We start from the raw sequence: 288,358 nt of genomic DNA on the forward strand, positions 1-288,358 counted from the left end.
GCCGTTTTGTATCTGTGAAAGTGCACAAATCTGAGAAAATTAAATGGTCTTGTTGGACTAGCTTCTTTCAAAAAGCTTATTAAATTCTTAGTAAGTTTAAACGATTTTATTAAGAGATGTGATATAGTGAGATTTTTCTCATATCAACTCATTCAAATTAATTTGTTTTCGTTCAGATCCGTTTAATTTTTTGTTCAAAGTTGGCTTTTTAAAACAATTAACTTGGCTGTATAGGCTCTGTTGTCTTTTTGTGTAATGGGCAAATAAAAAAATGGTCTGTCTAGCTTTGTAGTGTAGAGATGAGAATCATACTAAAAAAAGAACGATAATGAATTTGCTCGGAATCAAAGTGTCGAGTCGAAGAGAGGCTAAGAATTTAAATTATTTGAACTATTTGTGTTTTCGGTTTTTCTCGATTCGATTTCGAACTTCTTGATTTTTTTATATGGCGCTGAGGCTTGGTTTCTGAAATCTGCAGACCGTAAACGCATTGACACCTTTGAGATGTGGTGCACGTAGCGCTTTTGTTTTTTTTTTTTTAATTGCAATCATTGCTTCGAAAACGTCGAGATTGTGAGAAATTTATTTGTCTCATCACGTATTAAATAATTATTAGATTTTTATAATTATAATTTATTATTTGATTGAATATTATATAAATATGAACAAAATATGAGGAATTGATATGGAACATTCTAAAAATGGTTAAACAATAATAAAAGGCTTAATTGCGTTTCCTGTACAATTTTAAGAAAACAATATTTAAAGCCTTTATTTTCCACAAACTATTTTATATAGTATTCTTGAATTAAATAAAACTGAACTCGTATTTTTTCCTAATGACAGAGAGCACAGTCAATCTATACAAAAATAATCTTTTTTTTAAAACTAAAAAGGTATTATAAAAAAGTTACATAAATATGCAAATATTATGTCTGACATCAAGTGAATTGTAAAAATCTATTAAAATCGATATTATTGTTCAAACAAGGAAATTTTCGATTAATCGATTTCAGGTTGCCATCCCTACAACACGTAGTTCAGTTTCTCCAGAAATGTATTTTTTATCTATGATTCAGTTAGCTGCGATTATTTACTTAATTTAGGTGACAGTGACACGGTTTCAAAATTTCGAACATCAAAGAACCGGCAAATTACCAAAGTTATTAATAATGTTAGTTTTAAGTGTACTGATAGCTTTTTACGTGTTTAGTGATTTTTTTTATATTACGAACGCAATACCGAAGAATGAGCATGAAATAAAACTGTTTCAAACTAGTTACAATTTTGATGTTGATGTGACGGTTTTATTAAATGATGTTAACCGAACAGATAAAGAGATAGGATACAAGATAAAGGCGACCCTTGGGGTCACGCCTGTGTGGAAGAGTGATGACTCCGAGTTCCTTTTAAAATTTGATGTAAGTGACCATTTAAACGCTGTTATCGGGACTCATTTCCGGTCGTGGGAATGCTCTTCCTAAAAAGGAATAGAAAAAAATAGAACTTTTAAATTAGTATACAGGCAGGCAATGGAAGACGCATGTTTTTAATGATAATTTTCTGTCTGTAATGGTACAATGATGAGGGTAGGCGCTAGTGCCACGTTTATTTTTTTATTTATATATTTTATTATTTATTATTAATGGTACAGTAGTAAATACTCCTATCTGTAGCAGTTGTAGTACCTTATTCTTTCACGAAACTTCTATCTCCATGGCTCTAGTCAGAGTTCATCTTCTGATAGGTACAAACATCAGCTATATTTTTCCTGCTATGTTATCATATGGTAAGATGGCTACGTGCTGTAATGTCTAAATTATCATTTAATCATCAACCGAAGAGCATGAAAGCTATTGAAGATGTAACTGACAGTCGGTTTATAAAGAGACCCTAAGAATATTATCCCGTGAAACTACTGTTAAAGAAATTTTAAAAATAAACACTGTTCAAATACCTTATTTACTCAACTGCTCTAAGTATGTAAACTCAATCAATTGTTTGTTGATAATTTATTACGAAATGTAAATACTAATGTGTTTGATTTAGCAATGATGGAGTAGCATGAATGTTCAAAGGTTTAAATTAGTAATAAAATGTGTAGTAAAATTTATATAAGTAAGTAGTTATACTTTGTTCTTGTTTATTTATAATGCCATTAATTTACATTAAGCCCATAATATAAGTATACTTAAATGACGAAATTAAGTCCTGTGCAGGCTTTCCGGAATTTTAGTCTTAACTCAAGCTGTGCCTGGACTTATTTGTCCATCAAGCCAATAAATACAAATAAGTGGGTGCCATCTTTCAGTATTGTGTTATTTAAAAATCCATACAAAGTAAAATAATCTTAAATAATAAAACCCATAAAACAAACTGTTTCTTACATACTTTATCTATGATTTCATGCTCTCATAATTAACATTCATAAAACTACAAATGAACCGAAACAAAACAATATTTTATACTGATTGTAATGGATATTTGCACATTTCTTTACTTTAATAATATGTATTACTGTATCGGCAAATGGGTTTCATTTCCTTATTAATTTTCTTTAATAGATAGTAAATTAAAATACGCTTGCTTTTTCCATAAAGAGTGTAATAATTGGAATAAGTAAACACAGTGACAGACAAGTGACACTATGACATTATTCATACATAAAAAATATAAAATTATTTATTGAGGTTTAAGGTTTATCGCGCGAACATTTACTAATATGATAAAATCATGTCCTTACTGTATAACTTCAGCAGTATTTATCAATAAAATAATTAATGTAAAGAAATTTGGCCCAGGTCTAATTGGAACATAGATTGTGTAAATAATGTGAATAAAAAAATACATGTTGAAGTTTTTGTTAAAACAGTTTACGATATTTACAAAAAATGCTCAAACCATAAAATTCTAGCCTATTTTTATAAGAGATACTCGCAATAGTTTTGGACCACATACTAGTAGCTTACTTACATTCAGAATAAAGGCGATACAGAATTAGATAATATAAATTAAGTTCTGATAATATGCAAACCATTTAGCAATGTATCCTTGTTTTTAGTTACGCAATCCAAAACTACATTTAAGAGGAAAGCATCCAACAGCTGAGTTCCTACCGCGCCCTTCACCCTTAGACTCGTACTCAGAGGCACCATTTTACGCATTATGGAACAAAGGAACAGTCGAAACTTTATATTTAGATCCAAAGGAAATGAAAGATGTATACAATTTGAAGAAAGCGCTGGCTAGTCTTTTCCAGGTATGTGTATTATGGTTGAAAGAACTTCTGTTTAACCAATAAATTTTACTCAAACCGCACCTGGGTTGATTATCTCCTAGTGGCTAAGATATCAAGCTCATTAACTACCCGTCATCAATCCATAAAGGCTTTTGTTAAATTATAGTTTCAAATATTAGATACAATAAAGTTCCTTTAGTACTTCGTAGGGATTCCAAGATATGCTGGTTGAAGGTATGACTTACTCTTTAAACAAGACTATGAAACAATCTGCAGAAGAGGATTGGTTCATAATATTTTGTCCTTATAACATTTGTGGCAGACTGTTTATGGCATGTATTATTTTTCATATGATGTTATGTATATATACTCGTTAATTCACTGAGAAGCATGGCTGTAAAAAAATATAATAGTATTCATCTTGAAGATATTTCACAGTTTCACATAATAGACGGAGAATACAAGGAGACTGACATATCAGGCGAATGTGACGTCATTTACGAAAGCATTTCGGAAAATGTGTTCAGGAAAATGAAGGTATGTTTTATGTTGCAGTAAACACTTTTATAATAAACATTTTCACATTCAGTGAGTCAGTTCAGTAGTTATAACGGAACATCCGTAAAAACCGCTGTAGATTTATATATTACTAGCGACCTACCCTCGTTTCGCTTCGGAAACATTAAATTTTATTATTGATAGCTGAGTCCCGCGATGCTATGTCCCGTCGTACCGCGGGTGACGCCGTGGAGCGAAGCTAGTCTAAAAAAAAGTAAAGCCTAAGTTACTCCTTATATCATCAGCTACCTATCAGTGAAAGTCGTTGTAGGTAGCGGCTTGGCTCTGCCCCTGGCATTGCTGAAGTCCATGGGCGACAGTAACCACTCACCATCAGGTGGGCCGTATGCTCGTCTGCCTACAAGGTTAATAAAAAAAAAAACTCGTCAAAATCGGTCCAGCCGTTCCAGAGATTAGCCGGAACAGGCAGACAGACAAAAATTGTAAAAAATGCTATCTTGGTGTATGTACCGTATATATATATTGCATGCAGTAAAAAGTATGTAGTAAAAAGCGGTTATTTCAATATTACAAACAGACACTCCAATTTTATTTATATGTATAGATTAGTATTAGTATCGATTTGTATGTCATTAAACACGGAGAATATCGACTTTATGTACATTTGACGGATCGATCGACCAGAGACGGTGCTCGTGGGAGTCGGCGCAGGTGGGGTGCGCGCGCGTGGCCCGCTACACGCTGCGGCCGGCGCGGGACGGACTCCTGGCCGTGTACTCCGAGGAGCTGCTGACCGTGGGCGACCACTACGGACTCAAGTTCAGGTCCTTCGTGTCCCTGAAGGCCAAAGAAGATTCCGAAGCCGCGAAACCTTCGACTGAAGAATTGGACGTGGCGTTGCACGGTCTGCCGGCGAATTTAAAACCTATGGGCTTACCGATGGTTTTAAGTGCCGACGACGAAAAGGAATACCAGGTGAGGTTTTGTTACCCCGCCTAAGGACGTGGGGTACAGCTCGCTATCTGCTCAGCTGGCCGACAACCAGCCAATAAAATAATAAAGTAATAAAGTGTAATAAAAATCAAACCCGCAAAATTATAATTTGCGTAATTACTGGTGGTACGACCTCTTGTGAATCCGCGCGGGTAGGTACCATCACCTCGCCTATTTCTGCCGTGAAGCAGTAATGCTTTTCGGTCTGAAGGGTGGGGCAGCCGTTGTAACTATACTTGAGGCCTTCGAACTTATATCTCAAGGTGGGTGGCGCATTTACGTTGTAGATGTCTATGGGCTTCAGTAACCACTTAACACCAGGTGGGCTGTGAGCTCGTGCACCCAACTAAGCAATAAAACAGACCCAAGTCTCCCGCCCTCGAGTGCTTGATTCAATTGTTACATCGATTTGCTATTTAGGAGTATTTATTTAGTTTTCAAACTATAATACGTACATGCTATCTATGTAGATAACATTATATTGGAAGTGACTTCTCTTTAACGGATAAGTCAGACGTGACATCTCCAGCTTCCGTTGTCGTAGTGATATAACAACTACAACTAAAGTCAAATCATAAATAATGCCAAAAAAATAATAATACAAAATCACAATATTAAACAATATATTGAAAACCAACGAATATACACTTGCATAGTTATTACAGTTCTCTACCCGTCGCTTGCGACGAAGGGCTCGGCGACTAAATTAACCCACAGACACAGCCCACTGAGTTTCTCGCCGGATCTTCTCAGTGGATCGCGTTTCCGATGCGGTGGTAGATTCTGCGAAGCACGGCTCTTGCTAGGGTTCATGTTAGCAACGTCGTCAGGTTTGAGCCCCGTGAGCTCATCTACTAGTTAAGGTTACGCTGATATAGCCACTCAAGGAACTGCTTAGGTAGGGGGAAAAAAACCAGTTCTCTGACGTCATAAACATATTATGATCTCGATTAGTTCGTACTTTATAACGACATGGTTCCGTATAGAACGGAATATTGTATCATTTGTGAAGCTCGAGCCATAAAGCTTCAGAGCTCGTGATCTGTTTATCCCATTTCCTTTAATGCTCCCACGCTGTGTCGCCTCACTGTCGCACGAATTTAGTACGTAGTGCTCTCGGGATAAGGTGCATCGCGCCGGCCCCGCACGCAAGACCGACTTTTGTAATGAAATCCGTATTTAGCACATGTTCACGGACGACACCTGAAAATATAATTTCCGTAATAACCGGTGGTAAGGCGTATCGTGAGCCCGCACGCACCCGGGATGTAAGCGCCCGTTGTGCAGATAAGAATGCCCACAGCACCCTTGCAAATAAATTCATATTATATTACCTTAAAACTTATATCTCAAGGTGGTGGCGCATTTACGTTGTAAATGTCTATGGGCTCCAGTAACCACTTTACACCAGGAGGGCTGTGAGCTCTTCCACCCATCTAAGCAATAAAAAAAATTGCCTTTCAACAATCTCCTATCTACATAGATAGATGACTCCCAATATCCGTTTGTTACTTCGAGTAAGTTGTTTATTGTTGTTTAAGCATGATATATGTCTGTGGGTATAATGTGAAGTTATCTTCTATTTATAACTGACGTTGAACGATCGATGTCATGGCACAACTTGTTCATCTCTGACGGGAGCCCTCGGGCATCATAGCGGGGTCGGCCCCCAGTGTCCGGTTTAGGATATGGAGATGTTGTCGCAATGTGTTCACGAGTGCAACTTCATATAGCCAGGGAGACATGCCGGCTGATACATGTTTCTTTTTGCAGATCTGAGATTGAGCGTTAGTTTTATCTGAAACTCATTAATAACAAGGTCAAACAATTCTATCTCTCATCAACCGAATGATCATGGTTCTATACTCTTCGTATTTACTGTGTTACTTATAATATTTTGTATTCAAGTTTAACAATATTTGCTATGTGTATGTGCATTACTATAATTCTCATGTTGTATATGTTATTTTACCTGTTCTACACACACTCATCACTTTTAATTATTATTCTCATAATCCTCTCGCAGGTCTGCTGAAAGAGATTTCTTAAAGAAATAAGCAGTGCCTTTGTACATAATTTCCTATTACTCTGTCTTCTTTTTTGTGTGTACATAAATAAATAAATAAAAAATAACTTGTAAGGTGCACTGAATTTACGCTTGACCATACAATACATTATAACACACACGGTTACTCGTTGGTCAAATATTAACAAATAAATTACATATTATTATATACCTATGTATACAGTTGACGAACGAAGCGAGATTACGTTCATAATGAATGTGTTTTCTGACCTAGTCGAGATAAGAAATGAACTGTAGGGTTATTATTTAATGGTGATTGTTGCAACATTGAAGTAAAATTAAATAATTAGTGAATTGTTTGAGATGATACTATCATTTCGTTTTTACCATCGCACCGCCCGCTACCGGAGTAGATTTCATTCATAGTATCTGGAGCCTCTGTGGTCATCCACAATGCGTTTCCAGATATCTTTTTTGCCACGTACCATCTAGCTTTGGAATGAGCTCCTTATGACATTTTCTTCTTCAAACGAGGCCTGTGGAGAGTATTAAACGGTAGGCAGCAGCTGGGCTCTGCTCCTGGCATTGCTAACATCTATGAGCAACAGTAATCACTCAACATCAAGTGGGCTGTATGCTCGTCTGCCCACAGTCGCAATAAAATTAAAAAAAGATTTGATGAAAGTAATGGTTATTGCGCTGGTTGAGACTGGTCGTCGAGCTCCTCGCTTCGTATGATATGTGGATGCTGGAGCCCATAGACAGCTGAGGTCCAGGTAGCAAATATAACTGCGGGCCGACCTTTTAAATCGGAACCCACACTGTGCTTCAACCTCTCGATGGTACCCCCTACGCTCACAAGGACGTCAATAACCAGCCGTGAGTATCTCCCCGACAGACGCTGACGGAAGCAATTGACGCGAACCTAGCGGCTCTACAAGTGGAGGAGGCGGGGGCGGGCGGCACCAGCGAGGCGGCCGACGCCACGTTAAACTTACTGCCGGCGGTGAGGGCTGCTACGTTCGAAGAGTTGCGGTCGGTGCTGGAAAATGAAGAGAATCATCAACTGCTGTAAGTGTAGTGTACTGGGAAATGTCCGGTGGGCAACACGTGCACGGCGTGGGCAGCCGCTGTAGTGTAGACCTAGCCCAGCAGAACTTCTTAGATGATTTAGCAAAAATGTCGTCGAGTAAATATGTAACATGTTGCTACGTCGTATTGTTAGCATTGGTTTTTGAATAGCGTAAACGAATAATTTATAGTATCTAATGTAAATGTATGCTTGGACTTTTTGGCGGCTAATTTAATTCATACTTACATTGATATTAATAATGGCCAACATGGACAGTTTTCTTCGTTTTTTATTATTCGTAAACTGTAAATAATTAAAACAGCGGATATATAAAAGTCTTATTACTTGACACTGGCTAATGAACAAACGGTGCCGGATTCAAAAGAAAAAGTATTCAGCCTGATTAGTGTGACACAATCACTCACTCATTCACTCACTCGTTCACTGACACGCACTGACCGTGGCAGGTCGGGGCTGTGCCGGCTGGTGGGGGCGGGCGGCACGGCGGCGGGGCTGCGCGCGGTGGACGCGCTGCTGCAGCTGCGCTCGGACGACCCCGTGCTGCACCTGGCGCACATCTACCTGCAGGGGTTCGCGCTGTCCGACGCGCCGCAGGTCACTACCTCCCTACACTACACACTATATATTTCTAGCTATTTCTACTCTGTAAAATCTGAGGAGTGTGAGGTAGATTGTTGTAGACACGCGATTGGTTTGTCTTGCTTCTTGTATACTGAGTATTAGCAGACTCGAGCACTGACCCACACCCGTCCAGAGTTCCAATGAGTCGCCCTCGTCCCCCGTCCGAGTGCTGTCTCTGGCAGCTATCCTTAGTTCTACACGAGCCATCCGTAACTCCACAGGTGGATGCAGTGCGAGAGATTCTGAAGATAGGTGAGAACGGTAAAACTCGCTCCGTGGCCGAGAGCGCGCTGCTGGCCGCCGCTGCAGCAGCACAGACCCTCGCCGCCGCCGGGGACCAGGGGCTGGCCGTCGCCGTCAAGGACTCGCTCAGTAAAGGACTTGCTAAATGTAAGGTAAGCGCAGCCCAGGGGCCGGGATGGATCAACTGGTACACAAACAATAAGGACAAACAATAATATCATGTCATACCAATGACCTTATATTCCAGGACGACGACTGCAGGACAGTGCGAGTGCAGGCCCTCGCGAACCTGCGGCGCCCCGACACCGCCGAGCTGCTGCTGCAGCACGCCGAGAGGAAGGAGTCCCCCGTGTCGCTCCGCGTGGTCGCGCTGGAGGGGCTGGGCGCCGTGCCGCTGCCGCACGACAAGCTGCACCGCCTCACGCACGTGGCGCTGGACGACGCCGCGCCCCTCGAGGTGACTCAACCGAGCCGACATTGTACTGAGAGAACCGTTCGGATTGACGATAATCCCATTCCCACGGATCGTTTAGAACCCCTGGGTCTGCGGAGGGACTTCGGTTCCGCCTGTATCTTATACCGCATGTTCCATGGGGAGTGCTCTGAGGAATTTGTTTAAGATGATTCCATCATTTCGTTTTTACCATCGCATTGCCCGCCACCGGAGTAGAGTTCATCCATACTATCTGGAACCGCTGCGATCATCCACAGTGCGTTTCCAGAGATCATTTTTCCCACGTACCATCCGGCTATGGAATGAGCTCCCTTCTACGGTATTTCCCGAGTGCTATGACATGTCCTTCTTCAAACGGGCTTGCGGAGAGTACTTAATGGTAGGCAGCGGTTTGACTTTGCCCCTGACATTGCTGACGTCCATGAGCGACGGTAACCAATTACCATCAGGTGGGCCGTATACTCGTCTGCCTGCTCGGGAAATAAAAAAAACTATCATTAGACCTGCGTGCTCCAAGTGGAGGACCTCTCGGCGGCTGTGTACTTGCTTGGAGACTACCTCGATAATAGGGAGGTGCGCGTGAGAAGTAAAATGATGTCAATAATGGGCTTGTTCACAATGACGACAGCGGGCGCGGGGCTGCAGAGCTGGTGGCGCGCCCCCATCCCCATTAGCGGGGGTCTCTGTCCACGTCACACCCCAGGGAGTTACGCGAGTATGTGCGTAACTCCTCTCCAATAGTCGCTCGTGTGATCCCCAGGTGCGCGCGGCGGCGCTGGACCTGGTGGTGCTGCGCCACGTGCACGTGCCCCTTCCGCTGGCCCGGGTCGCCTCGAAGCTGCACTTCAGGTCGCCGCCCGAGCTGCGCCGTATCTTCTGGCAGCGGTTCAGAGCCCTGGCCGAGGTGCACGACTCCATGAGGGACCTGTACGCGCGCATGGGCATCAGCTTCAAGTCCTGGGACGCGCAGGCGCTCAACGGTATGTCCCGCGGCCTGAGTTACTTTAGAACGATCCCGCTGATAATTCTTCGAGCTGGAACGTGTGCTGATGCATCATTTATCTGTTGCACGCCAGGCACGTCGTCGGTGCTGGTGCGGAACCCGGGGTGGGAGGCGGCGGGCTGGTCCAGTAAGCTGGAGTCGGTGCAGCTGGCGCAGGGCGGGCTGCTGCGGCGGGGCGTGGTGCGGCTGCTGGGCTCGCGGGGCGGAGCGCCCGACGCGGAGGCGCTGGCCGTGAGTACTGCGCGACACGTCGCTATAACAACACTTATTTTTCCTTTAAAGGCTTGCAGTACAATACGACACGTCAATAATATTACAAAACTATGTCACACTAAGCCCTCGAGAGCTGGAGTCGGTCCCAGCAACACCGCATGGTGGTGGGGTCAGCTTTCCTTACTTTAATCCTCCACTTCGCTCTGTCTTCGACATCCTCGTCAGCAACATTGCATTCCCTTTTGTCCTTCAGCACTACATCCTTCCACCTTTTCTTGGGTCTACCTCTAGGACTCCGACAGGAGAGGTCCAGTCTAGGACCAGTAGTGCCAAATTTCCTTTTTACCATTCCATCTCAGCCTACTCTCCTCCATGTTATCAGCGATGTTCGTGCGCACCGAGGCTTCCACGCCCGCACTCGTTGCGGATACTATCGAGCCCGGTCACATCGCACGTCCACTTCAGCGTCTTAATTTCAGCATCTTGAATGGCATGCACATCCCTTTTGATTGCCGCCCATGTTTCTCTGCCATACATAAGAACAGGCCATATTGTGGTCAAACCCTTGAGTTTAACGAGCATCCTGTTGTCGCAAGTGACACCAGACGTAGTATCTCTTGGCACACGATCAAATGCCTTTTCCATGTCCAAGAATGCGACATACAATGGCCATACGAATACAGTTTCTTACGATACTCCTCAGCGATCGTATTTAGAACAAACATAGGATTGGTGATAGAGAAGCCCTGCATAAAGCCATAGTGATTTTTGGATAGTGAACACTGATCTTAGGCGTTGAGCCGTAGGATGTTGAGTAACGGCGTATTCCCCCGGGATGACCTTGCAATTAGTTACCCGGTCCACTGACCTAAGCTTGATTTATGTAGTCTATCTGCAATGTTGTTCGTCCGCTCTGACCGCACTCGGCGCTCAGCTTTCACCGACTCGTGTTGCAGGTGGAAGTGTGGACCCGGGGCCTGGAGGCGCTGGCCGGCGGGGGCGACCAGGAGCCCGAGGGGGCGAGCCGCGGGGCGGAGGAGGCGGGCATGGCGGGGGGGATGGCGCTGCGGGTCGGGGGGGTCCGGATGAGGGGAGTCACGTTGTTCGACGGACAGGTCGGTGTCCAACTTCGCTTCGTGTGTTATTTGTAAAGTTTTAGTAACGCCTTTTTATAAATTAGTGGGGGAGGGACGTTGTAGAGTTGGTATTGTGTATTGCGAGCAGGCGGCGCTGCTGGCGCACGTGTGGGCGGGCACGGCGGCGGCGCCCACGCCCGTGGCCCGCGCGCTGCTGCCTCTGGTCTCCTTGCACGCCCGCCTGCCGCTGAGCGCCGGGCTGGTGCTGAGTGTGCGACACGACGCGTTGCTGGCGCTGTCCGTGGACGCCAGCGTGCAGGTGGGCGTAGATCAAAGATACATTAAAATTTTAAGATATAAAGATTGAATAAAGGACAATGCCCATTTTCTTTGGGCGTTTGGGCCCCTAAAAAGTTGCCGAGTCATGATGTTTTTAACTTACGGCCGTTTTCAATAACGTATCTGAGTTTTCGGATAGATAGCTATCTCCGAAAATCAGCAAGAGCGTATCTATCCTTAGTTTGCGTTTCACAATCACGGATAAGTGCTATCTCTCTTTAACCAACAGTAGATAGCTTCTTCCCTCCGATTTATCCGAGCCTCTTGATACGTTTCGTTCTACTACAAATACGAAACAACATCAGGATCAAGACTTATTTTATTTTATTCTAAATTATAACTATAATTTAACCAGCATATTGTAGACTATCATAAACACATTTGTTTATAACAAAAAGTAATAAAAACATATGTAGATTTTTTTAAATTGGACGTATTGCTATTTTTATCCTAGTCGAAATTATGAAACGAAACGTTTTGACAGTCCGTTTGCCAATAAGCAGTGATCAGTTTCTTTTGTTTGTTTTTCTATTGTTTACCTACTATATTAGATGATGACTTACCTCCAAAACGCTTTAAAACTTTCGTTTATAATTCTAAGTGTGTTTATAATTAAAGAGCTACAGTGAAATAAAATGAATTCTGTAAGTATCTATGAACTACATTGATAATAATAATTTTACTTTGAAAACTTTGAGTTCAAGTTTAGAAAATATATCTTTTTCAGTCAAGAAAGGCAGCACCCATGACAAAAGATGAGACGATGATTCTAGCAGAACTTGTGGCGGCGAAAAAACATATCAATAATAAGGCAACAAATGCCACAAACAATAAATTGAAGAACCCTTGTAAATGATTTTAATTCGTCGTTTCGTCGATTCCCACGAACTCCATCGCAGCTTCGACTAAAATGGGAAAACTTAAAGAACGCTACGGCAACATAAGAAACAACCTTAGTAAGGTTAGTATAATTAGTTGATTGTTTGTCTCTAATAACACATTGATAAACATGATTTTTTCTTCAGGTTGACGTAGTATTTGAAATAATTATGCTCTTTATTACAGGCTGGAGGTGGTAAGGATTGGAGATGAAATTTTGGATAAAGCATGCACAAAAGAGACTCGACTTGGAAAATAAAGAAAAGGAGATTGTTGTAGCAAAAGTTAAGTTAGATAATTTAAAAAATTAAAAATTACTTAAAAGGAATATTAAATTTCATAAATTAAGTAGGCAATAATAATTTTATGTTAGATAGTTTTTTAAGTATATGTACAAATTCTAAATTAAATATCTTGCATGTACTAACTACCATGTAATTATCATTTTGGAAAATAAAAAATAGTCAAATTATCTTTGGAGTTTATTTTATAAATTATCTTTGGAAGCAATTATTTATAAGTACATAGTTGTATTTCAGATGTAGGTTTTGAAAAATTGTTACGAACAATTATATTATTTTCCTGTAATGTATCTGCGACTGAAATTTCTGATTCTAATTCTTCTAAATTCATACTTCTGACGATATTATGCAGCATGGCAGCTATAATAACAGCTTGCATATTTTCTAGTTTTAATCTACTTTTCAATGATATACAGGGAGTCTTCTTTTACAAACACCAATACATCTGAAAATTATACATTATTCGCTTAAATTATTTTACAATACAGTATAACAAGCTCTTAACTAAAAAAAAAGATTACCTCTCTATAGTATTTCTTGTTTTAATATATGATTCATTTTAAATCGTTCCGATTGAGTATGTGGGTTAATTAATCACGTTAAAAGATAGGGTTGTGGGGATAGCCTCTATCGGCAAGCAAATAGCAATTTCCAAGTCCACTTTGTTATCAATGTTCTCTTGATATGTAGATAATTTATTATAATAGTGTCATATTAAATTCATATAAACACCTAAATATATAATATAAATAAATAAAAATATAATAATAATATATAATAATAATAATATAAATAAGGTAATATAAATAAGAAATACCTTTTCAATCGGAATGGTTAATTATAGTTGTATCATGAGTAGACCCAGGCCTTCAAGCAACAACATTTTGAAACATCAATGATGCATTGCACACAAATTACACATTCAAAATACTCTTTTTCTATTTCTAAATTCCTCTCCTATATTTGAATCTGTAACACAAATATAAAATGTAGAGGTATCAGTGTGTAAAAAGAATGAAGGTAAATAGCCTACCAGGTTATTGTATTAGTATATGAATGTCATTTAGGGCACCATGGGAATCCAGCAGTATTATAGAATTCCACAACAAAAATTAGGTATAATTTTGCTATTGCTATAAACAAATATAAGTTGTAATAACGAGTACTTTTATGGTTAAAATTTATCTTACCTTTTTGACGTTACACTCAAATATGGTCTCATTAAATTAATCAATTCATTCACAACACCTTTGCTCAGAAATCTATAGTCAAATTCGTAATTATTGATCTTCGCCATGTAATTCAGACGATCTTTATTTTCCTAACCATATGATATCGGCCTCACTATCACTATCTGCATCACAATCCATTATCATTTGAAATAATTCCATATCACTATCATCACTGCTACAATATGCCAATATGAAGAGAAATAATTATTAAATTATAGCGATTTACTTTCGAAAGATAAACATGTAACCGGCCGATTTTGACAGATAAGCGAATGCCCATACTAGAGATAGCGCCGCCTACCGGAGAGTTACTTAAAACTCATATTGAAACGGAAGTAAGCACGATTTGTATGAGCGTTCTATCTTTAGCAGGCTATCCGTCCTCCCGACGATGGATAGATAAATCCGATAGGAACTGCTGCCCGTCGATAGGTTATTGGAACGTAAGTAAGGACAAAAATATAGATTTGTCTATCTTTAGTAACCGAAACTAGGGATAGATAGGTTATTGAAAACGGCCGTTAATTTGATAGACAAAGAAATATCGTTTCATATTCAGAAAACGATTTTTATATTCTCACCCAGGTTTAAGAGAATTTTGTTTTTTTCTGCAGCTAAAATTAAGTTGTTGTTAGTTAATTACAGTGTTAAATAGGTTAATTGTGGTTAATGTTGCTAGAAATAAGCCCATATGTACATATTATTATTATTATTATTATATATAATAATAATAAAAATGAAGCCGGTTTCTGAGAATAGACTTCATTGACCCTTCTTTCGGAAATGAAAATCCGAAAACCGGCAACGATATTCTTCTTGTTGTTTTTAAATTCGCCAATAAGCAGGCAAAGAGCGTAGCCTATACAGCCTAGTCTATCGTAGTTATATTATTTTCATGTCAATAAAAATGCCTCAATAATCGTGAACGATTATTGACGTTTAAAACACAAAACAACACCCAATTTATATATTATACATCACAATAAACTATTAAAAAAATCATTAAAATAAAACTAGAAGTAACGCTTCACTCGGGTTGCTGCCAAAACTCTCTGACCATAGATAATAAGAATAAGTAATGGTGGAACATTGAGTTTTTTACTAATGGAATCATTAATGTCTAAAAATATTAAATAATTCATGGTTTTAAGTAATAATTATTATTACAATAATATAAATATTGAATTGAACAAAAATAAACTAAAAAAGTCTGTGAGTTATAACCATTAGCTTTTTTTTAAATTAGTTGTTGAAGTCACAGACAACTCTTTCGCTTGGCAGCATTTAGGTTTACTATAAGGCTGTATGGGCTAAGCCTTTTGTCTGCCTATTGGCGAATTTAAATACTATGCATGATAGAAGTACCGTATAATGGGGTAAATAGGGACAAAATCGAACTTCAGATTGAATTTTAAAATAGTTCCAATTAAATAGTCACTGCTCAACCAAAGAAATAAGTTGAGTCTTGAACGTACCGGGGTTAATTGACACGGTTAAGGGTTAAATTGGGATATTTGTAAGGGTTGTCAGCTCGCAGTACTGCGATATATAATAGGTAGGTAGGTAGATGCCATACAATTATTTATATGGACCGAAATGATGAATACAATCCATAATTTAAGCACAATACACAACATAGTGTAAATTAAGCTGGTTTCTATTCCGAAGCGATGTGACGTGAATGATAATCAACAATACAATGATCAAAAAAAGTATGTGCATGTTATATTTTAGAAAATTATTACTTAATTTCCTTAAAAATCACAACTCTGAAACAAAATCATAAAATAGAATAAAAAATAGAAAACAAAAGGACTGGAAATGCAATAATACAATTTTATTTATTCTACATTTTCAAAATAATCTTTGAGCAAGAGTAAGATTTCAGGTGAATAAGATAAAAAAGCAGCTTTATCTGATTACTGCCAATAATAACAAAAATAAAAGAAATTATTTCTAAGCTGAATAACTAAACTCAATTAATTCACTCACTCATAATTGGATATCTCGGATTTTTAATTAATGTTACATTTAAAATCTGAGGCCTGTTTTTATTTGTGTGTGCGTTGTGAATGTTAAAAAAATCATGATTCGGCGCGTTAATAGATTCTGAAATAACAAAAGTTTTGATTCGTTTGAGTTCTTTTTAATTTCTAATTTTTTTTTATTGTTGTAAAGAACATACGACCGGGCAGATATTACAAGGTAAATGTCGCGAAAAAAATGTAATTATATATATACTTTTCTTTTACCTGTAATACTTACATAAACTAACTGATAAACACATTAACCTTCTTTACATCACGCAATTGAGTGATAGTATAGGCTAAAAAATCTATTATAAGATATCAGTGACAACCCTAACAAGCCATCCCTATTTTGTCTTTTGGCGTTCCAATTTTGTGTTTTCTCGTCCCTAATTTTTCCAGTCTCGTTCCAAATTACCCCACATACGTCCCAATTTTCCCCAAAAAGAAAGGAAAAAATATACATTTTCAATTTTGTCGAAATATTGTATTTAAAATAAGAATATTGCAACTTACCGTTTGTTTTGGTATTTTCAGGTGTATTAAAAACTACTATAAACTGTGATCTTATTGAAAAAACGATAATATTACTTTTTTTAAAAGTTCTTTAAGCTGTTTTAAAACGCACTTTTCAATAACTATTTTCAATTTAATTTGATGAATTTTTGGGACCCACTTAACTCATATTTAGTACTTCCATAGTTAACTTGATTTTTCTTCTATACATTGATAAATATTACCATAAAGAAAATTAGGTAGATTCCGTGCTACAGGTACTTTGAGAATCTTCTGCAGGTTTGTCCGAATTTAGCCCAGAATCCCAATTTACCCCATGTCATGGTACTCAGTTTTCGGATATTATCAAATAAGTATTATTTTTTTTTATAAAATAATGATAGGGTGAAATGTTGATACATAAATTAAACAACATGAAAAAATAAGGCATAGTTTTTCAAGTACAAATAGTTTTGACACAAAGTTTGGGCATTGTCCTTTGTTGATATAAAATTGTTGAAAGAGAGAGTTTTGCATTCGTAATGGGTCGGCTGCAGGTGTCGCTGTGGTGGCGCACGGCCCGCGCCGAGCTGGGGCTGCGCGCCGCCGCCGCCGCGCGGGTGCTCGCGGGGGGCGCGGCGCTGGGGGGCGCGCTGCGGGCGCGGGTGCGCGGGGGGGCGGCGCCGGCGGCCACCATCTCCTCGGACCTGGACTTCTACTCCGACGTGGCGCTGTGCGTGCGGACCAACATCCACCCTTATGAAATCAGGTAAACCACTTTAAAAACAAGATTCAAATTTGGTCTGTATATTTTGCGTGTCCTCTCTGTATGTGGAATGTACGTCCCCGGCTCGGAGGGCGGTGTGGCGGCCAATCTGCACACGCACTGGATCTGAACACCAATCGATCCTCAGCAGGGGACGTACGGGACTTACTCAGCAAGGTATTCGGAGTCCGAGGCGTGTGGCTGGCGTGCCGAGTGGGAAGACCACAGTTTACCGCGCGACGGTACAGCCTTAGGACTTGCTGTGGGCGAACTGACTTTAAACTTTGTTTTTCATTTGATAGCTGATGTTTTTCGTATAATCTCATTTAAATTTTATCGAGATCTGAGTAGTCTAGACTCGTTCTTAGCGTATGTGCCTGATACACTAATTATATTTTCATTTCACCTGGCGCAGACGCAACGTGACCCTAGACAGCTCGCAGGGCGCCAGGGGGCTGCGCGTACGGCGCTCCCGGGACAGCTCGCTGCGGCTGGCGGGCCGCACGCTGTCCCTGGGCCGCCCCAACGACCGCACGTGCGGCGCGCTGCGTGCGGCCGACGCCGAGTCCTCCTAGCGCGAGGCCCACACACTGTACACCCCTACGAGTGCCTTATACCTTTGATAATATTTCGTCGTGGACTGTACATACACGAGTTCAAATGTTATTAGTTAAGATGGAATATTTTTATTATTACAGTTACATATTATATACAAAAATATTTTCTATTGAATCTCTGTTATGAATTTATACCAAAAAAATAAAAAGTGCATTTAATATATTTATTATTGATCTGATCATGAAAATTTCAACTATTTTTTTATTACTATACAATATATTTTACTAATGTACAAGAATAAATGGTATTTACAATGATGAAATTATTATTTTTTAAATCCATGTGTGTGCATTTATTTAGAGACTAAACTGTTATGTGCAACTGATAACAGCTTTATTAAATAATAAATAAACCTGAACAAATTACGCACGGGCATCCGGATTCCCTGCGTGTTGAGTACCAGCGGCCGACATACATACCTATATACGTTTAAATAATTACATATATGTAGGATTGGTAAGAACGGAACGTATGAGAAGAGTGTGGAACGGAGTGTTGAGAAGTGAGTGAGGCGAAACGGAAAGAAAGGGGAAAGAAAATGACAGAGAAAAAGAAGATGGCGAAGACGGTTAAAAATGAGCAAGGCGTAATAAAAGTGTTAATTATTTTTTTATTATTATTATAACAGAAGAGTTTGGGACTGTGGAACTGTTATTTTATGCACTGCGATCCCTATTCTACATATATAGAGTAGCAATACTATGTAAAGATTACATAAGCTCTAAACCTATCTTGTTGTTAAGAGACTTAGCATTAGAGTGTTCCTTTGAATGCTGTGGTATAGAGATTCCGGAATACAAATGTATAATTATATGCATCTATAGAACACCAAATTCAAGAGTACAAATATTTTTAGATAAAATCGAAATTGTATTAAGCACAATTCGTAATAAAACAAATAAGAAAATTATTGTCTGTGGTGATTTTAATATAAATTTATTAAAAAGCTCCAATATATTAAATGAATATAATATAAGAATAACACAAAATCACAGATTTAATATTCACATTAAAGAACCTACCCGACAAAATGCGTGCTTAGATAAAATAATAAGCAATGTTAGTGAAGCAGAAGGCAAAATACATTCCCTGGGATTATCAGACCACGAAACTGGACAAACAGTCTGTATTCGTGTGAAATATGCAAAAAAACCACAAAAGATATATTACATTAGAAAACGGGACTTTGATGAATATATTATGTAATATTAATAAATTTATAGAATACGTAGCTTCCTTGTCCTGGACAGAAGAATATGGGATGACTGATTTAAATGCAGCATTTAATTCATTTCATGATCATGTTGTTCTACTCTTTAAATTATGCTTTCTTTTCAGAAAAATTAAAATTGATAACAATAAAAGCCAAAAACGCTATGGATTACTGCAGGTATAAAAAAATCATGCGTAAGTAAAAGGAAACTCAGGTATTCATATATAAAGAATAAAACTACTAGTTCAAAAATTAAATATAAAAAATACAATAAAATATTAAAATCATGCATAATTACAGCTCAAAAAATTAGAAACGAACATCGTATAAATAAATCTAGTAATATATGTCGGACATCATGGAATATTATAAAGCAAAATGACAATAAAATTAATTCAAATAACCGTGATGCTCCGCCCATCCAAAAAGCTAGCGATCCACTTGCAGAGACCCTCGGGGATTCCGTAAGATGGTAACTTCGATAGAAGTGCCCTATGCCAGACCCTGTCGAAGGCCTTCGCGATATCAAGGCTCACAGCAAGAGCCTCGCCCTTGCTCTCCAAGGCTTCAGCCCACCTGTGAGTAAGGTATACAAGAAGATCGCAAGCTGAGCGACCGTGACGGAAACCGTACTGTCGGTCACTGATCAGCTGGCGATCCTCCAGATACTTCAGGAGTTGTATATTTATTATTCGCTCCATCACCTTGGAAAGCAAGGAAGTTATCGCGATAGGCCTATAACTCGATGGGTCCGACCGGTCACCCTTCTTGGGGATAGGGTGGACGTGGGCAGTCTTCCATGAAGACGGAACCCTGTTAGTGCAATAAGAGAGGCGATACAAACGCGTTAGCGCAGGCGTCAGCTCAGGGGCACACGTTTTCAGAACCACTGTAGGGATGCCGTCTGGCCCACTCGACTTATGGACGTCCAGGAGTCGGAGCTCCCGCCTGACTGCACACTGCGTGAAACAGATCTCAGGCAGGGAGCTATTACACCGGGGGATGTTCGGTGGTGTGGCATCCCCGTCGTCCACGGTCGAGTTCGAGGCGAAGAGTTTGACTAGAAGGTCAGCCTTCTCTTTCGCACTATGGGCCAGATGACAATCGGACTTGCGTAGTGGTGGGAGACTAGACCTGCAGAAGTTACCTTCTGCAGCCTGCAGAAGTTACCTTCAGCAGCAGCCTGCAGAAGTTACCTTCAGCAGCAGACCAGAAAGCACGGCTCCCGGCGGGATAGCTCTTCAGTCGCTCGCCAATTCTGGCAACGTGCTCTGACTTCGCCTTGGCAATAGCCCTCTTATAGGACCTAGAAGCGGCGTTAAATTTCCGCCTTTCCTCTGAGGTATTAGGATCCCGACGTCTCCTGACATCATTCCATGCCACGTATGCGGACCGCTTGAGGCGTGCAGCGTCCCGACTGGCATTGTTGTACCAGGGTCCACTGCGACCCCCGACGGGCACCTTGGAAGAAGGAATGAACAATTCCATCCCCCGAAGAACCACGTTTTTAAGTCGATCCGCACAGACGTCAGAATCACCAGAGGAAAAGCAGAGCCGCCCCCATGAGTAGGATGCGTAAAATTCACGCAATCCATCCCAATCTGCTGACATATACCGTCAAACTCTTCGATACCCGGTCGTCGAACGACGACGTATCGAAGACGTGAGGTTGGTATCACAGCTCGGATAAGGCAGTGATCAGACGATCCAAGTGGAGCGTCGACCACCACACTGTATCCGGCCGGATCGGTGGTCAGCAGAAGGTCCAACAGAGAGGGCTCGTGCCCCTCAATATCTGGGACACGGGTGGGCTGTGTCACCAGCTGAGTGAGGCCGTAGGACAAGGCGAAAGGCAAGGTCAGTGGTTCTGGACCCCAACCACTCCTGGTGGCGAGCGTTAAAGTCTCCAAGAACCACCACCTCCGCAGAAGGGTACTGCTCAAGCACGCGGTTAGACCCTCTTGCACATGCTCTATCAGAGCTGAACCTGCATCACTGCTGTGGGACCTGTACAGGCACGCATAGATTCGGGTACAATCCCCGTGATCTATGCGCAGCCACAAGAGGGACAGGTCCCGTTGTTCGAGGCCACGAAGACGGCGACAACAGACATCAGCCCGGACGAATACACACACCCCGGCTTAACGCAGGAAGTTGTGCTCCAATACGTAGCCGGGGTACTCAAGGTATGATGTATCATCCGGAGCTGATATCTGCGTCTCCGTTAGAAAAAGTAGGGCAGGCTGCGCCGTCTCAAGGTGGTGGTGTACGGCGTCAAGGTTACTATGTAGGCCCCTAACATTGCTGAAATCCACGTTAAATGTGGAATGGGGAGTCGCCGATAAAACCCTTTTTCTTTTAATTTATTTATTTATTTATTTATAGCTTCTTATACTATAAAGTATAAAGGCGGACTTAATGCCATAGGCATTCTCTCTTTTTCGTACTGTCATAACTTTAATTTTGTTGGGGGAGTGGGATTAGGAGAGGTAGGACGTTCGGGGCGAAATCAAAGCAATACCTGAATAAAGCGCGGAACACAGTGTATGTTCAACCACGGGTTGCGTGAGAGACTGACGCAGGGTATGGAAGGGCCCCCAGTCCACCCTGCGTACGATTGCCGCGATCCACTCCGGTCTCCGACTCCGGCACGGCGACCGCACGACAGGATTTTACACCGGTTGGCGGGACAGCTTCCCGGGGCGGAGTTTAGTTTGACATCCGGGTTCAGGTCCCCTACTGACCGGCGGGCGGCGGCGAATACCGTTTCACTGGGTCTCCCTATACCCCCGTCAACCAGTCACGTCCCGCGAGCTCGCACACACTTCTATTCCGCATGTTCCAGGCATCACAATGACTCACCCCCAACAAGGAAGGGGAAAGGGAAGGAATAGAACTGGCTCTCCAACCCACAAGCCGGAACACAGCTAGGCTGTTTGGCGGCGGACTCTAGTTGGAGGGTGGTCGCCAGCCAGTCGGACTAAGTCCTACCACCGGTTTTGTTTTTGGCTCCCGTTATCACCACCCAGGGGTCACTTGTAGGGAAACGCGGGTTAAACCTACGGAAGCGGGAAGCACCAACCCCCAAATATAAGAAAGTTAAGGCTGAGTTCACACTCATGCAGGAAATGGGCATATGTCGTCCATCTAATGGAGCATGGTCTAGTCCCTTGCATGTTGTGCCTAAAAAAGACGGCCAATAAAGACCTTGTGGCGACTATAGAGCCTTGAACGCCATTTTTTAAAAAGTCGTCGTGGCCTAAAGGATAAGACGTCCGGTGCATTCGTGTTGAAGCGATGCACCGGTGTTCGAATCCCGCAGGCGGGTACCAATTTTTCTAATGAAATACGTACTCAACAAATGTTCAAGATTGACTTCCACGGTGAAGGAATAACATCGTGTAATAAAAACTAAACCCGCAAAATTATAATTTGCGTAATCACTGGTGGTAGGACCCCTTGTGAGTCCGCACGGGTAGGTACCACCACCCCGCCTATTTCCGCCGTGAAGCAGTAATGCGTTTCGGTTCGAAGGGTGGGGTAGCCGTTGTAACTATACTGAGACCTTAGAACTTATATCTCGAGGTGGGTGGCGCATTTACGTTGTAGATGTGTATGGGCTCCAGTAACCACTTAACACCAGGTGGGCTGTGAGCTCGTCCAACCATCTAAGCAATAAAAAAATAAAAAAACTTATTTGTATCCTATCCCAAGGATACAAGACTTTACATATGTCTTACCTAATAAAACTATTTTCTCTAGATTGGACGTCTGCAGAGCTTATCACAACATTCCTGTAAACCCCGACGACATAGAGAAGACGGCAATTATCACGCCGTTCGGTCTATATGAATTACCGCAAATGAGTTTTGGTCTTAGAAATGCAGCCCAAACCTTTCAACGATTCATGAACAACTCGGTGTTGCAGGGAATACAAGCTGTGAGCTCGGACGGTGATATTACTGAAGGTTCTGATTTTTTATATTGTTATTTAGATGACGTAATCGTCGCTAGTCTAAATATGAATGAGCATAAGTCGCAATTGGACGCGATTTTTAAACGTTTTGACGAATTCGGCATAACCATTAATGAGACCCACTCAAGTGACCTTTGAAGTAGGTCGTTTATTTTGAAACGCGTGTTGTATAAACAAAATGTATGGGAACATGTGCCACTTTTATCGTGTTTGTATTAAGTACGTTAGTTTGTTTAAGAACTTTATAATATTACATCCAGCAAGCGTTTTAATTTTTTTTTATCGGAAAATAAACTTAAATTTGCGTACCCCGTATTATTTTTATTAGAACTGTTAGGTGTAGTATTAGACATTACATAAAGAAATCTATCTTCTTGATAAATCCAATTGGAATTCTACAAAATTCCAATTAGATTTAGAGAAAATGTAGTTTTTCTAGATCTAGGTCTCGTGCCGCGCCCTTCGTGTTAACAGTCCGTACTGCGATCCCACACGCTGGGCAACGGGCGTTAAATGTCATTCCCACAGCTCAACTGTAGAAAGGTTAAGTAAATGCGTTTTCGGTCAACAGAAAATTGAATTCTTGGGATATCAAGTGTCCAGCGACGGTGTGTTACCTTTGGGGGACAAGGTCAAGGCGATAGTCGATTTCCCTCGCCCAGAAATCGTTGACAAGTTGAGGCAATTTTTAGGGATGTTGAATTTCTATAGAGCTCACTTACCAAAAGCGGCCCAGCGACAGGCAGAGCTCAATAAATTTTTAAAAGGCGCCAAGAAAAAGGATAAGTCGAAGATACTATGGGACGAAAAATCGGATAATGCGTTTTTACAGTGTAAACGCGACTTACAAGAGGCAGCGTTGTTAACTTATCCAAGTGAAAACGCTCCCTTATGTCTCATGGCGGACGCGTCTAATGATTGCGTAGGCGCGGTTTTACAAACTGAAGTCCGAGGTTCTTGGAGACCCTTAGGATACTTTTCTAGACGTATGACAGATACGGAGCGTAAGTATAGTGCTTACGATCGGGAACTGTTAGCTATTTACCTCAGCATACAGCATTTTAGGTATATGCTTGAAGGACGTACTTTTATAGTGCTAACAGATCATAAGCCGTTAACTCATGCGTTTAGTCAAAAACCTAGCGTGAAAAAACCCCACGACGTACTCGACAGCTCATGTTTATCAGCGAGTTCACAACTGATATTCGATATGTGAACGGTTCCGAGAACGTAGTTGCGTACTGCTTATCGCGCATAGAGATTGTAACGTGTTCCACGAACATCGACTACCAAGAATTATTCCAAGCGCAAAATGCTGACGGCGAATTGTCGGAGTTGTTAAAGTCACCGGACACGAACTTTAATTTTAATATTAAAAAGTTTCATTACCTGATTCTAATCAAACCATTTATTGCGACGTGTCAACTAGCCGTATTCGACCCTATTTGCCTGAGAGTTTTAGACGAAAGGCATTCCAGATGTTGCACAATCCATCCAGGTATAAGGTCGACCCGGAAGTTAGTTAGCGAAAGATTTTATTGGCCGAATATGAACAAGGACGTAGGTCTCTGGGCCAAAACCTGTGTTCATTGCCAAAAGGTTAAGGTCACGAGACACACCATATCGCGATTCGGTGAATTTCAGCGGGCAGATCGATTTGAGCATGTTCACTTAGATCTAGTCGGCCCACTGCCGACGTCACAAGAAGGTTATAGATACTTGTTGACGTTAATCGACCGAACTACACGGTGGCCTGAGGCTTTCCCGCTAAAGGATATTTCTGCTAACACCGTAGCTAAAGCGTTTTATGAAGGTTGGATAGTGCGTTTTGGATGTCCCGTTAGGTTAACTAGTGACCAAGGTACCCAATTCGAGAGTCATCTCTTCAACTCACTTCTAAAGTACTTGGGTGTAGCGAAGAGTAGAACCACACCATACCACCCACAGTGCAATGGCATCGTCGAGCGTTGGCATCGTTCTCTCAAGACATCTTTGCGAGCGAGGCTCGAATGCACGGGCAGTACGTGGATTGATCAGATACCTACGGTCCTGCTCGGGTTACGCGCTGTTGCACGTAGCGACACAGGTGTCAGCGCAGCACAAATGGTTTATGGCGATAATATCAGGTTACCAGGAGAGTTTTGTGCTAACACAAAACAACAATGTAATAATGACGCAGAGTTAATTCGGAAAATTAGAGAATCTATTCATAAAATTCGTCCTGTTTCAATTAAAAACAGAGATCAAAAATCTATTTTTGTACACCCTGATTTGAATACGTGTAAATTCGTTTTTGTACGAAATGAGATTGAACGTTTATCTCTCGAACCATCTTATTCAGGACCTTATAGAATTTTACAGCGAACTTCTAAAGTTTTTAAAATTCAGTTATAATAGCCGGCAAACTTCTTGAGCATTTGTTAACGTAGTGGGGGTAAGTTTGCGCATGGTACACTCACGTGCAAAAACATTATTTACTCTGCGTCATAATGCAATTAAATTATTAAAATCAACATATGTATTTATTTATATATTTATTAGAACATCAACAAAAAATATAGGTTAACAATTGTAATAATTTAATCTTGGGGTAAAATAGATATTCCTTCTATTAAGTCAAAACTAGAGCTGTTGCCAGGTCTTCGTTCAGTTGAAGCGAAGCTAGTATTTGTAATTTTTTTTTCGTTATCATAATCTTGACCATTATCATCATCACTGTTTTCATCACCCGAGTCGCCATCATAGTGATAAGTCGACATAGGGCTCATCGGTGTAGTTTACGACTCGGTCGGTTCGATCTTCTTTTTTGTCTATAATTAACTATTTTTTGAAGATATTCGATTCGTAGTAATCGAATGTTACTTTTTTCAATTACCAGCTTCCGGTTATTTTCTGGTTTTTTTTTCCATCTGAAGCCTAGCTCTTTCATAATTCGTCGTAAACTTCATTCCGAGCCATTAAAATGTATAAAATATCTTCGTTAAAATTTTCGAAGCCTTTCGACGGTACGGAGTTTCGCTGCTTGTTATGTAGTTATTATGATTACATCTTTTTATTACAGATTGAACGAAACTATCCATTCCGGTAACTTTCTTCTTCCCTGATCTTTTCTTACCCGGAGTCCCAAGCACGATGAGCAAGCCAGAGCCTTTAGCTTCGTTAATAATGCACCTAACAGCACTCACTGATGTTTTTGTTGCTTCCGAAGTCTGTTTTACTTTTTCCATAATATCACTCTTCCCCTGTTTTATAATGAAGCAATATACGTCGTACACAATTTTTCTACCCTTTCTTTTGAATACTACACCAGTTTGTCGCGGCATAGTGTATTTTTTATAAAAAATCAACAAGCACTCAACAAATAGCAATGGCAAAAAAGTCAACAAGCAATTATAACAAAATATAACTTAACGATTAATAACGATAGACTTTTCACTGTACGCAAGCGTACTTTTGGGAGCAAGCGGAACGAAGGCGCGGTGCGGGACGCAAGGTTCGACTGATCTACCAATAACGCGCTCGATACGATTTCCCCTGCCGTCGCGCCTCACCCTCACCACCAAAGTGATCTAAAATTCGGTTCTGCGCAGTCAAGGTCATTTGCTCACGATGTTTGCCGGTTACTATACCACATAGAGAAACGCGTGTGTCGATAGATAGATTGAAACCGGCATATATTCTCAACGAGGAGGACGTTCTAACATCGTCTTTATGTCCGCCCAATTACGGACGATATTGTTTTGCCTTTTAATGTATCAGTGCCTAAACAATGTATTGTCGTTCCAACTCCTACATACTCACGTAGCGGTAGGCAAATACGAAAACCGGTGCGATTTGTTAATTGAGGCTTTTTTTTTTTTTTTTTGGTCAGGAGGAAATCGCCGGACTTCCGCCCTCCCCTGGGGATGAAGGGCGGGGCATGTCGGAGTCGAACTGACTAAAACCTCCTGTCGCTCAACAACCCGCGTCCGAACCTCGCATGAGACAGAACTCATGAAAAGGCAAAGGGGGGAAAGTGAAGCGTTTAGTGCGGAGCACATCTCTCCCATCACCCTCCCCCTCGGGACGCCGGACCGGTGGTCGTCGGCGCCACGACCACCAGCCCTCTCGGTCGGCAGGCTATTCGGAGCCCGCCTAGATGGCGCCGGTTAGAATGGGTTATCCTACGGAATACCCCGCTGGATCAAAACCAGCGTGGGTCGAGGATAGCCGGCCTTCCATCACCCGGATGCTCTTGCGTAAAACGCGTGCAGAGCAGCTTGCACGTCGTCTTCTTAGGCCCCCTTTGCCGGTCCCCAGACCGACGTGTAAAGGGGACCCGAAACACTTAGAGGGCCAGGGCTTGGGCGATATCCGCCTCCCTGGCCCCCGCTCGACGGCGGCGGGCTTGCGCGTCTCTCACGCGCACCGCCGCCTCCTTCTGCGAGATGGTGCACTCGCAGAAGTCGAGCATCGCCTTCCACGACTCGTCGTCGCCGAGCATCGATGCCACAACACTCGGCAACGACAAGTCGTTTCCTATTTTTGCGACGAGGACACGGCGCCACCCCTCCCATGCGGGGCAGGCAATGAGCGTGTGCTCTGCCGTGTCCAAGTCGCAACCACAATGGTGGCACTCTGCCGTCGGCTCGGCTCTGATCCGGTGCAGGAACTCACCGAAGCAACCATGCCCAGTGAGCACCTGCGTGAGCCGGAAAGTGAGGCGTCCTCTGTCACGATTCGCCCAGTCCACAAGGACTGGGCGAATCGCCTCGACGGTCCTACGACCAGCCGAAGGATCGGCCAGCCGCCTGGACCATGATTCCAGCACGGACCGCCGAGATTGGGCCCTCCGCGCTCTGACCACACTGGGGCTGGGGCGCGCCACGCCCCGGGCACGAAAGTCAGCCCGCCACTGATAGTCAGCGGCGAGCGCCTCCGCTTCCAGAACCCAAGGCGGCGTCCCAGCCAGTACACACGCCGCCTCGAAGGAGATGGTGCGATAGCCGCGGATGACCCTGACCGCGATGGTGCGTTGCGGCCGTTGCAGCAACTTTGCTACCCCTGTTAATTGAGGCTGAGCAATTTCATGATGCGACAAAATAATTATTTCGAATTTATTATTTGGAACGTGACGACGACAGCAATTTACATATATTACTTTTATGCATATTGTACTTCTTGCATATTATTTGTCCAGTTTCGTTTCAATTTTATATACGATAACATCTACACCTAATACCCCAAAATGGGAAACTATTATGTTAAAGAAGAGGACAAAACGTTGACGATAAATAAGGAGACAGTAGATAACCTACAGAATCTGCAGTATTTATCTATTGGCCTTGGAGTAATCGTTTACGCGCTGTCGCAAGGATGCACAGAATTATATTTGGAGACAAATGAGGTTCCGGGATGTACAGCTCGGACAAGGCCGTCCGTCAGCTGCCACCATCCAGTTGCGTGAAGTCGCGCCTAAATCTCAACCTCAGGAAGCAAGAAGTACCGCTTTCGTGTAACCGCGTTCGTTTCGTGTAATAAGCAACGTACGTAATTTGTGTAAAATGTACGTATAGGTTAATATTTTTTTTTTATGTTATGTTTAAATTTTTATTTTGTTCCTTTCTATATTGATTTATATTAATTTTTTTGTCATGTTTATTGTTTAACGAAATGTCTGCAATTTTAGAAATTAGTTGAAGCATGTAAATGTATTTTTTATTTTTTTTATATGTATGTATTTAAAAAAAAGGGGGGCTTATGTAGGGACACAGTTTAGCAGCGTATGCAGTTTTGTGCATCGCTTGCATTCAGTCAGTCGTACATAGCCCACCCGACACGGCAGACACTGGTGAATATACGGAGTTAAAATTGCAATCAACTTGTTTCATTAGTAAAGGGCAGTTTACTCTTTACTCTTGCTAAAGCAACCGTACAGAGAGGATCCGAGATGACGTGTTTTGGGCGACGTGGACTGCTTTCCATTCTTTCCGCAGGATCGGGAATGTAGTTACCGAACTGAATCGGGAATGTAGTGCCGCTTTATCGAAGTGGCGCATCGACGCCGACTGTAGATACTTACTGATGGACTCTAAGTCCAGGTCGTCATGGAGGTCGACGTTCCTGACGAACCACGGGGCTCCGACGGCTATCCTGCAAAAACGGGATTGAATAATTTGGAAGGATTTTAAGTGAGTGCGGGCCGCGTGAGCGAACACTACACTTGCATAGGTCATGACGGGGCGTATGCAAGTTTTGTAGAGTGTCACCTTATTTCTAAGGCGCATTTTACTTCGCCTGCATATCATCGGGTAGAGTCCATTGCGAGGCACGTACCGCCTTTTTATACTAGCCGGCGCAGCTGGCTTATTTATGAGTCACTTCTGTTGCACCTGTTGTTTACGAGTGGGACGACACGGCCGGCGCACCTGGCTTGTGTGAGTCACTCCTATTGTACGTGCTATATAACAGAAATATCGTTAACGCCGTCATATACAAGAATGTTTGTTAAAAAGCACCCACAATTATATAAATCGTATGGTGAGTACTGTCAATTTAATACAAGATACCCTACTAAACTCATGTTACCAAATATAAATACTCGCTACTACCATACAGACTGTTATCCTATGACTATAAGAATATTTAATAAGATACCAAACAGCATAACAGATCTTCTACTAACTCAATTCAAAAGAAAATTATATTTATGGCTAATAGATAAGGCTTATTATAGTGTGCAAGAATTTTTAAATGATAATTGTTGTACATAATAAAATATTAGAATAAGAAGTGATAGAATGTAAAAATAGATAGATTTAGTAAATTTTGTGTTAGAATTAATATAAAAATAAGTTAAATTTTCACATGCCTAAACAGGCGAAATATATGATACTATGTCCTATATCCACAATATCTTGTAAACTATATTTTTGGCGAATAAACATTTTCTTCTTCTTCTTCTTCTAATGCCCAGACAAAAAGTAAGCAATCCTGTCCATCACACGAATGTTTGCCCGATGCGGGAATCGAACCCACGACCCTCGGCGCACACTACTGCACCACCGAGTCAGTCATTTAAATATATAATGGATTATAATTTAATTAAAATATCAGAATTGCTATAAACAGCCCGCACTTATTAAATGCAATTTTAATAATTAATTTCTTATATAAGAAATAAATATATGAGGAAAAGTAAATCAAACCATCTAATAAACAGAAAAAAATACTATTAGTACTCATTTGTGATTCTTTATTACGACGTAATGAAACCGAATCATTTTTGAAGAAGCTGATAACTGGTGATGAAAAGTGGATCACGTACCAACGACATGAACGTGCGAAAAAGGTCGTGGTCAAAGGCCGGTCAGACTTCACAGACTGTGGCGAAACCCGGGTTAACTCGCAACAAGGTGATGCTGTGTGTGTGTGGTGAGATTGAGAAGGGCATTATTCATTATGAGCTGTTACCATGTACGTGTAACGCAGTACGTATTTCATTTGAAAAATTGGTACCCGCCTGAGATTCGAACATCGGTGCATCGCCTCAACACGAATGCATCGGACGTCTTATCCTTTAGGCCACGACGACTTCGGTACATGCGACCCTACTCCATTCTTGGACAGAGAGGGAGCTTGGTGCGGCTGGGGGAACGATCCCTCGTCAAGCCGACCCACAAGGGACGCGCCGGCTGCGTTCATAATTCGATAACTTTCATTCAATTAGCAAAAGAGCAAAAGAATTGCTCTGAGGAATTGTTCGAGATGATACCGGCATCTCGTTTTTACCATCGCACCGCCCGCCACCGGAGTAGAGTTCATCCGTACTACCTGGAGACACTGCGGTCATCCACAGTGCGTTTCCAGAGATCTTTTTTGCCACGTACCATCCGGCTATGGAATGAGCTCCCCTCCACGGTGTTTCCCGAGCGCTATGACATGTCCTTCTTCAAACGAGGCTTGTGGAGAGTATTAAGCGGTAGGCAGCGGCTTGGCTCTGCCCCTGGCATTGCTGAAGTCCATGGGCAACGGTAACCACTCACCATCAGGTGGGCCGTATGCTCGTCGGTCTACAAGGGCAAAAAAAAAATAAAAAAAAAATAAAAAATCACAGTGCCTTCTAATAATTTATTGTAATTTTTGTTTGTATTGTTTTTACTGGTGGTAGGACCTCTTGAGTCAACACAGGTAGGTACCACCGCCCTGCCTGGTTCTGCTGTGAAGTAGTAATGCGTTTCGGTTTGAAGGGCGGGGTAGCCGTTATAATTATACTGAGACATATAGAACTTATATATCAAGGTGTGTGGCGCATTTACGTTGTAGATGTCCATGGGCATCTGTAACCACTTAACACCAGGTGGGTTCTGAGCTCGTCCACCCATATAAGGAATAAAAAAAAGGGGTTCAGGGGATTTTCTTCTCGTAATAACCCGGCTGTTCTTTCCTCGCAACCTCCAGTTGTTACTTACATACCTTCAACTCTCTTAATTTATCTATATATTAATACGTGAAGCAAAAACTTTGTATCCTTTTATAATATGGACGGAGGAGTTTGAAATTTTCCACACTTATAGAGAATATAGAGAAGAAGTGCACAATGCTAATATTTTTTAAAAATAATGCATAAAAGATACATTAAATCAATAAAGAAAACATTACACACACTACCATGTATTTGACACACACACACACGCATGCATACTCTTGTTATTTTAAAATGATGTGTCCTGCGTTTCTAATTCCTCTTAATTTGATCAGTGGTGGGTGTTGTCGCCATTCCCTTCACAGGGGGCGGAATGCAAGTCAAGTCTCAAGAGACTGATCTACATTTAGTGTTCTCTGTCTACTCCGGTAACGAGAAGTATAATGATAAACGTATCTTAAAAACAAGAAAATTCCTTGCGAAAATTCTTCAAAGATATCACGAGTAAACACAGCGACACGCCTTCAATGTTAATTACCTTAAAAAAAAAGGTATTATGTTATCTTATTAATTACATTACGTATCTCTTCAGAGATTTTTCATTACGACATTAACATTGGCGAATACAGTACGTTACGTTATCACTAAAATATTTAAAAATTAAACATGAAATTGACAAAGAATAATTTGGATTTAATGAAAAAAGTCTTCGAAATAAAACCTTGTGTTGTGTTGAGAGCAAAATATTCACAAGCTTGTACGCCGGAGTTCTTTAAGTTTTACGATGAGAATATTAACGTGGGTGACCATAAAGTGTTGGATGTCGAAGACTATGGTCGATTTATAAGCACCAGGTCTTCAAGGAGAGAACCAGCTATCACAAGAGTGATCAGTAAGTACCACGCCCTACGTCACAGGTCCGCGAGGTCGAGGAAGCTCAATGTCACAAGAACATTCGACTACCCGGTAATGCATCCCGAATTGTCGAGCGAAACAATCGCATTTTTACTACAGTTACTACTTTGATTTGACGTGATTTTGCTGCATAATGATGTCCATAGGTTCATGTGAGAGTCTGTACCCAAATAGGTAAGTCCCACGGAAGTCCACACTTAACACGTGTTTATGCAATACTTCCACGACGGCGGAATCAAAAACACACACAATATTTATAGGATTGGTTGGCTGTGAACTCGTCAACACATGCAGTTCTTGTGGATGAAGTTACCTCAAGTGCGACATCGCGTGCGTCGCGTCGCCACTAAGGGCTGATCAGTAAATGTTTGTGCTAAACTTGACTTTGCCATGTCGACCGTGACCAGCGAAACTGCTCTTATCACATAACCTTCACTATCTATGTAAAGCAATGTTATCGCAACGATTAGCTAAATATTAACATAAGAATTATCATTTGTCACTTGTAATCATCTGTCATTTATATAATATTTGTAGATTTATTTAGAATGCTCGTAGTACAGCGCTATCACGTGTAAGCTTAGTAAATATTATTGCGTTCTATCAAAATAAAGTGCTGCCAACGTAATCGGCTTATTGACACTGGCAATGTGTGTCGTTGGAGTTAGCGGGGCGCGATGTCGGACGTACCCACGACCCCATACAAACTCGAAGGATGCAACGCGCGCGGAGAACAAGTACCAGTTGATTTTGTTTCAAACTATAATTTATAAAATATACATAATAATACGGAATACTTCACAATGAATAAAAAATAAAATACTAGATAGCGTTTTCTGTGATATAATAAGAAAACAACATTTAAAGCTCTTAATCTCTTTTAAATTAATATTTCAAACAGTATTATTAAACTATACAAAACTGATTTCTCTTTTCACTGAATGACCGACAGGTGAGTGATTCCGTCTAAGAAAAATCTTTTTTTGAAACAAAGAGTTTTAAATGTTGGTGATAAAGGTTTTTCTTTACATATAAATTACTGTAATGAAGTAGATCATGCCTTCATTATAGTTGTGTATCTTAACTCGAGATGACCAGATGTGCTCACGCCCCACCAGGTATTAAATGGTTAATACGGGATCCTACAGTATGTCGCCAGGTGGGGGCGGAGCGCGGTGCGCGTGCGCTCGGCGTGGGGCGCCGCGAACGGAACGAAAATGTCGCCACGGTGGATCTTCTCAGTGGATCGCGATTCCGATCCGGTGGTAGATTCTGCGAAGCACTGCTCTTACTAGAGCACTTAAAATATTTCACAATGCGGGTTATTTGCTTATTAATACGCTTTTAATAGCTTCAGACGTATGTATGTAACGGAATCCTTGAACATGATTTTGACCCTCTTCAAATCGTCGGATTAACTCGAAATTTGGTATTTATTAAGGACCGGTGACAATTCAATATTAAAAAAATATATTGAAAAGTTGGATTTTCTTTAAAAGCGTATTTTGTTAGTTTTTTTAAACTATTATTTATTTAATAGTAATAATTCTTTTGTTTGGCTCTTACTCCTTTCCCAGCTAGCTTAAGTGGATGGCGGATACGATCACAGAAGATCCTCTGACGTCAATAAAACGTAACGATCATTCATTGTACAATTCCAGCTTCCCTCGCATATAAAGTAGATAAAAAGATGATCTCCCTAGCCGAGGGTATGCCCAACGAAGGGGTGTTTCCGTTCAAGAAACTAAGCATGGACATGAAAAAGGGCGGTGGTATAATGATGGAGGGCAAAGAGCTGGCTGCGGCGTTGCAGTATGTGCCTTCACAGGGGTATGTGCACGGACAATCAGGAAATCAAAATTTTTAAATTCGCATCACAGACTCGTTTACAAAAAAAATTAAAAGATTTTGACTTACTGGTGGTAGGGCCACTCGTAAGTCCGTGCGGGTAGGTACCACCACCCCGACTATTTTATGTGAAGCAGTAATGCGTTTCGGTTTGAAGGGTAGGGCAGCCGTTGTAACTATAGTTGAGACCTTAGAACTTATATCTCAAGGTGGGTGGCGCATTTACGTTGTAGATATTTATGGGCTCCAGTAACCACTCAACACCAAGTGGGCTGTGATCTCGTCCACTCATCTATGCAATAAATAAAAAACAAAACTTACTATTACCTACTCGATTTTATCATATTATTGATAGACTCATTCATACGAATCATTTTACTTTATGGTTATCAGGCTTCCATCGCTACTGACGGAGCTTCGCAAATTTCAAGAGGACATACACCGTCCTCCAGACGTGCCCCGAGACCTCATGATCACCAACGGCGGGCAGCACGGCATCTACCAGTGCGCTGAGCTACTCCTGGAGCCCGGCGACCCCATCGTCACCACTGAGTACGCCTACACTGGTCTGCACAGCACCGTGAGTGTAATCATTCTACATTCTACATCAATGTAAAGGAGATTACTATAAACTATATAAAATATGTAAAATTTTACCGACTATCCGGAAACATAAATATCTTCTGCTTGTAAACAATTGTAGTAAACAGGATCGTTCAACTGATTTGGTGCAACATAAAACTGGCACAAGGTCAAAAAGGTCCAAAGGTAAATTTGAAATACCCATGGTACAAAATGACTATGAGGGCTGCACTAAAAGTATCGGGAATGGAATATTTCCACTGTTCCTGTCATATTAAAATCTTTTTAATTGAAAACTCCTTGGTTTTAAAAATCGAATACCATTTATTTATTTAAAAAAAGATTCTCGGTCTTGTCACGAGGTTTTGTCAAACTTGTTTAGTCGTTGAGAAAATGGAATTGACTCGAGAAAATTCAAGAGCGATGATTTATTATGACTTTCGAAGTGGTTTAACACAAAAACAGTGTGTTGACCGGATGATTTCTGCATTTGGTGATGAAGCCCCATCCAAAACCACAATTTATCGCTGGTTTGCTGAGTTTCAACGTGGACGTGTCAAGCTCAGTGATGATCCCCGTCAAGGTCGTCCAAAAACTGCAGTCACCCAAGAAAACGTTGATGCTGTGCGTAAGCTGATTGAGGAAGATCGACATGTGACATACCGCGAAATTCAGGCAACTTTAGACATTGGCATGAGTCAAATACAAATAATCTTGCATGAACAATTAGGTGTAAAAAAGTTGTTTTCCCGATGGATACCGCATTCGCTCTGTGAAGAGCAAAAAGCGGCTCGCGTTACTTGGTGCGTCAGAATTCTCGAAAGATTCAACGCAGGATCCTCAAATGCTGTATACAACATTGTATCAGGTGACGAATCCTGTATATACACGTACGAACCCGAAACAAAAAACCAGTCACGAGTTTGGGTGTTCGAAAATGAGTTAAAGCCAACAAAAATTGTTCGTTCACGGAGTGTTGCAAAAAAAATGGTGGCCACGTTTGTCTCCAAAACCGGCCATGTTACGACTATTCCTCTTGAGGGACAAAGAACGGTTAATGCAGAATGGTATGCTAGCATTTGTTTGCCACTGGTCGTTTCTGGACTCCGTAAAGAGAACTGCAACCGCCGCATCATCCTCCATCACGACAATGCGAGTTCTCACATCGCGCACAGAACAAAAGAGTTTTTAGAGCAAGAAAACATAGAATTGTTAGACCATCCGCCGTACAGCCCCGACCTAAGCCCTAATGATTTCTATACTTTCCCTAAAATAAAGAATAAATTGCGTGGACAGAGATTTTCATCACCTGAAGATGCTGTGGACGCCTACAAAACGGCCATTTTGGAGACCCCAACTTCCGAATGGAATGGTTGCTTCAATGATTGGTTCCATCGTATGGAAAAATGTGACAAATTTCGCGGAGAATACTTCGAAAAGCAATAAATACATTTTTAAATAGTAATGTTGTGTCACTTCGTTAATTCCCGAAATTTTCAGTGCCGCCTAGGTATGGAGACAGAACGTTAAAAAAATGAGTTCCATACTTATTCAACAGTTTACCTGAGGACATAAGACGTGAGCCTACACTTGCTAAATTTAAAAGTTTATTAAAAAAACACTTGTTAAATACGTTGTAACCATTTACGTAAATTAATTGTATTAATATAACCTAATTTAATAATTTATAAGCTCTGTTTATATAAAGCGTGTTACCTGCAGTCAAACTGCGTAAGCAGTTTTGCGGGACATGGTTTAAATGAAAGTGTAACTTTTTATGAATAAATAAATTACATATATACATACATACATTTAGACATAACAAGAAAACGCGGGAGTGCAGACAAGCTAGAATTACTACTAGTTACTTATGCTCTCGGTAATTACTACTAATTACAGTAATTACTAATACTCTCAGTAAAATTTCTAGAAAATTCTTAAGTTCTTTCCCCTATTTAGAACCTGCGCTTTGACCGTTCTTGTTTCGATGGCGATCTAGAGTCCTAAGTCCTGTACCCACCCAGTTGATAGGAAAAAAATTGTAAGTGTGTAAACCAAACATATTGGAAAACGAATCTTTTAATCAAAAGTATCAACCGGAATATGATTTATTAGCAACATGCTGGCTGCCTCGTGACTCGCGGGGGTGGGGGTGACTCGGTTTTAAATAAACTCTAAATATCGGGTTATAATTCTGCTTCTTGTCTAAGAATAAATATCACAGTTGCTCAGATTATAACTTATTGACTCGATAACTCGATGCCAATGCCTTGGATTATAACATCAGGGTACATTTCAAAGTAGAAAATATGAGCACATATGAGTAACTCCATATTGATGGATTAGCAGATGAATCTCAATGTGAATCCATATCCAATTATATTACATACGACAATGGTTCAGACAGGGCTCTATCAATACAAGCCGCCTGCTTATTAGAGTTCACAACTTTCAGTTGAAGCCATACCAACCAGAAATCCTTGGTGTACCCGAAGACAATGACGGTCTCATCCCTGAAACACTTGAATGCATTTTGGAAGACCGACTCTCGAGGGGTCTAAAGATGCCGAAGATGATGTACGTCATTCCAACAGGCAGCAATCCTACCGGAACTGTCATCCCGGTGGAAAGGAGAATGAAAATATATGCGTTAGCTTGCAAATACGACTTTATTATTGTTGAAGATGATCCTTATATGTTCTTGAATTACAGCGGGGTGAGTTTATTTTCTTTATTATTACGGAATGGACGCATGCCCCCCGTGCGTCGTATATTATAAGTACACAGGCAATATTTCTCCAAAATACCATTACACTGATGGTAGGACCTCTTATGAGTTCGCATGGGTAAGTATCACCACCCTGCTAATTTCTGCCGTGAAGTTTCGGTTTGAAGGTTGGGGGCAGCCGTTGTAACTATACTAAGACCTTAGAACTCATATCTTAAGGTGGATGGCGGCATACTAGGAAAGGAAAAATTAAGAAAGGGAACTAATTTCTTAAAATTTGGTTAGGGCTGTAATAAGTTATGGTCGTACAAGAATGGACAGCAATCTTCTCGGAGTACTATACCGGCGAAGTGCCATCATCAACCAGCATTTACTGGTTGGACATATTGTGAAGCGCACAGCTTGATATTTTCGCAGCGAAGCAGACATACGTTAGGGTTTGAAGGGTGAGACAGGCGCTGTACAATACACTTGAGTCTTCAACGTCATATCAGATAGTTTGTTGTGGGAATATCCTTATGGAGCCTATGGTTTCCAGAAACCACTTCTCACCACATAACTACAGTAGTGCTTGATGCTGTATCTACAACGAAAAAACCTTACAATGAACTCATAAATCGACTTTCAGCGTCCAATAGCTTCTTTCCTATCAATGGACAAAGCCGGTCGTGTGATCCGCCTGGATTCAGTCTCCAAGGTCGTGAGCGCTGGTCTCCGGGGAGGATGGGTAACCGCTCCATCTCCGCTATTGGAAAGACTGCAGTTGCACTCTCAAGCAGAGCTACTCCACCCATGTACCCTGTCCCAGGCGATTCTACTGAAGCTGGTTCAGTGTAGGGAGACGTTAGGTTCATATCTGAAGTCTGCGCGGGACTTGTACTGGAGCAGACGGGACGCGCTTCATTCAGCGCTGCAGCCGCTGGAGGGGCTGGCGGACTGGGCCGTTCCTGACGCTGGACTATTCTTCTGGCTGAGGGTTCGAGATGTCGACGACGTTTATAGTATGGTAAGTTTCATAACTATTGCGATTCTTTTTTGTTTTTTTTTTTTATTGCTTAGATGGGTGGACGAGCTCACAGCCCACCTGGTGTTAAGTGGTTACTGGAGCCCATAGACATCCACAACGTAAATGCGCCACCCATCTTGAGATAAAGGTCTCAAGTATAGTTGCAACGGCTGCACCACCCTTCAAACCGAAACGCATTACTGCTTCACGGCAGAAATAGGCAGGGTGGTGATACCCACCCGCGGGGACTCACAAAAGGTCCTACCACCAGTAATTATGCAAATTATAATTTTGTGGGTTTCATTTTTATTACACGATGTCATTCCTTCACCGAGGAAGTCAATGGTGAACATTTGTTAATTACGTATTTCATTAGAAAAATTGGTACCCGCCTGCGGGATTCGAACACCGGTGCATCGCTACATACGAATGCACCAGACGTCTTATCTTTTAGGCCACGACGACGGCAGTTCGCCAGTAGCGAAAGAACTACCGCGAATCTCTCCTTAAAAATGGAATAACTGGCTGGTGTGGACACAACGATATTATTCTTCACGAGACAGCATAGTGGCATGCTGGTTAATCCTAAGAAACTATTTAGTTTACTAGCTCCGTTTACTAGAACAAAATCTATGGACTGTTTCAGATCCACACAGCCTTCGAACGAGGTCTGATGCTGGTTCCAGGACAAGCGTTCATATACGACAGCAACGCGTCGTGCCAGTACATCAGACTGACGTTTAGCAAGATCCGACTGGAAGACATGAGCACGGCATCCCAGATATTATCGGAAGTTATAAGAGATGAACAGAAAAAGTCTTTGGAGAAGGAGCCCAAACGATACGCTACTGAGAGCTAGTGCTGTAAGCAATCAATAGCTTATCATCTAAATTAGAGTATCTTGTAATATTATAAACTAGCATAGAGTAGCTTATAATCGAAAATAAAATCTAAAGTAGAGACAGCTAATAATTAAAACTGCATTATGTTTCTTAACCGACTTCAAAAAAGGAGGAGGTTCTCAATTCTACTGTATGTTTTTTATGTTTGTTACCTCATAAATTTTGACTGGGTGAATCGATTTTGATGATTCTTTTTTTATTAGAAAGCTTTCACTTAGACACTTTCCGTGTGGTCCCAATTTAGTCCAGTTCTGATAATGGTATCCATGAGAAAACCAAACAGTGTTAAATTTGCATTAAGTACGTGCGACATATAGATGATTAACTCAATAGCTCAATATCACGCCAACCGATTTCAATGATTATTGTTTTTAGTGTATATTAATTTGTTTTGGGATATCTTTTTTTTTCTATTTGAAGTCGGTTTTTATTAAAGCATGTCTATTTACAATTATTTTTGTTTCGATCGCGTTTGTACCTGACTGTGCTTGAGAACACGCGAGAGACAACGCGACGTAATCTCTGGCAAGATCAGTTACTTGATTGATTGCTCTAATATCAAAATATTAATGAATTATAGTCGTCTCCCCATATTGCATCGCAAGTCGCTAACATGCTAGCTGCTTTAATCGTCCTGTGTGCATTTAGTTCATGTAAGCAAAGTGACACATGGGTAAGTGAAAGCGTCATTTATTGAGAGGTATACTTACAGTACAGTTTTTGTAGGCAGCGGCTTGGCTCTGCCCCTGGCATTGCTGAACTCCATTGGCGACGGTAACCACTCACCATCAGGTGGGCCGTATGCTCGTCTGCCTACAAGGGCAATAATAAAAAAAAAGTACATCATTTAAGTATAGATTTTCAAAATCTTCTGATGAAAGTTCTAATCCTAACTAGAGAACAAAGTATTAACTTAAGCGGATAATCCTTGCAAACTTATTGATTACGAACAAACAGTCAATTTATAAATTGTATAGTAGTTATTTATTAGTATTTTCATGAGTTCACTAATAATGAAGACATGAGTGGATGAAGGGGATATGATACAATCTGTTAATTTTGAGAAAAACGAGCAACAAATTTTTGTTACTTGTTGGTACTTTTTCTTCGTGAATAACTCCTTCATCACATGCAATTTCTAAAAATAGCCTTTAAACCCGGATTTTAATGGTCTAATATGGTTTTTATGCACATAACACCATTATTCAGTGTAAAAACAAAAAAATGTTAAAAATGGTACTTAATCCCTTCATTCACTCATGTCTTCAATTGTCTGCGACTGGGAACCCGCTATTTCAATAGAGGCGATATTTGTAGTGCATACCACAGGGAAAATCTTGATTCACTCCAAGAATACAACCGTCTCCTTTAATGTCTACAATACCGTGTATTGTAAATATATTAAAATTGAATGTATTATTTATCTATCTATCTCTTAGGTTTATGACGTTTTCTTTTAGATTTCGCCAATGTCAAGTGATGTATTATTTAGGTAGGTACACCAGACACCTATCCTAAATTGTTCGAACTCCGAAGTTTAAAAAGTTTTGACAGGTGACAGATCATACGAGGCCACGGGATCCGTACCGTTGGAGAACAAATAAATATGATTGATTAGCTTTGTACTATTATAAGTCTGTATTATTTTATTCTTAAAAAAAAACAAATTTCGGTATTCAATTCATTTTTATTAAATTTAAAATATTATTGTTTAATTTACCTAAATTTAAGTTTACTTCTCTTGTAATTGTTTAGCCATTATTAAAAAGTAAAATAAAATTTCATAGACAATAAGTTAATTTAAGATAAATATATACATATTTCATGTTATAAATGGGGTAGTTTCTTTTTCCTAAACCTTACTGCAAATATTGACTAAGTTCAGTTAGGTAGATATCTTAGCACCAATTCACCAACTGCCCAGTGCATCGTGCTCAAGCTGACGGCTAAGCCGTGGTCCACAGAACATTTTCTTCTGTAACTGATTATAAAACTATTATTGTCAATGACATTGAAAATTGGAATATTTAACTTCTGTACAAACACAATGCACCGGTAAACTTTCTCAGATTAAAGGATAGTTGCAACAAATCATTATAAGCCTTAATTCGTACAGGACAAGGTTAATATTAACACGAATAAATAAAACCTGCTTATACATTAATAGACATGCCGACGACTGTTTTTGGAGTCCAATCCGTGATATGGAAGGTACGTCGCGTAGCAACTAACCGATCTATATATTTATTATAGAAGTATTAAAAATTTATATAACCTTCGGTTTCCACGAGTTGTACACATAATTGAATCTAGTTTCACGGTTTACGGTCGCAGACCACTCGCGTCGCGACCACGGTAACGTAACTAAGTACAGAGTGTCGGAGACAAAAATAATATTATGATAATAAAAGAGATTAAGCCGTATAAGTAGTTTAAATTATTCAAAAACAACTTAAATTTTGAGCTTTTATGAACAAAGGGCCTTGAAAAATGGGACTGGAACTACACCTTAAAAGTCCGAATAATCCCGGACGTTGTCACACTGCCTGTGCAGCATTAGATTTTTGTACAAATTATCTGTTTACAATTTACAATTAGTTGCTAGGCAACGGATCTGAGTTAAGGCTTATATTATAAGTACAGTGTGCTTAGTGCGAGTTTTTTAACGTTCTCGATAGCGTAAAAGTTAACTTATATTTGTATGGAATGGGATCGATTGCGTACCTTTGCCGCTAGGGGCGCTGTTCCAATTGCATATAAATTTGGGTTAACTTTTACGCTATCGAGAACGTTAAAAAACTCGCACTAAGCACACTGGTGACCGAGACACTGTATATTATAAATTATTTGTACTATTTATCAAATATATTAGATTCGCACTAATCATTTAGAAAAAACTAGTCTCTAAGAAGAAGTGTGTTAGAACGCACGGTACCAGACAGGAATGAACACTCAGCTCAAACTTGTGGGTAGTACAAAGTCAATTGCGCAAATAAAATTACAAAATCATCTCAAATGAATCTATAAAAATAAATATTGTCTCTATTTTCACTTGATTTTTCGTATCGAGTTTCTATCGCTAGTAAAGGTGCTCTCAATTAACTATAATGTGATACATAATAATATAGTTTTGATAAAATGAAACGATATAATAATAAATCTTAATTAAGTGCGATTATAACATTCTTTGGTTGACGCGCGTAAAGCGGGCCATTCAGGGACTCGCAGCTCGGACACGGACGTAGTGTGCTATCAGGGACGTCTTAAACTAGGATAAAGCCCTTGGGCACACAAGAATTTGAGGCCCTTTTGGAAAGTAAAAAAAGCGAATTATAATAACATTTTTTTACTGAGTTTGAGACCATTTATTATAGGTAAGCAAATACAGTATGATATAATATGTCATTAATGATATTAGAATGCTGCTAGTTTTTTGGTTACGATTTCGATAACGGTTTCTTTCGGGATTTCTGTTGAGCAAAATCTTCTATTATAGGCACAGTATATGCCTTGTAAATACCTTCTGGTTACTGATTTGTGAAAAAAGTGTAATGTGCCCGACAAAAATGTTTTGAGAATAAACGTGTGAGAGAAATTGTCGGTCTTTCGGGGCCCCCTGAGAATGAGGGCCCTGGGCACGGGCCCCGTGTGCCCTTATGGTAAAGACGGTATAGTGTGTTATATTCATGCAGAGATGACATAATGTTCTCTGATACTTTATTACAGTACATCAAAATACTTATGAAAAGTTTGTCATTACATATTTTGAGGACATAACAGAGTGATGCTCGGTTGCCTTGCTCGGGCGCGGCTCGAGATCCTAAAGTACACGATTCATGAATGGCGCGCTTTACTCAACTTTATAAAAATCGATAACAATACTATATCTATACTAGTATAGTATCTATATTAGTAGTAATAGTATTTAAACAAAACATTAGCTGCTCGCTCGACTCGTCGAGTTCTCAATGCGCAACGAACCGATGGACGATCAATATATAACATAAAAATAATACAACTTTTTGATTGAAGTTTTTAAAAAAAACAGCATTAACAGAACTTGTTGTATTGCATTAAGACGATCCAGTGACGCGTGTAGATTCAGTAAATACAATGGTAAGTACAATACAACAACAATAAAATGGTTGTCAAAAACACCAACCCTAAAACAGCTCGGCAACTTTAATAAATAATCAGTGTGCTAAGTTACAGCTTTTATAGCGTAAAAGTTAATTCAAATTTGTATGTAGTTAGAAAGTTTGCCTACGTTTGCCTCTAGGGTCGCTGACCTAACTGCATACAAAATTGAGTTAACTTTTACGCTATCGAGAACGTTAGAAAACTCGCACTAAGCACACTGGAGCGAATCACACGGTCGTCTGGCCCCCAGTTAGGATTCTCTGTGCCATAGAAACCAGGGACTGATATACACATTTAATGATAATATATACACATTTAAATAGATAATAAACACTCAGAGTAAACAAACATGTTCATCTCACGCACGTTAAGCCCACGACCCTTGACGTCACAGTCAGGGTTGCTAACTATTGCACCACCGAGTTATTTATTAAAGGTGTATATATTTTATTCGTCATATGTTTACTCAATGATCCAAGAACTCCAGGGTTCCGTGATCTCAGGTGACTGCGAGATAAAACAGTAAGTACTCAGAGTCACGACTTACAATAAGACGCAGTTACTTAATGGGTCGTGATTCCGGCACTGCGCGTCGGTGTTCGATCCGAAATGCAGCCAGTAAGCTCCAAGGTAGTTTAGGGTCGCATGTTTTGGAATATCTAGATTATATAAAAATGAATTGCTGTTCGTTAGTCTCGCTAAAGCTCGGACCGATTTGGCTAATTATGGTCTTGAATAATTTGTGATACTCGGAATTAAGTAAAAATAACAATTTTGTTTTTCCTTTTATGTATCCCCGTCGGACGGATTCCTTTTGTTTGTTTTAAGTTTATTTTATACAAAAGTTTAGATCTTTTATTTATCGATTGAGGCACTACGAAGTGTGCCGGGTCAGCTAGTTAAATTATGAAAGAGACTAATTCAAGTTCTGTTAATGGCGTTCTTTACAGAATAACTTCATCTGTGAGTAAATAAATAAATGTAGAAAACTGTTTCAACAAACTCAACAGTAACAATATAACAATATAACAGTAACAAACAACACGAGTCCCGGATCACGAGTAAATGGTCATCAGGATCATCTGGAACAACAATGACATTATGTATTATATTATGTTATAAATGTAGAATTGGGATCGTGGCAAATAAAATAAAATTATCCCACTGTTGCACATTTGTCCTCTTTTCCAAAATCTTCTAATAATATGACATTAAAAACAATTGACACCTTTTTTTTATTGCTTAGATGGATGGACGAGCTCACAGCCCACCTGGTGTTAAGTGGTTACTGTAGCCCATAGACATCTATAACGTAAATGCGCCATCCACCTTGAGATTTAAGTTCGAAGGTCTCAAGTATAGTTACAACGGCTGCCCCACTCTTCAAACCGAAACGCATTACTGCTTCACGGCAGAAATAGGTAGGGCGGTGGTACTTAACCGTGCGGACTCAAAAACCTTTTTTACGCTTTACTCATTTTACTGTCCTCTTTTTTTCCTACTTATGCTGATAGCCTTGAGAGTCTATTTAAGCTTCACCCTAGCGTGTGTGAGCCACACCCTAGCGTAGGTGAGCTCACAGGGCAGAAACCGGAAACCGTCCTCGCCATCTTCCTTTCCTCTGCCATTCTGTCTGTCTTTCTTACCGTTTTCTCTCACTCACATCTTAACGATCCGTTCCACACTCTTGTCATACGTTCCGTTTTTGCCAATCCCACATACGGTAGAGTGACATGTGTTATCTGTGCTAGACGCGTAGTAATTAGCGAAGATGGTATCCGACTCACAGCCATTCCTCACTTCGCGCACGCGCTTTGCGACAAGGATGGCGCTACCTCCAGTGACCGACCCAGAGACCTACTTGAAAGGACGTGTGTAACAGAATTTCTAACCAGGTAGCTCCTTAAAGGTAGCATGTACATATTTAAAATCTAGACCCACGATTCATATTACATCGAGCCTTTTAAGGACATATTTTGTCTGTGTGGGTTTTCATTATTTCCCTTTATAAAGGACGTGGTCAATATCGTTCATGGATATCAGAAATGCTAAGCGCCCAGCCAAGAAGACAAGCCTACGACGTGGCAGTAAATCAAACAAACTCACCTCTTCCAAAGATATTGGGTTCGATTTTAATTTAGCTTCTAAGCATCGAAACCTTTCTGAAAGAAAAAGAAATTGTATAGGAATAATAAATTATTATGTCTTTTTAACGCACAATGATTAGTCAAATTCGAACGCATTACTGTTGGCAGATAGGATGGTGACATTCACTTAGCAGATTTGCATCAGTCTTAAGATAAAGTTCAGGTGGTTTAAAATTAAAAAATAAGTGCGGACACGATATCATAATTTTAATTGCGTAATTGGGCGCAAGAGCTCGCTGTCGGACTAATGCTATGTGTTCATAGAACAACCACATAACGTAACTGCCACCGTCAATCTTGAGACATGGGGTTGATAACTTTTTATTTTTTTACTGCCCTTGTAGGCAGACGAGCACACGACCCACCTGATGGTAAACGGCTACCGTCGCCCATGGACTTCAGCAATGACAGGGGCAGAGCTAAGCCACTGCCTACCGCTTAGTACTCTCCACAAGCCTCGTTTGAAGAAGGACAAGTCATAGCACTCGGCAAACACCGTGGAGGGGAGCTTATTCCATAGCCGGATGGTACGTGGCAAAAATACCTCTGGAAACGCACTGTGGATGACCGCAGTGGCTCCAGGTAGTATGGATGAACTCTACTCCAGTAGCGTGCGGTGCGATAGTAAAAACGAGATGATGGAAACTTCTCAAATAATTTCTCAGAGCACTCCCCATGGAACATACGGTACAAAATGCAGAAAGAAGCGAACTGTGTTGTATAATGGTTTTCCCAGCTTACAACACGCCAGGCACGACTGCTTCGCAACAAAGATAGGCAGGATAGTGGTAGCCACCCGTGCAGGCTCACGAGCTGCCCGCCCCACTTCCAATACATGCAGCGTGTTGGTCGTTGTGGGGTGTGACGCTTAGAGAACGCTGCTGTCCATTCTCTGGTGCATCGCTCAGTCTCACGGGAAGAGACGGCATGGGGCTGCTCAAAGCCCACACAGTACAGCCAAGTGCGTATTTATCTCCTAGCGCCTCTTGCATAATGGTAAATTCCATTAATACTATTTTAACCATTTGACTGTTGGAAGGACTCTTAGTCCGGTTGTAGGGTAGTAGGGGCAGAGGACTCACCATGTGCTAAATGTAGTTTGGCCAAGGCTATAAGGTAGGCATCCAAAGATATTGTGTTCTTTTTGGCGAAGCGCATCACCAGACACTCCAGCACCTTGTTGGAGGCCGCCACCCCCGCCGCCCACAGCAGCGCCCGCAGCCGGTACGAGGAGGCAGCGCTGCAGCTCGGCGCTAACCCTGGCCGGAGACTTGGCACGTTTAGGTATGGGAATACGTTACTGTCAACTAACCAAGAACCTGGTTGACAATTCTTTCCGAGGGATAGTGTGAATCTTATTGACATCCTCGACGACCCGTCGGTCGTGCGTCCTTGGAGTAACGCCGCGAGTCTGGTTGTAGTTTTGATCGCGGGAACCCCCATACCCTGACCGGGTTCTGAGCCCGGACGGAAATCGGACGTCGGGTGTGAGAGTGCAAGGGGAACCTTATTAATATACTTGAACTTTAAGATATTTGAGATAAGAGGTCGGATCGAACAATGTGAATGGCTACCTGTGTAGGCGGCCCGCCAGGCCAGCAGGCGCGCTACTAGCGGCGGCCCGTCCCGCGCGCGCGCCCCACCCCGCGCCCCTGCGTCCCGCGCCGCCACCAGCGCGCCGCACGCCGCCCGCGCCGCGCGCCAACCCCCGCTCGCGCGCCGCACCGCCCCCCGCAGCGCCCGCGCGTCAACCTGCGGGACCACACCGTGGGGTTATAGGATCTTCAACTATACATGCACAATTTACTGGTGGTAGGACCTCTTGTAAGTCCGCACGGGTAGGTACCACCACCCCGCCTATTTCTGCCGTGAATCAGTAATGCATTTCGGTTTGAAGGGTGGGGCAGTCGTTGTAACTATACTTGAGACCTTGAACTTATATCTTAAGGTGGGTTAAGGCCCATTTACATTATAGATGTCTATGGGCTCCAGTAACCACTTAACACCAGGTGGGCTCGTCCACCAATCTAAGCAATAAAAATAAAAATATATTTCTAATACTATATATTCATACACTTAAATAAAACGTGACACAAAGCAACGTGACACAAAGCACCGATTGATAAGATTTTTTTAATTGTAATGTTTTCAGGTCAGGGGAGTGCTTTACCTTTTATCCCAAAAAACCATATTATTCCCAAGGAAACTACATTGACACAATTCTATCAATCAATACGCGAGCAAAGCCGCGGGTAACAGGTAAGATTATTGTATATTCCGACGTTTCAAATATTCAACAGTCTCCATGCTCACGCACGATTAAGGTTCTATTCGTGGACATTTAAAAATTGTGCTAGCTGCCGTCTATTCTTCTATAAAAAATATTTCTAGACTTTTATGTCCATTTGACACAGAACGAGCTAATAGTACCTTGAGGTCTGGAAGTTTGTTCGATTTGGGGTGTCATCGGTTTCAGGGAAATAAGTAATTAAAATTAGAAAGAGGTTACTACTACCCTAGCTAGCAATTGTTACGGAAAATAAAGAAGTAGTAGTACCTAGTTCTTTTGACGTTCAACAAGTATGTACTTTCATTTATGTTGAATATTTTTTTTTGATTTGATTTGATTTGAAGTACGTAATGACCAAAACTTACTTCTTCGATGTCCTTTTTTCCAAACAGATTAGTGATCGCCATCTGCAGCTCCGGCTGAAATGATAAACGGTTCATTTTTATGTATTAGCGTTGGATATAGCACAAAAAAAAGATGTCACTAGGTACCTAAAAACTACTCAGGAGCTACATGGTGTAAAGCGGTTAGCAGAGTCCAGACAGCACAACGTAAGGCTACCTGTCCACCGGAGCGGAGAAACGGAGAAATATTAACCAATAAGATTGCACAAAATCATTTTGCAATCTTATCATTTTCACTGGTGGTAGGACCTCTTATGAGTCCGCACGGGTAGGTACCACCACCCCGCCTGCTTCTGCCGTGAAGCAGTAATGCGTTTCGGTTTGAAGGGTGGGGCAGCCGTTGTAACTATACTGAGACCTTAGAACTTATATCTCAAGGTGGGTGGCGCATTTACGTTGTAGATGTCTATGGGCTCCAGTAACCACTTAACAACAGGTGGGCTGAGAGCTCCTCCACCCATTTAAGCAATAAAAAAATGTGCAATCTTATTGGTTAATATTTCTACGTTTCTCCTCTCCGCTGCCTCGCTCCGCTCCGGTGGACAGACACCCTAATGCCCCTACTCAGCTTAAGACATGAGGGCAAAGTCCCAATTTATTTGTACAGTGGTTTTTGCACCTTTTGAACCTGAATAACGTAAATATTAACCGAAGTAATTGTCTCTCCCCGCGTCTAGAGGTACGGCACGCGATATATCGACCACTCATGGCTGTACTACTAAAACAATAATCAAACTATAATACCGATGTACTTTGGTCGTCGTCCAGAAACTCGGCTCCGATGTTTGGAATGATCAGATTATCATCGTTGACTTCCCTGAAAATATGAAAACCCAACATTGAAACCTTGGAAAGGTAACATAAATAGAAAATACAACAAGGCAATCATTAAGATTTCTGTGCAGAAATCCTGCTAGTTTCCATTATTTATAGAAGCAACTTACCACACATCGGTCTGTTCGTCAGTAAATATGCGCAGTAGGAAAGCAGCTTCTGTGTGCGGACGCCTCGTATGTGGCACAACTAAATACTGCCCGGCAGGTAGCGTGAAGAACGTAGCTACTTCGCGCGCCCTGCTCTCGTGTGTGACGTCCAAAGCCCTCAAGCCAGCCAGAGCCCTCAGAGCTCCCCTCCGCGGTCCCCCTCCTGCAGGGATCTCGTACACAGCGAACCCTATTGCCCGTAATTTCCCCGCCTTGTTGGTCCCATACTGCTGGGTCACGGAGACTACTACGTGACATTTCCTCGCGCCTCCGGTTTCCGTGCGAGGTATTTGTACGTGGAATTGTGGATTTGTGCTTGTAGTTTCTGTGAAGAGAAAATTTATATTTTTTTTAATATGAAAATTTTATTTATTTCATTAGGCATTTTCGTGTGCCTTCAAATATTATTATTAAGAATTACAATTGATTTGAAACAGAAGTTCTCTCTTAAAAGGAATCAACAAGAAACTCGGACAGTTATAAAGTACTACTTACCGATGCAAGAGGGCGGTCCTCCAGCGTTGTATCCTCGTCTCCATCTACGTCTAGCAAGCACAGCCCGCCATGGTCGCTTACCATGTAACGCAGGCTCTACCAGCCAATCGTCCGGCCCCACGTGTACCAGGACCAGTGTTGTGAAGGCCCGGGCGAAGTCTGGGAACGACATCCTGGAATGCAATTGTTGCTCTACAGTCTAATGGTTTCATCAGGCGATGGTGGATGGTGATTGTGGATGGATACCAAATCACAGATTCACCACAACAATATAGCAATTTAAGATCCCGCCACCAAAAGGCGGCTTTACCGACAACTGACTAATCGTTACGACGCAGTTCTCGCATGCTGCAGACCATGGGCCGCTATAATGGACTGCATAAATTCTGAGTGAAATTAATTCCGAGCGAGGCGTCTGCCGTCCGCGTCGTTATTATTCTTTCAAAAACCGTCGCTCGCGCTCTGGCGCTGCGGTCCAGTTTGGCGTGGTACATTTGGAATGAAACGATAAGATAATTGCACGTGTCCTTTAGAAGTATTTACGAGTGTCCAGTTACAGTCCGAGGGCGAGCCTCTCGTATTTATCAGCACAAACGTGCCTCGGCTTTGACTTATGACGTGGAAACTATGAATATTTTATTTAGTGACTTGGCACAAATGAAATGTGTCTAAATGTTCGAAGGTTCGATCGTGGGCAGGTGCACAACACTCGCATCTCTGGGTTGTTGCTTTGAGACGGGACAGGAGAGGTCAATAATTGCTTTATATAAAAAAAAATCAAAAACTGTCAGGTTGTACTGTAATCATACGTTGGTCCCTGTGGACTAAATTGAGAATTTAGTTCTGTTTATGATGTACTTACAACACACACAAAATAATAGTTAAGTGATATTGATCGGAGTCAATGCACATTGCTGCATCAGAGCTAGATCACGAGTGCATCTAAATTCCTGCACCAGAGTGAAGGCCACATCGTAAATCTCGGACCGCTTACCAGTTATCTAAAGATACGTCAGTCACTACGGTCGTGTGTCGGTATATCAGACACACACTTAATAGTCACTTAATGACATCACTTACAAGCGAGGATAAAATCGAATGTTTTATATGTATGTACCTAGTTATGTGTAAGTGTTTCGAGGATGTTGGACCCATGGGATGGTGAGTGGTCACAGCCGCTGCCACAGCTAATACTTAATTAGGTTTTGTCTTCTGCATTCTGTTAGTCTGAGTTTTTACTAACGTTGAGTTTACAGTCCACCTGGTTTTAAGTGTTTACCGTTAACGTCACAACGTGAGTACCATCGCCAACTTCTGCAGACAAAATCTGCGCCTGAGTGGTATAAAACGGAATCGCTTTACGCCGAATCCCTCTGATCCACTCTCGGTGCTTTTAGGACCCTCAAGCACCGTCTTCCGGTCAAAAATTTGGCGAACGAACTAACCCATAGATACAACCCACTGAGTTTCTTGTAGGATCTTCACGGTGGGTTACGATTCCGATCCGGTGATAGATTCTGGAAAGCACTGCTCTTGCTAAGGCTAGTGTTAGCAAATTATCTCGAGTTGAGCCCGTGAGTTCACCTATCCGTCTGTGCGTAGCTAGAATAGCCTCTTAGACTACCAGCTCATATGTAGAGAGAAAAAAAGAAAAGCCCTATTTCCATCGGTCTTAACTTAAAAATAAATAAGCAAAACCAGAACAAACCATACTAGTACCTGCGGAACGCCATACATATTTATTGACAGGCTCCAGTGACATGGCATCTCATTCTGTGCGTCTCGCTCATATTTATATGATACATTATCTCACCGAGAGTCGTGGTAATGGACGAAACGTGCCCATAATAAAGTAGAAGGGAGATTGTGGCTTATAGTTTGTGAATGCTTGTGTTTTTTATTTTGCTTATTTGAGCCGAGTGGGACCTCCATGTTAGACGGATTTTTATTATGTCACCAGCAAATGCTGTTTGGTGCAGTACGCTGTTATAATGCTCGGATAACGCTGCTGTCCATTCTTCGAAGTCGTCTCTAAGTCACTTGTACAGCTCTCCTGAGAGGGATGGAGCATTGCTACTATAGGCCACCACACCGGATACTGTAGCTTAAAGACTGGGACAATACCAATTTCACCTCATGTTTCGGGATGGGTGACTGGATAACTGCTAATCTAACTGGGTTAGGACCAGGTGAGAGGGGAACCCATCTGCCTTTATTATGCAAAAACAACTAGCAGTATTAAGTCCATTAAAAACAATAAATACTCAAAAGAAGAAAGCTGTTAAAAGATTATCTTTAACAATATTTCGGTTAAATCTTATTAGCATCTCCAGATTATTTGTGACTAGAAGTTTTCGGTGCCAATATATTGTATTGCAGCTTTAAAAAGTACGTACAAATGTTTTCGACGATTCTTAATTTTTTGTAATACAGGCCTGTAACGACATCAATTTGTCTAGATGTATGGTGAGCGTAGGTGAGTAATGAGAGCGTGGGAACGCCGCGCCCACGCTGCACCTACCTCCGAAACAACGCAGTATACTAAACTTACAAACAGACAAGCTGTACGGGATCTTTAGATTCAGTTTTCGAAGCAGATGAGAACACAAGCCAAAACAATACTTGAGAATCACAAGGCCGGATCTTTTTCGCTAAGAATGCCCTTATGGTACGTGATAGTTGTCACACAATCAAGCCGCTGCCAACTAAGATTATATTTTGATGCAAAGGGCTGAAGAATGAATTAATGTTGCATCGATCAGCTACACAAATCTATATATATACAAAAATTAATTGCTGTTCGTTAGTCTCACTAAAACTCGAGAACGGCTGGACCGATTTGGCTAATTTTTTTCTTGAATTATTTGTGGAAGTCCAAAGGAAGTTTAAAAGGTAGATAAATATGAAAATGCTCGGAATTTTATAAAAATAAAAATTTTGTTTTCCCTTTGATCTGTCCCCGTCGGGCGGATTCCTTTTGTTTGGTTTTTAGTTTATTTTATACAAAAGTTTAGGTATTTTATTTATCGATTGAGGCACTACGAAGTCTGCCAGTCAGCAATAAAATACAACTATTGACTAAAGTGAAACATCGTTAAGTCCTCTGCACTGTGGCTCTAATGCTCTTCACTCAAACGCAGAGCATAATGACTCGAGAGAGCACTGCTACACTTAATCAGGGCTGCGGTCACATATAAATATAAATTATTTGTCGAATAAATAATCGATAAAAAATTGTTAGTACACTCTTTAAAGTCATACAAATAACCAATCGCATAAAAACGGATTGAGAAACATTTAGTGTTGTTACAAAGTTATTGTTTTATGATATTTCATTAGATTAATCTGATAGTGGATATGTCGATTCAATGAGCACCTATGTCGTTGTGTCTGCGGACGTGAGCTAACTGTAGACCAACGACCGGAAAGGTTTCCTGGCAGGCACAAGTGTCTAGGTGGTGTCTTCTTACTGGTGGTAGGACCTCTTGTGAGTCCGCGCGGATAGGTACCACTACCCTGCCTATTTCTGTCGTGAAGCAGTAATGCGTTTCGGTTTGAAACGTGGGGCAGCCGTTGTAATTATACTTGAGACCTTAGAACTTATATCTCAAGGTGAGTGGCGCATTTACGTTGTGGATGTCTATGGGTTCCAGTAACCACTTAAGACCAGGTGGTCTGTGAGCTCGTCCACCCAATAAGCAATAAAAAAAAGTGGGCAAAGTGCCTCCGATCCACCCTTTGACTCTTTTCTAAATTACACTTTTGCCCTTAATGTTTTCCTATATTGTACTAGCTACATATTACACGCATGATCAATAAAGAAGTCGGTTAGTTTTTCTAGTGTTTATAAAAAAAACTAACTTCTTCGCGACACCCCTGCGCCGAGGACGAACATACAGACACGTTTTCAATTTCATTTCTCTAATACGAATTTCTGATCTTACATTCGTCTGTAAATTGAAATCACGTAAAAAATATTGTTCATTACAGAATGTTAGGGGTCATTTGTACATTGAACAAAAAATAATAGATTGATTTTGAACCAGATGAGTTACAGGCCCTATCTGGTGTTAAGTGGTTTCCAGAGGCTACGTTACCACACCAAGCTGCCTCCAATGAGGTCGAAATTTTGATGGCACCCTAATTATCATTACTCTGAACTTATCATTAAAACTAGTGGTCCAGCAGTAATCGAAATTCGACTATAATTAATTGAAATTATAAGTTTGAACATTATTATGATTCTATTGTCAAATTATATAATCACAGATTTCGTCAAGACTACACTTTAGGCAAATATTAATAAAGACAAACAATATTTAATCTATTCTCAATTTGACCACAGACTATAAGCAATAAGAAAAGTTTGACAATAAACAAATGATATGCATGCGTGTGTGTGTCAAATACATGGTAGTGTGTGTAATGTTTTATTTATTGATTTATTGCATATTTTATGCATATTTTTTAAAAAATATGAGCATTCTGCACTTCTTCTCTATATTATCTATAAGTGTGGGATTTTTCATACTGCTCCGTCCGCGCAATTTTCGTAAAAAGGGGTACAAAGTTTTTGCTTCACGTATTAATATAATTAAAGTACTCATTTAAAGATTATGTATACATGTTGGTATTGGTACGTATGATGTCCACGTGTGGTCTCTACCGCGCCAGCTCCTCTGTCGTAGATCCACAACCAGAGCACGAGCGTAACTTAACTGTTCACCAGACAGTTCTCACATAATTACATGTTATTATTCACCGTTAATTACTGTATTCAATTACTGTAAATACACTGCGATGATTTATTTGTCGTTTACGCTTGCTAACAGATTTTTTTTGTTTAAAACAGTACAGTTTAAATGTTGAGTAGGGGTTCCCGTGGTGTCTAGAATTGAATACGCAAAATAATGTGGTGAAAGCTGACACTTTTATATTGCCTATTTCTCATGTAATAGGCACGTGTAGAAGATGGGGAGATTTGATATCGGATGAACAGTGAACTCAACATCTTTTATGCTGCCTCCATGATAGAATTTGAACTTTAACTTTAGTTTCTTAAACAACAGCACCGGACCCAGCTATAACTTAATTATGTTATTATTTTTAACCTACAGTGATTAAGTAAGGATGTAACGCGATTTTGTCATCATAAAATACGGTAATTAATATAAGGTAGTAATAGTGCACTGAAGGTAAGATTTAGAAGTTATACCATGGTAACATAACGCAAACATATTATTATTCTTTATTTTTTACATATATACATCTAGCGATGAGAAGTAGCTCTATCATGTTGTATCATGATCCTGTCTATGAGATTTTGCTTACCAGAAGTCCCCAGGTCGGTCAGCGCGTCGCGCCAACAAGTCTCTGTCTGCCTCTGCAAGAGCCCTCCATTCAGCACTGCCCCTAGCCCAGGGTCCTGCCCACTCTCCAAGTCCACTGACAGCTCTCACTCTCACGAGTGCTCCTTCTCCATCAGCGGTGTTGGCACTTCGAACCCTGGCCAGTCCTGTCACGCAATACGCTTGACCTGATATCAAGCCGTTGCGGAGACGTCGCCAGCCACTTTCTTTTTCCTGTGATCCGAAGAAAAGCACATTGTGATCGTCTAATAGTTGCTTGTAAAACCTATTTGGTAATAATTGGTAGCACACGATCAAAACTCGGAGGGACTAAGTATAAATAAATAAGTTCAAAAAGCCAGTGAGTCCATAAGTATACTGTACATTTACTGTATTTATTTTGTTTGGAGCCTCTGGGTCTGCGGAGGGACTTCGGTTCCCTCTGTATTTTGTACCGCATGTTCCATGGGGAGTGCTCTGAGGAATTGTTCGAGATGATACCAACGTCTCGTTTTTACCATCGCACCGCCCGCCACCGGAGTAGAGTTCATCCATACTACCTGGAGCCACTGCCGTCATCCACAGTGCGTTTCCAGAGATCTTTTCTGCCACGTACCATCCGGCTATGGAATGAGCTCCCCTCCACGGTGTTTTCCGAGCGCTATGACATGTCCTTCTTCAAACGAGGCTTGTGGAGAGTATTAAGCAGTAGGCAGCGGCTTGGCTCTGCCCCTGGCATTGCTGAAGTCCATGGGCGACGGTAACCACTCACCATCAGGTGGGCCGTACACTCGTCTGCCTACAAAGGCAATAAAAAAAAAAAAATTTAATGTAACTCCTGTTCCAAGAAGATATGAAGGAGTTGTGAGTGATGACCACACTGTGAGCACTACCCGATGATAGTTACGATATAAACAATTATTTCTAAATTATATTACACTCGTATCGAGCGTGATTGCTTCTTAGAAGTTAACATGATATATCTCTGGTTCGTTTTTAGTTGTACATGTGAGTCACCCACACGTTAAGTCTTCAAAACACCAAATCTTCTTTAACTATCATCAAAGATACCTACAGCAAAGCTACCGCTCATCCCTAAGGCCTTCCCACAAACGAAATTTTTATCTAGAGCAAGTTGCGTCAAACATTAGTGAAAGCACTGCTCTTATTTTACATTCCCTTCGAGCAGAGCATTGACAGCCACTGGAATCTGTCTGCTGGTAAATAAGCTGGTATTAGAGGTTCGGTAACCAAAATCATTTATTACTTGTCATAATTTACCTGCGCAACCGTAGCAACCAATAGCGTTGACCGTGGAACAGCCGAGTTCAGTACTTGTGCTGTCAAGCCCTTCGGCTGTTGGACAAGGGAGAAACTCTGCACTATACCTCCTGAAAGATCTTGGAGTGCACGCGACACGCTGCCCACCCTGAGCGCTACGTACGAACCGTATAGCCTGAAAAAATATATCCTCATTATCCATCAGTCACAATGCAGAGATCTTCCAAGAACTTTAACCATAAAATATTCAGGCCAGAACTGTGTGAGAGCGTTTCCACGACATTCTCAATGGCCTAGGTTTCCGAAAAATAACCACGAATATTCTGAACAGTAAAAGGAATACGCTGGGGTTATTTGGTAGACCACGACGAGGACAAAAAAAACGATGGTGACTCCCGGTCATTCATTTATTTATAAAACTAGGTCGGCTGAGACCTTCTTTGCTGATAAATGCGCCTTAGTTTTTGTTATATACCATTTTGATTGCATACCATTTTTGGCAATAAAGTAGTCGGACTTACTTGGCATAAGCCTTCTCCAGGAGCGGCAGGGTGAAGTCGTCAGGTAATGCGTTGTGACTAGTTATGAGACGACCAGCTCGCGTCGGGAGTCTGTCGTCAACGGCGACTTCGCGCCACGCGCCGAACACCCAAAAATTGAACCTGCGATCAAGGGGAAAATTAATTTTATGTTTTTTGTCATTCTGAAGTGTTGCTGTTTTCTCACAGAACCCTATGTTTCCGTAACCAAGCCTCTCCTCCTCGCGTTGTTTCCTCACTGCAGAGGGTCGTGACTATCATGTTTCAACAGGATGTTATTCCTTGTAATGTCCCGCCAGCGCCTCCGATCATTGGCCGCATGAAGGGCATCGTGGAATGGGATCTCTAGTGTGGTGCGGATTTGATCGAATTACTTATCGAGCAGCGCCCGCGCAATCTCTTTCCCGAAGCGATATACGAGACAAGAGCCAGTACAGACAGAACAGTGAACACCAAATATAACAAGGAACTTATTCCAACGGGGGTCTAACACAGACCGTTGTTAAGGTCCGCGTCAACTGGACCTGTAAAGCGATCAGGTGGTCTGATACATCTACCTTAGCAGTGAGAAGCGTGCACACTATATTATTTCCAACCTATTCGCAGTTAGCTTAAGATTACATATTACTGTCACTTTAATTCTAACTCACTAGCGCATTCCACAATGCAACGTAGTCCCTCAACGCACACATATCGGCTAAATAATCACCGCAGCGTTAATTATGAAAACGCGTTCGCATCCACGAGCCCTGAATTATTGTACCATTGTTCTTGAACGCATGTGGCATGAACCTCAACAATGTACTCTTCATTAATAATTCAATTAAAAAAACAACAATGTAACATGCAACCAATATTAGAACCGCCAATGCAAACGATATTTCAAAATTGGAGATAGAGAAGATAGGTGTAAGACGCTATGGGAAATGTGTGGATGCTAGATTTCATAGTGGAACGCGGGCAGTGGTGCGGGGCGTGCCCTAATTGACATCAGATCGCCGTTTTATACGTTTTCGGTAATAAAAGCGAGAAGTTTTACTGTTTTATATTTTCTAAAAATTCTAAATCTATTAAATTTGTCATCATTCCTATTTTGCTAATAGTGACGGGCGAACTCATGGCTCATCTGTTTTTCATGATTGAATTGTATTTTTTTGACTTGTTTTTTTTGGTATAATGTAAATATGTTTTCTTATTTAAAAAAAAAAAGAAAATATTTGATAAAATCCAAAAAAAAGAGGAAAAGGCCGCTGAGTTTGTTTCGCCGGTTCTTCTCAGGACTGTGGCTTTTTTGGAACCGGTGGTGGAGTTAACATTTTCATTTACATTTTGACATTCAACAAGTGTGTTTTTGATGACATCCAAGTTGAAATAAATGATTTTGAATTTGAATTTGAATTGAATTTGAATTAATAGTGTTCTCCGCCACGATGGATACGGCAATGATGCCAAAGACATCCATTCCATATCCACAACTGATGCTTGTCATTCTTAAAACCTATTTGAAGAGAGACATCCGAATACTGCTTTCAGTTACAATTAAAGAGTCAGTTCATATCCGTCCTAGTTCCAGAACGAAACAATCTGTGCAAACGCACTATACGAGATTCTAGAGGGTTGAATTAATACTATCTTTACAGTTCGTTCTCTGTACTGTACTGTATCAGCCCACGCACGTCCACTGCTGGACACAGGCCCCCTTCAAGGTTCGCTACAATAAGCGGTCTTGCGCAGCGGATTCCCGTGAATGTTTACAGTTTAATCTCGCGTATTAAGATCTTAATTTAATATTTCCTGCGTTTCAAAAACTTTACAGTTTCTGGGATAGTGGACGACGAGATAACGCCCTAAAATTCGTTTTAATTATCTCTAAGAGTCACGAAGAAACGAAATAGTGTAACAAATGGGTTCACGGAAAAAGGAACAGATTCTGCGTTGATGCCGGGTGGTACAACCGTAGAAAGAAGACGAAGGTATAATCTCTGATACTTCGTAGTAGCGAGCTCCCGAGGAAGAGGCGGATCTAACGGGAGTCCCAAAATCAAATAGAAGCAACTAGTAATCAGGAATTCTGTTAAATTCGTCCAAACGTCAGTTTTTGTGAGTGTTCCTCAATTGAGTGAACACTACGATGAACGTACCCTCGGCCGGGCTGCAACAGAATCACTAGGCTGGTGTTGGTTTTATAATTATGACAGGCGTGGACAAAAACCTTAGCATCAAAGTCCTCGGCGTCCGCGCGTGACTGCCCCCGGTGACACAGTCCCACGATGACAATGCCGGTGGTTAGGTTCGCGTGAATGTAGACAGATCATGATTACTTTAAAGATTACTGCGAAGGAAAAACTAGTTGCGCGACGATTTCTTGTAAAATAATGCTAATATTCAGAGACTACGAATTTTCATAGTCATTCTGCATAAAAAAAAAAAATTACATTGGTATATCATTCAGAACTAAACTACTAGCAAAATTGTGACGAAATTTTTATCACCAGATTTTTAATCAACCTGAAAGCGTACCCTTCTAAGTCGCTCTATATAAAATAAATATTTTAACACTACAAGTCCGACTGGCGGGCTTTTGTGAGTTTTCGTGAGTTCGTTGTTCCGGGCTGTTGGCGAAGATGATATATAAATAATGTTTACACTGATTTGGTATGGGGTTTAATATAAGAAAAGCGACACAATAACTAACAAAATACAAAATGAGTTGAGAATCGTACAGTTACACTAAGACTCGCAATATCTTACTGGTCGTCGTCGCGCGCGCTGAGGGCGTGTGTTTTCGCGCTCAGAGAGCTCTGTCTCAGCGGGCGGTAAGGCGGCGGCGGGGCGGTATCGCACGTTCGGAAATTACGTTCCGTTATATCCTCCCCCTCCGAGTCACTAGAACGCCTCGTTAGTGGCTCGGCAGAAACAACAAGACGGGGCCGTCCACGCAGGCGTCGAGGCTGTACTGGAGCTGAGACCTGACCGGTTTGATTATGATACGGCTTCAAATGAGAAGCATGAAATTTCCCTAAAACCTGCGAATTCAAATCAGTAACCTCATAGGTAGTAGGACTAACGATATTACTAATCTGGTAGGGTCCGTCACGCTTAGGCATGAACTTCTTCGTTCTACCTTTGGCGGCATCACTTAACAAGTGCGTAGAGAGAAGGACTAGATCACCTACTTGGTAACTGGGACCAGATAACTGAATTTTGTCGGTTTGCTACTTCCTATCATCCTGATGATGTTTAGCGTAAGGCATTGAGGCTCACCCTGGTCTGAAGACATCCTCGTTGCACTGCAGAAGAGAAGCTAGGCGGTTAACGCTCTGGAGGACACAGCATAGTTCCCTCGTCTTCTCTTAAGAAATCAGCAGCAGAACAAGGCGTGAGGTCACTGGGGTACTCGAACTCCAATGGAAAAACTCGTTCAGAACCATGATAGCGCCATGTCGAAGTATGGAAGTCGATGGCTAAACCAGCTGCTACTAAAAAATCTACACCCAATAATGTGTCATTATCCTGGGCGTCCGGAAATACGACAAATTCCATGGGAATAACTTTACACGGTAATAACTTTACGTCAAGTGTCGTTGTCAGCATTTGTCGTGTTTGCATTGAACCATCGGCGAGCTTAACACGCATAGAACTAGACACAAAAGGCTGATTATGCTGTTGCAGTAAGGCGTAGAGTGAAGAACTGGCAACAGTTCGCTTGGCTGCGGTGTCGATTAAACCCCTACCTCGGATTCCTAAAATCTCTATACCTAGAATAGGTCGTCGCGCGTTGCCATTTTGCGAAGAAGTTACAGACGAAAAGGTGACAAAACTATCACAATTAAAATTTGTGGTCCCCTTAACCGGTGCACAACTTTCCAGGTTGTGTCCTGAAAAATTTGTGGTCACCCTACTTTTATTATCGAATTCCTGGTTTTGTCCTGAAAAAATCATGGTCGCCCTACTCGGTGACGGACCACGTGACAGGCACTGACGAGAACGTTTCGTTTTCCATTTATGTCTATTATTTACGACGCACTGATTAACACAAAATTCCCTAGGAGATACTGATTTCAATTCGCTAGGTACATGAGTGCGGTTAAAACATTCCCCCTGCTTAACAGGACGAAATAAGTATGTAAACAAAGGCGTATCGTCGGAACGCGGCAAATTTGAAATAATTTGTTTATCAACACGTTTACGGGACGAGTTTACATTACATTTACGGGCAAAATTATTATTTACGGGGGGTGTACTTACATTATTACATGATACCAAACTTGGCTGAGCAGTGTGTAGCGATGAATTAACATAGTTTGGGCGCTCAGTATGAACACTACTAGATAAACACAAGTCAGGTACAGGCCCAACAGCTGATGTCTCAGCGGTCGTTGTACCTCGCGATCGCGTTCGCGGTATTTGAATAAAATCGACCGCGCTAAAATTTGAACTACATTTGGAACAATTAGAACGTATGACTCCGCTCGCGCCGCAACCGTAACATTTAATATTATTTACTTTACTAACTACGTTATCGTTACTGTCATTCGCGGTTTGTTTTAATAACAATTTACGACACTGATCACGCGTATGACCGTAACTTTTACAATAAACACAGTATCGACGTTTCTCGGGTTTTTCGGCGGTCGGAGTGGCGTCGGCGTTATCGCCTGACGAACGTTGGCGCGGGGAAACTTCTACAGCGGCCGTAGGTACACGCTGCGTTGTAGGCCGCGGCGGCTCGAGTCGAGCGCGGGCGGCGGCGGCACCCTTTGATGTCTCGGCGACGGCGTTTGAAGTATGCGCTTCTTTCGTAGAATCCTCAATACTTCGTGCTTTTTGCAGGAGAACATTGAAACTGGTGATTTCCTCTCTACGAAGGCGTTTACGAATTTTATGATGCAGTAATCCGTATATCATATCAAGCTCCACTTTTTCACATAGGTCGCCTCGAGGTAGCTTCGCGAGGAGTGCTCGAGCCCTGGCGACAAACAGATCGGTTTTCTCCATAGGCTGCTGGCCGTCTGCGAATAGGTCGACATAAATTCTGTGGGGTGGGCGGCGATCACCAAAAGCACTTCGTAGATTTGAGATGACGTCTTCCCATGTAGAAACTTGATGCTTGATACCCTGCCACCAGGTAGCGGCGGTGTGTGTCAGCAACATGGAAATACCTTTTACGGCTACGTCATCGGGAACATTGGCGGCGTCTCTGTACGATTCTATTGCGTCGATAAAACCTTCTACTGACTCGTCTGCGCGTCCGCTGAATACAGATTTGCAGCGGCTGAAGTTGTTGGCGGGCCGATGGTCGAATGTAGGAGTCGCCGACTGCCTGACGCTATCTAACAGCTCCCGGAACGCGTCTAGCTGCGTTCGTTGAAGGGTGTCGATCAGCATGGTGATGTCTTCCGGGCGGAAACAAACACTGGCGGGCGGCGCGTCACTCGACGGCACGTGGGGCGGCGACGCGGCTCTCGCGTCGCGCTCCTCGGAATTCGGCATCTTCTTCGGCGGCATTATTTGACGACGGTTTAGTCGGTAAAGTCAGGAAAACACAAATCGTTCATGCAGGCACAATAATTTCTTATAAATATCACTTCACAGCTAAACGTTCGGGCGCCATTTTTAACACTACAAGTCCGACTGGCGGGCTTTTGTGAGTTTTCGTGAGTTCGTTGTTCCGGGCTGTTGGCGAAGATGATATATAAATAATGTTTACACTGATTTGGTATGGGGTTTAATATAAGAAAAGCGACACAATAACTAACAAAATACAAAATGAGTTGAGAATCGTACAGTTACACTAAGACTCGCAATATCTTACTGGTCGTCGTCGCGCGCGCTGAGGGCGTGTGTTTTCGCGCTCAGAGAGCTCTGTCTCAGCGGGCGGTAAGGCGGCGGCGGGGCGGTATCGCACGTTCGGAAATTACGTTCCGTTATAATATATTATTATTTTTAATTTAGATTTTAAAACACATAGACACATAATACACGATACACAGATTATATTTATCATTACATCTTGTTAAATATATGAATTATTTAAGCCATTATTTAAGGTCAAGTCGACCAAATTGCTTATGCCAGCCCTCAAGTTGAGTGCAAACAAACGTAACGCAATCTGAAAAGTTAACCCTTATGGCCCCTAATCAGATAAATATGTTGACGTCACGGCTATACGATCTTACGCTTCTAATTTTCGAGAATAAATTCAGACAGTCAGTCAGACAGCACCTCTCCGATTTAAACATTAACAAAGAACCTTGACATTCGTCTCAAAACTTCGAAAATAATTATTGTTCCGGCAGTAAAAGTAGTGCCATCTATCGGCGAATAGCAGAAATGAATATCAAAAGAACTGATAAAACCGAGAGCGTTCGAGCGTCCAACGCCATCTATCATCAAATAGCGGAAACAAATATCGAAACGTCTAGCCTTACCGAGAATTTTATCGATAATTCTAGGGATGTCGTATCGATTATAAAAGCGTTGCAAGGATGACACGAAGGCAGTTAGTAATATGATCTACTCGTTAATGTTAAATAGAGTTTTAATTTCTACTTCGGTGGAAGTTTTATTTATCTTTATCTCGAACCCCAGCGCGTAACAATATATTTATTATAATGTTACGCGTTATTAAACGAGATATTAAGCTGTGAATTTAATTATTAACACACATTTTCACTTATTAGCACGTGTTAAAAAGTCCTCCAAACATCCAGAACATTCTCTTTAATGTCTGCGAAAACAATTAAAATGCTAATGAGTTCTTCAAAACATTGTAAAAAGAAATCTAGGGCGATAGTTTTAATAAGAAAGTTAGTTAAATTCAGTTCAAGTTTAGCGGAATAGTTCAAGTGTGTGAACAATGAACGAAGAAAATAAGGCTTTCCGTACACTTCACTATGGTGACTAATGTTCCAAATAGGGCTGTTATAAGAATGGATCTTCTTTGATTGTCATGGAGAGGGCGATGTCGTTAGCCTGACGAGAATTTTACTGGTGCTATTGTAAGCCAGGGTTAGTACCACTCCACTAACGGTTTCCGGCGGGAAGCCATCGTAAGCCCGAGCTGGTGCTGTAAAGCAATCGCTATTCAATCTGATTGGAGATTTTGTGATATGGCCAGGGTGTGTGTGTATTTTTTTATTGTTTAGATGGGTGAAGAAACTTACGGAGTGGTTAACGGAGCCCATAAAAACTACAACGTAAGTGCCACCACCCACCTTGAGATATGAGTTCTAAGGTCTCAATATAATTACAACGGCTGCCCCACCCTTCAAACCAAAACGCATTACTGCTTCACGGCAGAAATAGACAGGGGGTTGGTACCTACCCGTGCGGACTCACAAGACACCCTACCACCAGTAATTACGCAAATTATAATTTTTGCGGGTATGTTTTTATAACACGACGTTATTCCTTCACCGTGGAAGTCAATCGTGAACATTTGTTGAGTACGTATTTCATTAGAAAAATTGGTACCCGGCTGCGGGATTCGAACATCGGTGCATCGCTATATACGAATGCACCGGACGTCTTATCCTTTAGGCCACGACGACTTCAATTGTGTGCCATTCACGATATATTGTGAATGGACTTCAATAACCGATTACCATCAGTTGCGCTACAAATGGTAAAGGGGCAGAGGATTCATAACAATGGTTAACCTATTATCCGTTACTATTTGATCCTTTAGTAATCCTATCCGAAAAAGTATTCTGATTTGTCAATTCATAGCCAATTAGGAGGGTGGGCCACATCTAGTTGGCTACACACAAGATGTTGTCCGTATCACAAAAGTTTTCGTAAAAAATCTGAAAATATGTGGAATTCTTAAAGACGAAGGTTCGACCCTGATTCTACCATTGTTTGAGTGTAAATACATCGTGTATGAGTGACCGACTTATCATCGGACGTACTAACGCTATTGTTTAATACGATAGCAGACGAGTCGTGTAATGTTTATTGATCATTGTTTAGTTTTATTACGCGAAATAAAACTGTTTGTTCAAAAAATTATGTGTAAATGAAATTTATTCGCGAGAATTGGAGTTTCATTTTAATTTTGTGAATGACAAAGGAGTTCACGGGCCACGTCACAAAAGTGACTTCCGCCATAAACACATTAGATTATTTTTGTTTTTATTTATTTATTTTTATATTTTTATTGCTTAGATGGTTGGACGAGCTCACAGCCCACTTGGTGTTAAGTGGTTACTGGAGTCCATAGACATCTATAACGTAAATGCGCCACCCACTTTGAAATATAAGTTCTAAGATCTCAGTATAGTTAGAACGGCTGCCCCACCCTTCAAACCGAAACGCATTACTACTTCACGGCAGAAATAGGCAGGCAGGGTGGTGGTGTAGGCACCACCACCCTGCCTGCTTATTTCCGCGTGGACCCACAAGAGGTCCTACCACCAGTAACCATTATGATGTTATTTAATCACCCATTCATCATTGAATTCTGGAGGATGTGATAGCTCCGCGGTTAAAACGAGCGGGACGGTGGTACTCACCCGGCGCGGGCTTACAACATTACGGCATGCCGGTAGAACAATACTCAGTTTAAAGCCTTTTCTTCCAAGCAACCGGCGAAACGGAGTAATCTTTATAGTATTTCATCAAATGTTCACGATTGACTACCACGGTGAAGGAATAACATCGTGTAATCAAAATCAAACCCGCAAAATTATAATAATTTGCGTAATTACTGGTGGTAGGACCTCTTGTGAGTCCGCACGACTAGGTAGCGCCGCCCTGCTTCTTTCTGCCGTGAAGCAGTAATGCGTTTCGGCTTGAAGGGTGGGGTAACTATTGTAACTATACTGAGACCTTAGAACTTGTATTTCAAGGTGGGTCATTCACGTTGTATATGTCTATGAGCTCCGGTAACCACTTAACACCAGGTGGGCTGTGAGCTCGTCCACCCATCTAAACAATAAAAAAAAGTACAATGAATACAATAAAACTAATATTGAACTTTAATGAAATTACATTAAGACTATTTTAACATTGAATCACGTGTTTTTGTTTTTCATCTTATAATTTCCGACACTCCTAACTGTTTTCGTAATCACGGACGACTAACTAATCATTTGTTGGTCTTGAAATAACACACCAAATATCGCCTAATGGTTTAAAAAGACAGTAGAAAAAAAACTCACAATATATTGAGGTCTAACATTCAGTTTGTTTTGAATGCATCCTCACGATCCCAGATGAGAAAAGTTGAATACGTAATTGAAATTTTTTATGAAAATTTTAAAATGAAAAGAAATCCCTTGAAACGAATACATACCTAATGACTCGCCCCATTTAAATATTTGCTGGAAGTTAACGCATCTAAGAGATCCCTGGACGCATTATCAGATATTAAATTCTTGAGTAAATCTTCGATGTTGCGACATGGGAATTTGGCATTTGGTCTCGGGGCCCGTGGTCGGCCTGCGGAGGCGGTCATTACGTTGCGAAAGGAAGGCCTCTATATGGAAAATAATGTTTCTTGTGTTATTTGGACCGTAAACGCAGCGCCGTTCTCAGATCGCCAGTAAACGTTTATGAGAATAGAGACGGCGCTGGGGAGGCTGTATAATAATGTATGCTTACACTAGTATCTGTGGAACAGAGATGATTAACTATACAGGCCATTGTCGACGGCGACACAGCCATAGAACAATAAAGAGGTATAATCCGATCGCACTGTTTATCGTAGTTCATATTTGGCGCCACATTGAGGTCACTGACCTCGAGCGGCAACTGATTTTAATATCGATACATTGCGTGCATTGCGCAGACTGTAATCATCTTTTGAGCACTGCTACTAAATATAATTTTTAAGACTCTCTCTCAATAACGGTCGTATACCTACATTGTATATGAACCATTCGTGTTTGCCATGGAATTGTGAGCCCGGAGATCTAAGTACCATCTATGTCTAGGAGACATGTGTTTTTTTTTTTTGTTTTTTTCTTCTCATCTATTCGCTAGTAACTATAGTAAGTAGTAAGTAGAGACTATTCTAGCTACGCGCGGACGGATAGGTGAGACCTAGCAAGAGCAGTGCTTCGCAGAATTTACCGTCGGATCGGAATCGCGACCCACTGAGAAAATCCGGTGACAGTCATTAAAGGTACCTAGCTTCCGTTACCTAGCGGATGACATTGGTCCGCAATGTTGTTGAGGTTAGAAAATGTGGTCAGCGCGACCAACACGAGGGCTTGGTATACCGTTCTTCTGTTTGATTCTGTTCTAAAAGCTACTCTCTATGAAATAATAACTTTAGAATATCTTTATCACTGGTAATACGTCAGGAGTGATTAACAGCATCACACGGTACCGACTGATCTCTGACTCGATTAATGTATTTAGCCTTAGCGTGAAATTTTTAAGGTGACATTTGTTTTCTATTGTCATTACATGCATGTACCTATACGTGTAGATCATCAACGGGGGGGCACAGTCAGACGCCGCCTACTGCGTACATATAAAACAAGACCTTCAAATGCCTTCACAAAGTCCGCAATACTACATTGATAGAGGTAGTCCACGTCGCCCAAAACACGTCATTACGGATCCTCCCGATCCATTAACGGCGCTTTTAGGTACCACAAGCACCGGTTACAGTCCTCGTCGAACCCGTCGCTTGCGATGAAGGGCTCGACGAGCGAATTAACCCAAATACACAGCCCACTGAGTTTCTCGCCGGATCTTCTCAGTGGGTCGCGTTTCCAATCCGATGGTAGATTCTGCGAAGCACTGCTCTTGCTAGGGTCAGTGTTAGCATCACTTCAGTTTGAGCCCCGTGAGCTCACCTACTAGTTAAGTTTACGCTGAAATAGCCTTTCAAGGCTATCAGCTTAGGCAGAAAAAAAAAGATAGAGGTAAACATTTTTAAAAAGTGTGCGGAGTTTTAAAACACCTTTCATGATCAGTCTTAACTAATTTGTGATAATTCATTTAGTTATATGTACATAATCTTAAGCCTTTTAAAGCTACAATCTTGCCCAGGCTAAAAGTATAAAGAGCAGGCGGTCGCGGACATGTTTATTGAACGACATGTGTAATTACAAGTTTGCAAGACTTCATATATCAGACGCTATTAGCGTGCCACCGGCAGACACCCTGACATTTTTATAGTCACCAAGAATCCATTCGCGTGTCTATTTTACTTAGTTAAATCGTATGTGGCTATTTAATAATATAGGTTAGCGATTATTACAGTGCTCCCGTTTAGTGACACCAAAAGTAATGGATGTCTGGGCAGAAATAAGAGTGTCGCTAGCCATCCACGTGCATTATTTTAATTAGGAACTACAGTCCAGCTCACAACATAATAAGGTCTTCGAATACTCACGACGTACTCAACAAATGTTCACGATGGACTTCCGCGGTGAAGGAATAACATCGTGTAATAAAAATCAAACCCGCAAAATTATAATTTGCGTAATGACTGGTGGTAGGACCTCTTGCGAGTCCGTGCGGGTGGGTACCACCGCCATGCCTATTTCTGCCGTGAAGCAGTAATGCGTTTCGGTTTGAAGGGCGGGGCAGCCGTTGTAACTATACTTGAGACCTTAGAACTTATATCTCAAGATGGGTGGCGCATTTACGTTGTAGATGTCTATGGGCTCCAGTAACCACTTAACACCAGGTGGGCTGTGAGCTCGTCCACCAATCTAAGCAATAAAAAAAATACCAAAAAGAATAGTCTTATGACTTTACTAGCGGTTCGGAATGAAAATTCACCGCTAAGAAAATTGAACAAGAAACAGAGTTTTCTTTTTGCATCATTATCAACTTTTAATCAATAATTTCTAAGTAATTTTCAACAAAAATTACTTTCAGGTTTCCATCAATTTAATATAAATAAACTTTAAGTTGGAACGAGAGACACCCAGACAGTAGCGACTGTTTGCAAACTACATAATATGCTAAACTTATTTAAGATGAACGGGCGGAGATAAAGAGCACGTAGTCCCGAGCATTCTCATGAATGTTACAGAATTGCACGTTAATATCCATGTTTGGGATAAATCTGAGAGATATTTATTCTTGTACTTCAGCGCTATCCTGGGCGCCTCTCTTAGCTGAACACGCATCGCACAATTTTCCTGATGTTAAATTCTTATCAAATCTAATCAATCCTAATTCATCAATTCTAAATTCAATTTTTCTGATGCTAATGTTGGGGCTCCCGCGGTACTGTAGCGCATCAGGTATGTTTGCGGATGCTCACGTGGATGACTTTTCATCAATCATCCGCAAACGAACGGCCTCACTGATGCGTGGGGTTCGTGCGAGTACTAATAATATCCTGATGGTTATAGGTAATAAACCCGAATGTGCTGTTTTGAGACACTGGGTTCATATACATACCCATATACCAGGTGCCTCAAAGCAGCGCAGATTTATGAATTAAATGTTTAAATGTTTTAATTGCTAATTTTAATTTTAATTTTACTAACATAGTTCTAAGTATTATTCTACTTACAACATATGGACTTAAGAGGGTCTGAATTAAATGAATTTTATTTTTATTTATTTATTTATTTTTTTTAAATTTTTATGAAATCTAATCAATCGTAGTTGATCAATTCTAAATTAAATTTTTCTGATGCTAAATTCTTAAGAAATCCAATCAACCTTAAATCATCAATTCTAAATTAAATTTTTCTGATGTTAAATTCTTATGAAATCAATCAATCATAAATCATCAATTCCAAATTCAATTTTTCTAATAACAATATAGTTTATGGTATATTATGTTAATTAGAACCACTTTCACGATTTAATCCCTAATTTTCTATTGATATTAAATTATTTTGTCTGTGACCACGAAAAATATCGAAATGAAAATTCTAAACGTTGGAAATAACAATGACAATACAAAACACGAGACGAAACTGTAAAAGCAGTTTTAATTATGTAGGTACTTAAAATATTATTATGTCCTTCTTCAAACGAGGCTTGTGGAGAGTATTAAGCGGTAGGCAGCGGCTTGGCTCTGCCCCTGGCATTGCTGAAGTCCATGGGCGACGGTAACCACTCACCATCAGGTGGGCCGTATGCTCGTCTGCCTACAAGGGCAATAAATTTTTTTTTTTGATGTTTTAAAATTTATGGGTAACAGTTAAAAAAATTACGTTTGAAAATTAAGTCAGCATTCCTATCATTGGAGCGGGATTGGGCCCTTAGGGTGGCGAAGCGCGTTGTCGGAGCCCCGGCCGGCTCTTTCCCTGGGACAAGTACAAGACTCCGTAGGCGTTACTCCGATAATAAATAAAAGATCAAATATCCGCGCAAGGTCAGTGTTAATTACTGCGGTGGCATCGCGGCACGCACTTTACAACCCATTGTCTCAGGTTTTATTCCCCTGCCGGACACTAAATTAGATCTAATCGTTATGTACCGAGGGTAATGTAATCTGTAATTAACTTTTACAGCAAATGGCGCAGACAATGGATATATGCATATCGTTTTGTTTACGATTTAACTATCATGTTCCTTTTTAGTAATAAAGTATAAACAGAATTTACAGTTCAGAATTGTGTTAAATATTCTCAGTAATAAAATAAATAATATAGTATAATATAATATCTATTAACAGGCTCTGGAATTGATATTGTGTAAATCTGATCCTATGCTTCGGGTAGGGACTACGAAATATCTGACTCCCTTTATTCTATTCAATTCCGTCTGGAGGGTACCAATAATGATGCAGCAATAGCATTTAAATATCTTGAACTTAAGGATCGGAATCGTGGAAAGAGCACGTCTGACATCATGAAATCGTCGTGGCCTAAAGGATAAGATATCCAGTGCATTCGCATCGAGCGATGCACCGGTGTTGGAATCCCACAGGCAGGTTCGAATTTTTCTAATGAAATACGTACTTAACAAATGTTCTCGATTGACTTCCACGGTGAAGGAATAACACAGTAGCTGAAAATCAAATCCACAAAAAAAAAGCGTAATTACTGGTGGTAGGACCTCTTGTGAGTTCGCAAGGGTAGGTACCACCGCCCTGCCTATTTCTGCCGTGAAGCAGTAATTCGTTTCGGTTGGAAGAGTGGGGCAGCCGTTGTAACTATACTGAGACCTTTAGAATTTATATCTCAAAGTGGGTGGCGGTATTTACGTTGTCGATGTCTATGGGCTTCGGTAACCACTTAACACCAGGTGGGCCGTCAGCTCGTCCACAAACCTAAGCAATAAAAAAAAATTAGAAAAAAATTGCTTGCTTCGAATATAATAGTGGTGTTTGTACCTATACTTATAAGGTTAGTCGTGATCATATAACAATTTGAGACTAGTGCGCGTCTGGGTGATCCCGCGGTCCCGCCTCGAGCAGCGTGCCCCGCCCTCCCAGCACTATACATTAGTCCAGCATCAATAAACAATGCTTGTTGCTGTCCCTTTTTGATACATTTCGATCTCTGTCGTGTTGTTGGTGGTCTTCGCGGCCACTCGCTTGTTCCAGTTTCGCAAACATACAGTCTGTGAGCAGATATACGACAAAAGGAAGATTTTCCACCGAGCGGGTGTTATTGCTCGGTAGACCGACGGTGTGAATGTTGTTTTTTTTCCTACCTTAGTTCTTTAGCTGATGGGTCTAGAGAAACTATGTCAGCGTCACCGGGCTAGTAGGTGAGTTCACGGGGCTCAAACCTGACGATGTTGCAAACACGAACCCTAGCAAGAGCCGTGCTTCGCAGAATCTACCATCGGATCGGAAGCGCGACCCACTGAGAAGATCCGGCGAGAAACTCAGTGAGCTGTGTCTGTGGGTTAATTTACTCATCGAGCCCTTCGTCGCAAGCGACGGGTTCGACGAGAACGATGACCGGTGCTTGGGGTACCTAAAAACACCGTTAGTGGATCGGGAGGATCGGAGATGACGTGGTTTGGGCAAGAATGTTGTTGTTCGGAACTTGTATATATGCGAGCTTATCTTGAAAATGTCGTAAGCGAGATTCAGGCATCTGTCAAATATCTTGCGTTGTATGATGGCTACCCGCCACAAGTCTATATCCTATATCTGATCGGTCTGAATTTTGAGAACTTACTTAAAAGATCCATTGTAGTGGACCTTGAAGGTCTGCGGCGGTATCACCCGGTCCAGAAGGCGAGGGGTGAGCGCCAGGGCTGCAACGGCACAGCATAAGCTGCTGTCGCCGACGGCACCCACCTCTATACTCCATCTGCGGTCAAATTATAAAGCTTATCACACAGACTGCTGGTGGGGAGGGTCGTAATTCCGCACGGGTATTCACGACCATACTGCATATTTTCATAGCGAAGCATGTACTCCGACTTGAAGAGTGGGACAGCCGTTATACTATAGAACTGAGAGAACTCAAATCTCAAGGTGGGTGGCGAGAATTATAATTTTCGTAATTACTGGTGGTAGGATCTCTTATGAGTCTGCACGGGTAGGCACCACTACCCCGCCTATTTCTGCCGTGAAGCAGTAATGCATTTCGGTTTGAAAGATGGGGAAACCGATGTTACTATACTGAGACCTTAGAACTTATATCTCAAGATGGGTGGCGCATATACGTTGTAGATGTCTATGGGCTCCAGTAAGCACTTAAAATCAGGTGAGCAATAACCTTGCTCACCCGTGTAACCTACAAAAAACCTTCAGTTGGGCATTCTAAAGCTATTAAGAACGAGGCCATCCCACCAGAATAAACTTAGCGTGAAATTTCTAAGTTACCTCGCAGCAAAGTCATCATCATTCTCGTCTTCAGTGACTCCATCATTGAAACCTTCGCCCCGGAATGCAGGCCTCGTGCACAGCTCCTGGCAACAAGGAATCATTTCAACGCTGGCCATGGGCAACTGAGCTAACTAGTACTTCTGTTGATGTACATACGGCAGCGCTGGCTTTCGAGGATTAGACGCCCGCTGCAGTGGTATACACTATGCGATGTTACAATCGAAACCCGTAGGCGGGTGCCTTTTTGTCTAAAACTCCAATTACAAGAGAATAATGAAACTCGAAAAACGTGTCAATTTAAGTCCGCAAGTATGCACGTATTGTAACCCAGGTGCCAACCAGGGTGAGTATTTTGGTTCCCTCTATTTCTGCTACGAAGAGGGCTATCGCTAATATTGTTTCTCAATTTGTCAATTTGCGTGCACTGGGTACTTGTACCTATTAGTCCAAGGACGCGTGGACCAACGATGATAGGGCACTGTTAGCGCGAACCGCAGTGAGCTCTTTCAATGTTATACTATTTAGTTATTTCGTATAATTAACTGTCGTATCTCGCACTGGCGGATGCTTATTACGAAAACAATAACAAGAAGACAGTAACTGACTAAAATAATAATTCGTGCTTGCCGCTTACAGCGAACGTAACGCATTTATTTAAATAAAAAAACAGTTACCGCCCTAAATATTAAATGGTCATTTAAAAAGCGTAATTCTTAGAATCAGTTGTGGCGCGTGAACGCGTAACGCAGTCTCGGTGATAGTGCTGCTCGCATTGTAGGGTTGCCAACAGAAAATAATCCTGTGTTTTTTGTTGATATTTATTATGACCGCACCTAGCGACAACAGGAACCAGGTCTTAGCCAACAGTGGCACATACAAATCGCCAATTAACTCAACATTCCTAGTAGGAAGAGTGTGCTTAAGCGGAAACCACCGGTAAAATGCGGGAATACAATAAAAATTCGTGGCAATACAAAGGATAGAAGAAAAAATTAATTGCAACCTAGAGTGATAAAGCGGTATAAAATGAATATTAGCACATATTTCATACTAGTGAGTTCAGAATGATATTTCCTGACTACTTTTGCGTTTTAATTATTTGTGAATTTGATGGTGGGAGAAATGTATAATTGTAAGATTTTTGGCGGGAAAGCAAGGCGCGAAATTGTGTGAATTGTTTTGTTTTATTAATTTATTGTTTAATCAGGTTTAAATGTGTAATAAACGGCGGTTTATTAAGTGTTTAGTATCTGTGAAAGTGTACAAATGTGCATAAATGAAACAAAGTCAAGCTTCTTGAGAAAAGTTTCAATAACAAACCACCATTTCACTGTCTATCATTTAATTTCATCCCAATAGATTAATATCTCAAATTAATCAATTTCATTTCATTGCGCTCCATTTTTTTTTAAACAGAATAAATAAAAGATTAGGCTGTATAGTGTAATATCTTCGTCTTGTCATTTGGAAAAATAGAACTTGCATTACCGTGAAGTTGTAAATCGTGGTAGGAAATATTGATAAACTTTTCTTATGTAATTTAACGCGAAAGTTCAAAATGTTTCGTACTAAAGATCATTTGAAGAAATGTTTGTGAAATCTAGGTCAATGTGACAAACCATCATCTCTCACATAGCTTGTTTTTCATTAAATATAATATTAGGTATTTTGATTCTAAGTTATATTAAATTCCAGATCACTAACAGCTGCTGCTTACACAGGTTCCGGTGGCTAAAATATCTGTAAATTACGTAGTTTTCAAAAGTTTGTAACCCTATCCGTTTGGGAAGGGCGTCTACCGGAGCGCGTGCTCACTGTACGTCAACTTTTAATAACAATTACATCAATTACAGCATTGCGTGGTCCACATGCATGATTACTGTTACAGTCGGAGTATAGCGGAGTAATAGAGTGGTAGCGTTATTGTGTAAAGTTTAGCTCTCATTCGAGAAGATGCAGGTTCGAATGAGCAATGATGTCGAGTGACAGAGTGCAGAGAGAGTCGTATAGTGGGTAGGGCCCGTGGTATGTTTCCAACATCTGCAGACCGTTACGTCCAACATACCCCGCAAGCCACCCAGGTGCGAATACCCTGTCTTAGAATTGATGCACGAAAAAAAAAGACGTGTGACCAAAGTTAAGCACTGGGTTGCAAATAATTAATTCTCTAAACGTAAAAAGCTGGTAACTACTAATTAAAAAACATGATTGGAGGATTTAGGGCGCACCAGCCATAAGCTCGTGTGAAGTGAGGGCCAAACTTTTCCGCAGATTACGGGTTCGCGAGATAATTAAACCAATAAATGGTGTTACGTACCCGTGTGTGCGAACATTACGTTTTATCTTTAGCCACCTAACCCTAGATCGACTGTGAACTCGTCTTTCCATGAATAGAATTTAGAAAAAAAACTACGCTTAAAGACACGTTTAAAATTCACCAGAATTGCGCTTAGAATGAACAAATACTGCATTTCACTTCGTGTAAATATTTACGAAGAAAGTGCAGTCGTATTGCAAATACACAAATAAGTACTTGTACTTTCTCATTACACAGTTTATTTGTAGAAATTTAAGTTATTTAAATAAAGAATATGTGGTCGGCGGGCTCGGTCACACGTGCAGGGTGTGCTAACTCAATGTCACCAGGAAACGGATGGTAGGCCAGGTCGTGGCACTTGTTAGATATAATTATAATCTAAATGGCTGGGGGGTGGCAGTCGCCGCTCGGAGATGTCGCAGTATGAAGGCCGCCACCCTCTTTGAGACACGAACTCGAAGTCTCAATTGGATAATGAGTGATCTACAGTATAAACAAGAATACTCAGCGGTTTGACGACAGAACTAGGCAGAGTAGAGCGAAAAACTCAACCAAACCCAACGCGAAAAATTTATAATTGTTTTTTCCAACCTGTCCCATTTTGGTAGCTCTTGAATAGTAAATTTTTTATGAAGTCGTATGTGGATATCAGTCTATGAACGATGGTAACTACTACTTACCATTAAGTTTAGCGTGTATTATTGTGCTTAAAGCGGAATTAAAAAAGAATTAAAAAGCTATTAAATTAGTTTTGAAGACGGTTTCACGAAAATGGATGTTATGAGATAACAAACCAGTATGGATGTGAGCTAATGCTCTATCTTGCTGTACTATATTCCTGTCGTGAAGCCGTCATCGCCTTAGATGTAATCAAGACTCAGTTTTACCTCGGCAAACAGCGTGAGCGGAATTCCGGTATTTAGCCTGGCTGCTCAACGCCATATCTACCAATTCAATAAAAATATGAAAGTGCTAATTAAAAACGCAGGCTGTGTAAAAGCGTTGCTCATCGGTTGTATAACCGCGAGATCCAATTGTCGGCAGTCACGAGTTAGCGAGTGTCTTTCACTGCGCCGCGTCAGACAGAACAGCTCCCATCCAAACCGTGTCTGAGATATCAACTCGCATTTGAAGATTCAATTGGATATGACTATTTCGCGATAGAAATGGACAGAACGGTACCTACCCATACGGGCTTACAATACGCCCCATCATCAGTACAAAAGCACAAAACAATGAATCTGACGATTTGTTTTAAGCCGTCAAAGGTGTCGTCAAGAGTTCATTTACAGCACAACTATGTTAGTTATTTGAGTGAACTACCTATTGCTTCACGAATATCAGATTAACCAGTGCTCCGTGATGTCGCTTGTGTTTCCCAGATCCATCTGGTGGAAGCTCTCGTGTATTTCAAGGGTTCTGCCACAGCAGCTCGAGTCCCACTTTGTGTTGTTAAGTTGACCCTGGTCCACGGGTCTCTACTTAGTCTCTTTCCAGTTTCTCGCTGAGTTTCGTTGCAGGTTTCCATTGCTTATACACTCTAGTGATAGCAGAGTGAAATTATTTTAAACTTTACATTTTTAAATTTTTCCATTGTCAACGAAGACAGTAAGGGTACCGCCTAAGCTGTTGAAGAATATCAGTGCAGCCAGGAGCCGCTGCCGTTAAACCTATATCATTATAGATACTTTTCAAGCTTCGTTTGAAGAAGGACATGTCATCTTGGGAAGGTCATTCCAGAGCCGAATGGCAAAAGTGACTATGAAACGCACACATTGTGGTTACAAATAGCGGCTCAAATATCTATAGAAGGAATGAACTGGTCGTGGTGATGACGACGACTTCTTCTTTGTCTCCACCTTATCCCACTAGGTGGGGTCAGCACAGCAATTTTTTCTATTCCATTCTCTTCTGTCAGCCGTCATCTCAACTCCTCTCTCTCATATCGTCATTCATACATTCTACACATTATCGTTGCCGCCGCTGACTACTCCCCGAATCCTGATCATGCAGGAGCCAGTCACCGTCGACGCCCTAGACACGTCCTTACGGATCCATCAGATCCAATAACCTTTGCATTAGATGCCTTCAGCTCTAATACTAGGGGCAGGCTTAGGGACCCCGGTAACCGTACTCGTCGAACTCGACAAAGAGGTCGACGTGCAACCTAACCCATGCATCAGCCCGCTGAGTTTCTCGCCGGATCTTCTCAGCGGGTCGCGATTCCGATCCGGTAGTAGATTCATTCGCGAAACAATTGCTCTTGAGTTGTTAGGTCTCCTTCGGAGGCGCTCGGGCAGTTGTTAGCAAATCCCACCCCTCTTGGCTGAGCCTTTGCTCGCCCACCTGTCCTGGTGGAACTGGAAAGGCCTTCGGGCCACCAGTAAACTTTCAATCATAAAAAAAAAAAAAAAAAAAAAAAAAAAAAAAACATTCTACACATGTCTTCTTCGGTCAACCTCTTCGAAGATGTCGGGAACTTTTCAAAGAATTTCTTAAAGTATTCCACTCGGTACGATTTGAAAAATATTATTAGGATACGCACATAGTCGTTAATTTGATCTGAGTTCGATCGTAACACGCAGCCGCGTCGGCAGCTCAGTCGCCGCGTGTGTTACAATATATAAACCGTACAACATGATTATGCAAATTCGATATGTATCGAGTACCTACGTACTGCGCTGATGCAAGTTTCTTGTTATCGTTTTTTTTTAAAATAAAAACATCAAAAGATAATGTGTTGAATAAACACTCGACTTTATTGTTTCAAATATAATTTATCATTGACAATTATCTTTTCTTAATAATACAGTTGGACCGTCTTTCGTAATGTTTACTTTTGTATTCGATACATTTGGACTATTGCGCATTTTCATCATAAGTATCGACCTGTACTTGCGTGTGTACTGTATGTCTTAGCGCTTAGTTCTTAATAAATTAATAACATTCATAAATAATAATTTAAAATTATTTTGCTGTGAATTTAACATTGTATTTTTTGTATTTTTTTAGAGTTAAAGTTTTTTTATAAGATGCTTTCTTTCAAAAGTCCTTTAGCAATTTCTGTAAATATGTAAAATAAGCTGAGCACTAAAAGCGAAGTGCGGCGGCATTTAGCATTTAACTACATAATTCCTGGCCTGTGGCAAACGCAAAGCTTTCTCGTCATAATATGTCATTAAACGAACACTTTCACTATTGAAACAGTATTCGATAAATTGATTCGATTAAAATAATGTTTCGAATCGTTATCGATATTATATGGTAGTTTTTTAGTTGAAAAGTATGATATTTTTTTATCGCCAGCGAAGGCACAAGATTCTACCGCCCTAATGGACAAGGACAATGTCAAGACGTTGCCTCTGACAGCCCTCCAACAAAACACCGAGTATGTAACCTGCTATCTGCCCGTGTAGGCTCACACTACAGTAAAACACGTAGTGAAAGCACAATGTAACAATTACATTCATAAATAATTAATAACTTCGCCTTTTGGATATGGAATGATAATCTTATAAAATATGTTTCATCAGCATGCCTAAATATGTTTTTAGGCAGCGGCTTGGCTCTGTCCCTGTCATTGCTGAAGTCCATGGGCGACGGTAACCACTCACCATCAGGTGGGCCGTATGCTCGTCTGCCTACAAGGGCAATGAAAAAAAAGACTACACTAAAATTACTAAAACCGAACTAACTAATTCACTAAAACCGAATGAAATGTTTGAAACATCACCGTAGGCAGGCGATACCTCTCTAACAATTCAATTCAATTCGTTTACATGTAGCACGCAGGCCTCAAAGCGCGATTGACCTCCCACTGACCCGTTCTTTCACTTTTACGATTATTGTTATGGCTGTGGCCGGTTCAATTGTACATTTTTATGAAAGAGCTACATTTAATCTAGGTAAGAATGTTCTAGTTTCATTCGCGGTGTGAAGTGACAACTGGTGACGCGAAAACTACAGTAGTGCCAGTCTAGCTAATCGACGTAATCCACGACTTTGTAAGCGAGCAGAAGAGTCCGAATCCTGGGGTTAGATATCTCAACGTGACTGTCGCAACTCACCTTGAGACAAGAGGTCAAACTGTCAACCGTATTGGATGACTTATATTTGACCTTTCAACCGAAATGGATGAGTGCTTCGCGACAAGAATATACAAGACAAAGGAATCTACCTGTAGGTAATCTTTAAGAGTTGTCTCTTAGCAATGAAATCGCGCGTTAAATGTATAATAATATAAAAATGAATTGCTGTTCCTTAGTCTCGCTAAAACTCGAGAACGGCTGGACCGATTTGGCTAATTTTGGCCTTAAATTATTTGTGAAGTTCAGAGAAGGTTTAAAAGGTAGATAAATATGAAAATGCTCGGAAATAAATAAAAATAATAATTTTGTTTTTCCTTTGATGTGTTCCCCGTCGGACGGATTCCTTTTGTTGGTTTTAAGTTTATTTTATACAAAAGTTTTATTTATTGATTGAGGCACTACGAAGTCTGCTGGATCAGCTAGTATTTACATAATTTTCATTACGTCTTCTTTATTAATAAAGAGTACTATTTTTTAAGTAAACGCCAAATAATATTTATATACTAGGAGACTTTGTTCGTGCGATCCCTACGCTGGTTTTAGTTCTAAAGCACTCAGATAGCCTGTATCCTCGATTGGAGCCCTGACAAGTCCCGTCAATTGACATCCGTTCATTTGTACCATAATTATGTATTAGATAAATAATTGAGACTTTGGGTTTCATGTCTCAAGGTGGGTGGCGGCATTCACGCTGTGATACAATTAGACCTTGGGATCATCTCGTTCACAGCGCAAAAGAAAACCGTTTTTCAGCCCAATTTTGTTGACCACAAAAAGTAATTGAACCTTGGGTGTGTCTGTTGGTAGGGCTACGGATTCAGGTCGGAACGAGAACTATACGGCAGAACTGTGGTAGGAATCAATAGTCTAATAGATTTGCGGGTTCTTGCCGACGTTCGTGGCCCAATAAGTATGTACGCTCCTCGGTACAGTCGTGAGAACTAGCACTTTTTGTGTTTTGCGTATTTTTTTGAAATATTGTCAGACTCACTGAATGCATCGTGTGTTCCACTTAAATACCTTATTTATGCTCATAAGGTATCTGAAATGTATTATATGTGTGAAATGTATTTATAACGAACTAGTCCCGCAGTAGTCGAAATTCGACTATAATTACTTGAATTATAAGTTTAAAATTTTTTATGGTTCTATTGTCAAACACTATTATACTTCTATAATTTAATCACAGTGTGGCGTTTAAGAACGCACCTTTTTATGATGCGTAAGCCGGAACGCACGAGAGGTGCGAAAAAGAATATAGTCTGTGACACGAGACCTTTTTTACCGCCGAAAATTTAAAAACGTAAAAATAATTTATAATGTGTTTAATAACTAATATAATATAATAACCTAGAATTGTTTATGCTGCTACAACAATAAAATTTATATTGTTTCAACGGTGGTGTTAATTATATAAAACACGACTTTACGGCGAAATAAAGATGGGACTCTATAAGAACTCCCTCAACAGATTTCGCCACGACTATGCTATAGATAAGTAATATTAAAGACAAACAATATTAATCTATTCTGAATTTGAGCACAGACTTTAAATCCCCAAAGTAATGAACATTTTTCAAATAAGATATGACCTCTTATAAGATATGATCTCTGTTACCAGGTCATAAAATAAAAAAAACAGACTAAACAAAAGTTTGACAATTGACAATAAACAAAGAGTATATTTTTCAAATATTTTTATGTATGTGTTGTGTCAAATACATGGTAGTGTGTGTATTGTTTCTTTTATTGATTTCACTTATTATATATGCATAATTTAAAAAAAAAATTGCATTCTGCACTCCTTCTCTATATTATCTATAAGTGTGGAAAATTTCATACTCCTCCGTCCGCGCAATTTTCGTAAAAAGGGGTACAAAGTTTTTGCTTCACGAATTAATATAACGAATAAAAAAAACATAATTATGTGTGAAGCTCAAACGAATCAATCCTTAATTATTATTTTGTACATATCATACATTTGTATAATACAATGCATGTACAATTGACATTAAATATAGTTCTGTTTAAACATTTTTAATAAATGTATTATGTGATCTTAAAGAGTTCCTTTCGTGTAACCAAACAACTGAAGGAAGGTTTTCCCGAGGTCACAGTGAACAAAGCGACAATAGCTCGGCTGTACAAGTGCATCTCAGTGTACAAGGCCGCGTGTTCCCACGTCACACGACCACGTCCCGTCAATTCGAACAATATTTCAAAGAATGCTTGAGAAGAGGTTGGTTTGTCTGACAACATACAGGAAATATCTGTCGCGGATCATTTCGCAATTAAATATAAATTAATCTTAAGCAATCAATCAAATGTAATCAAATCTTAGTTATATATTTATTTTTTATTTTTGTTGTTAATGCACTGTCGATTGCACCTATAGGTAATTGAGGTGACATCTGCCATGAACTTTTGTCAGTTTGTCAATGTTTTGAATTGATGATCGCTTTGTTGGTGCAAATTAATTAATAAATAAGAGGTTCTTTTTTGACATGTCTACCACGGCTCATGGACAACAGCAACGCTAGGAACTCTCTTCAAGCCACGTTTGAGGATGACGTGACGCTCATGATACTCAGTTATAATATAATAAGTTAATATATAAATAATTATATATTATATAAATATTATAATAACAGTTATATTATTTCGATAAATACTTCATTGAACATATGGTACAAAATACAGAAAGCGACAAAGTATGTTTTTTTATTTTTTTTATTGCTTAGATGGGTGGACGAGCTCACAGCCCACCTGGTGTTAAGTGGTTACTGGAGCCCATAGACATCCACAACGTAAATGCGCCACCCATACCTTGAGATATAAGTTCTAAGGTCTCAAGTATAGTTACAACGGCTGCCCCACCCTTCAAACCGAAACGTATTACTGCTTCACGGCAGAAATAGATGGGGTAGTGGTACCTACCCGCGCGGACTCACAAGAGGTCCTACCACCAGTAAAGGTAGACCCTCAAGATTTGAACATTAACACCAGGACTGCCGGGAATTGGAACGATCTTCACCTTTATGGAGTTAAATGGTAGCAGCACACATTTAATCTCTCTCTAACTTTAGTCGTATCATTTTAGTACTTATCTATTTTCATCGCTATAATCTGTATTACAGTTACACCACTACCACTACCACCACCAATATTTAATTCCGCTTGTACAGTTTCAGTTTAAAGCCGCGCTTAATTTCGGATTGTTCATGCCTCTTAATTTTTTTATTTAGTATTTTTAGAGCACGGTGTATTTGAACATATATTCGTTCCAAACATTTCCTCGTGTGATAATTTCACCGCAATCACACACAAACACAAACAAGATAAATCAAGTATGTACCCCAAAAAAACCCGATTGTTCATTGTCTATGATTCAGGTACTGAGTTCGATCGTGATTAAAAATTAGTTTTCATGTTACGCTACTTCGCGTCAGCAGTCGCTACCGCATTTACGTTGTAGATGGCTATGGGCTTCAGTCATCACTGCTGCACCCAGGTGGGCTGCGAGCTTGTTTGATTTGTTTTTTAATCTCTTTCACATCACTGTATATCTTTTTCCGGCTTTATTATATATTATCAACTTACGGCTTGTGATCCGTTACTCATATTGCGTTGGATAGTAAGTGGATTCGGTTGACCTACTGCTGTATGTTGTCCTGTGGAATCCTACAGTTCAATCATCCGTTACTCTGCTATGTCAACCCACGGTCTTTCTAGGATTTGGTTAATCTACGATCATGGCATATTTTGAAAACTTTTTTTTTATTGCCCTTGAAGGCAGACGGGCATGCGGCCCACCTGATGGTGAGTGGTTACCGTCGCCCATGGACTTCAGCAATGCCAGGGGCAGAGCCAAGCCGCTACCTACCGTGAGACAAGATCATCAAGACCATTCATTCCTAAGTGGCATGTATCGGTTCTACTTTTTGATGATTTCAATACTCCATTTTGTAGGGTTGTAGAAAAAACATCAATTATTACGTAAGTATTCCATAAATTCGCTGACTAAAAGGAATATGAGTGGCACACGACAGAACTGTGAGATTAAACGACACTTCGGTATTAACACGACAATATTTTTACAAGTGGCTTAGATTAAACATCACTAGTACTATTCTAGTAGTATTTTTGTATTAAGTAAAATAAAACAATGTACATATTGCCTTTATAAATGAACGTAACGTAAATTCTACATTTTTTTTTATAAAATTCAATGAGATTACAGAGATTTACTGGTGGTAGGACCTCTTGTGAGTCCGCACGGGTAGGTACCACCGCCCTGCCTATTTCTGCCGTGAAGCAATAATTCGTTTCGGTTTGAAGGGTGGGGTAGTCGTTGTAACTATACTGAGACCTTAGAACTTATATCTCAAGATGGGTGGCGCATTTACGTTGTAGATGTCTATGGGGTCCAGTAACCACTTAACACCAGGTGGGCTGTGAGCTCGTCCACCCATCTAAGCAATAAAAATATACATAAAAAATACAAATAAAGTTTTAATGGTTCATGTGGTCATTTATATTTGACGCGCTCTTACAAAACTCACTTGTCTAAATTGCAACTAGATCCATGTATTGTACCAGAGCGAGTGGCTGACGCTGTGTAAACAAGTCTACGCGGCCCGGCGGATGGCAACAATAATTCAATCACGGTTGACTAAACAGACAAGTCATTACCACTGGCCGACGCGCCTCTGTCAGCTATCAACAACTTTGAAGGTAAATTATACGAGATAATAACTAAAATATGGCAACTTTTACCTTTTAATTACGTAGGTACCAGATAATGAAATGCATTACTTAATAAAATCATATCCACAACATTTCATAATGTTTACGTAATAATAACTATAATTACTGGCGGTAAAACGTGCTGTGAATACGTACGGGTAAGTATTAACACCTAATTTGAAGTATGGGACAACAACTTGACTATATCATTGATACTTCCACCCTATAACTACCTATCAACCTATTCCACGCAGAACCTTCATAAGCACGAACTTTAGTAATGAAGAGAAACGTCCGGGAAAATCAAAAATGAAAGTCCCGACACACAGATTAACAAAGCAGCGCCTAGTCAAAGTCCCCGGGACTCAGGATGCGGAAGCTTGCAACCTACATAAGAAACACTTGCTGCATTGTAAACTAGGACTGACGCAAGATTCTTCGAATCTTTTTAATTGCCTTTATAGGCAGACGAGCATACGGCCCACCTGATAGTAAGTGGTCACCGTCGCTCATGGACATCAGCAATGCCAGATGCAAAGCCAAGCGGCTGCCTACCGTTTAATACTTTTTACAAGCCTCGTTTGAAGAAGGACATGTCATAGCGCTCGGAAAACACCGTGGAGGGGAGCTCATTCCAAAGCCGGATGGTACGTGGCAAAAAATATCTCTGGAAACGCACTGTCGAAGTCCAAAGTATTTTATTTTCTTTTTTTATGCCTACTTATGCCTGTAACTTCAAGGGGTCATACGATCTTCGCCGAGCACGCTAATTTTCTTATTTACAAACGTATTCTTTGTAGTCACATGTTCAAATATTCATCCCCAGTTTGTAAAATGTATTGGTAAAACACGAATACGCGAACAAAGGCACTCTCTCATCTACACGTTGGTATTGTAATTCGTTTGAACGCGAAAACCCTTTAAGTTTGACTGATGTGGTGGTGGAGTGGTAGTAAATACTCTGTTTTTTTTTGCCCCTGTAGGCAGACGAGCATACGGCCTACCTGATGGTGAGTGGTTACCGTCGCCCATGGACTTCAGCAATGCCAGGGGCAGAGCCAAGCCGCTGCCTACCGCTTAATACTCTCCACAAGCCTCTTTTAAAGAAGGACATGTCATAGCGCTCAGGAAACTCCGTGGAGGGCAGCTAATTCCATAGCCGGATGGTACGTGGCAAAAAAGACCTCTGGAAACGCACTGTCGATGACTGCTTTTTTTTCCCCTACCTATGCTGATAGCCTTGAGAGGCTATTTCAGCTTCGCCCTAACGTTTGCAGGTGAGCTCGCGGTGCTCAACCGGAGAGTTGCTAACACTGACCCTAGCAAGAGCAGTGCTTCGCAGAATCTACCACCGGATCGGAAACGCGACCCACTGAGAAGATCCGGCGAGAAACTCAGTGGGCTGTGTCTGTGGGTTAGTTCGCTCGTCCAGCCCTTCGTCGCAAGCGACGGGTTCGACGAGGACGGTGACCGGTGCTTGTGGTCCCTAAAAGCAATATGACCGCAGTGGCTCCAGATAGTATGGATGAACTCTACTCCGGTGGCGGGCGGTGCGATGGTAAAAATGGACGGTCAGTGTGATATAACTCATGAATATAGCAGTTTGCCTGTTCTTGGAATCCGAAGCATGCAATCACAGCATCTATCCGTGTTACGTATTGCAACAATAATCGATTGAGTAGAAACACGGTTCATTAAAAACAATTCAGTCGATAATTAGATCCAATCGTTGCCGGTGACGTCATTGAAGGCACGAGCCGCTGACGTCACAGCTCTATAAATAAAAACATACACAGTAAGCGTGTTGTACGTGAGCCGATAATAAAGTAGAGACGACTCGCCATACTGTATTTTTTTTATTGCTTAGAAGGGTGGACGAGCTCACAGCCCACCTGGTGTTAAGTGGTTACTGGAACCCATAGACATCTACAACGTAAATGCCATCCACCTTGAGATATAAGTTCTAAGGTCTCACTATAGTTACAACGGTTGCCCCACCCTTCAAACCGAAACGCATTACTGCTTCACGGCATAAATAGGCAAGGTGGTGGAACCTACCCGTCCGGACTCACAAGAGATCCTACCACCAGTACTCGACTGTACAGGATTAATACTCAAACACAGAATTAATTACGTAACAGAGACAACCACTCTTATTTCTGCCGCCAAGTAGGATAGCGTTCCGATTTAAAGGGTGGCCATTATACTATACAATTGAGATTTAGACCTCGTCTTAGAGTGTGTAGCAGAATATATGTTGTTAATGTCTATCGGCTCCGGTAACCACTTAACATCGGATAGGCTGTGAGTTGATTCACACGCCGATTCAATAAATAAAATATTTGTATTAAAATCTCACGGTTCTACCTGGACTTGAAACCCTAAGAATGACAAAAACACAAAAATTATTATATATCTTATTAAAATATAATATTAGGTAATAGTGTGCGTTATTTAAATCACTGTGAAAGCGAAAAGACAGACTTGGGCATTGGCAGACTTCTCGACTTAACGCAATCATAATAGTCAATCGGGATGGTCATTTAACTACACTGCCAATATCATAGCCCGTAGAATTCAGGCAACCGATACAGAACAGATCAAACTGAGAAATGAGTTAGAAATTCATTACATGCTAATGTTTGTCTGAAATATTCCAAATTTGTCAAGTTAGGTGTCATCGACACTAAACAATGTGAACCGTTATGTTGGCGAATCGATGATGGACGCGAACCATGATTAGACGATATTTCTTGAAGATTTAGATTACGTTGCTATATCTTGTCTGCCAAAACGTAACTTTAAGAATTTTAGTCGGTTAATCTATTGAACATAGGTGTACATGCGTGGACTATAGCGAGTTAGAATTAATTAAATACGCGTTATTAATGTTGATGATTAGTTGTTATTAAAAAAAACCCGTCCCAGATACAAACCATAATCGGACAAGTACCAGTACTAATTATTAATTCAAAAAACGGAAGCTTCAAATATATTATTGAATGTTTAAAAATTGCGTACTTTATATCTAGAAAGCTACGTATCTCATTACAGTTTCTCTGTCAACACAAAGCGGTACAGCCTCTGAGTTGTTATAGTTATCACACGGTCGTGTCAGACAGACATGTGAATCACAAATCATGTATTATTGTTTCGCGGTCGGGTCAGAGCGGTGATAGTTCAAGTCACGATTTGACTGTTTAGCGCAGTCGAACGTTTGCTTTTAAAGTTTTATTGGCGTACAGACAGAGAAGGCTTATGACCCACTTGGCGTCATTAGCTGTCGTCTTTATGAAACTGGAAGGAAGGAAATGGCAACCTATAGAGACTCGTTATATGCTTCTATATGGTGTAGGAACCAAGGGAGATTTTGATAGAAATACGCCCAAAACACGTCATTACGGATCCTCCCGATGTATTAACGTTGCTTTTAGGTATCACAAGCATCGGCCACCGTCCTCGAATAACCCATAGACAGCCCACTGAGTTTCTCGCCGGATCTTCTCAGTGGGTCGCGTTTCCGATCCGGTGGTAGATTCTGCGAAGCACTGCCCTTGCTAGGGTCAGTGTTAGCATCACTCCGGTTTGAGCCCCGTGAGCTCACCTACTAGTTAAGGTTACGCTGAAATAGCCTCTCAAGGCTATCAGCTTAGGTAGGAAAAAAATTAATAAATATATAGAAATACTAGCTGACCCGGCAAACGTTGTGTTGCCTTAAATAAGATTGCTAGGGAAATTCTACTGTAGAAAAAAAAACCTCATTTAACCACATAATACTTCATTATAAACAAAAAAAAATATCCAAAAAATTAATATTAAAAATAAATGTTTGGGGTGGACGGACACCCTTTTCACTTAGGTATGAAAAATAGATAGTAGCCGATTCTCAGACCTACTGAACATACTATTGATACACAAATAAACCAAAAAAACATAGCTGAATAATGTATAGTATTGTATAGCTCTCAAATATAATAATATTAAGTGTATAATCTATGATGTATAGTGAGTAAGTAAGACAGGGACTTTTTGGCGGGAACGCGAGGAGTGAAGTTGTGTGATGTGTTTTATTTTGTATATTTAGAGTTTCTTCGGGTTGAAATGTGTAATAATGGTGGTTTATTAACTGTTTAATATCTGTGAAAGTGCACAAATGTGGGAAAATGAAACAAAGCCGCTGGACGTAACTTCTCGGGATCCTCCAAAAAGTCCACTCAAAAAAAGTAAATGACCACAATTTTCTGAGATTATATTTCATCTCATTTCATTTCATTTAATTTCATCCTAGTTGATTAATGTCTCAAATTAATCATCTTCATATCATTTCACTTCATAATATCATTTTTCATAAAAATATGAATATAAATTAAAATAAGACATGACTTAAAGGTCTCAGTTACCAGGTCATAAAATCCCATAAAAAAAAGTAAGACAGGAGACCGGCTTTGTCCTCATCCCTACTACGTGATGTTTGCTGGATGAGTGGTGGCATTAGACGGGGATAGCTGATCGATTGATAGTTGATCATTAGTCAACCGGCGAGGGCGGGAGATCAAATTCAATTTAAAAAAAATTATAATTAAAGGAACTTGAAATTATAAACTCTGAATAAGAATTTGTCGTACTACAATTATAATATTTGATTGCCATCTTGCAACCTTATTGCGGATCTGTGCATAGAATAAAAAAAATATTAATCGGGATAGAAAAATAGGGGTTGATCGTATAAGAGTGAAAATTGAGAGTAATACGATTTTTTTATTTTAAGTCATGACAAAACAAAATAAAAAACTTGCCAAAAAAATTAAAGTTTATAATTAACAAATAAAAAATAGGGGTTGATCATAGAGGGATGAAAAATTGAGAGTAACATCCAATTTTTTATTTTAATTCATGACAAAATAAAAATAAAAATGAAAATCTTGCCAAAAAAATTAAAGTTTATAATTAACAAATAAAAAATAGGGGTTGATCGTAGAGGGGTGAAAATTTCAGAGTAATATGAATTTTTTTATTCTACGTCATGACAAAATAAAAACAAAATTCTCGCAAAAAATTTAAAAGTTTTTAATTAGCAAATAAAAAATAAGGGTTGATCGTAGAGGGGTGAAAATTTAGGGTTGTATGTATTTTTTTATGTTGTATCATAAAAAAATAGAAATAAAAAATTTTGTCTAAAAAATTAAAAAAAATATTTAGGGGTGGACTACCCCTAACATTTAGGGGGATGAAAAATAAATGTTGGCCGATTCTCATAGATACCGGATAAGCACAAAAAATTTCATCAAAATCGGTCAAGCCGTTTCGGAGGAGTATGGCAACGAAAACTGTGACACGAGAATTTTATATATTAGATAAGTTCAGGATACTTCGGAATGAAGTTACGATAAGCAGTGGCTAGACTCTGCGCTCCTGGTATTCGTGATCAAGTGAGGCGTCTGCCTTCTGCCTATAATGTTTTTTTTTATCCTACCTAAGCTGATAGCCTTGAGAGGCTATTTCAGCGTAACTAGTAGGTGAGCTCACGGGGCTCAAACTGGAGTGATGCTAACACTGACCCTAGCAAGAGCAGTGCTTCGCAGAATCTACCACCGGATCAGCAACGCGACCCACTGAGAAGATCCGACGAGAAACTCAGTGGGCTGTGTCTATGAGGGCTATGATAATGAAAAGGTCTGGAATCGCATATTTGAATCTTCTATTATAATTAACAGCCAAACACACAATAAGATCCTCTAGCGTCAGATAAATCAACTAACACTATCATTAAATGTATTAAATTTAATATATTCAACACGTAAGAGATAAAAAATTCATCAATAATTCATATTAATTAAATCATTGTCAAAAATTATCACTAAAATGCGACACCCACGCTACTCTATACCTGGTGGGTGCTATTTTAGCATAATAATATCTTAAGTGATTTAACACTCTATCGCTGTGGCAAAATTTATTAGTTTGCCACAGCGTGTGTGAGATTCCGCAGATCAGACCTGTGGGCGAAATTCCTAGATCGAGTAACCACATACGAATCGACATAGGCTGACTTTCCTAAATACGCAAGTCGTAGAAATTTGTTAGGATTTACTTTAAAATACTGCCGTTCTTCATAAGACGTGACGACACACACGTAATCTATACTAATATATAAATCTACAGTGGTTTTTACGGATGTTCCGATATAACTACTGAACCATGCATTCGATTGAATTGAAATTTGGTATACATATAGAAAATACATGTACTTAATGGATAGGCTAATATTTATATGAGTGTTAGACTCTCTACACCAGTTGCGGGGTCGTTAATGATGAGAATGTTTGTGGGGGTGAGAAATGATAATGTTAATTTTAAATGCCCAGCAAAGCGGTCGGGTATAGCTAGTAAATTTATATAATTCATATTATGATGTATGTAATGTAGCTTTATTTCACAATCATAACGCGATTCATTCAATAACCTAGTAGAATCTAGGTATATTGTTTGTTTTTAACTTTTTTACCCAAATGAAAAGTGTAAATTCGTGGTTCGTTGTTTTTTATTGAAGTGAAACGACCGCAAGTCTTCTGTACTGTGTGATCGCAACATTACTGAGTAACACATCCTGCGTTAAGTTATTTTAAAAACAATAACCGGAAGGCATAATTTATACAAAATTCATTAACCGCTTGTTGTGATGGCGAATACGAAAATAAATTGTAAATTTATCATCACTATTTCCTCAGCGACTTGTCATCCGTGACTACGAAAATATCGTAGTAAAGGCGACGATAAAAACTTTGACGATTAATTACGCCAGAATAACGGAATAAGAAAAAACCCTTAAAATATTGTTACGCGCTGGGGTTTGGGATAAATAAAAATTCTACCGAATTACAAGTTACCACCGTATTAGCACTTACATTTAAAACACTTCACAAACACTTTAAAATTCTCAATTCGCTTGTTCCGCTTCGCTTCAGGTGATCCGTTCGCTGTTTCGCTTCGAGTAGTTCCGATTACTGACTTCGTGTCATCTCTGCAACGCTTTTATAGTCGAGACGAAATTCCCAGAATTATCGAGAATATTCCACAAAAGTCGCGTATTGTGTTTCCGCTAACTGACAATAGATGGCGTTGTACTTCTCGAACGTTTTAGATGCTACTAGATCCTTCGATATTCGTTCGACTATTCGGCGATAGATGGCGTTACTTAAGAGTAACAATGCTTAGTTCCTACTTGAAGCATACCTGGAATACTCTATTCGGAATTTTGTAACTACACTGTCCTAGCCGGTGAATACTTCCCACTGCTTAACCCTTTGACTGCCATGTAGGTGACCGGTGCCCTACGCGGCGCACTAAAGTAATTATGTCGATTTCTTTTTTCAAACTTCTTACTAAGGCGCCAGAATATCTAGTAGGCTCTGGGAAAGACGAATCCGAAGATACTGAGACTAAAACAAATTCCTAAGGGACTAAAACGTACATTAAAAACAAAGGAAGAAATGCAAAGTTCGACAATCCAACAGAAATCGACATAGTTATTTAATACTTTATTGCGCTACATAGGGCACTTACAGTCAAAGGGTCAATACTGGCGCGAAATAATCATCAACCTAAAGACAGGCAGCTTGTGCGATTGAAATTGATCTCTCATGATTTATTGCAGAATTCACGCTGTATTTAGGGTTCCCACTAAATATCTAGCACTAGGTGGACCGGAAAATCCGTCTACCTATCAAAGCTTAAGAATCTTAAAGACTTAAGCTATGGAACTCGCGATATCAGACACTTGTATGAGCAATAACGCAATATGCAACACAATTCAGCCTTCGTTTATTCATTATTCATTTTTATTGTTCAAATGGACAGGTGACTATTTATAATTAATATAATTTTTTGATATAATTATATAGTTTGCTTAATGCAATAACAATGAACAATTACAGTAATTAATAACAATAATCTATAACAAAATCATTTTGAAGTCGTCGTGGCCTAAAGGGTAAGACATCTGGTGCATTCGTGTTGAGCGATGCACCGGTGTTCGAATCTCCAGCGGGTACCAATTTTTCTAATGAAATACGTACTCAACAGATGTTCACAATTGATTTCCACGGTGAAGGAATAACATCGTGTAATAAAAATCAAACCCGCAAAATTATAATTTGCGTAATTACTGGTGATAGGACCTCTTGTGAGTCCGCACGGGTTGGTACTACCGTCCTGGCTATTTCTGCCGTGAAGCAGTAATGCGTTTCGGTTTGCAGGGTGGGGCGGCCGTTGTAACTATACTGAGATCTTACTTGAACTTATATCTCAAGGTGGATGGCGCATTTATGTTGTAGATGTATGTCTATGGGCTCCAGTAACCACATAACACCAGGTGGGCTGTGAGCTCGTCCACCCATCTAAGCAATAAAAAAAAACACCTCAGGCACTCCACCAAATATTATTTGTAATTTTAAATTTTCATTTAATGCGAATTAGCGGGTGTAAGACTCATTTTAAAACGAAATTAAACTGGGTCTTATTAGTACCTGACCACGAGAACTGTTTGCAGGCTTAATGTAACAGTAGCCGGAGTTTAAATGGAAATATGCACCTTAACATTACCAAAAAACAACCACACATTTGCTAATCTAAGCACAAACACCTCTCGTACTTGCTAGACAAGTTCATATCTCGTGTATCCACAATCTAAAGCAAACATATCCCCGGGAGCTGTAAAGTTTCATTTTATACTTCTAGATTTTGTACCTTTTACATTATGGAGTTATTAATATATTATTGATTATTAATATATCGGTTTACGAATGACACAGATCGTATAATGGATTCTAGTGTTTAAGCTGTGTTGTACTCAAATTTTCGTGTATCATTAAAGTTTACCTAATCGGTTTTCTTTTTCGTGATCTAGCATTAATGAGTATAGTATATCTTATACTACCAATGACCCAGCTATAGTTAACAGTGTCCCAACTGCTCTCAACTCCTTTTTTTTCGGTCCGGAGCCGAACCTCCTACCGGAGACCCCCTAGGGGGCGCCCGGTGTATGTGGGACTGGTCCGCGACTGCGAAACCGCGGGCCCAAGGATGTTTTCGGGGCTCTATTCACTAAACGACTCCCCTGCCCTCTTCGTCCAAGCGTCCGACCCCTCCGAGGTCAGAATCCGGATGAGGTAAGGGGGTTACCGCGGTCAACACCACAACCAGACCGCGCAGCTCATCCTAAGAATTCCGCTCAAGTTGTTTTATAAATCTCAAGCTTTTCAGCCAGACATACTATAAGTATTTTGCGGGTTCAATGTTGGTCGCGTTGTTTTTCCGAAAATCAACGACACAAAAGCAAAATCAAGGCAAGTCAAGTGTATTGAAACTGTATCCGCAATTCCTTGACTAACTCGGTGGTGCAGTAATTAGCATCCCTGACTGTTGTACAGAGGGTCGTGTGTTCGATTCCCACTTCAGGCAAACATCGTGTGATGAAGAGTTTCGTTTGCTCTTTGTCTGGGCGTTTATTGTCAACTTATGTATATATTACACATATATAGGTATGTATGTCAGTCTCTGGTACTCAAAACACGGAGTCTTATTTTGGGACTAGATGACCATGCGTGATTTTTTTCTGAATTATTTTATTGTAATTTTTATTGTTATTCCTGAAAGTCTGAGAAAACACTGAGTCAAAGTGTAATTTTCATTTGAGAGGGCCCCACTCATTACAGGGAAGCGACAGTCGGCGCGATGCCACGGCTAGCGTAACGAATGGCCCGGTGTCGCATTTGCACAGCTGTTAACGCGCCTTTACTAATATTGTGACGTCATATTTATCTAATAGGGTTTCCACCGGTTCCCTTGGCACATTTCTTCTTCTCCTCGCTTCGGTTTCTTCAATACAATGAGGGTCGTGACCACTTCCTCGCAACAAAAGTTAGTTCCGGATCATTGCGCGCCATTTGCCCGCCCTGTTATATCTGAGGAACTGTCCGAGTGTAGAGCATCGTGAACTGTGATGTCGAGGATAGTGCGGATCTGGTCAGTCCAACGTGTCGGGCCTCTACTTCGTGAACTTCTTCCGTCCAGCTTCCCAGTCACCATTAGCTTCTCCAAGTTGCCGTCATCTTTAACTTAACTGATTGTAAAAGACATGCGAATGGCCTCCAACTATTAGACACTTACTTGTAAATAAATACAAGTTACATTATCTAAAAGGTTCGAAGCTTTACAAATTATAATAATAGTGTTTTCTCTCGGGTCTTCGCAAACCGTAGATATAAATTAAACTTCTTTTACGGTTTACTTTTGCGTGTTTTATTATTAAAGAGTTACCACCGTCCACCTTACTCGTCCGCAACCACCGTAACTGTAAATTATTTTCCGAAACGTCAGTGATAATATAATGACAAGAACAAAGAGAGACCTAACCGTAAAATCAGTTTTATTTATAGAAAATATACTTGTGGTAGTATATGAGGAAGGAAAGATCTTACAAGAGCAGGTGATGTTGCTCGGTAGACCGACGGTCCAAATGTTATGATTCGGAATTTGTAGATATGCAAGCTTATCTTGAAAATGTCGTAAGCGAGATTCAGGCATCTATATTTGACAGATGCCTGAATCTCGCTTACAACATTTTGCGTTGAATGATGGCTACCCCTCACAGTCTGTTTGGCTGTTTATCAGACGAAACGAGAATGCGTCTTCTGCTTCCTGGCACTGAAGTGGGAGGCCTAGTTTGGACAGGTGAATAATGTGCATAAAGTGTGTATTGGCAGCCCTACGGCCGCGCACAGTGGTCGCGAGGACACGACCGCGTGCTGTTACGCAATACGGCGCATGTAAATACGCATACGAGATAAGCGGACGTATTCAGGTTGCATACCCGCGTGATGTAAACGCAGCGTACATATCGTACCTGTGAAATTGCAGCTACTAATTTACATTACATTTCTAGTTTCATGCAATTAAAACCGGAGTAGCAAAAGGCCTATACATTGCAAAACTATCGAACACCCCCCCCTGCGGTTTGAAGAAACATCGTTCTGTTGTTTCCAGGTAATCGAATCCGGTAAATACCACACGGGACTCTTCCGCCCATCTATAGGAACTAGAGGTCCCGTAGTAGTCGAAATTCGACTATAATTAATTGGAATTGTAAGTATGTACACTATTATGTACTGTATTTTCAACGCCAAGACTATAACACTATAGAAAAATATTAATAAAGACAAACAATATTTAAATCTATGGTCAAATTGAGAATAAAACGTCAAGAACAAAAGTTTGACAATAAATAAATAGTACCTACCTATGCATGCGTGTGTGTGTCAAATACATGGTAGTGTGTGTAATGTTTTCTTTATTGATTTAATGTATCTTTTACGCATTATTTTAAAAAAATATTAAGATTGTGCACTTCTTTTCTATATTCTCTATAAGTGTGGAAAATTTCATACTCCTCCGTCCGCGTAATTTTCGTAAAAAGGGATACAAAGTTTTTGCTTCACGTATTAATATATAGATGAGAAATAAAAAGCCGTTTCAAAATGAACTCACATGAGGTCTCATCCAAACAACGTTCGAGGAGAACTTCTTGTCGCCCAGAGAGGTGCTGGTCGCGGGGAACTCGGGGTCCTCCCACAGGCCCTCGCCAAGGACCCGCCCTGAACCCTCAGAGCCGCTCCAGTACCTGCTACGCGTTACATGATTATCACCATAAACATATATCATTTTTCCTAACTATTGTAAAATTCGGATAACATTAACCAGGCTTAAACACGGCTCTATTAAGAAATGATAAGTCTACTGGATGTAGGGCTGCTGGTGTCCATAAGCTACCACGAATTGAGCCAAGAGGTCGAAATCTCAATTGCATTAAAAAACTGCAATGCTTAATTGCTTCGTGGTAGAAATAATCAGGAATCTTGTAACAATCCGTACGGGCTTACAAAGCACCATCACGAAGCCTCTAGTGGTCTACAACGATCCATCAGCGAGGCACTCGATGATAAGAACTTATTGAATGTACAGGTGCGGCCGATCAAAAGAAAAGTGCTGTGTCATACCGCACACAATCAATCTGTGTTTATTTTACAGAAGGATTACATTTTCATTCATATTTTTATATCTGACTAGCTGACGCGGCAGACTTCGCAGTGCCTCAATCGATAAATAAAAGTCCTAAACTTTTGTATAAAATAAACTTACAACAAACAAAAGGAATCCGCCCGACGGGGGACTCATCAAAGGAAAATTTTTTATTTAATTCCGAGCATTTTCATATTTATCTACGTTTTAAACCTTCTCTGGACATATAATTTAAGACCAAGATTAGCCATATCGGTTCAGCCGTTCTCGTGTTTTAGCGAGACTAACGAACAGCAATTCATTTTTATATATAGAGATTCACCAAAAATTTTGTTTAATAGAGAGCGGTGATTTGATTACGAAGTGTTAGAATTCCAATGATTTTATCAAATTTGTTTCTCTCCAATTTTGTTGTCTGTATCTCTAAAATCTGAGCCACAATTCTGTTTATTTCTGAAACGAACTACGCACGTGATGGGAGTTGACAAACAGGGACACCTGCTAAACGGAATATATCAGACTTGGATGTCTCGAAGTCGATAGCGTCTACGGCAGGGGTGGGCAAAAGCCGGCCCGCGGGCCGGATCCGGCCCTTTTGCTAATTTTATCCGGCCCGTTGAAAAATTCCGCACATAAATTTTTTTAAACTCTTTTATGAGATTTTGTTGACATCAGCATTAAAAAAGCATATGCGGTAAAAAAGCATATGCGGTATAGTCCTCCGGCCCGGGAGACATTTTGAAAATTTCATTTTGGCCCGCGCTTTAAAGTATTTGCCCACCCCTGGTCTACGGCAATAAAATCGCAACCCTTCTGTTAAGTTTGCTGCTGTGGCCGACCACAGTGTGCTATGGGAAGGCAGTGTAATGCACCATAATTAAATAATTGACGACGTGTGGGAGCCATGACGCTGCGATGAGGATACATGTTATGACGGAATTAGAGTGTACGAGAAAACTGTACGCCATTAATGTGAGAAGATTGTGGTCTAGATCGCGGTTTGGTAGTACAATTACACGAGGCATAATATAAAGTTTGGTTTCGGATGGTATCGTCACAAGAACCGAGATTAGAAGTTCTATTACAGATACAGTTATGGTGGCTGCACATAGAAAACATTTCGAGACGCCGGAAATCTACTACTACCAGTCACCAGTAAAGTTTTTAGTTACTTTTTTTAAGTTTTTACTGGTGGTAGGACCTCTTGTAAGTCCGCACGGGTAGGTACCACCACCCCGCTTATTTCTGCCGTGAAGCAGTAATGCGTTTCGGTTTGAAGAGTGGGGTAGCCGTTGTAACTATACTGAGACCTTAGAACTTATATCTCAAGGTGGGTAGCGCATTTACATTGTCTATGGGCTCCAGTAACCATTTAACACCAGGTGGGCTGTAAGCTCGTCCACCCATCTAAGCAATAAAAAAAAAAAAGAGTGTCGAGCATCAAAGAATATTGAGTACTGCTGAAGGAAAGGAGAGGATAGTAATAAAATCTTTACCTGGAGAGAGTCGAGTGGGGCTCCTCGCGGCGCCCGTTGACCGGTACGATGTTGTTGCTGATGCCATCTGTCAATAACGTCAAAGTTACAAAAAACAGCACACTCAATATATATAACGATTACAGATAGTGGGTTAAAGTAGCATGCTATTAATTGAGGTTGTCAGATAACGTTCCACTAATGCCGTGTTCTCCGTTTGTTCAGTAAGAGATACTGGTTGGTGACCCGGATCACTTCTGGTAAACTACTGCTACGTTCCTCAAGAACATCTAAAGAATCTAAACTCTTTGTTTATCTTCACTTTTCCAAATTAGGGAGTGCGTTTTTTAAGTCCGGGTGGATACCACAGTTCTCAATATTTCATATGTGATGCTTTATGCTTCCCAATTGGAAGTACATCTGTATTACCTTTTGTTAAGACTTCCACTTCAAAATGTTGAAGAGGTGGTCACATTTACATAATGGTGTTGTTACACCGGTAAGAGTAACGCTATCTATCGCCGAATAACCGAACGAATATCGAAGGATCTAGTAGCATCTAAACGCCATCTGTTGTCAGATAGCGGAAACACACAATACTCGACTTTTGTGGAATATTCTCGATAATTATAGGGATTTCGTCTCGACTATAAAAGCGTTGCAGAGATGGCACGCAGTCAGTAATGGAACTACTCGATATGAAATAGCGAACGGATCATCTGAAGCGAAGTGGAAGAAGTGAATTGAGAATTTTAAAGTGTTCGCTGAATGTTTTAAGTGTTCTAAGTGCAAATACAGTTTTAACTTGTACTTCGGTAGATTTTTTTATTTATCCAAGTATTATAAGTTCATTAGTTAATTCTGCAGTACCGATACCTTGCCCGGATCACGTGCGAATGTGTAAAGACCACAGATCAGATCACAAACTACTTTTGGCAAAACTAAATCGCGTGTTAATAAGTAACCAGTGTCGATTACGTAAATAAGTTAGAATCACCGAGCACATTGACCTTGGAAACACGAGACAGTACTCGTCTCATTACGTCACTCACATCTGTATTTCATATTTATAAAATGAAACCTAGAATCGAATAAATTGACTGAAACATTCAATGCATTATCTGGTTGTACAATGTACCTTTTTTTTTTTTTTTTTTCCTACCTAAGCTGGTGGCCTTGAGAGGTTATTCCAGCGTAACCTTAACTAGTAGGTGAGCTCACGGGGCTCAAACCTGACGACGTTGCTAACACGAACCCTAGCAAGAGCCGTGCTTCGCAGAATCTACCACCGGATCGGAAACGCGACCCACTGAGCAGATCCGGCGAAAAACTCAGTGGGCTGTGTCTGAGGATTAATTTACACGTCGAGCCCTTCGTCGCAAGCGACGGGTTCGACGAGAACGGTGACCGGTGCTTGAATACCTAGAAGCACCGTTAGTGGATCGGGAGGATCCGAGATGACGTGTTTGGGGCGACGTCGACTGCTTTCCATTCTGTTCGCAGGATCGGGAATGTAGTTACCGGCGGCCACGATAAGAGGGTTCTCGTGTCGTGCCGCTTTATCGAAGTGGCAATATACCTTTTTTTTTTTTTTTCGGGTAGAGGGCCGAACCTCCTTCGAGGTCCCCGCGCCTAGGAGACGCGCGGGGTATGTGAGACTTAACGATCTGCAGGTGTTGAGAGCAGATCGCGGGCCCAAGGATTTTAGGGCCCACCCACTAAACGACTCCCCTGCACTCTTACACCCGACGTCCGATCTCCGTCCGGGGTCAGAACCTGGACAGAGTAGGGGGGTTCCCGCGGTCAACACTACAACCAGACACGCGGCGCCACCCCGAGGACGCCCGACCGACGGGTCGTCGAGGCGATAGTCGACAACCAACGACGTCGGTCTCCGCGGTACGGCGGCCCTACCAGGCCGCCCGGGCGGTGCCGCTGGTGTTCCGGGATACCCCGCTGGGCCAGAACCAGCCTGCCAGGTCGGAACGCGATACACCGCCGACCGGGTTGCTCTTCAACAGTATGTTCGGCGACGACAGCGACGACGAAAATGCGGACCACATCGCAGTCCGCAGCCGCCGACGCGCCGTCCCGTCCTCCTGGTGCCAGCGCGCTAGAGTGACGGTAGCGTGCGGCACAGCCTCAACCCCCTTAGGTCGCCCCGTGACCATCACCGGGAGGAGACTGCCTCCTCATAGGGGCTGGAGCTGGACAAACGCCCTCCTCCGACCCCCGGCTCGACGGCGGCGGCACGGCGCCGAGAGGGAAGAAGAGCTCTCCCTCTCCCGTTCCGCCGCCTCCTTCTGCGAGATGGTGGACTCGCAGAAGTCGAGCATCGCCTGCCAGGACTCGTCGCTGCCGAGCATCGTAGCCACGACGGTCGGAAGCGACAAGTCCGGTCCTATTTTTGCAACGAGGACGCGGCGCTGCTCCGCGAAAGCGGTGCAGTACGCGAGCGTGTGCTCCGCCGTGTCCTCGTTGCAGCCACTGCAGTGGTGGCACTTCGGCGTCGGCTCCCTCCGGGCGACGAGGTGTAGGTAGCGACCGAAACAGCCGTGTCCCGTGAGCACCTGCGTCGCTCGGAAGGTGAGACGTCCTCGGTCGCGATTCACCCAGTCCGAGAGGACCGGGCGGATCGCCTCGACGGTCCGTCGCCCGTAGGCGGGGTCCGCCAGGCGGCGAGACCACGCCTCGAGCACGGCACGCCGAGATTGAAGCTTCCGCGCTCGAACTTCCGCCGCGCCGGGACGCGGCTCCCCCCTGGAGCGGAGATCGCATCGCCACGCGTAATCCGCAGCGAGCGCCTCCGCTTCCAGGTCCCAGGGAGGCGTCCCAGCTAGCACGCACGCCGCCTCGAACGAGACGGTACGGTATCCACGAACCGCCCTGACCGCAATCGCGCGTTGCGGACGTCGCAACGCCGCAACGTTGTCGCGGGTCAGGGCGTGGCACCACACGGGAGCCCCGTACAGTGCCATCGACCGCACCACCCCCGTGTAGAGGCGGCGCACCACCACGTCAGGCCCCCCGACGTTCGGCAACAGCCGACTCAGCGAGCCGGCGGCCGCCATCAGTCGGGGACCTAATCTTTCAAAGTGAGCGCGAAAGCTCCAACGACCGTCCAGTACGAGACCGAGGTACCGCAACCCGGTTGCCTCGATCTCGACGCGAACGCCTCCGATCACGAGGTGGGCCCCCTGAGGCGGCGCTCTCCGGGCCCCGTGAAACAACAGGGCCTGGGATTTATCAAGCGCCACCTCCAGACCCAACCGTCGGATCCTGCCGATGACGAAGGCCACCCCCGCGCAGGAAAGACGGGCAGACTCTCGCAAGTCCCTCCCCCGGGCCACGACCAAAGTGTCGTCCGCGTAGCAAACTACGCTCAGACCCGGGAGAGGAGTGCTTAGGGTGCCACGCAAGACCCAGTCGTAGCCGATGTTCCACAAGAGAGGGCCAAGGACCGACCCCTGTGGAACACCGCGCTGGACGGGGAAGCGGAGCACCGTCCCACCGTGCCCGGTGCACACGACCGACCTATCCTCGAGGTAGGACCCGAAAGTGGCAATATACCTGTGGCAAGTTTATTGTAACCTTATCTAGAGAAAATGCACTTATGCTTAGCATTTCATTGGATATTTGTTTCCAAAATGAATATATAGCTCCAAGAAGAGGGTAAATCAACTGAGCGTGAAGACTGTATCCAAAAGCTTGGGGATTTGATGCAACTCGCTTGTCGTCCAAACTATACTCAGTGCGGCTCACGGCACACAGCTCGATTGTTTTTAACGAATACATCACATCCACTGCTCACTGCGGTATTTCCTACCTATGCTGATAGCCTTGAGAGGCTATATCAGCTTCTCCTTGACGTGTAGGTGAGCTCACGAGGCTCAAAACCTGTCCCTGGTAACACTGGCCCTAGCAAGAGCAGTGCTTCGCAGAATCTACCACCGGATCGGAAACGCGACCCACTGAGAAGATCCGGCGGGAAACTCAGTGGGCTGTGTTTGTGGGTTAATTTACTCGTCGAGCCCTTCGTCGCAAACGACGGGTTCGACGAGGACGGCAACTGGTGCTTGTGGTACCTAAAAGCACCGTTAATGGATCGGGAGGATCCGTAATGACGTGTTTTGGGCGACGTCGACTGTTTACTATTTGGTCTACAGGATCGGGTATCACTGTGGGGCTCACTGCGCTATCTTTATGACTACTTTTGTATTTATTGGGTAACAGTGGTCCCTCTGCAATCGAAATTCGACTATAATTGTAATTATAAGTTTGAACATTATTATGACTCTATTGTCAAAGACTATACTTTTATGATCACAGATTTTGCCAAAGCTTCACTATAGAAAAATAATATTAAAGTCAAACAATATTAATCTATTCTCAATTTCACCACAGACTTTAAGCAACAACAAAAGTTTGACGATAAACAAAAGAATATGCGTGTGTGTGTGTGTGCGTGTGTGTGTGGTGTGCGTGTGCGTGAGTGCGTGTGTGTGTCAAATACATTATAGTGTTGTTAATATATTTTTTATTGATTTAATGTATTTTTTATGCATAATTTAAACAAAATTTAGTATTCTGCACTCTTTTTCTATATATACTCTCTCTAAGTGTGAGAAATTTTATAATCCTCAGTCCGCACAATATTCGTAAAAAGGGTTGTAAAGTTTTTGCTTCATGTATTACTACCTATACATATAGATTATAGTATTTTGTCCGTGACTGAATTTTGTCATAACTTTAGAAAATAAAGGTATAGTCGCATTTCAATTGATTTTTATCTTTATTTTGATCTTTATTGCTAACATTAAGATGAGTACGAGATCTCAGAATCTACTCAAGATAGACAGTAACAGAAATCACAGACACACATCGTGAACATCGCCATTCACTTTGAGGTTTGAGGTCGAAATCCACTGAAATAACGGCTACAATCCTTTAAACTGGAACACGTGGCTACAGAAACTTGTCTATGAATTCTACATAACCCTGAACATATATCTTTTCAGTCTTTCAGAATATGGTAAGGCAAGATCAAAGGTTCACGTGGCTTCCAACAGGATAGCTCGATCTTATTTCATTACCCATGAAAATTACTTTATGTAAATTTCTTCAAGATAATACAAGTGTCTAATTCTTCCAAAAGATACATTAAAGTGGAACGCTGTAAAGAATATCTAATATTAGCAAACAGTCACGCGCTCACAGCGGAACTGATTAGTATGCATTCGTTTCCTTACCTCCAGACCCTGTGCGGACTGAGTCTCGTAAAAGCGTGTAGATCGAATTATCGCCTGTAGCGGAAAAGTAAGTATCATTCTGTTTTTATTAGTATATACCTGCTGTTTATGACTTTTTTGTGTTATCTATACACGATCAGAGATCGATCATCGATTACCGGTCAAACTCGTCGATATGCAATCTAGCCCATAGACACAGCCCATTGGTTTCGCGCCGGATCTTCTCAGTGGGTGGCGATTGCGATCCGGTGGTAGATCATGCGAACTACAACTCTTGTCAAGGACAGTGTTAGCAAATACTCTCGGGTTAAATCCGTCTTTTTGTGCTAACGCAACAGCTCAAAACGAGCTCCATACTTACTCAATAGTTTACCCGAGGACATAAGACGTGAGAGCCTATACTTGCTAAATTTAAAAGTTTATCAAAAAACACTTGTTAAGTAAATACGTTGTAACCATTTACGTAAATTAATTGTATTAATATTACCTAATTTAATAATTTATAAGCTATGTTTATATAAAGCGAGCTACCTGCAGTCAAATTGCGTAAGCAGTTTTGCGGGACATAGTTTAAATGAAAGTGTAACTTTTTATGAATAAATATATTACATACATACATAGTAAAACAGAAAAACGCATAGAACCATCATCAGAAACGTTACAAGGAAATGTATACATGCAGCATGCAGCTTTTCTTGAAAATGTCGTAAGGGAGATTCAAGCATCTGACAAGTATCTTGCATTCTGTGGTGGTTACCGCCATACATTATATCCGACATAATAATCTCTAAATTTTATTGAAATTATACTTCTTTAGGCGCGTTATGAAAAATTGATGAGAGTGAAATTTTAATATGGGCGCGCACCGTGACACAAAATTAACAGAATGAAGTTGCCCACTAAATCGCTCATTACAATACGACCGACGTAACTTGGCGAGTCTGAATATAGCCGCAGGTGAACTTTCGCGCATGTACACTCGTAAAAAAAGTGTTCTTAGCATTCATTTTTTAGTTATATAAATGATAAACTTATTATTTAATATAATTCATACTAAATATTATTAAATTATTAACGTTAAATATTTATTATTAATTATTTAATATTTAAAAAATATATATATAAAAATAAAGTATAACTTCTTACGCGCGTACATAAGTACACGCACCCTTTTTTTTAATGAAAATACACTTCAGTGCGTGTTATCAATTTTGTTAATCGATCAAACTAAGCCGACCAAGGTTTTGCTCACATGTAACGTGTCTGTTACAATCAGATGCTCACATCGTCGCATCGCATCGCATCGCACCGCTCGTATGAAACCTGATCCCATTTCCAGTAAAATGCACATATTAATCATTTCCAAGTGTTTAACATCGCGTAATTACTGATTAAATGGCAAGTTCAATGATTTCATAATGGTGTGCTCTTACGGCTGACTGACCATCTGTCCGTCACCGGTAGCTTACTGTTCGTGGCTGAATTCTGACAACAAAATAAAATGAAAACGTCAAGAAGTCGTCGTGGCCTAAAAGATAAGACGCCCGGTGCAATGGTATCTGGCGATGCACCGGTTTTCGGGTCCCGCAGGAGGGTACCGATTTTTCTAATGAAATACATCCTTAGCAAATGTTTCTTTTTTTTTCTTTTTTTTTTTCTTTTTCTTTTCTTTATTGCTTAGATGGGTGGACGAGCTCACAGCCCACCTGATTTTAAGTGGTTACTGGAGCCCATAGACATCTTCAACGTAAATGCGCCTCCCACCTTGAGATATAAGTTCTAAGGTCTCAAGTATAGTTACAGCGGCTGCCCCACCCTTCAAACCGAAACGCATTACTGCTTCACGGCAGAAATAGGCAGGGTGGTGGTACCTACCCGCCGGTGTTTGTGAATGCTAATTTCACAATGGCATGTTTTAAAGTGCGCTTGCGATAGCACGGCCACATTCAAATTAAATATGCTCTCTCCAGCAAAAAGTATTTAGAAATAGTACCTACATCTATTTTGAGCGGTATCGAGGTGCTAATTAGTAAGCGACTCAGACGGCGATGCCTCAAAATATATGCTGATTTGAACAGCGTTAGGTCAAGTGCGGTAGGAGCACAGGGTCGTACTTCAGACATATTTGGGGGCGAGGCTGCGATACACTTCATTTGAAACTCCACTCACATTTGCTGTAGAGCAGTAATTAGATGTATCTTGGAGTTCCAGAAGCTATTGATATAAAGATAAAGATAAAGAAGCCTTTATTAACAACCTTAATTCATATTTAGGTACATTTATCTTTTCATTTGACATCGGCTAAGATTGTTTTGCTTTCGCATATATATATAGCTATTGATATAATTAGAGGTAATTCTACGATCAATTGGACATGAAGAGTATAGACAGGCTTTATGTGGCGTAAACGAATGAACTATGACTATCGCTTTCATTTGAGTCTAAAAGAAGAGTAGCATTTTCAAATGTAGACGGAAGATGGCAGTGTTACTGGAGCCCATGGTCAGCACATAAGACTGGTGGTAGGACCTCTTGTGATACTGGTGGTAGAACCTCTTGTGAGTCCGCGCGCGTAGGTACCGCCACCTTGCCTATTTCTGCCGTGAAGCAGTAATGCGTTTCGGTTTGAAGGATGGGGCAGCCGTTTTAACTATACTTGAGACCTTGGAACTTATATCTCAAGATGGGTGGCGCATTTACGTTGTAGATGTCTATGGGCTCCAGTAGCCACTGGAAAAAAGACACGACACAAAAAAGATACGAGGTTAAAGTATCTGTCATGTTGTCAAATCGGAATACATGACTATTTCACAGCAGAAATAAGCAGAATGGCGGTATTTATCTGTTTGTGATCATAATACATCGTAAAAAAGTAGTCACAGATAATATGTTAAACATTATTGTTATCTCAAGAACAAAACCATTGTAATCAACTATATAATAAGTGCATGAATTTGTGCACTTGATGGATATACAAATACATATATGGTTTTTGTTGTATTTATAATAGACAAAAAAAAACGAGTGTCTATTATCTGTATAAAAACTTCTTGAATACCTTACAAACCAATCAATGAAACAGTTAGAATTTCACAATAATACTTATCAGATAATTCTACGAATATTGCACTCAGTGGAATTCTTTAGTTTCAAAGTATGCTTGTAAAAACACGTCCTCTTAAAGTTATCAGTGTATCTAAGCAATTATTAAGAATTAGACAATGTGTGATAATCTACGCGTGTTGCAGAATATCACATGACATCTGGGTAGATATAAATTTTATATTTTTACTAGCTGACCCGGCAGACTTCGTAGTGCCTCAATCGATAAATAAAAGACCTAAACTTTTGTATAAAATAAACTCAAAACAAACAAAAGGAACCCGTCCGAAGGGGGACGCATTAAAAGGAAAACAAAATTGTTATTTTTATTTAATTCCGATCATTTTCATGTTTATCTACCTTTTAAACCTTCTCTGGACTTCCACAAATAATTAAAGACCCAAATTAGCCAATTCGGTCCAGCCGTTCTCGAGTTTTAGCGAGACTAACGAACGGCAGTTAATTTTTATCTATATAAATTTTAATATAGTTAATTGTGGAACTAATACTTCTGTTTCGATTCGCTCCTGTACTCAGATCACATACTAGTGACAGTTTAAAGAGAACGGTACCGGCGACGCGGCGGCATGCGCTAGATATAAAACACACAGAATGATGTTATAAATACAAGTTTATTTGTATCCGTTTTGTTTGTAAATATTGCTCGCTGTTAAGGAGTTTACTATCTATTTAATTAAGTCTCTGTTGACCGCTGGAGTCGGAGACCGCATATTTGAGTCGGACCACGCAGACATCACGTGCATACACATCATACGTAACATCATCAACTGCTTGAGGTATTCCGGTCATCGTTCTCGTCGAACCCGTCGCTTGCGAAGAAGTAAATTAACACACAGACACAGCCCACTGAGTTTCTCGTCGGATCTTCTCAGTGGGTCGCGTTTCCGATCCGGTGGTAGATCCTGCGAAGCACGGCTCTTGCTAGGGTTCGTGTTAGCAACGTCGTCAGGTTTGAGCCCCGTGAGCTCACCTACTAGTTAAGGTTACGCTGAAATAGCCTCTCAAGGCTATCAGCTTAGGTAGGAAAAAAAAATCTTGAGGTGATCATGAGGTCGTAGTCTTGCACTAACGACTGACCTCTTCTTCGAAGTAGGAAGGATGCTCTTACTATCTTACTCTTACGCTGTAGCTGAATTGAGCATTAATAATAGCATTGAGCATTGAGCATTAAGAATTAATGAGTTTTAATAATATTCTAGTTTTAACAGTCTTTCAGCAAGCCGCGGTTTTTTTTATTGCCCTTGTAGGCAGACGAGCATGAGAGAGAGAGGAGTGAGTGTTGAGATGACGGCTGATAGAAGAGAATGGAAGAGAAAAATTAGCTGTGCCGACCCCACATAGTGGGATAAGGTGGAGAAAAAGAAAGTAGGCAGACGAGCACACGGCCCACCTGATGGTGAGTGGTTACCGTGGCCCATGGACTTCAGCAATGCAATCACCATATTAGCGGATTGTGTTAAAGTATTTCTCAATTCCTTTAATGTAATTTTTTGTTTCTTTTGTTTTTAATTTATGTGTAAAATAACAAGAGTTTTTTTTTATTTAAATAATAACAATGTGAACTATATTAAGCTGTGTAAGAGTCGTAAAGTGTGTAGCAACGGTAGCGTGGCCTACATGTAGGACGGTTACCACTACGGGTTACCATTCACTTCATATCCTCGTTCACTTACGGATCTTGTGCTGAGCCTTTAGCTAAACGGTAATCATGGATTAATTACAATTTATATAGACTTCTGATTTCAAATAATTTCGCCTATTTAGATTCATATGGACTAAGCGAGAAGATGGTTTGTGATTGTGGCAGCAAAGCAGAGAAATCCAAATCACTGTCTTATTATTTAAGATTAGCGACCCGCCCTCACTTCGGTTCGGAAATTTTATTATTGATAGCTGAGTCCGCGGTACGACAATAACCGTGGGAAACGCCGCGGGGCGAAGCTAGTCTAAAAAAAGTAGCCTAAGTTATTAGGTTATAAGTTAAGCCTAAGTTATAAGTACTTTAATCCATACATATTTAATGTACATTTATTATTAAAGCTATTATATATCCATCAATTATTCTAATTATACTCGCTTCTGTAGTTTATTGAGGTTACAAGACAAGTATTTTAAAAAAATTGAAGACCATGCCTTCCTCTTCCTTATGTCGATCTCCTCATTACTGAGGGTCGTGACTCTCTGGCTGCATCAATAAGAAGACCGTGCACAACCGAGGTCTAATGGCTGGGAGGGAATAGAGTATTGTGGTTACAAAAAGACGGATACTTTATATTTTAATGGAGTCAAAGTTCCAATTTTTCTCAATGCTTTAAATGGGCAGTTGAACTGTCGATCGGAGAGAGAGTCTGCCCACCTGTTGTTAAGCAGGTGCCGGACCCCACGGTTAAGGCAACACTAATCTCGCCACGCAACCTGGCGCCTCAATTGTGTATTTTCATGACTATTATTAACATGCAAACATGAACGAGATTGTTTCATAGAAGAAGTGATAAGATGCCGGCACACACACGAGTGTCCTCAGTGACCATGTCCAACAGTGAAACTAAAAATAATTGCAGTTCCGTCACGAGACGAAAAAAGGAGATATCTATAGATTAATACATGAACCAAAACTTTGTACTCCTTTATAGAGAACATAGAGAAGGAGCGCAATATGTTAATATTTTTTTTAATTATGCAAAAAGGATATTAAATCAATAAAAAAACATTACACACACTAGCATGTATTTGACACACACACGCATGCATACTATTTTTTTATTGTCAGACTTTTCTTATTGCTTATAGTCTGTGGTCAAATTGAGAATAGATGAATATTGTTTGTCTTTATTAATATTTGGGTAAAGTGTAGTCTTGGCCAAAATCTGAGATTAAGAAGTATAATAGTCTTTGACAATAGAATCTTAATAGTGTACAAACTTAAAATTTCAATTAATTATACTCGAATTTCGACTACCGGTAGACCACTTATAGTTTATTTAAATGGTTCGCAAATCTTTTTTTTTTTAAAAGAGACGAAGTCTAATTCAGTCCGTTAACGGTTCCGCGCATCAAGCTACTTACGTTCCACAAACTGTAACAAATACATTTTAGTGCTATTTATTTAAACTCCGATTTACTGAACTATGATAATTCGCAACTTTCTTCACCTGTTATCTCGTTAACAATTTACGTTTTTTACTATTTTTTAAGTCTAGACCAGGATCAAAACCTGTTTGTCTGCCGCTGCAATGCAACTCAATCTAATACAGTTTGCGGTACACTTGTGTTACAATACTATGATTAATTACATAAACCGTTAACTCTGTAAGATCTTATAGATCGTACTAAATTAATATGTGGCTTTGTTTATTTGACCGTGACGTACATAATATCGAGGGGTGAAAACATTTCGCTTAATAATTATACTGAGAACTTGGAACTCATATCTCAAGGTGGGTGGCGGCATTTACGTCTGTGGGCTCCAGTAACCACTTAACACCAGGTGGGATGTGAGTTCGTCCACGTATCTAAGCAATAAATAATAATAATAATACGCGACATTTATCTTTGTAATTAAAGATTCGTTTTATTCGATGTTTTTAATCGAACTTCAGTTAACCCCACTCAAACAGCTGAAGTATTTTATTTATTTTTATTACGACATTATTTTCAAATTTTAAACTTTAAATGGTTTTCCTGTAATGTAGCAAAAATGTCGCTTAAACCACAATGGCCTTTCACTCCTCCATATGCGGGCATGGGTATAATTTTTGTTTATATTACCCATATTTATTTATTTTTTATATTTTTTATAGAGCCATACGTAATCATTCTAGCTATGAGTGACAGTACAGAATGTAAACAACTTTGAAAATACTCATGTTAGGAGTTATGTTTTTATTTTGTATAAGTACTATAAGTTGCGATACTTAATGGAATTTATTCATCCTATGTCGTCCGCCGGTTGCGGTCCGGTCCGGTCCGGTAATCTTTGCACGTATACAACATCTTTTACTCTCATTTTCGGAGGCCGGTCGTAAGGTCGTGAATCCGCTGTGATTCTTATCGAGACACGGTCGAGTTTCTGTATACTTTCACTGTCTATTGTGGATTCAGAATGTGGAGTATTCAATGTAATTAGAGGTTTAGATTGAGGCGTAATTAGAATGTTTTGAAACAATATTTTTTTTTCGTATGTGACTTTCTTGTGGGATCCGTATGATAGTATGGCTGGGAAATAATAAGAGTGTTTTCTTCTTATTTAGCATATAATAACCGTAGAGCATTCGCAATAGAAGGTCATTGAAAGAGCGTTCGAAATATCAAATTATTTTTTTATGTAGGTACATGTTTCTCAAAAAACTCTCTCTCAAAAAACGACCAACCCAAGAGCTTTTTTTTTAAAGAAATATCCACCTCGTATTTCAGATAGGCGGTAGCATTAACGTCATGGTACTTGCGGATTCCATAACCACTTAGTATCATTGGCCATTTGCTTATGGACTGCACCAAAGAAATTGCTTAATACTCAAATTGTTCATTCAACATGGTTTTGTTCTGTATTTGTCCTCTCCACGTATTTATTGTTAGTTAAAAATAAATAGTTTAAAAAAAACTAACAAAATACGCTTTTATAGAAAATTCAACCTATATCCCAAATAAATTTCAATTAAAAATGGTGTAAGAAAAATAGATTTTATTGTAAAAAAAAGCGTGGGGTGCTTTTTAGGATATTATCAAAATAACCCTTCTACTCATATATGTTCATAAAATATTTATAACTACTGATACCATGCACCAAACGCTTTTTTACAATAAAATATGTTTTTCTTACACTATTTTTAATTCAAATGTATTTTCTATTTTTTAGTTTTATTTAATTTTTTTCAATTTTATTTAAAATATTGAATTGTCATCGCTCCTTAATAAGTATACCAAATTTCGAGTTAATCCGACGTTTTGAAGGGGTTCAAAATCATGTTCAAAGATTCCATTACATACTAACATACGTACGTCTGAAGCTAATAAAAGCGTATTAAAAATGTACGTAAGACTTACTGGCATGGCCGTTGGTCTTCGGCAGGGCGGTCTGTCCGTTATGATGAAGATGTGTGAGCGCGTGTGGCTGAGCGCCCCGCGTGCGCATGAACTTCCTCATACCCATACACGCGGATACTTGGGACACTTCATCTCACGACACCTGTTACACAATCTCATGTCAGATACATCTGAATATTATTGTATACTAGCTGACCCGGCAGACTTCGTAGTGCCTCAATCGAGAAATAAAAGACCTAAACTTTTGTATAAAATAAACTTTAAACAAACAAAATTTTAATGAATCCGTCCAACGGGGAACACATCACAGGAAAAACAAAATTGTTATTTTTAATTAATTCCGAGCATTTTCATATTTATCTACCTTTTAAACCTTTTATGGACTTCCACAAATAATTCAAGACCAAAATTATCCAAATCGGTTCAACTGTTCTCGAGTTTTAGCGAGACTAACGAACAGCAATTCATTTTTATATATATAGAAGGTTGTAACAGAAATATGGCTGTACGCTCAAGTGCTCAATCAAAAAGATTTGGTGTAATTAACACAAGATATTATTTTCAAAATATATGAATATTTGCTTGTGGTTCGTATCATGCACAAAATATTGAGACGATTTCCATCCTGATTATGATTTGACTTGAAACTGAATGATCGATGTGATCCCCGACTGTGTCCCAGGCATACCCCCGGGCTCATGGCTCCCAGGGTACAAGCCGGCGAGCGGCTGAGACCCATCACTGGTGGTCCATAGGTGAGCCAAATGCTTTTCTACCTGATATGAAATATAAGAACTACAATCCGATTATAGTAAGGTATTTGTCACGTGGTGTCGGTCTGGAATAACACCACTAAATTTTTATGTTTTTTGCTTAGATGGGTAGACGAACTCTCGGCCTACCTGGTGTTAAGTGGTGGCGTTAACGTCGCCACCCACTTTAAGAAATGAGCCCTAAGTCTCAGTATAGTTACAGCGGCTGCCCCAAATCTAAACGCATTATTGCTTCACGGCAGAAATAGGCAGGACGATGGTACCTACCCGTCGGGGTTAACTGGTGGTACAGTCTTATTGTAAGTCGTCGGTATCACGATCTCATGGGTTAGCCGTTATGCACTACGATTGGGGCAAAGACTTCATGTTTCGAGGTGGTCATTCACACTGATGATGTCTATGGGCCTCGTTAGCCGCTTAACACCGCGTGGTCCATGAACCTGTTCACGTACTTACACAATAAAAAAATAATAAACGCTGTGTTATGGTTTCTTGGTAGAGTTTTTGTGATATAAAGATGTTGTTAAGTACACCTCAGTAAATACACGTGCGTTACTTGATCTCGAATACTGATCTGTCATTTTGTACGATGCTGCACTATAATTGCATTTTCTGCAGTTTGATACATATCTAACATGTAACAGATAGCCGGACCTGGCTGTTTGTTTACTTATGAGAATGACATGACCATTTGTAGAAGTTTATTAACCTGTAGCTTCCAAACAATGTTTTAAACGCAATTACTAAGCCAGCAGGGTCGGTTATACCTAATGTCGTCGGTTATGAAGTCGTCGTGGCCTAAAGGATAAGACGTCCGGTGTATTCATGTTGAGAGATGCACCGGTGCTCGAATCCCAGACGGGTACCAATTTTTTTTAATGAAATACGTACTTAACAAATGTTCACAATTGACTTCCACGGTGAAGAAAGGAACATTGTGTAATAAAAATCAAACCCGCAAAATTATAATTTGCGTAATTGCTGGTGGTAGGAAGTCTTGTGAGTCCGCGCAGGCAGGTACCACCACCCTGACTATTTTTGCCGTGACGCAGTAATGCGTTTCGGTTTGAAGTTTGGAGCAGCCGTTGTAACTATACTTGAACCTTAGAACTCATATCTCAAGGTTAGTGACGCATTTACGTTGTTGATGTCTATGGGTTCCAGTAACCACTTAACACCAGGTGAGCTGTGAGCTCCTCCACCCATCTAAGCAAAAAAAAAAACATAATTTATCATTAATAATATTTCCCACGCTTAAAATATAGGTCTCGTGGTCATGGACGGCAGGATAGGCCAATACCATTGCTGGGGACATATAATGACGAAGTTTTAACATTATGGGGGAAACACCTGAGTCACATTCTCTGTCTTCTATAAGACTACTAGGTATCGGGAAAGATGCTCTGGTATGACCTTTCCTATTAACACATTTATGTATAATGATATTCTTCCATTCCAACCCGTGACTTGGAGTAGTGGCTAGTAGCAAATGAGTTATGAACCCACTTCATAATGTAATTTTAACGGTACAAAACACCGTACGCAAAAACTGCAAGTAACGAAGAATGTATCTTCAACAAACAGTTTGTGCTGTACAAATGCAAACTGAGCAAAATATTATAAACGAGAACAGCAAAATTATTACAGTACATTTGAAGGTTAATACGGTATTTTGCTTTATTAAAAAAAAAAAAAACAAGAGAAAGGTTTTGTTACGTAGGTATTTAATGTGGTTTGTTTTAAACCCGCTTTTAACCAATTTATTTGGAAACAAGCGTGCGTAGTATTGTTTCGAATTCTGTTTTTGCAATTAAAATTTCGGGTTAATATCTCGTGCTCGAAGTGTTTTGGTAGGTATTTATGAGTTTGACTCAGCACTTCACAACCTATAATGTTTAAATTTATGTTTACATAGATTTGTAATAGTTTGCAGTGATTTATAAGAGGACCCTGCCGAATCAACAAAAATGTTTAAGAATTAACTAGAATTAATTAGAATTAAATTTAACAGTCTGGTTTGCTGACGGATGACTAACGAATCAGTTAAGTTCGCCTTGGTATAAGCTGTTCAGAATCTTGCCATTTCATTTTCTTTGTACAGTAAAGCGTAAAAAATATATAAAATAAACAAATGAAAGTATTGTGATATGCAGTTGTTGCAATGTAAGCGATAAACGTTAGTACGTGATTACGTAGCTAGGCACTTAAGTAATATTGAACATACTTCGAAATATTAATGCCATAAGATTCATTCTTTTTAATTTTTGACAAAAAGTGGGTAGTTAATTCTTTAAAATTACGATAAGTACAATATGATTACTAAATTATTATACATTTAAATGGTTATTTCTTTGATTTATTACGGCCTACGGTTGTATGAACTACAAATAAAAATATATCAACTTACAATGAAACTTTAAGAATTTCACTGCACTATGCACTTCACAACACGTAAACACATGTGGATCGTGAAATTAACGAGTTTAACACACACGCCTAGTCCGAACGGCGAGCGCGCGCCAACTGAACTAATTCTAAACTGTACACTACGGCGCTATGATTGGCCGGCTCCGAGGTTGTAGCGGAAAGCGCAAACTGATCAGATGGAAAACTGATCACAGCGGTACGAATTTCAGCCGACCTGCTGAGGTGAATCGGATTCAAGTCTAATTTGAACGTGGCCTTTGAGAGCTGGTCTGCTGCAAGTTACTGCTGGTAGGACCTCTTGTGAGTCCGCATAGCTAGGTATCACCACCCTGCCCATTTCTGCCGTGAAGCAGTAATGCGTTTCGTTTTGAAGGGTAGGGCAGCCGTTGTAACTATACTGAGACCTTAGAACTTATATCTCAAGGTGGGTGGCGCATTTACGTTGTAGATGTCTATGGGCCTCAGTAACCACTAAACACCAGGTGGGCTGTGAGCTCGTCCACACATCTAGGCAATAAAAAAAAACAACAGATAGACGAATGTTCCGCAGCAGCGTCTATCATTGTGCACTGTACATTGCCAATACACTTAGTACTATCCTGTTACGGTAAAACCAGAGAACACTACTGCGCACGAGAGTCTAATCCATTGCAGTCTCCTCATCAAAACTAAAACCTTGAAATAATGGCGACTTTTCTTTAAAGTTGTATAAAGCGGGGGTGATCAGCGGGAAAACGTGATATGAGCAACTTCGAGGCTACCATTGACCCTTTATTTGCACAATGTTGGCTCAAACATTGGAAGAGTAATACCACATGAGTAAATAATAAACATAGTAATAGGTTGGAGCAATACAACATCAAAACTACGTTGTAATAAAAATCACATTTATTTGTTCATTTGGCTACATTTTATTTACTAGTAATATATTAATAAATATTAGATTCAATAATAGCTACTGCAAATCCAATATCACTAAGTTTCTTTAAAATTCAATGAGTAATTCAGAGGCAATTTTCACTGTATTGGCCGATATCAAAATTGTAGTATTTAAATTTATTTTACCAGAAAATACGCGATTATATTTAATTGTACTATTTTAAAAATTGCCTCCTGAATAATTAGTCGTGAAGAACAACTTATGAACAATTCAACTGCTTAGATACTATAATTATAATCACAAAATTTCTTTACAATTGTTTACTGGTGCTTAACTGCGTCATAGTTGTAATGCAGAAGTCAACTATTTTTAGAAATAATTTTATATTTCGCGTGCTACTATTCCTACTGGTTGTTTTAATAAATTCAATAGATTTAATAGATTCAGTAACATATCAATGATTTATTTATAACATTAGTACATATTTACTTTTTCTTTTTGCATTTTGTAACTATACTAGAATAATGAAAGAATTTTAATCTTTTCACGAGCTTCGTTACCAAAAATAATTGAAGTATTCCACTAATCCTTTATACTTCAGCGCTGCTTATATTTTCTGGTAGTTGCAGGAATTAAAATGAATGGAACAGGCATAGCAAATCAGTAAATAAAAAAAATTGTAAAATATAGTTGCCTAATATTGAAAAATGTTTGAAGTTAACTAGTTGGTAAGAGTTTAAGTGGGAGGTAATTAGAAAATAAGCTAGGGGTACTAACCCCCCCCCCGGACCTGGACGGACCCCCGGCGCGCACTCTGCTTGTCCGGGGACTCCGCTGGTGGGGGAGTGGGAGTTTGCTGGACTTCCACCAGGCGCGTCCGTAGGTGGCGGATAACGGGCTTCTGGGAGCAGTCACACTCCCAGGGGTATCGCTCCTTCTCTTTCGTCGTGTTACGGCGGGGGAGATTGAGCGACGCGGACCAAAACCAGCAGGGGGGGTTCCGGGCTCTCCACGCCCTTCACTGGATGAAGGGTGTTTCTTCTGGGGATGCCTGGGCCTCTTCGTTCCCCTTTTCTTCTTCCCCTTTATGTTGTTTTGTTTTGTCTGTTTTGTTTTACTTGTTTTATTGTTTTTAATTCAGAGGAGGGTACCGGTATACCGGCGTGACTTCATGGATTGGTGCTCACTCGAGCGTCGGGCGGTGGTCTGCTCGTTGCACTCGGCGGGCCGCCGGCCAACCCGTAATCCTCACCGCGTGGGGGAAGGGGGCCGCTGCCGCGAGGCACGAGGCCCCGAGGACGTAAACCTCTCTAAAAAATACCCCAATCTTAAGCTCTGGCGCCCGGCGATGGGATGCATGGCTGGTGGGAGACCAGTTACGAGGGCGTCCCAGGGGACCGTACCCCTGGCTAATAAAAACAGGAAAAGAACAATGAAGATGCTCGGAGGTACGGTGTCCGCGAAGGACGGAGAAAATAAAGAGAGTCGAGGAGGGTCCGTGAAGGCTCCGGGGAAGACACGGCGTGCTCAGCGGGAAGAGCCGCCTCCAAGACCCCATCCAAAAGGGGCAGGGGACGACCGCCCACAACCGGGCAGCACGTTGGCCACGCCGCCGCCAAGGAGGCGTATGTGAAGGCCCAACGAGAGGAGCTGGCGCTGCGCGTCGAGAGAGAGGTCACAGGAAGTGTCCGAAAGCTGCGAGTGAGGGAGGACGCCGTCGTGGGCAGCACGGGAGAACCAACACTCGATCCCGAATGCAGGCTAGAAGAGTCCGCGAAGATGGCGCTAGCAATCGCGGCCAAATCTGGAAACCTAAAGGGCACATATCAACGTGCCCTGAAAGAGATGGCCGTCGCCATCCCAGAGGCCAAAGAAGAGATGACAGCACGGACTGCCGACGGCGAAACTAAGAGGCTGCAGGAGCTCTGCAGGAGGCAGGAGGCCGAGATCCTGCACCTCAAAAACGAGATCGCCGACATGAGGTCGGAGATGACGCGCCTGGCCCAGGTTGTGGGATCGCCGGCAGCCGTCCCCACCCCCGTACCGGCCTCCGCCACGATCCAACGGAGCGACGACGGGGAGGAGCGGCGCCTCCAGAGAATAAAGCGTGCGGTCGGAAACATGCTGGATGCGCGCCTCTCTGGGCTGGAAGCGCGACTGCCTCCAGAGCCCAGGTTGAGACCACCCCTGGACGCGGACCAAAGGCGGAGCCGCGAGAAGGAGAGGATGCTGACACCACCACCACCGGTAGCGGTACCTATGCCAACGCCCGCACCAACAGCTGCGGTCGCGACGGCAGCACCCAACGGTGGCGGCCCGCAGAAGAAAAAGAAGGCGCCGAAAAGTAGACAACAGCAGGCTCCCCCTGAGCCGCGGACATTCCCCCCCGCCCCAGCTGCCCTGACGGAAGCCTGGACAACGGTAGCCCGAAGAGGCGCCAAGCCGAGGATGGCAACGGCGACCGGCACCGTGCCCGCTCCACCCCCCTGAAGGAGAAAAAGAAACGGCGCCGGCCACCACGCTCGCAGGCGGTCATAATCAAACTGCAACTGGAGGCCGTAGAGCGTGCGTGGCAACACGTACAGGTCGGTTCTCGCCGAGGCCAGGGCCAAAATTGACCTCACAAGCCTGGGCATACCTATCCAGCGAATACGCTCCGCGGTAACGGGAGCGAAGATCCTGGTCATCGATGGAGCTGATCAAAACGAAAAGGCTGACTTGTTGGCACAGAAACTCCGTGAGGTCCTGCTCGTCGAAGACATCGTCGTGTCGAGGCCGACAATAACAGTCGCTGTCAGATTAAGCGGCCTCGACGTTTCAATATACCGAGAAGAGGTTGGCGCTGAAGTCGCCAGGGTCGGAGAATGCCCCCCCGACACTGTTAAAGTCGGTGAAATAAAACAGGGCCTGGGAGGCATGGGGAAAGTCTTGGTCAGATGCCCCATAGCAGGCGTCAAAAAAATATAGGCCGTCGACAAGCTGCGGATCGGGTGGAGCGTCCTTCGCGCACAACTCCTCGAAGCGAGGCGCCTGCAGTGCTACCGCTGCCACGCACTGGGCCACGTGAGTGCCCGCTGCCCATCGTCGGTGGACCGCAATGGTGAGTGCTACCGTTGCGGCAAGTCCACGGGCTGCGCGCTCACCCCGCACTGCACGATCTGCGCCGGCGCCGGTAGGACTGCAGCGCACGTCTCCGGGGGCAAGGCTGGCGCCAAGCCCCCGAAACAAAGGCAACAGAGGAGCAGCACCGCCGAAGAGAAACAGTGAAGTCAGCCCGGTACGGCTACGGCGACACCATTGGAAGACGGACAATGACCAGCAGCCCTTATTATACACTTCAGGGCAACCTCAATCACTCCGCCAGAGCTCAGGACCTGCTGATCCAGAGCATGGCGGAACGGTTGACCCATCTAGTGGTCGTCGCCGAGCCCTACCGGGTCCCTTCGGTTCCCGACTGGGCGAGAGATATTGACAGCCTGGTGGTCCTCTCCTGTGGGACGTCGGGTTCGATTGGGTCCTCTACGGGGCTAACCTGCGTGGCGTGCAGGTCATCTGCTACGCCGACGACACGTTGGTGACGGCCCGCGGAGACGACTATCGTTCGGCGTCGGTTCTGGCTGCGGCTGCGGTGGCAACAGTCGTAGCCCGAATAAGGAAGCTCGGCCTGGAGGTCGCCCTGCACAAGTCCGAGGTCATGTGTTTTCTCATGCTCCGCGAGGGGAGAATACCTCTGTACGGTCGAGCGATCGGCCGCACGCTGCCCCACGTCCAGAACCTCACGGTGAAGGAGAGGTCCGTCGCGGGCAGTACCGGGGAACCTAAACCCGATCCCGAAAGAAGACTGGAGGAGACCGCAAAAATGGCTATCATTATTGCGGCAAAATCAGGGAACCTGAAGGGCAATTTCGTACGTGCCCTAAAGGAGATGGCCACTGCTATAAGGGAGGCTAAGGAGGATATGGCGGCGCAGGCGGCCACTGGAGAAAGCAGAAGGCTGCAGGAACTTTGTGAGAAACAGGAAGCCGTGATCCTGCACCTCAAAAAGGAACTGGGCGATATGAGGATAAAGATGGCAGGCCTGGCCCAGGCAGTCTCGGGATCGCCGGCAGTCGTCCCCACCCCCGCAACCGCCCCCTCCCCTACACAACGGAGTGACGACGTAGAAGAGCTGCGCCTACAGCGAATGCGTGCGGTCGGCACGATACTGGATGCGCGCCTCGTCAGCCTGAAGGCGCGACTGCCCCCGGAGGTCAAGTTGAGACCATCCCTGGCCGCGGATCAAAGGCGAAACCGCGAGAAGGAGAGAATGCCGACACCACGACCGGTAGCGGCACCAATGCCAACCCCCACACTAACACCTGCGGCGGCGGCGGTGGCACCAAGGGCCAAAAGACATCGGAGAAGCAGGCCCCGCCCGAGCCGTGCACTTTTCCCCCCGCCCGACGAGATCAGTGCCAAGCTCGTCAAGACCGGAGAGTGCCCCCCCGACATGGTGAAGGTCGGGGTAATAAAAGGGCCCCGGAGGCATGGGCCAGGTGCTCAGGTGCAAAAGATTCTGGCAGCAGACAAGCTAAGAATCGACTGGGCACGTGATTGCTCGCTGCCCGTCGTCGGTGGATCGCAGGCGTTTCTCCAGCTCCGGCCCCTATGAGGAGGCAGTCTTCTCCCGGTGATGGTCACGGGGCGACCTAATGGGGTTGAGGATGCGCCGCACGCTACCGTCACTCTAGCGCGCTGGCACCAGGAGGACGGGACGACGCGTCGGTGGCTGGGGACTGCGATGCGGTCTGCGTTTTCATTGTTGCTGTCGTCGCCGAACATACTGTGGAAGAGCAACCCGGTCGGCGGTGTATCGCGTTCCGACCTGGCAGGCTCGTTCTGGCCCAGCGGGGTATCCCGGAACACCAGCGGCATCGCCTGGGCGGCCTGGTAGGGCCGCCGTACCGCGGAGACCGGCGTCGTTGGGCGTCGACTATCGCCTCGACGACCCGTCGATCGGGCGTCCTCAGGGTGGCGCCGTGTCTGGTTGTAGCGTAGACCGCGGGAACCCCCCTACTGACCGTGTTTTGACCCCGAACGGAGATCGGACGTCGGGTGTAAGAGTGCAGGGGTCGTTTAGTGGGTAGGCCCTAAAATTCCTTGGGCCCGCGGTCTGCTCCCAACACCCTGCAGATCGTCAAGTCCCACATACACTGCGCGCCCCCCTAGGCGCGGGCACCTTGTAGGAGGTTCGGCCCAGGGCCGAAAAAAAAAAGGGTCCTCGAGGCTAACAGCGATTAGTTAGCGAGAAACAGGAATCTTCACCGATGGTAATGACCACAATTTAATCTTCTATTACTTTTCTCTCAACTTAAAATATTGGCAGAATATAAACATTTAAATAACAAACTTCTACAATGAATCATTCGTTTTTGATATTCTAGTATAGTTACAAAACGTGTTGCTGGGGTTTTATTTAATACTTATAATTTAATTATAATAAGTTTATATTATGTACACGGGCTAACGAAACGAGAACTGGATAATTTATAAAATATATAAATCAAAAAATAGTACGGATTGGACTGAATTCAAACAGGGCTGGGCGCTGTCCGCGGGCACCAGCGGACTCGCCCCTAGCTCAGATGTTCCAAAACCAATACTAACGATTAATACTAAATTATCTAATAGAGATACATTCAATGTTACGCAATCATTACAATCATCTCTTAAATCATAACATAGAAAAATATTTAGATTTATTAGAACATAGACAGGTCCACGCATCCAAATTAACAACAACAAACTTACACGAGACATATACGAGATACAAAATACAAATGTTTCGAAAAGTCTTTAAAGTATGTTTGAAACACAAATTGACTGAATTGAGTTAACCACAACTGCGGAGGGTAACTAATTACAAAGATCTTGATCAAATTTGGAAAACTTAAACAAACCGTTAAAAAAATGCAATTTTACCCAATAACCAATCAATTATAATTGAGTTCATTTAGGTGCTAAGATATTTTAATGTCACCACTATTGACAATTAATTAAATAATAGGCGACGTGGGTCAGTCAAGTGTTGCATGACACAAGTAAATCGTCATGGTATATCTGCAGCGCTTACAATCATTTTTTTCCGCTTTAAAGCTTCAAAGTTTTCCAGTGAGCTTCAGGCGAGGGCGCGCGCTGCTGTAGTTAAAACATGTGTGCAGATAGTACAAATATAACATTAACTGACAAGATGATTTTATTGGCGTCAAACAATGACATTGACATGACCTGCACTATTTGCGCCTGACAATTTTCTATTCTTTATTCAGTAGGTAATAAAATATCAATCGGAATGCATTCGTTTATATAACTGGAATGTTTGAATGTGGCGCTCGGTACATTACAGTGCCTAGTTGCCCGGTGATTACGTCATCGCCCTAAGGCTACACAGAAAGAAAGAAAAAATCATTCAAATCCGCTTTACGGTCTGCACACGTGCTGCGGTCCCTGGCCCCGCAGCGGGCGACGACCGCTGCCGTTACCTGGTCAACTTTCACCTAGATTTTTGGTTAAAATGAATGCTAGTAAAACTGGCTAAATACTGGCGTAAGTTCCGACGCGTCCACTTGACACTTAAAATGGAACTAATTTGAAGATGAAATTATTGAGAACTATTTTAATGAATGTAGTTTTTTTTTAATTTAGATTCACTCTATATATTACTAAATTAGAACGTTTAAGATATCACTACGGAATAAAACACGTTTGCTGACTTTGTGTGAGCCCCTAGTCGGACGAGTCGGAGTCCTCCTGCATGCAGTCCCGGGAGCTGTCCCGGTACACCACGCCCCGGGCGATGTCCCGGATGATGTCGGACCTGACTTCCCGGTTGTCCATGAGGTTGAACCGCTGGAGGGCGCGCACGTTGTCCCGCGCGGGGGGGTCGCGGGGGCGCGGGGGGCGCTCCTCGTCCGCCGACTCGCTGGAGGAGCTGGGCTCGAGGGCGTCCGCTTCGCAGCACTCGCGGTTTGACGGCTGCGGAGGTTCGACTCATAATTAATGCCAGTTTCTCACTTCACGACATTTACCAGTAATTACAAAGACTAGTGCTCCCCCGGTAGTCGATATTCGACTATAATTAATTGAAATTATAAGTTTTTACACTATTATGACTGTATTGTCAAAGACTTATTATACTTTTATTATCACAGATTACATCAAGATTACATTTTAGACAAATACCTATTATTAAAGACAAACAATATTTAATCTATTCTCTATTTGACCACAGACTATTAGCAATAAGAAAAGTTTGACTATTAACAAATAGTATGCATGCTTGTGTGTGTCAAATACATGGTAATGTGTGTAATGTTTTTTTTATTGATATGAACAATTTAAAAAATTATTAACATTTTGGACTACTCCAGTGAGAAACTTCACTACTAAGTGTGAGAAATTTCATACTCCTCCGTCCGCGCGATTTTCGTAAAAAGGGATACAAAGTTTTTGTTTCATATAGATATGGAATTTATGCGAGTGGTTTGTAGACGGGGCGTACCTGCGCGGGGTGCGCGTGCGCGCGCTGGCTCTCTGGCAGCACGTGGTAGGGCGTGGGGGCGCAGCGCTGCACCAGCACCACGCACGGCAGCTCCACGTCCACGGCGCCGCACGACGCCGCGCCCCGCAGCGCCGCCCGGCCCCCCGCCGCGCCGCCCCCCGCGCCGCCCCCCGCGCCCCGCGGCATCGTGCCTGCCAACCGCGTGCTCGCTATACACCTTTTTTATGGGATTTTATGACCTGGTAACTAAGACCTTTAGGTCATGTCTTATTTTAATTTATATTCTTATTTTTATGAAAATTAATAATATAATAATAATAATAATAATAATAATATTTATTCATTCAAGCCTCTTAAAATACAAACACGTACAAAAATACTTAACACTAGTATAATAATATACATGGCTTTTTATGAGGTATACAATAACAATATTCCCTGACTTTTATGCTAGGAAAACCTGAGTTACAAAAGTCAGTGGTTCAGTGCTAGGTCACCAGGTAAAGAAAGTTAACCAGGAAGAACGATCTGTAAGAATATAGTACGTACGTGTGTGTGTGTGTGTGTGAGTGTATGTGTGTTAGTGTGTTTGTGTGTGTATGTGTGTCATACAATAAAGTATAAAAATATTATTATATATTATATTATATATTATTATATAAAATATTAATTTAAAATTAGCTACAATGAATCAACAGTATATCATACTATATCATACTATGAAATGAAATGATCAATATGAAAAACTGGGATGAAATTAGATGAGATGATATGGGATGAAATATAGTCTCAGTAAAATAGATGTTACGTCCAGCGGCTTTGTTTCATTTTCCCACATTTGTGCACTTTCACAGATATTAAACAGTTAATTAGCCACCGTTATTACACATTAAAACCTAAAGAAACACTAAATAGATAAAATAAAACAAATCACACAGCTTCACTCCTCGCGTTCCCGCCAAAAAGTCATACACTAGACCAAACTCGTAAGGAGCGCAGAGTATCAAAACTAATATTCTCTGAATCAAGAATGTGTGTATGGTACGTTGTCCCCACGGGGCCACTGACACGACAGGACGTCGCAACGGTAACATCAGCTTCAACAAATAAACTGATAAAAAATAACTCACTCTGATTATTGTCAAGTTGTGGCATCCTGACGACCGCTCTCTCGTTAAATTCCAAGGTCTGTGAGGCCCGAGCGTGTCTGCGACATCCGCCCATCCTCCACCACACATAGGCTCCCATTCCCCCCACGGGTCCCAGGCCGCTAACGCCGCCCCCGGGTCCCAGGCCGCTAGTTCCCGCGACAGCCCCCAAGCCGCCGACTCCCCCGACCCCATTCGCACCCCCCACGTTAACACTTTCGTACAAATTCTCCTGTAATATAAACAACAATGCTTTTTTTACTGGTCTACCCTGATCCTGCGATAGATTCCAATATATTTTACTCATAAACGACAGTAGCCGACATCTGCGATTCTCGCGTCAGGTCACAAGTTGTTATGCATCAGTGATCAGTTTAAGACTCAATATTGTTAGAGTTGTTGATGATGAACTCACCGAGTTGGCGTCAGACCTGAGGGTCCTGTGCAGGTAGACCGGCCTCCAGCGAGTCCCCGCCCCCGCGGAGCTGCCGAACATGGCCACGTTGGCGTAGCTGCAACACGCACACGGGGACTGTAGAGATCATCGGAACCGAAGCAACACGAGGGGACGCGGGGGGAGGACGCGGGGGGAGGGCGCGGGGGTTGGGGGGGGCGGTACCTGGGCTCGGGCAGCACGTGCGCGGGAGGCGGGGCGCGGCATCAGGCAGCTCGCTCCACCACGGCCACGCCGGCGTACGAGCGGCCCACGGACATGCTGCCCGGGAGCAGGGTCCACGTGTCCGTGGCCGGGTCGAACACCTGGGTACATACATGACACACTTGAAGGATGGAACTGCAGACCGACGGCACTCATAGTTTCACATTCAGAATTTTATTATTAAATTTCCTTAAGCGTTTAAAGTAATTAAAAATTGCTTTCTTAACATTTCAAAGCAATAAATGGCAAATTGATTTTATATTTGAATAACGCGCACCTCAACTGTATCCAAATTGGCAGCACCGTCGTCGCCCCCCACGACATACAACTTCCCTGCGTGCATGGCCACGGCGGCGTTTCTGCGCGCCGTATGCATGGGGGGCGCGGGCGCCCAGCCCGTGGCGGGACGGTACCGCTCTACGGACCGGCGGACGGCTGGCCCGTCGTGGCCCCCCACCGCGTACAGCGCCCCCTCCACCACCCCCACGCCGCAGCCGGACCGACGGGCCGACATCTCGCCCACCATCTCCCATGAATCCGAGCACGGATCGTACCTGTTGTTTTAATTAAATTATTTTTAAATGAAAATTCAATATTATTGTAGAAATTGCTACTTTAATTTCCAAGTTTTGTTTCTTAAATTGTGTGAAGCCTAGCATGTTGGTTTACATACCTTTCGACAGTTTGCAAGCACTGTCTAGAAGCTCCATCGTACCCTCCGACGGCATACAGTTTCCCCTCCAACACGGCGACCCCTACAGAGGATCGGCGTGTGGACATGGAGGCGATAGTTCTCCAGACACCCTCGCGAGGGTCCAGCACCTCCGCCGAATTTAGGCCCGTAGCTCCGTCAAATCTGATTGCCCATAAATACCAATTTAATTTTAATATACTATTTTAAAAGGAAATTTAGAATTTCATGCACACTGTTTTTCCCAAACAAATTAATTATAAAACACGCCTGCTGCATAATGCTACAATTGACTGGGCATTAAATTCATGGATGTGAAGTTTTTTTTTTTTAATAACGAAGAGTGAAATTTTGAAGTTGATAAAAAAAACTATTTATAAACATAAAATTTTTAATACTGTAGATTGGGGGGAATTGGGATCCTTTCCAAATCCAACACAAATTTTTAATGGTTTTTCTTAGGGTAATATTACATACAATAAAAACCTGTAAAATTGGAATTACATTGGTTCTGGAGGCTTAATTTTTTTTAAATGATGTGTTATTAAAAATATTCATCACAAAATATACACAAAAACTGAAAAAACTAGCTTGACCCGATTCACCTTGGCTTTGGGGTGAATCAGGTTACGTATGGGGACAATATGGGGTTTTTTGATAGTGTAGTAGTGTAGCTGTGTAGTGTAGTAGTGTAGTGTAGTGTAGCTGTGTAGTGTAGTAGTGTAGTGTAGTGTAGCTGTGTAGTAGTGTAGTAGTGTAGTGTAGTGTAGCTGTGTAGTAGTGTAGCAGTGTAGTGTAGTACAGTGTAGTAGTGTAGTAGTGTAGTGTAGTAGTGTAGTGTAGTGTAGCTGTGTAGTAGTGTAGCAGTGTAGTGTAGTACAGTGTAGTAGTGTAGTGTAGTGTAGCTGTGTAGTGTAGTAGTGTAGTGTAGTGTAGTGTAGTGTAGCTGTGTAGTAGTGTAGTAGTGTAGTGTAGTGTAGTGTAGTGTAGTAGTGTAGTGTAGTGTAGCTGTGTAGTAGTGTAGCAGTGTAGTGTAGTACAGTGTAGTAGTGTAGTGTAGTAGTGTAGTGTAGTGTAGCTGTGTAGTAGTGTAGCAGTGTAGTGTAGTACAGTGTAGTAGTGTAGTAGTGTAGCAGTGTAGTGTAGTAGTGTAGCAGTGTAGTGTAGTGTAGTGTAGTGTAGCTGTGTAGTAGTGTAGCAGTGTAGTTTAGTAGTGTAGCAGTGTAGTGTAGTAGTGTAGTGTAGTGTAGCTGTGTAGTAGTGTAGTAGTGTAGTGTAGTGTAGCTGTGTAGTGTAGTAGTGTAGTGTAGTGTAGTGTAGTAGTGTAGTGTAGTGTAGTAGTGTAGTGTAGTGTAGTGTAGTGTAGTGTAGTGTAGTAGTGTAGCAGTGTAGTAGTGTAGTAGTGTAGCTGTGTAGTAGTGTAGTAGTGTAGTAGTGTAGTAGTGTAGTGTAGTTTAGCTGTGTAGTAGTGTAGTAGTGTAGTAGTGTAGTGTAGTGTAGTGTAGTAGTGTAGCAGTGTAGTGTAGTACAGTGTAGTAGTGTAGTGTAGTAGTGTAGTGTAGTGTAGCTGTGTAGTAGTGTAGCAGTGTAGTGTAGTACAGTGTAGTAGTGTAGCAGTGTAGTGTAGTACAGTGTAGTAGTGTAGTGTAGTAGTGTAGTGTAGTGTAGCTGTGTAGTAGTGTAGCAGTGTAGTGTAGTACAGTGTAGTAGTGTAGTAGTGTAGCAGTGTAGTGTAGTAGTGTAGCAGTGTAGTGTAGTGTAGTGTAGTGTAGTGTAGTGTAGCTGTGTAGTAGTGTAGCAGTGTAGTTTAGTAGTGTAGCAGTGTAGTGTAGTAGTGTAGAGTAGTGTAGCTGTGTAGTAGTGTAGTAGTGTAGTGTAGTGTAGCTGTGTAGTGTAGTAGTGTAGTGTAGTGTAGTGTAGTAGTGTAGTGTAGTGTAGTAGTGTAGTGTAGTGTAGTGTAGTGTAGTGTAGTGTAGTAGTGTAGCAGTGTAGTAGTGTAGCAGTGTAGTAGTGTAGTAGTGTAGCTGTGTAGTAGTGTAGTAGTGTAGTAGTGTAGTGTAGTTTAGCTGTGTAGTAGTGTAGTAGTGTAGTGTAGTGTAGTGTAGTAGTGTAGCAGTGTAGTGTAGTACAGTGTAGTAGTGTAGTAGTGTAGCTGTGTAGTGTAGTAGTGTAGTGTAGTGTAGTGTAGCTGTGTAGTAGTGTAGTAGTGTAGTGTAGTGTAGTGTAGCTGTGTAGTAGTGTAGTAGTGTAGTAGTGTAGTAGTGTAGTGTAGTGTAGTAGTGTAGCAGTGTAGTGTGGTAGTGTGTGTAGAGTGGAGCGTTGTGTGCGGCACGTACCCGCCGACCGCGTAGATGAGGTTCCCCAGCACGGCCACCCCCAGCGTGGAGCGGCGCGCCGTGAGCGCGGGCCCGCTCGCCCACGCGTCCGCGCACACGTCGTACACGTCCACGCTGCGGACGCGCAGGGTGCCTGCCGGGAAAATAATAGAGATACATTATCGGTAGCCATACTACCTGGAGCCGCTGCGGGCATCCAGTGCCGCGTACCATCCGACTATGGAATGAGCTCCCCTCCACTGGGTTTCCTGAGCGTTATGACATGGCTTTCTTCAAACGAGGCTTGTGGAGAGTATGAAGCGGTAAGCAGCTCTGCCCCTGGCATTGCTGAAGTCCATGGGCAACGGTAACCACTGACCATCAAATTGGCCGTGTGTTCGTCTGCCTACAGCAAAAAACAAAATACATTCCAAACAAAGGACCTTCAGGAATTTAAGTGCAAAATGTATTTTTTTTTATTGCTTAGGTGGGTGGATGAACTCACAGCCCACCTGGTATAAAGTGGTTCCTAAAGAACATAGACATGTACGACGTAAATGCGCCACCCACTTTGAGATATAAGTCCTAAGGTCTCAGTATAGTTACAACGGCTGCCCCACCCTTCAAACCGAAACGCATTACTACTTCACGGCAGAAATAGACAGGGTGGTGGTACCTACCCGTGCGGACTCACAAGAGGTTCGACCACCAGTCTACACATTGAACTCGTAATACGACCTAGCTGTGTACCCTTAGACAGTGGACTCAAGACATCACAGCGTCATGTAAAAACTACTAACCAATGTCGATAGTGTTCCCTCAAGTTGACATATGCAACTCACCATTAAAACCACCAATAGCATAGACCTTCCCGTGGAGCACGGCCAGGCCAGCCCTACACCTCCTCGTGAGTAGCTCTGCGCAGGGTCTCCACCGACCACACTCAAGATGGTAGGCCTCCACGTCGCGGATGGCCTTCGGTGCCTGTCCGCCGACTACTAGCAGCATCTGAAAACATTAGGGTATTCAAAATTTACTCATTATATCCTTTTTAAGAAAAATAAATATTACGTTTTTACCTAAGAAATTGCCATGCAGTATACAGAATAGACATATCTAATATATAAAATTCTCGTGTCACGGGGTGCGTGATTGAACTCCTCCGAAACGGCTCGACCGATTTTCGTGAATCTTAGCGTGCATATCGGCCAGGGTGGAGAATCGGACAAAATCTATTTTTCATCCCCCTAAATGTTAAGGGTGGTCCACATCAAAATTTTTTTTTATTTTTTTAGACAAAAAATTTTGTTTTTATTTTTTTATGATACGGCATACAAAAATACATACAACCCTAAATTTTCACCCCTCTACGATCAAACCCTATTTTTTATATGTTAATTTAAACTTTAATTTTTTTTGCAAGAATTTTGTGTTTTTTTTTTCATGACTTAGAATAAAATAATTCATATTACTCTGAATTTTTCACCCCTCTACGATCAAACCCTATTTTTTATTTGTTAATTATATACTTTAATTTTTTTGGCGTATTATACCTATTATTTTAATTTTTATTTGCAAGCATTTTAATTTTATAGGCAGCGGCTTGGCTCTGCCCCTGGCATTGCTGAAGTCCATGGGTGACGGCACTGGACGGCGACTGCTAGATGGAGCGACGACCTGCGCAAGGCAGCTGGCAGTAACTGGATGCGTGGAACCGAAGATCGGGTTCAGTGGCGAGCTTTGGGGGAGGCCTATGTCCAGCAGTGGACTGCCGCAGGCTGATGATGATGATGATGATGGGTGACGCTAACCACTCACCATCAGGTAGGCCGTATGCTCGTCTGCCTACAAGGGCAATAAAAAAAAAAAACTCTCATGTGAATTTTATTGCCATCGTAAAATTATCATTAATTTCCAGTGCAATAATTATTTCACTCATTTACCACATCCTTACATATTACAATAAGTTTTTTTTTTTTCTACACTAGAAATTTCCTATATAAATCTTATATATGACAAAACAACGTTTGCTGGGTCAGCTAGTAGATATGTAATATTGATATCCGAAGGGTGGTCGGCAAGGGGTAGACGCAGTACCTTGGGCGAGCGCGGCGGCTGTCGAGGCCGGGCGCGCGCGCTGGCCTGCGCGGCGGCGGCGCGGTGCTCGGGCCGCATCAGGTGGAAGGACAGCGCCTCGATCACCAGATCCTGGAATAAGCGATCTTGCTCAGATGAACCTACATTTTTATTTATTGCTTTGATGGTTGGACGAGCTCACAGCACACCTGATGTTAATTGGTTACTGGAGCCCATAGACATCTACAACTTAAATGCGCCAACCACCTTGAAATCTAAGTTCTAAGATCTCGGCATAGTTATAACGGCTACCCCACCTTTCAAACCTAAACGCATTACGTCTTCACGGCAGAAATAGGCAGGGTGGTGGTACTTACCCGTGCGGACTCACAAGAGGTCCTACCACCAGTCAAATCAAATCAAAAAAAATAGTCAAGATAAATGACAAGATAGTACATACTTGTTGAACGTCAAAAAGAACTAACGCCAATTTACAAAAACTAGCCTCCGTACTGAGAAGAAATCATGAGAGAAATAAACATGATTTTCCAATAAATTATTTTCTACTTAGTGGTTTTAATATACCAGATTCTTATCTTGAGCACCTTCATGGTAGGGTGTTGTGAATGGACAATGATAGACACTACCTAATCTCCCATTTCCATTTTGAATTGTACAAATTAAACCACAATACCTTACTCACAATTGGAAATAACTCAACAAAATACAAATGTTCACGATTGACGTCCACGTAAAGGAATAACATTGTGTAATAAAAATCAAACCCGCAAAATTATAATTTACGTAAATACTTCTGAGTCCGCGCGGGTAGGTACCACCACCCTGCCTATTTTTGCCGTGAAGCAGTAATGCGTTTCGGTTTGAAGACTGGTGCAGCCGATGTAACTATACTGAGACCTTAGAGCTTATATCTCAAGGTGGGTGGCGCATTTACGTTGTAGATGTCCATGGGCTCCAGTAACCACTTAACATTAGGTGGTCGTCCACCCATCTAAGCAATAAAAAAAACCAGAATACCATATTTACTTGAAGATGGTATCATTTAAGGGAGTGCAAAGCTACCAAAAGTCGTATTTCACCTTGACCCTTAGCCCGGCGCTGGCCAATGGTTCTGCGTTAGCCCTCGCGACCAGGGCATCCTGGGCCAGCAGCGGCAGCCGCACGTGCTCCAGCAGCATGCCCAAATGTTGCTGACGAGACTGGCGATAATTGAATGATTCAAATTAGGGTAACTAATCAGTCATCAAAGATAAAAAGTTTCATGGAATAAATATACTAGACCAAGAGCCCGCAACGGCCAGACCTTCGTTATTTTATAAAAGCTGAAAGTTTCTCTGTGTGTCTCTAACACAGGTAAGAACGATCCGCGGCTATAGAGTTCCGATTGTGGTTACTTGGGCAGGTAACAGGTAGTAAAGGTATATAAAATAGTACCTTAAATTCTTTAAAGTATAAAGTTTTTCTTTTTATATTTTTCTCAAATTTAAGGTACAACCGCATCTCTATAGTCGCGGGTCGTTCTTACCTGTGTTGGAGACATACACAAAGAAACTTTCAGCTTTTATAAAATAACGAAGGTCTGACCGTCGCGGCCTCTTGCTCTATACGTACCTCGGCATCATGCTGCATCCATCTTAGTACTGCATCTAATATTACTTCTTCGTTTGGTACCTGTAATATTAAAACACATCTCTTTTTAGAAACTCGCCTTTCGCTCTATAAAAACTTATATTCTAGACAGTTCAACTTTTGTTGGGAAATTACAACTTTATATTCTAGAAAATACAAGATTTTTAAATTATACTGTTATATATATATTTTTAAGGGATTTTATGACCTGGTAACTAAGAACTTTGAGTCATGTCTTTTTTTTTAAATAAGTTAATTTTCGTATGCAAACTATTCTACTATTCTATTCAAAACTATTCAAAAGAAACAAAAACTATTTAATGTGTGATAAATAATACAACACGAATTCTGAAATACACAACTGCACACTCACAATTTTTTTATATGCACTTTTTTCTAGACTACACTGTTTGACCGGCTTGGGTCACATGGTCGCTGGCTAGTCTGTGCATTCACCATACAAAACATAAGTTAAAAACAGTTCAAAATAGATAATACACTTATTATTTAAGCAAAACCTGGTCAGAATTACCTGCCATGAGTTGTCATGGTATCAATGTTTAATATTGTTTTTATTTTTTTAAAGCAATGATCGAGGCACAACTATTATAAATTAATGTAATTTAACTTAATCTTCAACTGCCTTAATAACCTTGCCATAGGCACTTATGCGTAATGTCTGTCATTCTTGATTTGTCTATAAGTTGTCAAAATTAAAATAATATAGTATAAGGATAATTTAGACCACCATCTTTGTTCGTATTGGATTTCCTCTGCGTTAGCTTCTTTTAGTCAATAATCGTAACTGTTCGTAATCGTAAAGGTTAATTCCATATATTATACAACTATTTATTAAAATTGCATTTTATTGTTTAAATAAATACATAGTTTACTGAGACTTAAAGATAACATTGCTGTGGTCAATACTCACAGTGATGCGGTCGCTGTCTAGTAGTTGAGCGAGTGTGTCCGGCGCTAAAGCCAAAAACTCTTCTGTTTCCAACACCTAGAATTAAACAAATCTTTATTGTATCGATAGATGAAACCTTTTTAGACAAATTAGCAAACAGAGCCATTGCCGGTGTCAAAGGAGGATATCAGACTAGTGACACACACTTCACGGTGCGCACATTGTTTGGACCAGCTCACGGCCCACCCAGTGTTAAGTGGTTTTTGGAACCTATAGGCAACTACAAGGTAAATGTTGTCACCCACCTTGAGACCTGAGAAAACTGCCTGGTACCCGTTGTAACTATTGAGACCTTAGAACTAATATCTCAAGGTGGGTGGCGCATTTACGTTGTAGATGTCTATGGGCTCCAGTGACCACTGAACATCAGGCGGGCTGTGAGCTCGTCCCCCATTTAAGCAATAAAAAAAGGCAGGGTGGTGGTACCTACCCGTGCGGACTCACAAGAGGTCCTATCACCAATAATTACTGTAATTATAATTTTTCGGTTTAATTTTTATTACATGTTGTTATTACTTCACCGTGGAAGTCAATCGTGAACATTTGTTATGTACATATTTCATTAGAAAAATGAGTACCCGCCTGCGAGATTCGAACACCGGTGCATCGCTACATACGAATGCACCGGACGTTTTATCTGTTAGGGCGCGACTATGTACAGACCTCGAGGAAGTGCGCGTCGAGGTATCTGGCGGCGCAGACGGCGAGGTCGGCGCACACGTGCAGGTCGGCGAAGGCGCGGATGCCGAGCGCGTTGTCCGGGGACAGCACGCTCGCCAGGAACGAGCAGCACGCCTCGCGCACCCCGCCCGCCTGCAGCAGCGACGCCGCCGACAGCACGCTCTGTCCCGCACACACCCACACGTCACTACACAGTGGCTTGGCACCAGACTAAATAGGGTAAGGTATGCAACACTTATAATAAATGATTAAGCAGCAAAATCAATGGCCTTGCACAATTGGATGAGGTATCAGTCTGTCTTTCATATGAGGTTGAATGTTACAGTATTAACCGTAACAAAAAAAAAAACATTTAATGCAAATATAATATTAACGAGTATGGATTACATATAAAATGGTCACCTGTACATTATCTTCGGTGATGACCAGTGAGTCTGGTTTGTAAATGTATTCGATGATGGCTTCTAAGGCTTGGGGCTCTACATTCTGAAACCAAAGATATCTGCAGATAATATAGACATCTAAATGCAGCAGTTAACAGCATTAGTAATGTATAGCTTACAGAGCTTACAATGTGTCTGCTGTTAATAATAATGAACATACTTAACAATTAAAAATGAAAACATATGTCGGATATCTTGCCGAGAATATAAGATATTTTCAATGCACACATGATTATGATGAAACAGACACATGTTTTATCATGTCAGGATCACACCCATGCTTGAATGTAGAAATATAATATAACAGAAAAAATTGTTGAATGAGGTTGATGATTCCGAGTCCTTATTAAGGTTCACATTGATGTTTTGTGTATTATGTTTTATTATTTAATTTTAATTATGATCATAAGCAGATGTGTTGGGTAGTAAATCAGTTCATTGTGTGTGTGTCTTTATACAACCCACACATAACAATCCTTTTATTAAAAGCAAATAAAGAAAGGTTTGTGCAGCATTGTTAAGCTAATTTTACCTGTATAGTGACAGTGGGTTGTGTTCTTTCGTCGAACTGTGTGAACATAGCGTGGAAGTAGGGCGATGAAGCCGCCAATACCGCGCGATGAGCCCATACGCCTTCGGATGGCTCGCTGTCGCATTCCGCTTGGGCCTGAAAAGTCCAACAAATGTTAATGTTATGTTTGGTCAATTAGAGGTAACTGGTTCAACAGTCATCCCTATTACCTGTAGCTATCGCGTTGTATCGCTGCAGTAAAACTCAATAAACTATTGAGTGGGATAATAGAGTATTCCAGGTACAAGTAATAGCAAAAAACTTTCACCCATCACTAAAATATTAATTACTACATCCTCTTACAAATAATCGCGATGTTGTTATCACAAAGATTTCTTTTTATGAGATGAACATAAAATAATATACTCAAAAGAAACATCAAATGTAATTCATGTTATGATTTTACTTTTGTAAACATAATCTTACCTGTATCCGAACATCACAGAGTGTTGCATCTTGTCTCAACCTCGCTAAGGCCTCAAGCAACTTTGATGCATGTTGAGCTCCTCCAATAGTATTTTCAGTGGTGGCAGGCCGCTGTGATGACTCATCTAGAGATGACTGTGATGCACAACGTACCATCATGCTGCAATAGAAGTCATTTTTATACATTTTACTCTGTGTGTAGTATATTGTTACAAATTATTCTTAGCTTCCAACTAATTCATATCCTCACTTGAGGGTCCACAGGCTACAGCTTTCTAAGATGTACAATAATAAGTTTGCAGTTGCTATTATAATCAAATTTAAATTAGAACATGTAGTGTAATAACAATAAGCGTTTTGACAGAGACTTAGCCTTGCCTCAAATAAAATGCAAAGTACACTAACCTATACCTTCCTCTGTCTCCATCACCTTCTGCTGCTCCGTTATCAACTGCTAAGCTGTTGGCAACAAAATAAAATAACAATAACAACCACCAAATTTGTATGGTAGTTATGTTAAAGGTATGGGAATTTAATATTACAGTAATGGTGAAAGCACTGTTTTATCAACATTGAGGACAAAGAGCTTAAGGCCCACCCACCTGGTGGTGAGTGATAATGTTTTTTTTTTTATTGCTTAGATGGATGGACGAGCTCACAGACCACCTGGTGTTAAGTGGTTACTGGAGCCCATAGACATCTACAACGTAAATACAGCACCCACCTCGAGATATAAGTTCTAAGATCTCAGTATCATTACAACAGCTGCCCCACCCTTCTAACCGAAACGCATTACTGCTTCACGGCAGAAATAGACGGGGTGGTGGTACCTACCCGTGCGGACTCCCAAGAGGTTCTACCACCAGTAGAACATCACCAATGTCACTCAAGAACATCACGAATGCACAATTGAAACAATATTTCCATGTTATTAAGTAGGAGAATAATTTTATTATTGTGTATAGATTTACTTTGGTTTTATTTCTTGTGTTTATTATGTAGAAGTAACATGTTTAAGCTTATAAAATTTGAGATATCAGTATAAATTGTTGTGTTCGAGACACACTGATTTGTTACTTATCCTTAACCTATTGTTACTTATCCTTAACCTATTGTTAATGTACTCATTAACATTGAAATTATAATGATATTATTTTGCTAAATAAGTACTTTCTTATTTATGCACAGTATTCATTTTACTTTATTGATATGCTGCATAATACAGTATCTATCAAAAATATTAATCAATGTGCAAATCATGAGCTTTAAACCTTCTGTACAATAATATGTGTCGCTATTTCTCTTATCCAAATTAAATAATTTACAAACGTATCTATTTATTGAGTATATGTGATTATTATTATATTAATGTTGTTGACCTATTTATATTGTGAAGCATATCTTGATATTTGCATAACACTGTATAACACTGAGCATAAAGTACTTTCAATCCAATTTAATGAATTGACTTCAATATGGACTGAAAATCCTACAGCCATAGTAGTAACAGTCTCAGATTTAATTCCAGGTCCAGTATCTTTCTTAAAGATATTTGGATGTTAGTACATTTAAACATGGAATATTTAAAATGTACAAAACAGAAGATATTAATGCAACTCTACCCACATTACAATATGCTGTTATGAGTTGACCATACCTAAATATAAGTAAATAGTTTAAGGTTTAATACTATTTAAATTAAAAATATCCAATCTATCTTCAAAAATTATTTATTGATATATGTAGTGACACTTATTGACATACATTTTTGTATAGCACAATTTTTTGGCTTACCTGATTCATAAATACTTTTGAAGCCTACATTATATTTGTAAAGTAAAAAAAAATTTTTTTTTTTCTGTTTGTTAAGTCCAACGTGACAAATGATTATAGTTATAATTATCAGTAAATAGTTCTGCTTCGTGGACGTAAAATAACAGCACAATCCAGACTTATTGTGTAAACGTTTGTAAATCCTTGACCTCACAGATTATTGTGATATTAAACAACTTACATGGCTCTTTCTCTGTCGCCATCAGCGTTTCCTTCCATAGTTCAAATCCTGCAATCTTCAGTCAGTTCACGACGAATGCACAGGTAGAACACATAACTGAACAAAAACCAAAGTTTTCAAAGTAAAAGCTACAGGTAATCGCTTAAAGATAACAGACAGTCGGTATTAAAAATATGTTATTGTGACTTTTATTCGTAATTTGATTGTTTTGAACGACATAAATACTAAATAGATTTCAATTTGCGTTCGGTTCTTGAGCCTCAAATCCACTCTCAATCAAATCGAATGAACGTTAAAATGTCATTGTCAACTGTCAAGCGACAATAATGTCAATTTTGTTGGTTTGGGTCATAGAGTTACTATTTTAACTGGAGTGCTTACTTCGTTTGACATAAAAACTAAAAATATACTTTATCTCTATGGCTTAAAGTTTATTTTTAAATAGCAAAAGATGTAAGGAAAAACGGTCTGAAAAGAGAATGATTATTAAGTGGTGGTGTCCCTCTCGCACATTTTACAAACAAAAAGCAGTGTTGCTAGCTTAGAGGATTTTCCATAAAATCTCGGAATTTGGACCCCCGTCTTAGTTATCAAAAATGGCTTTTAGTGGTTAGTGGATTTTTTAGTAGCTTGGGCGTTGTTGAAAATTATTGAAAAGGTTAAAATCAATCCACTTTACAGGATTTTAAGCATTTTATGACAATAATATATCTAAATGCATATTATTTAAACGATGTGACTTAAACTTAACTAGAAAATATTGCGACAATTTAGAATTTCCATCAACGTCAAAAATTAAATTGGTTCAACATAAACGTACAAAGTTATGGTGAATTTAGTTTCTGATGATGACAATTTATTAAAATAAATTATATAAGAAGTATTGATTATATGATATATATTGATTTTTAATAGAACATCATATATTAATAAAGCTCATTAACAAAAAAAATATTGTTCTATATTAATAAGAACTCTGTTTAATGGAAAATTTAATGGTAGGTACGTAGATTTCTGATGGTTTTCATGTTGAATTTGGTGGGAAGCCAGATTAATTGTTGGCATCACCGAAAAAAAGCTATGAATGGATTAAAAGGAAAATGGCGTCTATTTACGTTTGTAGTGCGAAGTTAAAATGGCACTGATACAGCTTATGGCTTGTTTTTTTTTCGAAAATCGTGAAAGTTTCCGTGTAATCATGGTGAACACTTTTAATATAAGTGGTTTTAAGCGAGAATCCTCTCCAGTTTGTGGAATATCCTTCCATATGTCAGATTCATTGATAAATTTTTACTAGTGTGAGCATATATTTTTAAAATGTGAGATATTTTTTCTCATTATAATATTTAATACCATTTGTCTTGTAAATTGTACTTAATCTATGTCATATACTAAATTTGAAAAAACAATCGTGAAAACTATAATTTTGCAATGTATTTTTCATATTATAAGAGCCATCACGTGGTATTTCTTGAACTTTTTTTATTGTATTGAATAGCGTCGCACGCAAGCATGTATATCATTTGCCTGACGTTAAGCGAACGAGGAGGATCTTCTAGTAAATATGACATTGGAATTTCTGGAAAATGTCCTTTAAAAAGGTCAAACAAGAAGAATCAAGTACTCAAACGCAAGAAATAAAAAATACCCCGAGAAAAGCAAAATTACGACAAGATGTTAAGGTATTGAAACAAAAACTTAAAAGTCGTGAAATAGTGATTGTAAATATAAAGTCGATTTTAGATTTATTAAAGAAAAATGAAAGATTTTTAATTGAATTGAAATTTAAATTGCGAAATTTTAATGATACTCATGGTCCACTTAGATATTGATTAAAATAAATTATGTATTTCGTTGATAAAAAAGAATTTACTTAAAAATAAATAGAGGAAATGTTATATTATAAGATTACAGAAAATTTACTGAACTTAATAATAATAATATAACCAATATTTTGTAAATAGAGATCAAGTACTATGTGTATTGTGTTATGTGTCATTTAAGAGTTATTTAATTGTCTACATATAACAAATAAATGAATTTCAGTTCATTTCATTTTATTACCCATTGTGTTTTATTTCCTAAAATGTAACTAGTAGACTTAATATACACGTGTCATGAAAATAGCACAGAAGTAAAAATACAAGTAATTTTAAATCAATTGAAGATGTGAATGTAGGAAAAGAGCACCCGATACGCGCAGACCATGTGTGTTGCAGTGTCTCACTCAGTGTGTCAAATATTAATTTGCACGGCCCACTTAGCCAGTACACTAAAGTAGGAATTGCGTAATTAAGTCCAACATAATATTTAAGTCGCGGTTGAGTATTCGGACGTTAAACATGAGTTTGAGGAAGTTTAAGTAATAGCACTGAGGTAATGATGTTTGTAATAAAACTCAGTGCTAGATTTTCGACAACGCAGCAACTTCCAAAAAAAACCGTCGAAAAAAGGCACCATGACGACGAAGCAATGTTTAGAATTGAATTTACATAAATAAAACGTTGCAAGCACGTGTTTTGTATTTACATAGGGTTACACAGAATTACTTAAGGTAAATTCAAAACTGATGCATGTGTATAATTTTATCCTATAAATAAATTTTATATGGTCACCACATTAGACAAGGACACCGCGACCAAAAAGTATTCTCTTTCGAGACCGATTTCTCGGCATCAGACAGCACTCCAGTTGTAGGTACTTATTAACTCCATGGTTTGGGTTTTGTTCAGGTCTATGGTTTTGTTTTAAAAGTTAATGTGTAGCAGAGGAGGAAGAGTGACTAGCATTTCGCGGAAGCGGGATTATTTAAGCCAGGGTTTTTGTTTAGTTGAGTGGACGAGCTCACGACCCTACCGGTGTTAGTGGTTGGCGGATCTCACAGACATCAAGAACGTCAATGTCACCACCCAATTTCATTCATTAGTACGGTACCGTACTGAGGCTCAATTTTTATACTCGTTATAGGGGTTAAAGTTTGAAATTGCCGTTTTATTGTAATAGGTACTTCGAATTGACATAGAACCTTCATGGTTTGAGATTTTTGAGTGAAACTTTTTTCAAATGGAACCTACGTGGTTCTTCTTTTTAAAAATGCACAACATTTGATTGTTGTCTTTCAGTTGTTTTTTTTATTCAGCTTAGACAAGAAAGATGAATACTTCGAAATTCGAGTGATTTTTGAATACGAGTTCCGACGCGGAACTAACGCTGCAGAAACATCTCGCAATATCAATGTTGCGTTGGGATAGGGGACTGCTAATGAACGCACGGTGCGATTTTGATTTAAACACTTTCGTGATGGAAATTTTGATTTGAAGAATGGATGGAAGTGGAAGACCACGTGGAAGACCACCCACATATGTGAATAACAATGAATTGAAAGAGGTGGTGGAAGCCGATCCTTCCAACCAACACCTTACCTTACCTTATCAACAATATTGACCCTCTTGCATCAAATCAATAAAATAAAAAAATATAATAAATAGGGGTGCCTCATGATTTGACTGATCTGCAGAAAGAAACCCGTGTTGAAACTTATGTTACCTTGTTGAATTGATGAAGAAGAAATGAAGGAATAGGTATTGGATCAAATTGTGACATGTGATGAAAACTGGATTCTTTACGATAACCGTAAGCGAAAAATGCAATGGCTGACCCCAGGTCAAACTCGGCAACAGTGTCCTAAAGCAAAGCTTACCAATAAAAAGGCAATAGTAACTGTTTGGTGGTCTCAGCATGGTGTTATTCATTAAAGCTTTCTCCGATCTGGTCAAGCGATAACGGCAGATGTCTACTGTGCCGAACTCCAAACAATAATAGCAAAACTTGCAGTGAAACAGCCCCGACTCATAAATCGATCTTCACCATTATTGCTCCATAATATAACGCGAGACCTCATACAGCACGAGAAACCGTTTTAACTCTACAGGAACTGCAATTAGACACCATTCGTCACCCTCCGCATTCGCCAGACCTTGCTCCAACGGACTACCATCTTTTCGTGATTTGGATAATTTTGTACGGGATAAAAAGTTTTCTTCCCAGAAGGCAGTACCAGATGCTTTCAGTTTGTAGAAACAAGATCACCGGAGTTCTATAGCAAAGGCATAATAATAGTAGATAGGTATTTTGATTAAATAAATATGTTATATGGGGAAAAAAACGAATTTCAATTTTTCAGTACAAATCGGCAATCTCATACTTTAACCCCTAACCCTTCAAACCGAACTACTTTAGGGCCATGATGAAATGGTGTTCGAATACCGCAGGCGGGTACCAATTTTTCTAATGAAATACATAGGTACTAAGCAAATGTTCTCGATTGACTTCCACGGTGAAGGAAAATCCAACCCGCAAAATTATAATATAGTAATATACAGAGTCTGGTTAAAAAGATGCTAGGAGCTTCTGCAAGATAAGTATTCCCTAGATACCATTATCAGACATTCTTAATCTCATGCAATTTTATGTCCCGATCAAGTTCTATTGCGAGATACAGCCCACTGAGTTTCTCGCCAGATCTTCTCAGTGAGTCGCGTTCCGGTGGTAGATTCTGCGAAGTACTGCTCTTGCTAGGGCTAGTGTTAGCAACACCTCTCCGGCTTGAGCCCCCAGAGACCACCTACATGCTAAGATAAAGCTGATATAGCCTTTCAAGGCTATCAGTATAGGTAGGGGGAAAAAATTGGTATTTTTCTTGTTTTGGACTGTTTTTCAGTATAATGTACACAAGAACCTATCAGCTGATCGTTGTTATGTAAAGACAAGTATTTGCCACAATAGGGACAGAGTATTGATTAAATTGAAATTTGAATGTACATACTGTAAACAAAAGACAGCATGCAATTCAGTAACTATCAAAGCGCAACTCTTTATAATAACAGGCCTATTATACTGACCTATACAAAATGTGTGTGTAGCATTGCACAGAGGCTGGGGAGCAAGGCCACCCGCGGGGAGGGGAAGGGACCATCGATTCGTAAACAGCTGTGCGCGCCTGACAACAAAACGACCGGCTTTTTTCAACAGTAAATAACTATAAAAATACACAAATTCTATCACTGTAATTTACGCAAAGTCCTTCATAAACAATTAGCTATTAATACTGTAAAAAAATACATCAAAATACATTGTATTTTTCGTAATATTCAAACAAAGACAAATATAGCGGAGTTGCATCGAAGAGCGAGATGAAAATTATAACATACGAGTGTAAAGGAGACAGAAATACCGGTGCAAAATGTGAGTTTGCGCAATGATAGCGAAATGCCTCCAGCTGATTTTGACTGTTGCCAAGCGCTCTGGGGGCAGGGGTGTTAGGGTGGGCCAATTATAAAGCAAGGGTGGCTCTGTGCTTGTGAATATGTGTTATGTGTTATGGATGTTGACGTGTAATTCTTGCCGCTGCTGTTATAGGCACAAATTATTCCACGGGGCTGCGTGAACAAACAGTACCTATTTAAAAGTAAATTTTCATTAACTCACAGTCTTCGTATTCAAGTCGTCTGATCTTAACTACATAGTTAATATTTAAATATATTTATTTCAAATACGCCATTTGTTGAAAGTAATCGTGCGCCGCTTGTTTGTCAATAATTTATGTTAGTTTGACAGTTTTTCCCTCTTTTTTTAACTAATAACTTTGAGGGGATAAGGACTCGAACATACTCATATAAACTAACAAACATGCAAGACAAGTCTTTCAGAAGATTAGCACGTAACAATATTTTTAATAGCATTTCATTCGCAGTTTTTATTCACTGCTACTAGCGTACCCCACTGTGAAAATTCAACTTCTAAATTAGACAGTAAAACAATTTATTAGCAGCCCTTCTGTGACATCGCGCTTTTGATTTATATCACGAATTGTGATTTAACACGTGATGTTTTTATAATCGTCAAAATCAAGGAGTAAACTGAATGTGTAATATTTTTCGCGTGTTGTTTCGCAATCATACATAGGTATCACGTCATTTCGGATCCCCCTGATCCACTAACGGTGCTTTTAGGTACCGCAAGCACCGGTCATCGTTCTCGTCGAACCCGTCGCTTGCGACGAAGGGCTCGACGAGTAAATTAACCATCAGACACAGCCCACTAAGTTTCTCGCCGGATCTTCTCAGTGGGTAGCGTTTCCGATCCGGTGGTAAATTCTGCCAAGCACGGCTCTTGCTAGGGTTCGTGTTAGTAACGTTGTCAGGTTTGAGCCCCGTGAGCTCACCTACTAGTTAAGGTTCCGCTGAAATAGCCTCTCAAGGCTATCAGCTTAGGTAGGAAAAAAAAACATAGGTATTGATGTAAAAATGGCTTGGCTGTCGGGGAGGAAGCAGACTTAAGAAAGTCGTTTTGAAGTGTTTAGTATAGTCGCTTATAAACATGCCGAATGTTAGAGTAGCAATTTTATGTATTCTAAGCTGATTCTAAAGATATGCGTAAAATCAATAATTATAATCGAAACCTTTGTCTTAATGCATTTCAAGCACAGAGTCAACTGATTTTTATGTAATAATTCAAATTAATTATTTCGATTATCGATCATTTTATGTAATACCTGTGTCGTATGTATGTACCGTGTTCCCTAAACTGCTTCTTGTTTCGTTTCAAGTTTGGATGACAGATGGCGTTAGAAGTTCAATATTAAAATCAAAACAGTTACCAACTTCAGATACACTTAGAAAAAAAATACAACATAACGATAGAACTTTATTCACGCTATAACAGTAAAATTCGGAATGTGGATATACTTAAATAAACGTAATAACATTATTTAGAAGAAAAAAACCACACACACCGTGTAGACACAATAAATGAAACTTAAAATAAAAAGGTTTTATTGGTTGGTTTAACGGCCAAAGTTAGGTTAATCGGACGTCTTGAAATGTTTGTTATTATATCAAACGATGTTATTATATGATCTCATTCATGTTGTGTACCTACTTATATCCATAGAACAATTAGCATTGTAGTCTGCGGGATGTGAGTACCGGCATAGTCGCATGGCTTGGTACCCTACCTACCTCCTCTTTACCAGGCGACTTATCTCTTAGACCACGAAGTCTTCCATTTACTAACAAATTAATAACATTCATACGCGTAAAATACTCATGTAATATATTGTAATTTTAATTACAAAACAACATAATATCTACATACATGACACGCGTCCAACATTACCCACCTTTTTCGCAGTAGAACAAATTTCATGATCTAAAATGCTTAATGCTAAATGCTTAACAATCATTAAGTAAAACATAATTGAACGGTCGGTTAGTTCTTTTATCGTCCATTTTATGCACATAATATGAGAACGGTCAATTCTTTTCTTGTCGTCTGGTTCGTGTCCGTCTTTTAGGAAGTCAAAAAAAGTACTGCCCATAGATTATACACTTAATATATTAGTACTGCCTGCCGCTAGTCACGTCCGCCCTCGTTCCATTTCTCTCTTTATTTTTGAATTCTTGTCAAGTGTCTGTCTTAGTCTGTGTCTATATCTAGTTGTTGTAGGTCTTATGTCCCGTTAAAGAGGTTGTACGACACGACAATAATATTAGGTTAGTGAAAAGAACTCATTTCCATCGTGCGTAGTTCCGATGCAAAACGTCAGTGCGGTTCACGTCATTACTTATCGTCCCGATCCATTAACAGTGCTTTTAGGTACCACAAGCACCGGTCACCGTCCTCGTCGAACCCGTCGCTTGCGACGAAGGGCTCGACGAGCGAATTAACCCATAGACATAGCCACTAAGTTTCCCGCCGGATCTTCTAAGTGGGTTGCGTTTCCGATCTAGTGGTAGATTCTGCGAAGCACTGCTCTTGCTACGGCCAGTGCTAGAGTAACATTTCCGGTTTGAGCCCCGTGAGCTCACCTACATGTTAGAGCGAAGCTGAAATAGCCTCTCAAGGCTATCAGCATAGGAAAATAAAAATAATCAGGGCGACTTGTTTCCGCCTCTAGGGTTGGATATTTGTGTGTGCTGCGCAACCAAACAAGTCACAAAATACATTTACAAGTACACAGATGTTTAGTATAAACGGCAGCTTTCTAGTCTTGCATGTTTCGGGATAACGACAAAGGGAACATCTCCTAGCGAGCGGGTGAAAGTGCTCGGTAGACTAACGGCCCGAATGCTGTATGAAAATGAAGCCCTGCCAACAGGGTTGCGAATAGTCCAGATGTATTACAGCGAGGAGAATAACATTTTTGCTATTATTATTTTTTTTATTTTCAAATACATGCAGTATAGTGGTTAGACCTCGCATCTTAAGCAGTCATAATGGAGATATGTCACGGCTATGATTATAAAACATGAATGAACATTGAGCTTGTGTGTTTCCGTATTTAGGTATTCTTTGGATGTCATTTTCGCCGCTAGCTCTAACATGAATTTTACTCTTTAGCCGCAGGGGGATGGAGAGAGATGCGTCAACAGGGGTCCGATAATCGTGTAGCTTTCTATTGATCAATATTCAATCGAGAAAGGTTTAGATTTCGATTGAATTTTATCTTAATTCCTTTTTTTTGTGTAGAATTAAAATATATATGTAAAGAAAAACCTTCATAGTCTAAAACTCTTTAGTTTTATAAAAAGGATTTTTCTTAAATGTCATTCAGTGAAGTTTGACATTAAGTAAAAAGAAAGTTCAGTTTGTTAATATAATAATTTTATTAAATTAAGGGCTTTAAATGTTGTTTTCTCATTATACACATAACAGAAAACGCAATTAAGTCTTTTATTGTTTATTTATTCTGGAGTACCCAATATCATTATAAAACAACATTTTTTGCAACACCATGAATAAAATGGAAAAATTAAGGTTTGATTTTGCTGTGAAATCAACGGAAGATGGAAAATCAAATGTTATATGCATAACTTCAATTGCTACACCTGATGGACAGATTTTTGGGATACCAACCGAATATCAAAATGCCAACTTTCATGAAGAAATTACAAAAACTTCAAATTATGCAAAGGTAAAAAAATCTTTAAACAAAAGACACCAAACCAGAAAAGTATGGATTACTTTGACAAATGATATATCAAGAATTTATTTAGACGAGGATCAAAATTTACAATTTGATGATTTTTATTTGGAAGAAATTTCGGAGAGCAATGCTAAGTCTATAATTGACGATTCGAATCAGAACGTTGAAAAATTATTAGAAAAAATGCTTGAAGAAAAAATAAATAAAACGGAAACTCAAAATTTAAACAAAATTTCTAAGGAATTCATCATTGAAAAATTTTCTGTGAGAAATCCAAACGCTTCACAATGGATTAAAGATTTCAATAAGGAATGTGAGCGTTTTAAAATAAAAGAAGACAAAAACAAAATAGAAATTTTAAAATTTTTTTTGGAGTACAGTAGTGTAGATTGGTATAATTGTATGTTAATGAAATTGAATATAGACTCAGAATGGAAAAAATGGGAAGAAAATTTTTGCAGGACATTTGCAAGCAAAGGCTGGTCACCCGTTAAATATGCTCTAGCTTTCAAATATCAAGTTGGATCTTTACTTGACTATGCTTTAAAAAAAGAAAAATTGTTGCTAGAAGTCAGGAAGTCGATTGATACTGGGACACTCATAGACCTGATAGCATTCGGATTACCTAATTATGTTGCTGACAAAATAGATAGGGAAAACATACAGGGAACAGAAGATCTTTATAACGAAATCGGAAGACTAGAACATCTTGTTGGGAAAAATAAATTTGATAATAAATTTGATATTAAATATTCCGATACTACATATTATTATAGAAAATATAAAGAAACAAAACCTTGCTTAATATGTTTAAAGGAAAAAAAAGGTAAACGTTACCATCCCGAAGAAAGCTGTTGGTTTAAGGAAAATAATAAAAAAACAGTTGTACGAAACATAAATAATTCTGAATTGGAAATCGAATTAAATGAGAAGAATCCAAAAAACTAGAGGTGCCACCATTAATAAAAGTCAAGTTAACATTAAATGATACTTTAAAAGTATCTGGAATTTATGATTCTGGGTCAAATGTGTCTTTGATCAATGCAAAATTATTGAAAATACAACCCAAAGAAAATTCAGGTGATATAGAAAAAGTTAATTTGAAAACTATTAATGGTGAGAAGAAAACAAAAGGTATTGTAACATTAAAAATAAAAATCTATAATATTGAAGGTTTTATGGATGTATTTATAATAGATAACGTCAACTTTAATTATGATTTTTTAATTGGTTTGGATTGTATAAAAAAATTCAAACTAATACAAACGGAAGAACTAAAAATTAAGCAATGCTACAATTCAGAAGAAAATCTGAAAGATAATAAAAGCTATAATTATTCTCCTACAACTGTCGAAATTCCTAATGTACTAGGTAACAGAAATGAAGGAGGTTTTTCAGAACCTGAAGTATTAAAAAAAGAAATTAATTCTACACACAATGGTGAGATTAACTTTAATGAACACATAAACTCGGAAGGATTTGAAATAGTTGTAAGCCATCTTGATGCCTACCAGCAGTCGGAAATTAATAAATTAGTAGAAAAATACAAAGCAGTCTTCGCCAAAGATAAGTATGACGTGGGGACAGTAAAAGATTATGAAGCTCATATTGACTTAATGGTGGATAAGTATTGTTTCAAACGTCCCTACAGATGCACGGTTGAAGATAGAAAAGAAATAGAAACCCAAATATCAACACTATTAAAAAGGAATTTGATCGAGGAGTCTTACAGCCCATTTGCTGCTCCAGTAACTCTGGCATATAAAAAAGAAGATGGGAGAAAATCAAGGCTATGTATAGATTTCAGAGAATTGAACAAAATAATTGTACCCCAATTACAACCATTTCCATTGATAGAGGATTTGATGGTAAAAACTGTAAATTGTAAATATTTTTCAACCCTTGACATAAATTCAGCTTTTTGGTCAATTCCAATGAAAATTCAAGACAGATACAAAACTGCATTTGTTACACAAGAAGGCCATTTTCAATGGACGTGTCTTCCATTTGGAATAAAGACAGCGCCTGCCATTTTCCAAAGAATATTGAGTAACGTAATTAGGAAACATAAACTTTCGAGTTTTGTAGTGAATTTTATAGATGACATTTTAATTTTTTCGAAAACTTTTAAAGAGCATTTAATGCACCTAACAAAACTACTGGAAGCAATACTAACAGAAGGATTTAGACTGAAATTTTCGAAATGCAGTTTTGCAAATAATTCCGCCAAATATTTAGGTCATATAATAGAAAATAATTCAGTTAAACCTCTAAAAGATTACTTAACCGCTGTAAAAAAGTTCCCAGTTCCAGAAACAAGAAAAAATATACGTCAATTCTTAGGAAAAGTAAACTTTTACCACAAATTTGTACCTCATAGTGCAATTATACTAGACCCGTTACACAATCTGTTGCGAAAGGATGTGAAGTTTATCTGGTCTACAGAATGTCAGAAATCATTTGATAAAATAAAAGAACTGCTATGTTCAGAACCACTTTTAAAGATTTTCGATCCTGAATTACCGATAACTATTTACACGGATGCAAGTATCAAAGGAGTGGGAGCGGTGCTAAAACAAGAAGAAAAAAATGGTTTATGTAAACCTGTTTCTTATTTTTCAAAAAAACTAACAGAGGCCCAGAAGAAAAAGAAGGCAATATATCTAGAATGTCTGGCAATAAAAGAGGCTGTGAAATATTGGCAGCACTTGCTTATGGGAAGAGAATTTATAGTATATTCAGATCATAAACCATTAGAGAATATGAATGTTAGAGCCAGAACTGATGAAGAACTAGGGGATTTGATGTACTATTTATCTCAATATAATTTTGAAATAAAATATTATCCAGGAAAATCGAATCAGGAAGCTGATTGTTTGAGCAGAAATCCTGTTCTAGAGTCTTATGAAAACACTGATGATTTTTTAAGAGTGGTAAATTTAATAAGCCTAAATGACATAAAAAATGATCAGAACACAAATACAGATCTACGAAATGGAAAACATATCTTCGAAAATGGAATATATTACAAGTTAAACAGAAGAAGAAAAAAAATCGTACTTACAGAAGAATTTAGTAAGAATTTCATAAAAGCTGTTCACAACAGCTACTGCCATATAGGGAGATCGCAATTAATAAAAAAAATTACGCCTTTTTACGAGGCCAAAAATATGATCGCAAACATTAAAAATATTTGTGAAAATTGTGAAATTTGTATAAGGAATAAGTCAAGAAGAAAGTCAAGATTTGGATTAATGTCACATTTGGGTCCAGCAACACGTCCATTCGAGATAGTATCTATTGACACAGTTGGAGGTTTTGGAGGGTCACGATCTACAAAAAAATATATGCATCTTTTAGTAGATCATTTTACAAGATATGCATTTACTTTAACATCTAAGAACCAAAGCTCTGGAGATTTTATAAAACTTATACAAAGTGTGACACAAAACTATAATATTGACATAGTATTAACAGACCAATATCCTGGCATAAATTCGAAAGAATTTAAAGATTTTCTGAAAAAGGAAAATATTACAATGGTTTTCACTGCTGTAGATGCACCATTTTCAAATGGGCTTAATGAAAGATTGAATCAAACTTTAGTTAATAAGATTCGATGTAAAATTAATGAAAATAATAAAAAAATAGCATGGACATCGATTGCACAGAAATGTGTGGAAAAATACAATGAAACTGAACACACGGTCACGCGGTTTGCCCCTAAATACCTTTTGGAAGGTAAAAATGTGGATGTTTTACCACTGGAACTAAAAGCAAATGGTACAATTGAAGATCTTGAGAGAAACAGAAAATTAGCTTTTGAGAATACAGTTAAATCTCACAATTATAACAAAAAAGCATTTGATATTAATAGAAAAGAATGTGAACTGAAAGTTGGAGACCAAGTTTATGTAGAAAATGGAAATCGATTAAATAGGAAAAAAATGGATGAATTGAGAATTGGACCCTTCAAAATTCTAAAAAAGATTTCAAATTCAATATATTTAGTTGATATCGGACACAAAAAAATGGAATCGAACCTCTATCACATTACAAAATTATCTCCAGTATCAGTTCCTACATGAACAATTACATGTAATTGTTTCCCTAAGGGGGGGAGATGTAAAGAAAAACCTTCATAGTCTAAAACTCTTTAGTTTTATAAAAAGGATTTTTCTTAAATGTCATTCAGTGAAGTTTGACATTAAGTAAAAAGAAAGTTCAGTTTGTTAATATAATAATTTTATTAAATTAAGGGCTTTAAATGTTGTTTTCTCATTATACACATAACAGAAAACGCAATTAAGTCTTTTATTGTTTATTTATTCTGGAGTACCCAATATCATTATATATATAAAAGCCTATATTAAATAGTCGACAGAAAGGATTTTTTTAAAAATGACATATTTAGAGCTATACATATATTGTTTTTTGGTATAACATCGTATTGATACACGAACAGCTAAGCCGTATTGTATGCTTCATTTGCCGATAGACGATAAAGTCATCGAGAATTATCGTGCGGAAGGAAACAGGTAGTAATAACAGAGTAGTTCTGGTTAAAACCACTACAAAATCATATAAAAACATATAACTCTTACATTTGGGTTGCACGCAATGTATCGCAATTATTAATCAGCTTGCCGTGAGGTCGACGACCCACAAGCTTAAGTTGCAACCCATAAAACATAAACTTTTGAAAAGATGGTGTTCATTAATTACGTAAACCCGAAATGGAGGGGAGTGGTCCAGTAGAATCACGTCAACTCTCACTTAAGCTAAGGGGGCATAATTGTCCACCCCCCCTTTTGCCATAAGTGGAGTACAAGCATGATTCCCCCTCACGTAAGGTATTGAACTGAAAATCACAGGTCAACCTTAAAAAATTAAACTATGTATATTATTTTCATATATACCTAAGATTCTCTCTACATGACAAATGTCGCAAGTAAGAAAAAAGGAAATTCAATTACAAATAAGCAAACACAAATCAGTCGTGTATAATTTCCTACTCTGTTTGTCAACCAATTATTTGTGTTTTTCGTCGAAGAGCTTTATTGCTTTAGTAAAAATAATTAGGTAGGTACTTGAACACAGTCGTTTTTGTTTCAAAATATCAATAACGAAACAACACAGAAAACCGTATGAATGTGTGTTGAATTGTCAGTCATTATAATTATAATATTTATGCTCTGTGCACATAAAGTTCCTTAAAATCTGTAGTTCAATCATATGCGAAGGGTAGGTAGGTAGGTAGGAGGAATTTTACCGGTAGGAGTGGGGGGTCTACGTTGAAAGAAAAACAGCTCACGTAATTAATGGATGCCCCCAAAGGAAAATTGTTTCATCGTGTTTTTAATAACTCGCCATCTTGTATTGTCTTTTTGGAGGGAAATTCATAATTGATTTAAAACCAACTTTTTTGATGTGCTGGAAATTTTGAGAATGCCTCAGAATCGTATGACAATTGATGATAATGAAAGAAGTTTTTACTGAGCGTTTATTTTTTTATGCAATGTCTACGCGGAGCGAATGAATTTTAGTTTATTGATAACTTTATCTTTAGTACATATGTTTTTTTTGTTGTTTTTTATTGTTTATTTTTTTATTGGCTAGGTATGTGGACGAGCTCACAGCCCACCTGGTGTTAAGTGGTTACTGGAACCCATAGACATCTACAACGTAAATGCGCCACACACCTTGAGATATAAGTTCGAAGTTCTCAGTATAGTTACAACGGCTGCCCCGCCCGTCAAACCGAAACGCATTACTGCTTCACGGCAGAAATAAGCGGGGCGGTGGTACCTACCCGGGCGGACTCACAAGAGGTCCTACCACCAGTAAAAAAATATATCCAAGGACAATGCCCATTTTCCATGGGCGTTTGGGCCCCTAAAAAAAGTTGTCGGGTGTTGATGATTTTAACTTAATTTGATAGACAAAGAAATATCGTTTCATATTCAGAAAACGATTTTTATGTTCTCACCCAGGTTTAAGAGAAATCTGTTTTTTTCTGCAGCTAAAATTAAGTTGTTAATTGTTTTCTTCGAAATCAATAATCGCTCTCTTCATTATTTACAGTATTAAATAAGTTAATTGTGGTTAATGTTGCTAGAAATAAGCCCTTACGTACATTTCATTATTATTATATCCTCATAATAATAATAAAATGAAATGAAATCCGGAAGCCGGCAACGATATTGTTGTTGTTGTTTTTAAATTCGCCAACAAGCAGGCAAAGAGCGTAGCCTATACAGCCTAGTCTGTCGTCGTTATATTTTTTTATGTTAATAAAAATTCGGTGTATTTCTTTTTATTGCTTTTTGGGAGTTTTGACGTCAACTTGATGAATAGTGAGCGTGAATTTCCGCAGACCTTTTATCTTGAAAAAAAAAAAAAAGTCACTGCTATGTTAGCCACAGTTTTATTCCAATGCCTCAATAATCGTGAACAACGATTATTGACGTTTAATACACAAAACAACACCCAATTTGTATATTATACATCACAATAAACTATTAAAAAAACATTAAAATAAAACTTCAAGTGACGCTTTACTCGGGTTGCTGCCAAAACTCTCTGATCATATATAATAAGAATAGAGTAATGGTAGGTCATTGAGATTTTTACTAATGGAATCATTAATATCTAAAAATATTAAATAATTCATGGTTTTAAGTAATAATTATTATTACAATACATAAATATTGAATTGAACAACAATAAACTAAAAAGTCTGTGAATTATAACCATTAGCTATTTTTTTTAATTTGTTGTTCAAGTCACAGACAACTCTTTCGTTTGTCAGCATATAGGTTTACTATAAGGCTGTATGGGCTAACTTTCCCTTTGTCTATTGGCGAATTTAAAAACGATGGCACTCAGTTTTGGGATGTTATCAAATAAGTAATTTATTTTTTTGTAAAACAATGCCAGGGTGAAAGAAATGTTGATACATAAACTAAACAACATGAAAAAATAAGGCATAGTTTTTCAAGTACAAATAGTTTTGTCATGAAGTTGGCCTACTTTTGGGCATTGTCCTTTGCATATTTTATCTATAAAAAAATATGTATCTAATTTGCATATTTTCTATTTCTGCTTGAGGATTCATTCCCTTCCGCCTTGCTTCAAAACGAATTAATGAGCAGTTAAAAACACATGGTTTTGTTTAGTTAAATTGATAATTAGATTGGTTCTTCATTAAATAAATCAATCGCTCCAGTTTTCTCTTTTTTTTTTTTTTTTTTTTTTTTTTATGATTGAAAGTTTACTGGTGGCCCGAAGGCCTTTCCAGTTTCACCAGGACAGGTGGGCGAGCAAAGGCTCAGCCAAGAGGGGTGGGATTTGCTAACAACTGCCCGAGCGCCTCCGAAGGAGACCTAACAACTCAAGAGCAATTGTTTCGCGAATGAATCTACTACCGGATCGGAATCGCGACCCGCTGAGAAGATCCGGCGAGAAACTCAGCGGGCTGATGCATGGGTTAGGTTGCACGTCGACCTCTTTGTCGAGTTCGACGAGTACGGTTACCGGGGTTCCTAAGCCTGCCCCTAGTATTAGAGCTGAAGGCATCTAATGCAAAGGTTATTGGATCTGATGGATCCGTAAGGACGTGTCTAGGGCGTCGACGGTGACTGACTCCTGCATGATCAGGATTCGGGGAGTAGTCAGCGGCGGCAACGATAAGGCGATTATCATGACGCATAGCCTTATCGAAGTATCGTTCCGACGCTGACTTCATGTATTTCCGAATTGATTCGAGGCCCAGGTCGTCGTGTAGGTCAACATTCCTCACGAACCACGGAGCCCCGACAGCTAACCTGCAAAAGCGGGATTGTAGGGATTGGAGGGTGTCTATGTGTGTGCGGGCCGCGTGAGCGAACACCACACTCGCGTAAGTCATGACGGGCCTTATGCAAGTTTTGTAAAGTGTCACCTTGTTCCGAAGGGACATTTTACTCCGCTTACATATCATGGGGTAGAGTCTACCGAGAATAAACGCGGCACGGTCACGGACTGATTTTATATGCGGGCGGAATGTCATCGATGCATCCAGGGTAACGCCCAGGTACTTGACCTTCCTGGCCCAGGGTATGGGTTGTCTAAAGAGAGTAATCGGGGGTGTGAGATTCCTCCTCCTAATCCGGGAGGAAATCCGTGTGGAGCTTCCCCTCTGAAATAGCACCGCAGTACTTTTCGCTGGGTTGATGTCTATGCGCCATTTTCGGAACCACTGTCCTAGGGCTAGGGCTGCGCTCTGAAGCTTCTTCGCGATTAGGGACTTATTTCTACTAGAATAGTAAACAGTCGTGTCGTCGGCGAATAAAGCTAAATGGGTCGGCGGCGACCGGGGAATATCGTTGACGAATAAGCTAAATAGGAGGGGTGAGAGGACAGAGCCTTGCGGGACTCCAGCTGTGAGAGGTCGTGGGGAGGAGCGGGTTCCCTCGACTCGATATCGAAAAGAGCGGTTCGACAAGAAGTCCCGTATGATGAGCACGAGACTATCCGGCACGCCCATGTTGAATAGTTTGAAAATCAAACCGTTGTGCCAGACTTTGTCGAACGCTTTTGCGACGTCGAAGAAGAGAGCTCCCGTGTATAACGGTTTTGGTCGATTAAGCCCCACAAGAATGTGCTCCGTGAGGCGGTGCACCTGTTGAACGCATGAGTGATTTGTACGGAATCCGAATTGTTCATCGATGAGAATGCCCTTGGATGAGACGAAATCTCTGAGGCGCTTGGAGAGCAGACGCTCATACAGCTTGCCTAGAGACATGAGGAGGCTAATCGGGCGGTAACTCGTCGGATGATTTTTTGGTTTACCGGGTTTATGTATGCCGATAACGTCCGCTTCTTTCCACACCGCGGGAAAGATACAGTTCGCCATAGCGGCATTGAAAATAGATGCCAACATCACGATGAGTTGGACGGGTAGAAGTTTAATAACGCGGTTAGATATACCGTCGGAACCGGGAGCCTTGCGAGGACGTAGGTCTTTGATCAAGTCTTTGACTTCCATCGGGGTGACGGGTGGTATCGCATCCGAGGGTGGCAAGGAGGTTCTGCGTTCTACCTCACTGTCTACTAATTCTACATGAACAGGGTCCACGGATTGAGTGCTGGGCGTGCACTGGGTTTGCAATGTATCGGCCAGCAGCTCTGCTTTTTCGTCATCATCAAAGGCCGCGAGTCGGCCTGAGGGGCCTACGAGGGGGGGCATAGTTACTACCGTATCCGATTTGAGAGTACGAGCTAAGCGGTAGTAAGACCTTTGGGAGGGCGCGAGTCCTTCTAAGAAATCAGACCATCTGGCATCTCGGACTTCGGCGATGCGAGACTTTACGTCGCGTTGTAGGGCACGCATTCGAATACGATTTTCCGCGGTAGGATACCTGTCGTAGGCGCGTATTGAGGCGTTCTTAGCTCTAAGGAGTTCCCTAATATCATCGGACAATTTGAAGCGGTGAAGGAAGTCCTCCGCTACAACTTGTTTTGATGACCTATCTAATGTCGAGGTGATGTGTGATGTTAAGATGTCTATGGCTTCAGCGGTATCCTGAGGAGACGGGGTAGAGTCCGGGTTAAACGGGAGCGATGGTGGATCAGATTCAGCCAGGCTGATGCCCAGCGTGTGCCAATCCACCACAGTCCTCGTGACGGGAACGGAATCGGGAGCGCGACCGAGCTTCATAACGACGGGACGGTGGTCTGAATCTAACTCTGAAACTACTTCGATCGAGTGTAAGTGCAGAGTTACGTTTTTTAATAACGCTATGTCGAGTATATCCGGGCGATGCGCGATATTTAGCGGGTAGTGAGTCGGGATTAACGGAGCGACGATATCGAAGGCGAGATCATCGACTAACGCGTCAAGCCGCCTGCCATTCGGGGTTGTGGTGTGTGAGTTCCACCTGATGTGTTTACAATTTAGGTCGCCCGCCAGAATGACAGAGCTCCCCATACCGAGCAGCGCCTCGATATCACTGCTTAGAACGATCTTATCCGGTGGCAGATAAACGGACGCGATAACGATCGGCGCGTGTCCCGTCAGTGAGATTCGGCACACTGATGCTTCGATATTAGCGAGCGCGGGAGGATCGAGTGGGACGCAATGCAGGGCTCTTCTATAGTAAATGACGGTACCACCACCACGGGCAGAGAGCCTGTCGTTCCTGACCATGTTATAGTTCGCGATTTTAGGGTCACGGCGCGCGGGCTTAAGTAGGGTCTCCTGCACTAAAAAGATATCAATTTGATGGTCACGCAAAAAGTCAGAAACCTGATCACGTTGATTTGCGAGACCGTAAGCGTTAAAAAATCCTATCGTCACGGATAGGGGCTTTATTCTACTTATATACGCCATTGATTACCGGCGGAGTGAGGGGAGGACGTACGTATTTAATGACGCGTATACGTCGGCGTATTCCTGCACAACGGCGATAAAGTGTTGTGCAGTGGAGGCAGCGCGAATGGCGTCGCCCAAAGCGTTAACGCGCTCAAAGTTGATCGACTGAAAGAAGTCGATCGCTAAAGCGAGATTTTCGGACGCGGTCGGAGGGCAAGTCGCGGGAGAGGGACGAGTCGCGGGGGCAGGACGAATCGCGGAGGAGGGAGTTGTAGCCGTGTTCGTGTACGGCAGCGGTTTCGCCCAGGCCGAGACACTGGGCACCGCCGCCGGAACGAACGCTGGCTTAGCCTGCGACGCAGAGGGTGCCGAGGCTTTGATGTCTGGGCCGGAAGCTCGGAGGCGGTTTTGGCGGGCGACGCGGCGATTTATTTTCGGGGCTCGGGGGCATCCGCGGTAATTTGCGGGGTGACCCTGTGTTCGACACAGGACGCAGCTAGGCGGTTCCGTCGCGGTTTTTTGATCGCGAGTGCATAGGGCCGTGGCGTGATCGCCTAAACATTTGACGCATCGGGGGCGCGCGTGACAGTTACGGGAAGAGTGCCCATACAATTGACAGTTATGGCACTGGCTAGGAGTGCCTTTTTTATGGGGGGCTTCGACAGCGATACCAGAGAGCCTACAGACGGTCTGTGTGTTAAAGATTTTCTTACCCTCGGGGGTAGGCTGGAGAGCGACTAGAACCATATTATATGGCTCCCTACCGCGACCGGTGTGCATACGGTGCACAGAATTCACTGGTAGGCCTTGTTCTAACAGGTCGGCTTTTACGAGCTCTACATCTAACTCTTTAGGGATTCCGCGTATTACAACGCGGAGTTCGCGCTCCTCCTGAAGCGTATAAGTGTGGAAGCTTATACGCTCCTTACGGAGGTAAGAGGTGAGGGCCCTATGGTCATCAGATGAATGCACCTTTATTTGGATGCCGTTCGCGAGGTTACGGGCATTCGTGAAATTGATATTTTTGGCCTTAAGGGCCAGGGAAACTCGATCCCAAGCTGCCTTCTCTTGAAGGATTACCGGAGGAGGGGACTGGGTTTTATTTTGTGCCACCGGACGCGGCGACGGACTGGCACGGGCTGGAGGCGCAACGGGAGTCTGGGGTCGGGGGCGCGACACGTTCGCGGCTTTGCTAATTTTAGCGGCCGCGGGAGCTCGAGACTCCGCGGCACGCTTCTTACCCTTTTGTACCAGGGTAAATCCATCCGTCGATGAGGCGGGGGCGAGGTCGACCTCCATCTCCGAGTCAGAGTCGGAGGACGAGGAGGCGGGCGCCGGTGACCTACGAGCAGGTGTTTTGGAGGGCGCGACGGAGGCCGCGGATGATCGCACAGCTGGAACGGCAGGCACGACGGAGGTTGCGGTGCTCGATGTAGAAGCTTTGCACGCAGGTACAGGCGACGCAGGAGCAGCGAGCACGGCGGAGTCTTCGAGAGAGCTCGCAGTGTGATTGGCCTTGAAAGCCAGAAACTCTGAGGCGAGCTGTGGATGACGAAGTCGGAGGAATTCCGCGAACACAGCGTCCATGATCGCTGAGTGCCCAGGTGGGGCGGCCCCGGGTCTTGAAGACACTCGCCTTGCGGCGAGGCCCCAACTTCTCGGACCTGAGCGGTTCTATTGAACACAGGTGGCGATGCGGCACGATTACTACAGGACAAAGAAAAAACACAACAAAACGGAAATAACAAAAAGAAACAAAACAATTAAACACTTCCAGGAAAGCAGTTTGTCGGCAGATGTACCACGAACACAGAAATAACGAAAGGAAACAAAACAAATAAAAACTTTCAGGAAAAAACACTTGGTCGGCAGATGTACCACGAACACAGGCCGCGCGAACAATGGCCGGGCTAACAAAAGCCGGGCGAACAAAGGCCGGGCGATCGAGTGGTCGATGGGCACGTCCGCACGTGACGGGTGCCTCTATCGGAATGAGTTTTCTCTTCTATAACTTATGGTAATATTGTTGCTATTGAAACAAACCGATTGATTGAATGCGAGAACTTGTGTATGTACTGCGCCTGCGTTATAGTAAGGGTGCGTTTTATTGATAATCAAGTTTAGATATAATTCGCATTGCTGTAACGTGATTTTGAGAAACGAGCTAATTTTGCATTTTTGTACGTTGTAGGTATTTGGGAATAAAAACTATTTTTAACATTTTGTCTTGCATCCCATGACATGCATGACTAGTAATGGATTGCGTCAACTCGAGGATCATTCGCTTTTGTTTCATACAATGCAAGCAATATTGTTTCAATATTTAGTTTCGTGTTATCGTATTAGTAATGATCAACACTTAGTCTTGTCTTCAACTTCTGGAATTGTTCCAGCACGCCCGGTCTGCTGGCTTTTACAAAACGTAGGCACGTCTGAGTCTGAAGCCTGCGACGATTTGAGAGACATTATTGCACGGCCGTGTTGGTCCAAGATCGCGTCGGTTGTGTTTGCAATGTTATTTTAACTTCCGTTCAAATAATACTTTATTTCAGTACCCACAATACGGCTAGCAACAGCCATACCAGCTAACATAGTAGGCTGATGTTGTATAGTGCATCTGGGGTTGGGTTAGGGGAGGCCCGGCGCATCCGATCAATAGACTCAGACAGGGTGTGCAGACGCCCGCCAACGCAGTAGCCCTAGTAACCGTGGTCTAAAAGGTAGCATTCAATATGTAGACAAAGAATAATTGTTTTATCATTATTAAGCTATACGTATAAACGATACCAAAGCCCACCATGTATTTTTTATTTATTTATTAGAAGGGTGGACGAGCTCACAGCCCACCAAGTGTTAAGTGGTTACTGGAGCCCATAGACATCTACAACGTTAATGCACCACCCACCTTGAGATATAAGTTCTAAGATCTTAGTATAGTTACAACGGCTGCCCCACCCTTCAAAGCGAAACGCATTACTGCTTCACGGCAGAAATAGGCAGGGTGGTGGTACCTGCCCGCGTGGATTCAGAAGAAGTTGTCACAAATGTTCAGTGAAGCCCACACACGTCACAATGTAAATGCCAACAAACTCCAGAAAGGTGAAGTCACTGTTTCAATTGTATTAAGGACTAGCACACCCATGAAACTAGTACGCGGCAAAAATAGGCAGGTGGTAGGTACTTACCCATGCAGCCGTCTCTTACCTCTCGTCACCGTCACGGGACACATGTGTATTATTAACCGGTTTTAGGTCATATAAAGAACTTCATTGAAATGCTTGAAGCTTTTATGTGAATAAGCTCACAGATAAGAATATAAAAACAAATAAAAGGGCGAAAATGTAACTAATGTAACTATCCGAATTTTGGGATCCGCTTCATCCAAATCACGTTAGATACACGCTCGTATTACAGTGAGAGAAAGAAATTGAGCATATTTTCTGTGAAATCAATATTTAAGCTTACCTTAGAATAATTACTAAGAAAAGGTCGTATCTAAAAATAAAAATAAAAACGCGTCGATCTTTTCATCAGTTCCACAGGCACTTATAAACATATGGTGCAAGTCTACACACCTCACCGCATCGAAAGGAAATGAAAGGATACACACATCGGTCTTCCTGGGAGCCGAGCGTGACTCTGTTCTCCCATACACCGGATGTCTGCGGTTTTTGCGTCGTTGTACACGGGAATTCGGTGATGCAAAAACTATAGCACTCAACACAATTTTAGAATAGCAAGCTGCTTAGTGCTTGAAGATCTCGATCAATTAGCACGTTCGCGTGAGCAACCTCATCTCTGAATAATGCTACTGTGGCGCACCTTTTTCCCATACAAAGTTTAGCAACGTCTAGAAACGTCCCGCCGTAATACGTACATCTTATGATGATTTTTTGAAGTGAAACTTCTTTGAGAATCGTTATAATTTAAAACTCGATGAAACGAAAAAATAATTCCATAGAGTCCTTCGATCAACAGTTACTATTGTTGAACGAAGATAGAGACACAAACACATAAATATATAGGATTCAGCCGGCGAGAGAATGAGATAGAACACATTAAACGTTCTCGGTCTCCTCTTTGTGCGACTCTTCGTAGCATCCCCACTATCGTCTAATAAACATTGTCCATATGTAGGATATGCTATGCTCCTGTGTAGTAGGATAGTCAGTATATCGAGAGATATCAGTTCTAAGGTCTCAAGTTTAGTTACAACGGCTGCCCCACCCTTCAAACCGAAACGCATTACTGCTTCACGGTAGAAATAGGCAGGGTGGTGGTACCTACCCGCGCGGACTCCCAAGAGGTCCTACCACCAGTAGTACTACTACAGTACTACCTACAGTACTAGAGTTTATACCACGTATTAAGTCTGTGCATACGTACCTGGCCTTAAATCCCGCAATTCACCAAAGGGGAACAGAGGTATATATATCAGCGCTGTTCAATGCATCCATTTTGAACAGCAGCAGCTAAGCCACGCGCGTCCTTTTGCTCTGTTTCTGTCTTTTATTTATTTACCTGCAATAATCTAAGCCCGTGTAGAAGGCATTAGATGAATTTTTTATTATTTTTTAAACGTATTATGAGCCTTTATGAAAAATAATATACAAATTAGAAGTGTGTAGTCAGATCAGCTCAATGGAGAGTGAGCTGATCAAGTTTCCCTACTTATTTGCTGATAGCTTAAGGAGAGTTCCTAACTACCCCCGGAGGGTTCACGGCGTCAACCTGAGACACGGGGCAACACCATGTGGGCCGTGAGCTCGGCCACCCATCTAAGCAATAAAAAATAAAATAAAATAATCTACCACCGGATCGGAATCGCAACCCACTGAAAAGATCCCGCGAGAAATTCAGTGGGCAGTGTCTGTGGGTTTGTTCACTCGTTGAACTATTAGTCGTGGCGAGGACAGTAGCCGGTGCGAAACAAGCTTATTAAGTTTTCTTTTAAAAACCAGTTCGCATCGGTTTTAGATAGAAAGGTTTTTTTTTGGGTTTTCTAAAAACCGGTTGACATCACTAATCCGAACAGTCATATCAGCAAACCCTCACAAGTTACTGCCATTGTTTTCGTTTAAAATTGTAATTGTAAAAATGTTACTGTACTAAATACGACAACATTATTGTTACGCCGGTAAGAGTAACGCCATCTATCGCTGAATAGTCGAACGAATATCGAAGGATCTAGAAGCGCCTAGAACGCTCGAGAAGTACAACGCCATCTATCGACAAATAGCGAAAACTCTTACTAGATATGTGTGGAATATTCTCGATAATTCTAGGGATGGGGTATCGGCTATAAAAGCGTTGTAGAGATGGCACGCAGTCAGTTAGTAATCGGAACTACTCGAAGCGAAACAGCGAACGGATGCCCTGTAGCGAAGCGGAAGAAGCGAACTGAGACTTTTAAAGTGTTTGTTGCGTGCTTTAAAGTGTTTGTGAAGTGTTGAATACAGTTTTTAGTTGGACTTTGGTGAAATTTTATTTATCCCGAACCCTCAGAGGGTAACATAATTATAAAAATTACATAATCCAACAATTTTCAATAGGCAATCACTCTGCACGAAGATTACTAGCGAGATCCCATAATATCCAAATCACATCCATTACTTAGCGACGCGTCTTCAAACAAGAACCTTTTTGAAATATTTGCGTTTACATTAGCAATTACGAATTCAACGTTGGGCGAAATTGAAAAATAATAGGACAAGGGTGATGTTTCTGGCATGGCCGGGGAGGAATCGGGGCTTGGATTTAGGGTCGCATTAGAAAGACGTAAAATAAATTGATTGGGTGCCCAAAAATAATAATTAGAAGTTATTAGGTGAAAAATAACTGGACAAGTAGAGTTAAACCCTCGCCCTAAGAGTTCTGGAGAGTTCTGATTGAAGTCCAAGGTTCTTCGTACACAAGGGTATGGAGTCCTTCAGTGCTAATGCTGATCATTTATTATACGGCTCTGTCTCAAAATAAAGTTGCGGTAATTTATTGAAACTAAATGGGCTAATGTATTATTAATAGTACACTGCAACATACCTGCTGTATCTGTATCTTTTCCAGAATTTCTGTAAATTAAACGGCTGTATGATCGCAGAGATCGCTTTAGCGATAAGACCGCCTATTATAGAAACGTATCTACTTGTTGGCTGTTTTTTTAATATTTGGTGTGCAATAAAGTATATTCTCTCTCTCTCTCTCGTTGAGAGAGAAGTTGGGCGCTGTGCAGAGGCGACTTAGGGTTGGTATATAATAGTCATCTACTAGTGTATATGAGCTTTATGTTAAGATACATGCCCAGTACAAAACTTACGTTCTCGCGCATGAGTGTCACTCAGCTATCGCATACAACGGGCACTTTTTTACTTCAAACACCACAAAGGACGGTGAATTTCAAAAGAAAGGAAGTGATATTATTTCCTTCGTCAAAATATTTCTAGAAATGCCCGAGGAATTACAAAAGGTCCTCTTTACACACAGCAAAGTGTAAATACCCGCGTTACAGCGGAAATGAGACGTTCTCTCGGAGAGGGCCGAATTTCTTTTTCATTTTTATTTCTCTTCGACGGCAACTGAACAGCGCTACCCTTTGCCGTGCCTAATGGAAAAACTTCCGAACTCAATAAATGAGTATTACCTACATTGAAATCAACTTGTACCTCTAAATGTTTTTTGGGTGTTTTTATACGGTTGTTACCTGTAGACATAGCCTAGTTATACTGTTACTAAAAGTAAGTTATTTTTTAAATTCGTTTTCACAGGCCATATAGAATCATCATCATTATCATCATAGACGGTTACTCTTTTTTTTTTTTTTTTTGCTTAGATGAGTGGACCAGCTCACAGCCCACCTGGTGTTAAGTGGTTACTGGAGCCCATAGACATCTACGACGTAAATGCGCCACCCACCTTGAGACATAAGTTCTAAGGTCTCAAGTATAGTTACAACGGCTGCCCCACCCTTCAAACCGAAACGCATTACTGCTTCACGGCAGAAACAGTTTGGGTGGTGGTACCTACCCGTGCGGACTCACAAGAGGTCCTACCACCAGTACTCTTAGTAGAGCAGTCATGGTCATCTGAAGTCCTTGTTAATTAAAGCCCCGGCAGCTGTTCTCCATAATTCGCGAACTGAAGGTTGGCGCATGCACTCGTTAAGCTTTAGTAAGCTCGGTTTTAGCAAGGATTTTCACTTGATCAAAAACTCCTCATCACGAATGGCACCTTAATGTACGATTTTAGCGCTCGAAGTATCGCACCCCTGGCATACCATTCAAGCTTATCTAATGTTTCAAAACATGTTTTTTCTCACATTCAACTTAGGACGATGGAGAGATGATTATTGATATCGGTAATGATGTAGTCTGTGCGTTTATCGATACTTATGTGACATAGATATGGCATTTAATGAAAAAAAAGCAAAAGCTCTCGCTGTACGTAAGTTGAACTAGAGCCACATGACTGTATGCGATGCGTGTGGTGTGTGCGAACGTTCAAGCTATTTGTTACTATAAGATTCTAGTTTCCATTCCTCTAATGGTATATCTTACAGAGAATGCGATTTGCAGGTTTTATGGGTGTGATATTGTAAACTGTAGTTTTGAAGGTAGGCATGGTAAACCTGTGTACTTAGTGCGAGTTTTTTAACGTTCTCGATAGCGTAAAAGTTAGCTCATATTTGTATGGAATGGGATCGTTTGCGTACGTTTGCCGCTACGGACGCTGTTCCAACTGCATACAAAATTGGCTTAACTTTTATGCTATCGAGAGCTTTAAGAAACTCGCACTAAGCACACTGATCTAAAAACCGAATATTTCATTTGATTTCGAAATTAGTTCAGCAAATAAACATTACAAGATTAGTATTAATTAGATTTGTTTATTTAAGCTTCGTGATTTCTGCTCGGAGCGCGCATCGGTGAACTCAAGCTGCCGCAAACACAGCAAGGCGACTTTTTTTTTTTTTCGAGAAACGAACGATTGTTTTGTTTCTGGCCGGGAGCGGCGCGGCGTGCGGTATCGGGCCGGGAGCGGGCTGCGGAGCAAGGGTGAGGCGGCGGCCGAGCTGCGCCAGTGCCGCGCCGGCCGACCTAGCTAGCGCACCGCCCGCGTCATGGAGCACTTCATTGAAACCGTTCGCAAATACCCCTGCCTGTGGAACACGACGGCCATCGAGTACAGAGACCAAGAGTTAAAAGACGCGGCTTGGGCCGAAGTCATGAAGGAGACCGATCTGTCGTCGGGTGAGTCGCGCTGTCCCCGGTCGAGTACCTATACTGACGCTCGCCCCACCTAGATGTTCCGTGAATACGTAACCGGCGCCGCGTCCTATGTGAGCTCGATAATAGCGTACGCTGTTTTATCAGCCGGTCGTTATGATTTTGTTTGTAATTGTTAGTAATTTTGTACTTGTGTGCTTACAATTACGACTCTCTTTCTTAAATTATTTTTACTGTGTCGCTGGAATAAGCTTTATATGCTACCGGCCAAAATATTACTAACAAGCTGTCAATTGCAAGCTTACTATAACACCCTTAACGATGCATGCATACCGTGGACTTCTCGTATGATCTTGTGTGATTATCTGAACGAATTGAAATTGCAAACTGAAAAAAAATTATTATTGGTTTATTTTGACACACTAATTCACGTTTCAGTGGTAATCAGAGTTCATAGACACAGCAATATTTGTTGTGTTGTGACATGAGACTGAAATCACTATTATACATTGTAGTAACGATGACCCCACTCTTATAATCAGCATGTGCTCAGAAACGAAAATAGTAAGGGCCATATTTATTATAGTAGTGGGTTCGATTTCCACCTCGGGCAAACATTCGTGTGACGAACGGAGACAGTTTGTATGCTATATAGGTATCCGGGTGCCTAATTTATATACATGTATACATTTAAACGTATGGGCATCAGTCTCTGGTACCCAAACAGGGACTCCTAATTTGGGGTCAGATTACCGTGCGTGATTCATCTCTGATCAATAATTATTTTAATTTGAAAATATATGGTTGTCACTGTTAATAAATTTTCAATAATGTTTCTTCTACAAAATTTTTAAATTATTTCATTCTTTACAGTCAAAGAAGTAAAATTAAAATGGAAGAAACTTCGAGATAGTTACAGGGACGCGCTGAAGAGACAAAACGAGATGCTAGCCAAAGATCCAAGCAATCCTACCAAAAAGTCGTATCCCTGGAAATACATGGGACCGATGCAATTCCTACAACCATACATGAGCAATAGGAAAAAACCCGTCGAATCACCAGTATATTCAGCACCGGTAGTCAAGCAAGAAAATGGTCACCAACATAACGGGGAAGCCCATAGTTCTGAGGAGTCGGAGTCCGAAGCAGAATCATCACCTAAAAGAAAGAACTGCGAGCAGCTAACCGTGATCGACAGGAAACTTGACTATTTATGTAAAGTCCAAAACAAAAAAATGTTCACGGAAGCTCATTACTTGGAGCGGAAAAGGGAGACCCCGCCTCCGACGCTGCCTGACCCTCTGGACATATTTTTCAACAGCATGTGCCAGTCTACTAAAAGACTGCCATTTCCCACTCAAGTAAAAATTAAAAAAATCGTATTTAATGCCGTTATTGAGTCCGAAGAGGCCTTGATAGCCGAGCAGCAGAGTTACGCCGGTCTCTGGGCTCAGGGAGCGGGGAGTTCTTCGAGCAGCGAGGCCGGAGACGGCGCAGAGGACGAAGACCGGAAACCTTCCTGAGCCCTTCCTTACAGCGGCACAGCGCATTATTACAACTGGCTGTATCAATATTACTACGCACAAAACAGCGCCTCCAGCCTCAATACCGGATCGTGAACTCGTGGTAATAATGGTCGGAATGCCGCTTCCGATTTCAGGACTGATTGCTAATGAAGTGTTTGTGTTTTAAAAATGGCGGCAATGGACGCTTAAATTTTTGAGGTGTATTAATATAGAAAAAAAAAAGATCGTGACTATAGAATTTAAAGTTTTGATGCAGAAAAGCAAATAATGTAGACCTAAGATTAATTTAAACGAGACACACTAAGCATTTGTAAAGCTCCGTATAAGCTCTGACGACTGAGTAAGTGAGTATTTCGAACAATTTTAACTCCGCCATTAAACTGATAATACGTTGGCTCCGCACGCCATTTTATTTTCCAGCAACACATTGCAGACTATACGAGTAGCAATACTTAATAGTAATTTTAAATCCTATGATGTGAGTGATGACGGGTTTACCTAGTTCTTGGTTGGAAACGTTTTCTGTAAACTTCATAAAGTAATACATATATGAATTAATGTGAATCATTTGCAAATCACAATTACAGACAATTACTGACAGCAGCGTTCTCTCCGATAGAAACATTAAAGTTTTTGAAATTTACTAAATTGTACGTTGTCTTCAGTCAAAGTCTTTTTTTTATTGCACAAGTCTCATCAGTGATAATCGTAAAACAAGTGTGAACGTAGGATGGTATGATGGTTGAGCTTCGGGGTTTTCATTAGGTCTATGAAAATATACAAATCACTACTAAAATAACGATTCGCTTCATTTATTTTTTTATTTATTGTCAAATCTTTATTCAATTCTAATCTATCTATCTATTCTAATCTAATCTATTCAGACCTAAAATAGCTCCACTTTTTAATTTCGTGACTGGACTATGGCATGTTATGTTCTTTAGTCAATTCCGAGGAAACCTACGTGATTTTGGACTGATACACAAATGGATAAGAATTGCTGGAGACAAATCTAATTGTGCTTCTAATTAGGATTAAACAATAATTTTAAAGATTAGTGATGATCGGAAATATTTATTTTTATGTATCAAATTCGTTACCTCTTAAGGAATAACTCTAGATAATATATTATTAAAGTATTCCAAGTTTACTATAAAATCGCCATCAAGGCGATGTAAATACTATATGCACTGTAGGTACTGTTACATGTAGAGAGTAGATGTTACGGAAGGAACTATTGTACCTAAATATTTGGAAAAATTCACAGCAAAAGATCTGAAGTCGGGTCCAAAGATTTGTGATTTCGATTACTTCTGATCATAAGATGAGTGACGGTATTCTGTTTGTATTCGATAATTACTCGCGATAAGGCGAACGGAAAGCTCAAAACAATACAATAATTCAATGTGAATAAATAAACTGGGTTTAAAATAAATGCTTAATAAATCAAACGAGAAATCTTTTGTATATGAGCAGCCCTGCCGCGTGTAACTGATAATGAAAATCTCGACAATGCACTCAAAACAGTTGGATGAAGCCTGAACTTGTTCAAATCAAAGTTTTATTCAAAATATACTTTTACATCAGGTAAAAACTCGATAAATAATATTACGGACATTATATATTCAGAATGTTATAACAACGAACCTTTGGCAGTAATTAAGCTACACGCGCAACAATTAAGAAGTCAATACCATAACCTTATGTATTTTTGCAACAATAACTATTCTGGCCGCAAATTGTTCGTCCGTATCAGTCCTTTTTTTTTTACGCTGGTGAATCCATTTACGTATACCCGGTCGAGGGGGGTAACGGACCGAGCTATGTCGGACTCCGGCGCCTCCTGAGAGGAAGAAGGGGAGAAGAGAAGGGCCGAGGTCCTTCACCTCCCCCAATTTCTCACAGGAGACTACGCCTTGAAAAAGGCGCGCGAAGCATTTGCCCCGCAGAACCGACTACCATCATATCAGTCCGTATCAGTCCTGCGAATTCTCGAAACACAATTTGCACACACACTTCGTGCTAGACTGCCCAGACCGGACGCAAACGTTTGACGGATCTTACATCCGGCGCTAACGTTCGTTCGCGTTATACGAAGATAAAGAAACGAACCGACACGTTACGCAAAATATGCGCCCGGCGTTTTTTATACTACCTTCTCTAGTAACCTCTAGGGCTTATACTAGATTCGCCGGGCGAGTAGTTGAGCTCTTGGGGCTCTAACTTGATGACGTTGCTAACACTAGCCCTAGCAAGAGCAGTGCTTCGCTGAATCTACCACCGGATTGGAAACGCGACCCACTGAGAAGATCCGGCGAGAAACTCAGTGGGCTATGTCTGTGGGTTTATTTACTCGCCAAACCCTTCGTCGCCAGCGACGGGTTCGACGAGACCGGTGACCGATGCTTGAGGTACATAAAAGCACCGTTAGTGGTTCGGGAGGATCCGAAATGACGTGGTTAAGGCTGCCCGGCGTTAATAATCATCATTTTAATTAATTGACGAATAACTAAAAATTGTATACAGTAAAAGCGCGGACGTAAGCTCTGCAAATAAGCCGCGAATATCGAAATCGTCAATAAGGAACTTTTACTGTACTTCTGTATTAATTATGTTAAGTTGGTTGATAATTTAAATGACATTTCTGCCGTAACCCAGAATTCTGATGACTAGAGCATATCGCGATAAACAAGTATTTTAAAATTAAATTATAGTGTTCACGATTTTTGTCATTAAACAAAGCATTGCTGTGAGCAGGACGATCCATCAGTATTTTTTCATCGGGAGCTACACGCGGGGGTAAATACACTTTCGCCTGAATAATATTGCTTGATCGGCTCTCAGCGAACTACATACCTACATAATAGTATTTATAAATTATTAGAAAATTGATTCGTAGTTACCCGCCCGGATTAGACCCGTTTTATATTAAGAAGATTAAATATAAATATTTTAGTAAATATCAGAAGATCTCTAATGAAAATAAATGTTTTTTTCTAAATACTGTATATTCGTTTTATTGCCATCTAGGATTGTCGCAGGACTTCGACTTACCCTGGTTCACGCCACAGGTATCTTTGTATTATTTCATAATAGACATTATCAATCACCTATTATGTCGTAATCAGACTGAATGTGCCCAGTTAAAAAACTAACTTTATATGAATATATTACATTGAAGTACTTACTTAATTAACAGAATGTTAATGTTCATGATTTCATGAATGACTTCCACGTTGTAATAAATATCTAACCAAGACAAATGAGAAACAATTGGGACGGTTACACTATACAACTACGATTTACCCTCATGTCTCAAGGTAGGTGGCGGCAATTTTTTTTGGCAAAAAAGAGCTCCGGTAGCACAGATCTATAAATAAATCAATTACAGACTGGGACCTCAGTGTTTCTGCGAATCCTTTTGTTTACGACGCACGCACACACGCAAGCAAGACACATGTTCAGTTCCTTTGACAGAAAACAGCTGTTCCTTGTCTATGAAGAGAAATACCTTGGCGGTTACATACACGGGAATTTCGTGCTTACAGTTCTTGGTTTAAGCACTCAAGTTCAGTAAACTGTTGTAATCAGCTGATCTGTTGTGTATTTTATTGGTGCGCGTGCAGGATGTCAGCCGTTACTTGTTTATTATTGTTATTCCATAGAACAAACTACAAAGTGTAAATTACTTCCGTTGTTTAGTTTGGATTATAACTTGTTATCAATATCGATACTTGTAATGTCTTGGCTACCATCTGAGCTATTCACGCGACGGATGACAAGAGAAGCGGATGACTTCTGACATTATTTTCACGTTATTTTCATAATGCAATTGTACGGCAAATATAAACTCTTAAATTCTAGTAAGACATTCGTCTGAAATGGATGAAACAGTGTGCTTAGTGAGAGTTCTTTAACGTTCTCGATAGCGTAACAGTTAACTCAAATTTGTATGCAGTTGGAACGTTTGCCTACGTTTGCCGCTAGGGGCACTGTTACAACTGCTGTTAGCTTTTACGCTATTAAGAACTTTATAAATCTCGCACTAAGCACACAGGTCCGTGGTCTATCTATCTATCTCTTAGGTTTATGGCGTTTCCTTTTAGGTTTCGCCAACGTCAAGTGTATATAATACTCTGCTTTCTATAGCGGGCTTCGTGAACGAGCAAAGTGACAGATAGTCACTAAGAATTAAGTGAGTAGCTAAGAATGTTAGATGACAGGATCTCTGTTGATTTACCTAAAACAAATAAGACGCACACAATATATATACAGGGGTTAGTGGTCAAAATCATAAAGTACATATACGAAACGTCTGAAGTAACATACTGACAATAAAACGCAAGATTAAACCGTAAATATGTTATAATTTTGTGTACGGTTCGCGGAAACCCGAAGGAATTACTTTTTTTTTTCTACCTAAGCTGATAGCCTTGTGAGACTATGTCAGCGTAACCGGGCGAGTAGGTGAGATCACGGGGCTCAAACCGGAGTCATACTAACACTGTCCCTAGCAAGAGCAGTGCTTCGCAGAATCTACCACTGGATCGAAAACGCGACCCACTGAGAAGATCCGGCGAGAAACTCAGTGGGCTGTGTCTGTGGGTTAATTTACTCGTCGAGCCCTTCGTCGCAAGCAGGTATTACTAAGTATGAAACACTGCATTGTTCTTATGTATATCTGTCACCTATGGGCTCACTGTAAACCAGGAGAAGTGGCGATTGCTCGTGAGGCGCATAACATCTGCCCACAGCAATGATACTGAATGACGACCACGACCGCTCTGACAAGTGTGAGACAACAAAGAAAAAAATAGGATATAGTAATCTGTAAGTTATTATAAGTTCAAGCATAGATTAATTTAACAGTTACTATGTGTTGAGATACATTTAAGAAAATTACGCACCTCAAATCTCAACTACCTACGTTAATTGCTTTACAGATGGTTATCTCAGTACATAAAAAACAAGACCTTAGCTGCATTATGTACCACAATCGTATTATAACTGTATTTTGTGGCTAAGCATTGGTTTAATCAGAGCTCTATTGACCTTTGCACCTCGGAAGAGCTACCTCAATAAATTGAAGTTCAACGGATGACACTCAGCACCAATTGGATAATAATTGGATAATACCTTGTATGTTTACAGCATTGATCTGCTGACCCTGACTCTATTACGCTATCGCAGAGACCTGAACACAGAACTCGGCTATATGTCAATTGAATTGTATATCATGACTTTTGTTAGATAGGCAGGTGAATTCTGGATCCACTTAGGTACTGAAGTCCATCACACCAGTTTTTTTTTTTTGCCCTTGTAGGCAGACGAGCATACGGCCCACCTGATGGTGAGTGGTTACCGCCGCTCATGGACTTCAGCAATGCCAGGAGCAAAGCCAAGCCGCTGCCTACCGCTTAATAATCTTCACAAGCCTCGTTTGAAGAAGGACAAGTCATAGCGCTCAGGAAACACCGTGGAGGGGAGCTCATTCCATAGCCGGATGGTACGTGGCAAAAAATACCTCTGGAAACGCACTGTCGATGAACGCAACGGTTTCAGTTTTTTTTTTTTTTTATTGCGTTTGTAGGCAGACGGGCATACGGCCCACCTGATGGTGAGTGGTTACCGTCGCCCATGGACTTCAGCAATGCCAGGGGCAGAGCCAAGTCGCTGCCTACCGCTTAATACTACTTAATATACTATAATATATAATATAAGATAATATGGATGAACTCTGCTCCGATGGCGAGAGGTGCGATGATAAAAAGTATAAAGCGATGATAATGTCGCCGCTGACCTTTAGGGCCAACTACTCTTCAGACTGGAAAATACGAATGCTACATATGAGACACGGCCGTACGGTTTGATAATATGCTTGCTCGACCGCCTTTACCTACACCAACGGGAAATTATGGCTGAGGGATAGGAAGAGAGGTAGAAAGGAGAAGAAGGACAGTGTTACAACAAATGACTTAGGAATATGGCAGGAGTAACTAGAGGTGGCGTTCGGTGGTAATTATTTCCTTAAACAAGTTATCTATAAAGAGTGAAACTAGATCACCTAAGTATAACGTTTTGTGCTCCATCACCAAGTTCAGTAATGCCCGATGGCAATAAATATTAGATTTACTTGGAGCTATGTACCAACAAAACGAATACTATGTCGTCAATATGACCATATTGTAAGGTCTGATACACTTTTCTGGTGGTAGGACCTCTTGTGAATCCGCACGGGTAAGTACCACCGCCCCGCCTGCTTCTGCCGTGGAGCAGTAATGCGTTTCGGTTTGAAGGGTGGGGCAGCCGTTGTAACCATACTCGACCTTAGAACTTATATCTCAAGGTGGGTGGCGCATTTACGTTGTAGATGTCTATGGGCTCCAGTAACCACTTAACACCAGGTGGGCGGTGAGTTCGTCCACCCATTTAAGCAATAAAAAAAATATATGCTCTTTCAATACAATCATGCCATTGGATCATGGATTCCAAAACCATTATATAACCATGATTTTCGCAGAGGCAAGTTTATCATATCAGATCATCAGTTCTCTCGCAGTACCGAAACTATACATTTTTGGCTAGTATTAGCAAATTCTCTCAGGTTGAGCCCGTGAGCTCGCCTGCCTGTCCGCGCGCAGTTGGACCTATTCCTTTGGCTATCAGCGAATAGCTAGGAAAAATAAACTTTTTTATATAAGGTATCATTACAAGAGTTTGTATTTGCCCTTATGACTTGAAATTTGGAAATTTCGATATAAAGATAAACAATAAGTAAATATTACTAACGGATTTTACACATTACCATAATAGTCTGCGCCTATACTGATCACTTGATGTTTTACCATAAAATATTTAATGGCTGCGTTTAAAATATCATAAAGACACACAGCCCCTGCTTGTACCGGGATTTATATTCCAATATTACGAGCTAATGACACGTCGCCAGATGTTTCCTATTTGGGAAATTAAAACTCCAAAGCGGAACGAACGCCATTTTTGTTTTACGGCGCGAAATAATTATACAGATTTTCGTAATTTGAATATTATGTTACATTGTTGCTTAAGTTGATAATCTAGCCACACAATCGTACAGTATTATAAATGTTAAGTTTGTTTGTACGATGTTTGTTACTCAATCACGCAGTAATGAATAGACGTATTTTATTTTAGACTAGCTTTTGCCCGCGACTTCGTCTGCGTGGAATAGTTACTTTGGCATAACGCTAAATTTTACCCGCGACTTCATTTACAGTACTCAGGATTGGAACTTCATTACTGAACCGGTAGATGGCGTTGAAAAAGTTAGATTTTGAGATTTTTTGACAAACAATTTTTTTAATTTTTCGTAAAAAAATATATTTTTTTCTTAATAAGAAGTTATTTACTTCTAATACCTCCAAGAATATGTGTACAAAGTTTCATGATGATCGGTTGAGTAGTTTTCGCGTGAAAGCGTAACAAACAAACTTACATTCACATTTATATATTACGAGTAGTAGGGATTTAATATATACCCAGGTATTGGTTGGTAGTGTATGGATGAGAGAGTGAACTATGTTAATATCTCGATAAAACTCAAGATGTTTCATTATTTCTGAACAACGTGGACGAAACAGCGGGGCCCGGCCAGTTGCAATAAGCTAAAAATATCGGTAGCCTGGCCCCAGGAGAACCACAATAAAACAATTATAATAAAATGAAAATAATACTAAGCCTGATAAAACCAACTGCAGCCCTGATATCACGTCTTTTAGCTCTCGGCTTATAAGTCCAAAGCACATGTCTCAACCTAAAAACTTATCTACAACAGTCATCAACGCACAGTAGAGTAGTGGTTTAATTTAAGAACTGCAAATACTATATGTATCCTATTTAAAAATTTCCCAAACTGTGGCAGCTGAAGGAAAAACTCACCGTGACTGCGAAGTTTTTAGACTATTTGTCAGTACCACGACAGCCGTAATCTGTGGACCTCTGCAAGTCGTTAGTGACTCATTTAGCCGTCTGTCCATCAAACTGAACCTGGAACCGTTCGCACAACTCTTTCCGACGACAATTCATCAATTACTCTTGACATCTGCGCACCCCATCGCTTCGTCGATGGCGTGCTCCGAAAGGACAAAAAAATAACCCTGATTCCGTTGCGTATTCAGAAGCCGTACCTTTTAAGTGCTATTCGAGTACTCTTCAGTGGATGTGATCCAACAAATTACCGTAGCAGCTTATTGAGCGAAAAGGTGTATTATTCACATTATTCAGTACGTCAGACTCCTAAGCCATTTTTCATTCTCCTGGGTGCCGTGCTGTTATGAAATGTTTCGTCTTTCAAGATCGGTCACGGGCGCAACTAAATTTCTGCACCGTAACGCAGAGTTTTTTTATTAAATAATGAGGCATTATTGGGGCTAAACGTTATCGTGAAAGGGGTAAATTGATTGCGATTTGCAACGGCGTTTTAGAGTGACGTTATTTGAATAATTTATTATTGCCGTCCCCATGTGGGGTTTCTATGTGGCTTTTACTGTTGCTAAGCAGATGCGGGAATGTCCCTATTCTATAGCGTAACTTTATGTTTGTAAGTACCTACACTATAATTTTGATATCCCTCGTAATTGTGGCCATTGGTTTCTAATTGTTGTATTTGATGGTCTTTGGTTAATGTTTTCTTGTACTGATTTACGAGAATAACGCACGATGGTCAGTTGATAGACTATTTATCTGAAATTCTTGATTCATGTCCATATATTTTTCATTTATGGTGTGAGAAAACTCTTGCCCGAATCCAGACGGCAGTTAATATGTGATGATCGACAAAATATATTCAAATAGACGTTTATAATCTTCTTTTTAGGCAAGGAAATGAACTTCGAATGATGTTTATGTTAAACGAGAAGGTTCCAGTAATAAAGATTCTTGATATAGTATAATTCATATATATAATTCGTATAATATAATATACTTCAAGTAATATAGATAATAAAGATTCAGTTCAAGTTTCGCCATGTTAGATAAAATTTTGTTTTGTAAGTCTATCTAAACAGTTTTTCTTCTTTGTTAGCATATTGGTACTTTAAGTTTTTTTACAAGTTCAACTTTTTATTAAAAGTTTATGAGAGAGAGAGATGATGTAAAATGATAATATTCATTTAGGGGAATTTCATTGTAATCACAACATACATCTTTTTTTATTCTTATCTTGTACACGTAACAGTTCTACGTTTCCTAAATACATGAATAAAAGCTCTGAATAAAAGCATCAAACTTATTACCTCGTTTGACGTATGAAATCCACAGAGTATATCGGCCGCTAAAAAACGCATCCGCGACTTAAGCCCTGCAAGGTTTGAGCGCTCCGCTCGTAAAGTTGATGGCAATTTACGATAAAAAAAAGCTGATTCGCCCGTCCCAGGAATCACGCGATCCGGTTTGATGGTGATTTTACGGCCTACCCCCTAAATCTCGTCCCTCCAGCTGATAGCAGTAGGGGTGAATTCAGAATTTTAAATTTATCCGGCTTTAAGTATTTTCAGCTCGTTGTTTCTGGTTTGATACTTTTGTTGCTGGTTACTTTGAGTATTTTGCTCACTGAACATTTGAATTCAGGAGATTTGTATAAAAAAAGGACCTCTGAATTTAGACGCACTTGCCAATGGACAATGAGCCTCTGCAAATAGATAGCTCGGCACTAAATAGTTGCAGTTCCGTACCGTGTCACTGTATTATTTCAAATTCAATTCAAAAAATATCATACCCGACAACCCTGGGTCTCAACTCGACTTCACAAAGGTGCAAAATTAACGACCCAACTTCGGTGATAGTCTAAAACATAAAATACATAAAAAAGAAACTCATAAATCTTGAACCGTCTTAAACTTTGTGAAAATTAATTATTTAACGTGGAATATGAAAGAGAAAAGGTAAATTATGACTTAGAGTGCTTTCAATTCACGCTTTAATACTTGTGGAGTGGACAAAGAGGTATAAAAAAATCGGAATTTTACTTATCACTCTTAGGCTATGCTTATTTTTCAAACTCTTCCCCTATAGGGCTGGTATGATATATAATAGAAATACTTTTAGGATGAAATAGAGTATAGAAAGATTGGAATAGTGGAATAGATAGGATAGAATACGGTAGAGAAATAATATTGTAAATTACATAAAAGTAGCGCTACAGAGGGGTACGTATCCTCACAAGGAGGATCGGCAGTTGATCCGTGACTGACAGTACGGTTTCCGTCACGATCGCTCGACTGGCGATCTTCTTGTAAACCTTACTCACAGGTGAGGTTGAGCCTTGGAGAGCAAGGGCGAGACACTCGCTGTGAGCCTTGATATCGTGAAGACCTTTTACAGGGACTGGCATAGTTGAATTAAGCAGCTTACGGAATTTCGAAGGCTTTGCATCGCTAACTTTTTGGATGGGCGTTACCACGACCATTAACGCTGGTGTTCCAGAAGTTTCAATGCTCTCTCCGACCCTTTTGATCCTGGGATAGATAGCCTATTGATAGCCTATTGATAGCACCCTATTGTCATAGTGCCGCAATTCCAAGGACTCTCCTTATACCCTTTCACGAGTATTGGGATACATCGGGTCGCCGTTTCGAGCGATGCCCAATATCGGAACCATTTGGAGAGTACAGCCAAGTTGGCGTCCAAAATACTAAAAATACTCAACACAAAAAGCTGCACTTTACAATTCACCAAAGACTTTTGCTTTACAAAGCGCAAGTTCGGTCTCGCGTGGAGTAGTGCTTCCTACTTCTGGTCTGGGTCTCCCAAATACCAGCTATTTTCATTTGACTTTTATCAGAAGAGGGTCGTTCGGATTGTCGGTAGTCCAAGAATCGTTTGGAACCTTTGTGTTACCGTATGTTCGTATCGCCCATCGTCGAAGCCGAGTTCATCCATAGTGCGTTTCCAGAGATATTTTCTGCCACGTACTGGTGGTAGGATCTCTTATGAGTCCGCGCGGGTAGGCACCACCGCCCCGCCTATTTCTGCCGTGAAGCAATAATGCGTTTCGGTTTGAAGTGTGGGGCAGCCGTTGTAACTATACTGAGACCTTAGAACTTATATCTCAAGGTGGGTGGCGCATTTACGTTGTAGATGTCTATGGGCTCCAGTAACCACTTAACACCAGGTGGGCTGTGAGCTCGTTCACCCATCTAAGCAATTAAAAAAATCCTAGTTTGGAATAAATTCCCGTCCACACTGTTTCCAGAGTGCTATGACATGCTCTTCTTCAAACGAGACTTGCGAAGAGTACTGAGTTGTTTAGCTACTGCCTCTATCATTGCTGATGTTCATGAGCCATGGTATCATTTTCGTACAAGGACAACAGAGACAACAATAAAAAACAAGTTCATCTGATGTGTGGCTGTCGTGGATGCTCGACTTCTGCTTTTTATCACGCAGAAAGAGACAGCGATGAGAGCGAAAGCTCTTCTCTCTGAACCGATTTGGACCGTCATGTCCAGCTCCGGTTCTCGTACCCGTAAGTGTTGAAGGTTCCTTTGAAGTCAGTGTGGGAACTGACGGGGCAGGTTGTGACCCTGTGCGAGGTCTCAATGTAATTATATATTAATATTTTCTCAAATCTTGGCCATTTACAATCCTTTATTTTACTTTCGATTACTCCACATGTTGGTGCTATAAGGGACGGTAGTACCTAATGTATGTATGTATCTACAAGAAACGGAAATCGTAAAGAAAAGTTATGTCTTCAAATTCACTGCGCGTATTGATCTCTTTTGTTGTCAAGAACTCGATGCAAGAGGGAATTAAAGCTAAAAGAAAAAACGTTTAGGGGTCAACAATGTTAGTGTCAATGTTCACCCGCACAATATCAATGTTCGATAAGTTCTTATTATAATCGTATCCTGTATAAAGATTTTCTAGATAGATATATCAATGATCTGCCTATTATTTTGCTACTTGTATCGCACAGGCTCTTGTCAAGTTCTTTGTATTTATTAATACATGTGACTAGAGTCTGGCCGGACAACTTTCGAAATATTAACTTAAGCGCTATCTATCAATGACCCGTGAAAAGTTTAGAAAAAGCTGTACATAGCTTAATTACTTACCTTATTAATTAGTAACAGCCTTAGTAATTTTCAGGAAATGAAGAAAAAACTTCCTTCCAAAGTCTAAAAATTAAAACGTTAACAAAACGACCGCCCTATTCATAACAAACGAAATTTAACTCTTTTAATTGTTTAACTTTGTAAGATTTATGTAGTATAATTTATTACTTCAATTTAAAGAATCAAAGTTGCAAGATATATACAAGCACATAGTACACCATTTATTTGCCAAGTATTCTCATAAAATCCTACAAAATCTAAAAAGAGCGGTCATTTTGTTTCTAATACTATTCACTTTATTTATCTGTGGAATCATTCGCGGCGACCGAGAGTGAATCAACGACTAAGGGGAGATTTTATAGTAATCTGTGGCGCTCAGTACGGCGAGCAGCTACAACGGTGTTTGGTACGCATTTCGCGCTCTCCCGCCTTAGTAACAAAAATAACACGCTTCTGTCGTATAAAAATACATATTTAAGGTGAGTTTCATTTATAATTACATGTAAATAACGGTAGAATTGTGTGAATATTAATATTTTATGTTCTTCGTGTTTTTCGCCTTAAATAGGCCATTCTAGGAACACTTTTGTAGGTTATAACAACTATTTTGAGTTTTAAAAAGTGTTTGTTGTAATATCTGTTAAATCGAATTATTAAACAGTAGTGTTCCAATCTAAATGTATGTTTTGGGTTAAATTGTTGTTGTCATTGATGTTTGAGTTTGATGTTACGCTCCCAGAAGAGAACGCGTCCCGCGCGAGTGTTGCCATGAACAAAATGTCTGACTGCATCGATTTTTAACTTTTAAATTATTCATAGTTATATTTCTAACGAAGGCAGATAAGCTCATGGATCACACATTTATATGTAGTTATTATCGCTTATAGATTCAACGTCACGTTATAAGCAAGCACCATTCTTAATGGCGACTACACTTCTATTTAGAGTATTATTGTCACATAATATGTCTACAATATTTTGTTTATTTACAGGATTTAAAATGACAGATAAACCGAAAAGACCAATGTCAGCGTATTTATTATGGTTGAACAGCGCTAGATCAAAAATAAAGGATGACAATCCAGGATTAAAAGTAACGGAGATAGCCAAAAAAGCAGGCGAAATCTGGAGGTCCATGTATGACAAAAGCGAATGGGAAGAAAAGGCGGCAAAAGCCAAAGAACAATACATTGTAGATTTAGAATCATTTAATGCAAATGGCGGCGGTCCCGTAGAGAAAAAAAAGAAAACCCAAAAACGCGGGAAGAAAGCGAAACCGGCGCCAAAAACAAAGAAAGTGAAACAGGACGCCGAGGACGATGATGATGATGACGATGACAAAGATGATGAGAACGACAGCGAATGATCTCTTTAAATTTATATTTTAGTTTTAAAGTTTTACTATTTATCATTTTAAATTCTGGACCATGAAATGAATGTTTTTTTTCTTTCTGGCTTTTGTTACTTAGATTTAAATAATACACTTTTTTGTTCGATAACTCATAATAAAATGTGCTTCAAGGAGTATTTTCTATATATATTTTCTTTAATTATTAATACAATTTAGAAGTTTACTTGTATTTTTATAAAGGTATTATTTTAATGAAATTGCATTTATTTAACGTAGGTAAGTGTAAGTTTACTATGCCAAGTGTTTTATAAAATTTTAAGTGAAATATTTCATAAAATAATGTGAAAACCGAGCCTATTGTTTTATTTTTATAAAAACAACTAAACAAATGAAGTTCAAAAATGTTCATGTTACGTACACGTATATAGAGTAATTTGTATTTTAAAGTGTAATAATGTTTTCAAATAATGAACAATCTATTTGAAAATTAAATATGAGCTAGTTTTCTGACTAATCTTTTCTTAAACTTTTAAAGACATTTTTGCGTAACTAAAATCCGAGAGCTAATTCAATAACAAAATACTCTTAATTCGTAGACAAATAGATTTGATAAAATTGTAAAATCAGTTAAATGGAATAGTTTAAAGTTGTCCGCCGGCCGCCATTGCTAGGCCAGCGCGAGGCGACCCAAAAATAAAACTTGCTAAAAAACCGGCAGCGCCGACTAGAATCAATAACGTAAATACAATACTGGCCAGCCGTCAGAGCGTCTGCGCCCTTGTTTTTACACGTGCTTCTATCTCCGTCCCTTTCCAACGCGATGTAACTGGAACGAGAGAGATCGCGTTTGAGAGCTTGCTTCGCGCTGCGCGTGTCTGTTTGACAGTGTGCGCGTCGCCTTGTTCGTCAGTCGTGAACTAGCGGTATAGCCGCGTGGGTCTGCAGCTATGCCCAATGAAGTGATGATAAAACAAGAGTTCGACAGTGACGCTTCCATGTCGCCGCCGGTAGGGCGCTTAGTCGACTGTAACCAAGCTGAAGATCGAAAGATGATAAGGTTGGTGCGGGACCGGCCTTTGCTGTACGCCCGAAGTAATATGCCCGTTGCCAGTTATTACGCGCAAGTCAAAATGCTGTGGCAGGAGGTCGCCGACGATATGGGTTGGAGCGGTAAGCGACATTACGTATCTAATTTTTATCTACGAATGTGATTATACTGTAATAATAAAGCGGATAAGTCGAAATAAGATTCAACGTAACGTTTCCATGGACATACCAGTGTTCATTTCAATTCGGTCGGTGTATATAGATGTTTGTGGAAATTTGGACTCTGCTTACAGGGTTCACTGTGTAAATTGGCTTGCACTGTTCATGGTAACACATATCTCAGTGTTGATATTCTTCGTATTTTGTTTGTTTTATTCGAAAATGTGAAGTGTAAAAATTAAATAATAGAGCGTAGAGACGTGGATATTCCAACGCGTGTACGGGTTTTTTTTGTATATTGTTTTTTTTTTAACTAAGCCATAGTTTTCATTATTTACATAGTTTTATAACTAAACTGCTATCTTTGTTTCTTTGTTTATAGTGTTTGTTTTACATGTTAGTAACGTAATCTATGAAAGAATAGAGTGTATCATAAATTAACCGTTAATGTAATGAAAGAGAGACCCGGTACATATCGATAAAAGTTGAATAATTAGTACCGCTTGTCAAAATTGCCGATATGTGAAAATATAGTTGCTATCTACTAAGAATTTGAATGAGTTTAGGCCCTAGATTTTGGGGATAGATACGCGTTGTATTGGCTTGAGGCACAGACAAGCCTGGGCTTACCTGGTGTGGGTTATGCCACGAGAATGACATCGCTGACCTTGAGACATGAGGCCGAAGTTTCAATTGAACTCGAGCGAGAGTGGCGCGGTGTGTCACGGCCGCAGGCCTTAACACCCCTCCAGCGGGCCGCTGTACCGTTGGGACTTTCAGTAGACCGAGTCCCACTAAATTAATATATAAAATCTGTATTATAATTATGTTGAATTTCAGTTTTTTTTATATTACGTATGTTTTGAAATATTACTTACTATAATTTTTTTTTTTTTTTTTTTTTTTTATTGCCTAGATGTTTGGGCTAGTTCACAGCCCACCTCGTTGTTAAGTGGTAACTGGAGCCCATCGACATCTACAACGTAAATGCGCCACCCACCTTGAAATATAAGTTCTAAGGTCTCAGTATAGTTACAACGGTTGCCTCACCCTTCAAACCAAAACGCATTACTGCTTCACGGCAGAAATAGGCGGGACGGTGGTACCTACCCGTGCGGACTCACAAGAGGTTCTACCACCAGTAATTACGCAAACTATAATTTTGCGGGTTTGGTTTTTATTAAACGATGTTATTCCCTCACCATGGAACTCAATCGTGAAGATTTGCTAAGTACGTATTTCATTAGAAAAATTGGTACCCGCCTGCGGGATTCGAACACCGGTGCATCGCTACATACGAATGCACCGGACGTCTTATCCTTTAGGCCACGACGACATTCAACAGTTTTATTCCAAGGTATATACGGTTTAGTTTCATGTTTGCCTGTCGACTCTTTTCTCTCAGTCCCTGACGTCAGAAGAAAGTGGTCGCACATCAGAAACTCATACTCAAGACACCTTCGCAACGAGATCCACGGCGCCCGCACGGGAAAGGGCCGCATGGTGTCCAGGTGGTACTTAGCTGATGAACTGGAATTCCTCAAAGAGCACATGGCTACCGACGTGTGAGTATTTTTTTCGATTAATAAGCATAATCTCAAGTTCCTAGAGTAATTGGAGGAAAATGTCGCTGGACGATGTTGGACCCAGTAATCTACCCACCGGTCACCGGACCCCATGAAGGAGGGCCATGTTCAGCTGTTGTAACTATACTGAGAGCTTAGAATGTATATCTCAAGGTGGGTGGCGCATTTACGTTGTAGATGTCTATAAGCTCCAGTAACCACTTAACAGCAGGTGGGCTGTGAGCTCGTCCACTCACCTCAGCAATAAAAATATATTGTTCATAATGATAACTCAAAGAGTTAGCTAACATCTATACTAATATTATAAAGCTGAAGAGTTTGTTTGTTTGAACGCGCTAATCTCAGGAACTACTGGTCCGATTGGAAAAATTCTTTCAGTGTTAGATAGCACATTTATTGAGGAAAGCTATAGGATATAACATCACGGTAAGACTAATGCAAGTGGAGCACCAATAAAGAATGTTTTAAAATAGGGGTTTAAAATTTAAATAGCTCTTTAACATTCTATAATTTAAAAATATTTCACTTTCTACGTAAATGAAGTGGGAGTAAAATTTAGCGTTATGCCAAAGAAGTAACTATTACTAAAGAAGTAACTATATAACGGACGGAGTCGTGGGCAAAAGCTATTCTATAATATAATAATAGATCAAGTTATTTTTGTATTTCATATCAAGGGATTAATGAGTTCCCTCTTAGCGATCTGTTAGCAATTTGAGTTTGCTGATCGGTCTGCCGTCACGTAGAAACTGACCAGTAACTGGCGACCGTACTTTATAGATTTTAGCAACAGTAGGTACAACAGTAACTAAACTATTTACTACATTAAACATTGAAATAAAAGTAAAATATATAATAAAAGTAAAATCAGCACAACATATTTATGACCCACGTGTATGATGTCCAGCAGAAGATCGTCTCCATACCCCACGACATACGCTCCCAGCTACCTAGAAATTGACATGGCGAAAAAAACAGCCGAGGACACCTTGGATCCCTTCATCCATAACCCTTGGTTCACTCTCGCCACCAGTCGCACCAAGATCGAGGACCGGGAAGACTCCAGCTCACCTCACAGCGTGCGGACGGACGCCGTGGGCTCGACCAGCCAGAGTTTCGAAGCTGACGAGAATTCCGCGTACTTCCAATTCTTTAGAGGAATACATAATGATTACCAGGAACTGCCCCCGAAGAAACAGAGACTATTCAGGCGACAGTGTCTTCATTTCCTGCACAACTTGCTGGACGACAGTGACGGCCACGATCAGAGTAGCGCTATTAATTTATCCAATAACGCTGACAGCAATTCCAGTGATACAGATATAAACATCTTGCCTCATTAGTTAATTGTAACGATATTGTTTATTGATTTTAGTCGGATATAATGGCTGGGTGTTATCCAGTAAATAAAACTAGCATTGGGTCTGTCTTGTCCGTTTGATTACACGATGCATCAATATTGTAAGTTGATATTGTATTTACATAATTCACTTCCCGACGTTTTGGAAGTATTTTCCTCGGTAATTTAGGGTAAGAGTTTGTGGACGAGGTTTGATTAGAAAATAAGTTATTAATGTGGCTGCGGAAGATGACAAATACGTAGTTAGCCAATAATCAAACTTCCAACATTGCTGTGTTACTTTCAAATGCGAATACCAAAATTTCTGAAACATGAGATCATTTTAATGAACCACATTGAATATTAGTATATAAACAGCAATTTTTTCTAGCAAGCAAAGCGATTTCGGTAATTAATTGTCACTGTATTCATGTTTATTATCTTTGAAAATTGTTACTAGCATGGCGATCAAGTAGGTCGCATTCTTAAATGTCAGCTAAGTAACCCAATAATCCCATAATATTTATTGATTTTTATATGCACACAACATTCCTAATAGTAATTAATGTTGATGTTTATTTGTTTTTAATTTATAAATTTAAAGAGCCGTAATGGTTATCGCCTGTCTACCCTTTTTCTTATAATGGATGGATGTTATTTGAATGATATGAATTCGAGCATACACAAAGTGAAATTTGTAATAAAATAATTATCAAATGAGAGAAAGAGAGCGATTGCAATCGATAAAGTCTTTATATGAACTATGTACACAGATGTAGTTACCTTGATATTGACAGCGATAAAGTATACAAGTATTAGTTTCAAAATAGGTATATATTATAATTTTTTTAACGCAAATAGTGTTACCTGAATTGGACGGTAGCGACCTACAAAAAATCGAAACAACCGTCATTTGTAGTCAGAGACCTGAATAATCTTAAATATCACATCGCAATCTTTTTTGTGACATTCAAAGCCCGTACGCATATAATTTTGTCACAGTTTATGTGGCAATCCGGGCAATAAAGAAACATCCACCGCATCCCCTCATTAAGACAGATCTAATGAACTCAGCTTTTGCGAGTGTAAGGCATGTGAGGGCTTTATAGTTCACGTGTATACATTCATCATCAGTTCAGTTTCATTAGATGGACCGACGAATTCTGGGTTCTGGTCCCAAGTGACTACTAGCTCATAAAAATTATCTACTCGACCAGATAGGAATTTTACGAGGTAACCAAGGCCACGAGAAACTGCTGGATTCGAGTAGAAAATGCGAACCTTGAAGAAACTAAGGTCGAGAATTGTCTTTAGAATTACGATTCAATCTTTAACAATTAATTAAGAATTCAAGACGAGCAGGGTCTGATGTACGTTGATATGACGCGGCTAACGGTACCCGAAGCTAGTGAGTGTGACGAGGGCGCCGCGCGTGAAACTAGTGCGCGGGGTGGCAGAATAAACTTCCACAAAAACATGTTTTAATGTTGCCGAAGGCAGACGAGCTCACACTCTGTGGCTTGGTGCGGGTTTTTAACGTTCTCGACAGCGTAAAAGTTTAATTTGTATGCAGTTGGAACAGCGCCCCTAGCGCCAAACGTAGGCAAACGTTCCAACTCCATACAAATTTGAGTTAACTTTTACGCTATCGAGAACGTTAAAAACTCGCATTAAGCACACAGATCGTGAGTCATCATCGATGCTAATGACTTTGGCAATGCCGGCTTAAGCGAGCTTAAACTACTTAAGCCGATCTTCGAGTGACTACTCAGATCATTCGCCTTTACGTTAAACCGCTACCAAGACAATAATGTAAATATTGTTCTTCATCAGTAGACCTCTTCGTAAATGTCGATAATCATACATATCGTTAATACAATGGACACACACGGACAAAATGAATATAGAAGAACACACCAGATTGTTAAAGTGTTTCCTTAGAAAATAAATTATAAATACATACTTTAATAATAGCTATTATTGTTTTTAAATATATTGTAATATAATTTTTATGAACAATAAATTTTATTGTCACGTTGTATAATTTTCTTTTAAGCAATACTTATCTATCTATGTGGTTCCACCAGTCTGTAATCTATATATATATCAATACGAGAAGCAAAAACTTTGTATCCCTTTTTACGAAAATTGCGGGGACGGAGGAGTATGAAATTTTCCACACTTAAAGAGAATATAGAGAAGAAGTGCACAATGCTAATATTTTTGTAAAATAATGCATAAAAGATACATTAAATCAGTAAAGAAAACATTACACACACTACATACCATGTATTTGACGCACACACGCATGCATCCTTTTTATTGTCAAACTTTTGTTCTTGACGTCTGTGGTCAAATTGAGAATCGATTAAATATTGTTAGTCTTTATTAATATTTTTCTCTAGTGTAGTATTGGCGTTGAAAATACAATCATAATAGTGTACAAACTTACAATTCCAATTAATTATAGTCGAATTTCGACTACTGCGGGACCTCTAGTATGTTTAGATTGGTATGGTTGACATAACAATGTCATTGCTGCCGCTACCAAGAAATATTAGATCAAATTATAAACTATCAAATTCAGATTTAAACCTAAATCTCATGTCTTATATCGGTAGCGGCTTTTAAATAGTGATGTGTCATGGACTCTGGTAGTGGCCCGTTAGTTGTTTCACTCATGTATGGATTGAAAAATCTCAGATGCTTATTGTTTTAAACTATTTATCCATCTATATCCATGAAGACGTCATGGTCTAAAGGATAAGTCGCCCGGTGTCCGGAATCCCGCCAGCGGGAACAAATTTTTCTAATGAAATACGTACTTAACAAATGTTCAGATTTACTTCCACGGTGAAGGAATAACATCGTATAGAAACTAAAAATCAAACGCGTAAAAAAATGTAATTTGCGGAATTACTGGTGGCAGGACCTCTTATGAGTCCACACGGGTAGGTATCAACCACCCTGCCTATTTCTGCCGTGAAGCAGTAAACTATCCATCCTTCTTCAAAAAACTTCTGGAACTTCAAAAAAGATTGCTCATGTCAGGACCTACAAACTCCTAAGGAATCTCATCGAATTGATTTCTCATCTCGACCATAATCCTCCTCAGTCATAAACAAAAAGGACAGCGCAGATATCCTCCCGGAAGCCTCCGAAACAACAGATAAAAAGCATTTCCAATTTACGTCCCCGACTTGCGTAATATCCGGGACCCAATCAACCGTTTGTGTTGCGTCTCTAGGCGCGAGCGGGTCAGGTCCTCGACGTGACGTCATTTGGCGTGTTTAAAGAATCTATTGTCCACTGACCCTTCCCGAGGGACTGCCAAACTCAGTTATTCTCTGAAATGTCTACTCGCTTACCATATTGACTAGGGCTGCGTCATCTCTATCAATACTGCGTGCGTTCAATCAATAGTGCGTTTCCAGAGGTCTTTTTTGCCACGTACCATCCGGCTATGGAATGAGCTCCCCTCCACGGTGTTTCCCGAGCGCTATGACATGTCCTTCTTCAAACGAGGCTTGTGGAGAGTATTAAGCGGTAGGCAGCGGCTTGGCTCTGCCCCTGGCATTGCTGAAGTCCATGGGCGACGGTAACCACTCACCATCAGGTGGGCCGTATGCCCGTCTGCCTACAAAGGCAATAAAAAAAAATAAAAAAAAAAATACTGAAGTGAAACGTAAATAGAAACTGAACTGAGAACTCAATGACTATGTTATGATTGTGGTGGTGGCTTGTTGAATGAGAGATAATTTTAATATCGTAAATTATAAAACATGATGTAATAAAATCAAAACCTGCAGAAAAAAGCCTTTTTAATTCAGCCGCAATCATATCTCTTGTTCCAATTAGTAGGTCCAACAGATTAGTATTACTGATCATCTAAAGCAAAAAAATGTTGGAAGAAATATAGCATGAGCACCCAGACTGACGCTTGGAAGTGTTTTGTAGCCTTGAGGATCAAGAGTACTCATATACAGCAAACAGTTAACAACGAATTAATATTGTCGATGGTCCAATTTGTATAAATACAGCAGAGATTTTTATCCTTTTTTTTTACCAGGTCATTTCGGATCCTCCCGATCCACTAACGATGCTTTTAGGTACCTCAAGCACCGGTCGTCGTTCTCGTCGAACCCATCGCTTGCGACGAAGGGCTCGACGAGTAAATTAATCCTCAGACACAGCCCACTGAGTTTCCCGCCGGATCTTCTCAGTGGGTCGCGTTTCCGATCCGGTGGTAGATTCTGCGAAGCACGGTTTTTGCTAGGGTTCGTGTTAGCAACGTTATCAGGTTTGAGCCCCGTGAGCTCACCTACTATTTAAGGCGACGCCTTAACGGACGGATTAAGATCCTCTCAAGGCTATCAGCTTAGATAGGAAAAAAATATCCTTTTTCTAACACCAAGTTCAGGCAACCCTGTAGGAAACAAACGGCGTCTTACAAAGAAAATTGAACCGTACTTTTCAAATACATAAGGTTTGTTTTACGTTGTCTGCCGAAAAGGGTTGTTAGTGCTGCCTCGAAGGCAAAGAGAAGGGTCCTATAAATCAAATAGGGACCTTCAAACACGACGGCTAAATGAGACTGCTTTACATGTTCTAGAACAGTCTAATCTATGTGCAGAACGTGCTAAAGGTGAACTATGTTTTAGTATACTTTAGTGGTCCCGGGTGCTACAGTAAGTTGGAAAGTATCAAACATCGCCTGCTTTATGCTGAACAGTTGTATTTTGTCATTAAGGTTGCCACATTTTAGTAAAGTACAAGTAGATAAAGTACATTGATTATTAAAAAGGTAGGAAAAAAAGAACACACTATTACAAATAAAGTACAATTTATTTGTAATTGTTATTAAGTTTGAATACATTTTTTTTTTACAATTAAACAAGTTAAACAAGTAATCGTGAAAAGCACTGACAATGACATTGTTGACATTTGAGGTTAAGTTGCGTTCAGAAATATTTCATAAAAAAACGATCGCTTAGGTGAAGTGGCGACGGCGCCGCGGCGAGTGGCGACATCAATTGAGGTAGGCAGCGGTAGGCAGCGGTAGGCAGCGGCTTGGCTCTGCCTCTGGCATTGCTGAAGTCCATGGGCGACGGTAACCACTCACCATCAGATGGGCCGTACGCTCGTCTGCCTACAAGGGCAATAAAAAAAAAGCAATTGATGTATTTCGCTTAACGAATAAATACATATGACTAAACTTTTCAAAATCCCAAAGACATCAAATCATGCCAAATAATGTATTTTTGTGTACCTACCTACTTTATTGTTCACATAAAGTATAGAGTACATTATCTATAATGGCGTACAATACTTTATTATAAATTACGGGTGGCAACCCTACTTGTAATGAATATGATCTTGTGGTGATTACTGATAGTTGGTCGTGCTGTGAGCTGGATGGGCAGCTACCACCATTTCTGTCACTATCTTCTTATACTTATTGAACTAAAGAGAGATGCCTCAGCTGCATTAGCTGTTTACTTGGGCTCAAAGAGATCCTAATGCCACTGCGGCACCACCTGAAGAGTGAATGATTCGGCTGCGTTAGCTGGTTACTGGAGCTCAAAAACATCCTAATGCGACTGCCGCACCCACCACGATCGGTTCGCGAGTGGAGAACGCCGGTGCATGTGCGGTCCTATGGTACACTCCATCATCGCTTCTGCCGACTTCAGCCGCAAGTTATGCCCAAATAACACTTTGATTTCAGCAATAGCCATAAGCTCAAATACCCGTCTAGAACAATGGCAAGTAAACATAACACGTTTATGATAACAATGAAAAGGAAACATTGTTTTTTTAAATATTTTAATGGATGTTAAATGACCCCAAAATTATCACAACTAGACTCCGAAAACTAAATAATATAGTAGAATAGAATAATAATATATAGAATAATATAGTAGAAATAATCACTAACAGATGAATGACAGGATCGGCTACTACATATTTTCGATGCTTACTTAATTGTTAATTCTAAATTGAAGGCAAGTGAAACCGCGCGCCATCTCCAGTCGAGTACAATCTCGCAACCTCTAACGAGCGTGTGTTATCAATGTGTGTAAGTCATGGAACCGCCCATTACAGAAGCATGCAGCATCCGTTGAGTACTTCGGGGTGCTAATGTCCCTGCGAGAGGGATAAGGACTCGTTATTTACTCTATATTACTACACACGGCTTGGGAGGCTGTGTCCATTGTTACATTAGGCACGTTTTTTACTTCTCTCTTTCTATGACCGTGCTGATACACGAGTATTGGTTGTAGAGCATATTGTGAGCGCTTTTGTGTCGCAAAGCAGTCGTGTATTCTGGACTAGAGCAGCCGTTATATAAACCAACTGAGACCACGATCGCATTTCTCAAGGTGGGTGGCTGCAATCTCGGTGCGTTCAATACGGTCTGCGAGCTCGTCCGCCTAGGAAGAATAATAAAAAATAGTAAACAAAGTGTACAGCACATTCTACTCCTTACTAGATTAGTCGTTGATCTAGTGCACCTCGCAGTGGACCGATTGCATACGTGTGGTCCTAATGACAGAATAAGCTGAACAGTTGATATCATTTCGTGTCCTATGATTTAATAAAACTGGTTTGTATTAATAACAACGAAAAAATAATTATCTCTATTTTAGTATTGGCGTAATAACGCCACTAAGTCTACTTTAGTTTTTTTTTCTTTTTTTTTTTTATTGTGGGTGGACGAGATCGAAGTCCATCTGGTGTTAAGTGGTTACTGGAGCTGATAGACATCTGCAACGTAAATGCGCAACCCACCTTGAGATATAAGTTCTAAGGTCTCAGTATGGTTACAACGATTGCCCCATCCTTCAAACCGAAACGCATTACTGCTTCACAGCAGAAATAGGCGGGGTGGTGGTACCTACCTACCCGTGCGGACTCACAAGAGGTCCTACCACCAGTAACTTTTTTCTTCTTAACTGATATGCCTCACGTCTCCATCCGCTTTCAATTCGTAATTTAGAAAGAATGAAGTACATTTTCTTGGGATAAAGAGTTATTTGTGTCGCTATCTGGTCCATAATCTACTAGTTGATTTATAGACCGGTACTAACCGGTACTAACGAGAAATCACGAGGCAGCGAACACCAAATATACCATGCTTCAGATCATTTGCCGTTGAAAGTAGCCAGGTTATAAAATATGTTAATTTTTTTGCGAAATTTCTTTCAAATCCCTTCTGCTATCACCGAGTAGCCGAAGACAGGATGAGATGGCACAGTGTTATGAGGACAAAAGTCATAGATGGAGAGGATCGGGACCCTTAGACATGAGGAGCACAACTACAGGAGGAGGATTAATTAAGGTGCAGACATCCGCATTTGTTTATAATAATAGTACAGACTGATCAATATTCCACTTCTAACTTGCGTATTCCACTTCCACACTTTGATTTATTCCATTCTTAACGTGGTCATGAAGAGGGTTGTCGTATCGTCGCGTCGGTAACAATGGAAACACGCCGTCGTTTTATCGGCAGACTTTTGCCGAGCGGAACGCACTTACGATCCTGGATTATCGGCCGTAAATTTGCTACACTGTAATTGACGTTAAGGAATTGTGGCTTCAAAGAAAGCGTACTCCGTGTAAATTGACAATGTAAATACTAATAGTCGGACTGGCTCGCCAATATACAAATTACGAACTTCGCTTTGGAAGGCTATAATAGCTTCAGAGACAGCAATGTCTATTACTGTTACCATTCGTAGTATGCCGTTCCAGACGCAATTAAATAAATCTAGATATAATTTCATACTGTCCATTTTTAACTGTAAGCAGATAATGATGGTAATCATGTATGTATTATAATTAAAATTTCTTTTTTTAACATTAAGATGGGTAGACGAGTTCACGTTGCTAAATGGTGTTAAGTGGTCACCGGGGCCCATAGACATCGAAAGTCATAATTATAGGTATAATGCATTTAATTATGCCTAAGAGTCGCGAATACCGAAAAATATATAACAAGAGTAATAATAAATAATTGTTCTTCTGTCAGATTCATTAGCCTCCACAGAGAACACAGAAAGGGTCCGAATGAGCTGATGAGAAAATCTAAAGTGATGATTAGAGTCTAATGAAACCCTCTACTCAATGAGCTACGTAGCAACGACTTAAGGGAGAGGCCGCTTTTAATCACACGGTATCGCCTTCCACTCCTCCCAGATACTTAAATCGCTTCGCTTGTTTTACTGTTACGGTTTTCACGAGTGAATACGACTATAGAGTAACAGTTCAATACTACGTAGAAGGTTGAACAAAAAATTAAAATAAAATAAGTTTTTGACTCTGGAGCGCTAAGCGGTGGTATTCGTAGCTGAGAACTTAGATAAACATATATTCGTGTCTTTCACGGGTTAATGTAGGATAAAAAAATCCATGGGAACAGTTTCTTTCTGGTAAAAAGTACTTTATGTCATTTTTAGTACCATGGACAGCTACTGTATGCCTCAGAACGATAGCTCTACTATTCAACACATGAAAGCATAATCATTAACCAAACTTACTTTCGCATTAACTAATATAGATAAACTTTTATTGCAATAGATGGGTAGACTGGCTCACTTCGTAAAGTAAGAATACACCGTGAAGATCGCCTCACAGCTTGAGACGTGAGGTTGAAGTCATGAATGTATCATTTAGAGGATGTTCTACAGATTGAACCGAAGTGCGTGGTTCTATCGCGTCAAAAACAGGCCGACCAATGCATTAAATAAATAAATAAATAAATGCAGAACTTGTGCTACCGATATACATTTGAAGTGTAATTTGTTTGAGGCGTGCTGTTAGCATTTCCGAAATTACATTTTGTCATGGTCGCGTAACCAATTGCTGCCAGTTGGTGTTTTGAGAAAGGAACTTCAGTGTCGTCGTTTATCACCGTTCTCGTCAAACCCGTCGTTAGCAACGAAGGGTTCAGCGAGTGAACACTTTAAAAAAAAAAAAAAAAATAACCCACAAACACAGCCCACTAAGTTTCTCGCCAGATCTTCTCAATCTGTCGCGTTTCCGATCCGGTGGTAGATTCTGCGAAGCATTGCTCTTGCAAGGTCTAGTGTTAGCAACGCCCTCAGGTTAGAGCCCCGAGAGCTCACCTACTCGCACGATTACGCTGGCATAGCCTCTAAAGGCCAGCTTATGTAGGAAAACATGAAAAGTGTCGTCGACACCAAGCAGCTCGTACTCTGTAAGGATGTTCTCTCTTCGTTAAGATAATCGTCGGTAGTGCCATAAAGTTTTTACGGTCGGTCTTACATTACTTTGTGCGAGTCACTTGAATTTCTCATTTCTTTCGTCTTCCGGTTAGATTCATTTTATACCTCCGTTCTCTTACGTTTAGTCACGGGTGACTTGTTAACTGTATTGGCAGTAACCATGTAAAATGTCAGAGTATCAATTTGGTTTTAGTTTTTTTTTTGTTGTTTAGATGGGAGGACTAGCTCACATCCCGCCTGGTGTTAAGTGGTTACTGGAGCCCATAGACATCTACGACGTAAATGCGCCAACCGCCTTGAGATATAAGTTCTAAGGTCTCAAGTATAGCTACAACGGCTGCCCCACCCTTCAAACCGAAACGCATCACTGCTTCACGGCAGAAATAGGCGTGGTGGTACCTACCCGTGCGGACTCACAAGAAGTCCTACCACCAGTAATTGATAAAACTAACCAAATAGTGCCGTCACCAGTTTTTGTGTTATTATTGTACTCAGTTTTGTGTTATTCTTACAACCCATAAAATACTTTTACTAATGGCGTGAAACCTCAAAGCGGAGCTCATGGCCGCCATAACATGAATACTGTCATTGCGGCTGCTATCCACCTTGCTACGCGAGATTCGAGTACATTTCAACAGTGTGCTTAGTGCGAGTTTTTTAACGTTCTCGATCGTGTAAAAGTTAACTCAATATGGAGTTGAAACGTTTGCCTACGTTTGCCGCTAGGGGCGCTGTTCCGACTGCATACAAATTTGAGTTAACTTTTACGCTATCGAGAACGTTAAAAAACTCGCACCAAGCACACTGTATCATTGAACATGCCTACAGTTTTTGTGAATAATATAGTTGTTTGTATTTGATGTGAAAAAGTCCAAGACATTCATAGAATGATACTTTTAAGAATCTGTATAATTTTTATCAGCACACCATTTGTCATCCGTTCAATATAAATAAACATCTCTAGCAATATCATGATCTCTTTGCCAAAAATTGTGAACAGCTGTTCAATTGTTTTGTTGTTTAATGTTCCGTCACGCCACCTGTGCCCTGATGGGTCTATTAAGCTCTATAAGAGACATTCAAGGTCCATAAGGGTAGCACAACGGGTTAAGTATGCGGGAGTATGCGGGCCAACCCTTAGACCGGTTTGAAGTATCTTTGTAATTTTAAAAAGTTATTTCGATTGTGCTTACTATACCTATTGTAAAGCTCAGTGTGCCCTTTGATAGCTAACGTGGTGAGCCAAAAGTTGTGAATTTTGACATCAGTGTGCTTAGTGTGAGTTTTTTAAAGTTCTCAATCGCGTAAATGTTAACCCAAATTTGTATGGATTTGGAACAGCGCCCCTAGCGGCAACGTAGGCAAACGTTCCAACTCGATACTAATTTAAGTTAACTTTTACGCTATCGAGAACGTTAAAAAACTCGCATTAAACACATACTTAGGATGTCGGCCACATTCGACATTAATTTGAGGAATAACGTCGAAATCCTAATTAAAATGAAATCAGAACCTTCGATCCACGAATAGTATTAAGTGTTTGCATAATTATTGTTACAAAAATGTTAAAATGGCTGGAAATAGAGATTCTCAGTTCTCGCTCCGATCCTACTGACAGCGATCGTTTTATTCGTTAATGTATTGTAATTTTGCTTAGACGAAATGGTAGAAGCCGCTTTATTTATCCACATTATTTTTCTTGAAAAATGAAATGTTTTTATTCTTCATAAAGTTCAATGAAGCATAATTCTCGTCAGAAGTTCCATCATTATGAAACGTAATGAACTGAAATAAAATAACAAGGGAATCAATCTTCCTCGAAAGTTTCGGAGCAAAGCAAAAATATTGTCAGTTGTGAAAATGCTCATCCATCCAACCAAGTTGATAGAATTATCGAATCGATTACGTGGAATGATCAACACTTCGATAGATTCCGTGCAGTTCTTGTACTAAATACTAGATGGCGTTGTAATACATTTTGAAATTCACAATCATCTGATATTATTAGCTAAGATGAAATAAATACAATAATAATTATTATTATACTGACGCGAATTAAACAAAACAGCGTTTTTGTTGAGAGACCGTCATACCTGCTAGATAAGAAGTCCCCTTGTGACTTCGCCGATTTCGGATGAAAGTATAATCCCCCAACGAACAAGTGGTCCTACCACCAGTAATTACGCAAATTATAATTTTGCGGGTTTGATTTTTATTACACGATGTTGTTCCTTCACCGTGGAAGTGGTTACTGAAGCCCATAGACGTCATCAACGTAAATGCCGCCACCCAATTTTGAGATATGGGTTTTAAGGTCTCAGTATAGTTACAACGGCTGCCCCACCCCTCAAACCGAAACGCATTACTGCTTCACGGCAAAAATAGGCAGGGTGGTGGTACCTACCCGTGCGGACTTACAAGAAGTCCTACCATCAGTAAAAACTATTTCTAGAACGGATTCCTTCGTTATTGTAAAGTTATCCACAGAAAAAATACATTTAACGAAATTTATGTATAGGAGGAGCTCATCACAGGCAAAAAAAATGTAGAGAAAACAAAAATTGAACAATTTAAGTCTTCATCAATAAAATTTGTTTAAAGTGAAAAGTTCGAGATGAGAGTTTAAAAGATTTTTATTTCGTCGGGGGTAAGATAACGAGTTTCAATCGACCGAAAAAAGGGATCGAGGAGTTTCCAATTCACTTATGAATATTTAAGGGCGGTGCTTAGCGTTCGTGAAGTTAGTTCTCACAGGGCCGCATTAAAGGGCGCTAGGGAGACAACATAGTAGTTGTGTTTGTACGTTGTGCGCAACAGCAAACTTTTTAGCGGTAGGCAGCGGTTTGGCTCTGACCCTGGCATTGCTGAAGTCCATGGGCGACGGTAACCACTCACCATCAGGTGGCACCGATCATCGTTCTCGTCGAACCCGTCGCTTGCGACAAAGGGCTCGGCGAGTAAATTAACCCACAGACACAGGGCAGCCCACTGAGTTTCTCGCTGGATCTTCTCAGTGGGTCGCATTTCAGATCCGGTGGTAGGTTAGGTAAATTCTGCGATTCTAGATGTATATGGACTCCGATAACCACTTAACACCAGGTAGGCCGTGAGCTCGTCCATCCATCTAAGCAATAAAAAAAACGATGTAAAAGTGTTTACGGCTTTAGATTGTGATTAACATTTACGTTAATTATAAAATATTAAGTAAATATTTTTTAGATACGATCAATAGTACATTACTAATGCCACTTAGGGTTCCCAGACCATCTCAGTGAGTACGATTGCTTATAGACAACGGTATTGTCAGGTGCCAGGTCGGACCAGCTCACTCATTGCCATTGAGGCTCCTTGATAACGGGTCCGTCAGGTCAGAAAAAAAAGCATGATCGAATTCTCAATTGGATTTATTGTATAATCCTAAAAGCCGGAATCCAAACTTTTCTAATTTGGATAAGGCCCAGATAGATAGCGGGTCCCAATACATGTCCTGGATGCAAGCCTGCGCAAAAACGACGATTAGATGGTATCGTACAATTTATGAGTTACACAGAGACCGAGAGAAAGTTTTAATTAAGTGTACCGAATGTGCTAAGTTTGCTCGTAAAAGTCAGAGCTGCGTTAAAATAGAATTAATACTGCATTTGAACTGTGTTATTAAACCTGTTATTGTTTATTGACAAGCCTGTATTGGTTCGCGACGAAGCCTATATATACAGTTGGATTCACGTTCCTTATGTTTGGTCGTCATTTGTAAGTCGTCGTGGCCGCCACTTCGATAAAGCGGCACGACACGAGAACCCTCTCATCGTGGCCGCCGGTAACTACATTCCCGATCCTGCGGAAAGAATGGAAAGCAGTCGACGTCGCCCAAAACACGTCATTTCGGATCCTCCCGATCCACTAACGTTGCTTCTAGGTACTTCAAGCACCGGTCACCGTTCTCGTCGAACCCGTCGCTTACGTCGCTAACCCTCAGACACAGCCCACTGAGTTTCTCGCCGGATCTTCTCAGTAGGTCGCGTTTCCGATCCGGTGGAAGATTCTGCGAAACACGGCTCTTGCTTGGGTTCGTGTTAGCAACGTCGTTAGGTTTGAGCCCCGTGAGCTCACCTACTAGTTAAAGTTACGCTGGAATAGCCTCTCAAGGCTACCAGCTTAGGTAGGAAAAAAAAAAGAAAAAAAACGACGTGGCCCAAAGAATAAGACGTCCGGTGTATTCGTATCTAGCGATGCAACGGTGTTCGAATCCCGCAGCCGGGTACCAATTTTTCTAATGAGATACGTACATAGCAAATGTTCACGATTGACTTCCACGGTGAAAGAATCACATCGTGTAATAAAAATCAAACCCGCAAAATTATAATTTGCGTAATTACTGGTGGTAGGACCTCGTGTGAGTTCACCACCCCGCTTATTTCTGTCGTGAAGCAGTAATGCGTTTCGGTTTGACCTTAGAACTTATCTCAAGGTGTGTGGCGCCTTTACGTCATAGATGTCTATAGGCTCCAGTAACAACTTAACACAAGGTGGGCTGTGAGCTCGTCCAAACATCTAAGAAAAAAAAAATGCCCTAGCCCTAGCAGGAGCAGTGCTTCGCTGTATCTACTACCGGATCGATTTGATTAGTGGCATATCATCAAGTCGCTTCCAGGTTTATAAAATATTAATTGAACATAAAGTTTGTGCTTTATACCTTAAAGCGTCCTGTTGTTCTAAAGTCATTGAACGTATTTGAAAGCAGTTTGAATACTGAAAATGTTGGCTTTATTTAGTAAACAAAACATCACACTCATTTACTAAAAGTTTTAACAAAGTTCTGCGCGAACAAAACCGAAGTTCGGTATAAGTACTTTTAATTCCACTATTGTTTATCTGTTTGGAGGAAATGAGATGCGCGAAGGGCGGAGGACGGAGGGCGGAGTAGTTATTTATGGCGTTGTTTCATTTTCATTTTCGGGCTGGCTTCTACACGTTTTTGCTTCTCTATGCGCATTGTGCTCCGTTTGCATTGAACTCAAATTTATTGCCATAACAACTGATCACCAGGGGTTCCAAAAGTGAGAGCTTCTGGACTGGAGTTTTATTTTATACCAACATCTTGTGGTCACCAATCGGTATTTACTGGTAGAGAAGTCGCGTGTGTTAGAATAATAATAAAAAAATGCCAGTCATAGAGACTACCGATAGAAGTGAATACTTATAATTTAGAATTATTTTAATAAATTTTGAAAATTCAGACTATTTAAATTAAAATTATCAACATCAACCTGATTTTCACATTTATTGACCCCCCGAGTAACAATTACATACAAGTTTATATAAAGTAAAGATATACATAGTCCTAATATTGCACAATACGTCACCTGTATAGCTTTTTTTTATTGCTTAGATGGGCGGACGAGCTCACAGCCCTGGTGTTAAGTGGTTACTGGAGCTCATAGACATCTACAACGTAAATGCGCCACGCATCTTGAGATATAAGTACTAAGGTCTCAGTATAGTTACAACGGCTGCCCCATTCTTCAAACCTTCCAACAGAAATGGGCAGGGTGGTAGCCTACCCGCGTGGACTCACAAGAGGTCCTACCACCAGTAAAAGTAGCTAAAGATATACTACTATTACGCATGTCGGTGACGCGAACTCACAAGATTTAACGTATCCAAAAAGCGCTCAACGCGGCTAAAGATGTTTACACTTTAAAAACGCGAAGTTTCATTTTATTTCATTACTGACTGTAACACTTAATCATGTCCATTATCATTGTCGAAGATAATGTACCCTACCTAAGTGGACTCCACCATTGATAAAGAAGCCCAGAGCTTAGTTCGAGAGTAACCGTTCGAAATCAAACGCAGCACGGAAACAATGCGCCATAATTCAGAAACATTCGTCAGTCGGCGGGCGTTATTATTAAATTTCGCCGTGATTAATATTGTTATCATCTGTAATGGTATATTACGATTGGTTTAGCTTTGCGTATATAATATTATTAGGCAGTCAGGAGGCCATTTGCAATAACGATGTTAAGCTACTAACTATATTAAGGCAAATGAAAAACGGAATATTTATATGTGCCAAAATTATGTTTTGTTGTTATGACTAGTGTTTATTTTATATTTTTTTCTAGCAAACTTTCCATTTTTTTTTGATAACATTAAAGTTATTTTGTCAAAACTAGAAATCTTTTTTTTTTAGAAAGGTTTTTAAGAAAACCCTTTGTCAAATAGACGAAAACGTTAATGAACTATTTTGTGTTTTTTTGTTTATGTACAGATAGATATAGCGAAAGGCCGTAGTAGAATGCAAACAGCCGAAAGACTTTTAATTTTTGTTACATTACATGAAATGTAAACAAACATTAGTGAATTTACTTTTTTTGTGTCAAATAAGAGCAACACTTGTGTGTGTTACTTCTTTTATAAAGTTACGTATATTTTATGTTCTTGTGTGAAAAGTAAGTAACAGGTAAATATAGATTTTAGTATCTTCACGGGGTTCTTTGATATGGCTTCGTGCTTATTTGTGATTTATAACGTTGTGAATTTGGGTTAACATTAATTATTTTAACGTTACATTCTTTTGAAGACTTTCACGGTAAAACAAAGGTTACCAATTTACGGGTCGAACGATCCCAGCTGATACGTCATATAAAATCTTTTACCCTGGTCACACAGCACCACGAAATAAGCGTAAAACAAACGCAGTCTTTACGTTAAGCAGAGCCCTCCCTTCCTCGTAATCTGACGCGCGTTTATTGTTCGGCGATCCAATAATACGAACCGAGCGCCGTCACACACCAAATGTACAATGTGTATAAATGTATTCTGTTTTCATACTCTAATATATTAAATCTGCTATCTATATATATAAAAATGAATTGCTGTTCGTTAGTCTGGCTAAAACTCGAGAACGGCTGGACCGATTTTGCTAATTTTCGTCTTGATTTATTCGTGGAAGTCCAGAGAACGTTTAAAAGGTAAATAAATATGAAAATGCTCGGAATTAAATAAAAATAACAATTTTGTTTTTCCTTTGATATGTCCCCCGTCGAACGGATTCCTTTTGTTTGTTATAAGTTTATTTTACACAAAAGTTTAGGTCTTTTATTTATCGATTGAGGCACTAAGAAGTCTGCCGGGTCAGCTAGTGTTAAATAAAAAAATATTGCCTTTGAAACAGATCAGTTTAATAGTATAATATCATTCTACAAATCAACAACATCATCAGATATCGTACAAACAGAAGATCGCTGCTATGCTCTTCTCTTATCTGCTGGTCTTCATTCAATTTGGATTAGGTCAGGCATGCGTAGCTACGTTCCGAAAGCCGCTAGAAAGTGTGTAATAATTTCAATTTTAGATCCATCTACTTTTTCAATTTGAAGTTAATAAAGAGGGCGTGCCCTTTGTTCGATTTGCTTACTTCAAGTTTCCGGTTGCCGACTGTTGGCGTTATGACGTCAAAGAAATCGATATAAATTCTTTGTTCTAACATAGTCTTTATATACATATTTCTTCTGTGCGTGTATTTGTCACTGTACTCCTTCTAAACGGCTGGGCCGGAACGATTTGAATGAAATTTTCTGTGTACCTTCAGGTGGATTCGAGAATGGTTTAGATTTACAAATCAGCCGGCAGATGGCGCTGCAGTCGGTATCTAGGTTATTTATCTATATTTATTTATATTATAGAAATAATTTATATGGCAAAACAACGTTTGCCGGGCCAGCTAATAAGTATTGTATAATATTCAAAACTTATAATACGATGTTCGTCAATCAACATTCATTCTAGCCGCGATATAACATTTAAATCTACCCAATTCCCGAAGCAAACGCCATTATAATAAAATCGCTGATTCGTGATAAGCTCGTCGCTGAGAGCGATGGGGTTACTCCCATGGGCTTGGGGCGGTTTGTGTTCCCACGATTTGACTGCATGATCATAAGTTACGAGAACTTAAATAAATACTACGAAATCTATGGTATGGGAAAACCATGAACCAGATTAATTTTTATTGCCCTTGTAGGCAGACGAGCATACGGCCCACCTGATGGTGAGTAGTTACCGTCGCCCATGGACTTCGGCAATGCCAGGGGCAGAGCCAAGCCGCTGCCTACCGCTTGAACGGTTAAAACGGTGATATTATGGTCCCAGCACATCCTTTGTTACTGTCAAGTTATTTATTTATTAGGCACGCAATACACATCACAAGCTAAAAAGATACACAATAAATAAATAAAGTAAAAAATCTATCTTGCAACATAAGCCGTGACGACAAAACAAGACAAATGTGCTGAGTTTGTACACAACGTTCCTTACAAATATACGACAAAACAACACGATAGCGAAAACTGATCTAACTTATTATAATGTAAGGAAATAATTTTACTCACAATAAACATTAAACAATTACACTACTTAACTTACTAATAACATGGAGGATGCCCTTGGACATTTTTATAAACGTCACTAACCTACAAGTAAATTATCCAACTCAGTAGACGAGTTTTGTTTCTTTAGCTAATTCCAGACTTAAGATGCTCGCTGCGGGCCTAGCCCACAAACACAGCCCGCTGAGTTTCTCGCCGGATCTTCTCAGTGGGTCGCGTTTCCGATCCGGTGGTAGATTCAGTGTTAGCAACACTCCGGTTTGAGCCTCGTGAGCTCACCTACACGTTAGGGTGAAGCCCATTAGGGCCCATTGTCATCTTTCAGCGCTTCGTGATTAGACAGAGTCAAAAGACCACCACCTATCTTATATATTAGCACTTCGTTCTGGAATAATTGTTTCAGCTTAGTTCAATATGACATAATCGCGTGGAGCAGAGCTGAATGTTAAATGTAACAACAGTTTGGAATCGTTCTAACTGGATGACGCAAGGCGCTGGTATCATTGGTTCCCTCACCGCTTTGCTATTTCACGACACGCTTAAATTATTGTATTGATAATAACATCACGATTTAATATTACCAATTAGAGTACAAATGTCAGGGAAACATAATTTAGAGGCACGTTCCGCTTTTGTAAGACGCGTCGAATTAGTAAAAAGCCCTATATCGGATTGTATAGAGCTTTGTTTTCTCGTTGTATGAATTCTTCATATAATTATATTTTTTTTTATTGCCCTTGTAGGCAGACCAGCATACGGCTCACCTGATGGTGAGTGGTTACCGTCGCCCATGGACTACAGCGATGCCAGGGGCAGAGCCAAGCTGCTGCCTACCGTGAAATATAATAAGCGGTAAGTTTCAACTATCTCTGGTATTGCTGGTTTTCGTGAAAATCCGTGACCACTTACTATGAGCTGGGCTGTATGCATGCTATTAACGTAATGAACGATGGGAGGGTGAAAACTATCTAAAAAAATATATTCTTGAACATTTATTTCTAGGAACAAAGACACGACACAAATGACAAATGTAATATGACCACCAAATAATTCTATGTGAACCAGATAGCTCACAGCTCATCTAGTATTAAATGGCTGGGGGGCCCATAGACATCTACAACGTAAATGCCGCCACCCAATTTTGAGATATAAGTTCTAAGGTCTCAAGTATAGTTACAACGGCTGCCCCACCCTTCAAACCGAAACGCATTACTGCTTCACGGCAGACATAGTTAGGGTGTGGTACCTACACGTGCGGACTCACAAGAGGTCCTACCACCAGTAATTACGCAAATAATAATTTTTGCGGGTTTGGTTTTTATTACATGATGTTATTTCTTCACCGTGGAAGTCAATCGTGAACATTTTTCGAGTACGTATTTCATTAGAAAAATTGGTACCCGCCTGCGGGATTCGAACCCCGGTGCATCGCTAAATACGAATGCACCGGACGTCTTATCCTTTAGGCCACGACGACTTCGACTTCGGGTATCAAACGAGGTACCGCAGGGGGCACGTAACTGAGTTTTAAGGCCAAGTAAATTATAAACTTTACTCGCCGAAAATGAGGGGTCATCGGGACACATTTCGAGGCTGGCCGTATTGTATCGTGATTTGTTATAAATGGTCATTCATTCATTTATTGAAACAGTTTTCTGCCTGCAACATTCTAACGAATTCACGACTCTCATGATGTCACACGAAATGTTTACTGATCTGCATTGCTCTGTACGCAACGAGTTCTCATCAGTACCCCGCCTCATTCAGCGCATAATGATTGTACAAGCTCTTTAATAACGTGTACAATTTGACTAATTACAAGCACAGAGACCCGCCCGCGGCCTCACAGCCTCACCAAAGCAATCTTGTGTCATTACGCTGACAAAAGAGAATGTAGAGGCTCGTCACGCCCTGCCCGCGAATGATCCTGCTGAATAAACTCACGCCGTCGCCCTGAGGAAATAGCACTGTATAGTTTTGATAGGTTATTTGATGTAATTTTGGAAGAACGATGATTTTTGAGCATATTGCGTGAACACACGTGTTTTTGAAAGGCAGCGGCTTAGTTCTGGCCCTGACATTGCTGACTTTCATTGGCAACGGTAACCACTCACCATAAGATAGGCCGCATGCTCGTCTGTCTACAAGGGCAATAAAAAAAAATGGATATCTAGATCACCAGAGTTCTATCGCAAAGGCATAAATGACCTTCCCATTAGATGGCAGCAATGTATAGATAATAATGGTAGATATTTTGATTAAATAAATATGTTAAATGAAAAAAAAAAGCACGAATTTCAAATTTTCAGTACAAATCGGCCATTTCATACCTATTATATTATTATATTAAGGGTTGCTAATATGGAAATACGATTCTGATTTAAATACAATTGTTTCATAGATGTTTAAATGTTACATGTTGCAATTGTTTAAATGATTGTATCCTGTCCAATTATTCGCGATATAGTTAGAGCTGGAGTCGATATGGTCGTTAAACTATTATATTTTTTTTATTTATTGCCCTTGTAGGAAGACGAACATACGGCCCACCTGATGGTGAGTGGTAACCGTCGCCCATGGACTTCAGCCATGCCAGGGACAAAGCCAAGCCGCTACCTACCTATTACGTCATAATTTGATCATGACAGACGAGCTTGGTTCAAGAAAGTTACGTTACTTCTGAACAATAACAGAACTAGCAGACTTATCATTAACGATTTCAGAGATTTTTATTGTTCTGTTTACTAAATAGAACTCGCTCTTATCGGGTCGCGTTTCCGATCCGGTGGTAGATTCTGCGAAGCACTGCTCTTGCTAGGGTCAGTGTTGGCAACTCTCCGGTTTGAGCCCCGTGAGCTCACCTACAAACGTTAGGGTGAAGCTGAAATAGCCTCTCAAGGCTATCAGCATAGGTAGGAAAAAAAAAACTCTTATCAGTTGTACTAGTATTAAATATATTGTAATAAATTTGTATGAGCAGTTCTAGCTATCATACTCCTTATCAAACTTAACAGCAGCCACCGAGCGGAAGCTACGTATAAACAGAATGTAACAATTTAGTGTACTCTGCCAGCCCCTCTTTCTTCCTTCCTGCGTGATGTTTTTTCAGCAGTAAATTGACTTTTTGCGTGAGTTGCTCCGGGCCCGTCAATTTACGTTTAATATAGTATATTTAGTGATGGGAACGTGTCGTCGATAAAATCTTTTTTTGAATTTTTTTTTATTTTTTATTGCCTATATGTGTGGACGAGCTCACAGCCCACCTGGTGTTAAGTGGTAACTGGAGCCCATAGACATCTACAACGTAAATGCGCCACACACCTTGAGATATAAGTTCTAAGGTCTCAGTATAGTTACAACTGCTGCCCCACCCTTCAAACCGAAACGCATTATTGCTTCACGGCAGAAATAGACGGGGCGGTGGTACCTACCCGTGCCGTGGTATATATTATTATTGAAGCACCGGATCTCGGTATAATATGTATTTTTTGTCGATCTTCGTAGATAGTTGTTAATGGGTTCTTCAGCCCCATTGACACAAAAATGTAATTAGAAGCGTTATAAAGTGAGCAGTAACATTTTTGTTGTGAGTGAGAAGGCAATCTCCGGTACTTCTGATGTTAAATAATTACGGAATCACAGAGACATGTCAGAAGTCTCAGTTATATTGTGTAACGAGAAACCCAACCTCGAAATCAGAATAATAGTTTCGAGGCACGAATCGGAAAATTTACAATTTTTGCTAGTTGACCCTGAACTTTTGCTTTAAATTAAAAAAAAAACGTGTGGCACTCGGGGACTGCGGCGGTAAAGCTATTGCATAGCATTTTTTATCAACTTATGCAATTATAATTAGACAATAATAATTTAATATTAAAACAATAATAAAACAAGATCACGCTATATTAAACATTAATAAAAGCAAAACCTTAACTGTCCCCTTCACACTCATAAGCTAGACCGCGCGAGAGAGAGATGGCCAGAGTTTTCATGATACGCATGCAGTGTAACGTGACGCCACGCGCTTATTCACAAACACCACACAAACGCAACGTGTGAATGTGTTTGCACGCGAGCTACATGGTAGGCGGAGTGAGGGGTGTTAGGTTTTTTTCGTTACGGAATTTCATGATTCGGTCGCCGCGCTCAAGGCCCGCGATAAAAGCTATGCAATAGCTTAAAAAATGGCAAAACTGAATACACTAGAAGTCTAACTGCGCTTATAGATATACTAATCCAATATTAGTCGTAGCCCAAAAAAAAGATGCCTGGTGAGCTCATATCAAGCAATGCCATTATACCGGTGCTCAAGTCAATGAATAACTAAATTGAAGCTTCTAAATCATCTCAAGGTGGGATACGGTAATCACGTTGTGATGGTTGTGGGTTCCGGCTTGCCTATATACATACATAAATTGGTGTATATTGGAAAATAGCCTGTCCTGAGTCTCTTGCGGATTCTTCTCAGTGGTGAAACTTCATTCCGAAGCAGTGGTAAAGTCATGATGATTCCAAAGTGCCCGTAACCATTTAAGAATGATATATACTCTTGGTCTTTACTAAATGGTAAAAAAAAAACAAATGATTGCATGATCTCCGGTCACACCAGGCAGACCGCGAATTTGAAAAAATAAATAAAAAAAAAGCGTTGTGTAGAAATATTGTCGATGAGATTATTATCTGTATCGATATCAGAACATCACTATCGACCACCTATTTTCGATCAGCCAGTTTCGGTTACTCTTACACTTCGCTGAAAGATGATTTGCTCACTAATTTGATGGATAGGGTGGTCCCACCCCACACCCCACCCTCATATTCATACAAAACAAACGCGAAAGTTGTTTATCTTACCTTTATTGTATCACGGATCCTTGCTTTAGTATGTCAAAGGAATATTCCGGACCAATAAGGAGTTTTGTCGCATTGAACGTTAGCAACTTTTACAGTATTGAATTTTACGGACATTATGTCCATCCATCCAACAAGCGTTTAACGTCAGCGCTAAATTCTTCTAAAGATGATTTTAAAAGAGAGGGAATTATTGCACTCGTAAAAGCAATATTTGGTTTGTTTCATGTGTCTCGGAAATGACACGTCCTTTGAGCGTTTCAAAAGTAAACTCAGATTGCCAATTATTCGGAGAAAATGGTTGAGGCGCGTGGATTTGAGAGGAAGTGCGATTTTTTTTCCGCATATAATAATTTTTTTTGGCACTAAATTCGACCACAACAAGGAAATTGTAAAATAAAAAAAACACTAGATTAAGCCATAAAGTATTTAATGCTACATTTACGGTTCTAGAATGTCTCCTAGGTACATACTATTTTTCTTGAAGGACATCCATACATCAGGACATTTTTTAATACTGAATTTTGGCGAAGTAGCTCAGGACCCATTCACTTCACGGTAACCACACACCCTACCGTGACCACCGCCACCCATCCAAGGCCTAGAGTCATAGATTGTATAGTACGACAGATATTCCCTCTATAAACCGAAATGCGTTATTACCGTTAACGACAATTGCAAAACTATTATCTCTAGACTAGATCTTTAGACTTTTTATTGGTGGTAGGACCTCTTGTGAGTCCGCACGGGTGGCTACCACCATCCCGCCTATTTCTGCCGTGAAGCAGTAATGCGTTTCGGTTTGAAGGGTGGGGCAGCCGTTGTAAACATACTTGAGACCTTAGAACTTATATCTCAAGGTGGATGGCGCATTTGCGTTGTGGATATCTATGGGCTCCAGTAACCAATTAACACCAGGTGGGCTGTGAGCTCGTCCACTCATCTAAGCAATAAAAAAAAACCCCTAGATTGAGTATTGAGCGGCTCGCGTACCGAGATATATTTTATTTTGGCGTGGTCTTGCTGTTGTCATTTGTTTGACAGGTTTCATAACAACGACCCTCAACCCTCGGCTCATTGCTTGTCAGTTACACGAAGGGGGTCTAGGGAGAAACACAGGTTAGGCAGGTCCCTGGATTATGATGAGTCCCCAGTAACCCGCTCAGGTTTCCGCGAAGCGCACACATAAAAACTGGGCAATTTTTATTTGTTTAATTCTATTATTTTCGTTGACGTTATTTAGCAAGTAGCCTTAAGTGAGCCCATAGACATCTACAAAGTAAATGTGCCACCCATCTTGAGATATAAGTTCTAAGGTCTCAGTACAGTTACAACGGCTGTCCCACCATCCAAACCGAAACGCATTACTGCTTCACGGCAGAAATAGGAGGGGTGGTGGTACCTACCCGTGCGGACTTACAAGAGGTCCTACCACCAGTAAAAAAATAGATGCTGTATTCTAACCGACTAAATTAATCAATCAAATCAAATCAATGGATTCTGTTTATTTCATTGCGGGTTTGGTATCCGTTCTCACGGCTTAACTTACACCCGAGTGAGTCCAAATTCAGCCCTCGTTGAAACATACCACAGTGTGAGTATAATACAGAAGTATCTCTCCAGTTGCATAATGAAGAACATTAACGAAACAATAAAAACACGATTTAAATTATCGAAGGCTTTGTAAAATATTTCCTCTGTGACTTGCATTCAAGCTGACAGCCCCCGGGTGCGGGCCGGGCTGGGTAATCGCGCGTCACTAATGAGCCCGTTTGAAACGTAACAATTATGTATAATTTTAAAACTCGCTTTCATCTTTCTTTTACATTTCCAAATATCAGGTAGGGATGGCGTAAGTATGTATCGACTTTTGGGCTTTAAAAACTATACCAAATTCAATCTGAGTCTTCTATTTTATAGTACTGCCTATTTCTGTTTGAAGGGTGGGGCAGCCGTTGTAACTATACTGAGACCTTAGAACTTATATCTTAAAGTGAGTGGCGTATCTACGTTATGATTGAGTGATTACTGGTGGCCCGGAGGCCTTTCCAGTTTCACCAGGACAGGTGGGCGAGCAAAGGCTCAGCCAGGAGGGGTGGGATTTGCTAACAGCTACCCGAGCGCCTCCGAAGGAGACCTAACAGCTCAAGAGTAGCTGCTTCGCGAATGAATCTACTACCGGATCGGAATCGCGACCCGCTGAGAAGATCCGGCGAGAAACTCAGCGAGCTGATTCATGGGTTAGGTTGCACGGCGAACTCTTTGTCGAGTTCGACGAGTACGGTTACCGAGGTCCCTAAGCCTGCTCCTAGTGTTAGAGCTGAAGGCGTCTAATGCAAAGGTTATTGGATCTGATGGATCCGTAAGGACGTGGTTATAGATCTATGGGCTCCAGTAACCACTTAACACCAGGTGGGTTGTGAGCTCCTCCACCCACCCAAGCAATAAAAAAAAAAATCCGCTGTAATTTCAAATTCTAAGTGTTATTGTTTTTTTTAATCAAGTGGTTACCGGAGTCCATAGGCATCAACACGTGCCTCGCCTTGATTCATAGAGAAGCATGTAGGTATTATTGACAGCGCGGATATTTGCTGAAGCCATAATATCGATATTGGGAGCTATCGCTGGCTACAAAATTACAGAAAATTGATTTTCCATGTCAGTTTATGAAAATTCGTGTCCTAACGTGCGGCTGCTAAGCCATTTCTCATGTTTTGGTCTCATTAGCCACATGTTAACAGCTCGACTGATGATTATTAACTGTTATTTGGATTTCATAAAACAACCACCGTGTTAGCAGCTTCAATTAAAAATACATTGCGTATGAATAAGGCTAAAATTTGTTTGATATCGTATTTTTTAGTTTAATATTCATTTTAAATCAATTCCGGGATGGGTTGGTGGCTCTGGTCCTTGTGCGAATGAAAAGGAAGGAAAAGGTGTTTAAAACAAAATCGATTGCGATGTGAATGTTTTCTTTTATTGCTTAGATAGTTGAATGAGCTCACGTCCCACCTGGTGTTGAGTTGTTAGAACCCATAGACCTCTACAACGTAAATGCCGTCACCCACCTGGAGATATGAGTTCTAAGGTATCAGTATGGTTACAACGCCTGCCTCACCCTTCAAGCCGAAACGCATTACTGCTTCACGGCAGAAATAAGCAGAGTAGTGGTACCTACCTGTACCCTACTCACAAGAGGTCCTACCACCAGTAGTCACAAGACGTCTAACCATCAGTGAAGTAAAGCAAAGTTTCCGCACACAAGAGTACCACCGTTATATTTACTTGACCTATTTTGGTTTGAAGGGTCCAATGCATGCTTCTGTCACCCATGGTAACTCCGTTAGAATGCACTTTATAACGTGTCTTAGCTCCTGTAACAACTTAAGACAGCTGGACTATCCCTATGACCACAAAAGAAAACCACATTTCTTTTAAAATTAATGACAAACGAATCCCGACAAAACGTAAAGTATTTTTTATTCCTGGCAACATTTGACACGTTAAATGAAACGGCCATTTCGAATCCAAAAACCAATAATGAAAACAGATAGGACAGCGCGGATTACGGGCGGAGCTGACGGCAGGATGTATAAAAATGAATTATGCCCGTGCCGATAGCCATGCCGTGAGTTATGGCATCGGCTCCCGCTATTTCCGAAGCCGGCTCAATTTCCTCAGCGCATCCATCATGGCGGCACGGTGTTGCTATACGTTACCATCGGTTTTTGTTTGTTTGTTTGTGTTCAGCCACTATTATCAAAATTTATAACTTTTTAAATTCTTAGGCCGTAGATCAACTGTGACTATTATTAAAAAATTTATTCCGTAGAGCCAATGCTTGCATAATCTTGAATCATGTTTATCTATATTTAGAAGACATGATTTAAAAAAATATGTCCGTCTGTGACCACAAAAACTGGACTATTTATTATATATAAGGAGAAAAAAAAAGTGGCATTAACCTCCTTAAATGTTTTTCGTTCATTGTAACAAACGTATTTCAAAAACACTCAAAAGCCGCCAAGCTCTGACCCGATTAAGCGAGTATAAGTCCTAATTCGGAGCTTTTAACTCGAACAATGATAAAACAAATTGATTTTGCCCCGAATCCCATTGAATGCGGTCCGCAATGAGGCTTTTACATCAAAGAACTTCCGCGTGTTGCCTTGTGTATTTGGATTACGATTAGTGTTGCCACTCAGCTAAGACAAAGGCACGGAAATGAAAATGGAAATAGTAACTCTCTTAGCTATCTTCTTTTTCTAACTAAGTAATTTGATAAACAAAAAAGCTTTATTTAATACCACCTTTTAGCGACCTAGATACATACAGTACTATCTAGATGTGGTGACCGGGGTGGAGGATATTAAGATGGTGGCTATCACATTCAAAACTATGATATTGCATAACGATGGATATTAGGTCTAAATTTCACTGCCATTTGATATAGCTAACCCCGGGTTCTAGTGGAAGGAATAAATTCAGCTCATGTTGATACGATGGTGGAGATAATGGGATCTCAAAGGGTTTCTTAGGGCACTCCCCGTGGAACACACAGAACCAAATCACGTCCTTAGACTTCTAGGTCTAGGACCCATAGGATCTAAGCAATCTGAAACGCTTCAAGCAAGGAACCCTACTACTTCTTAAAAAAGTAATAATCACAACCTTTACATATTTATATTAACTAGCGGTCCCCCGATAGTCGAAATTCGACTTTAATTAATTGAAATTATAAATTTGTTGTTTGTTTGTCAAAAACTATTTATTGTACTTCTATAATCACAGATTTCAATTCAATAAACAAATAGTATGCATGCGTGTGTGTGTTAAATACATGGTAGTGTGTAATGTTTTTTTATTTTATCGATTTAAGGTAATTTTTATGGATAATTAAAAAAATAACATTCTGCATTCCTTCTGGATATTCTGTATGTGTGGGAAATTTCATACTCCTCCGTCCGCGCAATTTTCGTAAAAAGAGTACAAAGTTTTTGTTTCACGTATTATTATATAGATTTATCAAGTTATGGTTTGAGTACAATAAATACAAATACAGATAATATAAACATCCTCCGAAAACTGGTATCATTCGATTGAAGTCAGTTTCTCGCCCCTATTTAGATAACACATCCGCAAACCTACTCTTAACAGGAATTTAATCAATGAATTTCGGCAGTAAATTGAATTATCGCACTTCCAACCTCTCCGAAGCGGCCGCTATTGTTCTCTGAGTAGTCTTTTGTAGGGGTTTATGAGGAAAAGTGATTTAGGAACGTTTTATCGCTATATATTTTCTAGTAAAATCGATATTGTTCGAACCGTATTGCACAAAAGAATATTTAAATATGTTGTCCTTCTAATGATTGCCTTATTTTCTTTTAGGTTGTTATTTTATTTTGGGTAATTGAATAAAAACAGTTAAATTGATGACATGATTAACTGTCATTTTATTGCTGTAAATGGCAGACAAGTTTACGAGCCTCCTAGTAGTAAGTGGTAAGTCTATGGGCTCCGGTAACCACTTAACACCAGGTGGACCGTGAGCTCGTCCACCCATCTAAGCATTAAATAAAAAGATGTATTCGCGAAGCAGCTGCCCTTGAGATGTTAGGTCATCTTCGGAGACACTCCGGTGGCTGTTAGCATTCCCATCCCTCCTGACTGAGCCCGTGCTCACCCACCTGTCCTGGTGAAACCGCAATATTTAATGCAACGAGCCAGTACACTTAAGTGATGTAATTGTGAAGTAGAATTCCTTCTAATCTGTCTTTTGCCCCAGTTAGCATAAGCCAGCGTCTGCATTGTTGATGGTATATGTATATATGTAAGATTCCATAAAAGTTTGAGGATATATTATGTTGAACGTAGGTTTTACGGTACGCAGGGGCTTGGCTTTGCCCCTGGCATTGCTGAAGTCCATGGGCGACGGTAACCACTCACCATCAGGTGGGCCGTATGCTCGTCTGCCTACAAGGGCAAGTGTACTTTTTTAAATGGATTAAGAGGCGGTGAAGCTCGAATTAAGAAACTTTTGATATAACAATGCTGTCGTAGTGATCAGCACAATCTCTGTGAAATGGATGTAAGCTGGTCTCGGTTGGCACAGTGGCAGTGGCTGGCAGGTTGCCACCCGAGTATTGCTGGCGATGACGGCACGGAATTCCCGCCGGCCGCAGCTCATGAAACTTACAGTAAGGCAATCGAATAAGGTGGCAGTTCTATATTGACTATCACAAACAATTGCACAGAGCACTGCTAGAGTGTAATTTTTATTTTTTATTTTTTATTGCTTAGATGGGTGGACGAGCTCACAGCCCACCTGGTGTTAAGGGGTTACTGGAGCCCATGGACATCTACAACGTAAATGCGCCACACACCTTGACATATAAGTTCTTAGGTCTCAAGTATAGTTACAACGGCTGCCCCACCCTTCAAACCGAAACGCATTACGGCAGAAATAGGCAGGGCGGTGGTACCTACCCGTACGGACTCACAAGAGGTCCTACCACCAGTGTGTAATTTTATAATTACTTTGTTGTTAATGCAATGTTTTAATTTATAGTAATATGTATAATATAAAGCCGTTATTGAAGATTTTTTTTTATTGCCTAGATATGTGGACGAGCTCACAGCCCATCTGGTGTTAAGTGGTTACTGGAACCCATAGACATCTACAACGTAAATGCGCCACACACCTCGAGATATAAGTTCTAAGGTCTCAGTATAGTTACAAGTATACTCACTATACTCAGTATAGTTAGATAGTAGAAACTTCTTCAGTGCTATAGAGGGGATGAGAAATTTTTCGAACTACTAAAACTGTACAATCTAGGAGCTCTCATATATTGCTGTGTCACCATAGAATATCTCAAGACCACTAGCTCGTAAGAAGCCGTTCAAGGACATAATAATTACCGGGGCCACAATCCAGCCGTGCCATCAAGGACTAATTTTATGTCTTATTTGTAGAACGACATGTTATAGCATAATGTTCATTTTAGAGCATATATGGATGAAATATTCTATCACTTCTTGTTTTCTTCTTAGTCGAATACTTCATTGCTGAAGGTCGTGTCCCTGAAAGCCCTTCGTGGCTCTTTGTACCATCAGCTTCCATTTGCTTCGGTTTTCGGCTTCTCTCAGGGCGTTCGTAACAGAGAGTCCAGTGAGCGCAGTTATCTGATCCGACGGTTTGGTGGCCGGCCGGCGGGTCTTTCCCTTCTACCTTGCCCACCACAATCAATCTTTCAAGGTTGTCTGGTGGCCGCCGAGCAATGTGACCAAAAGTAACTAAGAACTTTCTGATAGCAAATCGTCGATAGTCTTGTTTATTTTACTCCGATGGCATTGGTAAAAAGAGATGACGAAATCACCTCAAACAAAAACTGAGATAAAGAAATATATAGGTCGAATTTCATGCAGAACTTACTCATCTTACCGTAGTCCGTAGTCTTGTTTTGTGGTTCTCGGACCGTAATTACCAGTCAACAATTCTTTATCTTAATCTAAAGTGCTTTCACAACAAACTCGATGTCACATCTGATTTGATCGGCTGTTGTTAGCTGCACTCGGTCGCCGATCCGACTAAAGTAATTAGTCCAGATTAACTCATAGTTATTAATAAAGTAATTTTCGACTAATGCCCCTATGTCTAGAGGTGAAGGTGACCCGTTACTTCACGTTCGGTAAATAAAATTCAGACGGAGCATCGCCAAACTGCAGCGAGGATACAGCAGAATGTCGTGGCCCAAAAGTAGCCTACAAGATGTACTTACTTCTGGTTTACTTAGAGTTTAAACTTGGTGTGAGGGTTATCGTCGTCATTATGACACTTGTTAGGACCTACCTGTTTATACCGCTCGTATAGTAGATTGACTCGATTGAACTCGTTGATTACGACGAAGAGGTCCACAAGTGAACTAACCCATAGACACAGCCCACTGAGTTTCTTGCCGCATCTTCTCAGTGGGTCGCGTTTCCGATCCGGTGGTAGATTCTGCGAAGCATTGCTCTTTCTACGGCCAGTGTTAGCAACACTCCCGGAAATTGAGCCCCGTGAGCGCACCTTCCTGTCCGCGCGTTGCTGGAATAGCCTCTCAAGGCTATCAGCATAAGTAGGAAAAAAAAGAGATGGTAGGAGGAGACATCCAGCTGTCTTTTTGAAAGTATTTACGATGAAGTCTGTCGTATAATAAAAAATAATATATCTATAATCTATCTAATTATGATAATTACCGGTGCCAGAGCTTATTATCAGTACGCAACGGCTTGGTCGGTAGACAGCGCAATACACGGTACAGGGGCAATAAAAAATAAAAAATAAATTGAGCCCAAACGAGATGAGTTCGCTAATAGGCCACCTTAGAGTTCCCTTTTCCCATACCAGACTTATCAATCTACCAATTCGGTGATGCCGTGTTATTATCGTGTTATTATAATAACTACAATAGTTACAACAGTTAGTGACATTTTTATTCAATAACTCCATAAATATATTGTCTCCAAAAAGTTATAACAGTCAACATTCACTTAAATATTATAACAATTAACATCAATAAGATATTATAAATTTCAGATCTTATAATTTCAGTTACTAAAACGAAAACCAAATTATAGACGCGTAAGATGATAATTTACGTTAAGTTAATGTATCTAATTCATCAGGCCGGGAATCAGAGCGGCAATATTAATTTTAGGGGATTACAAACTGTATACGTCAATGTCAGTGCGGCGCTGTAATGTTTCAGGAGATCCTACTTGACTAATAGTTGAGGGTTGCATTTTGAAGGCCGTGTTCATTATTAACATGTAAATCTGTAGATAACGCTCGCAATAAAATATTTATGAGGCCTTTAAAAGTAGAAGGAAAACGTCCTAGAGGCCGGAGTCCCAAACGTTGGTCCGACCAGATCTCCGAGCAAACTAACAGATCACTTAGCGCTGCACTACACCAGGCAACTGACAACGGAGTCACGATCCTTTTTTTTTATTGCCTAGATGATTGGACGAGCCCACCTGGTGTTAAGTGGTTACTGGAGCCCATAGACATCTACAACGTAAATGTGCCACCCACCTTGAGATAAGAGTTCTAAGTTCTCAGTATAGTTACAACGGCTGCCCCACCCTTTAAACCGAAACGCATTACTGCTTCACGGTAGAAATAGGGTGGTGGTACCTAACCTGGTACCTAACCGTGCGGACTCTCAAGAGGTCTTACCACCAGTAAAAAATAATGTCTTTGTTCAAACAAGTTTAAAGAGTCCTTAGGCCCTTGGCAGTCTCAAGTAGACTCAAGAGGGCAGGTGAATTCACAGTGTGATTTGCTTACTTCGCGATACACGTGTATTTACTCTTGTGGCCAGATCACATTTTTAAATTTTCATTTAATTTGCCAAATTACCAGACCTTTGACTTCAGATACCAAAAGTGTTTTATTTTATATGGGCCGACAGAATTCCTGTCACAAATGTCTTGTTACACTGATATTAAGCTTTAGACTGTAAAATGTATACTGCAAGGTACAGTTTTGTTTGACAAAGTAAATGACAGGAGTTGTTTAAAAAATGGAAAATAAGTTTAAATGACACGGGAAAGATGAAAGAACTGTTATGTCGGCCAAAAACTCTTTTACACACGTTCAATGATTGACGTAAGCCAGGCGCCCGGTTGTTGTCTATAAGGGCTCATCGCTCATTGGTAACACGTCAGATCTTTAATGAATATATCGCGTGAGTGAAAATAAGCATGTATTTGGATTTGTTATATTTTTCTTGAAAAAAATGTGTACCATGAGTTCTCACAGAGTTATCGGCAACTGTAATATTACCATCGACCATGATATAGTAATCATTACGATCGACATCACTTTTCAGGCAGATCGCGGGTAATCTATATACTAATATTATAAAGCTGAAGAGTTTGTTTGTTTGAACGCGTTAATCTCAGGAACTACTGGTCCGATATGAAAAATTCTTTCAGTGTTAGATAGCCCATTTATTAAGGAAGGCTATAGGTTATATAACATCACGCTAAGACCAATACAAGTGGAGCACCAATAAATAATGTTTCAAAATAGGGGTTTAAATAGCTCCTTAACATTCTATAATTCAAAAATATCTTCACTTTCTATGTAAATGAGGTAGGGGTAAAATTTTGCGTTATGCCAAAGTAACTATTCCACGCGGACGAACTCGCGGGCAAAAGCTAATTACAACTATAAGATTGAATTTTTTTATCTAAATTCATACAGAAATACTATCTAGTTAACAAAGTATATATATCTGAGAAGCTGTACACACCGGTATGTTAGCGAATTCCCTTTGAAAACGTCCTAATCCAGCTTTTGTGAGCTCATAAAGGAACGCTCTCCCTGGAGACCAACCTGGGTCGAGCTGTCTCGGTGATATCCCCGGATTACCTCTATCGAATACTAATCCTAGATTACGTACAAAAGACGCGCCCTACCGGAGGATTCCTCATAAACTTGGCAAAGAAGAATTTTCTTTACTCTAAGGGTTTATTACGCTTTTTAATAAACTAGGGCTTTTTATTTGAGCAACATTGTACAACGGAAGCTTAAATCGACTGTTAAGCTCTGAGTACCTCTTTGCCGACGTTTCTTGACAAATAGGTTCTTTTTACGAATTTTTAGTTAGGTGTAAGCCTATTTTTATCCGGGGCAAAGGCCTTTTTACCGAGTTTACCGACTGAGCTTTCTTGGGACTATATAAGTCGTCTATTATCAAAGGTGGCAATCTGTGCATTTGGACAAAAAAATGTTATTGATATGTCAATGCAGATTGATTTGAATATAATCGTCTCCTTCAAAGAATACGGTTCAAAACCTGCATTAAATAAAATATTAACTTAACCTGTTATTTATCTAAGATGTCGTTCAGAAGAGTTTTGTGACTGCCAATGGAATACAAAATCAATAATTCGTTTTTCTGATTTACCAATAATTGTCCAAAAGTCACATTGCCGGCTTTGATAATAGTCGACTCATATATCCTTATTCAAGCAAGATTTAAAATGGCTTGTGTTCCGAGTGGTGGACAGCGGTGTTACTGTGTCCCTGACATTGCTAATGTCCATCACCGATAGCGACCACTCTCTTTCGGCCATATGTTCTTTGAAAAATAATATCGGAAAGTTTCTCGAGAAAATTTTGCAATATTTCAGTTTTTTTTGGTAAATGTGTTGATCATATGATATTTAAACTATGTAGCGTTTTACTATGTCTCAGTCAATACATATTAAATTAAATAAGTTAAATTAGTAATATCTATGTCCATACTACCCGAAGACGCTGCGCTCATCCACAGTGCGTTTCCAGAAATCTTTTTTGCCACGTACCATCCGGCTTTGGAACGAGCTCCCCTCCACGGTGCTTGTGAAATTCATGGGCGACGGTAACCACACACCATCAGGTGGGCCGCATGCTCATTTGCCTACACGGGTAAAAAATATATAGTTGATTTGATGTATACCAAGTACATTTTAAACATCACAACATCACAATAACATAATTAATTTCATTCCAGATCATTACCGCCGAGCTTCCGGTCATCTAATAACTGAAAGCTTAGAAGCGCTTTTGGCACCGACTCAAAGCTGTCACCGGCTTGATTTACAGACACTTTGGGTGAACAAACTACGTGTACATTTTCTAATCTAGATGATCGTATCAAGTTTATATCACAACAAATATGTTTTTGAACTTTTAAAAGCGTTTATGAAAACACTTGATTTTTCCACTTTTTTTTATATATCATTCTATTATAACACGTGTTTATTTTATGGTGTGTTTGAAAACTTTTTGGCGGGCAAGCGTTTTCATTGGTCTTATCGGTCCAAAATAGAGCTGTTTGAGGAAAAAAAATACCTCGCTATCACAAGCCCGCACTTGACCACTGTGAAGCTAGGCCTCCCCTAATTTACGCCACAGAACCCGGTCTGTGGTACTTCTCACTAATTCTATTCGCCATCAATCTGCCATGCTGCGAACTAGATCTCTCAAAGAAATCTCAATTGGATCTATCGCCTTATGAATTCTCCGGCTTTACTGGTGGTAGGACCTCTTGTGAGTCCGCACGGGTAGGTACCACCACCCTGCCTATTTCTGCCGTGAAGCAGTAATGCGTTTCGGTTTGAAGGGTTGGGCAGCCGTTGTAACTATACTGAAACCTTAGAACATTGTATTGAGATAGGTGGGTGGCGCATTTACGTTTTAGATGTATTATGATATATTATTAATAATAATATATGTATAATATTACATACATAATATAATAAACGCACGACTCGGTATTGTTTTGAACGCATCCGACATGGAAATATGTTTTTTTTCCCTTGTAGGTGGACGAGCACACAACCCACCTGTTGGTGAGTCGCATGGTCGTCGCCCATGGACTTCAGCAATGCCAGGGGCAGAGCCGAGCCGCTGCCTACCGCTTAATACTCTTCCAAGCCACGTTAGAAGAAGGACATGTCATAGCGCACGGGAAACGCCGTGGAGGGGAGCTCATTCCATAGCCGGATGATACGTGGCAAAAAATACCTCTGGAAACGCACTGTGGATGACGACAGTGGCTCCAAGTAGTATGGATGAACACTACTCCGGTGGCGGGCGGTGCGATGGTAAAAACGAGATGACGGTATCATCTCGAACAATTCCTCAGAGCACTCCCCATGGAACATACGGTACAAAATACAGAGGGAACCGAAGTCCCTCCGCAGGCCCAGAGATTCCTAGAGGTTCCATCTATAAAATAAATTCGGTGGTCGTCTGAAAGTTAAAGTCAACAACGGTGAATTGAGGGCGATAGTGGAAGCTAACGATACTCAATCTACCACTGAACTAGCTGCAACTTTCAACGTTGACGACAAATAAAAAAGGTCCATATGTGTCAAATTGAAAAGGAAAATAACTTGATAATTGAGTGCCGCATGAACTGAACGATCATGGATTTTTTTTGATAATCGTAACCGGTCATCGTTTTGGATAGAACCCAATTCAGCGCCCAGAAATGCACCAAACGAAAACCTACCCTTAAAAATTCATGGTCATTGTTTGTTAGTCTAGTGCCGGTATAATTATTCATCACTTCCTTTTACCAAATGGCACAGCCTTGCGCGAACAAGCTTCTGCTATTTCCAAAGTTTGGACAACTTGTTGACAGGGAAAAAAAATTAAACGAGAGGCAGTATGAAATGCCTTTGAAGAGTTTGTTGGCTCTTCTTCAAGAAGGGCATTGAAATATTACCACTGCGCTGGCAGAGACTAATCGATACCAGGGGCGCATATTTTGATTGATAGAATTAAAAAAGTATTTGTACAAAAGTTACTTTAACTAAACGGCAAATACATACTTAAAGATCCAATCTTTTTCTTGTCCTATCACTGAAGTCAGTCAGCTTCTTCCCAGATTTTTCTATTCGTGCGTTCCTTCTTTCCGTGCATTGCTTTTTCAGGGTTATAGAGGAATACCCTATTATCGATTGGTCGAGGAGAACAAAGAATATAAGAGATATGAGGTCTCATACTAATCTCTTAATCTGGTTAGAAATCCTTATTGGGAAAGAAATAGTTCGGTGGTAATATTTATTACAAAGTATTTTTTATAATATAATAAAGTTTCAAATATGATGTAATAATAGATATAATCTTACACCAGTTATGATCTAACGTTTTTATTTTAGTAATAACATTAGGAAGTATTTGGTAGTTTCTCGACACGTGTGCAAATAGTGCAGACAAGATGGCGCGTTTGACGTGCAGGGCACGAGTCCAAATACTATTTTCAATTTAAATGTTACACTTGGTAACTGACATTTGCGTAAATGTTCTTTTAAATGTGCCAAGAGAGATGTAAATTATATTTAAAAGACAATATTAATCGCGGTGTACTCAAAATTTGAAATATTTCAATTAGATCGTGAGTTTGTTGAGTGGCTTTGTAATAACATTGTCAATAGTTGAAGTCAAAGTATTTATGACTTCTATGTCAAGAATATAACGCGTATCGGTGAATGCTCATGCTTCAAGACAATATTGTTTGCTTGTTAAAATTGAAGTTTGGCGCATTCCATGGGCGACAATAAGCTATCCGTCCCCCTGTGGGCTCAATTACTTTCCTTGGCAGTAAAGAAACTAAACCAATAAGAACAAAGAACGCTGAAATAGGGGAATGACAACAATTACGTAAAAATAATATTGCTTACCCACAAAGATTGAGAAATTTTAACGGAAAATTTACATGGGTAAATTCGAATATCAAAATAATTTGGGCAAATTTAAATAAGATAACGTAAATGCGCCACCCACCTTGAGCTCTAAGGTCTGAAGTATAGTTACAGCGGCTGCCCCACCCTTTAAACCGGAACGCATTACTGCTACACGGCAGAAATAGGCAGGGTGGTGGTACCTACCCGCGCGGACTCACAAGAGGTCCTACCATTTATCATTGTTGTTATGATTCCCTGGTGAATTATACTATCTATTGAGGATCTATTATGCCTTAAAATTTAATGATAAGACCTTGTGTAATTGATGTTAACCTAAATTTTTGATACCTAGTAAAAAATAGGCTAGCGTCAGCAGCCTAGACCGGCTAACTCCTGGATTCGGAAAGATTCGCAACTAAATAATAATTAATCACCGGAATTCCATTTCAGACTTTTGGATTTCCACCAAAATTCTTGTTGTAAGATACGAAATGAGAATGTTCATTAATTTAAACTTCATGGTGAGAATATCTTAAGGCTATTTAAACTCTTCAAACCGTGTTACTGGCTGCCCTCTTTCTCGGACACGATACGCATTCTTCAAATAACAATATATTTTGGTTATTTTAGGAATTCGTGTTTATACAACATTTACACAATTAATCTGATTTATTTCGGTTCGATATTTGATTTTTACTAAAAAGACTTTCTGTAATTTGTAGTGCGAAATAAACCTTTAATATTTCGGTTATTGTTGGTAGTCTGACTAAAAACGATCGGGAAGCCACGGGAGGAAAACCTTATACGATTCACGTGAACTCGTCAACTGAGGTCGCGGCCAAAGTCTAATCTAATAAATCTATGTTAATCAACTTTAAGTGATATTGATCTTTTATCCAGAGGTGCATCAGGAAAGTGGACACTAGGCACTTTACTATTTTGAGTGCCCATCGGGAGATGGATGGCGCTGTCGACAGGATAAGGACATTCGGTGGATTTCGGCACATAATGCGACGTAATATTTAATAAAACCACGTTTTAGTTGGAAGATGTGAGAGCTGGTGGTAGGGCGTGTTGTGAACCCGCTTGGGTACCGCTACCTTACCTATTTCTGCCATGAAGCAGTAATACGTTTCGGTTTGAAGGGCTGTAAGTAGCCGTTGTACTATAAAACTGAGTCATAGAACTCATGTCCCAAGTTGGGTGGTCTATGGGCTCTGTTAACAACTTACTATCTCAGCAATAAATAAATAAATAAGATCTTAGTAGACTTAGGCATGGTGTGTGAATGTTAGTCTCACGACTCACTCGCGGGACTTCGGGACTTAATCTTTCAGCCTCCTTCGTAAGGAAAACTCCGAAGATCTAATAAAGTTAAAGCAATTCCATTTCACCATTGTGAGACCTGGACAGAGATAATAAAATCCACCTGTAATCACTAACTGTACCGTGTATGATGGATATCTAGAGATCTTTCCTAATTCGAGTCACTAAGCCCTGGAATTCGCTTCCATGCGTGCTGAGATAGATTTTTTCAAACGAATTTTCAGGACAGAATTAGCTCTAGATTTACTGCATGAATCCACTCCATTGCTACTTCCTGGGGCGCAAGTGGCCCTAGTTTATGTCAGAATGCTCGCACCTTCAGAGGCACTTTAAATACTTGAGTAATAAAGGCTTATCTTCCTAAATACATCCCTAGCCTGCTTTCTGGCAAATGTTCTCAGCGTTTCGCTCGTAAAATCAGAGCACATTACTAAAGTTGTTATTCCTAAAACTTCATGCAGATTTCCAGTATACCTACATGCCTTTAGGTCTACATTTAAATATGTCGTTAAAAGACATTGGTAGGTTCCATTTTGCTGCCTCACGAGAGAAAGAGAGAGAGAGCTTGGTTTTTCTTAGCAATTTCGTACGTAATGAGGCGTGATCATTACAATGAAGCCATTCACTGCTTGCAGACCAGCTTACGAATGGCGTGAGGGTTCAGATACGTCATCATGTAACTTGCAACTTATCACTTGAAATCGAAGCTAGAATTGTATTTTTTTTTATTGCCTAGATGGGTGGACGAGCTCACAGCCCACCTGGTGTTAAGTGGTTACTGAAGACCTTGAGATATAAGTTCTAAGATCTCAGTATAGTTACAACGGCTGCCCCACCCTTCAAACCGAAACGCATTACTGCTTCACGGCAGAAATGGGCAGGGCGGTGGTACCTACCCGCGCGGACACACAAGAGGTCCTACCACCAGTAAAATATTGGAAAATTGTATTGAATATTGTATTGGAAAATGATTGCCTCATAATGGAATGACGATTGTTTTGGGACAGATATGGGCATGATAGGCATAACGAAATATTAATAATGTGGAATCAACCAATACACGTAGACTTCATCAAATCAGTAAAAGAGTTGAGTTTGAGTGCGAAGTAGGTACACATGTAATCGACTCCTCATGACTATCTTCTATTTGCAATTACGTATCGAAGACGCGTGCGTCTTGGCAACGGGTCTGTCACTTCTGAGATTTGTATCTAAGGACAGTGATGTATGGAGACGTTTAATTTATTTACTACAATAAATAAGGCAAGTTTAAAAAACATTTCATTTCACTTTCGATCCCCGGAGATAGGCTCCATGCGTTCGAAGATATGAGACTGCTTGTTGCAGTGCTTAGAAGATTTGAAATACTTTATTTTGGTAGGTTCTTACAGGGCTTTTGATATCAGATTTATCAGCTGCAGTTTTCGTCTGCACTCACACTTGAACTGAGTGCTTATTAAAATCACGTTTGGCGCTAACTAACTTACCCAACTTGGGAAGTTTAATACAATTCGATTAAGAGGTATAAATCACACCTACGCATGATTAATAGTCACCGACATTAAGACAATCTTCTATCTTTCAGCCTATAGATGGCTTCTATTGGATAAAGGCCTCTCCCAAGCCTCGCCACAGCGACCGGTCTTGGGCTGGCTGCATCCAGTGAATTCCCACGAACCTCCACAGGTCGTCTGTCCACTTTGTAGGAGGCCTATCCATGCTACGTCTTCCGGTACGCGGCTATCTGCTCTACGACCAATGTGTCCACTGCCACTTCAACATCGCAATCCTTTTGGCTATGTCGGCTACCATGGTTTTCGTCATTTCATTATATATCGTATCACTCTATCCATCCGTTGAACTTCAATTTATTGAGGTAGCTCTTCCGAGGTGCAAAGGTCAATAGAGCTCTGATTAAACCAATGCTTAGCCACAAAATACAGTTATAATACGATTGTGGTACATAATGCAGCTAAGGTTTTGTTTTTTATGTACTGAGATAACCATCTGTAAAGCAATTAACGTAGGTAGTTGAGATTTGAGGTGCGTAATTTTCTTAAATGTATCTCAACACATTGGTAACTGTTAAATTAATCTATGCTTGAACTTATAATAACTTACAGATTACTATATCCTATTTTTTTCTTTGTTGTCTCACACTTGTCAGAGCGGTCGTGGTCGTCATCCAGCATCATTGTTGTAGGCAGATGTTATGCGCCTCACGAGCAATCGCCATTCTTCCCGGTTTGTGGTGAGCCTAGTACACTCATGCAAACAGCCGCCAACTGCCGACTTGATCGACTTGTCGGTCCATCGCATGGGCACCCTTCTACGCGGTCTGGTGCCTTCTACTTGATCCGTCTCGTACAAACGCTTGTTTTCCCCATATTCTTATATGCTGCGGAGACGTGGACTTTGCGGCAGGTCGAGAGAAAGAAGGTTGATGCTCTGAAGATGTGGTGCTGGAGACGAGTGCTTGGTATTTCATGGACCCTCTTTCGGCGCTCGTGCATGGACGCATACTATCATTTTTTGGACATGTCTCCCGGCGAGGAAATGACTCCATAGAGCGTCTTGTCGTTCATTATATAATGTGTGTTTAAATAGTGTGTATAAATAACACACTAGCTTTGAGGATCCCACTTTAAGCTATCATCAGTCCTATTCGTTCTTAAAATAAGTAAAATTATTCGACGTTACATGATAAAAACCGATCATCGAGATTCGAGACAGTGCCGTCAACGAGCAAATCGCTGAAACAAAGATACCAGAACGTTATTAAGAAGTGAATAATAAGCATTACATAAACCGATATAACGTCCTCAATACACAATTAGAAGTGTGTTCACTACACATCTTAAATGAGTGATCTTTATTAAGATCTCCATTTGGAATAAGACATAAATGGTTTTACCATTAGATACATTTAAACATTTCAATTAAGACTAATTTGTTTTGGATTTTATTCAATACTAGATATAGGAATGATAACTGTATGCCGCAAGGACTTGAGACGGTGCATTACATTTTTGCCGCTCACTAACTTACCGAATACATTATTAAAAATGGTATTTTCCTCTCAGTAGCCTAACTTACGTCATAATTATTAAGCATTGTGAACGGGTCCTAACTATTCTGTTGGCACAACATCTGTCACGACGACATGTGTATACGGGGAGATTACGTCAACCGTAATTTACAAAGCAAAAGTGTCTTAATTACAAAACGGTAAAGTTAAAATTAAAATGAATTGTAAACTACATCAAAGAGAACATTAAAGGGCGGTGTAGAATATCGAGATTTTGTTGATTTTATTTATATTAATATCATCGAAAAGACACAAGACTTCATCGAATATCAATTACCGTAAATCTATTCTAACTTTAGTATTTATTGAAGCTGGCACGACAAACATGGTGTTACCAACTCTCTGCCTATTTCTACCACGAAGCAGTAACGCGTTTCCGTTTGAAGAATATGACAGCCATTGTACTGTAGAGCTGAGACTTAGAACTCATGTCTAAAAGTGGGTGGCGGCATTTACTCTGTTGATGTCTATGAGCTCCATTTAAAACCAGTCGTTCATTTGTCTAAGCAATAAAAAATAGACTTGATGCTTGATTAACAATAATAAGATTGATTAAAATATCATTTATTTCTTGCCACTTAGCTTCCGCATTCAGCAAAGGTTTTAGCTTTAGCTTTATAAGTTCCGCAGTCCACCTTGCTCAAGTCCATGTTCAGTGCCAGTCCATGACATTACCCAGGCGCGCTGAATCCACTATTCAAATGAGCATTGGAGAGAAACAGAGTAAGATGCTACAGTACGCGGCTGGGCGTGGGTATATGCATATATGCGTCCTGGTTTACCCTACACGAGAACAGCACTATAATCTTTTCAGTGGCCAATTTCCTCTACCAGAGCTTCTTCTTCTTCTTTTTCTCCACCTTATTCCACTAGGCGGGGTCGGCACTGCAAATTTTTCTCTTCCATTCACTTCTATCAGCCGTCATCTCAACACTCACTTCTCTCTCTCTCTATCATATCGTCATTCACACATTCCATCCATTTCTTCTTCGGTCGACCTCTTCACTTTCTACCTTGCACTACCATTTCCATACACCTCCTAGTCACATGCATCTTCTCTCCACGCATCACATGTCCATACCACGCTAACCGTCCGTTCTTTAATTTGTTGATTAGCGGGGCTACTTTCACAGTTTCTCTGATATACTCCTTCCTCTACCACTCTCTGTAATAATCCTCTACCACAGCATCTTATAAAATCCCCAGTACTTCATTGTTCATTGGCATTAATTCGTTCACCATTTCTTTTCGTTCTATAATAATATCTGTACTCCCCAATTTATATTTAATTTTTTGATTTAATTGTGTATTTGATAGTGTAGAACCGCCTAACAGCCTAGTAGTCGCAGACAGTTCGGCGCTGGCTCCGGTCCACGGCAAGCTCAATCCTTGCAACACGACGTGGACAGACACAGTCTAGAGAGATAGCAGGTAAATGATAGATAGATACTTTTTTAAGCTGTGCACCATAAATTTATTACACCTATTTATTAATCACATATTTGTCCAAAAGCCTTATTTAGATACCAGTTGTTGATGCCAGTTATTTTCAGTGTGCTTAGTGCGATATTTCTAACGTTATCGATAGCGTAAAAGTTCACTCAAATTTGTATGCAGTTGGAACAGCGCCCCTAACGGCAAACGTAGGCAAACGTTCCAACTCCATACAAATTTGAGTTAACTTTTACGCTATCGAGAACATTAAAAAACTCGCACTAAGTACATAGGTACTTGAAATTAAATCTGCTCTAGTTGTGGTTGGTTTACGGAGATAACTAAAACATATTTACCAATAAAATGAAAACATAGCCAGCTGGGAGTGAAACAAAACAAAAATAAACAGGAAAAACATAAACCATAAATTGAAAATCTTTTGCTTTGAAAAGGCGGGACAACATTTGAGTTAATACAATTAATATAAGTAAAAAGTTAATATAAGTACACTTTCAAATTTAGTCGTTTAAAAGTGAATCTACTCGTTAGTTATTTGCTGTGTCCGCACGGGTTCATGGTGACATCGCAAGGTCTACGGATGATGAAATATTACCTCCACGCTGAATGAGAGCGGAGAATAGATTATAAAATGTACCTATCAGTGACATAATATGTATCTTTATGATCAGCGCTGATAGAATACGAGTATAAGCCCGATGTTGGAACCATCAAGATTTTTTTCTTTTGTTGCATATTTTGATAGACGAGCTTACAGCCAACCTGGTGTTAAGTGGTTACCGGAGCCCATGGAAATCTACAAAGTAAATGCCGCCACCCACCTTGAGAAGTTCTCAGTTACAACGGCTGCCCCACTCTTCAAACCGAAACGCATTTATTCCTTCACGGCAGAAATAGTCAGGGTGGTGGTACCTACCCGTGCGGATTCACAAAAGGTCCTACCACCAGTAATTACGCAAATTATAATTTTATATATCTTTATACATTTCTGCAAATTTTAAGAGTATAGTACAACAGCCAGCCCTGATTCCGAAGCAGGTGATATTTCGACTAAGTATTTTATCACAGTTACGGGACTCCATAACCTCCTCCATAAACTCCATCACCACACGAATACCACTATTTTTGTTTGCGGAACATTATATCCTCAGAAACAACCTGTATTAAGATAAGATAAGATAAGGTAAGTCTAGCTTATTGAATGTCTATCGGGACCGATTCAGTTCCCAGAACTAAGGCCCTTTTTTTAACGCTGGGGAATCCATTTACGGATACCCGGTCGAGAGGGGAAATAGACCGGGTTATGTCGGACTCCGGCGCCTCCAGAGAAGAAGAGGGAGAAGAGGAAGACCAAAGTCCTCCTCTAAGAACTAAGGCCCTATCTTAATTAATTTGGCCACGTCGATTTTTAACTTAAATCAGTGGATTCGCGTTGGACAAATATTAAGTTTGCGTTGGTCCAACTTAAATCTCAATGGCGTGCTTGTGACATCATTGATCAGTGTGTAATTCATCTTCTTCTAAAGGATCAGAAGATACACTTGTATGACTACGTCTGTATTCATATTCCGCATTCAGATATAATTTTTTTCGTAAGGAAATAGTGAGTTTCTCGCCGGGTCTTCTCAGCGGGTCGTGATTCCGATCCGGTAGTAGATTCATTCGCGACGCAGCTGCCCTTGAAATGTGAGGTCTCCTCCAGTGACGTTCGGCAGCTGTTGCCCTCTGGCTGAGCCCGTGCTCGACCACTTGTCCTCGTGAAACTGGAAAAGCTTCCGGATCATCAGTAATCCTTCCTACTTAAGAAATAAATAAATAAACATGCGAAAGCCACAGCCATGTCCACGATGAAGAAATAGCATCGCATAAAAATAATGAAAGCTAGAAAATTCACTCGATACAGTTCGGTAAAACCATTCAATAAAACTATTTTCCTTTGAAGTGTGAAATGCCAATATGATTCCTGGAATCGTAAATAGCTGCATATCCATCATGCAAATCGTAAACTTAATTTTGTAGACAATGCAATATGTATTTGGCTGGATGCCAAACCTTTGTTTTGATCTGAAAGTTCTGGAATACGGCCTACATTCTACAACTGAAGTGTACAACACACTTCAGTTACAAAGCATCATTTTGGTGATGTTCGGTGATATATTAAAGTGATTACTGTGGCCTTCAGATCAGAGTGCGCAGTGGCGACGCTATTGCAAAAAAAAATATTTAAATTGTTTTCTAAACTCAAATTCATTTAATATATTTTCTACTAATGCAACGACTAACAACCAGATACAAATGACTCAAATTGAACACCCTATGAATACGGATGATCAAGTCCATAGACATGACGACGAGACAGTCGCAGCGCAGCCTGCCTTGAGACATGAATCGAACGCTAACTTACATTGGGTTAACGGGTTCTGTTTCTCAAAATGCTGGTATCCAGACAGTTAACAACGTCAACTTTTTCCCAAATTTCCATTCACTCTTCCGTTCATAAGTCATCGCAAATCATTCACAGGTCGTTATTTGAAAAAAAAAAACAACAGCGCTTGGCAACTCCTGTTCCGCGCTGTCGTAATTAAGTAACACGTATTTATAGAGCCCGTGAAATGGGCGGGAGACGTTGACAGATGACAGCTGTCAGCGCTCTGACAAGTTCTCGGTCAAGGCGATGACGTCAACCCGTTACCAAGGGAATGTATTAATAACTATTTTTTTCCAACCTTCTTCCGAGAATTCTGTAAGTTTTACTTTTGAAATATATTTTTTATTAATTTAAGGAAACTGTCTTTTGGCTCGTGTTTTCGGCTTAATTTGTATAATTGGTAATTTCGCGACACAAACTGAAAGAAAAGTATTTTTGCGGTAGGTAATGTTAGTGTTGAAAACTGATGTTAGTAGGAATTGTGTGACAAAAACGTTACCAAAGTTGACCGGAATAAAATAATATCCTTGGGGAGCATGAAGGTTTTGAATTGTTTTACAAACTGGAACTTGGTTTAAGAAATATTAGATTGCATTCCAATCTTCGCCTTGAATCGGTGGTTGCTTCGAATTTGATGGCTTTTATCGCTTTACGCTCTTCTATTAAACTATAGCGTTACCGCGCTATCCCACTATATCAGCGGTCGGGGAACCGGGGTAAATTACCCCAATTTTTTTTTTTTTATTGCTTACTGGAGCCCATAGACATCTACAACGTAAATGCGCCACCCGCCTCGAGATATAAGTTCTAAGATCTCAGTATAGTTACAACGGCTACCCCACCCTTCGAACCGAAACGCATTACTGCTTCACGGCGGAAGTAGGCGGGGTGGTGGTACCTACCAGTGCGGACTCCCAAGAGGTCCTAACACCAGTGATTACGCAAATTATAATTTTACGGGTTTGATTTTTATTACACGATGTTATTCCTTCACCGTGGAAGTCAATCGTGAACATTTGTTGAGTACGTATTTCATTAGAAAAATTGGTACCCGCCTGCGGGATTCGAACACCGGTGCATCGCTACATACGAATGCACCGGACGTCTTATCCTTCAGGCCACAACGACTTCAACATGGGGTAAAATCCAAATGGGGTAAAATGAAATTTTGGGGGATAAAAATAAAACTTTTGTGAGTAAAAAATGTATTTTATTTTTTATTGCTTAGATGGGTGGACGAGCTCACAGCCCACCTGATGTTAAGTGGTTACTGGAGCCCATGGACATCTACAACGTAAATGCGCCACCAACCTTGAGATATAAGTTCTAAGATCTCAGTATAATTACAACGGCTACTCCACCCTTCAAACCGAAACACATTATTGCTTTACGGCTGAAATAGGCAGGGCGATGGTACCTACCCGCGCGGACTCACAAGAGGTCCACCACCACCACCACCACCACCAGTTATTGAAGTGAAACTTCGTTAATTTTTTAGTTATTGTTTTCTTTTCAAAATCATCACGGGGAATATAATATGAAAGATACTAAAAAGAAGCGATTTTGTTTTTTTTTTGTTTTTCGTCATGGGGTAATATAATCTTACACAAAAATATTTTGGGGTAATCATTTAAAAAGTTCCCCGACCGCTGCACTATGTGTACATGGCTCATCACACGTTCTGGGATGCAGTACCGATAATTCATGAAACGTGATTTTCTATTAAGCTCCTGATCGGTCTGCGAACGAATTTTTGTTCTCTACTACATGGCGTTAGTTGTTATTGTATTGTCTGATAACGCGATTTCTCCGCGCCACTATAGACTAAGAGTTGCCTCTCGCTGTCAGCAAGGGCGGTTGGGACGACATTGTAAAAACTCAAAGTTAATGCTTATTGCTTAAGTGGGTTCACGAGCTCACAGCCCACCTGATGTTAAGTAGTTACCGGAGCCCATAGACATCTACAACGCAAATGCCGCCACTCATCTTGACATACAAGTTCTAAGGTCTCGGTATAGTTACAACGGCTGCCCCACCCTTCAAACCGAAACGCATTATTGCTTCACGGCAAAAATAGGCAGGGTGGTGGTACCTATTCGTGCGAGCTCACAAGACGTCCTACCACCAGTATTTTTCCTATGTCCAATTGATACTCTGTAAAAATATGGTCCTGGGTCTTTGACTTCATTGTAATAAACCCTAAATACTTATTGTTTTGGTAAGATAAGATTTCGTGAAATAGTAATCTAATTTTTTTTTTATTTCTTTCATTGAGCAGAATCAGCTTACGATGAACCTGAGCCGATACAAGCCACAAAGTCTCCGATTTCGCGTATAAACAATAAAATTATTGATTAACAAAGCATTAACATTACAATGTCATTCCAAAAACATTTTAATGTAAACACTGATTGAAGTATCAAACCTTAATATTAACAAAAGTTGTTTTTACATTACTCTGTCTGAAAGCCAACGACATTGTATTTATTTCGAAAAAGCGAGCGAATTAGTATACGCCTGGTTTTGTATACGGGGAGTTAAGCACTTTATTGCATAAGTTTACAAAGATAGAAAAAGCTATAGAGCAAAAGTGAGCTTCGTTCATGATCTTTCTGCTAAGTAATATTATAGGATGTAAATAGAGAAAAATTTTACTTGGAAACAAAATAATAATACATACTATTAAATAAACACGCAAACAATATAATATAATCAAAGCTAATATCCCTTCCTTTTTTTATGATTGAAGAGTTACTGGTGGCCCGGAGGCCTTTCCAGTTTCACCAGGACAGGTGGGCGAGCAAAGGCTAAGTCAGAAGAGGGGCTCAGCCAGAAGGGGGATTCCTTTTTTAATACGCTCTTATTAGCTTCAGACGTATGCATGTTAGTATGTAACGGAATCTTTGAACATGATTTTGACCCCCTTCAAAACGTCGGATTAACTCGAAATTTGGCATACTTATTAAGGATCGATGACAATTAAATTATATATAAAAAAAAAACTTGAAAAAATTTAAGTAACTTCAACTAAAAAATGAAAAATAAAAATAATACTTTAAAAAAGCTAAAAAAACATGCTTTTTATAGAAAATCCAACTAAAAAATAGAAAATAAATTTTAATAAGCGCGTTGAAATGCTCGTTGTCAAAACAAAATCACTACTTCTTCGTAAGTTTCATAATATTTATACGCGCTCAGTACACAAGTTCACCTAGTATCTCCACGTAATTTATCTGTTTACTTTCATCTAGTCCGCAACGCCCGGACGCGACCTTATTGTTTATGTTATATCGTGTTTTTATTTCAATCAGTCTTAATACTGCTAGATGATTTAATATATTTTAACAAATCTGCGTTTAAACAAGGATATTTTAAAGTAAAACTGCTGCTCACTTAAATAAAAGTTAAATCCAATCATCATGACTCATCTACTCAGTTTCTTAAATTACAATCTTTATTAAATTATATAAAAAAAATAACACAATATTCCTAACCTAAAAGTACATGTTATTATCCGCAACATGCTTCGTCAGATTACAGAAATAAAGTTATCAGCAACATGCTTCGTCAAAAAGTACAATACTTACTTTCAGCTGCAAGCGTCGTCAATACTATGCTAGATTGCCAGATGATAATATCACTGACATAATTTCTCGACGAGTTGTAATGTCGAGCATTAATTTAATAAAAAAAGCGCTAGGTTTAATTTATCGTCTCGTACCTACTTACTACTCACTTACTGGTGGTAGGACCTCTTGTGAGTCCGCACGGGTAGGTACCACCACCCTGCCTATTTCTGCCATGAAGCAGTAATGCGTTTCGACTTGAAGGGTAGGACACCCGTTGTAACTATACTTGAGACCTTAGAACTTATATCTCAAGGTGGATGGCGCATTTACGTTGTAGATGTCTATGGACTCCAATAACCACTCAACACCAGGTGGGTTGTGAGCTCGTCCACCTACCTAAGCAATAAAAAAAAAAGTCAATGTATTCTTCTAATAAATCTCCTCCTAAAACGTGTCGCGCAGATATCTTCAATATACTAGCATTAGAAACAAATACATAAATCTGAATTGTTGGAATAACAGATATGCGAACTAATGGCATCTAATTTAAAGAATCGTTCTGCTTTTAGAACAAGGCGTTTTATTATGAGAATAGTTGAAAAACAAATCTTTTAATAGCATCCAACAAACAGTCAAGATTAATGTTCACTGTGAAATTGAAAATGAATGAATGAAATCATGAGTAGTAGCGGTCTTTTTTTTTTCTTTTTTTTTCCACTCGCACGGCAGGTGGGGTATGTGGGAGTCGAACCTCACTAAAAACTCCTGCCGCTCACAGCCGGCGCCCTACCCCGGACCGGGTGGGAACCCAGTCGGAGCTATTGAGACGGCGGGACAGGGTTTACGCAGTGCACATTACATCCATCCCGCCGTCCCCCAGACGCCGGACCGGCGGCCGCCAGCAACACGACCGCCGGTTCCCTCGGTAGTAGCGGTCATAGATGATTCTTCTGCTGCCAGATTGAGGTCTGGGGCTCTCAACGAGCCGTCACAAAATTCACCCTGGTAACAAATCAGACCCTGTCTTTTGGCTTTAAACTATAATTCCGTGTACAGTGGGAACCAGAGACAGAACATACTTACTTACGCTTTTAGGACCCTTAAATAAAAGCGGCTCTAAATAAAATAATACAATGTTTATTTTACGTAAAAATGTACAATGCTTTTTGTTAAAGACCTAGGGATCATGGCCTGCTAGATTTCTTCGGTCGCGCACGCACGTAACGTAACCAAATGTTTCGCCACACGCTTTAATAAAATCTATACATATAAATAAAATTGGAGTGTCTGTTTGTAATACTGAAATAACCGCTTTTTGCTACATGCATATGAATATATATACGGTACATACACCAAAATAACATTTTTTACAATTTTAGTCTGTCTGTCTGTTTGTTCCGGCTAATCTCTGGAATTACTGAACAGATTTTGACGAGACTTTCACTGATAGGTAGCTGATGATATAAGGAGTAACTTAGGCTACTTTTTTAGAATAGCTTTGCCCGCGGCGCCACCCGCGGTACGACAATAACAGCGGATAACATCGCGGGACTCAGCTATCAATAATAATTTAATAAATCCGAAGCGAAGTGAGGATGGGTAGCTAGTAATAAATAAAATAAATATATATAAAAAACACTCACAGAAATTCCAACAGAAATGCATTGGACTGCTATAAGCTGATGATGATGATAATGATGGTATGGAAATTAAATACCCAGAAAAAAAAATCAAACAAGCCTGTTCGTCATACGAGTGTATGCTTTTTAGTTCTATTGCTTATTAGGTTGTTTTAAAATATTATTTAGTGTTCAGGCCAGTGCCTTCAATTATTTTAGAGCAATACCAAAGATGCTAGCCTTCTAAGGCGCTAAGTATCACAGCTTAATAAGTTCATGTATTTCACTATCATTCACTACCCGCTCTTCAAGCACGCTGTACATCTCCATTAAAATATACCACAATAATATCAAGAGCTGGAGTTTTATTACCACGAGAAACTCCCTTATGTACCACAAGCCGGTACATAAATTGGTGGCCCATGAGGGGAACTATACGACAAATTAAGGAAGAAATCACGGGACTCCCCTTGGTTGTCAAGAATATCGGAATCAAGGAGCCAACTTATCAGGACTTCAGGACAGGAGTGGTCAGTGGATCAGCTAAAGGTTCACGCCGGGAGCTGAGGTCTGCAAAAAGATAAGTGCCCTTTCCTTGCCAACGTACCCTCAATAAAATTATTAATTATTAAATTCCCGATTAAAAGCTTTCATTGCGTTTAGCAAGTATTATTTTCATTATTTTGCTTTAAATTAATATATATTTTATCGAATTGCCTTGATTAGTGCACATTTTTTGTTATTTTACATAAAAATAAATCGTGGAAAACTGGGTGTGTGTAACTAAACGGCTCAAGTTTTGGTTTTAGTATAAATCCGCGTTCTTCATTCATTCGCTTTGTTCACGCCACCGCCTGTGCGTTATAGGTGCAATAAGATTGCGGCTTGAGCCTAGCGAGCTAGGTCTTACGTCATATTATTTCGGCGCGGTCAGCGTGCGGCAGCTGCAACTGGTGCTGAGCGGAGCGACAAGCGGAGCAATACACCGTTTTGAGGAGCGTGAGATTTTATAACTTATTAATTAGTTTGTCATTATTTTCATGATGACTTCCACAAAGGGTGTCGATTTCTCAACGTTGGATGAGTTATACCGTAGACGTAGTTCTGTAAAAGGTCAAGTGACCAAATTTAAAAACTACTTAGTAAATCAAATACAAAAACGTCAGTTGACTTCTATGGAGTTAACGGAGTTGAATTTAAAGCTACAAAAGTTTGAGACATTATCGGCACGCTTTGACGGCTTGCAGGAAGAGATTGAGGTTCTGAATCACAATAATTTATCTGAAGAACTAGAAGAGCGAGAGAATATTGAGCATGAGTTTATTTTAAATATTGCCACAGGTAAAAATATTATTGACAAATACAATAAGGCTGAGGATGATCAGAGACGGGAATCCATCATTCACGTGCCTCAGTGTTCTCACGATCATGATGTAGGTATTAAGCTGCCTCAAATAAATATCGCGAAGTTTGATGGTGCGTATTTCCGCTGGCTTGAATTTCACGACACGTTTAAGAGTCTAATCCATGATAATAGTAAAATATCTCCTATTCAAAAATATCACTACTTAGTATCCTATTTAGAAGGGGCTGCTGCTAGAGTTATTTCCAATTTAGAAATATCATCTAATACATATGAGGAGGCTTGGAAGTTGATTTGCGACCGCTACAGCAACAAAAGGTTGTTGATGAATCACCATTTAAGCGCCTTGTTTAGTATCGAGCCTGCTACAAGTGAAACAGAGAAGTCACTTCGGTTTCTAGTGGATACAGTAACAAAAAACTTACGCGCCTTACGCAGTCTCGGTCAGCCGACAGACCAGTGGGATACACTAATAATTTTTATGATGTCGTCAAAATTGCACACTCAAACGTTAGCCAAGTGGGAAGAGTACGTAAGCACGGTTGATGGTCAGCCTACTTTAAATAACTTTTTCAAAACACTCACAGATCGTGCAGATGTTTTAGAATCTCTTAACCGTAATAATAACAGCAAAAATGCATCATTTACATCGCGCAGTTCTGATGATACTAACATGAATAAATATTATAACAATCGAAATAATAAATATTATAATATAAACAGAAATAAACAAGAAAAATCAAATCAGACGAAAGCATTTGTTAGTCTAAAAAATGATAAGCCAAAATCTAATTACATTTGCATCGTCTGCGGAATGAATCATAGGATTTATGACTGTTCCGTATTTAAAGATAAGAACATTGATGGGCGTTTAGCTGATGTTAAATTATACAAATTATGTAAAAATTGCTTAAGGCAAGGCCACCCCGAGCGCGAATGTCGTGTAGGTCCGTGTCGAATTTGTCAGAAAAAACATAATTCCCTATTGCATAACCCGGAGCAGTCGGTGGTCAACCACGCCTCCACGGAATGTTACAATCAGGACGAAATAACTGCCGTAAATTTGTCAAATCAAAGGTGCACTGAAGTACTACTATCCACCGCCCTAATCGAGGTAGGGAATCCGAGAACAAAGGAAACACAAGTAGTACGTGCATTGCTAGATTGTGGCAGTCAGTCATCGTTTATAACTAAACGTTTACAACATAAACTATCACTCGATTCATGTCCCATAGACTCGCTCAAGGTCATAGGGATTGGCAATAATTGTTCAGATAGGGTTGTCGAAAAATGTGACGTTCAATTAAAGTCACGAAATACAGACTTTAATGTATTGTTGTTTTGTTATGTTTTAAATGAGATAACTAGTAATTTACCGAGATCATCGATCAATTTTAATAAATTTATAATACCTGACGACATCCAGTTGGCCGACCCAACCTTTTATAAGCCGGCGTCTGTTGACATGTTGATCGGCGCTGATATTTTTTGGGATGTTTTAGGCAACGAGCAAAAATGTCTTGGTCCTAGAATTCCTAAATTACGCAGTTCTAAATTAGGATGGTTGGTGTCCGGACCGGTAATGGACTCAATTACTGTTGCCAGTGCTGCTAACTGCAACCACGCCACGATGACGTCAGACGAAATACATAGCTCGCTAGAAAGGTTTTGGAAACTGGAAGAGGTTTCATTCGCCAAAACTGAATCCGAGAATGATGAATTTTGTGAAAGGCACTTTTTAGAAAATACTAAGAGACTGGAAGACGGCCGCTTTTGCGTTAAATTGCCCTTATCGTCTTCCCCAGATTGCTTAGGCGATACTTACGGACTAGCCAAAAGACGATTGTTCAGTCTAGAAAAAAGGTTCAGGCGCAATCCTACATTAAGTTCAGAATACTCAAGTTTCATAAATGAGTACTCTGCACTCGGACATTTGTCTCAATCTACCATAACAAGGCCTGTCCCTTCCTACTTTCTCTGTCACCATGCTGTTCTAAAACAAGACAGCGAATCCACCAAGCTTCGCGTCGTGTTTAATGGCTCGGAGAAATCTTCATCAGGATATTCTCTAAATGATATCTCGATGGTGGGGCCTAACGTTCAAGACTCATTGTTTAGCATATTAATTCGAGCGCGTCATTTCAAATATATATTAACTGGCGATATCGAGAAAATGTATAGACAAGTTCAGGTAGATGAAACCGACCGAGATTTGCAGCTTATTGTATGGCGGGACAATGAGTCTGAGCACATAAAAACGTTACGGTTAAACACTTTGACATACGGTACCGCGAGCGCAAGTTATCTGAGCACGCGCTGCTTAGTTCAATTAGGGGAGGAGCATGAAGATTCACTTATAAAAACTATAATAAAACACGATTTTTACGTCGACGACCTTATCACAGGGGCCGACGACGAACAGCAGTTAAGGTACATTCAGAGCGAAGTTACTCGTGTATTAAGAACCGGTTGTTTTAATCTCCGTAAATTCAAGAGTAACTCGAAAAACTTATTCGTGGACTCAGACGCAAATATTCAACAAAACTTATTGATAAGTGAATCGTCGAGCACTCTAGGCTTGGGATGGAGTCCGACAAATGATACATTTCATTTTCCTATAAAAAATACAACTGAACCATATGTTGTAACAAAGCGTTCAATTATGTCTAATGCATTCAAGATTTTTGACCCCTTGGGTTTATTAAGTCCTTTCATTATACAACCTAAAATGTTGCTGCAAAAATTGTGGAAACATAAACTGGATTGGGACCAGTCTGTTCCACTAGATATAAGTAATGAGTGGGAAAGATTTTACAAAGGCATGCTGTCTTTAAAAAATTTAGAAATCCCTAGACGAGTTTTGTGCGACTCGCCTACAAAAATAGAAATGCATGTATTCAGTGATGCATCTCCAAATGCATACGGAGCATGTATATATATGCGATCAATCGACGAACATGGTCAAGTCACTTGTAGATTACTAACTTCGAAGTCCAAGGTAGCACCGTTAAAGCCTACGACTGTACCTCGCTTAGAGCTGTGCGCTGCTTTGCTCGCTGCCAAACTAAGTAGGTCAACATTGCAGTCACTTAGGTATGCGCCTGCACGCGTCGTGCACTGGTGTGATTCTAGTATAGTACTTGCGTGGATAAACAATAATTCAAATAAATTAAAGGTGTTTGTTGCTAATCGCGTTGCCGAAATAATACAACTCTCAGATAAATCATCATGGCGATATGTACCGACCGCAGTAAACCCTGCTGATGTAATTTCGCGGGGGGTGGATGCCCTTCAGTTACTACACATGCCATTATGGTGGAGTGGACCTAACTTCTTAACTAAAGACGAGTCAGAATGGCCTCTGCTAAACGAAAAAATTGATCATTTACCCGAGACAAAATCTAACACTGTTATCATAGACAAAGGCATAATTAATTTTGAAAATTTCTCTAAGTTTACAAGGCTTCAACGAACAATTGCATACGTAAAAAGATTTATACATAACTTAAAAAATAAAAATACTAAAATTACGGGTATCTTGACTGTTGATGAATTGAATGCGTCATTTCATTATCTTTGTACGGTGGCGCAGGGCGAATCTTTTGTGGTGGAACGCGATTGCTTACTTAAAAATAAACCAATACAAACTAAAAGTAAAATACTATCTCTGTCTCCATTTCTTGACGATATAGGATTAATAAGAGTTGGTGGACGTATTAGCAATTCAGATTATGCTTACGACAAAAAACACCCTATTTTGTTGCATGCGTCACATCATTTAACGAAATTAATATTTGAAAAGGAACATTTACGTAGCATGCATGCAGGTGCCCAACTACTACTAGCGACCGTCCGTGAATACGTATGGCCAGTCAATGGTAGGTACTTAGCGCGGCGCACTGTAAACAAATGTGTGCGTTGTGTGCGTTTACGTGGTAATACACTATTGCCGAAGATGGGCGATTTGCCCCAGCAGCGCGTCACACCTCAGTATCCATTTATGTCTGTAGGTATAGACATGGCAGGACCCTTTTATATACTCAATCGTAAAGGTCGAGGTAGCCGTCTAATTAAGTGTTATCTCTGCTTATTTGTATGTTTGCGTTACAAATGTATCCACTTAGAGGCCGTAAGCGATTTAAGTAAAAATGCTTTTATTATGACACTTCGCCGATTTATAGCTCGACGAGGAAAGCCAGTGGAAATATTCTGCGACAATGGTCGCAATTTTGTTGCTGCTGCGAAAGAAATAGGTGATTTTATTAAATCCGCTGCAGTACCTCTGTCTGATTTTGCTAGCCAGGAAGGCATTAAATTTAATTTCTCACCTGCTTACGCTCCTCACTTCGGTGGTATATGGGAAGCTGGCGTAAAGTCCGCTAAGCACCATTTGCGCCGCGTCGTGGGAAATAGTCATTTAACATTTGAAGAATTGTCAACCTTGTTTGCGCAAGTGGAGGCTGTACTAAACAGTCGTCCCTTATGCCCTCTTCCTGCCTGTCCTAAAGACCTACTTTCCCTTACCCCAGGGCACTTTCTCATCGGGAGACCGCTGAACGCAATGCCTTCTCCTGCTTTGGAAGACCGACCAGAAACATCTCTTCAACGATATGTGCGGATTGAGCGACTCCGCCAGCATTTTTGGAAAAGATGGCAAAGGGAATACATTGCTGAACTCCAACAGAGGACAAAATGGAGGACTAACTCTGGCAGACTGAAGATCGGCGACCTGGTTCTTTTACAAGAAGACAATGCTCCACCGCTATGTTGGCGTCTTGGACGAGTCGCACGCCTTTTCCCTGGACCTGATGGAGTTTCAAGAGTTGCCGATATTACCACCACCAAGGGCTGTGTACGGAGACCGTTTACGAGGCTTTGTCCCCTTTTCATGGCTGATGAATCTGGCTGAAGAAGAAGGCTTGAAGAAACCTTTTTTGTATTTAGTTCTAACTTGTATTTAATTTTAAAATTTACCTTTGCTGGAGTATGTACTATTATCTAGCTTGAGCTTAGATTATTTACTCTATTTATTTACTTAAGTCATTGATTTTTTTTCAAATTTAGTTCGTTTGTTTTGTTGTACTTTGTTAAATTAAAGACCATTTCATGTTCACTCCCGGGGCCGGAAGATGTTCAGGCCAGTGCCTTCAATTATTTTAGAGCAATACCAAAGATGCTAGCCTTCTAAGGCGCTAAGTATCACAGCTTAATAAGTTCATGTATTTCACTATCATTCACTACCCGCTCTTCAAGCTCGCTGTACATCTGCATTAAAATATATCACAATAGTATCAAGAGTTGGAGTTTTATTACCACGAGAAACTCCCTTATGTACCACAAGCCGGTACATTTAGTAAGTAGTTCTAGTACCTTATGTATATACTAGCGACCCGCCCTCGTTTCGCTTCGGAAACATTAAAACACACATGAAACAAAAAGTAGCCTATGTTCATCAGGGACAATGTCGGCTTCTAATGGAAAAAGAATTTTTCAAATCGGTCCAGTAGTTTCGGAGCCTATTCGAAACAAACAAACAAACAAATCTTTCCTCTTTATAATTATGTATATGTATATATGTATATATTTGCTATTATAAGTGTAGATATTTGTATGTATGGATATTTTTTTTATGCTTTTGGAGGCTGACGAGCTGCCGCCCATCTGCTGGTGAGTGGTTACCGTCGCTCATGGACGTCAGCAATGACAGGGACAGAGCCAAGTCGCTTCCTACCGTTAAGTAAGTATTCTCCACAAGCCTCGTTTGAAGAAGGACATGTCATAGCGCTCGGGAGACACCGTAGAAGGGAGCTCATTCCAAAGCCGGATGGTACGTGGCAAAAAAGATTTCTGGAAACGCACTGTGGATGGATGCATTAGTAGTAGGAAGTATGGGTGAACTCTGCTTCGGTGGTGGGCGCTGCGATGGTAAACACAAGATGACGGGAGTATCTCAAACAATCAATGGCATGTCAGTGATAAAAATGATGAAAAGCATTGGGGAGAGTACCGAACCTTGTGGAACGCCGGAGTTGGTGGTCATGGCATCGGACCAACCTCCATCGACGATGGCTGTGATACTTTGCCCATCCAAATAACTAGCGAACAACTTGGACCCTCTCTAGGGCATTCCTTATGCTGGTAACTTGTGTGTAGGCAGAAGTGCGCTATGCCAGACCTAGTCGAAGGCCTTTGCGAAGTCGAGGCTCGCAGCTAAAGACTCCTCTAGCTCTCCAAGACTTCAGCCCATCTGTGAGTTAGGTATACAAAAAGACCACCAGCTGAGCGACCGTAACGAACATCGTACAGTCACTCCCTGATCAGCTGGTGATTCTTAAGATATTCCAGGAGTTGCGTATTCACATTCGCTCCGTCGCCTTGGAACGCTATGAACTCTGGAAAACTCAGGGGTCCGACCTGTCACACTTCTTATTGATAGGATGGAGAGGTAAGTGGTCTTCCGAGGATGGGATCCTGTTAGTGTTAAAAGATCTCCCGACTAGGCGCGTCAATAACCCCGCCCCCGCCGTTCGCCCAATCACGATGTTCGACCAGCCCATACCGTGGGCCCCGAAGGTCAAATATTTAGGCGTCACCCTCGACAGTAGGATGACATTCCGCCCCCACATCAAGACGGTACGCGACCGTGCCGCCTTCATTCTAGGACGTCTCTACCCGATGATATGTAGGCGAAGTAAAATGTCCCTTAGAAATAAGGTGACACTCTACAAAACTTGCATACGCCCCGTCATGACCTATGCAAGTGTAGTGTTCGCTCACGCGGCCCGCATACACTTAAAATCCTTTCAAATTATTCAATCCCGTTTTTGCAGGATAGCCGTCGGAGCCCCGTGGTTCGTCAGGAACGTCGACCTCCATGACGACCTGGACTTAGAGTCCATCAGTAAGTATCTTCAGTCGGCGTCCATGCGCCACTTCGATAAAGCGGCACGACACGAGAACCCTCTCATCGTGGCCGCCGGTAACTACATTCCCGATCCTGCGGACAGAATGGAAAGCAGTCGACGTCGCCCTAAACACGTCATCTCGGATCCTCCTGATCCACTAACGGTGCTTTTAGGCACTTCAAGCACCGGTCACCGTTCTCGTCGAACCCGTCGCTTGCGACGAAGGGCTCGACGAGTAAATTAACTCTCAGACACAGCCCACTGAGTTTCTCGCCGGATCTTCTCAGTGGGTCGCGTTTCCGATCCGGTGGTAGATTCTGCGAAGCACGACTCTTGCTAGGGTTCGTGTTAGCAACATCGTCAGGTTTGAGCCCCGTGAGCTCACCTACTAAAGTTAAGGCTACGCTGAAATAGCCGCTAGGGCTATCAGCTTAGGTAGGAAAAAAAAAAAAAAAAAAAAAAAAAAAGTTAAAAGAGAGACGATATAAACGCGTTGGTTAGACTCGATTCAAGAGCGCATGTCTTTTAAAGCCTCTGCAGTTCGGCCCATTCGACTTAAGGTCGTTGAGAAGCCAGAGCTTCTTCCTGACCGCATTTTATCCGAATATCAGGTCGGGAGCTACCACATCGGGGTGCCTTCGTCGTTGTGGCTCCTCCGTCATCCAAACTCGAGTCCGAAGCGAAGAGTTTGACCAAGAGGTTAGTTTGTAGCTCAATCGCGTAAAAACTTTTTTTTATTGCTTAGATGGGTCGACGAGCTCATAGCCCACCTGGTTGCTAAGTGGTTTCTGGAGCCCATAGACATCTACAACGAAAATGCGCCACCCACCTTGAGATATAAGTTCTTAGGTCTCAGTATAGTTACAACGGCTGCCCCACCCTTCAAACCGAAACGCATTACTGCTTCATGGCAGAGTGGATTGATGAAATTTCCCATAAAGATAATTGATTGCCTGGATTAAGAGATAGGATAATTTTTATCACGGTAGCTGATATCTCCCGGGAAACTTAGGACTTATCTGCTATAATAAATACGGCCGTATGTTCACTGATGCTTTTAAACTGGTTTTTAGGATTAGAGAGTCACACAAGCAACTGTCTATCCTTGGAAAATGCAAGTGCAAAGTGTCAGAAAAATTAAAAGCACTTTTTTGAAGTAGGTATTTTACTGTACAATTATTAAGTTGTCATGTCAACTAGAAAGTGACAATTCTGTCACTTTCCAAACTAAGAGCTGTATGATCCGAACGTGCGCAACCTGTCAACTGTCAAGACACTAGCCAAGCTTGTGTCTGCGAATATCAAGTGTCAATTCAACTTTATTACACATGCCATGACTAAGCTTTATCATTAAGTCAATAAGGCCTAAAATACTTTGTTTACCGTCAGGGACATTCACGGGATTGTAGGTTTTATGGTTACTGCAATCAGAATCAAAATTGCGTGAATTTCGTTATTTGATATTAATAAAGTTTTGGTAGTGTAAATGTAGCAAATCATTTTATGTTGTGCGAATATTACTCTTATGCCTATTGCGTGTAAGGTCAAAATCTTATGCGAGCATTAAGCAACAATGTAGAGTTTTGCGTAATAACATAAGGTACATGTCAGTTATCTGTTTTCAATGTAATAATCGAATTATCCATGTTACATTGTATAATATTGTATTGGAAAATGTTAAATGTATTTCAGGATATTATAAAGTCCGCTAAGAAAGCAGGGACATAAATAGCGATTGCATCTCTTGAACTGAAGAGGTAATGTAATGCAAAACCGTTCATCAAAAAAACAGTTGTCGGTCATACGCAGACTCTATATCCGTTTAGCATGCTTAATTTTCTCCAACATGTTATTTTATTTAACTAAAACTAATTTTCCCGTTTCATCCCGTGCTTTTTATTTTCTGTTTTGGGATTAATGACAACGAGAAAATCTTCCAAATGCATAATTCCAATAAAACTATTTTGGAGTTGGAGTTAGCACAATTTTAAAATGCCGACGAATAACACCCAAGTCATCCACGAAAACTGTAAATTATTGAAAGAAAACGTTGAAATAAAATTATTATAATAACAATTTAATAAAAAAAAACCGCGAAATTAAGAAGTAAAAGTATTTTTCAATTATTCCTAAGAATCTTGATTACTGCAGGAAATACTACACTAGCTTATTTTTTGAGAGGACGTAATGTAATACAATTACAAAAATACATCGCGCGCGGAGTCAATGACTTCAAGTGACGCGGTGACCGCCTACCCTCGCCTTAGATCAGTCGTTACGACTTAGTTAAACATGAACATACTTATTACAAAAGTTGTTTTTAAAATTTTTGTTTTTTAATGCTGGCTTACTTGTGTGTGACTCTGAACAATAAACGTAATTCTTCGAGCCTTATAACCATCTTAGAGGTGGTATGATTTAACCCATAGACACAGCCCACTGAGTTTCTCGCCGGATCTTCTCAGTGGGTCGCGTTTCCGATCCGGTGGTAGGCTGCGAAGTACCGCTCTTGCTAGGGCCAGTGTTAGCAACACTCCGGTTTGAACCCCGAGAGCTCACCTACACGCTAGGGTGAAGCTGAAATAGCCTCTCAAGGCTATCAGTATAGGTGGGAAAAAAAGAGGTGGTATACACGAATCGTACGCAACCCCCTTTTTTCTTTTAACCTACTAAGAAAATAAAATTAAAGTTGATTTGATAATATTGACTAAGAAAACATTAACGTTTGATTCACCTGCTTCAATGATTGAAATGAGTTTAATGTGTTTCGGTTTGAAAGGCGGGGCAACCATAGTTAACAGTGAGACCTAAGAACTTATGTCTCAAGGTGGGTGGCGGCATTTACGTTGTAGGTGCTTATGGGCTCCGGTAGCCACTTAACATCAGGTGGGCTATGAGCTCGTCCACTCATCTAAGCTATAATAATAAAAAATCTCGAATTCAGACTACATACCTATTGGAATCGAACACCAACCTTGTGACGCCAGTCAGACTCGCTTGCCACTAGAACGACAAGGCGACCCTTAAAACATTAATAGGTTGGGGAAAAAGTTTCTTCGCATTTTTTAAAAAAATTCACAACATTTTTAATATATTTTACATTTACATCGCAAATTTTTTTCGCAGCTTGCCTTCCATTTTTACCTTTTTTTTTAGTAAAATTTTAAAATGTATTGAATTTCTTCATTAGATTCACTCATCTTGACAGTACGTAAAATAAATAAAACTCACACATTTTCCTCATTTGAATTTATCTTCTTTAAAAATTAAACTTTTAATGATACCAAAACTAGCCAGCTGCAAATAGTAGGTATAGCCAAAGAGATTTTATTACAGGTGCATAGATACTATAATGCGAAAAGACTTTTTCCCTAACCTATTATAATATACTAGCGACCCGCCCTCGCTTCGCTTCGGAAACTGTAATTTATTATTGATTTCTCCACTATTTAATGGATGTTATTATACATATAAAACTTCCTCTTCAATCACACTATGTATTAAAAAAAACCGCATCAAAATCCGTTGCGTAGTTTTAAAGATTTAAGCATACATAGGGACAGAGAAAGCGACTTTGTTTTATACTATGTAGTGACAAAGCAAACATTAGTGAGTGTTCCTCATTTATTTTAATACAAAGCGAATTTATTTTTGACGGCGAACGGCAGAGAAGTATTGCTTTATTAAAACAAAAAAAAAACGAATCAAAACAGCTAGAGTACGAAGGACGTGAGTAGTTCATGCCGCTACTGAACCAAGAGCAGCTCCATAAATCGATAGCAGATAATTACGTAAATACACTACATGCCATACAATTAAGAACTAAAAACCCAATATCATAAGACTTAATTTCACTTGCACGATAATTACTCAACTAGCCTCTCTTGAAACGTTCTATTATGCGCTGTATCGCAAGGCCATAAGACTAATTATCCATTGAGAATATACCGTTGATAAGTTTCTCGCGAGCTTTGAATAGAATTTTCTCCTTAGCAACATTCACCTGATGATTTCTACAGTTCACGCTAATTTGTTAACTATTGTAGATAGAATAAAGGCTATTTTCCCGTGAAATAATATAGGCTTATTTAGATTTAGAAACGGCTATTGTGAGTTTCACAGCTTGTTGAAGCCTGAAGTGTGTAGCGATGTGTGCATGGTAACAGAGTAGAGAGTATAAAGCAGTCTGATCTGTATAATAGAAGAATATCTTTTAGGATCCTTTAGGATCATTCCCGATCCTGCGGACAGAATGGAAAACAGTCGACGTTGCCCTTAAATACGTCATTTCGGATCCTCCCGATCCACAAACAGTGCTTTTAGGTACCTCAAGCACCGGTCATCGTTATCGTCGAACCCGTCGCTTGTGATGAAGGGCTCGACGAGTAAATTAACCCACAGACACAGCCCACTGAGTTTCTCGCCGGATCTTCTCAGTGGGTCCCGTTTCCGATCCGGCGGTAGATTCTGCGAAGCACTGGTCAGGAACAACGTTAGGTTTGAGCCCCGTAAGCTCACCTACTCGTCCGGTTACGCTGAAGTGAACACTAAAGACCATCAGCTTAGGTAGGAATAAAAATAGCCGGTGCTTTCGTACCGAGAGCGATACGACTGCGCCGGTGTTGGAATCCCGCAGGCGGGTACCAATTCTTCTAATGAAATACGTACTTAACAAATGTTCACGATTGACTTCCACGGTGAAGGAATAACATCGTGTAATAAAATGAAACTCGCAAAAGCACGGGTAGGTACCACCATCTAACTTTTTTCTGGCGTGAAGCAGTAATGCGTTTCGGGTTGAAGCTTGGGGTAGCCGCTGTAAAGTAAAAGTGAGAATTACAACTCATGTCTCAAGGTGGGTGGCGGCATCTACGTTGTCCATGTCTACGGGCTCCGGTAACCACTTAATACCATGCGGGCCAGGTAGTACCTCCTGGCCGACCTCCAAATGTTGTTTCCCAATCTCTTATGAAGAAGACCGCATTTGAGAAAGAGGAGTCGCACGTATTTATATACACTTATATATGTAAAGAAAAACTTTTTTTATGAAATTTTTATTTAAAAAAAATTGAAACTTTTAAAAATATATTTTTCTTATATATTATAGATTGACTGAACTCTCTGTCATTAAGAATAAAGAGAAGCTCAGTTTTATTTAATTCAATAATACTGGTACTGTGGAAAGTAATAATTTGTGGAAAATAATGGCTTTCAATGTTGTTTTCTTAATATTTTACCGAAAACGCAATTAAGACTTATAATTTATTATTATTGTTCAACCACTTTTAGAATATTCGATATCATTATACATATATACATAATATATAGATTTTGGATAAAGGCCGACAACTGATTGTCTCTTTTAACACGCATTTAAGTATTATTTTATAGTTTATAAATCATAAATAAGTAAATAAGACGTAATAACAACTATATATAAAATAGTATATTATTTACATTTAGCTATTGACGATCCTAAAAAAAGTCGGAAATCGTCATATTTTTATAATGATTATAACCAAAACAAAAGAAAATATAACACATAAAGTGAACCTAATTCTTGAGGTGTCAGCGATCATGTTCTAATACCGATAATTGGACGAAAACTACTGTCAATAATTAGGCATCCTTTATAAAGTCGTATGCGTGTGAAATCGAAAGAAATATACAAAAAAACCGCGAAAAACAATAGCGTCAATCAAAAAATCAAATATCGAATCAGTTTTATCCGCCAAGCAATAATTTTGAATTTGAAAATAGAAAGCGCATCCCCTCGGGGTTTCACCCTCTAGTTATCGATCGACAAAGACCTTGGCAGTGAGAGAGGACGTCTATTTATATCGGGGGGACTGGGGCGGGGGTTGGGGGCGGAGGGCCGAGGCACGGAATCGATTCGTAAGCTTCGCACGATTCAAAAATGCCCTTCACGTACTTGTATTTTGTTTGGTCGCGATTTAAAACTGGTAAAATTTCTGACGCACAACTGGGGTGGCAGCATTCGGTTGAGAATGTTTTTCGATAATCACATAACAATGGGTGTGCCAACGGTGACCGCCCATCCATCCAGGGACACGTCCATTTGAATAGACAAAAATATATAAAAAATTACCGCAGAAGTGGTAGCTATACCAGCTCGACCTCAGCAGAATCTGTTGCGTTATACGATGATGCTTTTCGTTAATGGCGGAACTCATTTTCGGCTCACACACAACAATCCAAATGAAAATTTAACTCAAACAGATCATTTGCCAAGCTCTTATGTGGATTAACCAAACCCTAAAGATATTGACATGTGTTGAACACCATAAAAAGGTCATAGCTATTTGTCCTATGAGCACTGTGTCAACTGTGTCACCGCTGCCACAGGGTTAGCAAACAGTGTGTCGCGAAATCGATTGTTGACTTTCGCTTTTAAGGCGTTGGCAGACTCAATCAATTATAATTTATTGCCAGGCAATAAGAAACACAACATCTTTATTTTTATTTTTTTATTGCCCTTGTAGGCAGACGAGCATACGGCCCACCTGATGGTGAGTGGTTACCGTCGCCCATGGACTTCAGGAATGCCAGGGGCAGAGCCAAGCCGCTGCCTACCGCTTAATACTCTCCACAAGTCTCGTTTGAAGAAGGATATGTCATAGCGCTCGGGAAACACCGTGGAGGGGAGCTCATTTCATAGCCGGATGGTACGTGGCAAAAAAATTCTCTGGAAACGCACTGTGGATGACCGCAGTGGCTCCAGGTAGTATGGATGAACTCTACTCCGGTGGCGGGCGGTGCGATGGTAAAAACGAGATGCCGGTATCATCTCGAACAATTTCTCAGAGCACTCCCTCCCTCCACATCTGGAAGAAACAGAATGTGATTAGAGTTTTAATTTAAGGTGAGACACGGATGTTTTGTACAGGGTATCCCCGCTTAGTTACAGTCAGTTGCAGAAGCTTTATGGCCGATTTAAATTCATCTCAGTCACGGCTGAGTACTGCTCGCGGTCTACGCCCCAAAGGCAGGTACCAGGTTGTCACAGTGTCATGCCGTCGTGCTTGTGGTATCAACTTCTGCGACTGCACCTTCATGCAGCAAGCGGCGGGCGTGTGAGGGAGCATTCGTCTCGACAGTTAAAGGTTAATACATCCACATTGTTGTACAATCATTGACGCTGACTCTGGATGCACTACTGGTGGTAGGACCTCTTGTGAGACCGCACGGGTAGGTTCAAATCGGAATCTGTGAATTTTTCCCGACAGTAATAAGCAGGACGGTTGTACCTACCCATGCGATTCATAATTCAATTATCACTTAATTTACTTTTATTTCGCTTCATGAAACCCGTATATAATTCTTTTTACACCTCAAGTTAATTCATTTGAAGATTTGGACCGAAGCTCGCTTTTGGATAAGGCTCGTCGTACTTGTGTTGTCTTCAAACAAAAGATATACATAATATGTATAATTTTATTACTGTAAAAAATAAAAAATGTTCTCCCTACATTTACCGAACAACATCGCATTCATAGAAATACAACAGCTATGCGAACGATAATTAAAATTAAGTATACATACGTCTAGAAATATACACACAATAAAAGTGTCTGTACGAATCCAAGCACATCAATCAGCCCAAAATAAACTAAAACTGTCCCTGCCTAATTCTGCCATGAAGTAGTAATGCGTTTCGGTTTGAAGGATGGGGCAACCGTTGTAACTATACTTGAGATCTTAGAAATTACATCTCAAGGTGGGTGGCGGCATTTCTTCTTCTTCTTCTTCGTCGCTTTCTTCATTGCTGAAGGTCGTGTCCCTGAAACTTCACCGTTGCCTGTCTCGTGAGCTGTTTCCATCTCGTCCGGTCCTCAGCTGCTCGAATGGCGGTTGCGACTGGCAACCCAGTTAGAGCGGTTACTTGATCACACCAACGGCTAGGTAATCGGCCGCGGGATCTCTTTCCTTCTACTTTGCCCGTCATAATCACTTTGTCCAAGTTATCTGACTGGCGGCATTTACGTTGTAGTTGTCTATAGGCTCCAGTAACCACTTAACATCAGGCCGGCCGTGAGCTCGTCCACCCATCTAAGCAATAAAAAAAAAAAATTCAGTCTAATATCGAAAAGTATATATTTTAAAGCTACCCGTTATCACAAAGCTCCGCTATCTGAATGTTTCGTGAAAATTCCCGGCGGCTGTGGTTGCTAGGCGGCGCGCGATCGATGCTGTCACAGTTGGGGCGGCGTCAGTGAGCTCTCACGTGGAATTAAATGTATTTTCTGAACGGAAAATTACCTCGGAGTTCAATAATGGTATATTGAAGTGCTATTCTCTGTTTTTTTTTTTATATGACGTAGGTATTACTGTTGGCCCGGATGCCTTTCCAGTTTCATCAGGACAGGTGGGCGAGCAAAGGGGTGGGATTTGCTAACAGCTGCCTGACCGCCTCCGAAGAAGACCTAACAACTCAAGAGCAACTGCTTCGCGAATAAATCTACTATCGGATCGGAATCACGACACGCTGAGAAGATCCGGCGAGATACTCAGCGAGCTGATGCAAGGGTCAGGTTGCACGTCGACCTCTTTGTCGAGTTCGACGAGTACCAGGGTTACCAGTCTGCTCCTAGTGTTAGAGTTATTGGATCTGATGGATCCGTAAGGACGTGTCTAGGGCGACGACGGTGACTTGCTTCTGCGTGATCAGGATTCGGGGAGTAATCAGCGGCGGAAACGATAAGGCGATTATCATGACGCGGACGTAGCCTTATCGAAGTAACGTTCCGACACTGACTTCATGTGTTTGCGTATCGATTCGAGGTCCAGGTCGTCGTGTAAGTCAACGTTCCTCACGAACCATAGAGCCTCGACGGCTAACCTGCAAAAGCGGGATTGTAGGGATTGGAGGGTGTCTATGTATGTGCGGGAACTGCTATTATTGTACAAGATGCCCAGGTACAATCACGGTCCATCTCAAGATTACACGTCTACACCAGACTGAGGAATGAGGTCGAAATTAATTTCAGTTTTGCAGTTTGCAATTTATAGAACAGAGAATGACAGGAGCAACTTTCCATGACTGGATAATGCAAAGGAAAACGATATAATATGGAGGACGCGCTATAACCACGAGTTGTGACGACTATGGGCAGGACATGTGGTTCGAATGAAGAAGACCAGAATGCCAAGACAACTGCTCTATGATAAACCAGAGGGCCGCAGAAGTCATGGCAGACCCAAACTCCGATGGTTAGATGGCGTAGAGCACGACCTCAAAGTTATCGGTGTCCGGAACTGGAAGGAGAAATCCCTGATCAGAGCAGTCTGGAGAGACACACTGGACCAGGCTAAGGCCCACCCTGTAAGACCTAAGATGATGATGATAATGCAAAGGACTTCTTCAGGCCCGTCTTGTTGAATCAAATCTCAAAATAGTGAATGTATAATCGTTTTTATTTAAAATCTTTGATATCCTCGGTGTTACTAGACTACCGTTCTCTATAAATATATAATGATATTGGGTACTCCAGAATAAATAAACAATATAAGACTTAATTGCGTTTTTTGTTATATGTATAATGAGAAAACAACATTGAAAGCCCTTAATTTAATAAAATTATTATTTTTAACAATCTGAATTTTCTTTTTACTGAATGTCAAACTATACTGAATGACATATAAGAAAAATCCTTTTTATAAAACTAAAGAGGTTTAGACTATGAAGGGTTTTCTTTACAAATATTCTAATTAGGTAGGTACTTGAAAATAATACTGTAGTTTTTGTATAGTTAATACTAAAATAATTGTTTCAAGTTTTATGATAATTTTTATGAGCATGAATCTAGTTGGTTCTCGTATTTTAATTGTATTAATTTCATGGTCTTTGGTTCGTTTACATGGAGGTGTCGTTACTGTTTACAATGTGTAAGTTTGTTAACAAATCGTTGATTTAATTCAAAAATTTTTAGGTTGGAAGTAGGTAGAGGACTATAATAAACGCATACAATGTTTATCAGAAGGGATTAGTAGATACCTTAAGCTGCTATCATTCACTCCTCATCATTAATAATGATTCCGGTAATTAGGTAACTTTATAATTACATAGGTTTGATTGTTAGAAACAAGTTTTATCCTTCGTACATTTTTTTATACTAATCACGTCCCATTTAAAATTTCTTAGTGGTAGACAGTGACTTAGCTGGGTAATTCCAAGAATGTCCCATGTCCAAGAGTGATTGATGGTCACCTCACATTTACGTAAACCATATGACCACCAAGTTCGTCTCGTTGGTAAAAAAGAAATAGCAGTACCGGAAATAAGTAGAATCAAATAGCTTACCTTCTGCTTTCAAAACTTATGGGAACTGTCTCCTTCAGTCAGGATGCTTACAATTGATATCCTAATTTACTTCAAAAAAATCTTAGAACACAAAATACCGTTGGTTTGAATGAGTTAAAATTTCCTTTATTTAATTCTCGTACAATCTAATCCCCAGGGTTTTTGGCTACATGTACAACTCCGACTCACTCTAAAACAATAGCCATAAAAGACCACAGCTTCGTCGGGGAGGATCTGACATTGACAGAAGAACTAGCTCGAAGAATGGGATTGAACGCTACTTTCAACCCTCCGATGATCAAAGAAATCGACATAGGTCTCCCGGAATACCTCACGATTGACGAGAGCGCCTACATAAATAGAACTCTCCGAAGAACGGGCTATGACAACGAGAATGACCCTCACGAATACACTTTGAATTTCAAAATCTTGGACATGATGCGTCAGGACGTCTACTACACTCAATTCCGCGTCGGCCACTTGCACAGAAAACTAAAAAGATATTTCACTAGCCCGGATTTTAGATTGTCGTACATTTTCGGTAAGCTGGACGAATGGCTCTATGACATGAAAGTGATTTGGACTGTAGCTTCCAAGACGCGCGAGTTCAATAACGACGAGAAGCTGAGGAGATTCAGGGTTTATAAGCAGATGTTGTATTACACTCACATGTTGCGGCGAAATGTTGACATCACTTTTACTGTCGAAGATCTGATTAAAATCCACAACGAGATATACCAGAAGAGGAAAAAGTTGCTCGATTCAGATTGATTGAGGGAAACTCCTTTAATCATAAAACAAAGAAGTGATTGTTTTTTTAAAGTCCACTTTTTTATTTTACCCACACGATAATGTTGGTCACAAGATTTCATATCTTTAATTTTTGCGGGCTCTTGTAGCCGAGATACGATTGGACTACAAAATATAAATCCTACAAACACAAGTATTTTAAAGTCTCCTGAGTAGTACGTTTGCCTGAATATCCAACAGACATATAATTTACTGGTGGTAGGAACTCTTGTGAGTCCGCGCGTGTAGGTACCCCACCCTGCCTATTTCTGCCGTGAGGCAGTAATGGGGCAGCCGTTGTAACTATACTTGAGACTTTAGAACTTATATCTCAAGATGGGTGGCGCAAGATGGTGGCATGGTCTATGGGCTCCAGTAATCACTTAACACCAGGTGGGCTGTGAGCTTGTCCACCCAACCAAGCAATAAAAAAAATATATATATATAACATAGGACAAATATAAATAAAATATTATTTAGTTGATTACTTTCTGATATTCTTACTCAAAGGTCTTCTATATCAAAGAAATAGTATTATTATAATTTCTCTCGTTTCCAAATACTTGGAAGTGGGCCGTAATTGGAACAGAATTATATGAAATTTTTCCGAATGAGAACCACAGTTCATCGACCTGTGACCTTTAAAGTGTATAGTCAATTTGTAGATTTCAATCATGTACGGCTTACAGCGACAAGACTAGCACATCGGGCTTCGAAAGGAGCCTCGTATTTTTTGCAAAGAATGATGCCTCTCTTTCCTTTTTTTTTCCTCTGCTTTAATCGTCTTTATTTTTCGCCACAATCCGAGACTTCTAATGCAGTCACCGGTCTACAGATACAGTTTGTAGACTAACTTCATTTCGCTAGTCGTCATTTCGCTGGCTTTTTTTTATTACCTTTTGTAGACAGACGAGCATAAGGCCCAGCTGATGGTGTGTGGTTATCGTCACCCATGGACGTCAGCAACGCCAGAGGCACAGTCAGCTCGTGCCTAAAAACTGCTCACTCCAGTTTGCTATTTCATTTCAGTTGCATCGCGTATATCCAAATTTATCATCAGAAAGTAGTTGGGAGGCACAAGCTTATTGTTAAATCTGTAATGCATGTGATTCAGATCGACATCATCTAAATATATATTTCAACTAGCGACCCGCGCTCGCCTCGCTTCGGAAACATGAAATTTTATTATTGATAGCTGAGTTCCGCGATGTTACCCGCGGTTATTGTCGCACAGCGGGTGACGCCGCGGGGCGAAGCTAGTCTAATTAAAGTAGCCTAAGTTACTGCTTATATCATCAGCTACCTATCAGTGAAAGTCTCGTCAAAATCGGTCCAGCCGTTCCAGAGATTAGCCGGATAGACAGACAGATAGACAAAAACTGTAAAAAATGTTATTTTGGTGTATATACCGTATATTTAATCATCTGCATGTAGTAAAAAGCGGTTATTTCAATATTACAAACATACACTCCAATTTTATTTATATGTATATAGAGGCATTTTTAATCAGTCTGAAGTCGTTTTTTTAATATTATAATTATCTCATGTGTTTCCTAAAAAATAAGGTGAGTTAATATAAAAAGCCACTTATTAATTTGATACTTAATATATAGGTACAATCAATAAAAAAACTGTTTTTATTATTAAAACACAGGTTTGCTAGATTGCCTATTATTATTGTTCGTCTACAAACTTAACATATTGCTTGTAGTGCTTTAAGGTGCACTGAAACTTTCAATAAAATCTTCATACCTAATTAAATTATGGAAGTTTCTAGAAAGGACACACGATGTAGATAAATTTCTTTTCGGCGATCTTCGTTCTACCTTGTTCGAAGATATCTATAATGATATTTTTTGTTGAAAATCTCGGATACGAAAGAACATCCGTGCCTCATTATATTATGAATATCATGAAAACATAGTTGACCTGAGTGGCAAAACATATTGCGCTTAAATGTCCGAGATTTTTGCATCAATTTTAGTCATTCTTAAAAAACACATATCAGATTTAATTTGCCAAAATTTAATTTTAGCTTTTAGATTGGACTTTAGAGGGGACTTGGGCTCTGGAATGAACTCACCCTTCCCGTAACCCCTCCACGATGTTTCCCGAGCGCTGTCACTCCCTACTTCAAACGGGTTAAGTGAATCCTCAGTAGGCAGCGGCTTGGCTCTGCCCCTGGCATTGCTGATGTCCATGGTGAGCAACGGTAACCACTATCCATCAGTTGGGCCGTATGCTCGTCTGCCTATAATGGAAATAAAAATGGGAAATTCAAATAAGTCCACTTCTTTGAGTTACATGATCGATTTATCAGTGGTATCGCAAAAGGGGTAATAAACCTATATGTAAAAGAAACCTTTATTATTTGAAACCTTTAAAACTCTAGTTTTACAAAAAAGATTTTCCTGAGGACGGAATCAGTCACCTTTCTGTCATTCAGCGAAGAGATAAATATCAGTTTTGCATAGTATAATAATACTGGATAAACTGGTGGTAGGACCTCTTGGGAGTCCGCACGGGTAGGTACCACAACCCCGCTTATTTTTGCCATGAAGCAGTAATGCGTTTCGGTTTGAAGGGTGGGGTAGCCGTTGTAACTATACTGAGACCTTAGAACTTACACCTCAAGGTGGGTGGCGCATTTACGCTGTAGATGTTTATGGGCTCCAGTAACCACTTAACACCAGGTGGGCTGTGAGCTCGTCCATCCATCTAAGCAATAAAAAAAAATATACTGATTAAAATATAAAAAAAAAATGAAGTGCTTTAAATGCTGTGTTCTTATTTATAGTACAGAAAACGCAATTAAAGTCTTATTTTTCATTCATTCTGGAGCATTTGATATCATTATATATAAATTATGAAATATAATATACATATAAAATACAGAGCTGCTATAAAGGTAACAGTAATTTCGCCATTAAATGATTGAGAGATCCATTTTGAGTCGTCAACTGCGCTGTAATACAATACAATGGTGCATTGTTCTAAGCGTAATTACAAGCCACCCATCACAGACAGGCTGACGCCAGACCCACGGGCTTTTAGAGACGACGACACGATCTGTCGTTGCGTTAAAAAAAATCTACTAAGAGACTATTAAAACAAACTAGTTAATTAATTTATATATTAATACGTGAAGCAAAAACTTTGTATCCCTTTTTACGAAAATTGCGCAGACGGAGGAGTATGAAATTTTCCACACTTTTAGAGAATATAGAGAAGTGCACAATGCTAATATTTTTTTTTAAAATAATGCATAAAAGATACATTAAATCAGTAAAGAAAACATTACACACACTACATACCATGTATTTGATGCACACACGCACTATTTATTGTCAAACTTTTGTTCTTGACGTCTGTGGTCAAATTGAGAATAGATTAAATATTGTTTGTCTTTGTTAATATTTTTTATAGTGTAGTCTTGGCGAAATTTGTATAAAATACAATCATAATAGTGTACAAACTTACAATTCCAATTAATTATTATAGTCGAATTTCGACTACTGCAATAATTAATTGACAAATAGAGAGAGATGGAGAAGTCTCTCAAAAGCCGCAGCCATACATTATGACATACGTAACCACGACCAATCCACCAGGAGTGTACGACTGAGAAGAAGTTAATTAATCTATTGTTTTAAATTAAAAACAAAGTTGCGTTAATTAAACAACATTTATTTTAATATTTTTTCACTGTTACGCTATGTACTTAAGAATTACTTAAATAGTATTAAATTTAACTTGTCAGCGATTGTAGCTGATGCTGTAGTAATAGATTTGTTAGTGAAATAATAGCAAGATAATACCGCGTCCATTGAATTTATTCCCGATAACGAGTACTTGCACAGTGGAACAATACGAGCCAACTTAAAGTTATTAGACCAATTCTTTGCGCATTAATTCTTTTTACTGTTTTTTTTATGTATCACTCCTACGAGTTGTTGGCTGACACATGTTAAGATCAATGGTGGCAGGACCTCTTGTGAGTCCGCACGAGTAGGCACCACCACCCTGCCTATTTCTGCCGTGAAGCAGTGATGCGTTTCGGTTTGAAGGGTGGGGCAGCCGTTGTAACTATACTGAGACCTTAGAACTTATGTCTCAAGATGGGTGGCGCATTTGCATTGTAGATGTTTATGGGCTCCAGTAACCACTTAACACCCGGTGGGCTGTGAGCTCATCCACCCATCTAAGCAATAAAAAGAAAAAGAAAAAAAGATCAGTAAACGACTCCATTGGAAATACATATACGTGGTATCTTTACCATCTTTTGGTAGTCAGCTAATAAGTTTGACGTAAAAAATCTACCTAAGTTTTCTTTTCATGTTTTTCAAAATGTCTATTTTATTACTTGTGCTACTACTGAATTTAATCAGAGATTTTTTTCATATAAAAAATTGTAATAAGATTATCGAAATTACAACCGTTTTGTCGGAACAGCCGAGCTTACGCATGCAATAATAGTGCTTATCGCGCCGTAGACAAAGGTTAAGTTGATTTATAAACCGATTGAGATAACTCACTATATGATTCCGGTTCCAAAAAATTTAATAAGCTAACAGCACTGGCATTTGCGCTCAGATGTTAATGACGCTTTATATTTTATTTGCGACAATTGGTTTCAGATTTTTTTATTTAAATTAACCATTGTATAATAATATAATTCACAAAATTATACTGAAGAAGTATTTCCTCGGGACTTCGCTATACGTAAAAATTATTAAAAATCCTTAATTTGAACGTATTGCCTCCTGAAATTTACAATTCACTCTTCAATGTCACTTTGATTTGACTGTCTCTGATGTCGATCATCAGCACGTGATCCTGACGCAACTGTTACCGATGTGGCCTGTCATATTCCTCCAAGCTCCGTCACTCAAAGCCCTTTGCGACTCCTACCTTTGACTCCCCATGTTCACTCTCACACTCCTCCTCAACCTTCAGCAAAACGTCGAGGACTTGTCTCTTGACCAAACCTTGGTATTTTTTGGGTAAGCGCTTCGTACTCTGACATACGCTGGCGAAGAATAAATCCAGCGAATCTTGATCGGCGTTACCGGGGTCCCAGATCTCTTGCTCCTGGTCTGATTGAACCTCGGTCTCGTCCATTTTGATATCTTCGCGGATTGCGTGCCTCTGGTTCCTGAAAGAAGTGTGATTATCTCATTTAAGTCGCCTACACAACTGGTGGTAGGACCTCTTGTATTACTGGTAGTAGGACCTCTTGTGAGTCCTCGCGGGTAGGTACCGCCACCTTGCTTATTTCTGCCGTGAAGCAGTAATGCGTTTCGGTTTGAAGGGTGGGGCAACCGTTGTAACTAACTATACTTGAGACCTTAGAACTTATATCTCAAGGTGGGTGGCGCATTAACGTTGTGAATGTCTATCGGCTCCAGTAACCACTTAACACCAGGTGGTCTGTGAGCTCGTCCACCCATTTAAGCAATAAAATTTAAAAAAAAAAAGACTCTCTGGTCGATGGTGCAGGTGATGCAGCCGTTGTTACAGCTTAAGTCAAAAAATCTTTAGTTGTATTGGAATTAAGCCCCTATTTAGACCAATGCCATGTATCACCAATAAACACGACGACGAATACCTCAAAACGTCTACTTGACACGTCATACGCACCTCCTCATGGTCATGTGAGGCAGAACAAACGCCATCCTACTCTGGTACTGCCACTTCTTGGAAGGAACACCAGCTTTTGTTGTGTCACCCCTTTTCATCCGCTTCAGGGCCTGACGCATAGAGTCCCTTAGGATCTTCCATTCTCGCTTAAGGACTTCACCTACAAGAAAATGTTGAGTAAGATTGGCTGTTTTGTTGGCGATACGCGACACTGACATCCAACCTACCTAGCCAGCCTATTAGTGGTAGGGTCTCTTGTGAAACCGCAGTAATGAGTTTCGATTTCAAGGGTGGGGCTTTCTTCCCTGAAGCTGGCACACGTTTCAGCTTGTATTATTTAGTCAAGATACGAGAACGATCTTTAGGAATTAGAGGGCTCAATATAAATATTGGACGGTGCAGTTAGGTGAAGTCAGAACCCAAAATACTGGTTTTCATATGCAATTTTTATTTATTTAATTGTGTTATCAGTTACCGGAGTCCCCGAAGTTCTAATGTCTCAGTTTTCAGAGTTCAATGATTCAGTACCTCACTCTTAAAAGCGAAACGCATTATTGCTTTACGGCAGAAATGGGCAGGGTGGTGATACCGACTCGTGCGGTCTCTCAAGATGTCCTACTGTCCTAGGTTTGATTTTTATTACACGATGTTATTCCTTTTTATGTCATGATGGAAGTCAGTCAAATTGGAATACCTACGTATTCCAATAGAAAAATTGGTTCTTGCCGGCGGGATTCGAACACCGATACATCGCTATATACGAATGCACCTGGCGTCTTATCCTAGGCCACGACGACTTTCAATTTTTGCACCATGCTAATTGAATTAAATTGAATAAAGTGACCTTTCAGATGAAATTACCAAAAGATGCATACATAAACAAGCAAAATTTTATTTGTTTAATATTAACACAATCTTAAGTGGTACTAAAATTGTTTATCCTCATCTGTCAGTATTGATAGTAACCCCACCCTTGCTGTTTAAGTTTACTAACTTAATCCTCCCACACTCCCACTTGCCTTCGGGTGAAATCCTACAATCCTCACGGCTGATTTGATATTACTCCGGCAGCCAGTCGCTAAATTGCAAGCTATCAACTTTTTCCCTACCTACTTACTCGCCGGTAGCTTACGGGGCTATTCCAGTTACTCTCAAACTGTAGAATCAACTGTAAGTAAATATTACAGATCGCATTTAAAAAAATAGAAAACTTATTGTTTAATCTTGAAGCTAAACCACACAATAGTATCTTTGTCTTTGTTAGAAATTTGAATGATGATCATGTTCGGCAATATTGGATTTGCAAATTTAAGCCCGCATTTATCAAAATACAGAGCTTAAATAAGAGCTAAATAGATTGGTTTTAATCTAATAAGACAACTTAGGTAGTCAGCGCTCTGATAACTCTATGCTCTGAAATTTGGTACATAGGTTCAGAATAATTTTATTTTGTAAAATGCTAAGTCCACTAATCTAAAACAATGCATGCAACAAAAATATAAGGTTCGTAACTCACTGTTAGCTCCCATGCGCTCGGATATCTCTAACCAGCATCGGTCTCGCACGTCGATGTCCCTATGATTTTCATGTTTCGTGTCCCACAAAACGGGGTATTTTTTGACTTCATCGATCAACCTTTCGCGATATTGTCTCGAGTTTGAGTTCATTATCAAAAAAACGCGACCACACGAAGCGAGGTCCAAGCGATACTGAGCGAGATGAAGCTATGGGCGACGTTGCCGCTCCGCATTGAAGCTAGATGGCCGTATCGCGCATCGCACTCGGTGTAATGCATGGTTTAACACAGAGTGAATAAATTTAGATGGCACGAAATATTTATTTTTATTCATTTTAAAAATATTAATGTAGTTTTTTACTTTATAAATATTCAGCATTTTAATTTGAAAATAAGTGCTTTATTTAATGTCAGTAAATACGGAACTAAAAATTGTAGACATGTTGTGTTACCTACTTATAGTTTACCTAATAGGTATTTTTCTCTATTTTGTTTTGCCTTTAACCCATTTGATGAGTTTCGATATGCTTATTCCACTTATCATAACAACAGTTGAACTAATAGTTTTGTTTATGTAGATACCTGATAATTATATCTAGACAAACGCATGCATACACGAGCATAGCTTATTTATACACACATATTATCTAGTTCATAAACTCAAAATACGTTTTGATTACTTTTGATCGACTAAAAAACATATAGGTGCGACAAATCTCTACAGTAAGTTTGATTCTATGGTGCGCTACGTTGCCAGCTGCAACGAATGGCGGGCCGCGCAGCGTGGCGACGTTGCCGCACTGAACGCTACTCGCCGGCCGGCGTTTGACGAACGAGTTATAACCTACGGTTCAATTGTTTACACGTCCTATCTTTCCTATGCCTTTTTATACACGTTATATACTTTGTCAATTTTCCAAACCTGATTTACTGTTGTACTTTACTAGCAGATTCTCATATTATTACCCCTACCACCTATTACTAACCTATTATTACTCATGTGCATACTGTAAGTTTGCATAAACAAGTAGGTAGGTACCTACGTTTAACACCAAGCAGTTGTATAATGCTGCCTGATTATATAGAACTACGACTGCACATCTCATTAATGTCATTCCCGCTGTTATCCCTACTTGTGGGCTCACAAATCAGCTTAGCCCTGAGCTGGTTTATTCCACTAAATTGTAGCAAGTACCTAGCTTTATGTTTTATTTTGGTTTATTCCATTTCTATAAATTCCAGTCGTATTTACCTTCGTATTGCACAATTAACATGATTAATGTTGTTAAACAGTCTATACGGCTGCTGTTATTTGAAGCCATAACACAATTTATTCGTACAGGGCTCTAAAAGGAATGATTTTACCAGTTTCAGAACTAGATGGCGTTAGTAATGTGTTTTTTCAAATAATATCACAATATTTATTTTAGTTTTATTCTATGTTTGCTAAACACAATAAATAGCCTTTAGTAGATACGAAAAAAAGATCGAACCATTCCGAGTAATAATAAAGAAAAGAAAGAATGTTAAATAAATATGAAGAGAATGAGAAATATGAAGAAAAATTAATGTTATGAAATTCATTCACTCAAAATAAATATTCTGAGCCGGAATCCAATCTCTAGCCAAGAACGATAGAGTGTTTTACATTTCTTTTGTGAGTATCTTTTATATTTTTTTTTACCCTAGCCATTTTGCTCGCGACGAACTAATTAACGACACAATGACATCTGGTATTAAGTGGTTACCGCCGTTTACAAACATCACATTATTAATTATTAGTTTAGATTCCCAAAGATGAATGCCTCGTTTGAATCCTAAAATCAGTGAATTAATTGCGCTGCTACCATTTTGTTAGGAGATCGAACGCATAATTATTATATACGACGAAGGGAATCTAAGGAGAATACCGGTGTGGATTTGCCAACCGACATTAACAGTGTTCTTGTAACGAGGCTTGCTGAGAGTTCTCAATGGTAAGCAGCGGCTTGTCTCTGTCCCTGGCATTGCTGATGACCATGAGCGACATTAATCACTTACCATCAGGTGGGTTGCATGCTGGTCTGCCTGCAAAAAAAAGCCGAGATTTACTGGTGGTAGTGGTGTTGTAAGTTCGTACGGGTAGGTTTTTTTTCATTATTGGTTAGGTGGGTGGACGAGCTCACAGCCCCCTGGTGTTAAGTAGTTACTGGAGCTCATAGACATCTACAACGTAAATGCGCCACACACCTTGAGATATAAGTTCTAAAGTTTTTTTTTTTTTTTTTTTTTTTATTGCCTTTGTAGGCAGACGGGCATACGGCCCACCTGATGGTGAGTGGTTACCGTCGCCCATGGACTTCAGCAATGCCAGGGGCAGAGCCAAGCCGCTGCCTACCGCTTAATACTCTCCACAAGCCTCGTTTGAAGAAGGACATGTCATAGCGCTCGGGAAACACCGAGGAGGGGAGCTCATTCCATAGCCGGATGGTACGTGGCAAAAAAGATCTCTGGAAACGCACTGTGGATGACCGCAGTGGCTCCAGGTAGTATGGATGAACTCTACTCCGGTGGCGGGCGGTGCGATGGTAAAAACGAGATGCTGGTATCATCTCGAACAATTCCTCAGAGCACTCCCCATGGAACATACGGTATAAAATACAGAGGGAACCGAAGTCCCTCCGCAGACCCAGAGGCTCCAAACGATCCGAGAGAATGGGATTATCGACAATCCGAACGGCCCTCCTCTGTATGGAGTCAAATGGAAGAAGCTGGTATTTGGGAGCCCCGGCCCAGAGATGGGAGCAGTACTCCATGCGAGGTCGGACTTGTGCTTTATAAAGCAAAAGTCTTTGTCCAGGCGTGAAGTACCGCTTCGCTCTGTTGAGGACTCCCAGCATTTTGGACGCCAACTTGGCTTTGCCTTCCAAATGACTCCGAAACTGGACATCGCTCGAAACGTCGACCCCAAGTATCCCGATACTCTCGGAAGGTTGCAGGGATACTCCTTGGAATTGCGGCGCCATGACAAAGGGGTCCTTCTTCGCAGTGAACGCGCAAACTTGTGTCTTTATCGGGTTGAATTGAACCAAGTTCAATTCACCCCATTCGGAGACTCGCCCCAGAGAGTTCTCCACTTCAGACACAAGTTTTGATCGTCTCTCTTGCACCACGCTCCGAGAGAGACTCTGATGGCCGATATATCGCGCATCCCCCGTGCTATCATCTGCATAGCAATGCATGCCATCAATAGACAGCATGTCATTGATATACAGGATGAAAAGCGTGGGGGAGAGCACCGAACCTTGTGGAACGCCAGCGTTAATGGTCATGGTATCAGAACAGTCACCGTCTACAACGACCGTGACGCTCCGCCCATCCAAAAAGCTAGCGATCCACTTGCAGAGACCCTCGGGGATTCCGTAAGATGGTAACTTCGATAGAAGTGCCCTATGCCAGACCCTGTCGAAGGCCTTCGCGATATCAAGGCTCACAGCAAGAGCCTCGCCCTTGCTCTCCAAGGCTTCAGCCCACCTGTGAGTAAGGTATACAAGAAGATCGCCAGCTGAGCGACCGTGACGGAAACCGTACTGTCGGTCACTGATCAGCTGGCGATCTTCAAGATACTTCAGGAGTTGTGTGTTTATAATTCGCTCCATCACCTTGGAAAGCAAGGAAGTTATCGCGATAGGCCTGTAGCTCGATGGGTCCGACCGGTCACCCTTCTTGGGGATAGGGTGGACGTGGGCGGTCTTCCATGAAGACGGAACCCTGTTAGTGCAATAAGAGAGGCGATACAAACGCGTTAGCGCAGGTGTCAGCTCAGGGGCGCACGTTTTCAAAACCACTGCGGGGATGCCGTCTGGCCCACTCGACTTATGGACGTCCAGGAGTCGGAGCTCCCGCCTGACTGCACACTGTGTGAAGCAGATATCCGGCAGGGAGCTATCACACCGGGGGATGTTCGGTGGTGTGGCACCCCCGTCGTCCACAGTCGAGTTCGAGGCGAAGAGTTTGACCAGAAGGTCAGCCTTCTCTTTCGCGCTGTGGGCCAGATTGTCATCGGACTTGCGCAGTGGTGGGAGACTAGACCTGCAAAAGTTTCCTTCTGCAGCTTTGGCGAGCGACCAAAAAGCACGGCTCCCGGAGGGATAGCTCTTCAATCGCTCGCCAACTCTAGCAACGTGCTCCGACTTCGCCTTGGCAATTACCTTCTTGTAGGACCTGGAAGCGGCGTTATATTTCCGCCTTTCCCCTGAGATGTTAGGATCCCGACGTCTCCTGGCATTATCCCATGCCACGTATGCGGACCGCTTGAGGCGTGCAGCATCCCTGCTGGCATTGTTATACCAGGGTCTGCTGCGACCCCCAACGGGCACTTCAGAGGAGGGAATAAACAATTCCATCCCCTGGAGCACCACGTCTTTAAGACGGTCCGCACAGACGTCAGGATCAGCAGAGGGAAAGCAGAACCGCCCCCATGGGTAGGATGCGTAAAATTCACGCAATCCATCCCAATCTGCTGACATATACCGCCAAACTCTTCGATACCCGGTCGTCGTTCGACGATCAGGACAAGAGAGTGGTACGGCAGCACGAATAAGGCAGTGATCAGACGATCCAAGCGGAGCGTCGACCACCACACTGTATCCGGCCGGATCTGTGGTCAGCAGAAGGTCCAACAAAGAAGGCTCGTGCCCCTCGATATCTGGGACACGGGTGGGCTGTGTCACCAGCTGGGAGAAACCGTAGGCCAAGGCGAAATCGTAGGCAGTCCGACCCGGGAGGTCAGTGGTTCTGGACCCCAACCACTCTTGGTGGTGAGCGTTAAAGTCTCCAAGAACCACCACCTCCGCAGATGGGTACTGCTCAAGCACGCGGTTAGTCCCCTCTTGCACATGCTCAAACAGAGCTGAACCTGCATCACTGCTGTGGGACCTGTACAGGCACGCGTAGATTCGGCTACGGCCCCCGTGATCTACGCGCAGCCACAAGAGGGACAGGTCCCGTTGTTCGAGGCCCCGAAGACGGCGACAACAGACATCAGCCCGGACGAATACGCACACCCCGGCTTTACGCAGGAAGTTGTGCTCCAATACGTAGCCGGGGTACTCAAGGTATGAGGTATCATCCGGAGCAGATATCTGCGTCTCCGTTAAAAAAAGCAGGGCAGGCTGCGCCGTCTCAAGGTGGTGGTGTACGGCGTCAAGGTTGCTATGTAGGCCCCTGACATTGCTGAAATCCACATTAAATGTGGAATGGGGAACCGCCTGTGAAACCCTTTTCTTTTTTTTTGTCGACTTCATAGTTCAATTTTCGGAGAGTAGGATTAGGAGAGGTAGGATGTTGGAGGTGAGATAGAGGCAACACCTGAATGAAGCGCGGAACATAGTACGTGCTCGATCACGGATTGCGTGAGAGACCGACGCAGGGCATGGAAGGGCCCCCAGTCCACTCTGCATGCGATCGCCGGGATCCACTCCGGTCTCCGACTCCGGCACGACGACCGCACGACAGGATTTTACACCGGTTGGCGGGACAGCTTCCCGGGGCGGAGTTTAGTAGAGACACCCGGGTTCAGGTCCCCTACTGACCGGCGGGCGGCAGCGGGTACCGTTTCACTGGGTCTCCCTATACCCCCGTCAAACAATCACGCCCCGCGAGTTCGCACGCACGTCTGCTCCGCAAGTTCCAGGCGTCACCAAGACTCACCCCCAACAAGGAAGGGGAAAGGGAAGGGATAGAGCTGGCTCTCCAACCCACACGCCGGAACACAGCTAGGCTATTTGGCGGCGGACTCTAGTTGGAGGGTTGTCGCCAGCCAGTCGGACTAGGTCCTACCACCGGTTATGTTTTCGGCTCCCGTTTAGCACCACCCAGGGGTCACTTGTAGGGAATCGCGGGTTAAACCTACGGAAGCGGGAAGCACCAACCCCCAATTCCGTCTCCGTATAGTTCCAACGGCTGCTCCGCCTTTCAAACCGAAACGCATTTCTGCTTCACGGCAGAAATTCCCAAAGCACGTCATTACGGATCCTCCTGATCCATTAACGGTGCTTTTAGGCACCACAAGCACCGGTCACCGTCCTCGTCGAACCCGTCGCTTGCGACGAAGGGCTCGACGAGCGAACTAACCCATAGACACAGCCCACTGAGTTTCTCGCCGGATCTTCTCAGTGGGTCGCGTTTCCGATCCGGTGGTAGATTCAGCGAAGCACTGCTCTTGCTAGGGTCAGTGTTAGCAACTCTCCGGTTGAGCCCCGCGAGCTCACCTACTAACGTTAGGGTGAAGCTGAAATAGCCTCTCAAGGCTATCAGCATAGGTAGGAAAAAAAAAAAAAAAAAAAAAAAAGGCAGAAATAGGCGGGGTGGTGGTACCTGCCCGTGCCGACTCACAAGACGTCCTACCACCAGTAAAAAACTACTATTGTGCCTATCAGCCGCAAAGCTTTTATGCGTGATCATTTGAAGAGTGTCATACTAGTAACACAATACACCTGAGACTTCGATCTTCGACGGGTAGCAGTACTGACCACTTCACCCCAGATGGGATCTGAGCTTCTTCAACCATTTAAGCAATAAAAAATGTGAGTTAGATTCAGTCTAGATATTTCCGTGGCCGTGTAATAAGTATCCAGCTACATCTAAGTGAAGTCACTCCCATATTTGGTTACACCAAGTGCTTACGTACACGCCTAGACGGCCTGGGTGAGTTAGCTACTGTGTGTATTGTGCTAATAATACCAAGTGTAGCTCTGCATACAAGGTATTATCGTATTTTACTACAAAATTTATATCAGTAGGTATGCGAACGCTTTTGTTACCTGACCGACTTGAATGCAGGCATTAGGGGAACGTTGATCAGTATTCTTTATGGATGACACCGAAAAATTCGTTTTAAGGTTCGTCTTGTATCTTTATGTCTGTGTAACGAAATCTATGAACGTAATGTTTACAGAATGCAAGCAGTCCCGATTAACTAGAACTATGCTCACGTTTGGGGGATCAATGACGTTACAGTTATTATTATTGCTATGACCTAATGTTAATTTCTAGGATAGGCGTTGTTTATAATCTTTTTGAAGATTTGGTGTAGAGAGAAAGAGAGAGAACATACTTTATTGCACACAAAACACAATTAACATTAGTAAACAATCAACAAGAGTGGGTCGTGTTTCCGATCCGGTGGTAGATTCTGCGAAGCACGGATCTTGCTAGGGTTCGTGTTAGCAACGTCGTCAGGTTTGAGCTCCGTGAGCTCACCTACTAGTTCATTGAATCTAGAATAGTCCCTCGAGGTTACTAGAATAGGTAGGAAAAAATACAGTTACGCTTGTACAATGAGCGGTCTTATCGCTAAAAGCGATTTCTTCCAGACAACCGTTTAATTAACAGAAATTCTGGAAAATGATGATGATTGGTGTAGATAGGCAGACTTTGAGAATGAGGCCGATTTACTGCATAAGCTCATGTGTTTTTTAGGAAGGAAGGATTACTGGTGGCCCGATTGTCTTTTTTGTTTTTTTTTTATGTTTGAAGTATTATTGCTGTCCCGGAGACCTTTCCAGCTTCACCAGGACAGAAAGGCGAGCACGGGATCAGCCCGGAGGGTTGGGGTTTGGCAACAGAGTGACCTAATTGCTCAAAGGCAGCTGCTTTCCAAATGTATTTACTACTGGATTGGAATCCCGACCCCCTGAGAACATCCGGCGACAAACTCAGCGGGCTGATGTACCTGGCGGGCTGATGGGTTAGGTTACACTCTTTGCAGAGTCCGACGAATACGATTCTCGGTGTCCCTAAAGCTACTCCTAGTGTTAGACATGCAGGCAACTAATAAAGTTAGTAAATAAACAAAGTTAGTGGATCTGATGGATCCGTAAAGACGTGTCTACTGCGTTAACGATGACTGGCCCCTGCTTAAACCGGAGTTGAAGAGTTGTCAGCGGCGGCAACGATAAGGTGATTATTATGACGCATGGTCTTATCAAAGTACCGCTCCAATGGTGACTTCAGATGTTTCCTGATAGATGAGGTCATGTTTTACGTTTTCTTTATACTTATAAGTAACTGGTCAGTTTTTGGCAGTCAAAAGATTGGAGCACCGGAGAAGACTATGGCTTCGTGCTACCCTATTCTTCCCCATACAATGACTGTGCAAATATTTTTAAGCAATAAAGGGTTGCTTTTCTGACAATATGCTGAAGCGCGTCGGAGACCGATTCACCGAGAACTCAACTAGGTATATTCCTGATTCGATACAATATCACGATAATTTCGAATCAATTCCAATACGACACTAGTATAATTCTGAACTGTTTATGTCGGATGCATATTGTGCTTCTTCACGCAAATTATCGGAAATTTATAGGCACGTTTATTTTATTTTAACTTTGTGGAGAGAAATGACAAACTTGCCATAGAAGCGTTGATTTTTTTATATTCGTATAAGTGTATTCACTCTGTCTTTCGCTGATGGCACCTTCGCTGATGGCATTGTACGAAGTAAGTTATGACGGAAGCGCCCTTTCTATTTATTTATTGCAGCGATGTGCCAACGAGCTCGGGATGAATCTGGTGTTATGTGGTTAACAGAGTCCATAGACATCATGCCATAGGTACCGCGACACACATTGAGACATGAGGTAGACACTTCAATTGTATTATCTAACACCCTTCAAACTGAAACACATGGGTACTTTGCGATACAAATGTATGGTGGTACCAGTGCAGGATCACAATATACCCTACCAGTAGCTGATCGCAATATTCTCAATCTTCTCTCTCTCTGCCTATTCTCTAGAGATTGCCTTAGTCTCCTCACGACACCCACGGGAAGAGATGTGGTGGTAACATTCTCGGCTGAACACTACTTGATCGTAATAAAAATCAGTCAAAATTATTTTGCCTATCTATCCCAAAATTGTTTAATCTCTCGTAGGTAATACATAAATTAAATTTCGCTTTTATTACTTTAATATTACACTAACACGATATTCTGTTAATTTTATGTTAGCTAATTAAATTGTTTCGGTCATGTAGGCATTCATTTTAGGTACGTAGATACCTACATAATATTTATCATACTTTGAGATAATTGCTACTTAGAAAAGTCACATTCGATTCAAGGACAAAACGAATACTCTATCTCTGTCGACCAACAGTAAAATCAATACGTTCGACAGAGATAGAAGAGAGTGTAAGAATCGCTGTTGCTAGGTCTTGTAGCCTTGTCTGTCTTGTGGAATTTTTATATGTTCGTCTCTATCGCTTGCGTTGCCAGACAGTCTGTCGCCATTACGCATTGTCATGAGTCAACGGTGTTGAAGTAACGTAGCTGTAAAATTATAGTTTTTGACTTTTATTTAGTTTTTAATAATATTTTTTTAAATTAAATTTATCCGCTACAATACTGTTTGAATGAGCTGATTTTAAATAGTGTGAGTTTGTAAGTTAAATTGAATACTGCTTTGGTTTTGTTTTTGTGTCATACTATATACTTGTATTTTTTTCTAACTAGGTGCCTGTAGAGATCCTAGTAAATCTCGTCAATCTCGTCTAATCGGCAGCTACCTGCTACCAACTTTGTGTAAAAATAAACTATAAATCAGATACATATTAAAAAATATTTCCAAATTTTTTATTTATTGAGCTACACCCTTTTAATTCTCGCCGCAATATGACGTCATAAAACATTCAATGCCATAATAACATAGTAGAGGTACCTACATTACATTTGATTACCGTGTGTTTACAGTTAGAATAAGTTATCATAATTTCGAAAGCCGCAACTGAAATTGATATAAACCTATACAAGACTAAAAACTTAAGTAGCTTTTGTCATATTTTAGTAATTATGTATTACGTCATCTTCTATATAATAAAAGAAAGTCATGTTAGTTACACTATTTTTAGCTCAAGAACGGCTGATCTGATTTGACTGAAAATTGGTGGGGAGGTAGCTTAGAACCAGGAGAAGGACATAGGGTACTTTTTATTACATTCCCGCGAGACGGGACATAAAACGTGGTATAACAAAACGCAACTGGTATGGAATAACAAAACGCAACTGGCAGCTAAACATAATATATTTTAAGGTTAAGTGAGTCGTCTATTATCAAAGGTGGCAATCTGTGCATTTGGACAAAAAAATGTTATTGATATGTCAATACAGATTGATTTGAATATAATCGTCTCCTTCAAAGAATACGGTTCAAAACCTGCATTAAATAAAGGTTAATAGTTAACCTGTTATTTATCTAAGATGTCTTTCCGAAGAGTTTTGTGACTGCCAATGGAATACAAAGTCAATAATTCGTTTTTCTGATTTACCAATAATTATCCAAAGGTCAGATTGCCGGCTTTGATAATAGTCGACTCAAGTATAGTCGAATTTCGAAGTTGACCGATTGACGTGTTTGAAACAAACCGTGAGGCGGAACAAAGTTAGCTGGGTCCGCTGGTTATAAATAGAAATAATGTTCATTTTCTAAGCAAAAAAATATAATTATAGGAATCTTCTATTTTGTAAGACCGTTGTAATGAGGAGACATCATGGCCGACCGTTGAACTCAATCGAGTTCCATTGCGTGCAAGCGGTATTGGTTATTAATTATTATTATTTTATTTTAACTGGTGGCAAGACCTCTTGTGAGTCCGCACGGGTAGCTACCACCACCCCGCCTATTTCTGCCGTGAAGCAGTAATGCGTTTCGGTTTGAAGGGTAGGGCAGCCGTTGTAACTATACTGAGATCTTAGAACTTATATCTGAAGGTGGGTGGCGCATTCACGTTATAGATGTCTATGGGCTCCAGTAACCACTTAACATCAGGTGGACTGTGAGATCGTCCACCCATCAAGGTCATGAAAGCTTAAAATCAGTTTTAACATCGTCGTACCATCAAAATACCCTTTGATCGATATATTTTACTACTGGGAACAAAGCCAATAAAATATGGAACCGTCTGGAACGTTGATCATCGACTCTAATAGGTACATCTCGAGGTATCCATATTTCTTTTTATTTATTTATTTATTTATTTATTTATGTACACACAGAAAACAAGACACAGTACAGAGTAATAGGAAAATTATGTACAAAGGCACTGCTTATTTCTTTGAGAAATCTCTTCCAGCAGACCTGCGAGAGGATAATGAGAATAATAATAAAAAGTGATAAGTGAGTGATTTCTTGTAGTCTTCAGTAGTGGATATGGAAGTTTTCTTTATGATCGAGGGATTACTGGTGGCTCGGAGGCCTTTTCAGTTTCACCAGGATAGGTGGGCGAGCCAGGACTCAGCCAGAAGGATGGGATTTGCTAATAGCTGCCCGAGCGCCTCCGAAGGAGACCTACCAACTCAAGAGTAACTGCTACGCGAATGAATCTACTACCGGATCGGAATCGCGACCCGCTGAGAAGATCCGGCGAAAAACTCAGCGGGCTGATGTTTAGAGTAGGTTGCACATCGAATTCTTTGTCGAGTTAGACGAGTACGGTTACCGGTGTCCCTGAGCTAAAAGCGTCAAATATAAAGGTTAGGTTATGGAAGTGATAATTTGGAGTAAACACAAAAAATAAACTTGACTATAAACAATAGTAATGTTTGTAATGAAATAAAAATAAAACATTGAAGAAACTAATTAACACATCGTTAAAGCCTGTGCCTTTTCATATGATACGTGGTTTTCATATTATATATTAGAAACGGTTTATATGCTACGATTTTAATTCGATATCGCAACGTCTGGTATAAATGAGAAATAATAGACTTTGGCTAAGGAAAGATCAATGTAGCGTCTGAAGATTGCAACGATGAACCGTTTTAAAATGTCTCGGTTATCTGTATTACAATTTTTTATAGTGCAGTCCAGATCAAATATTCCGCAATTCATATGTATTTTGCTGGTGGTAGCTTAAATTTATTAATGGTAGGGCGACTTGTGAGCCAATACAGCTAAACCGTCAAGCTATGACCGTCAAGTCAAACATACACCGTGTGCCCCCTAGGCGTGGACATATGGTAGGAGGTTTGGCCTCCTGCTCGAAAAAAAAGCCTATTTCTGCCGAGAAGCAGTAATGCGTTCCGGTTTCAAAGTGGAACAGCCGTTACAATACAATTAGTTTTAGATATGGGGTCTTGGGGGTTATTATATGAGGGGATAATGGGAGGAGATGGTCACGACCCTCAGACATGAGGAATGCGACTCAGGGAGGGAGGATCGGGTTTCAAGCTGGCGCTGCTATCAGAGTAATGAAATCTTTATAAACTTTAAGCATGGAGCTTATGAAAGCCGTTCTTTAGGCCCTTTAAGCAATAAATATTTATAACTGTTCGTGTTATGGATTACAGAATTGAATAGAATTGACCACACACCTATATGTGACGACCGATACGATTTAAAACCGCGGCGCGAAGTTATTATTCTAGAGCAATAAAATTAAAACAAAGATTTGAAAAAGAATCGTATCGCAAAAAAATCGTATCGGGTGTTCTAAATAATAAAAGACCGGGTCACCTCAAAGTTGGTGTAACCTTGAGCTTGTATCCCAATTCAGAGTATGTGTCCTAACACAGCTCGGTTAAGTTATTATACGCTATTATGTTAATTATCGTTATGTTGTGGCTACTCTATATGTACCTATATTCGTCCTAGACATACGACTTTGGTCAAATGCTATTTTTACTTTGACTTTAGAAGGTCTTTTAGTTAGTTTACTTGTCTGTTTAGTAGAAGTTTGCTGACATAGCGTAGACTTGAGATAGGAGAAGTCAGGGATTATGAGAGATGATCGGTGCGCGATGTTCCATGTTTTGAGGAATCATTTTATGATGATCCTTTTTTTTCCTACCTATGCTGATAGCCTTGAGAGGCTATTTCCTTAGCGTGTAGGTGAGCTCACGGGGCTCAAACCGGAAGTGTTGCTAACACTGACCCTAACCTAAAAGCACCGTTAATGGATCGGGAGGATCCGCAATGACGTGTTTAGGGCAGATGATTCTGTTATCTCTATCGCTGTACTGACCACTACTGGAGCAAATTTCATACCTACAACTTAGGGCCACTGCTCTCAAGCACAATCCGCTGCGAGAGATCATTTTTGTCTCGCACCATCTGGCTCAGGGATTAGTTCCTTGTTGTTTCCCGCCATTAAGTGTCCTTCAAACGTGGTATTCACAGGCGTTTGGTGTATTTTAAGCTCTTACGGTACACCACATACCTTACTCCTTAATCTCTGCAACACTGTGGTTTGGAGGGCAGTTTTTACACAAAACAACTGTGGTTACCAGGCCACGTGTCCAGAGCAAGCTGGTGAAGTGTCACCTTCACTTCAACGATGACACACAGTAAATGTACGTGAGCAGTAGATTCGCAGATAAATGACAGACAGTTTATAAATACTGTGACTATAAAACAGATTAGACACAAGATATTACAAGTACTGACATCAACCACACAATTACCCAATGTTGAAAAAATACGCGTGCAGTTGCATTTAAAATAATTTACAAGTTTTTGTTCAACTACATACAATAATGGTCCAATTGAAATGTAACGAGGGACCTTCCGTTTTTTGTACGAATCTTTTTGCAGGATGATCTCATGTTTCGGGCAATTTTATTGAATCACTTTCAAATGACATTTTGTGGACTCACCTTGTGAACTTTGACCGTTGATAGCACAATGATCGGGTTCAGATCTGCATTCCTAGTTTCCAAAAGTCGTAGATTGAATTTCCGTTCACCTTGAGAAGTAAGATTAAGGTCTACATTGCACTCACTAGTTTCACTCAACAGTAGTCCTTGCATCGGAGGGTATTGTTGCTCCTTACAAGCACGCACAAGCATGATGTTAGTACCCTGGATTAGGCCTTACAACATTATTTAATTAATACAATTAGTTAAATTTCATGAGCTATTAATCTACATAAATAAGAATGATTTTATGATCGTTTGTAAACGCGTCTTTGGAAAGCGGTTTGTCTGTATTCGCTTTTTGAAATTTCGTGAATGTCTGAATTTTATGAATTTTAAGGAATATTGGTATTATTAGAATTAAAATTGAATATTTCAAGACTCGATCGCAAATATATAGATTGAAATTTGGACAGAAAATAATGACAGAGACGTGAGCTGTGAAACTCTGGATTGATTTGCACAATTTGCCTGTGGTTTCAAATCTTGAAAATCCTGCCCAAAGTGTGGACTGTCATAATCACGTTAAGTCTCTGGTAATTACTGAATCAAGTGAGTGCAGTGTACAGCTGTACCGTCTAATTGGGATTTGATTCTAAAATACCAGAGTGTACATTATGGGCCAAGTAGCCAGTTAGATCTTAGCAAAACCAATTCCCGGTTTGAACAACGCCGTAACTGCATCACTCTATACCGCTGATCATAGGTTAGCTTTCATTCACATCTTACCACACCATTGGAGTGCATTGATCACTACTAAATACCCGTACAACTCATTCGTGGACCATTAGGAGCATAGCTACTGAAATTACTCAGTAATCGCGTCTGAAAGGCTTACATATTATTTCAACCAGAACAGCAAATAATAGAGGCTAATAATATTATTCTTTTGATAGTAAGTATAATTCCTCGTAGCGACAGAAGCCGGAAAGCGACTTTGTCCTCAATTGCTGTTTCCTGCGTGATTACTTAAGACCTTCGTATGAAGGTGACATACATTCTGATAGTGCTAGAATATTTCTAGAATAAAAAGCATTCCACTGTACGAACGGCGATAAGCAGTGTATTATATATGTATATGAAGTATGTAGCATTTTATTCCGTTTATAATAGCCGATGCTTTGGTTGACTGACCAATCATTAAAACTATTTAAACTATTTAGAAAAACACATTCAATTCAATTTAAATTATTATATGTATGTTTTATTTTGTTTTAACTATTTTATTTTATTTTCATAGCTTAGGTTTGTGGCCGAGCTCACGGCCCACCTGGTGTTAAGTGGTCACCGGAGCCCATAGACATCTATAGCGTAAATGCCGCTACTTATCTTGAGATATGAGTTTAAAGGTCTCAGTTTGTATAGTTACAACGGCTGCTCCACCCTTCAAACCGAAACACATTACTGCTTCACGGCAGAAATAGGCGGGGCGGTGGTACCTACCCGTGCGGACTCACAAGACGTCCTACCACCAGTACATAATATAAGAAATACTATAATGGCGATATGAAGGACGAACGTAAATTTATACGTCTAAATTTTGTACTAGAGCCTAAAAACGTGATCTTTTTGTTGGTAACAATGATGACTCAAAAATCATTTGTGTTATGGACGAAGAAATAAAGGCAGATTTCGCGGATTAAGAAACATCTCGTTTTCATAAGCACACACCTCACCCACACTTGTGGGTTTCGTCTTAATTCCTTTACCTTAATCCTGGAATTTTTTACTGGTGGTAGGACCTCTTGTGAGTCCGCGCGGGTAGGTACCGCCACCCCGCCTATTTCTGCCGTGAAGCAGTAATGCGTTTCGGTTTGAAGGCACCCGTTGTAGCTATACTTGAGACCTTAGAACTTATATCTCAAGGTGAGTGGCACATTTATGTGGTGGGATGTCTATGGGCTCCAGTAACCACTTAACACCAGGGGGGCTGTAAGCTCGTCCACCCATCTAAGCAATAAAAGAAATGGTTTTTGAATAAACATAAATAAAACATCTAACTTAACGAAACAACGCTCTAGATTGGGTTTTATCGAGTGCTTTATTTATCTGACCCGGTAATGTCTTTTGAGCCATGACGTAGGTATCTGATAAGACGGTCAAGAGAATCGTTAAAAAAATGAAAATTATCAAACGTGTTTTTTCACGTTTACTCAAAACCGTTGCTGAATCTTTTAAAAATATACACACTAATTAAAAATACATTAGCTAGGTTTAATTTCGCGTTAATTATCTTCATTTTACATACAAATGTCGACGAATAAAACACATTATTTATCTGTGGACCACGAAAAAAAAAAGTATTGTGTATATTCTTAACGTCGGATGTAATGAAACTAATAACAAATGTTCGTATCTTCTAGGGCGCTTAAATTTTAAGCATTTGATGTCGATTTCAAATTAATTTGTTAAAAAAACCCCTTTCCGAATCCCGCAGGCGGGTACCAATTTTTCTAATTAAATACGTACTCAGCAAATGTTCACGATTGACTTCCACGGTGAAGGAATAGCATCGTGTAATAAAAACCAAACCCGCAAAATTATAATTTGCGTAATCACTAATGGTAGGACCTCTTGGGAGTCCGCACGGGTCGGTACCACCACCCCGCCTATTTCCGCCGTGAAGCAGTAATGCGTTTCAGTTCGAAGGGTGGGGTAGCCGTTGTAACTATACTGAGACCTTAGAACTTATATCTCGAAGTGGGTGGCGCATTTACGTTGTAGATGTCTATGGGCTCCAGTAACCACTTACCACCAGGTGGGCTGTGAGCTCGTCCACCCATCTAAGCAGTAAAAAAAAAAACAATACAAGCGGAGCACCAATAAAGAATGTTTCAAAATATTTTCACTTTCTACGCGAATGAAATGGGGGCTTATATTTAGCGTTATGCCAAAGTAACTATTCCACGCGGACGGAGTCGCGGGCAAAAGCTAGTTACAAATAAAATCTTTTAATAATGAAAAAAATGTCACAGTACATTTACATGTCCTCAGTGCGAATTCAATCAACTTTCGCAAAACAATTCAGGAAAAAACAGAGCACGTATCGTTTAACGAGAATATCGATAAGAAATCACAAAACAAAAGAATAGAAAAATAGTTTCATTAATTCAATTCGCGTCGAAGCGACGGCGCGGCTACGATGTTAAACTTGACAATTGTCTTAACAACACAATGAGGATCTCGCGTACTTACTGCCATCATGGAACTTTGGCAGAAGTCTGTCTGTACCATTAAGAGTACAAGTCTGAAATCTCAACACAGGAGAAAGTTCTTGTGTTATCTGAACTGGTGGTAGGACCTCTGTGAGTCCGCGCGGATAGGTACTATTCCGGTGCCACCTTGCCTATTTCTGCCGTGAAGCAGTAAGCGTTTCGGCTCAAAGGGTGGGGGCAGCCGTTGTAACTATACTTGAGACCTTAGAACTTATATCTCAAGGTGGGTGGCGCACTTACGTTGTAGATGTCTATGGGCTCCAGTAACCACTTAACACCAGGTGGGCTGTGAGCTCGTCCACTAATCTAATCAATAAAATATATATGATTAACAGTGCAACGAATTGACTTTGTGGCAAACACAAAATATATGCTGACAGCTTGATATCTGTTTTGCCTTTTTAGACTTATATGAATCGAATAAAGGCACTTCAGAAACCAGCTGGAAGATAATTATAATGATGTAATGGTGTTTATGTGTTCCTGACTTCATCACGCCACTTTATTTCTCCATGGTTATTGTGCATTTGCAACGAACTAATTCACATTTTCCTTTATAATTTAATGTATTATATTTAAAAACTCATATATTTTATCTCGGTACAATGACGAAAGCAGGAGATAGTAACAAGAAAAATCTGCCGCGGCCGTGACAAAGGATTACCTATTAACGTAATAAAAGAACAAATCGCGTGAGCTCTCATTGAACCGAAGTAATGAGAAGTGCATTATCGAACCGATCACAAATTTCGCCAAGACTATAGACAAATAAATAATGTTAAAGTCAAACATTAATAATATAATCTATTCACAACTTGACCACAGACTTTAAACAATAACAAAAGTTTGACATTAAACAAACTAGTTTATATGCGTCTGTGTGTGTCAAATACACGGCGGTGTGTGTAATGTTTTTTCTATTGATTTAATGTATTTTTTTATGCATAATTAAAAAAAGATTAGCATTCTGCACTCCTCTCTAATCTCTATAAGTGTGGGTAATTTCATACTCCTCCGTCTGTGCAATTTTCGTAAAAAAAGGATACAAAGTTTATTCTTCACGTATTTATTATAATAAATAGATAATAATAATAATAAAATCATTTATTACCTCTCACACAGATTTAGATTATTACAAGTAGATAAATAAAAGAAAAGAAATACTGGTAAAACTTGCGAACAAACCCAGGACCCGATATAAGTTGTGAGTAAGCATGCAAGCGAGAATAACAATGGCGGTGTCGTGGTTTTTTTTTCGTTCGTGAATATAATGAGTGAAGTCGTATACTAAGACTGGTTTCTTGTTTATTTAAATAATTAGATAGATTGTTTTTACTTAAGACGGACCTAGACAATCTCTTTGCACTCCTGTTGTTAGGGGCTGATTCTATAGACACTGAGTCATGTGAATCTATCCCGCCGATGCAACTTACCCTCGGAACCTGAATGTATGCGTATTTTGGGGTAAAAACACGCAGTGCCATGTTGCCCCCAACTTCCAACATGACTTCCACAAGAACTTAAGATAGCACAAAATAGGGGATCAATAATTTCACCATAAAAACGCTTATGAGTTGGTGAACCGGCGTTTGATTGACCACGTTGTCTGCCGCACCACTATACCCACCGACCTTTTGAGGTTAAGGTATATCTCCAACTGTTCGTGTGGTCCTTCTCGCAAATGGATCACCCACAAAGATTATGCGTCAACCAGTTTTTATTAGCTTGTTATCAATTGTTCTTATCAACGCTGTGCGACTTGACTTTCTTTACATTATATTAATATAATTTTCATCTGCTTTATCATTTGTTAGCTTTATTTAAATGGGCAGACCATCCACAAAAATGCCGTCGACTGCCTGGTGACGGATGACTCATTAGTATTGTGACGCAATGCTTTACGGCAGAAATGGTAGTAAGAAAACATGGTCGTCGCAGTACGTATTAGCACCAGTAAAATCGTTTTCACGATGGTTAGTACGCTGAAATAATACTTAAAGAACTTGTAATCCGTTCTCTTGTCATATTTAACGATATCCATCGTAAAAGATGGTGTGTTAACCTATAATATGCATGTAGTGGAAGATACGAAATACATCGGCATCTTCAGTCTATCCTTCATTTATAGCTAAATGAAACATCCACGAATTCCTACCTGTTATTTATATGTCAGAGTAATAATGTTGTAAACGAAATTCAGATAGGACTTGAATTCATTATGTTATGTCGACCGCATCTAGTGATATCAAAGTAATATAAAGAGTCGGTCCTTCCTCAGTCTGTCGACTTATAAAATGACTACCATCTTCAGATTCCCCTGATGTATCTTCGGTCACGTTGATTCAAGTTATTGCATTACGTTTTCTGAATTCCTATCCCGAGCATTAGTAAGTCGAGAGGCTTATCAGTAACCTCAACCTTGACTGTTATCGTTGCATTACTGCAGCGCAGTGAACCGTGCCTATTCGATTATTTATGATTATTCATGGATTCGCTTGGTAATGATTACATCACCTACATTGTTATTGTCACGCGATTAGATATGACCCTGAACTCCCAGTCGTAGGATAGTGAAGACTACCTTACTTTTCAACCCGACTGCGCATGGTTCGATGACTAAGCCGTATTTTAAATTGATTGACTTGTAAATCATGTTTTTTTCGATAGCTATTCTCTGGTAGTCTAGGGGGCTATTCCAGCGACATCCGGACGGGCAGGTGCGCTCACGGGCTTAACCTGAGAGAATTTGGTAACACTAGCCCTAGCAAGAGCAGGGCTTTACAGAGTCTACCACCGGATTGGAATCGCAACCCACTGAGAAGATCTGGCGAGACACACAGGGGGCTAAACCATGATTAGGGAGTTAGGACAGCTCAATGCACCTCTCTTGCGTCCCTGTGCACTAATATCGGATATATCTTCCTTTTAACCAATAAATTAAGAACAAGGCTGGCTTTTTTAGTGGTATCAAGCTACAATACAGCCCAATAATTTTGAGAAAATCGAATTTGCATTAATACGCGGTCTCAAATTCGCTACACGCTAACTTCGAGCGTAAAGCACGAGTATGTTATTTAATGTCATTATAAAAACAGCTGCACACAAAAAGGGCCCGGACAAGTAAATTGAAACCCTTTCAGTTAACAAAGCTTTAAGAATTTCACAAAAAGAAAAAAAAACTTCAAACAATGAAAGACCAATACGCGGACCGAGGATTGGGTATTACGTATTCAAAGAGTGAACCCGAGAGCTTAAATTTTCTTTTCATTGTGAAAGAAAAAGAATGGAAACGAACCGATTTTGGTACTTTTATTAAAGTCATTTGGATTTCCGTCATGGGCTTCTAAATTGGACCTTAGGGTGGTAATTCGGGTGTTTCTTTGTGAACCCATTTTGATCGAATTACAAAAATAAAAACATAACTTTGAAAAATTCGATAATCTTGTCTCTTACTCTGTGATTAGCGCAGCAAGTGATTCGACAATATTGAACCAGTAGGTGGATGGGTTGCAGCAGTATATTGATCTTACAAAGAAGCTACTGCTAATAAAATAACTGTGAATTTGTGTCGAATAAAGGGTCATGCAACGACAAATTGGTAATAACGAATGTGCTAATGAATTTTATCAGGTAACGATTAAAGTATAGGGGATTTTATTGGGTTCATAGATAGAGAAGTTTGTGGTTTATCTACTAGTGGTTATCAAAAGTCTGACGTAAATGCAGCAGCTAACCTTGCGAGATGAGTTCGAAGTCTTAATTGTATCATTGTTTGTCTTCTCAACTGGACGATTGCTCACAACAGAAGCAGATGAGATGATACCTAATTTATAGCTCAAGAAGGTAAAACGGCACATGGGTTATGTTGATGACTCAATTATCGCCACGGTTATATAATTGTGTCACAAAAATTGGACTACAATACTATCCGTCTAACATATGAATAGGTCATTGTTGTAAGTTCCCTATACGCTCATGTTTTTCTTATCAAATTGAGTTGGTACTTTGTACTGTTGTTCGAGCAAGGTAGCGCATTAGTAGTTTAAGAGATTACTTTTTCCACAAATTTAGCGTACTCTGGTTTCACTAGATTCACTAATCTAATATAATTATTAACAGTATTATTAAAACAACATAGTGTCTGTTGTGTTGCGATAGCCATCATAGAACACAAGATATTTGCCAGACGCCTGAATCGCGCTAACAACATTTTCAAGATAAGTTTGCACATATCCAAATTTTGAACAATAACGGCTGTAGGTTTTCCGAGAAATTTCACCCGTTCAGTACAAGATCTTCCATTTATCGGAGCCTCATAATTTTCTTTGTCATTTGAAGTAGCAATGATCGTGACCGGCTACTTTTATTCCTAAATACTACTACCACATGAACCTATGTTGTTGAAGGCGAAACCGTGGGAGGTATTTGGTGATTCGCAAACCTAATAAAACTCAAAGATAAACGTAATGATCTTTGTTTACCAGAACTTATTATTAGATTCGCTAAATTAATTACACACTCCCACTGCTCGCAAACATTCTCCGAAAATGTTTAATTTAGGGGTGAGGAGGAAGACCCTTCCGCGGACCATCGGGTATCGAATATCAATTACTATCGAGATTTTATCGAATAAGATGTCGAATATGTCCCCGGGGCTCTCGTAATGAGGTATCTATGTTATCGTGTTCTCGGATAACCCGTTTACTGATGGTAGGACCTCTTGTGAGTCCACACGGGTAGGTACCACTACCCTGCCTGTTTCTGCCGTGAAGCAATAATGTTGAAGGGCTGGGCAGCCGTTGTAACTATACTGAGACCTTAGAAGTTATATCTCAAGGTGGGTGGCGGCATTTACGTTGTAGATGTCTATGGGCTCCGGTAACCACTTAACACCAGGTGAGCTGTGAGCTCATACACCCATCGCTATAAATAAATAAATAAAAAAGCCCGTCTGCTTGACTGTGGAGCCCAGCTAATTGGCAACTTTCAATCAAGCATCGCGTGTTTTTGGATATTTTTATTGCTTCGATGGTACGAAGCACAATCCATCTTGTGTTAAGTTGTTGACTGGATAGACATCTATAACGTAAAAAAATCAGTCTGCCCAAAATTCTAAGCCCCCGAAATGAGCTCCGGTCTCGTGGTCAGAGCTAAGTGGCGAAGTGACCAACCCAACGCTCCACCGTAGTCTACCCAGAGACCACGACGTGGCAACAGCGCTCCGACAATCAGTTCTAATACGGAATTCCTATTGTTCTATTGAACGCTGTTATCTGCGATCTTCATTGGATGCCGATAATGATCGCTAACAATGCGCTATGCTTCAATTAGACGAGCCGGCGTGATTCATAAATTTAGAAATTACATCATTACTATATCGAATTGTGTAGTGTGTTTTTTTTCACGGACGAGCTCACGGCCCATCTGTTATTAAATGGTTTTGAGGTATATAGAAAGGTCAATGCCGCCTTGAGACATGAGGTTGAAATCTCAATCGTATTGGTAATAGCGGTTGTCATTCCTTTCAAACGGAAACTTTTGCTGCTTCTCTAACTAATGATGCTCTCACTGACTAGGTGGCTGCTTGCTATAAGCGCACTTATTAACTTCAAACTAGCCAGCCGGAAATTTGGAATAGCCCCTTAGGCTACCAACGATTAGGTAGGGAAAAAAATTCAAACTATGACTATAATAACTTGACTACGAATGATTATGAACATTTCGGAATTCCTTTTCTTCCCATGTACAATAACTCTTTCAGCTTTACCCATTTAAAAAGATATAAATCAATCGCGACATCGTGAGACGCATCAAGTCTGCCCCTTCCAACACTACATGACGATCACGACCACTCTGTCAAGAGTGACACGACTGAGAAGAAGAAGAAGAAGAAGAAATCAATAATTTTCTACAAGGTACGGATTAATTCCATTAAGATTCCTTGTGATCTTTTCCAAGTTTTGTTTTACAACTATCCAAAATTTTGTTATTAAGAACCGATTTTTTTATAGAGACTGTGGAGAATTTAGCTCACGAGTACTCACGGTATAGAAGGACAATAACTTACATGCAGTAAGTATGCTTTCTCGTCCTGTTTTAAATGACGTAAACATCCTTCATGCTATTACCACAAAAGAAATGACAAAGTCCGCAGTATATTCTTAGAGGAAATGGTCCATAATTATAACTGGTCTGGCCACGGAGCGAATATCGTACAATTTTTTGCGTTGCTTTCGCGAAAATTTATTACCAATGCCCAGAGCGAGGTAATGTCTACCTAAGCTCTTGGAGCTAAGGATCTAAATACGGTAGTCGATTCAGATACGAAACACAAAAACGAACTCGCGAATAATAATAATCGGTTCCAGCACTGTGTTATGACATAACGTCGCAAAAAGTTGCAGCTCAAGGCTCTTGGAGGTTGGCGAAAAAAAACAGTAGCCATGGCAACGGTGCTCCAACCGGTCACTGGTACTGTGCTCGGACGGAGCGTGGAAAATTGTGTTGTTTTAGAAGCTCATGCTCCTACGTGGTCATCGGGGCTCATACACGTGACGTGGAAGTCTGTATTATCTCCGCACGGGTGGGTACCACCGCCCCGCCTATTTCTGCCGTGAAGCAGTAATGCGTTTCGGTTTAAAGGGTGGGGCAGCCGTTGTAACTATACTGAGACCTTAGAACTTATATCTCAAGGTGTGTGGCGCATTTACGTTGTAGATGTCTATGGGTTCCAGTAACTACTTAACACCAGGTGGGCTGTGAGCTCGTCCACATATCTAGGTAATAAAAAAAAAATATTTACTAATATTATAAAGCTGAAGAGTTTGTTTGTTTGAACGCGCTAATCTTAGGAACTACTGGTACGATTTGAAATTCTTTCAGTGTTAGATAGCCCGTTTATCGAGGAAGGCTATAGGCTGTATAACATCACGCTAAGACCAATGCAAGCAGAGCACTAATAAAGAATGTTTGAAAATCGGGGTTTTAATCCCTTTTGCGTGTGCTGCGGAAACGGTTAAAGTTTCGCTAAAATAATGTATGACAGAATTTTTCCCCTTTAAAATATCTAAATAAAAGTCCGCGACGGCATATGTCTATATGTTAAGATTGGCTCACTATAACATTTTTTATGTTAACCAAATTTGTTCTAAAATAAAGCATTCTATTTGTGAACTATTCCACGCGGTCGAAGTCGCGGCCAAACGCTAGTATTGGAATAATATGTTTAAAGGACAACGGCTATCCTTTAAGCATTACTTCGTGGTCGAATAGGTACTCATTCGCACCGACTAATATGTTATTTCCTTCCTACCTAATGGGTGGTAGCCTTGAAAAGCTATTACAGCTACGCGCAGTTCGGTAGTTGAGCTCACAGGGCTCAGCCCGGGAGAACTAGCTAATATTAGCCCTAATAAATTCAGTAGGTAGTGTCTATTGGTTAGGCTATACGTCAAAGTCTTCGTCCCAATCAATGGATCCGATATCTTGATCGATGTCTTGTCGGAACCCCCAGATCCACTCTCGGTGCTTTATGGCTTCTCAAGCACAGGTCACCGTCCTCATCGAAGAGTTCGACGAGTGAACTAAACCATAGTCAAAGCCCACTGAGTTTCTCGCCGGATCTTCTCAGTGTATCGCGATATCGATCCGGTGGTAGATTCTGCGAAGCGCTGCTCTTGCTAGGGCTAGTGTTAGCAAATTCTCTCAGGTTGAGCCCATGAGCTCACCTACCCGTCCGGACGTAGCTAGAATAGCCTCTTAAGCTACCAGCGAATCCTCCTCCTTGCGTCGATAAACGTCAGTGCTGAGAGTCGTGGCCTCCTCTAATAGCTTTCTCCTGCATTATCTTGCGCCATTCCTGCCTGTCCTCGGCTGTGTGGATACTAGCGAATAGGTAGGGACAAATCCGCGTGTAGACAAATATGCGTTCTCACCAACAAAAATAAGTTCCGATATCGCCTAAAGCCAAGCAGACTGCCAGGGCCCAATAAATAACTCTCCATAAAACAGCACTAAAAAAATATACTGATTGTAATTCTAACCATCACGGATGAAGCATAAAAAATGGCCGCGGATATTTTTTGTTGAGAGCGGCGATCGTGCGCGGCTCGGTGCCTTCGATACGCGCAGGCGAATCATAGGCTTTTTTATTCGCTTTTTCTATCGTCATAGGAAAGTTTATAGTTGCCTTAGCAACAGAATTCACATGGGAATCACAGAGGCCGATTCAGAATTGAAGTTGTCGATCGTTTGTTGTTTATAATCACAAGTTTACTGGTGGAAGGAGATGTATGGAAATGGTAGTGCAAGGTAGAGGGGGAAGAGGTAGACCGAAGAAGACATGGATGGAGTGTGTGAATGACGATATGAGAGAGGAGTGAGTGTTGAGATGACGGCTGATAGAAGTGAATGGAAGAGAAAAATTAGCTGTGACGACCCTTAGTGCGATAAGGTGGAGAAAAAGAAGAATCACAAGTTTACTGGTGGTAGGACCTCTTGTGAGTCCGCGCGGGTGGGTACCACCGCCCTGCCTATTTCTGCCGTGAAGCAGTAATGCGTTTCGGTCTGAAGGGTAGGGCAGCCGTTGTAACTATACTTGAGACCTTAGAACTTATATCTCAAGATGGGTTGTGCATTTACGCTGTAGATGTCTATGGGCTCCAGTAAACACTCGTCCACCCGTCTAAGCAAAAAAAAAAGATGCATCGTGGATTCGTTTATAATCTAAGACACAGGATCCTAGTTTAGTAGCACTGCATCAAGACGATTTAACTCTCGAACCGGATTCCGTGACTTCATGCAGGGATATGCGAGCTATCTTCTGGTGCGGTCTTATGACACGCCCGACCAATAATCCATATGAGCAATATAAAAAGTTTGTGTTTTTTTTATTACTTAGATGGGTGAACAATTTCACAGTCCACTTGGTGTTATGTGGCTACTGAAGCCCATAGACATCTACAACGTAAATGCGCCACCCACCTTGAGATATAAGTTCTAAGGTCTCAGTATAGTTACAACGGCTGCCCCACCTTTTAAACCGAAACGCATTACTGCTTCACGGCAGAAATAGGCAGGGTGGTGGGACCTACCCGTGCGGACTCACAAGAGGTCCTACCACCGCTGAATTTGTCCTGTATGCGTTTTTAAGTCATTCTCCCGGTTGTGATGTATGTTGCTGTTGGTCTTCTGTCATAGTACCATCAACGTGCAATCGGTGGAGTATGAGTAGCTTCAAGAAATCGATTTTTTGTCATACACATTTAGTGATAATCACTCACAGGGCTTACTGGCCACAATAATGAGTCCGCGACACCATCGCGCGAGATGGCGGAGCTCCAACATGCTTTAAATCTCTTTGTTTTTGCTACTCTTTCGAAATATACCATTTATAAACAAGACAACATAATACAGTTCAGATTTTTGACGCGTGAAACTCTATATAAAGGCAATAAAAACAGCCTCGGAGAGGGTCAGGCGGTTGATAAAACCCCCGGCCGACCCCTGCTCACCCACGGCCCCTGGTGAAACTGGGCTTACTTCCCAACCAGCAAATTCTCCTTCCCAATAAAACGCCCTAATTAATAGCACAGTTAGTTTCCATTACAATAACACGAATATCGGAAACCAGCGGAAGAACACATCAAAACAACTAACCAAATCGCTCTTGCAATAATCTTGGCCATACAGCGCTCCTTTGGCAAATAGATGAACAAAATTACTAACACAAAAAAGAAACACTAAGCCTTACTCATACGCACGCCGTTATCGTCTTATCAAGTTTGGCATAAGAACGAAAATCCCGTGAACGATAGTGGTAGTTGTGGCTCTAAGCGGCGTGATGTGGCAACTGGCTGCAAAATTACAGTGTAAACAAGCCTCAAACAGACACGTGTATGGGTATGTGTCGTAATCCAAGATATGCTAAGGATATTTTTGTTTTGTAGCAGTAGGTAATCTTTTTATCGCAGCTTATCTTATTATAACAGTCGACCACGCCAGTAACATTGTTAGCTGACAACCTTGAGCAGTCGTGAACACACAAGTCATTCTGTTACACTTTATACGTTACCCAAGCTCTTAAGTACTTTGATATCTATATGCGGATGCGGATGGCGCATCTTGAGACTTCAGATCATTAGATTTGGTATAACTAATTCTAAATCATAGCTCATGTTTGGCATTGCGGCAGGAACCACCCACCCCGGTCACGGTACTGTCTTCCAATACGTCTTTCCATCAATATTTTAAATGTTTTTTTTTTTTACATTGAAAACAACATTGAATATCCTGCATAGTACTTAGTGTAGATAAATCACTCGCTCAGACAGAAATGTCAGCTTAAAATCCACTAAAACCTAAATATAAACCGTGGTAAAAACATATTAAAGTACTTAGTTTCATATTAACAATCTTGGTATGTTGTTCACATTCTAACACAGCGTGTGTTTAGTGATTTAGCCTACGTAGAGTTCTGGAATACTTTGGTCACATTGCCAGAAAGGATGACGGCAACTTGGAGAAGCTAATGGTCACTGACGAGGTGGATGGAAGAAGACCACGAGGTAGAGGCCCGACACATTGGACTGACCAGATCCGCACTACCCTCGACATCACAGATCACGATGCTCTACACTCGGCGGCAGATAGGAGCAAATGGCGTGGAATGATCCAGAATAAATTGCGGTGGTCACGACCCTCATTATTGAGGAAACCGAAGCGAGATGAAGAAGCTATGTTTCCATTACATAATGTATAGCTTAATCGCGTCGAATAGAACAGTCCTTAACAAACTACGCTTGTAGTGGAGCTTAGTGACTTAACGTTAGTCACTATACATTTGTTTATATTTCACTTTACGCCACTTATATACCGGCAGTAGATAATGAATATGTATTTAAAGATTACTTTTGCAACAAAACGCTAATCACGGTAGAAAGAGAGCAGTTGGCAACGGCTTGGCTTTGTTGATGGTATTACTAGTGTCCTTGACAACGATGACTACTTATCTTTTTTATTTTACCTACCTATTCGTCGGTAGTCTAAGGGGCTGTAATTGCTGACACTAGCCCTAGCAAGAGAAGTGTTCGGATCGAAATCGCGGCCCACTGAAAAGATACGGCTAGTCTACTTACCATTAAATAGGCCTTATCCGTGTTTGTCTACAAAGGCAGTAAATACACCTCAGTATTGCCTTCGGTTGAATATACCTATGGTTCAAATGATGATGAGTAGAACATCAGAAATGCACGCCAGAGCGTCATGTTCACTGAACACTGTAGAGAGTGCCTTTGATGAGTGGTCGAGCTAGGATCGACGATCCCACCTCGCTGGCAGGTTCTGTAATGTTAGATAAAGAGGGAATCATCTAAAGTGTTTCTCTCACTCAGAGACTTCAAACAGGCGTATGAGACCGACTCCGGAACCAGAATAGTCGTAAAATAAACGGAAACAAACAAAACATATTGCAAGCATAGGTATTGGTCGCCGAATCAGCTAGCCTGTTACATTGCGGGCCGTCAAGCACATAAGTAAGCAAGTATACTGGTGGTAGGACCTCTTGTGAGTCCGCGCGGGTAGGTACCACCGCCCTGCCTATTTCTGCCGTGAAGCAGTAATGCG

The 288,358-nt window shown here is 40.6% G+C and overlaps 8 protein-coding genes and 3 long non-coding RNA genes across 20 annotated transcripts; 5 read left to right on the forward strand and 6 right to left on the reverse strand.

Annotated features, from left to right (window-relative positions):
- Positions 1-1,000: 1,000 nt before the first annotated feature.
- LOC101746376 (microsomal triglyceride transfer protein) lies at positions 1,001-18,399 on the forward strand. Of its 2 annotated transcripts, none has more exons than XM_062674772.1 (14): positions 1,001-1,421; positions 3,062-3,259; positions 3,677-3,775; positions 4,442-4,732; positions 7,675-7,847; positions 8,316-8,463; positions 8,712-8,885; positions 8,981-9,190; positions 9,948-10,167; positions 10,264-10,421; positions 11,360-11,518; positions 11,628-11,798; positions 17,311-17,522; positions 17,935-18,399. In XM_062674772.1, exons 1-14 carry the CDS (start codon positions 1,173-1,175, stop codon positions 18,092-18,094), a joined length of 2,622 nt encoding a protein of 873 aa, XP_062530756.1. In that variant the 5' UTR covers positions 1,001-1,172; the 3' UTR covers positions 18,095-18,399. The 2 variants fall into 2 exon arrangements, 1 of the variants encoding a protein (XP_062530756.1); XR_009975999.1 differs by lacking the exons at positions 17,311-17,522; positions 17,935-18,399 and adding exons at positions 12,546-12,779; positions 12,884-13,169 and having other exon boundaries at positions 1,034-1,421.
- Positions 5,357-7,667, reverse strand: LOC119630474 (uncharacterized). Its single transcript, XR_005246210.2, has 2 exons — positions 6,723-7,667; positions 5,357-5,953 (listed from the first exon to the last, which is right to left on the reverse strand). It is a non-coding gene; the product is annotated as an uncharacterized LOC119630474 (long non-coding RNA).
- Positions 13,167-15,167, reverse strand: LOC134200894 (uncharacterized). Its single transcript, XR_009976000.1, has 3 exons — positions 14,190-15,167; positions 13,817-13,968; positions 13,167-13,444 (listed from the first exon to the last, which is right to left on the reverse strand). It is a non-coding gene; the product is annotated as an uncharacterized LOC134200894 (long non-coding RNA).
- Positions 18,400-32,068: 13,669 nt separating the features above from the next.
- LOC101738563 (kynurenine/alpha-aminoadipate aminotransferase, mitochondrial) lies at positions 32,069-41,545 on the forward strand. Of its 3 annotated transcripts, none has more exons than XM_012688531.4 (6): positions 32,069-32,622; positions 34,307-34,475; positions 34,887-35,073; positions 37,531-37,791; positions 38,432-38,809; positions 39,456-41,545. In XM_012688531.4, exons 1-6 carry the CDS (start codon positions 32,397-32,399, stop codon positions 39,666-39,668), a joined length of 1,434 nt encoding a protein of 477 aa, XP_012543985.1. In that variant the 5' UTR covers positions 32,069-32,396; the 3' UTR covers positions 39,669-41,545. The 3 variants fall into 3 exon arrangements, with proteins under 3 accessions (XP_012543985.1, XP_062530773.1, XP_012543986.1); XM_062674789.1 differs by having other exon boundaries at positions 32,293-33,597; XM_012688532.4 differs by having other exon boundaries at positions 32,409-33,382.
- LOC101746514 (calpain-11) lies at positions 41,379-114,482 on the reverse strand. 3 transcript variants are annotated; one of them, XM_038018874.2, is made up of 17 exons: positions 114,356-114,482; positions 111,176-111,317; positions 97,782-97,848; positions 95,755-95,887; positions 73,057-73,142; positions 72,404-72,538; positions 57,321-57,461; positions 56,800-56,974; positions 55,502-55,752; positions 50,171-50,343; positions 49,637-50,000; positions 49,437-49,509; positions 48,654-48,707; positions 47,573-47,750; positions 47,081-47,257; positions 45,958-46,013; positions 41,379-44,933 (listed from the first exon to the last, which is right to left on the reverse strand). In XM_038018874.2, the coding sequence occupies exons 2-17, from the start codon at positions 111,279-111,281 to the stop codon at positions 44,907-44,909; spliced, it is 2,196 nt and encodes a 731-aa protein (XP_037874802.1). In that variant the 5' UTR covers positions 111,282-111,317; positions 114,356-114,482; the 3' UTR covers positions 41,379-44,906. The 3 variants fall into 3 exon arrangements, with proteins under 3 accessions (XP_037874802.1, XP_037874801.1, XP_037874809.1); XM_038018873.2 differs by having other exon boundaries at positions 95,755-95,890; XM_038018881.2 differs by lacking the exons at positions 41,379-44,933; positions 45,958-46,013; positions 47,081-47,257; ... (11 more) ...; positions 111,176-111,317; positions 114,356-114,482 and adding an exon at positions 60,603-65,472.
- Positions 114,483-124,354: 9,872 nt separating this feature from the next.
- Positions 124,355-136,734, reverse strand: LOC101746655 (ring canal kelch homolog). 2 transcript variants are annotated; one of them, XM_038020341.2, is made up of 16 exons: positions 136,439-136,734; positions 134,830-134,883; positions 134,425-134,584; positions 133,960-134,094; positions 133,387-133,470; positions 132,967-133,146; positions 132,265-132,339; positions 131,316-131,375; positions 130,784-130,903; positions 129,705-129,815; positions 128,450-128,615; positions 127,629-127,761; positions 125,275-125,457; positions 124,879-125,155; positions 124,563-124,702; positions 124,355-124,455 (listed from the first exon to the last, which is right to left on the reverse strand). In XM_038020341.2, exons 1-15 carry the CDS (start codon positions 136,474-136,476, stop codon positions 124,604-124,606), a joined length of 1,875 nt encoding a protein of 624 aa, XP_037876269.1. In that variant the 5' UTR covers positions 136,477-136,734; the 3' UTR covers positions 124,355-124,455; positions 124,563-124,603. The 2 variants fall into 2 exon arrangements, with proteins under 2 accessions (XP_037876269.1, XP_037876266.1); XM_038020338.2 differs by having other exon boundaries at positions 132,967-133,194; positions 136,439-136,728.
- A 27,059-nt stretch (positions 136,735-163,793) lies between these two features.
- On the forward strand, positions 163,794-168,529 carry LOC101738789 (uncharacterized). Of its 2 annotated transcripts, none has more exons than XM_004923878.5 (2): positions 163,794-164,021; positions 164,871-168,529. In XM_004923878.5, the coding sequence occupies exons 1-2, from the start codon at positions 163,892-163,894 to the stop codon at positions 165,518-165,520; spliced, it is 780 nt and encodes a 259-aa protein (XP_004923935.1). In that variant the 5' UTR covers positions 163,794-163,891; the 3' UTR covers positions 165,521-168,529. The 2 variants fall into 2 exon arrangements, with proteins under 2 accessions (XP_004923935.1, XP_021202158.2); XM_021346483.3 differs by lacking the exon at positions 163,794-164,021 and adding an exon at positions 164,037-164,171.
- An 8,430-nt stretch (positions 168,530-176,959) lies between these two features.
- LOC101739065 (high mobility group protein D) lies at positions 176,960-178,984 on the forward strand. The gene is made up of 2 exons (XM_062674569.1): positions 176,960-177,026; positions 178,611-178,984. The coding sequence occupies exons 1-2, from the start codon at positions 176,960-176,962 to the stop codon at positions 178,982-178,984; spliced, it is 441 nt and encodes a 146-aa protein (XP_062530553.1).
- LOC101738925 (uncharacterized) lies at positions 178,001-185,141 on the forward strand. 3 transcript variants are annotated; one of them, XM_012688514.4, is made up of 4 exons: positions 178,001-178,097; positions 178,611-180,139; positions 181,581-181,740; positions 182,669-185,141. In XM_012688514.4, exons 2-4 carry the CDS (start codon positions 179,917-179,919, stop codon positions 183,102-183,104), a joined length of 819 nt encoding a protein of 272 aa, XP_012543968.1. In that variant the 5' UTR covers positions 178,001-178,097; positions 178,611-179,916; the 3' UTR covers positions 183,105-185,141. The 3 variants fall into 3 exon arrangements, with proteins under 3 accessions (XP_012543968.1, XP_004923936.1, XP_012543969.1); XM_004923879.5 differs by having other exon boundaries at positions 182,672-185,141; XM_012688515.4 differs by having other exon boundaries at positions 182,795-185,141.
- A 14,375-nt stretch (positions 185,142-199,516) lies between these two features.
- On the reverse strand, positions 199,517-199,908 carry LOC134200765 (uncharacterized). The gene is made up of 2 exons (XR_009975817.1): positions 199,775-199,908; positions 199,517-199,681 (listed from the first exon to the last, which is right to left on the reverse strand). It is a non-coding gene; the product is annotated as an uncharacterized LOC134200765 (long non-coding RNA).
- A 56,455-nt stretch (positions 199,909-256,363) lies between these two features.
- Positions 256,364-260,041, reverse strand: LOC100500750 (Bm8 interacting protein 2d-2; the record flags this gene model as incomplete). The annotated part of the gene is given in 3 exon segments (NM_001195453.1): positions 256,364-257,845; positions 258,331-258,490; positions 259,847-260,041. Coding segments are annotated over 3 exon segments (582 nt in total). The 3' UTR covers positions 256,364-257,574.
- Between the last annotated feature and the right edge of the window lie 28,317 nt (positions 260,042-288,358).

This window comes from Bombyx mori, chromosome 3 (genome assembly GCF_030269925.1).
Source record: "Bombyx mori chromosome 3, ASM3026992v2".
NCBI classification, from domain to species: Eukaryota; Metazoa; Arthropoda; class Insecta; order Lepidoptera; family Bombycidae; genus Bombyx; species Bombyx mori.

Bases quoted from the DNA above. Each gene is read 5' to 3' on its own strand.
- LOC101746376 (XM_062674772.1), top strand. From the start codon at position 1,173: ATGTTAGTTTTAAGTGTACTGATAGCTTTTTACGTGTTTAGTGATTTT. The intron at 3,776-4,441 runs GTATGTTTTATG...TCGATCGACCAG, and splicing joins ATGTGTTCAGGAAAATGAAG to AGACGGTGCTCGTGGGAGTC. The intron at 8,886-8,980 runs GTAAGCGCAGCC...CTTATATTCCAG, and splicing joins AAGGACTTGCTAAATGTAAG to GACGACGACTGCAGGACAGT.
- LOC101738563 (XM_012688531.4), top strand. From the start codon at position 32,397: ATGAAATTGACAAAGAATAATTTGGATTTAATGAAAAAAGTCTTCGAA. The intron at 32,623-34,306 runs GTAAGTACCACG...GTACAATTCCAG, and splicing joins AGCTATCACAAGAGTGATCA to CTTCCCTCGCATATAAAGTA. The intron at 37,792-38,431 runs GTGAGTTTATTT...ATCGACTTTCAG, and splicing joins TGTTCTTGAATTACAGCGGG to CGTCCAATAGCTTCTTTCCT.
- LOC101746514 (XM_038018873.2), bottom strand. From the start codon at position 111,281: ATGGGTATGAGGAAGTTCATGCGCACGCGGGGCGCTCAGCCACACGCG. The intron at 95,891-97,781 runs GTAAAGATTTTA...TGTAACGCGTAG, and splicing joins CCCCACTCGACTCTCTCCAG to CAGGTACTGGAGCGGCTCTG. The intron at 73,143-95,754 runs GTGAGTTCATTT...CCTTGTTGCCAG, and splicing joins TTGTTTGGATGAGACCTCAT to GAGCTGTGCACGAGGCCTGC.
- LOC101746655 (XM_038020338.2), bottom strand. From the start codon at position 136,476: ATGGAAGGAAACGCTGATGGCGACAGAGAAAGAGCCAT. The intron at 130,904-131,315 runs GTACGTATAGAG...AATTATCGCCAG, and splicing joins GGATGCAGCATGATGCCGAG to TCTCGTCAGCAACATTTGGG. The intron at 129,816-130,783 runs GTGAAATACGAC...CGCTTATTCCAG, and splicing joins GCGCCGGGCTAAGGGTCAAG to GATCTGGTGATCGAGGCGCT.
- LOC101738789 (XM_004923878.5), top strand. From the start codon at position 163,892: ATGGAGCACTTCATTGAAACCGTTCGCAAATACCCCTGCCTGTGGAAC. The intron at 164,022-164,870 runs GTGAGTCGCGCT...CATTCTTTACAG, and splicing joins GGAGACCGATCTGTCGTCGG to TCAAAGAAGTAAAATTAAAA.
- LOC101739065 (XM_062674569.1), top strand. From the start codon at position 176,960: ATGAGAGCGAAAGCTCTTCTCTCTGAACCGATTTGGACCGTCATGTCC. The intron at 177,027-178,610 runs GTAAGTGTTGAA...GTTTATTTACAG, and splicing joins CAGCTCCGGTTCTCGTACCC to GATTTAAAATGACAGATAAA.
- LOC101738925 (XM_012688514.4), top strand. From the start codon at position 179,917: ATGCCCAATGAAGTGATGATAAAACAAGAGTTCGACAGTGACGCTTCC. The intron at 180,140-181,580 runs GTAAGCGACATT...CTTTTCTCTCAG, and splicing joins CGACGATATGGGTTGGAGCG to TCCCTGACGTCAGAAGAAAG. The intron at 181,741-182,668 runs GTGAGTATTTTT...TATGATGTCCAG, and splicing joins GAGCACATGGCTACCGACGT to CAGAAGATCGTCTCCATACC.